Source organism: Catharus ustulatus, chromosome 9, assembly GCF_009819885.2.
Source record: "Catharus ustulatus isolate bCatUst1 chromosome 9, bCatUst1.pri.v2, whole genome shotgun sequence".
Classification (NCBI taxonomy): Eukaryota; Metazoa; Chordata; class Aves; order Passeriformes; family Turdidae; genus Catharus; species Catharus ustulatus.
In genome coordinates, this window is record NC_046229.1 from 9848955 (window position 1) to 10134247 (window position 285293).

Below are 285293 nucleotides of genomic sequence, written 5' to 3' on the forward strand. Positions count from 1 at the left end.
AGGGCACAGCTCTGTGTCCCTCAGCGGGGTGGCACAGCTGGGTGACCCTGTCTGAGTCACTCTGGGGGCCCTTCACCTTCAAACATTACATGCCAGGTTTCACTGTTTCTTTTGGTTCATTTGACTGCAGTCCATTTGGCTCCAGCGGTGCCTAATCCTTATTACTGTTAGAAGGGGAAAAAATCTTTGCTAATAAGAAAGAAAAAAAGGAAAGAAATGAAGGAAGGAAGGATTCTGTTTCCTTAAAGCAGCAAAGGCAAAAGAGCTCTGAGCCCCAGAAATGCTGCAAGCTCACTTTCTTCCTCGTGGGTTTGCTGCATCCCTCTCCAAATAACTCCTTGTCCCTCTGCTGTAAATCGAGGACAGAGACCTGCACACCATGCTGAGCCACAAGGCATGGCTTGAGAGTCCTGAGATGGAGAAGGGACCAGTGGCACAGAAACAGGGGAGAGTGTGGGATCAGTGGGATGGCAGGAAGAGGGATGGCCGCCAGGTAATGCAACAACTGCCTCCAGAGGCAAAGCCCTGCGCTTTCTCCTTCTACATTATTCTTGCATACACCATTAATCACAGTCTCTGGCACTAATTTCACATTAATCAGCTGATTCCTCTTCAGGCTCGTGGCACTGGCTGAAAAGTACCCGTAAACAGAGGCTCACCCACCAAGTGATGTCCCCCCCACTCTGAGAAAAGCATCAGCAGCTTGACTGCTTCAGGCATTTTCTCACTAGTTGGGACTGCTTTCGGGAGCCAGCCCTTTCAGGAGGAAGGCAGTCCCCACAGGGTATTTTCCCCTGCACCACCTTTGTGTCTATTTTTTTTTTTTTTGCCAGAATGTTTTTAAACATGCGTAAGTCTGACTCAGCAACCCAAAATATTTCATTTGATGCAAAGCAAAATGTCCTGTTTTGTTTACAAGCTAATTAGCCAGTCTTATCTCGCTCACCTTTATAAGCACATGCAAGCCAACAACACAGCCTGTGAATATGAAAAATCCTGGATTTAGGAAACATCCGAGTCAAGCTATGCTGGCACTTCTAAAAGCACATCCCTCATTTCATATGGGGAGGATGGGAGGCTGAAATTACTTCCCAAATTCAGCTTGATTTTGCAAATTGGTACAGCCCTGCTGAAGGTCCATTTTTGCAAGAAATTTACAATCAGTTACAATTTTCCTTGCCAAGCTCAGACACTTAGAGAGCACTCAGAGAGCTGCAGAGCAAATCCAAGGGCAGATCTCAGCCTTATGGACCGTGGACAGCCCCTGATCCTGCTGGGTGCTCACCAGGTAATAGGGGATGTGTCACCTCTAGCCATGTGGGACTGCTCTCCCTAACCCCTTTGTCTTTGGTTAGAGCCCTCCCTCTGGCAGGAGTTAACATATTATTCTCTCTGCCCCTGATTACATCTCAATATAAAGATAAAAAATCGCCTTCTATAAAAATCGCCCAGGACAGAGGAAACATCTTTTCACTGGGGCAATTAGAGCAGTCTAATTAAACCCAAGTCTTCTGATCAGGCTCTGCTGGTTAACTGGGTTATAGGCACTCTGGATTATATTAACAAAATGAATCAGTTAATTATATGACAATCAATAAGAAGCAAAAAGTAGGACAAGCAATTTGCCTTTAAATGACCATCTAAATTCATCAACATGATACATGTTCCTAAGTGTTAAGGGAAGGAGCAGACATGACAGATCTCTTGGGCACTATGACAATCATTTCTGATATCTGCAGTTCCTGAAAAGCAAAGAGCTGACAGCATCTCCTTGGAAAAAAAAAAAAAAAAAAGTGCTTTTTTATCATAGCTTGCAAAACAAACAGGGCACCAGTGAACAAAGCTACTGGGGGGGGTGGGGAAAACCAAAACACGTCAAACTTAGGGCTTTAATAAACGGAAAGTCTTAGGTTTAGAGTTGTGAGCTCAAATAGTCAGCACTGCTTTGAACCAGAGACATTGTGGTCTTAAATGATAATCTGACTTAGAGTTCCCATCCAAATTGAAAACCTTAGTGAAGTGGGAGCTGGAAAATGACATTGTTAAAGAGGCAATTTTTGCCCTGAAAAGCTCACAGCCTGAATGGAAAGACTTTAAAAAATACAGGGGAAGAACTATTTCATGAAAAATACAGAACTATCTGTTGTTCTCATTTTGCTGGGTTCAAAACAGGCAGACTGTGAGGAGTTTTTCAGCATTTGTAATGAGGGCTTTTAATCATTTGGAATTTTTAAAAAACAACAGAAAGCGTTATCAAGATGGCTATTGAGAAGTTCTCTCTGAAAGCAGGGTTTTCAGTCAAGCTAAAAAGCAATAACATTTTCAGGAAAAAAAAAAAATCAGTGAAAGTGTCATAAAAAATGAAATGTCTGACAAGCACAACAATCTTTCCAGCCTTGAAAAAAGGGATTGGGTATTTTATTTTTGACTTTCTGCTTTATGATTTCAGCTGGATGGGTAATGCAGAATCAGGAAGGTGACTTTCCCTCTGCTGGAGATGGAGACCTCAGGACCAGAAGGATGAGTTTTACCCCAAACCTGGCTGCAATCACAGACTCATTCAGGTAAGGAGGGACCTCTGGCAGTCTCTGGCCCAACTTCATATTCCAGCTTCCAAGGACCAGCTTCAAAGATTAAATCAGTTTGCTCTGGGCATTTTCTGGTTGAGCTTTGAAGGCCTCTGAGGATGGGCACCCCAACCCCTTGTCCCACTCACACTAACTCGAGTTTTCAGCCTTCCGGTTCAGTGCCCCAATGAGGAATGTCCTAATGCCTCTCAGTGCCCTGAGATTGTCATGGAAGGAGATCTGAGGTGGGCAGTGGCATCTACAGTCACGGGGCAAGTAGACTCTGAAAGGAAGAGATGTGGGCCAGAACTTTTTGAAACCTTCAGGCTCTGTCCACAGCAGGGACATGAATAACTGAATGTGGGTGCCTCATCCAGCCATGCTGGACACTGAGCCTCACCACAACACAGACTTCAAGATGTGCTCCAAAGCTCTGACACCTTGTTTGTCATCCTTGTTTTCTCCTCCTGTATGAGAATATTTATGAGTCTCTGCAGAAAACAAAAAACAAAAAACCAAAAAAAAAAAAACTAAAAAGGAAGAACCTGTACTGCTAGGCAAGGAATTGACTTGCCAATTTTGAGTAATCACTTGCCATCTTGCACAGGAAGTAGATCAAGCTACTGGGGACTTTCAGCTCAAAGAAAACACTATAAAAGAGCTGAAACTGCCAGGAAGCAGAGGAAAGCGGATTGCAGTGAGATGGCTCCGCTGTCCCAGTGGCAGGTTTTACTGACAGTAAGAGCTCCAGGCTCCTGGAATTGCTTTCCCAAATTCTCTCCAGCTGGCTTCTGAGTTAGAGCCTACAGAAAGTGAAGGCAAATACCTTTCATCTTTTTTAAGCTTTACTTTTGAAGGAAGCAGAATTATTCTGCTGTTCTCTTTTTTTTTTCCCCCTCTTTTTTCCTAATAACTTTTAAATCCTTTGGCTGCTTGCACCAAATTTTTCACAGGGGAGGCAGACATGCCATTCTGACAGGTCTGGAGTAAACAGGCAGCTAGGGAGAGGAGAGGAGAGAGAAACTCTGCTAGTGCAAAATGCCTCTTGACAGCCACACCGGAGCATGAAACATCTCATTTACAGGACACCATGGACCCCAAGCAGAACTCAGGAATAACTCCATGGAAAATGGACTGTGCTCAGATCAGCCCACGTCTCCCAAGTAGCTTGTCCTGCTTTACAGCAGGGTTTTGCAGTTTGCTCTGAGCAATGCCTGTGTGCAAGCAGCAATAGTTCCTAGCACGGATGGAGGTTGTGCTCAGGGCTCATTTAGTCCTCAGCTGCTGGAGCCACCACATGTGCAGCTGTTAAAGAGCTCTGCTGCACCCTGGACTGTATCATGAGACATTAACCATCAGCTGCCACACAGCATCCTTTCCCTCAACACTGCGATTCCATGTCCAGTGTTGGGTACCCAGTCTCAGTGTGTTAGGAAGTAAGAAGTGACCAACATTATCAAAGCCCTTGAAAACAGGAAGTGCAGAGGGAAACTGAAAAGAATATGGTTGGTTTAATCTCAGGAAAGGGGAATAGGAGATCAATCTGCAAATTTATAAGAAGTTCTTGCAAAGTAGGGCATCTTCTCTGTGATGAGAAGTAAGAAAGGAAAGTGGTAAGCTAAGCTCCAGTTGCAGCTCAAGAGGATATGTATGGGTCAGAAATTAGAGAAAATCTTGTCTGGACAGGGATGGCCTTCCACCACTGCAGTTTTTAAGAGCAGGCAGTACACCCTTCAGCTGGGTTTATGCTCTGGATGAAAGCGACCCCTAGACCTCCCTCTTGACTTAATTTCTAGTTTTCCTTAGGAAACCACCATCTCTGAGGAGACCACCAGCACCTTAATGCTCTGCTTGAAATAGATGGGCAGGGCAGGACACAAATCTTAGAAGAGTGGATGGTGTTTTTTCAGCTTGCCTGGCGTGCTCAGTACTGCACAAAGCTAAAGAACAACTCCTGCCCCATTGCTTCAGACAATAAGGATGCTGCAAATGCAAGATTATCATTCTTGCCTAAATGTCTTGTGTGTAGTCAGGAAAACCTTAGGACTTTCATCCATTGAACAGCTAAACTAGAGAGAATTGGCATTTTAAAAGCTCCACTGAATCCATATTTGATAAGAACAATGTGATTGTTGCCAATATAAACTCAGTCAAAACACTATCCCACCATATAGTAATCTGGATCTGGACATTGGCATTTCTATCCAGGACATCAACTGTGCAGTAAATCAGCCCTTGCAGCTTGAATTGGAAAACATCACTCACATAGGAGGCACCTATCACACAGCCCCCAAATCTCTCTGCTTGCAGAGCAAAGAAGCCACTGCACACATCCAGGATCTATGTGCAGTGCATATGGATGCTGGACACTGCTGATGCCCCTCTGAAGATTAGGAAGAAGGCTTTTCCCCTTCAAAGGCCACTTACTAACTTGTTCTTCTTGGAGGGTCTCTTTGAAGGCACAAGGGCTCTGATTGTGCCACACACAGTCTAATCAGCAAACCTGGCACGTCTCTGTGCAGGAAAGGAAATAAAAACCACCTTGATCACTACTTGCCTTTTACCTTAACCAAGCCTGCCTTGATCTCACAAAACCCAGGGTGCTTGGACTACAGAGGCACAAGTTCAAAGAGACAGCAAGAAGTTAATCTGAAAGCAAAAGGTGCTCTTCAGGCAGGTGGGAAGAAGTAATTAGAAAGCACAGCTATTCCAAAGCTTCAATAAATGACATCAAGGCAGCCATTATACACTCACTAAAGCACAAGGGTCCTTCACTCTTGTCAATCAAGGGAAAAAAAATGCTCAAGACTGTAGGCATATGGGCCAGACTGCAAAGGCAGGAGCTCTAGGGCTCCTCATCACCCTGCTCTGCTCCAGGCAGAGACTCTGCAGGAAACAAGCAGTGTCAGGAGGCCCACACCTGTCAAGACTTTTCTTTGGTTTAGTTGTGCTTCTCCTCTCCCCTCCACTCTCAATATTTACTCTGCGCCATGAGTTCTGTGGTGCTCCATGAGGTTCAGCTTTCCAGGGGCAATGTACTATTTGGTATTACCCATCAAGATGTTTTATTTTCTTCAGCATTTTAGTTATTATTTCATTCACCTTCAGAAACTGTAGCATGTCCCACTCGGAAGCCTGGTGGCAAATCAAAGGACACTTATACTACTGAGACTCCCAGCCCCAGGCAAATGTAGCCTTGTATTCAGGATCCTGTTGCTTCAAAACTGCAGTTGCAGAGGGAGGTTCTTTCCTTCATAATCCTTCCATCTCTAGCTCCTTGTCTATAAAACACAGCTGATCACTGCCCAGCTTTTGTCTGTGCAGGCTGTGAGCTCTTGGGGGCTGTCCAAGGACACCACAGGCGAGCAGCCCCTCTGTCAGGCAAGAGGATGACCTGCACGAGCTGAACACAGGCAGGTTGGCAGAGAGAGATTGCATCTTTTATCAGAAAAATTGATTCACAAAAGCCAAGAGGAGCAGTTTTCTCTCTGTGAGCAACATCAATACACACATATGGATCCACAGCTAGTGTTTTTCCAAAGGATTTCACCACCCCGTTCCAACATCCCTTTCTATCCCTGACATTTAGACAACTGCTTCCCAGCTCACGCTTTTCACACCCCACAGCTAGGCCTGAATCCCACATGGCAGTGATGCAGACCCAAACCCTCTGTTCTGCACCAGATGTGTGCCAGCTGCAGCAGAGCAGAACGAGCTGTGACCCTCTGCTCAGCTGCCTCTGGCTGGAGGAACACACAGAGGCTGTGGTACCCGGCTGCTCACAAAGGGAAGCAGAGCCACTGGGCAGCACAGCACAGCACAGCACACATCCCTTCTGCAGGGAGCCACTGGGCAGCACAGCACACATCCCTTCTGCAGGCCAGCAGCTCCTCCCTGCTGCTCCCCCAAGCCCCAAGGAGGCACCAGCTATATTATATAGCATGATGCTGTTTCTGGTCCTTGAGGACTCAGGGAATGGCCTGGACACTGAGTCCTCCTGGACTTGGGAAGGTGCCCGTGTGAGTCTGTGATTCCACCCTCTGCTGTCAGCTCTGCCCATGGGCAGACCCCTCTCAGCCTCCTGAGCCACTGTGGAGCTGGGACTGCCAGCAGCACTAAGAGCCCTTTCCTGTGCTGTAAGCACTGATCCCTCCTAAAACCTGAAGCGATCATATTAATCAGTTTGCTTCGAAGTAGGCCATGTGAAATGTGTTTGAGCCTGGCTGATAAAATGGGGAGAGGAAGAAGTGCAAGGAGATTAGAAAGGAATCATGCTTAATTTGGGAACATCTCTGAAGATTTATTCCAAGGCATGAAAGCCATAGAGAATGCTCCCGCCCAGAGATTAAAGATGCTGTGACTCACATCTCTGAGGCCTGACAATAGCTTATTCAGGAGAGTTGCCTGTAGCCACGAGACAGAGGATACAGTTTTCCCAAGGCATTTCAATTTTCAAGAGGAAAAAAAGATTAGACTTCATTAATTTCACCAAATAATATGAGACACCATTGGCCCCATCTCACCTAAATGGGCTGTAGACCTCCAAGCTTTTGTCAGCATGAGAAAAACCAGAGCCACCAGTTGGAGACAACTTCCACCTTGTGGTATTTCCTATTGCATTTGGCCTCCAACAAAAGCAGAGAGAAGAAGCCAGTGCAAGGCCCTTGCTGCTCATGGGGGAAATGCAGCAGCCATTGCTTGCTTATGTCTCCTTCTTCCACAGTAATTAAATCCAGGGGCCAAAGGAGTTCATGTTCATGTTTTATCATGTTCTGTCTGCTGCTGTGAGGATCACACAAATTGTGAGCAGGTGTCCCCATTCTGTGGGGTGGCCCACTAAACACTGGCTGAGTGGATGGTGCCAGGACCTCAGCATCTCTTTCCCCACAAGCTCATGATGGTCCCACTGTCCATACCAACTCCAGGTGAGCCTCCAAAGGAAAGAAGGTGGCACCTGCAAGAGGTTGTGTGTAGGAATTAGTGTTGTAGCTTCTGCTTGGTTTCTCTCATTGGGTGCAGAAGGGAAGGGGATGGTGCGTTTGGGAGATGGCAAGAATAGGGAAGAGTGGCAGAGCAACCATGGTACTGCATTGCTGGTGCCCAAGAGGTTCCCCTGCACCACGGTGCAGCAGATCATCTTTGGTACAGCATTACAGATGGTCCTTGCTGAGTAGCTGACACTGCTGCTCCTTGTTCTGTTCTCCAAGACAGAAGCAGAGACAAGCCCAGCCCCATAAGAGGCTTTGCAGACTTTGTGTTGATCTTCCTGCTGATGGGAAAGGACAGCCAGAGTCTGCTGCTAAAAGGCTGTGTACCAGCTTTAGGCATGCAGGTAATTGTACTCATCTCCCATACATCATCTGGGAGCAGCAGCCTCTCTTGCCAGATCTAATGCTCTTTATGCCATTTCTTTTGTGGTACCAGCTTGAAATTGATTTTGAAACAGAAGCAAGAGGCTGTATCAGTTTTCCCCTTGGAGGTGTGAGAGCCCGCCTGCGTTCTGCCAGGTTAGGTTATTCCTGTTCTCTGCTGTATATGTGTGTGTTCCCCTGGCTCTGTTCTCTGAGACAGGTAGAAAGGATCCCATCTTCCCCAAGCCAGGCTGGGGGAAGAGGACATGACTGATGACATGATGTAGCAGAATGACAACCACCCCCATACTTCACACTGGGTCCATCTCCTGCATTTTGTTTGACAGGAGAAGGGTTCAAGGCAGAGATGTGAGGGACATCCATTCTCAACAGCTTATTCAGACCTTTCCAAATCATGAAATCCATCTGCCAAGCTGTGGAAGAATACTGAGCTTAAGGGCTAATGCACAAGGTTGCCTGACCTGTGGCAAGAGGATGCCATCAAAAGGCATCCCCAGATTTCTAAGCAGTGCAAGGTCATAGGATTGCTTTTTTATGTCTTTTTTTTTAGATTCCTGCTTGAGAATTTGTCTCTCTGACTCAAACCTCTAGCACCAAGAACATGCAAAGAGGGGACAGCCATGCCTTCAGGTGTCCCTCTTCTTCTGTAGCTGTGCAGAAACATTATGATCTTCTGATTGGAGATGGAGTTGCAGAAGAAAATCCAAATCCAGAAAGAGTGTGGAATGGCTTTTTTTTTTCCACACAGCTTTCAGTTTAAATATTAACAAAGCAGTCAAGATTTCCCCCATTCTTAAGTAAAAATCTTCTAGCACCATCTGTTCTTGAAGATTCCTATTAACAGCACAGTGTCACTGAGCAAACGCAGCTGCTAGATCTGCTCCGGTGGCAGTCGGGACACTGCCAGCTGGTGTAGACCTGGTGTGAAGATCCTCCCAGCCCCAGCCAGAGCCAGGCAGGACTGGGGGAGCCTTCAGAAGGTTAGTCCATGCTCCTAAAAGAGTCTGAACATATATTTGTTCAACCTCCCCTTTGTAACCTCCTCAGAATGACAGAGTAAGATGTTGGATGGTTGAGGCTGACAGGGACTGAAGGTCAGCTGGTCTGCATGGCTCAGGCAGGGCCACCTGGAGCTGTTTGCCCAGGACCATGTCCAGTCAACTTTTGAATATCTCCAAGGATGGAGACTCTACTCTGGGCAACCTGTACCAGTGCTGAACCACCAGAGTGTGAGGCCTGGGGCAGTCCCTCAGGTGCAGCACTTTTCACTTGCTGAACTTGATGAGGTTTCTGTCAGCCCATTTCTCCAGCATGTCAAGGTCCCTCTGGACGGCAGCACAACCCTCAGGTGTATCCACTCCTCCTGGTCTTGTATGATCAGCAAACTTGCTGGGGATACACTCTTACCCCATCATCCACACCATTAATAAAGATGTTGAACAGGACAGGGTCCAGTACTGACCCCTGTGACCTGCTGGATTCCAACTAGACCTTGTGCTGATGATGACCACCCCCTGGAATGGCCCTTCAGACAGTTTTCCATGCATTTCTCTCTCTGTTCAACACAGAGGTCTTGCTTTTGTCTGCAGATCTCTTGTTATGCTTCACTATCCTCCCTCCTGAGACTTTTTTTTCTTTCCTCAATGCCTTCTGAAGCTGATTTTCAAACAGTGCCTCCTTGGACCTGGCTACGCCTTGGTGCCACATGCAGGGGCAGGTGGGAGAGATGCTGCTCTTCACAATGTGCTCTGCCACTGGAGTGGCCCTGGTTTGTAGCACAGGCTCATCCAGCAACGTTTCATGTCTGTGCATCTGAGCCTCTTGTTTTCAGATTACTCCAGGGCTGGTTTTATTAGTGGTTGATTGAGTGGTCTCAGCATGGTTCTTGTGGAATACCCACATTTTCCGCTCACCATGGAGCAGATGGAAATGTTCTCTGTGAGACACTCATGCATGTGCATTATCTACAGAGGAAATATCCACATCTCAGGTCTTATTGCTGCTGCCAACAATGCCCCCTGTCAGCTTCTGGGGAAATTTGACTGATATTTATTTGGGCACTATCAGAAGGAGCACTGGCAGAAAATTCCCCAAGTCATGTAAAAATGTCATTGATTCTCCTGGTAGAAAATCTTCAAATGCTGTAAATACCTTATTGAAATTGCTTTTTTTTTTTTTTTTTTTTTTGGTCACTGTGTGTTGCAATCTTGACAAAAAGCCTGGGAAAAATTATTCCTTATGAATGTTTTGACCACCATTTCAAAAAGAGTGTAATTAACAAACACAATGAGCACCTTTTTTCCCACTTGAGCAGTTTTTTGTATCTGCTGGAGTCTTCTGGGTGAACAAGATTAAGGTATGAAAGACTTCAGGAAGCAAAACCACCAACAGATCTGGAAAAGATAAGAGCATTATAAGGAGCAACAAACACCCTGATTTAGGGGTATTCTGGAACTGACATCAGGCCATTTTTGTGCTGCCCAGGGGTTACATGGCTAAAAAAGGACATACAAAGCAGTCCCATGATTGAAGTTGTAATTTTGGCACCCTCATGTTAGGAGGAACAAGGGAGCAAGGAAACGAGTGGAACTGTGCTCTCAGCAGCTGGAAATGGATGCTGTGGTTGATGCACCTGCACAGTACAAGCACATTCAGATTTATGTGTATGGCTGAGTGAATGATGGCCCTGCATATTCCTGCTTGTATGCAGTACAAGTGACCATCTTTCCTCTCCCACCTACCATTCTTAATTATTGTAAGTTTGGGATTTTTAATGTTAAAAAGAGTCATGTTTTCCATCAGTCATGTCTATTCTCTAACCATCGTCCCGGATCCAGACTGCTCCTCCACTGACCACAATTATCTTACAGTCAAAACTCCAATGTTCTCAACAAAACACAAAAGGTATAAATGTTTCATATTAGTAGAAACTGAGTTTTTCTTGACCTCTCACATCTAGACATCAGTTTCTGTAAATTTTATTCTGAATCTTTTGAAATGCTGAGTGGCAGAAACAGTGAGGCACCAGGCTCAGGCCGTGCTTTCATCGATTAGCTGAGCCCCAACTGATGTGTGGATGTTTTATGCTTTGTTCACTAATGTACCTTCAGCAGCACTAATAAAATTTCCTTTGAACAAGTAGGAACAGGTGATCACACAGTTATGTGTGTCTTGTCTGTCTGGATGATTCAGCCTCATGTTGTTGTCATAGCAGCATGTCCTCATCGTGGGCTCACACATCAAGGTAGGTCTGGTTTGCAATTTCCAAATAATAAACAAAGCCTGGTGCCCCAATTTGATAGAAGAGAATTTGTTGGGAAGGAAAAGTGGAGCTGATTTCAACACCCTTAGGACACCCCTGTAAGGAGCTCCAAGGATCCAAACTCAGCCCCAGTTGGGACACAACACCAGGCTGTGACAGTGCATGGGAAGGACTTAAATGAGTGTCACACACGTGTCCTGAGAGCCAGCAGATCCTTGGGGTCACAGAGAGAGCCCCTGTGCTAGGCAAGTCTCTTGGTACTGCTTTTGAAGGAGCAGCTCTCCTTGCAGCTGATCCCTGCAAGTTCAAAGTGACAAACACGGAGGCAGATTCTCAGTCAGGGTGGATCACCCTCCGAATAATTCAACTTGTTTCATACACAGGGGGCCTGAGTGACTGCAAGTCCATTTGAGGTTGACTTTAACCAGTTGTGTTTTGAGGCATATGTTCAAACAACACAAAAAGCCAACACACTTGCACACAGATGGGTAAGGAAGAGGAGAGTGGAGATCCTCAAAGAACCCTGCCTAGGACCAGTCTGAGCACCACTAATTTTCCTTCTTTTTTTTTTTTCTCTGGCAGACAGAGCACAACATGATTCAAGTGCCTAAGGAAATTTTCAATCATACTGAGAGAGAGAGAGAGGAAACTACAAAATGGGATGGGATTGCTCTGCCATGCTGTGACCCGTGTGCACCCAGAGCTCTGCCTCAAATTGGAAGAAAAGTGCCAATTAATCTGACACTAAGGAAGGCATAGGCAACAAAACCATTTCATGTCTGCTCATTTCCCCCCATGACATGTAGTCCTCTCCACCTTGCTAATTGGAGAAAGCTTGCTAACAGAAATCTGATGTGGGCTTAATTAAATATCTTTTGAATGCCTCTGAGCAGTGGGGAAAGCTGGTGGAGTCATTCCAAGTCTGACACACTTTAGGATGGGCTTCAAATCTGGAACTCGTTGCTTCATCGATGAAAAAATGAGTAGGCTGTGGGAGCACTGGAGGATCTCTAATAAAAACATCGCTAGAAACTAAAGGCTGACAACATCTGGCTGCAAAAAGCAGGATCTTCCACATCCTGCAGTTCTTACAATACTGCAGAGAAGATGCTTGGTCATCCTGCGGCAAAGGAAGGGCACTGAGGGAGGGAGACACCTCTGCAAGGGACATGTGCAGGGTGAGGATGCTGCTCCTGTGTCCTGAGGAGAAGGGCTGCAGGCCCACAGAGGGGCTGAGGCAGGGAAGGGGGCAGGAGAAGAGAGGAAGATGTGCTCTGGGAAGGGGAGAGCTGCAGAGAGGAGCAGCAAGCACCAGACGCGTTGGGGCACAGCTCTGTCCCAAGTCCACGAGAAACACTTTGGCAGGTCTGTCCAGTGGGTGTTGAGTGCTCCAGGTGAAGAGAAGGATTCCTGCCTGGAATTTGGGGCTGACATGTGATGAGACCATTTGTACCTAAATAGGAGAAGTCATTTTAAGAAGGAAGAATTTGGGCGTGTGTGGATAAAGGAGGAGCATGCCATGGGTATCAGGTAGGCTGTGGACAGGCAGATGCCCTTGAAGAAAAGTCAGACCATAAGCCAAAGCCTCAGCTATGCCACAACTTTTCCCATTTCTTTAAAAAAATATATATTCCACCTCCCCATCCTAGGAGGAGGCCGGGAATGCTGCATACAGGCTGAGTGCTGCAGAAGAGAGCTTGCAAATAATCTGAGAGCAACAGAAAAAATTTCAACAAGACCTTGAAAGAGTCTATTTAGCTTATCAGAAAGGAGGTCAAGGGGTGATTTGATTACAGTGCCTAAGTGCCGTCAGCAGAAGAAAACACCAGTTTCTAAAGAGCTTTTTAATCTATCAGAGAAACCCGGAACAAGAGCCAGCGGCTGAGGGACGAAGGCAGACAAATGCAAATAAGACATGGGGAGTATATCTTTAGCAGAGGGGAGATAAATGGGAAGAGCAAACTCAAGGAGAATGGCCTCAGCATCTCTGGGTGCCTTCAATGGGAGCTGTAGGACATGCTCAAGCCAGAGAGGAGCCAGGTTGGTTCCAAGGTGGCATTTAGAAGCCTGTGGTACATGGGCACCTGAACAAACTGCTCTGGCACTTCTTTGTCTCCTAATTGCAAGAAAATCCAAGTTCCATGGTCTTGTCAGGATGGAAAAATGTTTGAGCACAGGCTTTGGGCAAAACCTGGTTTGGACATCAGGAAGAACTTAGCTGTTCATGGTTTCTAAGTCAAAACTGAATCTGGGGGCTTGGGGTCCCAAAGGCTCAACGGGCTGAGCCTGCTCCTCCTGGCATTGCTGGTGAGAAATTCCAGTCAAGTGGAAGGAAAAGCTGTCATGGGTAGGAATTAAGGCATTGCCAATGAAAAGCATAAACCAAAAAAGATTACCAGAAGTCCATATAATACTGCACCTGTATCTGGCACTGGTACAGAATTCTAGCAGGGGCTGTTTAAAATAAAAACCCCTCAAGTTTGGAGTGATTTTTCCTTGGAATTTCTTCCTTCTTTCAAGAAGTTTATGACTGATGGACTCCTGAAGTGGACATTGACACACAGCTATTAACAGGCCCTGGTGCTTCTCCCATGAAAACTCCAGGCAGTTTTTGGATCTATTACATTTTTGCCTGAAGCAACAACATTCATCACTAAATAACTCAATGTGGGGAAAAGCATATTTTTTTTTGCTGGTCTCAAATCCTCTGATTCTCACTGGTACCCTCTATTTTTTGATGTGAGGAGCATGATGTATTTACTTATTGCCATTTTTTTGGTGCTATTCAAGATTGTTGAGGCCTCTCTCTCACCATTTTATATACACAAATACTGTGTGAGAAAATGCTATTATTTGGGATTTGCCTTATCTTGGATTGGCCAGGAAAATTCCTATTTTTTCATTTTAATTTGACCTATTTCTAACTCAAACATCTTTGTGCATCTCTGGAGAACAGACACTAAGCTCAAGCAAAAGAACTTCTAAGCACTAATTTCTGTGTTTCTCATCTGAATCCCTCCTGTTTGGTGATAAGAGAAGGTTTCTAAGTCTGGATTCTCTTGGGATGTCTGGGCAGCTCCCTCTTTAATATTGCTGTGTTTTCTCCTTTTTTTTTTCTCTGAACAGCTGTGTTCAATAAAAGAAAACTACTAACAAATAAATAAACCAAGCAAGTCTTTTCTGGCCCAGAGGCTGTTTGCTGGTGAAACCAGTATTTAAATATTTGCCATTTGAATGTGAGGGAAATTCCTGGGTTGTGCTGTCTGGTAAATAAGGCAGATTATTCGACATACAGTTAAAGTTCTGGTGAAATGTAGGAAATAATTTCCTGTCAGTAATGGGTGTTTACCTGCAAGTGAATCCTGCTGGGATTGAACCCATCTTCTCTCTCCTTAAGTCCATGAGTTGTAGTGAGGGTCCAGCTACAGGTGGGAAAAATGGGCCAAAGATGGGTCACCCTGCCAAATGTTTGCCAAACCCTGCTGAAGGCAGCTATTTTGTCTGAAACAAGCAAAAAAAAAAAAAAACAAACAAAACCACAAGCAATCAACCAGAAACAAACAAACAAAAAACCAAAACCAAACAAAAAAAACCACTCTGATTCATTCCACATTCTTTCTATAGAAATTTTTAAAATCCAGTTTCAGACATCAGCTTTTAAAAAAATTATTCATCTTTTCAACTTAATGAATTTAGAAAATGAAAGTTCAAATAAAGTTTAATTATCAATAAAATAAAATAAAATATATCAGAGTATCTAAAAGAAATATATTATTTGACTCATGCTGAGGGTGAAGTAGTTTGGTAGTGTAACAAAAGTCAATGTTCAGCTTTCCAATCCAGCCCATGCTTGGAAAGTTTTTTGCAGCTCTTGAAAGGTATTTTAGTTGTGACAGCTGTTTCCTCCGTTTGTTTGGGTGGGAAACCTGAGTGAATAATCCTGCCTATTCGAGTCATTAGGGACATATGGGAATTCTCTTCACTGTTTGCTACAAAACAGCATGTGCCCAGTTTCCATCTGAAAATCAGACCAACAATTCCCAGCTGGACAAGCTAGGAGGTAATCTTGATGTGGAAGTGTTTGCAGTGTAAATACACAGACCACAGATTGTTAGCCCTGCTTTACCAAGTCCATAATAAAAGCCAGAGCCTTAAAATCTGGAATTTGATAATTCCAGTAAGGGATAGAGAGTCTGCACAGAACTTTACTTTGATTTTCCGAGTCTGTTCCTTGTTTTGAGTTGATCACCCTTTCTGCACAAAGGAAAAATCTTGCCCAAAGCATATCTTAACAGCATGAACTTTTTTTCTCAAATACCTACTTAGAGATGAGGGAAAGATGCTGTTAAATGCAGCTTTTTTTTTTCCAGTTGTGATTAATCACTCTTATTGCTTGGAAGCCATGTGAGGATATAAACATGTGACAGCAGCCATCTGGAGACGATTCTGGTCCAGCCAGACTGGCCCAGTTGTCACTCACAGCTGTGCCACCCTTCCCCAGAGTGTGGCAGGGATGGGGTGAGGTCCTGGGCACATGCTGGAGTCATTCCTGGTGGGATGCACACGGGGCTGTTTGCTCAGCACCATCAGCACTGCTTTTCCAGAAAGCAGGAGTGACAAATCCTGCACCATACACATTCACAGCATCTCCTGACATGGAGACCATCCCCGTGGGCAGTGGCAGGATAATTAAATTAACAATACTTTGTATTAAAGTCCCCAAGGTACAGGCTTGTCCTCCTCTAAGTAAAGGAATGACCAGTCTTGAGTTCACCCCCTTTCCTCACCCCAGGCAGTGAATTTCAAAGGTTCAAAAAGCACATGCATGGCTTCAAAACATAATAATACAATTTTTTTTCCTCTGAGCCTTTTCAGGCCATCTGACCACCTTTCTCAATTTGGGATTTCAGCTCATCTCTGTGAAACTCTAAAATCCCAAGCATAAAGGCAAGGTGGGATCCTCAGCTCACCCTGTGGCTTCTCAAGGTTCACCCCAAGCACTGGTTTTTCAGAAGGCTCTTGCTGCAGCTCTCAAGGAAGACAGTGCCAGCAGCCACAACATGACAGCATCCAAATGCCATTCATCAAGCCAGCATGGTTTGCTTTCAGATGCTTTTAATCTTTCCCAGGCTCTCTGAGGGAACAGCTTGGATCCTCCAGTGAATTGGAGAGTTCAGTCTCCCTCAGCACACCCCAGACATGGGCAGTTAACAGCGACAGGCTTTTCAGCAGCCACGAAATAAAGGGCTGGGTTTTTAGTTTTTAATGGATGCTATTAGTGTTCTGGGAAGAGCCTGGATTCGTGCTCATCAAGTCAGCAGTTTCCAAAGTATTTCTAGAGAGGAAAAGAGCACAACTGGTTGAAATTCTTATTGTTGTAACAAATGATCAATGCACTTACTCACAGGGCCTCAGTGACTGTGATTAATTCATAGCCAGAAATAATAGTGGAGGACCTGCTGTGATGCCATTACCTTATCTCTGCCTCACTGGTTGATTCTCAGGTACAACTGAAAACAACCCTTAATTACTTGGTTAAAAACCCATCAGCCGCTGGAGAATAAATGAACTGATACAGCCCCCTCTGCCACCACCCTTCAGAGCTCCCAGAGATAATTGAATGGAAAGAAATGCACTTCAAAGTCCTCCAAGAGCCAGCACTGAGAGGAAACACCTGGGTGTGCCCAGTGGAACAGGCAGTGACCAGGGAATGGCCAGCTGCAGGGATGACCAGCCTGGGAGCACACTTCCCACTGCTGGAGGGCTGGATTATTCCTGTGGTGCTTTCAGGAGCACCTTCACCATCCCATTCAGGGGCCTCTCACCAGTTTTGCAGTCATCACTGCTGTTCCCTTTTTTTAGAGAGAAATTGATGCCTTCAGACCTATAACCCAGACAGCACAGCTCAAAGGTGGCCAGCCAGCACCCCTCTGGTACTGGTTAGGGACAGCTTTGTCCAGTCAAGGCTTGAATATTGCTAAGGACCAAGACTCACCACCTTCCTGGACCCCTGTCCCAAGTGTCTGACCATCCCGAGGGTGCATTTCCCTCCTAATGTCTAATGGGAATTTTACTGGCCACAAATTGCATCCATTGCTCTCTTCCTTTCACTTGGGATCTCCAAGAACAATCTTGCTCCACTTCTCACCCCAATCAGTGGCCCTGTTCTCAGAATTAATTTTCATCCTCTTTCCCTTGCTGCCTTGCTAGTTATGCCAGCAGCAGAAGAGCCATCCCATACGGAGATGTGTCTGCACTGTGGTTCTTCAGGTGGATTAGGGCATCCTTTTAGAGTCCTGGCTTCCAGGGCTGTGTAAATACAGAGCAGACATTCAGATGTCCTTCAGATGTCAGACGAGCTTGTTCCTGCTGCAGAAGGATGGATGTCATTGCTTCTGAGCCACTCTCTTTAAGGACACAGGCAAATAAAAATGCAGGAGAAAATCCGCCTCTTTACATGGTGATGCTTTTAATTGCCTTGGCTAAATGGGAAATTAAATGCTGGAAACTTCAAGTCCTGTTTGATGTTTAGCATCCCTGCTCTGAGAGCACGGGCTCTCCGGGCACAGCTTTGGTACGCCCAGGGAGCGTGAAATCACTCCCAAATTGCTCCACGTGAAAGGTAATCGGCTCTGTTGCCTGAAACGTTCCTGCTGCAGGCTCGGGGAGCAGGCACCACCTCCCAGGTGGAACAAACTCAGAGATCCCTCCCAGGCTGTGTACGTGGCATCAAGAGCTCCTTGTCCCGCTGCTGCAGGGAGCATCTCCTGCCTCTCTGGAGGAGCTCGGTGCATGGCAAGGTTGGGAAAATCAGTCCCCAGAGACAGAGCAAGAGAGACATGTCCTATTGTCAGCCCTGTGTTTGCATTTTCCACTTTCTCCTTGTTTTGCTCAGTCAAGGCCCACTTGCTTTTATATTAGGAGCATCAGGAAAGAGAAAAGATCACAGGTTAAAGAGGTTTCTCCTCCAAGACTGAGCAGTCCTGCCCGTTTGTCCTGTGCACAGACACACACACTCTGGGGCCATCCTTGCTGCCTCCCCAGTCCTGCCATGCCTTTGGAGTTGAGGAATTTGGGTGTGAGGAGGAAACCAAATCTTCAAGATTCTCGTTCATGGATTTGTACAGTGGCTCAGAGACATTCCCTGCTCTCATTTGTCCTTTCCCAATAACTCCCTACAGCAACAGGAGAGGTCACAAGAGTGCTTTGGAAACCTGCTGAACTCTCCAGGATCATGGAGCAAGGCTGAGATCCAGTTCCAAGCTCATGACCAAACTTTAGAAGAAATTCCACCTTTTTAGGACCTTCTCCCCACAGTTTCTGTAATCTCCAGAAGCCCAGACACCCACACAAGGAATGCAGAGCAACTCCCAACTTTCTACACTTCTGAAAGCTGTTTCATGAGCAATATTCCTGGGCATGATCTGCTGCCACACTGCAGGAAATCTTGGCATTCTCATGGGATGTCAGGGCTTGGGAACCAGCACAACAGTTCCTTCCCATACACATCATCCCTATGGCCTGATGCTGCTGTGCTCTCCTGTTCACTGTCCGTATATTTACTTAAAAGTTAGGACCAGAGGATCAGAAAACAACCTGCAAGATTCTTGTACAGCTGTGAGTCTTTTGGCAGAGAACGGGGCCATAGCCTTGAGAGGAGTTACTGTCCTCCAGCTGAAGGAAAGAGAAAAGGTGGTATTTGCAATCTTGGTTCCTTTTTTGTTTGGTTGGTTTTGGGTTTTTTGTTTGTTTGGGGTTTTTTTGTTTTTGTTTTTTTGGTGTGTGTTTGTTTCTTTGTTTATTTGTTGTTGTTCTTTTCTTAATCTTTTTTTTTCCCCACTCCAGACACAAAAGGCCAGACCAGTGTAAATAGTTGAAGCTGTTAAAACCTATTTATAGCTGCTGAAAAATTTCATGTCTTCAGATTATTGCTTTCAATGGTTGGATTATTGGCCATTTGGGGAACAGGGGAAGGATCTTTTTATCAGAACACTGAAGAAAGTAAGAGAGGAAAACATCCTGAGAGATCACCTGACCGAAACCAAGTTCCAAAACTTTTAGAGAAGGCATTTCCACCTCTTCCCCAGGAGATAAAAGCCATCGGTATCACAATGCTGATGAGAAAATACAGGTTAAAAGGAAAATACTGCTGCCAAGGGAGGGGAACAGCCATTGGCAGCTCGAGGGAGGTGCCAGGAGCAGGAGATGCCTCTCCGGACACCACGCACTCAATGTGTAAACTGCTTTTACTGGCCCGCAGGAGAGACAGGAGGGTTTGCCCAGTTTTTCTCCTCCACGAGGGACAGACCCAGCTGATTTCAGCACTGATAAAGATCACCTCATTATCTCCAGCGAAAACCACACAATTGCAGAGTGTCTCTGATGGGAGCAATGATAAACACCAGCATGAGCTCACCTCCTCCATTCACTCACTCGTTTGTTTGGGAGGTTTCTTAATATGCCAAGAGGCAGTGAAACCACTGCTAATTCACGCCCCAGAAGGATCTTAGCCAGGAGCTGTCATCACCACCACATCCTTTCAGCCGGACACTAGAGATCACAGCCGTGATATTCCACGGGAACTCCCAACAGCAGCTCCTGGCAGCAGTGTCTCCTCGCTGCGATCCTGGTCCTTGCCTGACCCCAGTAACCAAACCCTCTCAGTCCCTTCCTGTCAGCCCAGTGCCACGAGCAGCCTCAAGGACTGGCAGGTCCTGGAAGGGCTCTAGTGACACCGGTACTTGGTGCTGTCCTCTCCACCCACTCTGCTCTCTCTTCCCAACCTGAATCCTTTCAAGAACAGGTGGGTGGATCTTCTCAAAGCCCCCAGGATTTGCACAGCTGATCCAGCACACAGCTGGCAGGGGGCACATCCATCACACATTTCCAAAAGCCCACAGAGCTTTTCTTCTCCCTGCTTTCTTCCTCCTCTTCCTTTTATTTTTTATATTCTCAGGTGAACACAATATTTCAAAGAGATCTCTGCCAGCATTGAAGCTTTGAAGCCAGCTGGTGGAGCAACCTCAGGTGACATGGAGCAGGAGCAGGGCCCAGCTGGGTGTCTTCCCAGGAGAACTGAATCAAAGCCAGAAGAAATGACAGCACAAGCTGATCCAACTCAGTCTGGCTGGGCTCTTTTCCTCCTTCCATTACTGAGCCCAGCCCAATAGTCCTTCCAGGTTTAAAATTAGCAAAACCTTTGCTAAGCTTCAGATTAAATTCCTGGGTCACCAGCAGAGATAGCCTGTAGCAAAGCCCTGGATTTTATCTTTAATTATCAGCAGGAATATTATACTCTTGCAGAAACTGAGCTGAGAAGAAGCCAGCATCTGTGATCCCTGCTGCAGAGCTGAGCATCTGCTCGAGGGAAGGCTGGTAATCAGGAGGAGAGGGTCAACAGAAGATGATCTTCTAAGTCTTCCTCTATAGACTGAATCTTTAATATGTTTACTTAGCCAGATGCAAATCCTTTTGCAAACTCATGGCACTGCTGAGTACAAGCATGCACAGAAAATTAACAAAGCTGGAGCATCAATTCCTCATCTATCGGCAGTATCGGACTCCTGGTGACTGCGTGGGAGGAAGGAAAATGTGCTCTTTCCAGTCTCTGGGGAAACAGCTGAGTTTCCAACAGTCCAGCACCTCATGGCTTCCCTCTCTCTCCTGCTGCTCTCCCTCTCTGATCTGCTCCTGGGCTGCTCCTTCTCTGGGTCCCCAAGGCTTGAGTCTTGCCCTTGTCCACACCCAGAGCAGAGTTTGCCCATGGCCAGTGAACCAAGGCAGGAGAGCCTCAAAACACAGGAATGGCATGAAGTGCAAAACTGTTGCAGGGCCTGCAGCTGGACTTCAGTGATCCTTGTGGGTCCCTTTCAACTCAGGACATTCTATGGTTATATTGGGTCTCCAAGTGTCCTCAGAAGCAGATGGAAGAGTACTATAGCAGCCTGCAATATAGACCCCTCACCTGAGCATCCTGTGCCTGCTGGAGACAAACCTGCTTCCTCCTGCCTGCTGGCTGGAGATTATTTTCCTTGGTGGGAACTAGAGAAGCATCCTAGTGACACTGCTGGATTAGAATCGTCTCATAGCCACCATATTTCTTGCTGGGGCAGGGACAAAGTGTCACTTGGAAAGTGGGGACACTGCATTTGTCTGTTCACATGTGTCTGATCTATGCTGGAGGAGCAGGAGGAACTGGAGGCCAAGGTATGAATTATTACATGGTTGTGGAGCCACCAGAAATTCCCTGTAGAGCATCCTGGACCGGACCAGAAAGGGTGTGCTGGCTGGAGAGGAGGCATGGGCAGGAAGGGCCAGGAAGGCAGCACAGCATGGGCTGAGCTACTCACAGCATGGATGGCCCTGGCTTGGGACAGGTCAGTGTATCTGCAGCTCATCTTTTCACAATTCCTTCTTCTCTCTACTCTTAACAAAACATGCTCAGGTGTATGTGTGGTATGCCTAAGGTTCAAGGTCACCTTGTATTCAGCCCAGCACAATGAAATCTTAAAGGAACAGGATATAACAAAAGAGCTGGATGACTTTGAGCCTCTCAAGGAGTGAAGGGACTTGAAATAGATCACAGCTACCTGGAGCTTAGAAAGCCCTCTGTCCACTGCCTTCACTGGCTGCTTGGTGAGACATCCTGCTCCTGTAGTGCAGAGGTCTGGGGATCCCCTCTGAGAGCTGATGGTGACAGCTGAGGAGGAATGAGGCTGGCTGAAGCAGAGCCTGTGTGATGCCATTCCAACCCAGCCAGCCAGGTCAATTAAAAAATAAAGACAAAGGCTCTTGGTGCAGGTCTGCCATCTCTATCAAATTCATTATCTCCCCCACCAACAGAAAGAGGGCAACTGTTCACGTAAGGCACAGCTAATAATATCTGAGTACAGGACATTGCTGCTAAATTATAGGGAGGGCTTGGGAAGGGAAATTAGTGTCATTTGCAAGCCCAATAATAGGGGCTGTGCAGCATGAATGCCGATGCGGGAGCGGGCTGGAGGACAGAGAGTGGCTTATGCAACTGTCCCTGTGCTCCTGTGGTGGCACAGCCAGGCTGGCAGCAGGCACAGGGTGGGGCTCTGGAGCAGGAGAGCGCAGCAGAAGTGGGCTTGAAAGCCAAAGGCAGGTTAAAACAGAGGGAAAAGCAGATGCCTGTGTGTGAGGGTGAAGGCATGAGAAGCTTCCCTTCCAGCTGACACAAAGGACTCAGAACAGAGCTTAGGGGTCTCCCAGTTTAGGGTTCCCTCTCCAGGTCACCAACTACAAGGTGGTCTGGTGGTCTACAAGAAGGTCTAGTGGTTTCAGCTTAAGGGGCACTTTCTGTGCAACATCTAGGAGCAATCAAATCCAGTGAGGAAACTGAGGCACAGAGAGACTGCACAGTCTGTGCTGTGGCTTGAAGCCTAAGGCAATTCTCGAGCACTTCTCAGTGATGTGAAATGTGGTGCTGCTCCCTGGGACAGCAGCTGCATCCCTGTAGCAAGCAAAGCATTTCCCATTTCTGACTACAGACATGTCTTAAGCAAAATCATAGAATCATTGAATTATCCCATCCTTCAGGTGTGTCACCCACACCACTCAGCTTGGTGTCACCTGCAACCTTGCAGGGTGCACCCAATCCCTTAATCTGTGTCATTAATGAAGATATTAAATAACACCAACCCCTGAGGGACACCACCACTTATCACTGATGTACACCATGACTCTAAGCCATTGACCAACACCCTCTGGATGTGACCTCCAACCAATGTTACAAAGCAGAATTGCTCTCTGACCATGTGATCTCAGGCTGCTACCAAACCTAAAGGGTACCTAATGTAAAAAAAAAAAAAAAAAAAAAATTAAAAAAAAAACCACAAAAAACTAGGAGCTGTGTCCAACTCCTGCAGAGACCAGTGTCCCCTTTCTGCCTACTGAGTTAATTTTCAAATTCCTTGACCTTGGACCCCTCTCAGTGCCCCTCCTGTAGCTGATTAGGAAATGCTCTATTCCTGATGAACAGGTGAAGCTGTGATTATATTAATCAGCTGCTCATTAGGGTTGCTTGGCTTCAGCTGATAAAACACCAGTCCCATGGTGTATGGCCAACTCTGTCATCCGGGGATGTCAAAGATCCTCAGCTTTGTTGTTGTCCCCACTTGGTTTTGCTCACAGATGGGAAAGAGCTCTCCAGGACACAGCTGGGATCTGGCAAGCAAATCTCATCCCAGCAGGTGTGAGCCTCTTTCAGGCTGTGAATTGATCACCACTGAGCTGTGCCTCTGATTCTCACACAGGGAATTTTGGACACTGAGAGACCTGACCCATCAGATGGAGGTAGCAGGGACCCTCAGTGCTGGAGCCAGCAGAGGCTGGTTCAAACTCCTTTCCATGTTCCTATGGATGGGGCAGCTCCAAGAGTCAGCCCCTGACTGGGGAGGCAGAAGAGTCACTACTGATCTCATTCTGCCTCCTTCACAACTGTGACACGGGAAAGAAATCCCCCTGGGCTACCTGCAGTCTCCAGAGACTTCCTGAAGAAGCCACTGCTCTTCTTTTTGGGTCTGTCATTCTGACAGCTGTCCCCAAGGAGATCTCAAAACCAAGACCCCAGTGTGCCAGAGAAACACACATCACTGTGCTCTGGCAAATCTCAGCCTCCTCCAGCCCTCCTCACCAAATGCTGGGGACACAGCCATGCTCTTCCATTCTCTTTATTCCTTTGTTCCATCCTCTCAATCAGGCTCTGGCTCAGAAAGGTTTCATTGCACAACAGCTACACTGGCTTTAGAAAGATGCAATTAAGATGAAACCCACTTATTTAAAGCAGATCCTCTCCCAGCACTGCTCTAATGTCACCTTTGATCACTGAAACCAGCCCAGCTCACAGACTGCCAGGGACATGTCCTTTCATTTCTCCCTTTCCTCCTCACTCCATTCAGACAAAACTGGTTTCTTTCTTCCTGCTGGTACTCCGAGCATTTTGCAGAGCAAAGGATGGCAATTTTTGCATTGGCCAGCAGGAAAAAAAAGAGTGAAATGCCCTGGCTGTGGGCCGTGAAGATTGGAAAGGTCACATAGATTGTGCTGTATTTTGGGCTCAGACAGCTTGGCCCAGGCACAGTGCTGCCCTGGGGCTGTGCTGCAGATAAGGATGGGCTTGGGATGGGCAGGGACCCCTCTAGTAATGAATCTGAAAGGAAGTATCCTGAATTTATTGGGGAAGGCTGGACATTTCCCCCATTTATAACAGTTCAGCTCAAACCATCACTTAGACAGGGCTTAGCTTTAAACTCCCTGGCAGATCCTGCTTTTGCCTGCACTCAGGAGCTGCTGGATCAGGATTCTGCTCAGCAGCCTCCATCCATGCATTCTCACACATTTGATTGTCAGGCATTGAAACCCCAGATTTCCTTGTCATTAATGCATCCATCAGGTAGCATTTTCTATTAGACTGGAGGTTTCCTGGTTGTCAGTGCTTCCACCCACACAGGCAGGTCTCTTCTGAACTCCATCTCTGCCTCCAAACCTCTCTGCATCATATTTTCTTTGGAAATGGAGAGCAGATACATGTGTATCCCTCTGTTCTCTCAGGGAGATGGCAGAGCAATTTGCAGGGTTCCCTGGGTGGACAGGTTCCTTTATCTGAACTGTTACTTCAAACTATTTTGTTTTGATCTGCGGGAGAGAAATCTCTTCCTGAGAGAAGAGCAAGAAGATGCCCTGTTACAAAACACCAGTGATTAGCAATTCATCACCAGCCCAGGGCCAGGTGCCCTCCCCACTGCCATCTCAGGGGGGACATTTTTTTTCTAATTCTTAGAAGTGGACATTGGCATGCCAAAAGTCTCAGCACTGGCATTACAGATTCCTTCTGATGTCTCCAAGCATCCCTGATTTAGCAGCTTCTGAGGATTTCTGAGCACAAAGCAGATTTCCACCCTACCAAGGTGACAGCCCATGGGCCACATTCTGTGTATCAGTGAATGTTGAAGTGACACCACAGTGAAGTACTCCTGTCCCTGGCTCAGCTAAATCATTTGGTCACCCCAGACAGGGGGAAATTTGTCAACTCTCAGCAAAAGCTACAGCTTTAGAGGCATCCCATTCCATCAGACTGCTGGGGGGCTGCATGCTCCATTGCTGCTTTGATCAGGAGCAGGGGGCAGCAGGGGCTGGGTGCACCCTCTTTCCCTCATGATCTACAATGCCAGCTGAGCTGAAGCTGGCTCCCAGGATCTTGGTGCTTCAAAAGAGAGATGTCACTGATGGCTCTGGGGAGGACAGCAAAGAAACCAGCCCAGGTGCTCCTTCAGCCTGTGAATCAGTCCAGCTGGGCCATCACTGACCTGCTGAGTGCTCTTCCAGGCAGCTTGGACACAGATGGGGTATCGAGCATGGCAGGGCTCCCACAGCACACCCTGCTCAGAGCAGCCAGGGAGGGTGAAGCACAAAGCAAAGTGTTTTCTTGGGATCACTGAGATCTCCACAGCACATCCTGCTCTGCCCAGTCAGCCACTGCCTGAGAGGCTGTGCCTGCCTCCTCCAGGCCTCTCCTCCTGCCTTCCCCCTCCGTGGAGACTGGCTCTTGGCACTCAAAGTTGTGATCAGGAAATGGAGGGCTTTTAAAAACATTGCTATTAAGAGCAATAAAAATAATAGAGCAGGAACATATGTCTCTCCACAGGGCCATCACCTTCTGCTCACTTGGATTGAAGTGTTTTACCATCAGAGCATGACAGCATGCTGATACCTCACCAGAGCAACAAAGCTGAAGGCTTTATTACTGTTATTAACCTGGTTTTCTGAAGAAAGGCAACAGAACACCACGTGTACCCACCAGTGTGTCAGCCCACCCTCATAACTCCTTAACTGGTCAGCTAATTCAGACCCACAGGGCTGGAAAGGTGGAGGGTGCAGAGGGTGCCAGAAGCCTCAGTCTGTGCACATGCCACTGGGACAGGCAGAGGGACAGCAGAGGGACAGTGAACACCCAGCAGGGCAGATCAGCCCCTTGCCAGATACCAGAGAGCACCCTGAGAAAGCATGCAATCCCCACTTCATACCTTTTAAACCCCAGAGAAACACGGAAAGACAGGGTATGGGCTTTTCTAAGCCCTTGTTGGCGCCCTGGTCCAGGATGGAGCCAGCACCAAGGTACAGGACCCAGGGGAGGCTGGGCCTGAGCTCTTGGTCCCCGTTTGTCCTGTCACAGCATTGCCAGCAGGCAGTTCCCAAAGCCTTGGTTTGATACAAGCAGTGACACATCCCATGTCCCAGAGAGGTTCCAAGGGGTTTTCAGGCCCTCCAGGCTGGCTGAACAGGGAGAACTGGACACCCCAACCCAAGCTCAGCACTGCACAGGGCTCCTTTTGAGGGACCCAGATCAGGTTTGAGCAATCAACCATCCCTCTTGATGGTCATTCCTGCAGCACACACCACAGCCCCACTGCTAACACCACACTTCCAGTCACCTGTTTGGGCACTGGCTCTCAAAGACTCCATTTCACCCCTCCATGCTCCTGCAGAGAGGTCAGAGCTGCCCATGTCCTTCAAGAGCCGTGGGGAAAAGCAGGGAATTTGTCTCCACACACAACCACAGGCAATGCCACATGTCCAGGAGCACAACACCAAGTTTTATTGCCTGGGTGACATCCAAGGCACCATCCATCACCCAGGCACAGACCCAGGCAAGCAGCCAGACTGGCAAGGACAGGGAGGGTTTCCCATGGAAAGCTGAAGTCAGTCCAAGCCACGGGCACAATTCAGCCAAGAGTCCTCACTCCTCACACTCCCTGAGGAGCAGGGAGAGCTCTCCATCCATTTCCTGGAGCTCACGTGTTTTGGTCTGTCACTTGAGCCCACTCCCACACAGCTGTGACCAGGCTGCTTGCTCTGTTTAGCAGTACATGTACACAGGCTGAACAGCAGGTCTGGAGCAGTGTGGTTTTGCTCGTATTTTCTTCCTTCATTACTGAGGTAAATAATCTGTTTTAGTAAGCAGAGGGGCATTGCTCTTGCTACTTTACATGCTGTTCATTGAAAGCAAGGTTTTCCTGATGTCAGTCTGTGTGAGGCAGATTAAGGTAACTCCATAACTGCCCTTTTTCTAGTAAAATCTCAGTTGTTGAAGTTCTCTTGTCCCCTTAATGGTGGCAGGAAGGAACAATTTCCCCCTGCCCAGCAGTTTAATCCCTGACCCACACCAAATTGCTGAGTGTTGTGCACGAACAACACTGTTCAAGGGGTGACCAACTTCCTTATAGTGAGAAACCCCAAGGGCCTAAATCACCTCTGGGGTGAAGCAGGTCTCAGCACCAGGCTGTTTGGATTGCCAATAAGCAGCTACAAAGGAGTGGGAACTAAAGATCAATCTACACCAAGGGCTTAAAACTGAGCTCAGCTGGCCAGGGTTTAAACTGCACAGCAGCACACCCTTGGAGTAAAGCAGCAAAATAAATGAAGTCACTGAAACAATCACACTCCCTGCATCTTTAAGGTCAGGATTTTCACACCACCCTCTCTCCTGTGTTTTGGCTTTCAGAGTCTGTTTTTCACAGGTACAGCGAGTCGCAAGTCTGTGAGGGGGGAAAAAAAATCACAACAAAACAAACAAACCAGAGAAGTGACTTTTGCCGCTGTCATTTTCCCTGTCTCCCAGCAACAACCGTGTCTTCTCCACCTTGCACCCCTTCCAGCACCTCACAGCTGGCAGAGATCTTAGGAACAAACAAGGCTCCCTGCAGCGAGGGCTGCCTGGCAAGGGCTGATGCTTCAGTCTAGCATGAGGACGATCTTTTCACCTGCAGAGGTGACAGCTCTTGGTTTATGTCTAACCATCAGCTCTCATCCTCCATCTGCGAAGATTCCCAACCCCATTCCAGGGCTGAACAGATGGTGACAGTGTCTGGGCTAATGCCCAAGTGTCAACAAGACAGTTTCTTGTTTCCACACAGACTTATCCCTGGGAAGGGAAGTGGAAAAAGGCATGTGATAAGACACTGCCACCTCACCCTATCTAAACAGTCACACTAACCCCAGGACAAGTTCTCTGGGTGTGTATTATTAATGTTCCTCCTTTTAGGCTGAGGGAGGGCTTCCCAATGGGTAGATTTTGCTCCAAGAGACCTTTCTGTGCCTGTCTCAGGAGGGGAATTAGCAATCAGAGCCTCCTCCAGAGCTTGTCTTTTTTCCAATTTATACATGAATAATCAGCATAATTTCATGCCAATTGTTTTGCGTTCTGACACCACAGATATTCTGTGCTACTCAGCTACCCAACTCCTCTGCTCCTTTTAATGGAACTGATTAAGTGCTAAACCATGACTTCCACATCCTCAGAATCATTCATACAATTGGTGTTGTGACAGAGTTGGGCACAGGCAGAAGCACATCCTCAGAAGGGTGTATCATTGGCACATAAAAGTCAAGCACAGTCAGTGTTTGAGGACTTGGAGGGCAAAGTTGTTAAGAAGAAGTTGTGGCTGAGTTGGCTCTGAAAGGATCCCATCAGCTTACCCACATATGCCTGGGGACAGGAGAATTTTCAACTCTATAGATGTGTTTTCCTGATATTTTCATCATCAAACACTGATTTCAACTTCCAGATGGCCTGGAATGCCTGCATGTTGGGGAAAATCCATTGCTCTGTACTGCTCCATGAAACCCATTCTGGAAACACATTGTGGGTGTCCATCTGCTGCTTACTGGTCTCAGTGGTGATGGGAGACCAGAAAACTTGCTTTCAGAGCACTCATGAAGAATTTATGCCACCCCTTTTATCTGTCCCAGGCAGGAGATAGGAAAATGTGCTCTCCATGCCATAAGATTTCCCCTAGAAAATTTCAGGACAAAAATTCACAGGTAAGGGTAGAAAAATGTCCCTGAGTAGTTTAAGTCCATAGGGGCATTTAAGAACCCAAGGATCCCACTATGGCCAAAGGCAAGATGAAGCTCCATATCCCTGAGGGCAGACCTGTCTGATCTGCTGTTTGCACTGCCACCAACCTTGGTGCCTTTGTGTGCCATCACAAATTTTAAAAAGTTACTGTGAGTGTGCTCAGCACACACTGGTCAGGCAGTGCCTCAGCCAGATTCAAAATCACTGGAGAGCTTGGGAGCACCAGCAAAGTTGTATTCAAAGGAATTGTGATCCATGCTGGATTTATCCAGGGGAGCAACAAAGATTTATGGACTGTCACAAATACAGGACCGTATTTGAGTTTGCTAACTCTGTTTCCATTCCAATTGTGCTTGGATTCACAATCTCTCAGACAAAGCAGGCTGGGCCCTGCTCTTATCACATATGGGCTATCCCTACTAAATCCAAGGGAATCTCTTCTTTGCTGTCCAGGGATGCTGGATCAATCCTTACATGCAGGGCTGCCAGGAGGAGACCAAGGGCTGTGAGCCATGAAGGTCTTCTGGTAGCCCAGAGCCACAGCCACTTACAGGCACCACAGGCCTCCTCCTGACCCTTTTCCTCTGAGTGCAGAACAGCAGCAAAGTTATTAAAGCACCAGCTGGGCTGGCAAAAAGAAATCTTTCCAATCTGCATGCAAGACCAGAGTGGCACAAGATGACTCTTGACTTCCTCTTGGGTGCCCCTCTGGGCTCGGGGACACCTGCCATGCTCCCTCCTGCAGGTTTGTGGGCTTATCCTCAAGCTGTGTGTACAGAGGGATTCCAGGCTCCTTTAGGATAAAACGTTGCTATAGAAACAGCAGAAAGGAGACCGAGCTCACTGGGGGAAGGCCTGGGCTCTATTGGCTTAAACAACAGGAAAGCCCATGAGGGGAATGCAATTGTCTGGAGATTGAGCAGGGAGCACAGTCTGTTTTAATGAACACATCCTCTTCTGGGAAAAGTAGGAAACTCAGGTTCCACAGCCCTCTACAAGACCAAAAAGTTTCCAGAGCAAGAAGAATGTGCCCCATACAGGGAATACTAAGAACTATTTTCCAGCCTTGAGGTGGGATCTGGAGCTCAACCACCCTGCCAGAAAACTTCTACCCAGCTGGAGCTTGAGCTCATACCTCAGCACTGCTGTCATCACTGCGTGGTCTCTGTGTGGCAGATGGGAGTATGACTGGTACAGGAAATGCAGAGGGCCAGAGACAAGATGCAGATGGATAATTGGAAACCTCTTAAAACAGACAAGCTCTGAATAAACCTGCAACAGAATCATTGTAAAGGTAACCATATCTGATCCAGGTGAGAGCCATTTCAAAATGCAAGGTACAAACTAAGAAAACAGTGAGTTAACTCCAGGGTCACATATTCCAAAAGGAAGAATCTGACCATGAAAGTCAAGCTAAGATATTTGGCTGCAGGTCGGTGCTTGCCCCTTTTCTTGTTTCCTCCTGCAGCCTCAGAGGGAATAGAAAAATACATACTGCATATATACACCAAAAAAAACCCCCAAAAAACTCAAAGAACACCCACCACCTGGAATAAAAACCTTCCAAAGAAAAACCTCTGTGCAAAGCTCAGCCAAGGCTCATCAGCAAAGGGCCATCATTAACTGCTGAAGTAGCAGGGCGTTTCCTTTTCCAAAGGCAGAGCTACCACAGCCGTGAGAACACCTCTTCACAATCAGCCTGTGTTGAAACAAACCCAATCAGTGAGACACTGAGAATGACTGTCCCTCCATGGATCCCTGCGGGGAGCTGATCTGATTACAGAGTGAGCTGGGGAGGGACCAGAAAGCACCCAGTGGGGGGTTGTAGGGAGGAAAATCAGAGCAAAATCTCAGAGCTGAGAGCCTGTGAACAATAAACTCCACTGGGTGCAAATCAGAGACACTAAGGAAGAGTCTGCCTTGGAAAAGCTGCAGCTCCACAGCTGCACCAGCCTCTAGTGAAGTGGTCAGATGGGAGCAGGAGAGCACAGATTGTGATTTCTACACTGCCCTGAGTGGCCTGAACAGCTGAGAGCTCAAGGGAGGAAAGCTCCAGCCCTGTTAAAGCCTGGTAACCAGGAAGAGAATCTTTCTGCACCTACAAGCCACACCATAAAGGGTGCAGAGCCAAGAAGCACAGGATGGATGGATGGATGGATGGATGGATGGATGGATGGATGGATGGATGGATGGATGGATGGATGGATGGATGGATAAATGGATGGATGGATGGATGGATGGATGGATGGATGGATGGATGGATGGATGGATAAATGGATGGAACCTCGGCATGGGCACAGGGTGGAGGTGACATTTCCTCAGCCTCATGAGTAGGCAGGGCAGGGCTAGCAGCTGCTCCCTGGGGGCTGTCCCCAGTCAGGCTGGTGGTGTCAGGGCTCAGATGTAGTGTCAGCAGTCCCTGCCTCACGAGCATCTCTGGTGTCAGCTCCAAGGAGATGCTTTTAGAATGAATTTGACCCCACGATGCCCAGAAACCAGCATGCCACCAGCTGCCCCTGGCACTTCTTGTATGTTTTCATTTGTCATTTGCCTCTCCCCAGGACTGTTTCCCAGAATTTGCCTTCCCCAACAGCTGGGTCACCTAAACCCTGCCAAAAGTCCTATTTCCACCTCCCCCAAATCAAAAACCTGCTGGCAGTGGGGTCTGAACTCAAACACAACTCCTAGGAGATGCCTAGGTCTCCTCAAAGCTTTTGGACCCACTGCCTAGAGCTAAGCTCCTGCATGGGACGGGTGCTTAGGATGAAACCCTCTCTCCCCATGTCAGACACCCCAAACAGCAGAAAGGGCCCAGAGCTGGTGACCCTGAACCCCCTGGCTGTTGAGTGGCACCCCACAGTGCATAGTCCCTCCTGTCACACTGCAAGCTGGGGGCTATGAAGAACTTTGAGACAGGCACCAGAGGGAAGATGTGCAAATTCATCTGCAAACCAGATGCAAATCTAATAATATTTCCAACTCCCCAAAGGGAATGAGGAAGTGAAGCAACCTGGAACAACTGTCAAAATAATACACTCCCCAGTGTGGATAGGAATGGGTTTCTCACTAGGTGCCAGAGTCACTGGTTTAACCTTTCTGCTCACCCCTGTCTTCTCACTTTAAAGTAAAATGCTTATTTAACACCAAGAAAAAAAAATTTAAGAAAAGAAGAGCAGAAAACAGAGTCAGAGCATGCCCTGGAAGTGGGGATGAAAGGACACTGGAGGACAGAAATAGACCTGAGAGAAAAGCAGGTGCTTTGGGGAGGAATGTGTGCTCTGCTCGGGGTCAGAACACCCTCCCCTTGGCCAGATCCTGTTACAGGCTGCAGGATCTGGATATACACAGAGAAATACAGACTTACAGTGATGGTAACTGAACAAATCCTTTTCCTCCTGTTACTTCTGGAGTCTCAGACAAGGTCCCAGCCAGCTGATCCTTAAGTGGAGCAAGAGACCCTGTAACACACTGAAAGGCTTTGGTGTGTCTACACCACACTCATCTTTCTACTGATGCATCCACCCCTCCATTCATCTTTCAACTCCTTTATTCCTGCCCACATCTCTCTGATTTACACACCATGCATTCAAAGCAGCACTGGAGCTGCCTGGCACAGTAACATCAAAACTCAGGAAAAATTCCTTTCTGAGCCAGGAGGACACATCCAGCTCCCAAACATTCAGGGAACAAGGCATTCCAATTTCCCAAGTCCTACATTTGGGAAAAACAACTTTCCCAAAGGAGAAAATGAGGTGTCTGTGGCCTTCCCTAGGATCATCCATTTGCAGGCCATGGGAGCACAATCCTGTTGTAATTAAAAATATTCTTCCATGCTAGTGGCACCAACAGGACACAAATGGAAGAAGCTCTGTTATACTGACACCAGCCCACCAGGAGAAACTTTTTGCTTTTCACACAGGGGGCAGTTTGGGAAGTTTTATTTGAGGAGAAAGACAGTTCAGGTTTGTATCAGGAGGAAGATAAAAACCACATTTGTTCTTTCAGCTCCCAAGGAAGGTCAAGGTCCAGGTCCTGCTCTCAGGTGAGGGGCAGGACAGCACCCATTTAACTGGTGAGAGGGGCTTAACTGGAGCTATATCAGGTAATGGGATAGAAGCAACCAAAAAAAGAGGAGGTGGAAGGACACTTAATCCCTTCAGTAAATAGTCACGCTAACATCTATATTTGTGTATTTGCTGATCAATTCAGCTGGAAACAAAAGCAGACAGGGTGGCAGACAGCACCAAGAGCTCGGATGCTCCTGAGGGAAGGTGAGTTGGGAGCAGAGGTGGAGGGAGCTCCAGCACCTGAACAGGAGGAGCAGAGCATGTGCTGGTGTCAGATCCATTGACAACCCAGTTAAGGCAAAGTGATAACTCAGGCCCAGAGAGACAAGTAGAAATAAATCTAAAGTAGCAAGGGGTGTTTCCAGATTTTTTTTTCATATCTTATTGCCTGCCAGGAATAAGAGCAAAGAAAAAATTCACTTCTTATCATACCTTCTCAGAGGTGCTGAGTAGGGTAATGAAATAGAAAATCTGTTTCCAAGGTACATTCAGCCCTGAAATGTGAACATATTTCCCTGGATGATTGGAAAGGGAAAAAGATATAAATTATAACTCCCGAAGTCATGGCAAAAATTGAGGTGTTCACTTAAAAAAAAAAAAAAAAAAAAAAAAAAAAAAAAAGAGGAGATATGTTTCTGGAAGAATATCTCAATAGAACTGGTCATTCTGATATTTGCCAGGCAAATTCAGCACAGGGCATGCCATGGCAATGAATAACTAGAGATTCAGTGTGGCTTAGCCATTGTTTGAAACAGAACACTGGATTTGGGGATTCAGGGCAGCACTTTCTCTCAGCTGCATTAAAAGCCAATGTTCAGATGCTCCCAGTGTGCCCCATCTTGGGCAGCCTGTACAGACAAAACACCCTGCTTGCTTGTCTGCTGAGCATGGTACAAGCAGCAAACACAGCATCTGACTGGGAGTATCCAGGGAACTTTGCCTTCACAGTCCTCTTGCCTTACACCCCACAGCTGAAGTTATGGATTAGGGAAGGAGGAGCAGACCTGGGAACAGCACCTTGCACTGCACTGCAAGGACAGCTCAGAACTGGAGCTTGGGGTGCAAGATCCTCAAAGCCACCCAGAGCTGCAGACTGAAACAAAGCTCCCAAACAAGCACCTGAAGACAAGGAAGGCATTACTGAGCCACCATGGGAGTGAGTTAATCCCAGTCCTTTTGCTGTCTATGTAAAAATGGTCCCAGTAGCAAGAAACCAAGGTATTCATGAGCAGATCTTTACACTCTGAAAATCCCTTCCTGCTACCCCTGTCCCCAAAGAGGGCAGGGAGGCTCTGTAGCCCAGCCCAGAAGCATTGCCCAAACATCCTCACCCTCCTTACACAAACCTAGATAAAATTTATCAGTATTTGGGCCCCATCCAGCCCAATTCCTGCCAATCTCTTCATAAGAAGAGATCAAACAGCCTCTTTGAGCCCCCACTGACTGCAGGGGCACTGTGGTGCCCTGTCCCCCTTGGACAGGTCTTTACCCTTTGGTGCTTCTCTCCCCTTTCATGCCATATTGCAGGTTACTCTCCTGATGAAACGTGCTGCAAAGCCCATCTGTCTGCCTGCAGGACAGGCAGCTCCTGACAGATGTGTTGCCAGTGTCCACACTTTTCCATCACTTTTCTGTCTGCCACTGCCTCTTGGAAATTAAAAATCACCTGAAGCGATGATTCCTCCCTGCTCTGTGCTCCCTCCTCCAGTCTGTCACCATGTAAGCCACTTGACAGGTGATTATTCGGTCACTGAAGCCAGGGAAGCCGGGCTGAAGGAAATTAGTGTCTCCTTAAATAAACACGATTTGGAGAGGGTTTCTCACTGGACAAGCAGGCTATTTTGGGATCACACCACTAAGCTGCATTATGGCTTTGTGGACAGACTGGCTCAGAGCAGCTGCCCTGCTGGCCTTTTGCACCCCTTCTTCCTCCCCTGAGGCACTGCTTAGCCTGAGCCATGGCCCATGGCCACGGTTTTTCTGTGCCTCTTGGTCAGACTGGGCTCTGCTCCCTGCACAGTCACTGACTTGGTGTCTCTCTTCCAGGAAACACCACTGTCCCCCTCTGTTATATAAGATGAATAATAAGCAGCTTAATTTCCTTGGACATGCACTGTGTTGTTCTGATTAAGGCAATGCACTCTTTGGCTTTAGGAACTGATTTGTGCAGCGTTAGTCTCTGGTGGTCTGCCATCCCAGCTGGAGACATCTCTGCTCCCTGGCTTAGGCTGAGTTTACACCTGAGCTGAAGATCCCTAGATCAAAAGCAATGTGGAGCCATCCCTTTGTCTGGTGAGTGCATCATCATCTTCAAAACAGCCATGAGGAGCCATGCAAAGTCATGTCTCCCTCCAGTTCTTTGCTTAGTGACCCCTCCAAACAAGGTTTCAGTGGGAGACAAATACTGATTATGCTTCATACAAGCCCCTTTACGTTCCTGGCTGTCCTTGCTTTGGGGTAGGGCTCCATCTTCATCACCATCCCTCAGAAAACCAGTGGGATTAAACTGAAAAGATTCCTCATAACACTGTCCACAGGCTGATTGGATTCGTATTATCATCCCCTTTTGCATTCATTTTCCATTTATACTTTTGTTTGGTTGGTTATTGGAGAGCCAGCCTATACTTTTCACTAGCTGAACCTCCCACTTCCTTGGGCTCCCATTTGCTGGGAGTACCTGGCACAACTTGAGGCATTTCCTCTCATTCTATCACTTACTGCTTGGAAAGAGAGATCAACCCCCACCTCACCCTCTTTCAGGAAAGAAATGAGGATATTTTGCTTGGTGTGAATGTTACAGCTAGGGGTTGATTTTTTTGCTTACCAACACCAGCTCATTAGTTTTCCTGAGACCAAACCTTCCAGGAACTGCTGGGGGAGAACCTCTGTCCTTCAGCATGAGCATAAAGCAAAGCTTGGGCATGGTCAGAGCCCTGCAAGCTCCCTTTGAGCACTGTTGACTGTTTAATCCCTGTCCTCCTCTGCCAAGTGAGCACCCTCCACATCTTCGTGGCCCAGCTCCTGGGATCACTCATGTGTCAGCTTTCCTACTAAACACGTACAGAACACCTTCATCTCTGAGTAATTTTGTAATTTCCCTCATATCTGCATCTGGAGTATTTGTTCTCCTTGCAGATAGTCTTGTGAGCAGTTCAAAGGGAATTTGCTCTGGCTACAGGAGCTGCTCTGTGGATGGAGTCAGGATGGATTTCTGCTTCGCCCAGAGCTGCCATTTCTGCAAAAATATATTAAAAATTACATGAAAGTGAGCTCCTGAATTGAAAACTCTTTCCATGGAGACACTGCGGTGTGCCACCATAGTCCAGAACAAATGTGATGTATTTTCAAGTAGAAAAGATGTCTATTTTGCTCATATTGCTGATCACACTGGGCCCCTCTTGGGTCGGCTGTCACTGAATTCTGCTCATTCCCATGACCCACATGGCTGCAGAAGTTTGCATTGTTTGTAAATGAAGAGAGACATTGGCACTGCAGTGGAAGCTTCTTGAACAACTGAGCTGAGCATTTCCACAGCAGTCACAGTCAACAACCAGTTGCTTTTCACTCACCATCTGCCTGCTGTCAACCAAGGCAAAATGGAAACAATCCCACCCCCATTCATCACCTTAATAAAACCATCACTTAACATCATCCCTGACACAGGGATCTCTTCATCCCCAGAGCTGATGCACTGGTCTCCATACAAGCTGCAGAAGCAATGCTGTCAGTAGCAGCAGTGGGAGGTTTTGAAGCTGGGTGTGACCTGGACATCCAGGCATGAAACACCCCAGCAAGTCCCCTGAACTCACTCTGTGTTAGATCACTCCCCAACACTCTCAACTTCCTTGAACCTGACAAATTGGTTCCGCTGTTTTCTCTGCTGTTGGTTGTTTACTCATCTCATGAGCATTTTCCTGTTTGATGAAAATCTTTTGCTCCTTTCCAAATGACTGGAGTTTCTGGAAATAATCACCTGTGCCCCAGACAGAAGAGCTAATAGTCAGGATTAAGGACAGGGAAGGGAATTAAAAAACAAGGTCATTCACAGTTTGATACTCCAGCCTGCTTCTCCTCAGCTGTTTGGCTGCCATCCTCCTCCTGGCCTCCTGAGTTAGATAAACTTTGCCCTGCTGCTGCTATGCAGTAAAAAAAAGTCTTTATTTCCTCTCTCAAATTTGCCTTCTCAAAAACTGGTAGAAATCAGTCAGGAAATCAGAGGGAAGGAGAATAATCAGCACTGTTTTTCACGCTGGGGAAATCAAGGCTCAGAAAATGGAAAGTGAATTTCCAGAGGTCACGGGGACTGTCCGTGGCAGAGAGGAAAGGGACCATGGGACTGTGTCCTTTGAACACCTTGGCTGTATCTCACAGCCTCTAGAGACAGACTTAGAGCATAGCTTGTTTCTCTGGCCCTCTTACAAAGCATTTGCCTGCCAGCAGCTCCCTTCTCAGGGAGGGAGTCCCAGAGGTAGAGACTCACAGCAGCACTGGGAAGCTGTGTGACAGCAGGACTGATGGGTGTAGTCATTCCCTGGGGACAGGTTCCCTTCAGACAGCTCACAGCACTCCCTTTCCCCCTTCATTCCTGCTCTGATCTTCCCATTCATCTTCCCTCTCCCTCTTCATCCCCAGATAATCCCATTACTTAAGCTGATGTCAAGCTGCTGCTAAGCACTGTCACCCCTGCCCTTGGCTGGGCTACAAAGCTGCCCCAAGCATGGGACACTCAAGAGGATGCTCATACTGGCATGGGCATTGCTGGAATCAGTCATTTGGCTTGGAGGCTTCCCTCTGGGGCCATGAGGGTTTGAAAACATGACCTTGAGGTATCACCTCATGGAGAGATCCCAGAAATTCGGAAGAAAATGTTTGAAAACAACCGATGAAATACAAAGCTCTGCTTCAAGAAGAAAGCCCTCTTTGGTCAGGGCAGTTTGGTCTCAGGTGAGGAGCAGATTCATGAGGACCCCTAGTTTTTATTGGGACAGGGGTTCTGTGCCAGGTCTGTGACTGTGGGCTCCTGGCCCACAAGCTGCAAGCTGACCTGCTGCCCACAGCCCCTCCCCAGCCAGCTGCACATCCCCAGGCCAGTGCCAGTTCCCTGAGCGGAGCTGGAAGAGAAGAGGCACTACATAAAAGGCAAAAAGGGCTACAGGGGAGAACATTAAAATGAAACATTTAGAGCTGCCTCTCTGTTGTGTCTTCCCCCACACTGTCAGCCTGGCCTTTCCTTGCTCAGCACTGTGGGGGTGACTGGCTCTGATCAATTGCCCTTTATTTCCACATTAAGTGAAGCAGATGTGGGATGAATATCTCCCTCTGCCATGCAGCCCCGTGCATAATTTTTGTTAAAAGGTTGTTAACTTGTCCTTTTTATTATTATTATTATTATTTCCTCCTTCCAAAGTCTTTGTTTCTACATGCCATTTAGAGAACCATAGGAAAGAATTTTAACAATTATGAAATGCCAAATTATGCTAAATAGATTCTGGATGACCTTAGCAGAAAGCTGGCACATTGACAGACCTGCTATACCACCCATTGTGTCCAATATCAAGTCAAAGTCCTATCTGAATCTCCTCCAGGAGTGCCACATGGAATCCCACCAGGTCAAGGAATGGTCCCACCTGATATTCCCCAATGAATATCCCAGTGCACTGCCAAGATCAGGTGCTCAAAGAGCCAGAAACCTCCTGGGTGCAGGACACTCCAGCAAAGGATACCTGCACCAAACGCTGTTCTACAGACCTGAGTTTCATCAGTCAGGTGTCTGACCACATGCTGGGGCTGGTGGGCTTTCCCTCCAGAGTATTAGGCAGCTTCCCTCCCTGGAAAGAGCTGCATCTTTTACTTCCCCATGGCAGAGGAGTGCAGGACAGCACAGAGCTCATGTGACTGCTTCTAGGGAAGATCCCTTCACCCTGGCTAGCTATTCGTCTCCCTGGCTAGTTAGAAAGCTCAGGGTGGGTTGTAGAAAACAAATATCTACCCCTTAGCATGCCTGAGTGCTCTCCCTCATCAAGGAAGGCTCAGCATTCAGATGAGCTGCATGTTTACATCTGCCACGCTCGCCCCTGGAGCTGCACTGCACACACTTGGATGGGTACGACAAAAGGTCATCTGGTTCCTCTGCACTCCCTCATGCATGAGCCTGGCAGAGAGCTGGACAGGGGGAAGGGCAAGACAAGCTTTTATCTCTCCTTCCCACAGAGGAAACAGCAGCAGCAACCTTAGAAATCCAGGTTAGGAACCTTTCAGGGGATAACACAGTTTCTTCCACGTACCTGCTACACCGAGAGGTTTCACCTGCCAGCAGAGTGGCTGAAAGAGGTGTGTGCACTGGCTTCATTCAGGTCACCTCTGAGTGTCTTTGCTTGCAAGAGAGCAGCCAGCTGAGAGCTGGTGCTCTTAGCTGGAAGAGGGGAAGCTTTACTGAGCCCAGCAACAGGCAAAGATGCAAAGACACGAGGCTTTCTTCCATGTACTAGTGCTAAGAGCCGGCTGTGAAAAGGGTTTACTGCACAAAGCTCCTGGAGATTTCTTTTTTCCTCTCCTGTTCCAGCTGAAGATCAAAATCCCAAGCTCCTGTGAAACTAAACAGAAATAAAGCCACCTGGTTTGAGTCAATTAAAATGTTTTGTTTCAGTAGCTTCTGAACATGCTGTTAATAATCAGCTTAAATTGCAGAACAAGGGTGTTTCAAATTAGAAAACTAAAAATCTTGGTTGTCAAAGGGAGACTTTTCAAGAATTCGAGGGCTCTTTTTTAAACCAAGGCATTTGTCAAAACTGCTCTTTTTTTCACAAAAAAAAAAAAATCCCACTTCAATAGATCTGCTACCTTTTAGCCACAAACAGAGACAAGGAGAAAGGTAAGGCCCAAAGCTGGTTGGAAACCAAGGTCATAACCAAGGTAAATCAATAAATCATCATCACATCAAAGGTTTGAAACTATGGGATGAGTTCTGTATTCCTCACTGGCATCTGCTATTGCCTTTTATAACACCAGGATTTCACTAATGACTTAAAATCTCCAGCTCATCTTTCATCTTCAGGCATTACATGGAAGCTACATTACCTCCTTAGGAGATTAATGGGACCCTATTGCACAGGAACTGGTGGTTCCCTCATCATCCACACTGCTGATCCAGCATGTTTTGTGACCTGGGCAGCTTGGACATGGCTGAAGTGATAAATAACCACCTCTGCTTGGGTGCAAGAAGAGAAATCCCCTCAGCACTGGCTCAATTGCTAAGCAGAGCAGAAGATGATGTTGCTCTTCACAGGATGGGCTTGGATTCCCAAGAACTATGTTTACAAATGATGCTTTGTCAGCTGAGTTATTACCAGTGGCTTCAGGCATTGTCAGGTTCCTGAGCAAGCAGCAGATCTGTGTTCACTAAAGAACAGGAGAGAGGCTCAAAGGCAGCAGTGGCAGACAGAAATGTGCATCTCTGAGGGCTCCACAAAGGCAGTGATGACAAGAACACAGCCAAGAAATAGTTCCCAGTGTGTTGTACACAAGTACACTTCCACACAAGAGTTAGCAGAGGTGGGGAAAAAGCAAAGTTGGCTCTGTGGAGCCACTTCCCCATGGTAGTTTTGGGAAAAGAGCCTCAAAAAGACGTGTGAAGGAGGCAGCAATCTACTAAACAAAAAGGGATTTTTAGAATTCCCAGAATGCATACAGGCAAAATCCTATGAAGTGACAACATTCCTAGAAAGAAAAGAATTTCCTAGTAAACAGATTTTTTTTCCTATAAAGAATCCTGGAAGAAACTGGGAAAGTATTTGCAAAGTTCCTGATAAGCATTCTAGGACATTTCTAGAAAGCAAAACAAGAAATGGCTTGAAAGCAACACTGACATGGAAAAACAAAGGGGAGATTTCTAGCCAGCAATGTGGAAATTTCTGGGAAGAAATGTAAAAAATCCTGGAAAGTAATATGAGAATTTCCAGAAATTATATGGAGATATTCCTTAGAAGGAACAAAAAAACATTCGATGGAAGCATCCTGATAAAATTCAAAAGAAATCAAAGGAGGAATTTCAGGAAAAGGAAAATTATTGGAAAATATCTTGGGACATTTCTAGGAAACTGAGAAGAAGTTGCTGGAAAGTAACTCCTGTGATAAAATGTCTAGAGAACATCAGGGAAGTTTCTAAAGTCAAATATGAAATTCCTGGAAAGCAGGTGGGGACAATCCTGGAAGACCAGGAGAAAATTCCTGGAAAAAAACCTGAGAACTTTCCAGAAAGCAACATGGAGCTTCCGAGAAAGAAAATTTGGAGAAAACTTATGGAAACTCTGGAAAATTCAGAGAAAACTTGCAGAACATTCAGGAAAAAAACAAAAACAAGAACAAAAACAAACACCACCACCCCACCCCCCCAAAAAAAAAAAAAACCAAAGCAGAAATTCCTAGAAAGAAAGAAAAAAAAATTGTTTCTGAAATTGCTTCAAAATTGCTAGAAATCAATGGGACATTTCTGGAAAATGTGCTGGGACACCCCTAGAAAGCAACTCAGAAACTCCTGAGAAGAAATGAGGAAAATTCCTGGAAAGAACCCAGGATAATGTCAAGAAAGGAAATGGAGATTCCTACAAAGTACTGGGAATGCTGAAAGCACAGACAATGCTGATTTTGAAGGGGAAGAACAGATGAGGGTGGCAGCAGACCTGGAGAGAGGGTCAGGGAAGTTTGGGAAAGGTGTGATATTCCCAAGATCCCAAGAGTGCTGAAGGTGAAAGGCAGGGGAGCAGCACTCAGCCTCAGGAAGGTCCAGCTCAGTGATGGGATGGCAGGAGACCAGGAATGTCACCTCAGAGACCAAGGCTCACACATGAAGGCATACAAAGGCACAATTAGTCTGCCCACATGGCCTGATCCACATTCACATTAATCTAGTCTGTTCCTAGAAATCTCCAGTGATGAATAAACCCCTTTCTCATGTCAAGGCATCTCTGTATTTACCTTCCCATATTTCTGGAAGGGCTTTCTTTGGTGTACAGCCTCAATCTCTGAGTCTCCTCTTTCCCTGTCCCCTCAGGCAAGGAGGAGGATGTGTTCCTAAGGCCATAGGATAATTTGAGTGGAAAGGGAGCTTAGGAGGTCTTTAGGTTCAACTTCCTGCGTGAGGCAAGGTCAGCTCTGAGGTGTGACCAGGTTGTTCAGGGCTTTGTCTGCTCAGGGCTTAACATCCTCCAAAGGCTGAGACTGCGCAGCCTTTCTGGGCACGTGTCCCACTGCTTGGCTGCCCTCACACAAAAAGTTCGTGTTGCAGAGAGAGGATGTATGTATGACCTAAGGATGTATACATAACCAGCCTGGACCTCTCTTGTTCCACAGGTTGTCCATTGCTGCTCATTCTCCTGCTATGTTCCACTGCAAAGAGCCCAAATTTGACTTCTGACTTCATTTCAGAAGCCTCCTGAGCACATCCATGGCTGCCCACACTGCCGACAGCCCTCCCTTCCTCTCTGGCAGGTGATGGGCCCATCTGCCCAACTCCCTTAAGACCAACTTTGGTTTTTTCCCCATGGCTTCTTCAGAAGCTGTTTTTCAGACCATTTCTGCTCAGGATGAAGAAGAGATCACAGAGGAGTTGGTGACATCACTTCTATGATGTTCCTCTCCTCAGCTGACTCAGCTGTCTGGGAGAGAGCCTGGCAATTATCTCCAGTAGGCCTCTGCTCATCTGATTGACTTGCCTTTGCTTTCATGCCTGGCACTTCAAACATCGGGGACAGCAAGGCAGGGGGAAAATTTTCCTAATGGAACGAAACAAGGGCTCCAAAAATTACAGCTGCCTCATCTGGAAAGCAGAGCATGTCTCAGCCTCCCCACTGCGCTCAGCCTCCAGGTTATCACCCACACGCCCAGGCTCAACAGCACTGACAGCAATCATCTGTAAACAATTAATTGTGGAAGAGATAGCACCCACATCACTTGCTGAAATGCAGCATGGAATATGAGCTCAGAAGGTGAAATCCACTCTTGGAGGTTCCTGTTAGGTGTGGAGAGGGATGTGACACATCCTCAAAAGCCTGAACTCCTACATCTGCCACAGACTCCAGGCAAGTCCTTTGGTTTGTGCCTCAGTTTCTCCACTGTTTCATCTGGGAATGGCTCCCACTCTGCAGGAGGAGAGCATCCAGCACAACAGCCCCTTGATCTGTAGCTACCCGAGTAAAACAGGCCAGGTTCTGTCACTGGCCAGTGGCCATGGTGCGGCCCACACCCGAGGGTCACACCAAAAGCTCTCCTCAGAGCCAGGTGACTTCATCCATATTGTCACATGGAATGGGTCCTGGCCTGCCTGTCCCCGTAGCTGGGCCCAGTCACTGCCAGAGGATGTTAACTGGGAGCTTGCTAATGATGGAAGAGGGCAGACCACTGTGGGCAGTGCCCTGGCTCTCCCAGGCCTAGTGCAGGTATGGCCACCATGGCCCCTCTGGGGCAATCTCTACACCCTGGGGGTAAAAGGAGATTCCTTTCTGTTCAGCTGCAGCTCTGCTTGCAGGTGTCCAGCCTGGGCTGAGTTGAAAGCAGCTCAGAGGGAAATGGTTTCAGCATTGCTGTGTTCAGCCTCTCCCACACCACCTGGGCATCTCTGTGGGGTGGTGGCTGCTCTCCAAGGGAATTCCTGCTCTAGCAGAGTGTGGGTACTGCCTATGAGATGACAGCTGCTGCTGGGGCAGAGCCACACACCCACATGCTGTCTGAATAATGAAAACAAAAATGCCTCGCTCCCACTGGATGCTGTTTTATTGCCTGACTGGTGGTTGCTGCCATGTGAGTCACTTCCAGGGGAGGCCACAAGGCATTTCTGTTGCAAAAAGAAGAAATGATGCAGAGCCTGAGCTGCTGTGCACTTGGGAAAGCAGATCAATACATGATCAGCAGATCAATCACTGTCTTGAGCAAGGGAATTCTAGCTGGAAAGGCTCTCCTGCTTTTTCTGGGTCATTAGTAGAGCCCCCTATTCTAAAGCAGGGCCTCCATCTAACAACAGCAGTATACTTGATTAATGCTGATTAGCCCTGCTTTGCTTGGTACGTTGATTAAAAAGCAAGGTTCATTTCCCAGGTTTCCTTCCCAATCACATTCCCTAATTTCTTTTGGCACTGCCACAACCTCTTAATTCTTCAGTCCTTCAAGAAGCTCATCAGACAAGGACAGTGCTGAGGCAGTGGCAGACAAAGGTCAGATGTGGGTTATATCCAAAGGGAAGCTCTCTCCTAGGCTGTGTTACTCTATGTAGTGGGCTGGCTAGTGGCATTGTCACCTTAAAATGTTGCTCATGACAACTGAAAAGGCAGATAAAAACCTATCACTACTTAGGATGTTCCTACATACTGTTCTCCTCAGACACATCTGCTTGATTCCCAGAAACTGTAGAAGCAAAGGGCCCCATATTGCCTTTTCTTCAAATTATCAGCTACATTGCTGTAGAAATGGCTTTATGGCTTAGCGTGATGGCTCACCCAGCTTGTTCCGTGGCTGGAGCAGATGCCAAGAAATCCAGGGAAACAGGGCACATATGAAGTGGTCTTGCCCCACTCTTCCCATCTTTGGTGGTCTGTGGTTAAGGGTCTTCATCAGTTCAAAGCCAGACTCAGCTTATGGGGTTTAACATCCACCAATGTGTTGTCAGTCGCACTCCATGGAAATGCAAAAAGAACTTGCTTCAGTCTGTATCAAATCTACTGCTTGCCTGCTTTCAGAAACACCCAGTTATGAGGAAAGAGCAGCAATCCTTCCCTCAGAGCTCCCTACTACCCATGATATGAGAGGTCTCTGTCATTGTCCCTTTAGGCATCTCCTGTTCTAGCCAGGGGGTCCTCCCTTCACACAGAACCAATTTTGCAGCTTATTGGAAGTTGTTTCAATAAAACAACCGAGGCTCAAGAAAACAAACATCCCATTACTGCCTCTGTCACAATAAGAAAGTGGAAATCCAGAGTATATTTAAAACACAACCAAATAAATAGCAATTTGAAGCAGAGAGCAACGAGTTAATCTGACATCTGAATATTCACTGCTATTAAGATGAAGACTTGCCTCCTTCAGCTCTTATGTAAATAGAACTCATCTGCGATGCAGATTTTATTAATTAACTGGCAAATCGAGAAAACCCCAATAGGCTGTAATTGAACTTCATGTTGATGATAGATGAGGAGACACTTACAGGCCATCCGCTGTGTCTGCACAGTCACTCCTGGATCTGCTGCCATCCCTACCCATCCTCACAGCAGAGGGGCTGCCCCATCCTGAGCAAAATCAAGAATATCTGAGGGCCAAATGCCTGGAGCTGATGAGATACCTGGCACATATTCTTCCTGAAGCATCTTCTGGCTCATCACATTGCTTTTGTTCATGTTTTCTGCAGCTCCCAGATGCTCTCAGGAGCCAGACACTAGCTGCTGAAGCTCCAACAGGAGTGAGGATGCTCATTGCTTTGAGGGGACATAATCACCTCTAACATGAAGACGGGACACTTGTTAAAGCTGTGGAGAGCTGGGCTGTTCAGATGTCCCCAAGGGTCCTGGGTAAGCTGGGAAATGTAAAATTCCCCTATACATGGGAATGGTATACCCCACTGATGACGTGCCCTACAGAAACACACCCCAAACCAAGCCTTCAGGTGAAGCACAGACCAGTCAGATTTCTGTGTGTCCCAGTGGTGACTCCCTACTGGGTAACATGGATAGTGGCAGAGCAGGCTGTGTGTGGAAAAGGCAGCCCCAGAGCCCTGCAGGAGCACCATGCTGCCCTTCTCCATCGAGGCAGCACACGACAGACCTCAGCGGGAAGGAGATTAAGGCATTATTGATGTAGGAGGAGAAGGGATGAATGAAACAACCCCCTGCATGGGTGCTTTGCAGTTCTTGGAGGGGAACTAATTTTGCTTTTATTTTGCTAGAGGAACAGCGAGGCAGCAACAAGGAGCCCACCCTTGGAGCTGCTGAAGTCTGGGTTCTTCTCAGCGCGGGAAGAGGAAGTGGCATTTGAAGCACTGAGATGTGAGAAGAGTTTCATTATTGCTCTGGATGGCCCCTTCATTAGAGGAAAACACAGTATTTAATGAAGGGGAAAGAAAACTGGAGCTCCCTGCTGCGTCCAGAAATCTGTCTCTTTTCAGCTTTGCTTCTTTCCCTTTATTTACGGGAATGAGAGACCCTGGACCTATCCATCCCCGTTGCAGCCCATCCCTGGGTCTCATGAGGGATGCTCCAAGGTCACCCCAAGCAAAGATGTCCCTGCAAACAGGGACCCAAATGCACAGTTCCCACCGGACTTCCCAGCTTTGGGATAACTCCCCATGCCCACACTCCGGCGGGCTGAGGCTGCTGGTCATGGCTGCAGATATGGGATACCAAAATCTACCCCCCTGCAGCCCCACACCCTCCAGGAGCTCTACACCAGAAATTTAGGGCCATTAAGGAGAAACTGAGGCATAGGGGATGTGTTACACACATCTATGATGACCATGCTTAATTTAAAAGCACAGGGAATGCTTTCCCCATGGCTTCGTTGCAAAATGCATTCAGATTACCAGGGAAGGACTTGGTTTCTCATGACTGGCTTAACAAACCCATGGAATTTACACGTCAAGCTAATTCTTCCCAGCTTGCACCAATTATTTGCCAAGGTAGTTTTGATCTCTCAATTACACCCCATGAAGTTTTCAGCATGGAAAAGCAGAATATCTTTTCTTTCTCTTTCTTCTCTCCTAATAATTGGGGTTTTTTATAGCAACATGTCAACAGACATCAGGAGTAGAACCGGCTCACATTCCCTTTGCTGGGACAACTCTAGCTCTGCTAGGAATTGAGATAAAAGGAAGCTTGCTTTCATCCCAGCATAAGCAGGCAAGAAGTGGAGCATGAACAGAGAGAAGACAAGCAGAGAAGCGAGCACTGTGATTTTATTCTGAGTCTCTGCACCTAAAGCTGTCCTTAATCACCACTCATGACTCATAGCCATTTCTTTCACTGGGAGCTCCAGACAGGGTAATTTGGTTTCAGAGGCTCAGAGGTACATTGGCTGCAAGGGACCTCTGGATGTCTCCCATTCAACCACTTCCTAATTTGCTCTCGGAATTTTCTTGGGTTCCCTCATGACCTGCCCTGTTCCCAAAGTGATGAGCTTTGAATGTGTCCTGAGGTGAGAAGGCTTCCTGCAGCAGAGAACATGTTGGAGGAAGAAGAGTAGTTTCAACAGTTGCCTTCTCTCTTGGCTGCTCTGGAAAATTTCCCAGTCCCCTTCACCAAGTCAGCTGTGCCAGGAGATGGACTCTGGGACATGTGTGGGTCAGGATTCTTGGAATACAGCAGGAGAAGGAGATCCACAGGATCTCAGGACACTGAGAAAAACAAAAGGACAGGGGTCACAGCTTGCAGGAAGCAGTGAGGTTCAGGATAAGGTCAGGAGCTAGAGAGGAGCTGTGTGCATGAAGGTTGGATAACCACAGACTCGGACCATCAAACCTAGCCATCATCTGACACTAATTGTTTTTTCCTGCTTGATTCTCAGTTGCAACTGGAAGCTGGACTAAGGTTTGACTGGAGCCAGGATCAGAATCTGCCTGCTCTGCCTGCTTTAGAGACAAACTCCTTCATCCTGGGCCTTCCTGCATTATTTACAGATACCACAGCCCCTTTTCAGTACCATCACCAGGATATTCCAGTGATTTCCAAGGAAAAGAACAAGTTTCCTGTAAATTGCATTTCCGGCAAGCATCTCGGCTAATTAAAGACTATGAAATGAATTTACCACTGCGTCAATTAAAATCCATTCACAGCTAATACTTTCCTCTTTTTCAACGTCATTTATTTATTGAGGGTGGGGAAGGAAGGAACCGCGCTCGGAGTCTCCAGAAGTTCTCTGGATTTGGAACAGACTTGGCTCTGCCTCGTTACATGGAATAGGTCCCTGGAGAATGCAGACTGATTGCAATCTAATTTATGGCATTCATCAACATATGAATTAATGCTGGGGTCTCAGATATGAGATCTCTCTATTTGCCTCTCCCTCCTCGCACAGGCTCAGCAGCTCAGTTCCACTGCCATGCTTCCTTCCCTCCCAGTACTGCTACTTTCCTTCGTTAAAGAAACAGCCTTGGTTTTGGTTAGGAAAGCTTGTTTATCATGAACAAACTGGGCATCTCACCTAAATTTCTGGGAACTGAAGTCAACTGAAACCAAAGAGAATTTAATCCCTGTTTTGAATGAGTTTGGGCTCTGGTGCTCAGCTGCCATGCACCTCAGCTTCCCCATCTGTGACACAGGGATGCTGTTCCCAGCCTCCCTCTGAAAGCCACAGGGAGAATAAAAATACACTTGTGCTTTGGAGCCCCACAGAGAAGTTTGCAGAGGGCTTTTGTGTGTTTTACTATTGCTTCTCTGTATTGTTATGGGCTTTGACCTTGGACTGAGCTGAACTAAAGAATAATCAAAGCACTTATATTTCAGGTGCATGTTGGACACTTGTAAAAGAAAGCCTAAAACTGCAAAGTCTTCTGGTAGCAGCCATTAACCCATGTGGTGACTGGAAGCCCTGGAGGTGCTGGCAGGGTTATAAATCATGCAAGTGGTGGATGAAGGGCCGCTTGTCTGCTCTCTGCTGAGAAGCTGGCACAGACAAAACATGACAGCAAAACAAATCTGGGGACAGAAACTCGGTGTGCAGGATGCCTCAGGGCAGGGAAGGCAGGTCGGGAATAGGAGATGTGCAGAGGAGCAGAGAGCGTTCAGACATTGAAAGGGGAGGCTTCTGCTTCATTGGCATGAGCAAGCAGTAGTTGCACAGGGCAACAGAAAGCAAGCATAGCTTAGGATGGGAACTACAGGATGTCTGTCTGCTGGGGTCAGGCTTCCTTTCCTTGGGGCAAAACTCTACAGACAGAACTGTCTCAAAACAGAAACCTCATCATTTGGGTTCTCTCACTGCTCAGATCCCAAGGTCACCTTCAGCAGAGTTCAGTTCTGGAGAAAAGGTCTGGTGCAATGTCATTGAAGCTCAGCATCACCATGAACAGCTGTTCCATCACTCACCTGCTCTTCCTGAATTGTCTGAATGTGCATGGACTTAGTGGATGTGGCTTGGTTTTTTTGCTCTTCTCTCTGATGAAAGAAATAAAGCATGTAAAGTAATTTTTAGACTTATCTGTAGATTTCTCTGTCCTTCTAAAGTATCAGAGTGCTCCAGAGAAGAAGGAAATATGAAGTTTCTTGTGCTTGATGGGACAGAGAAGATGTGGATTCCCATTGCAGTGGAGAAGACTCAAGCTGGATTCACCAGGAAAAGCCATAACTCAACACTAAAGGACAGGAACCAACTGCAGAGCTCCTCACTGATGGGAGACCTCCTTCATCTGGGGAACAGCAGGTTCAGCCAGAAGAACGCACCATGCAACCAACATTTTAAAGAACTGTGGACAATTTGATGTAGCATTAGTATATATGTAATGCCTTCATAGCAATAAAGTGCAGGAGTCAAAGGATTCTGTCTCCATGTGGTTGACAGCCTATGCCAAAAACATCCTGCCCTGCTCATTAGGAATGTCACCTTCGCTCTTAATTTCAGACTTTTCCTGGGGACTCAACTCAAACTTCAAGTGAATATTTCCCTGGCTAAATTACTCTTTGGTAGCAGTGGGCAGGCAGATTGGTAAAAAAAAAAAAAAAAAACACAAAAACATGCAGCATTTCCATCACAAAACAAAAAGATGGAGGGGATGCAGTCCCATCTCTGGTTGCACATGGGTTAAAAGTGGTTTCCATACTTGTTGAAAACATTTTTTTCCTTTTCTTGGTTCTGCTCCTGAGTTTATCCTATCCCAAAGTAATCAAGCGTTTTGCTGCCACTGCCAATCACAGCTGCCTGCTGCTGACAAGAGAAGCTTGCTGCTAGAGCTGGAGCACCACGGGATGCTCGAGGCAATGCCCCTGCTGGGATGCAGCAGAGCTCAGTCCAGACTGGAGCTGTTTCATGCTCCTGTCACTCAGTCCAGGGCTCCTACAGTTCACCAGGAGTTGGCTGACCTTGCCAGACCTGAACAGGGAAAAAGGATGCTCTCACCCAATGTCAGCCTTCCATCCAGGAGGGCTGTGCCCACTTCTTTCCTCTGTTCCAGCACCCACAGTAGCTGGATGTTCCCATCCAGGATCCACCATCTGCACACATTGCTTTGGAGCCAGGAAAAGGAGTATTATCCACTCCCATTCAGGACACAGGCAATGTTCCAGTACCCCTCTGCCATCAGTTCTTTTAATGTGAGTCTGCTTGTTATGGCAGGGATGGCCAGGACGTGGCCTCAAGGGTTGTTTTCCTACCTGTGAGGTTGGGATCAGCCTGCAGACACAGTTACAACCTGGGCAGGCAGCAACACGCGGCTCAGGCATGCAATGAATGCACTGTGAGACACTGAATGAGTGCCTGGGAAATAGCAGGTGAGGGTTCTGAAAGGTGCTGGGGAAAGGGCACGGCAGGAGCACAATCTGCAATGCAGAAGAGAGCACTGCATCACCTCTCATGTGAGGTGGCAGATTAATCAGGAGTCACAGAGTGCATTTGTAACCTGCCTGGCAACCCAGCAGCGCTTCTCAACCTTACCCAGCTCTCTCTGCACACCTGAAAAACCAGCATAACTTTCTGTTAGAAATGTGTCCTGCTCTGGGAGGAGAAAATACTGGAGCAAGGACTTGGTGAGGGACAGGCAGCAGAGCCCCTCATGGGAGTGTCTGTAGGGAGTGAGGACTGGCATCTGGGAGGTCTCTGCTCCTGTACCTCTGCCTGCAATGAGGGGGATATTTTAGGTAAGGAGGTAAGTTTCCTGTTTGCCTTGCTCAATTGCTTCGTTTCTTTCTTTCCTCTACCATTGTTGACACTTAAAGTTTCCTCCTGAAACCCAGATATCCGCAGGCAGACAGGCTCCTCAGTCCTGCCCTTTCAAGCTCTCTGAAAAATCCAACAGGTTCGTGTCCATACAGTTTTTTCTCCACTTTGCTTGAAAGAAACAGCAGGTGAGGGGGTTTTTTGGTTTTTTCTTTTTGATCTACACATCCAGCTTAGATGGCAGGGAAGAGAGGAAATTTAGAGACTGCCAGCTTCTCCCTCCAGCTCCCTTTGAGAGGCTTTGGGAGGTGTTGGATGCACACAGCCTGGCTCACCTTCTCACTGGATTTCAGGATAGCAAAGCTATGAATGGAAAGAGACGTGGAAAAACAGTACTTTCCCATCTGTTGGGATGAGGCCTTCCTGTTCTGCTTTGTGTCAGACCTAGCCACAGATAACCCCTACAAAATGCTTTTCAGCTATTTTTACCTATTATCTGCCCAAGCAGCACTTTCCAGGGATGCAAACAAAACATGTAATTCATTCTTCCTACCTCATCTTCACTGCAACTACTCCTGCTGCCCTGTGTTTGTTTATTTGGGAAATGTTCCCCTTTCTTTCATGAAGCAAGTTTTTCATGCTGGATAATTCTGTGCTTGCCTTCAGCCTCTCAAGTCCTTTGAATAAGCCAAGCTGTCCATGAGATGGTGCCACACGCAGAGCTAAAACCCTATTTTGCTTACCAGAGACAGCAGATAGGGAACAGTCTTCCTAGGCACTGCATTTAATACGGCATATTTATTATGTCTATTATTATTATAATCTGGACTTCTTCAGCTTTAGGTACATGAATAATACAGGATGAAAAAATGTTTTTAAAAAGGTGTTTTTATATATAGATAGATAAAGATAGCTCACTCTGATTCATCTGCTAAAAATTGCTGCTGTTCCTTGTTTGTTTGTTTTGTTCAAGCAGAAATTGCTGGGCAAGATGAATGCCACGAACGGGAATACAGGATAAGCCTGAATTTCACAACTTCTTGTCATGCTGGAAGGTTGCTGTCAAAACTTTGGTACAGGTCTGGAATTTGCTTAGAAATGAAGTCTCTGCTCCGGGGTGTGGTGCAGCAGCCAAGCACAGCCAGGCAGGGAGGCAGGGAAGAGCATGTGGCCCATCCAGGGATGAATGAAGGTCAGCAGGCTCGTCCAGGGGAAGCTGCAGAGACTGAAACAGGAGCTGTGCAGCCCCCACCAGCCAGCATCTGGATAGGAATGTCACCCTGAATAGCTAAAATGTGAATGGTTTGAAGAACTCAAGTGATGACTGCTTTGCCTTGTGCCATATGAGGGTGTAAATTGTTGTGTCTGTTCTTCTGACCAGGTGCAGTGGTTTCTCTGGCGGGGATCAAGTTTGGAATCAGCAGACAGTGCAGAAAAGAGACACAATAAAACTCCTTCAGGCTGTAAAAATGAGCCTTGGGCAGAGAAATGTCTCACTCAAAAGTACAGATGGAGGTATTGCTGCTGGAGCTGCACCTCCTGACTATATTTTTGGCCAATTTCTGCATAGTTCTGAGCCAGGGAGAGACACAAAGCCTTCCCAAGGCATGGCACAGTGCACAGCAATAAACTCCAGCTCTGCTCTCCACCTCTCTGTTTGCACCTGACAGGTGCTGCCACATCCACAGCCTGTGGCCTCCTTGTCCCTCACATGTCACAGCTGAGGAAATACAGCCAGCAGGGGAGCTGGGAGCAGCATCAGATCTCCAGATCTGGTGTAGAACCTGGGCTTCACCTTCTGTGGGGATCCTGGGATCTGGTCCCAGTCACAGACAGGAATCCAGACTGTCTGCTCTGGGCACTGCTGGTGATGTGTCAAAGTGGTTTTTCAGTTCTGCATGGACACAATTATTAAAGTCATGTCCCAGTAGTCAGTTGGGTCCTGCCTTGGTGGAAATAAAACACCAGTGCTTTGACTGTAGCTTCACAGACAGTAAGCCATAAAATAAAAATACTAAGGAAATAGATGTAACAAACACTTGACATCCATCATGAGGGACAAGATCTGTCTTGACCCACTAAAACATTATTTGTTCTTTTTCCCAGGGGCCAAAACACCGCTCTTCTGCATGAGATATATGTCATTGGATATGTGTGTATCCCTAAATTTAATTTGTCCAATTGCATTAGGACAAGCAGCTAATTCCGAAATTCATTTTGTTCCCATAATCAACCCCTCTGCCAAATGGCATTTGGGTGGAATTGTGGAGATTGTGATTTTTATTTAAAGTGATTTATTGAAATCATTAGCAATGTTCCCTAAGTGGAATCCATGGCAATTCTTTTAATCTTCCCCCCATCACAGTAAATGCAAACTTTTTTTTAATAACAGAGAGATTGAAAAATAAGGTTATTAAAATCCACACTTGTATATTTCTCCATGCTCTCTCCCTCTGAAATGGGTTGGAAACCATAATTGTGGAAATAAAGGCTCCCTTTCAGACCGGAGATGCAGAGAGTGTATAATGAACAGTTAAGCATCTATTTAGTCACTTTGAATTGATAAGGGTGTTAATGAAAATGAAAGGAGCCAACTTGATTTCCGTTGCAGTGAAATACAAATGGTGGGGGAGTATTTTTTTGGTGTTGCCCTTAGACCCTTTAATGGAGTCCGTGTCTGCAGCAGAACTCAGAGCTTCCCCAAGTGCTTTTCCAGCCTCTTCCCACAAGCACTCAATGGAGGTCTGGGAAACAGAGGGGGTTTGCACTGTGTCTCACTGGAGCAGGGTCTGGGCTGCTGTCACCAGCTGTCCCCAGGCACACAGAGAGCTGCCCCTGTTGCCCTCACTCTGATTAATCTCCCAGGTACACACACCTTTGCAAACACTTTGCCTCAAATCACTCAGCTCCGTCACCTCCTGGGAATAAAGGGGCACAACACAGTGGGAACATGCCTGGGACAGTTGCAGCCAAAGCCAGGCACAGGGATGGGTCAGCCTGCACCAGATGCTCTCCTGTTCCCTCTGGTTGATGCACTGGTGCCATGGCAACTGCTAAAACCAAACAGCTGTGGTGAAAGTACAGCTTCAGAGCAGCTTCAGTCCCCAGCGACCGTGGCCATGTCCTGGGGGTTGTTCTTTCCTCCTAAGAACCCCAGGCAAAGGATGTGCATCTGAGCAGAGCAAAGCCAGACTGCACTGTGCCACCCCTGCACAGAGCCCAAAACTCATTTCACATTGAAAAGTTCTTATAAAAAAATAACCTTGCCATAATTTCCATCTTGGAAGGATAAAATCTGGTGTGGGAGGACTGAGAATCTGAGAGAGGAGCCATTTGCCCTTAGCTCCTGACTCCTACCCTGGCCCTCAAAGGATCTCTGCAGCTTCATGCTCTGCAGGCAGGGTAGCAGCTCCAACTCTGGATATTAAGATGCTGGAGCAGGGGGACATCAGGAACTATCCCACTGCAGGATATCCTGCAGATATCCTTCTGGAACCAGTCACAGCTGTGTCACTTGTGAGAAGAAATTTTAGGATGCTTTTCAATGGTCCTGGGAAACAGTGACTGTGACATGGTCCATGCACATTCCAGGGAGGGCAGAAAAGCTTTTTCCTCCACATTTTCTTTGCTCCTGGTCTGGTACAATCTGTTCATCACTAACCTAAACCCTGGTGATATTATTGTACAGAAGATGTTGCCATTTTATTCTATACTCTTCCAACCCCCAGGCAGCTGGCAGGATTGCTGCTGGCTGGCAACACACACACACACACACACACACACACACACACACAGGCACAAGCAAAGTTAATCTTTTGCTATTATTTCTCAGAAGCTCCATTTGGCTGCTTTGAGGCCTAACGTGGTGATTTCCTTGCCCCTGTGACAGCAGTTTCTTACATGGGGAAGCAGCACCAAAAAAAAACCAGAAAGAAAAAAAGTGAAAAATGGAGCTGTGATTTATTTTCACCTCCAAATATAGAAAGACAATTTCCCCCTCTCTAAGATTTCCTCTTCCTCCTCTTTAAAGATGTCCCACTACCTTCTTCAAACCAAGCCAGCAACTCAGTGATCCCACCACCAAGGCAGATGAGATGTACTTGTAGGAAACATGAACCAGTTTAAGACCATTATCAAGGTGACCAAGGACAGGCTGGCTCTTACCAGTTGGCACCGACAGCTTAGCAGGGAGGGGAGATGGTGAGGGAGCTCAGCCTCAAACCCTCCGCGCTTTCTGCACGCCAGTCATCCCTCCAATGCCCAAAGTTTGCGGGCGGAGGCTGGCGGGGAGGGAGCGGGGCCGTGGGGAGCGTGGCTCCTGCGGGATGCTGGCGGTGGGATCGATGATGTCCTCCCCGCTCCCGGCAGCGCCCGCGATGTGATTCCTCCCCGCCGGCGGCACCGCTCCCAGACAAAGGCTGAGCTCAGCGCCCGCCTAAGGCTGGACCTGGGGTACCCACGCGAGCTCTCCGGCTGCTCCCCACCTTCCCCTGCGCCTCGGCGGAAACATCCAGCAGACGGATCAAAGCTCGTCTTTTGTCATCGAAAGGATTAACTCCCCGGGGAGCAGCGGCGGAGGCTGAGCCGGCTCTCCCGCCACGCATCGCCTGCTTCGCAGCACGCTCAGGAGTTTTGGAGCCAACCTCCCGGCTGCTAATCCCCTCGCTGCTGGAGCCGGGGAGGCTGGGAAGAGCCGGCAGGGCGGCGGGGAGAAGGGACAGGAGGGAAGGGACGGGGAGGAGTGTCCGCACACACACGCACACCAGCACCAGCACCCCGCACACGGCTCCGGGCACGGCAGCGCATCGGCGGCTGCGGCCGGGGAGCTCCGCAGGAGCTGAATAAAACAAGCTGGAGCAGCAGGCGACGGGATCTGTTCGCTTGGAAAAGTCTTTCAGGTAAAACCCGAGACCGGCCGCTTCTGGGCTGCGTTAGGCACCGGGTGCTGGGCTCTTCTGCCGGCCGGCTCGTTGTGTCTGACTTGGTTCTGTTTTTAAAGGAATCGATCGGGAGATGCCGGCAAAAGAAGTTGCTGAAAGCCAAGGTGGAATGGCCAGGAGCTGCGCGCCGTCGGCCCCGTCACACAGCGGAGCAGCTGAACTTTGTGGGGTCTGAACATTTTTCTCCTGTGCGAACGCTCTGGGCAGCGCTGACGGGAGAGCCAGGACGGCTCCGCACACCTTGCGCCTGACAGAGCTTGGGGCACAGCCAAGGGGGCATTTCTGTCTCTCCAGGAACCATCGCCTCTGAGAGAAAAAAAAAAAGAAGAAGCTGGAGAAGGGCAATTTATCTTTCTTTTCCAGATGACTGAAAATATCTACAGGATCCTGTCTCTCCGGTTGTCATCTGTGAGTAGCATAAGGGAGAGGCGGCTGAGGAACAAAAATGATATCAGCCAAAATCACTCCAGCACCTACTTTTTCCTAAGGAACTTCATGCCTATAGGGGTTTTCTGCGGGCATTTGCAGGAGTGAGACCCAGGTACCACAGATGCATCCCTATCGGATCATGTAAGAATTTGCAAATGAGAAACATACCCCATCCAGACCTTCTCTGCCCGCTTTGCAGTACATGGTTTGGTGTAAGCACAGCAATTCTCACCTCTTTCTCTCCCTTTTAAGTCTTTTGAGCTTGGAGACCTCTTTCCTCATTGCAATTATGATTATTTGCAACATCAGTGCCATCAAAGATTGGAGCACTTTCCTTTCCCAAATCCTCCCCAGCGTTAACAAGACTCTGAACTTGGTACAGCAAGTGGAAGCCACCACCAGCTCGGTGGTAAGTGTCCTCCAGGACCCTGAACAGGACAACTACCTGTCCAATAGCCAGTCCATGAACTCCAGCAACTTCACAGCTGGCCTGGACCACTTGTTCCAGTACTCATACTCGGACAATGACCAGCTCTACAAGGAGTACAAACCCCCTCCTCGAGATGCCATTCCTCTGCCCAAGGCTGTCCTCTACCTCCTCATGGCAGCCCTGGTGGTGGTGGCAGTGGCGTACGCCATCGTCGGGCATCTCATCAAGGACCTCATTTACGACTTTGTAGGTGAGTGTGGGCTTCACACTTGTGTGCTTGTGCCCAAAAAGAGCCTGGTGCCAGCCTGGACGAGCTGCCTTGCATCTCTCCTTTGATTTGGGTGGGGTTTAGGCCAAACCTTGACCCTTCCACATTTGTAAGAGTGTTAGTTTATTTAATAAGCTGGGTTCTCCAAATTGACCATCTAACTAGAAAAAATCCTTGGGTTTAGCCCCCTTCCTAAAGGAGCAGATCATGTGCCTGTGTGCGTGTGTATAAATGTGTGCGCCTGAGCCTGTGTTGCCAAATGACTGTAAAATCCCTTGGCCAGTTTCAACTGAGCTTGGATTAGAGCTCAACATTAAAAGTTTCATGGCAACAGATACCTGAGCACAGGATAACAACCCACCAGTGCATACTGAAAGGAAATCTGCCATATGAGCTTAACCCCTTATTAGACACCAGAGAGCACACAAACTCCTAGGAAACACAGCTCAGCAGTCTGGTTCCCTTGTTGCCTTAGAACAGCCATCAGAGCCCCTGCAACAAATCCACGCAATGACAGCCCAAAGAGATTTGTCTTCCTCCTCTTTGGTTTCATCCTGTTGCTGATGAATGCTGTCCCATCAGGGCCAAGAGCACAAGAGCACTGCTGGCTGCTGTGGTCAGGCAGAGTGCAGGCAGAGGTGCTTGGCTGCTTATGACAAGCCCTCAGTGATACTCTTGCTCCTTGCCCCATAATTTGTAAGGCTGATCATGCTGGGGAGTGCAAATGTGCCCAATTCCCATCTGAATCTCTGCTACTTTTGGCCCCTACACCCTGACAGCCATCAGGTCCTTTTGGGGTCAGGGCCTTGCTACAGTATGCTGGTGACAGTTTTCCAGCTTGGATAGGGAGCCAGAAGGGATCCCCAGTGGGCTTTCAGCTCCTGGCTCCTGCAGATATGCACACCTCCAAAAAGCTCTGGGAACAATGCCCTGCACAGGGAAGTGAGGCTGAAATCCCTCTGCACAACCTTGCTCTGAGCCTGACCCCCAGTCAGGGTTGAAGCTCTGCAGGCTCCATCTCTGCAGGGGGAGGGAGATCACACTCATCTAGAGCAAAATCCACGTGTTCATTCATGATTCTGCTTTATCTCCCTGCTCCTGGGACACAGGAGACACACACCGGCCAAAACTCCATCCAGTGCCTGTGGGTGGGCAGCACCCCTGCCTTGCTGAGGGGAGGGCAAGCCAAGTCCTTTGGGTAGAGGGTCATGACCGGGCAAGGGCCAGCAGATCCAGGACACAGGGATTTAGAGAGGAGTTATTTGGTACAAGAAAGGTCAAACCTCCTGGCAGGGAGCAGTACTTGGGGTCATGAGGCTGAGTCTGGAAAACAGCAGGGAGCTGCTGCTGAGGAGTTTTTCTTCACTCCAGATGGAAGGGAATGGATATATTGTCTTAAAGTGTTAAATTTAACCCTTAATCAGCAGCTTGCTGGGGCTGTAACATCACCTGGTCTGATTTAGTGCTGCCTTCCCACAAAGGTAGGCAGTAGGGACAGCAGCTAAAAATACACCCCCAGATGCTCAAAGGACCAGGTCAGGCCAGGTTAGAAACTCCCCTGAGGCAGGGGCCAGTCCACTCCCAGTGTCCCTGCAGAGCAGACACCCCTGCTCCCATTGCTGCAGTCCCTGATGCAGGAGAGCACAGATGGGGGTGCTCAAAACCCCTCCTTGGGTGGGTACTGCAAAGCAGGACAAAATCCACAGAAATGCCATGGCCCTCCAGGCATGGAGGGGGCTGCAGCTGCAGTCGAGGGGCACCTGGGCCCCCATGTGCTGCTTCCAACTCAGCACCCATGTTCCCTGGTGACTTTTATCCTCTGAGTGGGACGAGGTCAGCAGGGTGCCCCTTCTCTTGCAAAGCCCTTTGCAAAGGGACTTCCACAGCACCACGGCCATCCCAGGGGCTGGACAAGCACAGGGACAGCACTGGGGTCTGCCTGCTTCCTGCCACTTTGGAAAAAGCATTTTCCTAGTTTAGCACCCCTTGCTGAGGGTAAAGCATCCTCCCTGCCCTGGGTGAAGGTAATATCTCTCCATGTTAGGATCAGAAATCCAGATGTGAGCTTCTTCCCCCTCTAGGCAGAGAGGAGAAGGCATTTCCCAAACTCCAGCAGCACACCTCAGTGCCAAAGCTGCCTCCAGCTCATCCTAGTTAGCACTCCAGGCCCATCTTCCCACATTTTATACCTTTATAGTGAGCCAGTCCTCGGAGGAGAGTGGACAAGACCGTGTTTGTTAACACTGCCAAGGAATAGCCTTAAAGGGAAGGTTTCATTTGAATGAGTTTGCATAAAATTACTTTAGGGACAGGACAGAGAGACCAAGGGATAGTAAATAAGAAGCTGCTCTATTAGCTGCTTTAACACAATGCCTGGATTTATATACTCGGCAGCAGCTCCAGCCTCTGCTATCAGCGTTTCTGCACTAATCATGTTCAGAAATACACAGGGAGAGATGGAAATAAGATGCCAAAGGGCTGGAGCCTGTTTCAGGGAGATTAAAGTGGGAATAGTTAATCGCTGCTTTAAACAGTCACTCGGAGGCATCAGGGATGATTATGACTCCTCAATAACAGCTTGTCGGACACGGCCTGGGGAGCCAAAGCATCACCCAGCCCCTGCACCCACAGCAACAATGAAAGCAGGTGCTGGGCTCAGTTTCGGATGGTGAAGGGATTCTCGGGATGCTGCCAAGGTTTTTTCCCTGAGAAATATAAACGGGTATTTGAGACACCAACACCTCTCTTGCTTCTTAAAAAATCAAATAGAAATTGCCTAGGCATCCCTAGAGGGACATGAACACTGCTGTGATGCCCAGCAGGCTGGGGAGGAGTGGAAAATGGGAGAAGGAGGAAAGATGCATTGCTGGAGAGTAAGAAGGCAGAGCGCCTGGATATGGATGAGAGGGCTCTGAAAGAGCCCCTCTTCAGCTTTTTCTGGAGACACCAGGCCCCCTTAATTTCTCTCCAGTCCCTCCTGCTTGCTCCAAGCTCACCAAGTCTCACATTTGGCTTTCCCAAAACTCATCAGATGTCTCTGCTTGGGTTTGGATGCGAGCCCCCCGAGGAGGGTGGGAGGGAAGCTCTTGCGTGAGCGCAGCTCAGACCCCACCACCAGTTAAGGCAAATTGGGTCGAAGCATTTGGAAAGCTGCTTAACTCGGAAGCGCTGGAGAGCTGCCAGAGCCGGCGCTGCAGCGAGGAGCTGGCTTGGCAAATGACAAGCCTGTCACCAATGTACGAGGCGCCTAATTACTGCAATCCTTGGGAATCAGCCCGCCCTCCCTCCTCCGTGCCCGGCAGCTCGCTGAATATCGCTCTTACTTAAACATCTAAAAAAAAAAAAAAATGGAGGAAAAGGGGGAAAAAATAAAAAGTTTGACTGGAAACAAAGCTGTTGCCATGGAGACTGCACGCGTGTGGTCACCGGGAAAGGGGAAAGCATCTCGCTCCGGCACGGGAAGCGCGCGGGAAGGGTCGGATGGTCTGCGTGGGAGCAGTGCCTGGCAGGGAGACCTTGGCTGCTGTCACCCGCTTCAGCCAAGCTCTCCTCTGGGCTGCTGATCTCCAGAGGACACCTTGGAGGGAACTTTTCCCTTGGGAACGCGCCCAAGGCAGATGCCCAGCTGGGGCACGGCAGGGCAGGTTCACTGACACGGGCAGGGCTGTGCTGGTTGATGGCTTTGGCACTGCTCAAAGCTCTGCGCCATCCTTGGAGCAGGGTCTTTCTTCTCTTTGCCCTTTTGACCCACCAGCCATATTTTTATTTTTCAGCCTTATCTCCAACAGCCACATTTCAGGCTTCTTTAGGAAATGGTCTCCTTGAACAAAGAAACTGTGCCTGAATGTAGCATTGCTGAAAATAGCTGCTGGGTGATCCTGCAGGGACACGGGATCCACTTCTAATTGCTCCACACAGAACCACAGGGCTCTGAGGATAATTCAGCCCACGGCAGGGATTGCAGACAGTCTTAGGCCCATCAGAGAGGACTTATATATCTTCTTTTCAAGTTCTGTTTTGAGGATAACTCCTTCGCCTCCCAAAGTTGTGGGAAGAAACCACGTCAGGTTCCCTTCTGTTTCCCATCTCGGTGCTAACCCACTCTGACTATGATCTCCTTCCTGTTTCCCTTCTGGTGCATGAGGGTGCACCAGGAGTTCCTTAGATGTTGTTTAGGGAAGCAGTAGGATAATTCACCACTCCCAGCCTGGGGCTGTTGACCAGACAATGAGCCACAGTGGTCTGGCCCTGCAGAAAGGGCTCACTCCAGGACAGCTGCATTTGCAGCCAAACCTTTGGAGCTCAGAGCTGGAGGAGAGGGGCAGCTTCCAGCACACACTGCTGAGCATCGACCAAGGCCTCAGGGATGCAGGGATGCATCCCACAGCAACCTTCCCATTCCTGTCCTGTGGTCCAGGGATGAGTGGTGTCAGGTCTTTGGGGTGAGGGCTGTGTTTGTCTACTGCCCTGCTCTGGTCTTCTTTGAGCTGAGACCAAGCAGGGCTCCTCATTCTCTGGTCACCTTCATTCTGCCTCTGGAAGATATGGATAGCAAATATCCACCCCCAGGAGCGTGCCTGCCTCCCACCTAGCACACCTGAGTCACCACCTCTCAGAGTCTTTTCTGGAGCAGCAATGCTGCCTGATGGATGAGACTGGGATCAAATGTAGGCTTGGGTCTAGGGTTTCTCTGGTGCAGAGAAGCTGTTTTTAAGAGAATATCGTAATTAATTGAACACCTTTTCCATGTCACCCCTTTTCCCACCAGATGCTTCATGCTGGTGACAGCTCTGCAGAGGAACAGTGTCCTTACCTGTCCATCAGCAAAGCAGAGTGCTCATGCTGTTTGGGGTGCACAACAATTTTGTCTCAGCCAGCACAGCAAAGCTGAGAAATTGCTGCAAAACAGGGAAGGAAGAACAAACCCCAACATCAAATTCATTTAGAAATAAGTGAATCTGAGGGGGAAAGGAGGGTTTCTAACAAATTACTGTTGCCAGGGGCAGACATAGATTTTCCATCAAAACAAACCTGGGAGTTATCTGTTGATTTTGCTAATCAAGAGTCTGTCCTGCAGATGAGAGAGACACGACGTCCAGCTGTGACTGCTGCATCGTGTCAGACATGAGGAATACCCTTGAACTCGTGTCCATCGGGAATGCTCCTGCCAGAGCTGGCCCTGCCTTGCTGCAGAGCACAATGTGATTGCTGGGTCAAAGTTTTCTTTCAAAGAAAGAGGTGGTTCTGCTCCTGCTGATGGGAAAAGAGCTTTTTTAGCATCTGCTTTCACACTCAGCTCCATTTAAAGCAAAACTAGAGCACGAGTTTGATTGTTCATCAAACATGTTGCCCCTTCCTTTCCTGTTTCCATCTCTACAGGGACTGTGAATGTCTCACTCACCAGGCTGCATTTAAATTTCAGCCCTTTCTCCCACCCCCTTCTGCTCTTCTGCTTGGGATGTCTCTTTTTCAGCAGCTGAAGTGCCTCATAGACATCCCACCCTGCCACCAATGAATGCAGGGAACCAGGCCACCCTCTCGGGGTGACACTGGGCACAGGGCAACCCTGTGCACCCAGACAACTGGAGGCTGCTCCTGCTGTCTGCACTGTCAGGGGTTTCTGAGCAAGGACCAGCTCTCATGCTGGTACAGGAAGGGCATGCTGTGACATCTGGGCAACCCCAGTGTTTTTCTGTCCCCAAAAATAGAGCATATCCCAGGGGTCCCGCTTCCAGGGGTGCTGTCAAAGACTTGGACGGAGCCAGGGAGGTGCAGGGGCATTTTGTGCCACATCACTCTGCTGCTTGGGGATAATAATGAGAGTTGCTATTCCCTGGCTCTTGATTTGCCCTGTCTGCTCCATGTCCTCTCTCCAGCTGCTTCGGATCAATCACTCCATATCAATCTCAGCCCACCTCAGCACTTCCCACCTCCCCATTGGCCCTGCAGACCCCAGCAGGCACCCTGAGCCTCAGCAGCACCTGACCAGCAGGAAGAGGTGTCTCTGGGTTAGTTAGGTGCTGCTCCCCAGCCTGGCTGAGAAAGTCACTTTGTCTCTCTCTTTTATCCAAGACATTCCCTACACACCCGTGTGCGTGCCCTGGATTTTGCAGCATGTGTTACAAGCTCCTTCCAGTGGCTGGGTAGGGGCAGGCAATGCTTTTTCTTATCTCCAAAGTGTGACTGCCCTGGGTGTGGACGGGCACACTGCGTGATCCCTGCTCGCCCCAGCTCTGCCCTCATCTGTCCCAGGGCCATTAGGTGCCATTAGGTTCAGCCTAACTTTGCTCACCTTCTGGCTGGAGATTGTGTGAATCCATATGTGGGCTTAGATCCAAAAGAGGATTTTGTTTTCCTCAGTGTGTCTATTTTTCGCGGCTCATTCATCCCCCCTGCCAGCTGTAAGAGACAGGGAGAGAAATACCTGACATGTACTGAGGGCTGCAGCTCCCTTTGGCCAGTGACCACCACCCCTTGGCTCCCAGTCCCTGGCCACCCCACCACCTGATTATACCCCCTGCAGGGTTCATCATCCAAGATTTCCAGCCTGTGCTTGTGCGTGACGTGAGGTTGTGCCTCCCATCCCCTGCAAAGTTCCTTCCGCATCAGAGCGAGGTTTAATCCCATTGACGCCAAAGATGTGCAGCTTTCCTCTCTCTTCTCCTTCATCCCTCCCCAGACACACCATGGGTGCCCCCAGGAGACCTTGGTTTCTCATCCACAAACTGAGAGGAGCCAGAGGGAGAAACTGGGGAGGATCGAGGGTGGCTGGGACGGAGCTGGGGGTGGCTGGCAGGGGACATGAGGGTGCTGACAGTTTCATGGTTGTTTCTCCAGGGCCCTGCTGGCAGGAGATTCTCTGCCAGCTCACGGGACCTCGCTCCCCTCTTCCACACATGGCAACACGCTGAAGTTACAGGCCATAAATGGCCACAAATAACATGTAATTGTGTAATTACTTCACTCCTTACTTACACAGTCAAATCATAAAGGCATCGCAGTAAATACCCTCTAATGACAGCCTAATTACATCTTCCTGCAGATTACTGGGTAATTAGATCCAGCAGGCTCCAGAAATAATTCCCAGGGAAGCAGTGGTTGGGATTAGCGTGTACAATCCAGCCTGCTCTTACCAGGAGTTACTGTGGCAGCCTCACACCAGCCACCTTCCCCAGCACCCTGGCCAGCCACATCCCCTTTGGTGACAATGCACCGTGACACTTTTCCCATGCAAATGGCTTTTGCTCTCCCAAAACACCCATCCCCTGCATTTCTGCCTTTACCACAGTGCCTCATCCAGCTCTTGCTCCTTCTTCTCCTGCCCACAAATGTCACCAGGAGTTGGTTGGTTCATCATCTGGCCACCAAATGCCACTTACCCCTCCTCACAGGCATGCAACGCTCTCTGCTTCCTGTTGCACACAGCAATCCTTATCCTGTGGCTCCCGGGATATCTGAGGACCCATCACTCCTTTTTCTACACGTTATTCCCCTTCTTCCCTGCTGCTCCCACTGGAGTTTTATGGCTGACGTCAAGGAAAGCAAGCTGAGAACTTTAATAGTATTTGTAGGAGGCAATCTTGTTACTGCCTTCGGATTCTCCTCAGGGCAAGCAGATGTGTGGGGGCTGGAGGAGCCTGCAAGGTCCTGGGATGGGCCAGACAGAGCCAGACTGGGAAGAAGGTGGTGGAGTGTTTGGCCTTTAGTCTAAAACCAGTAAAGCCAAGCCAAATCAAAGCTGTAAAGGAAATAATCCCTAAATGAGCCTTCTGGGCTTGGCTGGTTTTCCTTGGGGAAGGGGTGTGATGGGGAGCCCAGGCTCTGGTGGGGGCTGTGGGTTATGCCAGTGAAAGCCAAATGTCCTGGTTGGGACTCAGGGCAAACACAAGGTTCCCCAAAAACCTTTGGACCAATTCTTTGCTGAGTTTCCCAATCACTCTTGCCAGCAGTGCGGTGGCTGAGGGAACTGTGGTGGTTCTTCTCCTGCCTTTCCTGCTGGACAAGCAGCAAACCCTGCTGGTGCAGTGATGAAGGTGAAGAAAATAGGAAAACCAAGGAAAAACAGTCACTCTCTGGACATGTTGCCTGTGCCCAGTGTGATGGGAGCTCTCCCCTCCTTGGAGACAGCCCCCTCCTCCAGCCAGCCCAAGCTGGCAGTGGGGCACAACTCCTTCCACTCCCTGTCCCCTGGCAGGGTGGTCACCTACCCTGGCTCCAGAGCATGAGCATCATCCTGAAAGTCATGTTCTGCTGTCTTGGGGATGGTGTGGCCAAATGGCTTCAGACTGGGGAAAAAAATGCAAATATTGCATTGCAAAAACAATAGAACTTATGGCTTTTCTTAAAAGAAAAAGAAAGGGAAAAAAAAAAAAAAAAGAAGGGGAAAAAAAACCAAGAAAAAAAAACAAGTGACGTTTTGGGGCTCTTAAAAAACCCCGAAATTTGACCTACAGTGCACACACTGAGAACAGGGAGGCCCACAGGCCATTCCTGTGTCTCTGCTCACACCTGAAGAAATGTCTAGACACCACTGGTGAGCTGAGAAATTAGATCTTCCATTCACTTCACACCTGGCATCCCACTCTGGCATTTGCCATCATTCAGTCCCAGTTTTGCTGCAAAACTTTTTTCCACAACCCACGAGAAAGACATCATCTCACTGGGATGGAATTTCTGTGTCCCTGCTCCATCAGGAAGCCTGTGTCCTCTACTGAAGAGCCATAACTGGATTGTCCTGTGGACAGAAAATACCCCAGGCCACAAAGGAGAGAAATTGTATTCTCTGAGATCCAGCTGTTGTTCCTCAGGAACAACAAAACCAGGCTGGTCCTTTTGTTTGCCTCCTGAGAAGCACCTCTGCTTAATTTTGGTAGCTTTCAGACAGCTGCAGCCCCTTGTGCTGCAGGGGATGTTTCAGCCACGCTGTCATCCAGCAGTGACACTATTTTGGAGGGGGATCAGTCACCCCCAGGGTTGTGGCAGTGGCTGGATCAGCTCAGAGCCAAGTTCTGGTGCTCTGGTGACCAGCAAGAAGCACAGCCCCAAAGCTGCCATGGACGGTTTGAGGCCCTGGCATGGCTGTAATATTCTCTCAAGGCAGAAAATGCCATGTCCTAGCCATGTCTCCAGCCCCATTTGGATGTCACATGGTTATTTAATCCCTTACTTTGTCTGACAGCAAAAACCCACTTTAGGAAATACATTGCTCGAGACCCCAGATGCACACTTCACTTTGGAGGCACTTCACTCTCATTTTTGGGATTAACAGGGTGATTTCATCTGCCTAAGCCGGGAGGAAACCAGCAGCCTGAAAACCAGCCCAGAGCTGGGAAGAGCAAAGATCCAGCACCAGGGGAGTGGATGGAGCTGAAGGGGAAGGGGTGGGCCAGGGACACTCCTGGATGTGCAACCTCCCAGAGCTAGAGGTTGGGTGCAGCAGGAGGCAGCAATTTTTCAACCACCTTGAATTCTGGGAACAGCCAGAGCTAACCAGGGGCTTGTTTTGTGCTTTTCCCTCTTCCAGACTGGATCTTTGGCCCCAGCCCAGATGACAACAGCAACAAGAGCGACATCAACTGCATCAGCAACAGCGTCAACGAGATGAGCGAGATGCCCGAGGCGCCGCGGCACCGGGAGCGCCAGTCCCAGGACGTGGTCATTGCCATCAGCGAGACTTGCCACTTGCCACAGCAGACGTGACCCGTGCCACGTCTGGGCCAGGAGGGATGGAGCAGCAGGATGGAGAGGAGGGATGGAGCAGTGGAACAGTGCAGCAGTCCTTGCAGGACCGGGCAGGGAGAGGAAGGGATGGGCAGAGCCGGCACCGTGGAGCAAAGCCCTTCTCCCCCTGGTTTTACCAGCTTCTAAGGACCTTGCCAGGGTGGGTGGCATCCCCCCTGCTCCCAGGCTTGTCAGCCCTGTCCTGACATCTGCCCTTGGGTTTGTGAGCCCCTCTTTGTTCCCTGTGAATAGCAAAAAAGAAAAAGCAAATGCAAAATACACCCACCAAACAAAGCTTGCAAGAGAAATGAGCTGGAGAGAGGCCGGGAGCTCCTTTGGCATGCGGCTGTCCAGTGGCGTGGGAATGGGGTGGGGAAGAGGGCAAAGGAGACAAGGAGGCTGCAGAGAAATGTGGGTGTCTGCATTTCTGGGGACAGGCCCAGGACACAGCAGGGAGCTGGGAGCTGCAGAAAGGCACAGAAAGGTCGGAAGTGGCCACATCCCCCTGCACAGCGGTGATCTGCCTGGGCCATCACCCCTGCCTTTAGTTTCGCAGCTCCAGCTCACAGCCCTTTTCACAGGTGTGTCCTGTGGCCCTGGGACAGCAGGGGGACAGTCCAAACTTCCCAGGGACATTATTCCCCTATGCCTGGGGCCAAGCCAGGGCCATCACATTCCCTCCACCACATCTCTGCTTGAGCCCAGCACCCCCTGACAGGGAGCAGCCTTGTTGGAACCGGGTACAACCCCTTTTTCTGAGGAATGTTGCTGGACAGGAGGACAGGGACCCATCTGCATGAAATCCAAACTCTTCATGGGGGAAAACAGCCCTTGAATGTCTGCATCCTTGAGACTCATCACAGCGTGACCCCCTCCTACATCACCCCCAAACTTCCTGCCACCCCAAGGGTGCTGGCTCTGTACTGGGGTTGGTCCCATGTACATTGATGGAGCAGGGAGACCTCCCTCTTCTCCCTGGATGCCTTCCTCTTCCCAGCCAGAGCACCACCAACCAAAACTGCCCTTCTCTCTGCCCAAAGACATTCTTTTCCATTTGTAACTCCAGGTACCTCCCTGCTCCTTGCTGTTTAGGGGGCTCAGGAGAAGCCAGCAACAGCAAATGTGTGGGGCAAGCTCCCAAACCACGTGGGGAAAGGAGCATTCTGATGGTTTCATTGCTATTTTAAGATCAGCTCTTACCCCACTAAGGGTTTTAAACCAGAAACCATAATTTCTCTGTATGGCAGAGTGGAGGCACTGGGACCCAGCTCATTCCTTGTGCCTCTCCTTTCTGAAGATCCTTTACTCTCTACATCTTCCCTGAACTTTAAAAAAAAAGGTTATACTGATGTGCCACAGAGCCAGTCCGAAGAAAAGGCCACGGTCCAGGCTTCTACCTCTGCATTCAGGGACACAAGTCCTGACTTTTCCCAGCCTGCAGTACTCAGAACACCACAAATAGCAGGGGCCAGAATAGCATTTTCCCCTTCTGAAAGTGGTTAAGGAAAATGGATGTGGTTTCAAACTCCTGTTCCAACAGCTTTAAATGATAGCCATTACCAGCAGTCCCACGCTGGGGCTTTGTTGGCTTTTCAGCAAGCCAAGGTGGAGGACAGTAGCTCAGACCTCCCCCCATAATTAACCATTTCCGATCAGACAGGGTTCTGCCACTGTCATTTTCCCCCGTTTTTTTCAGTCCTGGGTTTGTAGCGTGGCTGCTCTGGCACCTGCCAGGCTTTCCCTGTGCTGCTGGGGCTGTGGAGGGGAGCTGGACACCAATGCCCTGGCAGCACAAGGGGGATGCTGAGGCATGATCCCAGCAGAAACTGGCACCCCCTGGGAATAAGGGAATAAGGTTGCAGCACCAGAACTGGCTGTGGGCTGGGGAAACTGGGAAGGTACAGATTCCTGGGGGACAGGAGGTTGTACAGGGATGCCTGGTTTGCTTGCTCCCCTGCTTTTTCAACATCAGCAGGCTGCACATCAGTGTCACCCAGGTGCCTTTGGCCACCGCTCAGGACAGCGAGACACGGTGTCTCACACTGGCACTGCTCACAGACGGGGACATGACACTCACTGGGCACCCCCAGTCCCCCCCAGCTGCAGCCCAGTGTCTCATCTGCACTGCAGCCTCATCACCCATCAGCTGCTGGAAATAAGGTGGAGGCTTCCCTGAGCATGGAGGCGGCCACCCGCACTCCAGCCGGGCTGCTGCTCCCTTCCTGACACATCTGGGGTCCCGCATGATGTGGTTTGACCCCAGGAGACGCTCCCGCACCAAGCAGCATCTGGCTGGCGTGGCTGTCACCCACCCGAGGCCACTGTCCTCTGAGCAGGAGCAGAAGGAAGGAGCCCAGCTCCCTCCTGTGGCCACCGGGGTCCGCCAGGCTGAGCCGTTCTGGGAAGGGGCTGGCGAGGAAGTGCCCTCAGCCTCCTTGAAGCCCCTCATTTGCAGGGGTGCCAGGAGGGACCCTGGTGCTGTGTCCATCTCCAGGACTGACCAAGCACTGGGTGATGTTAGGGCAGTGCTCAAACACCAACCTCACCCAGCACCTCCCTGAGCTGTGGGGTCACACCCGGTCAGTGCCAGGAACCAGGGCTGGCACCAGGGCTGGCACCAGGGCTCTGCAAGACCCCGTGGCTGCTTTTGGAGCCGACCCCACTGGGACCTGCCCGAACGGGGGAATACCACAGAGGACAGTTTCTCACACCACCTTCCTTCACATCCCCGATCCCTGCATCATTGCCATCATCTGGCACCTGCCTTCCCCCTACTTTGTCCCCAAACATGACCCCACACGACTGCTGAGCTCTGAGGTTGATTGTGAGTCTGTCAGAGAGCCCCAAGATCAATGAGCCATTTTGCCTCCAGACACTGGACATCCCTGTCCCTCCAAGAATTCAGTGTTCTTCTGTCCAGCCAGGCACTCATGCAGCTGACTGCATTTTGGAGACATCTCCAGTACCCTCAGAAGACCTTTGGAGCAGGGTGGTAGGACAGGACCAGGCAGATGGGTGAGGCCGTGAGCATGGGGAAGTGCTTCACGTTTTTGTTTGGGGTGTGCAAATGGTGCAGCATCCTCGTGTGCTCTTCTCACCCACCAGGACCCCTCTCCAGGCTCAGCTGTGCCCCTCAGCCCTCTCCTTGCCACCCACAACCTCTGAGCAGGGGACAAGTTTCTGGTGATCCAACAGCAGCGACCCAAGAAGAGCGTGGTGGGGGGGGCTTCTTTGCCCAAGGGAGGATTTTGGGGATGCTGAGGAGGAAGGGGTCCCATGAGCGTGCTTGGCTATTCTGACTGCTCCCATCCCTGCACCTCTTCCGTGCAGGAGGCTGCTCTTTAATTCCCTCCTTCCTCCCCTAAGCGCCTTAGGAGCAGAGACGAGAGATGCTGGTGCTTTTTATAGCAGCCATAATCCCTGCTGCTCACACTGCCTGCACCTCTGCCCCGAGACACACGGCTGAGCCTCCAAAGTGGGGGCTGCTGCCCAAAAACTGCCTCAAAACCCTTTGGCTCCCAGCATTGCCTCTCTCCAAGTGCACAGACCCCAGCTGGGGGTGGTTCTGGACTCAAGACCCCTTTGCAGAGGGTGTGGGACAGCCACAGGTGACACTCTGACAAGGAGGGCAAGGCAGACATACAGAGACACACAGATGAGCACTAGAACAAGTGCCTGACCTCCCTGCTCTCCTCCAAGACTGGTGGAACAGGAACCAACCCCACAGCACAGCCACAAGTCCTGAGGCACAAGAGAAGACGGGGTTTCTTTCTACCTTCCCCAGCTTTACAAACGGGAAGCTGAGGCAGGGAGGAGCAGGGAAGGGGCTCCTGGTCCTTCAGCCCAGGAGCAGAGTCCTTCACAGGGCAGCTGACGGGCTTTAAAGGCTGAGGAAGTCTTTCTCTGGATGTAACCCCCCAGACATGAGCTTCAGCATTTTGTCAGGATCTTTTTGGTGCTGGGGTTCCTGGTTTCCCTCACCCAGCCTGCACCTGCGAAGCCACAGGTGGCATTTGAGCCATCCAGGATTCATCCCTGGGCAAGCAGGGGACTGAGGAAAAGGGATGGGAAGTGGGGCAGTGGAAGGTTTGCTGTGAGGCAGGAGCAGGTTCTGGGAGAGGTGCATTTCACCTCCTGTCCCTGTCCCGGTGGTCAGTGCTGTCCTTCCACCCAGCCCCTGTCACCACCCCAGGATCTCAGCCACCAGGGAAGGGCACAAGCACTGCAGCTGCTTTGTTCCCGTTGCTGTTTCTCTCTCCAGCAGCTCCACTTCTCTCCAGCCAAAAGTCCCCCTGACTTTGCACCCTGCCAGGAGAAACCAAACACAGTTCTTGACCTTTTACTATTTGTGCTTTATTGTCCATGGTAGGGCAGATTAAATTTTCCCTGCCCACCCACCCCAGATCAGAGGGTCTCACAGGAGAGGGCAGCCTGGCAAATCCTGCCTAAAACCATTCCAGCCCTGCCTGCCTACTTTGCCCTGCTGGAGGTTTGGCCCCTGTCTTCTTTGCAATACATTTGCTGTAATTTTCCTTTTAAACACCCCACAGGGAAAAACAAAACAAACCGGGGGGGTGGTTCTTCTAGGTCAGACTGAGCTAAGGCAGGGAAAGAAGATTAATTTCTGAGCAGAGCAATTCAGATTTTTCTGCTGCTCCCTGCTGGGGACCGAGGCAGAGCTGGTGGCAGGAGCACAAATCTCCTGGGCACACATGGGTTTTGTTTGTCTCCCCTGGGGTGGCACTGAGCAGGATGTCCCCAGATCCAAGTCCTGTGTGGGAGGTGTAGGGGGATCCTTGCCCAGTGATGGGTGATTGAAGTGGGAAGGTGGCATTTCAGGGATGCTGACAGCCCAGCCCAACCCAGGGAGGAGGAAGGGGAGAACAGGCTGGCTGGGCTGGAACAGGGAATGGAGCCCTGAGCCTGTCCTTGTCACCCTCCCATGTCCACACACCCACACCAGGCCCTGAGCAGTCACACTTGTTTTTCACTGCCAAGGAGTGCTGGGGAGCTCTAAAGCCAGCGGATTATTCTCCACAGCAAAGGCCTGGCCTGCTGCCAGCCCCTGGCAGCGAGCAAACAGCCTGGGGAGGCATTTCCCAAAGGCTCAGCCTGTTCCTGGTTCACCCTCTCTGTACCCCTGCTCAGCAGCCTCACAATCACTCAGCTGCAGACACCAAGGATCTCAGGAGGGGTTCCCAAAAGTGGAGAGGAGGCAGGAGGTTACCAGGAAACCCCACTTGGAGCTCCCTTGGCAGAGCATCCCTTGTCCAGTGTGGTTTCTCCAGGGTGTAGTAGAGGTTCAGCAGAAGACAGGCACAGGGAGGGGGATGTCTCTTGTCTCTCTTTGGAGACCTGTGAACCTGGGGCAGTGGGAAGGGAAAGCTGGAGGCGATCTGGAAACTCAGCACACAAGAATCCTAGACTGGGCTGATTTAACCCAGTGCTGGGGGTTCCTGTGCACTGTGGGGAGCAGGCTGGGTGAGGGCTGCGGGCTGGAGGAGAGCTGGGAGATGGACCCAGCCTGGTACCACGCCCCAAAGGAGCGGACTGAATTCCTCTGTCCTAAACTGGTCACAGCTTTGGCATCATCGAGCTCTTTCTGGGGATCACCACTTACCTGCAACCAGCACCAGCACTTCAGCCTTGCCCAGGAGACCATCAGAACATCCCCAGTGTCAAAACAGGGCAGGCTGAGAGCAGGGGTGGGGGGCTACATTAACCTTTCCTGTCCCATTTGTTGGCTTCTCCTGCCCCACACTGCCTGCAATGGGTCAGGCAGCACAAAACCAGAGCTCTGCTCCCCAGAAAGGGTTACAGAGAACCAGGGTGTGTGGGAACTGCACAGGGAACAGTACAAGGGTCAACAGGGAGCATCAGTCTCCTGATAAGAGGAGGGTGGAGGCGCTGTGATCCAGCCCCACAGGCTGAACCCCTGAACCCCTCCCCAGGGTCACCCCACAGCGATGCTGCCCATGCCAGAGAGCCATGGGGTGGTGTGGGGCCACAGGGCTGCCAGACAAAAGACCAGAGTTTGGCCACCTCCCTTCTGATTGTGGGGACCATGCACTTTTTCCCCTGAGAAAAGGAGATTTTCATGCTTCCTCCCCACAGGAACTAACAGAAATCACTTAAATGGCTGCATTGCTCTGGGGACAGGCCCTTTCAGAGCTGAGCTGCACGCTGAAAAGGGAAAGCCCAGGGGACATTTTAATAACAAGCAAGGAGAGCTATTGAAGTGTTTTACTGCCTCGTTAAGGCAGTCTAATCTCTGTGTATATCTGGAAAAAAAAATTGGCTTGCTGGTGTTTTTATTGTAACAGAGGTGGGTGTTTTCTGGCATGGCTGGGATCCCGCCTGCTTTATCTGCTTGTTTTCTTACCTGATACCAGCACTGAACAGCCCAAGAGCAGCTCAAGGGCAGCAGCAGGCAGGGTCAGGGCCAGGCAGACCAGGAGGGAGTTTGTGGATCCATGCTGTGGGCTGTTTCCCAGCCACAGGTACTCAGCACCCACCTTTCAGCCAGACACAGGTTCCCAGGGTGTTTTCCCAGGGCAAGTTTGGGAGGTTGGCTCTGCATGTGCCTGGGCAAAGCCCAAAGGTGGGTGATCCCTCATCCAGGCAGCCCAGAGACAGAGCAGGGAGACAACCACAAACTCCCACCCACCCCTCCAGCTCCAAGGGCTGGGATTTGGGGGATACACAGATTTTGGAACTATGGGCACCTTGGGCTGATGTAAACCAGGCTGAAGAGTCCCTGCCCAGGGCAGTCCCAACAAAAGTTCTTCTACAGGGTTACCCAACACTGCTGAGGTCTAGATTTGTAAGAGAAATAGGCCAGGCATTTTATTTCTAAGGTTTTCTTCATTATTCTGTTTTTTACCTCAGCCCAGCAGAAACTGGGGAAATCCTGCTGAGTCCTGCTGGCTCCAGCATCCAATTGCCCATTTTCAACAGCTCTGGTGACAAAGCTGTGAGCGGAAGGGATGCTGGGGCTGGGATGGCAGGGCTGGATAAACTGATTGCATTTGCTTTGGAAAAGCTCATGTTTGCATGAGCACCAGCTCTAGTAGTTTTAAAGGGATCCACCCAGGATCAAATCCCAACAGCCTGATATCAGAGCTGTGCTGCTCCCACCCCAGCTGGGCTGGAGAAGTCTCTGCTCTACACCCAGATCCACTCTGCACTTCCTGGGTTGAGGAAACCACAGGAGCCAAAGCTACCACTGCAGAGCACAGGAAGCAAAGACTCCAGCACAGCTAACAGGGCTGGCAAACAGCTAAAATAATCTTTCTTGGAATTATGGGGCAGGAATGGTGAAGGTGCTGTTTGACACAAAGTCCAACCGAGATCAATACAGTCACACTGGCTCCCAGCAGATGTGCCCTGGTATCCAGCTGCTTCAGGAAAAGTGAGTTTTATCACTGATGTGAGAAGGGACAGATGCCCAGACATTTGGACTGTGCCTGTTTCAGGAGTGGGGCTCAACCTGCCCTTCTGCAGGGCTGCCAGAGGCTCCAGGGTAATCCATCCCAGAGCCTCTCCCCTTTCCCGAGAAACACCGGTGAGCTCAGCAAAGCACCGACAGCGTGGCCTGGGAGAAACACAAACATTTATTAAGCCAGCTATTTTTTGTTGAGAATGATTTTAATAGTGCCAAAGGACTTACCCTGTCTCCCCCAGGGACCCTCAGCTGATTCATTGCATGCAGGGTTAGCAGGAAAGCAGGGGACAGCCAGCCTTGGGGACATGGTCGCTCAGCAGCACAGTACACAGGAAGCCACAAGCTACTCGCAGGCAATGGCAAGCCAAGCACAGCTGCTCCAGGGCAGGCAGATGGATGCTTGTTGAATAGGGCTACCCACTCTCAGTTTGCTGGGATTCACCCAAGTCCTCAGCAGGTACCATCTCTGAGAATTCTGGGTATTGTCCTGCTCTCCACATCCCACATCCATCCAGGGAAGTTCTGAGGATCTGCAGGGGAAGGGAAGGTGCTTGGGGCTCTCAGAACAGAGGGTAATTTCCACTGAAGGTTCTGCTTCACAGACACCAAGCTGAACCTGGTGTGCACACCACCACCCTCCTAACCACAGCCAGCTCACATCTGACATCTGGAAAGTCATGGCCAGTCACCTCCCTCTCTCTTAGCTTCCCACTGACATCACGAGACAATGTCCTCACTCATACCATGCCAGCACAGACAGATCCAAGCTGTGACCCACGCAGGCAAGGGAACAACAGCACAAAGGTCAGAGCAAAGCCGTCACAGCACTCGGCTGGGGACAGATGTACCCATGGGTTCTGAAGTCAGGACACTTCAGGCTTATCCATAAATGTGGAAGACCTTGTCTCCTTAAATCAGGATGCTCAGGTCCTTTCCTGCATCATCTGGTGAAGGCAGAAGGTCCTGTCCAAGCTCTCACACAGCTCCAGCTGCAAGCCATGCCCTACAAGCCAGCAAGGGGTTGTGCTGGAAGCTGTGGTGGGGACAGCAAAAGGCACAGGCAGAAGCCAAGGCTAAAAGACAGAGATGTCTCCAGGGCAGGGTCACTGCAAATCCACCCTGATGGAGCAGCCTCACGTTTCTGGTTGCTGGTAGGAGGCACAGACCTGGCACCACTCATCACACAGCCAGAGAAACCCAGCCTTCACCACCGTCACACTGGGTCAGGGGAGAGCAGGAGCCTCTGAGTCTGAGCCCTGCAGGCTCTGCCAGGCTGCCCTGTGCTGCTACATCCCAGGGATTCTGCAGGACTGCTCCAAGGTGGAAGACAGTCCAGGAACAAACTGGGAGAACTGGATTTCCATTTCTCACCCAGTGCTTTGTCGTTCTCATGTCATCACATCGGGAAGTCTGCATCACCATCCTTACTCCACAGGGCACAGACAGAGGCTCCCCAGCCCCACCTCTGAGTGGCTTCACCATGGCATCTAAACCAGGCAGGGCTTCACTCACAGGGGTTTTTTAGCATCCACCATGTGCTAGGACCAAACCCCAGATCTATTCTGCCCCGGATGGACACTGGCCTTGAAGACAATGATAGAAATTAGCAGATCCAACAGGGATGCCCTGCTGACAGTCCTGCCCCACTCTGAGCATGCTGGTGCCACCAAGCTGTGGATGCATGGCAGTGTCTCCTGTCCTCTCAGGTAGTTATTCTGGGGGAAGAGTCCCCAGTTTCTGCACACAGGAAGCTGAGGATTAGAGGGAGAGATCCCAGGAACACCAGTGTCCCGGGTTTCCCCACCACCAAGGACAAGAGAGGGGCATCCACCCACCTACAAGCAACACCCTAGAGCAAAGAATTAAATCTACCAGGACCCAGCTCACCCCTCCTCTCCCAAAAATGTGCTGCAGGGCAGGCACCCAGTCCCTTATGGCTCCATCACCAAATGCTGTTTGGGGCATCAGAGAAACAGTGCAACACCACCAAGCCAGCCTGGCCCTCCTCTCCAGCCACATCAACTCTCCCAAGCACAGACAAGAGAAGCAGACTGGGCAGCTGGGAGAGCTGGACTGGGAAGGTGAAGCCATGGGCTATAAGAATGTCACATCATCCTGTGACTGGAGCCAGCGCCAGTGGGCATCGTACTCCAGGTGCAGTTTGCTGTTGAGTTTGCAGTTCTCAAGGTCAGCCTCAGCTTTCCAAGCCTTCCCATCTGGATTTCCCTTCTCCAGCCTCTCCCTGGCCCCTGGTGGTGATCTGGTGTCCCTGTCTGATTCCAGAGAGGGGGACTTCTGGCCCAAATACCCATTGGCCACCTGGGGCTCCTTAGCAAACCGGTGATCCTGGGGCAACCCAGGTGGGGAGAGGTCCACGTGGGGCCACTCGTGCTCCTCTTTGTCCTTCTCTTGCTTTGCAAGCCCCCTCTCGGGGTCGATCCTGACCCAATCCTGCTCTGCCCTGGCCAGGGCTCTGCCCGATGTGGATGCAGCGGCAGTTTCAGCAGCGTTGTGGGAGTACTCATCCATGTCATCAGCCAAGGTGTCCAGGTAGCTGCCAACGGAGATGCTGTCCAGCCTGTCGTTGGGGTCCTGCAGGCTGTCCCAGCTGCCCCGCCGTGACGCCTCCTGGCTCTCCACCAGGCTGTACTGGCTGCTGGCCAGGCTGCTGCAGCGGCTGGTCAGGGTGCTCCGCTCCTCCAGCAGCCACTTGACCGCCTCAATGCCCTCGTTCACCACCACCAGCTGCTGCAGGATCTTCACGTCCACCGCTCGCAGGTAAGCCTGGGGGGAGAGAGAGCACAGGGGGTTCAGGTGACCCAGGGGCTCCATGTCCCTGCCCAGCCCCGCAAAGGTGTCACTGTGGTGGCCACAGGTCTCCTAAGCTGCTTGATGAAGAGCATCAAGCATCTGAGCCTAGAGCGTCCTCCAAGACCTGGGAGGCTGCTGGCAGGGCAAGAGGATCAGGCATTGCTCAGTGTTAGTGTCTGGCTGGACCACCAGCACTCCCCAGGCTGGTCCCTTCATGCCTTCTCACCTTCCAGGGTACAAACCAAGCCTGGTGACAATGTCACGTGGCAGAATTTGGAGACCCAAATCACTCCCACAATAGGAGGACAAGGAGGACAGGCATTGCTGATCACACCACTCGCCTCACTGACTCCTGCCCCTCTGAGCCTGGGGAAGCTCTTTGCAAACCTCAGTTGCTGCAGAAACATCTGTTTTCCTAATGGAAAGCCCCGTGTGCCAAGACATTCCTGTCTGTATGATACTGACCGCCAAAAGCCACTGGATTTCCCCTACACAGGATGCAAATATTTTGCCAGGAAAGGAAATAAGGCCACGATGGGGAGAAAGGGAAAAAACCCACTGCAGGGCACATACAGGCAGCCTGAGGGCTGCAGATGCCCATGGACTCCTTCACACACACATCCTGTGCCCAGCATCAGCAAGCTGTGAGAGCAATCCATGCACTCCCCAGGGATCATCTTTAAGCACAGCACCCGATCCTCAGCATCCGGTACCCTGGGAATCACTTGTCCACCCACGGTGACCCCACAGCCTCCTGAGACCCCTGTCTCCGGTCCCACAGCCAGCACAGCCACAGAAGCATCTGAGCAAGGAGCCTGGGAAAACTCCAGCCAGGATTTCAGCACATGACACCTCTCACTCCAGACAACAGAAAAAAAAAGGGTCAAAGATTTATAAAGACCCAACACCAGCCCTCCGACCCCCTCCTCATGCTCTTCACACTGGATTTAAACAAAAAATAGCAGGGATGTGCCCAGATTGGAGCAGGAGCCAGCTTCCAAGTACAGAAATTTCCTTTCTAGGCAAGTTATTTAAAAAACTGCCTACAATGGACTTTTCTGCACGCACTGCTAAAGCATCTGGCCTTGGCAGGGAGACGACGGAGGAGGAGGAGGGCTGGAAACCCTTGGTGGGGGTTCCCCATTTTTCTCTGCCTCGTGCAGAGCTGCAGCCGTCAGAGATGCCAGGGGAGCCAACCCAAAAGCAGAGGGTGGGATAACACTCCCCACTTTCCATACTGCTTGCTGGAAGGAGTTAGCTATCAATTTGCTGCAAGTTCACGCCAGCCTGACCTCCCCACTGCACTCCAAGAAACCCCTCTCCAGCAAGTCGAGGTTATTGTGGGAGGAGACCCAGCACAGACTGCTCTCTGTACTCCCCCAGATGCACTGAAGTTCACTGCACGACCTCGCACCAAGGACAGCTGTACAGGGGACTGCCACACTCCTCCTCATGCTCTCCACGGGCAGATACAGCCCTGCTCCCCTCCCCAGCATGCAAGAAACCTCAGGCGCCTTCTCCTTTCAAGATATCTAGCTCTAGGGATAAATCTTCCTCCGCAGATCAGGAGGCGAGAGTGGGAATTTGCTAAATTCTCCTCCCACCGCCCACTCCCAGGCCAGCTTATCCTCTGAGCATTGGGTTTGCTGGTTTCCTGCTGCTCGGGGCGGGGGGGTGGAATTCTGGTCCCTGTTCATAGGGACGGGGAGACGAGGGGAGCCCTGTGCTGGGTTTTGGCACCTGGGTTCCAATCCCAAGCTGCTGATCTGGGTGTGAGGTGTCCTCACTTCCTCACTGGCCAGCCAGAAGAGCCAGGGCAGGACAAGGAAATGCCTTTCTGAGCCAAGATGAATAAAGCCCGGCCCAAGCCAGGCCTTGCTGGCCATAGGCTGAGGCTGCTTGCACCTGGGCAGGGCAAACACCGCACTGCCCCAGAGACCTTTCTCCTCCGGTCAGGGTGCAGCCTGCAAGCCGGTGCGGAGGGAGGATGAAAGCAGAGGGAGGATGAAAGCCCTCGCACCGGTGGGAATATTGAATCAGCCAAAGTGGAGGGATCGGGCTGGGTGGTGCTCCAGCCCCCCGAGGGCACGCGGGGATGCGGGCGCATTTAGCCCGTTTCCCTATGGAAACAATGCTCATTCCCACCCACTCGGCATGTTCATGTGTGGGAGAGTCCCTTCCCCCAGCTGCACTTGAACCCATTGCCCAACCTCGCCACGTTTCCCGGAGGCGCAGGCTTCGCCGATATTTGCTCCCTCCACGAAAGAGGGAGCCAAGGAAGCTGCTCCGGGAAAGGCTGCCACCGCAGCACGACCCTGTACGAGCCACCCGAGGAGTCCTCGCAGGAACCGAACCCCGGGAAAGCTCCCAGCGATGCCTGTGCCTCGTCACCCCGGGGGTCACACCCGGGAGAGGCAAGATCCACCACCATGCCCTTGGCGAAGGTCCCTGCCCCAAATTCTGATTCCGGACACCGCGATCCCCGACGGCGTCTGGGGGAGCGAGGGGGCAGGACGGAGGTGGCCGAGGGGGTAGATGCTGCTTGTGCCGGGGGCAGAGAGCAGCCGGGGAAGGGCTGGGAGCTGGGGCTGTTAACCCGCACACGGAGGAGCAAGGAGGGGTCTCCAAAATGCAGGCAGAGCGCGGGCACTATCCGGGACTGTCACCGGGGGTGGCGAGGCGGCTGCGGGGACCGCGGGGTGGGACGGTCAGTTACCGGCACCGCGGCACTCACCAGCTCGAGGCGGAGCGTCCGGAGGCGTTCGGCGAGCGGCGGGTGGGCACCGCGGGCCGGTGCGGGTGTCGCGGGCGGCGCGGGCGGCGCTGGCAGCGCGGGAGCGGTGTCGGCCCGCAGCCCCCGCAGCAGCACGGCGGGCGGGCGCCGTCCCACCTTGCCCGCCAGGTCCCGCAGGTCCGCGGGCAGCGCCTCCCCGCCGCCCTCCATGCGGGTGGGGCAGCGGCGGCCGCGCTGTCACCGCGGCCCGCGCTCGGCCCCGCCCCCGCCGCGGCCCCGCCCCCGGCCCCGCCCCCGCCGCCACCTGCCCGCGCACCAGCGAGGTCCGCCGGGGCGCGCGGAGCGGGGCGGGGCCGGGGGCGGGGCCGGCGCTGGTCACGCCCCCGCGGTGTCGCTGCGGCGCCGGAAGCGGCGCGGAGGGTGCTCGGGGCGGCGGCGGCACCGCCGAGCCGGGACCGGCCCTGGCCCTGGCCGGCCCAGCCCAGCCCAGCCCAGCCCAGCCCAGCCCAGCCCAGTCCCGCCTCAGCGTCCCCGTGAGTAGCGCGGCCCGCACACGCCTTCCGGCCCTCCCCGGACTCCCCAAGCGCCTGGGTCCCCCTCTCCCCGCCGCCGCTCATTGCCGCCCTCACACACCCGGCTCTCCCGCCCCGCTCGGAGCGGCTGGGTGCCCTTCGCCACCTCCGCCCCCCGAGTGCCTCCGGGCCCCTCAGCGCTCCTGTCCCGGCCCTGCCTGGCCTTGCTGGGGCACGCTGTGCTCCAGACAGGTCCCTGGCTCTGCCGGGGCTCCACATCCCGCCCAGGCCCAGCGGTTTGCTCTCCGCAGGCGCCGGGCCTCCCGCTGGCCGGGCTCTTCTGCCCCGGCATGCTGGGAGCTCCTGTGGGACCTGACCCGGTGCTGCTCCCCGTGTCCGGGCTGGCTGCACCCCGAAAGCGGGGATGGAGCTGTTAGTGGGGAGGGTGTCTCTCCACCAGGGACCTCATGGCCAATGATGGCCTATTCCACAGCAACTGATGGTCCAGGATCTCTTGTCTGCTTGTGACTTTGGGCTGCTTCTCTTTCCCAGAGCGTGGGCCCATGGCACTGCAGCGGCCTTGCTGAGGGGTTGGCCTGGAGCAGAGGCCCTCAGTGCCCACGAGTTCAGGGCCTTCCCTCACCCTGCAGCAAAGCCTGGCCTCCCGCATTGCTCCCATCCCCGGAGTTCTGGCAGGCAGGGAGGCTCCAAAGCGCTTTTGCTCATGGCACGTCAGTCCAGTCCATGGCCACTGCTTGTGCCAGGCTCTGTCTGTACTGGGGAGAGCGTTTGAAGGCACCTCCATCACCCTGACCCCTCCTGGCAGGGAGCCCCGATGGACATGAGAGGAGAGCAGCACACATCCTGACCCCTGCCCCACACGGCTGCCCCCGTGCCAGCCCCCGGGACTATGGACGAGTGGAAGCCCAACCCCGCTGTGAAGCCCCACAAGAAGCGGAGCTGGTACCTTGCCTGGAAGTACAAGCTGATGAACCAGCGCGCGCTGCGGAAGCTGTGTCAGGTGAGCCACCCACAGCCCTGCAGTAGATTAGGAGGGATAATCTACTGGATTTACAAGTTTGTGGAGCAGCTGCATGGCTGGAAGTGCGTCTGCTGGCAGTCTGGGTGAGCTGACACACTGAGGAAGCATAACTTGTTCCTGAAGAAGCTGCCTCCAAGTGCCTGTATGTGGAAGGGCCTGCCATGTGCAGCAACTGCTCTCAACTGCCAGCAGACCTGTTGAGTGGCTATGGGAGGAGATACAGTTATCCAGGTGGCTTTGGGAAGTTTTCAGTTAGAACCCAACTGATTGCTCCCATCCTGGCTCTAGACCCATACTGAGTGCTGCAGGGTTCAGCCTTTAGCTGTTTGATTTGCAAACTAAGCCTGGTATAAGGCACAACAGGTGGATAGAGAAAATAGGGCTTGGTAACAGGATCTCATGCCCCAGAGGCAGCTGGTGTCTGGAAAGCCTCAGGCTTGTTTGCTTGTGCTGTAAAACAGCTAATCCTTGGTGGAGACGGTGTCCTGGAGGGTGTCTGAGCCTGTAAGGACAGGAAGGTTTGGCCCCATGGCAGCAAAACACAGAAAAGGGGCCTTTCCTGAGAGGAGCTCATGAGATCTGGCCATTGGTTGCTGTGGAAGGGAGCAGGGGAGGTTTTGCTTGTGCCTGGGAGGACAAAAGCTTGTGCGGGTTCCCTGAGCAAGAGGGCTACTCAGTTCTGTGTCTGATAGGGTGTTCAAGGCTTGGGAATGGGTCTGGTCATTCAGGCAGGCATTGCTCACCATGCTGGGGCAATGGGCTAGAGCCTGCACACGTCTGTACTTTGTGGCCCTGCTTAAAGCACAGATGAAAATTTGGCTTCAGACTAGACCAGAGCTGCAGGTATGGAATAGCCAGGTCTACAGCAGCCAAGCATTCATCACTTAGCTGTGACTAAGCCAGCTGTGCTAGACCTGGCTGCTGGTCTTGCTTAATTCTTATTCCTTATTGCCTTATTCACTCTGGTCACCAGGGCTGTTCCCTCATGTCCCCAGTGCTAATCAGGGCAGAAGGTCTGGGCAGGTTGGTGAGGTGGCCTTGCTGACTCTCCGTGAGCCCACGGCTCTGTTCGTGCTTAATTAAAATCTTTCTGTGCACAGATCCCAAAAGGTGCTCATAGTCCTGAGTCAACAGCAAATTAGCAAGCCAAAATGCCATAGTGACATTTATACCATTGTGTTGTCTTATTGCTGGTTTTCCATTTTCCTCAGTTACTCCTTGAACCTGCTTGGCAGAGAAAGCAGCAACACGGCGCTTTGAGGCAGTAGCTGGACAGGCAGGGCAGGAATCCTTTTAGTGCCTCTCACCGAGGGAGGCCAGTGTGTCATCCCAGCCCCATTAATGACCTCAGAGAATCAAGGGTCTGTTCCACAGCCCCTGGACCTTCCCAAGCCCTCTGTGTCAGCATCCTCAAGGGTTGCAATTGAAGTTTGCTGCAGACAGTAAGGCTGCAGACTAGTCTCTGCAGCCTGTGGTACAGTGCAGTTTCCTGAAATCAGAGCTCAGCTTCTTCCCTTTGTTTGATTCAGCTGCACCACATCTCCTCTCCTCTGAATACCCTGAGTGCATCCTCTGGTTCCAGAGGGACGGATGAGAGTAGTGATGCTGCAGCAGAGGCAGAAGTTAAGGTTACCCTGGGAGCTGTAACTCTGAATTACCAAACTCTTTGCCTCAGGGACCCTCAACCTTGATGCAATAATTTAGCAGGAGTCTGCTCCCAGTTCTGGAAGCAGGGATACATTGGATGTGGGTTAATTCTCACATATCAAGGAGTCAGTGCTCTCCAGCTGAGGAATGCATTTCGTCATGAAGCTCGGTCACCTGCATTTCTTTCTCTTTGCTTTCCTCAGAAAAAATCAGGGGAAATGTCAGATGTTTGTGATCCCATGCAGGATCTCCTTGGGGTGCCCTGCAGCCCGTGCCAAGGCAGGCTGGTTTTGAGGTTGTTACTTACAAATTTCTAACACAAAACATCCTGCATTGCAGACAGGTGCTGTCCTCTTCCTGCTTGTGACTGTAATTGTGAACATCAAGCTGATCTTGGACACCAGGAGAGCTGCTTATGAGGAGGAAGAGGAATCTGCACAGGACTATGGTGAGGGGCAGCATCCTGTTGTGCTTTGAAAGCAAGGAAAGTGGAAGGTTTCTTTAAGTCAGGGCTAACTTGTGACCAGATACATCACGAAAAACAGGTCTGTGCATGTGGGTTTAACAAAAATTAATAGAAAATGCTGCTCCCTTCCTCATCTGTCTGCTGAAGGCTTTAGCACATTTGGCTGCAGAGATCTCTGTGGGGTCAGCCAAGGCCAGAGCTGTTGTCATTTGATATTTCCTTTTACCTGCCATCCCTGTAAATTCCAGCCCATGACTCCTTGGGCCGGGGTGCCTGCTGGGCATGCCCTTCTGGAGGTTTGGCTGGGCTAGCGCAGAGCAGGGACAAGCTAGAGATGCCTTGACTGGTTGAAACTGGGAATTTCTCTGCTATAGATGATGAGATGCTGAATGTGGAGGTCCCCAGGCACCCTGTCAACAACAAGAAGGTCCTGGATGTTGAGGTGTACTCCAGCCGGTCAAAGGTCTATGTGGCCGTGGATGGGACAACGGTGAGTGGCAGGTGCTGGCTGTCCTGTGAGAAGAGGGTGGACAGAGATGAATGGGTGAAGCCACAAACAGCAGTGGTGAGAGAACTTCAGTGGCTGGCAAGAAGTTCTGCTTCCAGGACTTCTAGTCTGGCACCCATCACTGCCGTGAGCAAAGAGATTTACCTCTTGTTTGGGGGCTCTGCAGAATGGGCAGGGAATAAGAAGAGATCTTGTCATACAATTCTCATCATGTATCCATTTTCAGGTCCTGGAAGATGAGGCTCGGGAGCAGGGAAGAGGGATCCATGTCATAGTCTTAAACCAGGCCACGGTAAAACATCCCTGTGTCTTTCTTACTGGGCAGTTTGTCCTTGCTCCTGAAGTGTTGGGTGCCTGAGGTCAGGGGCAGCCAGGAGTGTGCAGTTTGCAGAGCATGGCATGGTCACCCAGAGACTCCCTGCAGGGTTTCCTTGTGCTGCCTGCTGTCCTTGGGGAGCGGGCAGGGGAGGAGCTGTGTGGTTGGGTGATGCTTCCCATGGACCTCTGTGCAGGAAGGCCTGAGGGCTGAGCTTGCCTGGGGACTAACTCTGGGGATTAACTCCCTGGCATACCGGAAAAGCCACTCCCTGTGTTGCTCAGGGAATGAGGCTTCCAGGGCAGATTTCCATAATTCTGTGTGTCCATACCATGTAGTATTTAAGATCCATCTGACATATGAATACCAACAGGGTCATGTGATGGCCAAGAGGGTCTTTGACACCTATTCCCCCCATGAAGATGAAGCCATGGTACTTTTCCTCAACATGGTTGCCCGGGGCCGGATCCTGATCTTCACCATTAAGGTATGTGACCCTAATATAAAAAAAAAAAGTCATCTTGAGTCGGGATGTTCTGAAGCTCATCTGGGCAGTAGCTTACTGAATGTCATCAGGCATTCCCAGGACTAAATGTCACATCCCCATGGGGCTGTGACTCCCTGTTTGGATCACCTCCCTTGTCTTCTTGCTCTCCCTTCTTGCTGCAGGTACTGCTGTGCCCAGCAAAGCAGGACAGCAATAATCACAGAATCACAGCAATAGACAAGTGGTTAGGTGGAGAATGGACATAAGGAAATAAAAGGATGTGGTGGGACCCTTCTGGTTCTCAGTTCCAGGCTTTACAGGGGCCCTGTGGACTGTGCTAGGTCTGGGCTGCTGTGCAAGCAGCATCGTCCTGCTTCAAGGTTTCATGTTTAGCTGTGTGAAGTGTTGTTTAACACATGACCCGGCTTGAAAACAATTTGGTCTCAAGGAAACAGGAATTCCTCACTCCTCTGACCTCCCTGTGGGTCATCATGAAGCCACTGACAGCTTTAGTGGCACAGAGACCCTGAAGGTTTCTGGCTTAACTGTTTCAAGGGTAGGAGTGGGCTCTGTACCCCTTTGGTATTGATGGGAGACTTTTCTCTGTCAGGAGTCAGACTTCAGCTGCAGGGTTGTGTTTTTTTTCCAGGACGAAGGCTCCTTTCACCTCAAGGAGACAGCCAAGAATGTCCTGAAAAGCCTGGGGAGCCAAGTTGCACCATTCCTGAGCTGGAGAGACATGTGGACATTTGTGGGGAAGAAAGGGGGTGAGTCTTGCGCAGGCTGGGAGAGGGTTTGTGGCTCCTTTCTTTGGGAGAAACCAGGTAAGGACAAACCCAGCCCATCCCTAACAAGGCTCTATGAGCAGGGAACTCCCAGAAAGTGGCAGCTCCATTCCTGGTGGTGAGGGAGGGTGTAGAGACAGAGCATATTCCTTCAGCACTTTGCCAGAGGCCAATGGGAAAAGGTGCCATGCTGTCCCCCAGGCTGACAAAATGGGGCTGGGCCTTTCAAGGCAGTCCTGACCCTCTGTTCCTGCATTCCTGCTCCAGGAGAAGTGTATGGGGAGAAGCACGCCAAGTCACCTGCCCTCTCAACGTGGGGTGACCCTGTTCTGCTGAAGACAGAAGTTCACTTGACATCTGTGGAAGGTAGGAAGTTCAGTCTGGTCTGTAGTATCTCTTGGAGATGTTTTCCTGCTGCCTGGGTTTAAGTCAAAGCCATGGATCTGGATTTAAAGCTTTTTGGGATGATGATGGTAACTTTTAAAATGGACTTACCTCCCTTTCTTCCTGCTTCCTTGGCAATTTCAGGCATGGTTGTTGAGAAAGGTGAGGATGGAGAAGAGGAAACATGGCCAATTGTCACCTCTCCAAACCAGACCTGGTCTGGCCTGTTTTCTGGCTGTGTTGGCCTTGAACAACCTGCTGCTGCTCAGAGAGGCCAGAGATGGGGTTGAGCTCTGAATGGCTCCTGGGGTTATATCTGGTATCCAAAGTGTTGCTTGTTCACTGCCAGGGACTGGCTTGCTGGCTGAGCCCAGGGAGAGCCGTGTGTGTGGTATCCCAGCCTGGAGCACCCAAGGTGAGTGTGTGGGGGTGACAGGTCTGATTTTCCTCCTTGGTGCCTCCAGATGCTGAGTGCCATTGGCCTGACACGGAGCTGAACCGGCGCCGCAAGAGGTTCTGCAGCAAAGTGGAAGGTTACGGCAGCGTCTGCAGCTGCAAAGATCCCACACCCATCGAGTTCAACCCTGATCCCGTGAGTGCAGGGGCAGTGTGCAAGGAAGGCTCCAAGAGGGAGGGCTGGGCTGGACCAGGTGTGTTGTGCAGCTGATGCAGAGCACTGTCCTTAAGCACCACCTGAGTGATGCAAACTGCCCCTGGGTAAGCCCTTAGCCCCAGCAAAGGTGAGGAGAATACCTGTGGGCAGGTCATGGTGGGGCAGGCAATTCCTTTGCTCTGAGTTGCCTGGAATAGTGACCTCATTCTAGGGATATCACTGTAAGGAGCAGAGCCTGAACATCTAGAGACAGAGCAGAGTGGCTTTTGGGCTGTCCTTGGTACAGTACTGGAGGGTTCAGACACAGGTCTCTGAGTAGATGCAAACTAGGATTTTGAAGCTGGGTCAGAGGTGAGGTGAAAAAGGGAAGCTGGCAGGGTCTCCAGTAGTGCTGCAGGCATCCTGGTTGGTTGGTGTGGCCCTGGGCCAAGAGGTAGGACTGCAACTTTGCTATCTTAACAGTGGGTCCCTACCCCTTGGATCCCGCTCTTGGTGGCATAGAATCATTTTGGTTTGCACGGCCTCTCCCACTCCCACTCACACACCTTGTTCTCTTTCAGCTCAAAGACAATAAAGTCTTTGACGTGCCAGTAGCTGTCATTGCAGGGAACCGCCCCAACTACCTGTACAGGTAAGCACTCCCAGAGGGCACGGCTCCTCTGCCCCATGCCACAAGACTGGGCATGGCCAGGCCCTTCCCTTTCTCCAGCTGGCAGGATCCAGCCTCCTCCTGGGATTGCATGAGCACCAAGGGCAGGCCTTGGGGGAGGGGAAGGGAAGGCATAGGTAGGTCCTGTTCCCTAACCATGCACACTTTCCCCATCCCAAGGGATCCATCCCCCTGTGCTGAAGGGCCTGTGCTCACTGGGGCTGTGCTGCACTCAGGCCCCTCCGTCTCTCCTCAGGATGCTGCGTTCCTTGCTGTCGGCTCAGGGTGTCAACCCACAGATGATCACAGTCTTCATTGATGGGTACTACGAGGTGAGAGCATTGCCAGAGATCCCTGTGGCCAGCTCTGTGCTCCCCCAGCCCAGTCCTGGCCCAGTCCCTGAAGGGTGACAAGTTGAGAGACTCGTCACCTTCCTCCTGCTGTGTGTCATGCTGTTTCTCACCTGCTCCTGTACAAAGTCAGCCAAAGTTAGCCAAGCCATGGGTGTGGATAAAACTGCCTGGCCTTTCCCAAGGCCTTCCCCATGTCAGGAGGGATTGGTATGTAGGAATGTCACATGGTGGTCATGCTGGACTCTCCTTGTCCCCTTTTCTCACTTGATGAGCATTGTCAGCCCCTTGAGCAGGCTCTGGGTGTAACACCACCTGTCCATCTGCTTCACATGAAGAGGAACAAACCAGTCCACCCATGCTTGTCCAGCTCCATTCTCAGTAAGAGGCAAAGAGACACAAAACTGTGTGTTTTCCCAAGGCTGAAAGCTTGGGGCTCATGAAAGCTGGGGCCAGGTGGAGGACAACTGGCCCTTTAGAGGCCAAAACCTTCCTCTCTCTCAAGCCTGTATAGCCCTGGAGTGTCCCACTGGAAGCCCTGTCTCTCTGGCAGTGGAATGTACTCTGAGACAGGCATGTGGGATCTTAGTAAATCTTAGGAGCTTGCTAGGCCTCATCTCTGCAGCATCCAGTGAGTTACTGCCTGCTTGCCCTGGGATGGAGACAGTTGCTCCTTTGCAGGTCTCTCCCACCACTGCCACATTGTGGGGCTGGGGGAGCTGGCTTGTTTATGCAGGCTCTTGCTGCACCACATCAGAGCAGTTAAAGATAGCAGCATCCATTGCCATGGCAACTGGAGCAGCATCCCTTAGCTACGAGGGGCAGCCTGGATGCTCGAGCTGCCATGGTGGATACCAGGGTAAGGGGGAAGGGTTGGTACAATGGGAGCTCCTTCTCTCTTTTGTGGCTAGGAGGTGGGATGCATAGTGAGGGGATGGAGAAGGCTTTGGTGGCTCCTTCTTGGGGCAGAGATATGGCAGCCCAAATTTGGATTACTTTGCACCCCTGTGCTTGGTCAGAAAGGTCTTTTTCTTTTCAACTGTGAGAGAAAATTGAGTTGATTGTGGTCTTGCCATTAAGCAGCTACTGGGTGGTCCTGGCTATACTTGTTTTCTTTCTCCACTGTCTGTGGGGCACTGGGAATCTGGGACTTCTCACATATTCTTGGATACAACTCTGGGTCTGCAAAAAGGGGCTAACAAAGTCATGGTGATACTGAAGGGCTGAAGGGCCACAAGGGTTCGGCAAGTTCTGTGCTGCAGTGTCTATATTGAGCCTCACTTGTCTCCAAGAAGACAGCCACTATAGGGGATGTTCCTGTTGTCCTGGGGAGCTGACCCTGGCAGGGGAGGGGAGAATGGCCCACACATTTGATGAGCTTTGTACTTTTCCATTGCAGGAGCCAATGGATGTCGTGGAGCTGTTTGGCCTCTCAGGAATACAGCACACTCCCATCAGCATTAAAAATGCCAGAGTTTCCCAGGTGAGAGAGCTTTCCACATCCTGGAACAGTTATTTCCAGGAAGCTGGGATAGCATTTGAGGGAGGCAGGCTTAGCCCCAGATCTGTGCCAGGTTGATGCTAATACAGGCAATTATTGTCTTTTCTTGTAGCACTACAAAGCCAGTCTGACTGCAACCTTCAACCTGTTCCCGGTGAGTGAGACTGCGACAGCACAGCCTTCCCCTGGCATTTGTGATCCCTGTCCCACAGGAGCTGGGATCAGTCCTCCAGGGCAAGGAACTGCACAGACACAGCACACTGCTTGTGTCTGCTCTGTCCTCTTCATCCTTCTGATGTTCTCCTTGCCCTACAGGATGCTAAATTTGCTGTGGTTCTGGAGGAAGATCTTGACATTTCCGTTGACTTCTTCAGGTAAATTGGGGCTTCCTGTGTGGGATCATTTCCAGGAAGCTCTCTAGATGCTCAGGAGAGGCCAGATCCCTGCCAGCTGTAGCTCACTTATCTGAGGCTGAGCAGACTTCAGGCAAAAGCCGTAACTGAGCTCTGCCTTCAGAGTCTGAGGCCGCTCTCCTGGTAATCAGTGCAGGGTGACTTCAGGGTTGGGGATCTCTTCCTGGTTGGCTTTTTGGAGACACTGATCCATTCACATGGTTGGAACTGCCTCATAGCCAGAGGACAGGGGCAGTGTCTAATAAGGCTCCTGTTTCTTTCTAAGGAGAAAAGACTGATGGGCTGGAGACAATGCTGTCCTTTCCCCGTGGTGAGACAGATGCAGCTTAGCTTGTTTGGGTGCTCCTCCCCTGGTCTCCCACCAACATCAGCTATTCCAGGCCAAAACTTTGGATAAGTGGTTTCAGCAGTTGAGGCTTATCTCCTGGTGGAGGGTTTGCCTAGGTTTGCATGGTAGAAGGGTGTTTGAATAGGGTCAACTCTCTCCTCAGCTTTCTGAGCCAGTCAATACACCTTCTGGAGGAGGATGAAAGCCTGTACTGCATCTCTGCTTGGAATGACCAGGTGAGTCAGGGAAGGATGATGGAGCAGGGCCACCTCTGCTCTGTGTTGTTTCCATGTCAGACTAGGGTCCAGATTCCATCTTTAAAGCAGGGTGTGTGTCCCCACTGTCTCCCTAAGTGGGTCTGTCTCCCCAGCCCTGGACTCTTCAGAAGTGCCCCTGCCAATCACCTTCCTGTCCCTGCCATGTGCTCCCAGTGGCTGTTCCCTTCTTCCCATGATGAGAAACTCAATGGAGCATGATGCCTCCCTTTTTTTGGTGGGGGACAGTGCATTCAGGGTGCTGAGCACTGCCCATAACGTTGCAGGGCTATGAGCACACAGCTGAGGACCCCTCACTCTTGTACCGTGTGGAAACCATGCCAGGCCTGGGATGGGTGCTCCGGAAGAGCCTGTACAAAGATGAGCTGGAGCCAAAGTGGCCAACCCCTGAGAAGGTGAGTACCTTAGAAGGACCCTTTCTTCTATACCTGCATCTCTGTCCATCAGCAGTCCCTGATCTTCACCCAGTCCCTGGGTGTGCAGTTCCTGGAGGGGCTATCCCTGCGCTTATACTGGGAAGGATACCCCAGCAGGGTACAGGGACAGGCAGTGATTTGAGGAGGCACAAACCATCCACAGAACTGGGGCCAAAGGGGCTGGACCTAGAAAGGTCCAGAAAGGTCCCTGGGTGGCCACACTACCACAGCCTGTCCCCAGAGCTGAGTGTGAGTAGCAGTTTCCCCTCCCCAGCTCTGGGACTGGGACATGTGGATGCGGATGCCTGAGCAGCGGAAGGGCCGGGAGTGCATCATCCCCGACATCTCGCGCTCCTACCACTTCGGCATCGTGGGGCTCAACATGAACGGCTACTTCCACGTGAGTGACATCCCCAGGACCTGTCCTGGTGCTGGCCTCCTACTCAGACACCTCCCCAAGTAGCAGGGGTGCTGGAGGTCATCTCCAGGTATTGCTGACCCATGATCAAACCTGGTTTTCCTTCCCTGCCCTCTCTCTTTCTCCCAGGAAGCCTATTTCAAGAAGCACAAGTTCAACACAGTTCCAAATGTCCAGCTTAAAAATGTGGAGAGGTGAGTGCTGGTCACAATGAGACCTTGATGTGAAACAGTTGCTTGTTCTGACTCTTGTCTCCTTGTGCTGGAGTCATCTCCCATCTGGATTTGCCATAACTTCCTGCATCAGCACACTGGCCTCTACTGGGGAGTCCTGGCACTGGTTTTTGCAAGGTTGGGTTTGGCTACCCCGTGCTCCAGGTGGATATGTTGAAGGGTTGTGGTTTTACTGCCACATCTCAAGAATATGTGGCAGTCCCTGCTCTCCATTTATTGGTTCCAGCTGTCTTTAGGGTTATACTGGGCAGTCTTACATTTGGATCAAACTATCTGATTCTGCCCTGATCTCTGTGTTCTCCTCCAACAGCTTGAGGAAGGATAACTATGAGACTGAAATTCATCGGCTCCTGGGGTGAGTGGCTGCTGCAATGTGGGGAGACCACAGGATGCACTGGGTGAACCAACCAGAACAAAAGGAAGGGTGGAGGTGGCCCTGGTTGCCCCAGCCGTATCTTGCATGTCTAAAGTACTCTGCAGTGGGAATAAGGAGAAGGTGGGGTCCCCTCTCACTCCTTGTTCCATTTCCACAGTGAGGCTGAGGTCTTGGACCACAGCAAGAACCCCTGTGAGGACTCCTTCGTGCCCGACACTGAGGGCAAGGTCTATGTCATGTTCATCAGGATGGAGCAGGAAGCGGATTTCACCACCTGGACTCAACTTGCCAAGGTGAGGGCCCTGACATGGCCTGACCTCAGCCCTTCACTGGTCTCTGCGTCACTGAGAAACACCTGACTGCTGTTCTTGGGTTTTCCTATGGCATTGACACAACCCACCAAATGGGTTCTTGCTGTCCCTGGGTGATGTTGAAGCTCTTGGTGTGGCTGGAGGGATGCAGCCCTGTACTATCCCAGGCTTGGGGTGCAGCCCTCTCTGCTGTGTCTCAATGAGGTCAGGGGTTGTGGTTCTTCCCATGCCAGGAGACACCTGGCCCTGGTGTCCCCAGACTCTGATGCATTTTCCTCCCTCCTCATCATCCTAGTGCCTCCACATCTGGGACCTGGACGTCCGCGGGAACCACAAGGGGCTGTGGCGACTCTTCCGCAAGAAAAACCACTTCCTTGTGGTGGGGGTCCCTGCCTCCCCCTACTCGTGAGTATTGGGGACAGGGAGGGCTGAGTAATGCCCCATCCTTATGGCACTGTCCCCTGCCTGGCACACACCATCACCCACTTCTGTCCCAGCCCAATCCTCTGGGGACAGCACCTTCACTCCTTAATCACTGTGGTGGAAGGAGGGGGGCGGGATACATTCCCAGGGCTGGAGGATGTCCCAGTGGGAAGGAGATCATACCAGGCAGTGCTGCTGGAAATTGGGCCCCTGAGGGGAACCATCAGCTATGCCTGCTCCCATCCAGCCCCCTCACCTGCAGGTCCAAGAAGCCCTCGTCGGTGACACCAATCTTCATGGAGCCCCCTGCCAAGGAGGAGGGGGCAGTGGCAGTGCCAGCGGTCGCAGCAGCAGAGCAGACGTGAGGCTGGCAGCTGGAAGCAAAGGGGACCAGGGGAGCACAGAGATTCCCACGGTGCAGAGACACAGTTGGCAGCAGCTCTCAGAGGCTGGTGACTGAATACAGACTGCTGTTTTGGGCTGCAAAAGCAGATGCTGGGCTCCCTCCAGCCCCCTGTTGTGGTCTCCCTTTCCCTTGCACAGCACAGGGTCCTTCCCTGTAGATATGCCACCCCCATCCCAGGAACTTGGTTTTTTTAACACAGACACTCTACTAACGCTGCTCCTTTTGCCCCCTGGCTGGGCAAGGCTGGAGGAAGGAGATGCTCAACTGGGGCCTAGAGGGTTCTTCAAAGAACACCTCTGCTCTCCTTTTGGCCCTGAAGTCCTGAAAAGGCAGCACGGTGTGAGTGCTGCAGCCTGCCAGCTCAGTGTTATTTATTAACTCTTGCCTGCTGGCTTTGTGCCCCATGGTGAACACAGTGCTGAAGAGGGGATATTCCAGCATCTCTCATTACCTGCACGATGGATGCACCTTGAAGACTGTGTGCTGGGTTGGACATCTTCCTGCACACTGGCTTTGCTCCGTGGGCTGCAGGTACTGGTGCAGCCCAGCTCACAAAAAAGGGAATGCTGGAGAGGAGCTGACTTGCTGCAGACACGGAGGGGACACCCCACACCCAACACGAGGACAGTCAGGTCTGGGAGCTGGAGGTGATTGTAGGTGGAAGTGGACCAGGCTGTGTGCTCTGGCTCAGACTGTCCTCACCCACCTTCTCTGTGGGGAGCAGCCCTGCCCCTGGGTCATGGGAGAGGGGGTGAAAGTGCCTTGCAGAGCAAGATGGGAGCAGCCAGCAGGCATCATCCCCTGGCTGCAGGGGCAGGGTGGGCCAGGGTCATCTGGAGCAAGAGATGCTGCACTGTGGTCCTTGCCTGTGGTACTGTACCCTGTCTCTCCATCTTCCCTGCCCTGGTATCCCTTGCTTTTGCTGAAGGTGGAGGGAATTTCTTCTCTGAATCCCCACCCTTACTGTGGTAAGTTGCTGGCAGGGACACTATGAGCTGGTCTGGGATGGGCAGCCTGGCCCTCCTACTGTGGTACACCCTCTGTGCAGAGGGAGAGGGAGGGAGTTCCGTGCCTTAGGAAGGATCCCAGGGCCCCCTCCCATCCCCAGCCATTTGGTACTAATGTCCCTGAACCACAGTCCTTGCTCAGTACAGCACCTCCTCTCATCCGTGCAGCAAGAGATCCATTCTCTGCCCATCCCCTGGCCTCGGGCAGGGATGCAGTGCTCTGGTTTGTGTTTGGGAGAAGGAGTTGCTGCTTAGCCCTTTCACTGAGGTAGCAGAGGCTCTTCCCCTTCATTTTCTCACTGTGAACTGAGCATCGAGGTCTACACTACACTAACTTATTTATTTATTGCTCCTGGGATGGGGCAGATAGCAGGAAGCAGCATGGAGAGCTGGCAGCCCCCAGCCTGCACAGGGGCAGTTATGGGTGGTTTTGTCTTGTCCCCCTGGCTCCTCCCTCTGTTCCCTGCTTTCCTCCCTTGTCCAGAATAGGAATGAAAACTTGTGAGCCAGGAAACTCCTCTTGGCCCAGATGATCCCAGTGTGGATGCAGCACAGCTCTAGCATGACTGCAGGGACTCTGACCCTCAGAGTTCCTTGCATACCTGCCCCAGCAGCAGGGATGGGATGGATGCAGAAGGGAAACAAGAGCATGCAGAGTGCCACCCTTGAGGCTGCAGTACCAGTTTGGGGCTCAGCCCTGCCCTCCCCAGCCAGCACAGTGCTGCCCTTCTGTGGGACTCTGGCAGCCAGTGGGCACTGGTGCCTGTGCTGGCCCTCAGGGTAAGGCAGGTCTTTTACAAGGATGGAAAAGGGACTTGGCTTCTTTCTGAGAAAAAGTAGCTCACTCCCCGTGCCCTGCTTTGGAAGAACTTCCAAATGGCTCTCCATGGCCCTTCCTTGGCACCTCTGTTCCCAAGGCTCAGTTTCTCTTCCCCTTGAAACTAAATGCATCCTCTTTCCCTTCTCGGGTAGGGCTCAGGCTTGGCTTCTTCTCAGCTCCTCTTGGGGCTGGGCATGGTGGTCCTAGGGATAGGGGATGGCTAAACATGAGTTTCCCTCTCCTGCCCTGCCAGCCAGGGCTCTGTGGCTCCCTGCTCTCAGTGACAGCAGGACTCAACTGGTGGGCTTTAGGCTCCCCCTTCTCCGCACACAATGCCAGGCTCACAGGGTGCTGTTCTCCATCCCTCCTTGTCTCCCCAGCAAGGCTCTGGACTGGCAGCTGTGGGAGGGCTGGGTGTGTGGCATCACCAGGGTTTGATGCTTTCTGAATTGAATTATTTTTTCAAGAGTAAACATTGCAAAGCTGTTGAGCCTTGTGTGTTTCATAGCTGGCCCTGTGCAGGGTACAGGGCCAGGGTCCCTGGCTCTGGGGTCCTGCCTGGAAAGGACAGCCCCCTGTCCTCTGGTGTCTTGCTCTGCCCAGGGCTGCACAGGCCTGGCTGTGGCCTGTGCCAGCAGAGGTCCTCTGTGTGGTGCCATGCAGTGCCAGCAAGGCTGGCACAGGTTTGCAAGTTGTTTCCTCCTCAACGTTTATCACTTTTATCTTCAGCAACTGATGGAAACTGTGACGAGCTGCCTGGTGACTTGCTCCCGTTTTCCTCCTGGCACCGCCAGTTGCTGTGTCCTGAGAACTGCAGCCTTGTCACCCTTCTGACCATTCCCAATTTCTGCCCCTATGGGACAGGGAGCCCTGGGATGGCTGGGGATGCACCCAAGCACAAGTCTGAAATAAAGTGGTACTGGGAGTGTCAGCCACCAGCATGGACCAGCTGCAACCCACACCCCCAACCTGCTGCCTCCTGCTCCCCTGCCTGACCCCTGTAGCCAGGCTGGGCTGGCAGCCCCTTCCCGAGACCAAGCACAGCCTTCTGGCAGGGTAACCCCTTAGCAGAAGCTTTTACATAGTCCCAGGGGCTTGGTGAAGGGCTCTCACCTCCTGGCAGGCTCCACCTCTGCCTCCTGCCAAGCCAAACCGTGCGGCACCAAGCCTGTGCCAGGGCACTGTGGGCAAGAGGGGGATCCACCTGCAGAGTACTGAGGGCTCAGGTCTGACACCCTCCATGTGCTGGTCACCTCAGGGAGCCAGTGTGTGCAAACTGCTGCGTTTATAGGAGCCTCCCCTCTTGAGACACAGGGATGACAGTAGAAGCAGATTAACCCCTTGAAGGGGAGAACCTGTGCCAGGCTGATGGAAAGCCTGCTGCTCGCTCATCATCCTGCCCTTTTTGGGGGGATCTCACTCCCTGCTGCATCCTGCAGGTGCTGGAGCACTCCTGGCTGTCCCAGGAGTGTCCCCTGGCCTGCCCACCCTGGAAGTCCCATCCAGTGGCTCCCACAGCTCAGCCCCATGTGGCAGCAGCCGTAGCACGTGCTGCCCAAGCTGCAGTTCTCACCCAGCCCGTGCAGCCCCCCCAGCCCGGCCTCCCTGGCTTTGTGCAGCCCTACAAAGGGGAACCTGTCCGTGCTGCTCCACCTCCCAGGATCTAGCTGATAATTAAACAAAAGCAAAATAGCGTTGGCATGAAACTTGACCTTTCCAGAGCTTGTAGGGGGTGGGGAATTTTGCATAATTTCCATCGTGCTTATTTTTATGCATTATAGTTTTTTGCAGGAGAGCTCTCTTCTGGGGAAGCAGGAAGTTCCCTGTGCTCTGATGACAGGCTGGTATGTGGGAGACAAGGTCCAGATTGACCCTTTCCCATGGCACATGGGTTCCTTTGTGCCCCATAGATGGAGGGAAGTGCCTTCCAGCCAGAGTCCTCTGGGATAACACACCCAGTCCTCTTGAATGGAGACCTCAGCACTGGAAGGATGCTCTTTGTGCTGGCCCCATCTCCTTCCCTCCGTGGGAGGGAGTCAGTGGTGCAGTGTCCAGCCACTTGCATCCCAGCCCAGGGAACTGATCCTAAATTTTCAGCACCCTCTGCTTCATAAAAAGTCCTAAATGCCAGAAGTATTTATGAATAAAAAGTCATAAATGCCAAGGTGCTCCCAGGAAGGCGCTCTGCTTGGCTTCTCCCCTTATTCCCAGCTGTGAGGGGGGTCCTTTCCCTGCACCCAGCTCATTCCTGTCCCTGTTTCCTGCTGTGCCTGCAGACACAGGGCTGCCACCTCCTGTGCCCACATTTCAGGTAGGTGGCAAATTAATCTTCAACTGATTGTCCAGGATTGCTATGACGGTTATTGTGCCATTCCTGCCCCGTGCAGCATTAATGATTAACATGCCAGGTTCAATGTCAGCTCCTGCCTGCTGCAGGAGGAATAACCCTTTTGAATAGCTCTTGCATCGCCTCCTTGGATATCCCAATAAAATAATTAGGGCAGGGAGCTGCTTAGAAAGCACTTTTGGGGTAGCCTGGCACTCAGGATGGTTTATCTCTGAGGAAGAGGAGAATGGGAGTCAAGCAGGTAGTCTATGCCAGGGAAAGTGTGCATTGCTTCACTTCTTCTCCTGCACCCTTCAAGGATATCCTGCCCAGTCTGGGACATCCTGGCCCAACTCTTACAGCAGGCAGTGGAAATTCCCCTCAGCAGGCGCTCCTTGGGCAGCTCATGATGGATGTTTGCTTTTGGCTCTCATTTACCCTCTTTATCAGCACAAACCCAAAGCGGTGCAGTTCTTCCTTCTCTTCATGTACCTGTTCCTATCAATGTTCATTCCCAGGAAGGAGGGGGCGGCTCCTTTCCTAAACTGCCGATCCCTGCCCACTCCCTGCCAGCACAGACGCCTGCACCACACAGGGTTTCGCCTCCTGTGCCCCGGGGCAAGTGATGCCGGTGGAGAGCGCACCCTACCAATCTCCAGGAATTTTGGTCTGTGTGCGGCTCCCATCATGGCACTGGCTGCTCGCCCAACGTCCCTGCAGGGAGACTTTGCCCTCCTGCCTTCCCCCACCCTGTATCCCCGGTGGAAAAGAAGAACCCTCACTATGGCACACACCCAGATATCCAGGTGCCCGAGGCATCTCCTGCCACCTTCCCGGAGGTAATAAGGAAGTTTCTGTTTGCCACCACAAGCCTTCAGGGACCTTTCTGCCTTATGCTGCCAGTTTCTGATTGCCCCAGAGTGCCAGTCTACGAGAACTGGGCAAGTCTAAGGGATATAAGGTGCAGAGGTGCCTGGTGGCACCCACATGAGCTGGTGGGGATGGGTGGTGGGCTGGGATGTGCCACGGGGCTTGTGGGGAAGCAGCTGGAATCTCCTTAGAGAGCCCAAAGGCTGTGGCAGTACTTTGGGCAGTGGAAGTGGAGGGCAGGGGCACAGTGGAGCACAGAGAGGCTGTACCAGTCCCCTTTACCCCCCACTGCTCTGATTTTGGCTGCCAGGGCAGCCAAGAGCCACAGAGGACAATTGGGAGGAATCACATCCGTGAGGAGAAACTGGTCCTTCAAGTTTTCCCAGCAGGTGGAGGGGAGGAACCAAACCAGTGATTGCAGGGTTATTTACAAAACTCAGTGCCACAGAAACAGCCTGTTCTGCCCCACGGAACCCCATGGTGGAGGAGTTACAAAGGTAGAAGCCAGCAGCTGGCCGGGCATTGCCCCTGAGCCTGCTCCACCCCACAAGGGTGATGGTGAGAGGGTGTGTGTGCCAGGAGCCAGCTCTGCAAGGCATCCCAAAAATAGGGGGAAGAAGAGGCCATGGCCAGGTGTGCCCAGCTCTGTGCCAAGTGGGCCCTGGGCACTGTAACACCTCCAGGAAGGACTTTCTGGTAGCTCCCGCATCCTTGGAGAAGGAAAAGAGGCATAAAAGCCTTGATGTCACCCATGAGGTGACCCCTAGTCACCTGTCCAGGAAAGACAAGGCTGTTTTCTGGCAGCTTCTGTCCACACCTTGCCATGGGGCAGGGCCAAATGCCATGTCCCCAGGGCTGAGTAAGCCAGTGTGGGAAGGGGTGCCTATGCCTGTCTCACTGGTCCCTGCCTGCTCCTGCCAGGGTGACAGGTACTGGATGGCACCAGGGAGATGCCAGACCACGGCCAGGCCTCGGTGCAGCCTCGTACCCAGGCAGGAGCTGATAAGGGGGTACCACAGCAGGCACAGAGCAAGGTAGCACCTGGGGAGGCTGTGTGCACACTGGCCTCCTGCCACCCACCCTGTCCCTCACCACCCCTGCCCCACATCCAGGAAGCCTCATGGCGAAAACAGGGTGAAGGAGCCCTTGGGAGCACCCATCCAGCACCTGTGCTTTTGAAATGGAGAAACAGAGGCAGAGCAAGTGGATCCTCAAGAGCAGAGAGGGAGTAGCAGGGGGGAAAGAAGGTGTCTAGAAACCCCCCAAGCCCACCCCTATTTCCCACATCCCCACACACGGAGGGAGTGCAGGTGCATCACACACAAGGCACTGTGGGACAGTGCTGGGGTGGAGATGTTCAGAGGTGGGGGCTCCATTCTGGGTTCCTGCAGCTGATGGGGACACAGGAACCGCCCCCACCCAGCCCTGCCTTTCAAGCCAAGCTGTTGCTCAGTCCCTGGCTGGGTGTTGCGAGGAAGCAGTGGCTGTTGCAGAGGGCGGGGGGTGTCAGGGTGGTACCTCCCCACCTATTGTGCAAACACAGGGCTGCTCTGTTTCCAAGCACCTGAACAGGTGAGGAGCCACAGGCAAGGACAGCAGGGAGGCTGTGGGCAGGGCTGTGCTGCCTGCAAGGACGTGGAAGGGAAGCAAGGCAGCCCCCACCCCTGCACCCAGCAGAGGGTATTTATTAAAGGCAACACAAAGATCAACTCCAGAAAATAACTTATATCCAATATGAAAAATTTATTTTCATTTCTTTACAGCATAGAGAGGGGCTCAGGCACAAAATGACAGGGGGTATGGGGCAGCCTCAGCCCCTGCAGAGTCAGGGACCACCAGGGCTGTCCTCATGCCAGGGAAGGGACAGAGACCAGCCAGCACCCAGCCAGCCCCTCTTTCAGGGCTCTCTCATGTTCCCACATGGCAACAAGGCCAGGGCTGGCAGAAAATGGGTACAGGAGTAGATCTATCCCCAGTGAGGGTGTAGTTACCACCTCAAACTGGTGCCCCCAAACGATGGGGACAGTGTGAGAGCAGTACAGCACCCACCTGCAGGAGTTTACCAAGACATCACTGTGCCCTTGCCAGATCAGCAGTCCTGAACAGCCCCTGTGCTGCATTAGCTCCTGCTGGCATCAACCAAACAGACCAAGCAGCTTCTCTATCAACACCCCCCCTCCCCAATCAAAAAACACCCCAAATCTCTATGTACAGGCTCCATACAGCATATCAGTACAAAAATATACACAAACTCTACAGATCCCAGCTCAGTAGATCAAAATATAGCTACAAATCACAGTGCACAGGAGAGTATCAGACCCAGGGAGGGATGGGGTCCCCCTGAGAGCATGGCATGCCATGGGTCCACCCCAGCATGGGAGGGTGGCAGGTCATCCTCCTGCCTCAGGAGGGGTCACTTCTCATCCAGCCGACAGTACAGGTACATGGAAACTGCCATGGCCGCAATCTGGGGGTGGCAAGGTGCAAATCAGCCCCGTTAGATGTGCACCCTCCCTCCCCTTCCCCACATGGGGTTGGGTCACAGCCCACCAGCCCCAGTGCACCGGGGGAAAGGGCTGGATGTGCTCAGGGAAGAAGGCTCAGTAGCCTGGAGCTGCAGGTGGTCCTGGAGCTGCAGCAGCCCCCTGGGCCCCCCAGGCTGGTCCCAGCCCCACCTCCAGGCACAGGGAGGAGGCAGCACTGCAGTGCTCAGGCACTCACCTCCAAGGCAGCAATGCCAGCTGCCACACCACCCGCCACTCCTGCGTTGGTCCTGATTTCTTGCAGGATCTGTGGGAAACAGCCCTGCAGGAGGCAACCACATGGGTGAGGATGGGCAAGAAATGGTGATACCCCAACTGCCAGGGCACAGCATCCCCCAGAAAGGGATGTACTGCTTCTCCAACCCAGAGCACACAGCCGTGGAGAAGGTCTGAGGCCTCAGGGCAACTCAGTCTAAGAACAAGTTGGGAAACTAGCCCAGCTTCTCAAACTAAGTATTGAGTGGGGAACAAGGAAAGGAAGGAACAGGGAAATTGCCCAAAAAGGCAGAGTGGTGCCTGGGTTCATGACCAGCATCAGGCATGCCACTCTATTCCCTTTAGGACCAGAGCAAAATTTACTTGTTTCTACCAGGGACAAGCTGAGGCCACCACAGCATCCCCCCAGAACTTAAAGCCTGTGGGACCACCATGTGCAGAGCTGGGCTGTCCCTCCCCTTGCCCAGGCACACCCCAAGTCAGGCTCTGCCAGCAAGAGCCACCAGCACATCCTTACAGTGACAGCCATTTCTGCAGCCTGCGTCCTGTTGCAGATGTCCACCTTGTCACCACAGCACTGCCTGGGGTAGCTGTTGTGTGTCTTGTAAAAGTAGGAGTCATCAAAGTCTGTGTAGTTGTTCAAGCCACAGCAGTGAACCTAAGAGAGAAGGGCATCCTTCAGGTCTCCCTCCAGGCTCCAACACAGTCAGGACCCCACTGGCTCACAGTGTCACCCAGCTCAACCCTGCTTCAGTGGGCTGCTCAGTAGTCACCTTGGGACCAGGAGTTTGCCCCACACATTATCACATACAGCTCTCACCCCAGTAGGTCCCAAGTGGGTAGTTCCCAGGAACCTGGGACATTGAGGCGGTGGTGGCAGGTCAGCACATCTAGCATTGTGATGTGTCCCCACCTCCATCTCACTGTCCCACCCAGATGTGCATCACCTAGCCCATGTTGGGAGGATCCCAACCCACAAGTGAGGCCACAGGGCTCAGCACACCTCTGACATGGTGAGATTCCAGATCTCAGTAAATGCTGGATCCTCTCCGTATTTATTCTTCAGGAGTGGGGTCACCAGACCTGTCAGCAATGTCTCTGCCTGCAAGAAAGGGCAGAAAAACACCATCAAAGAAGGTCCTGGGGAACACCACAGAGCTGAGCATGCCCATATTGGTCTCATCCTAGGAAGAGGAGGCCAAAAAGACCCAGCACAGCCACCCCATTTGTTTGGCCCATAGAGAGCTTTTCCCTTCCCCACTAACCAGTGCTTTATGGCACCAAGGTCACTTATTTCCAGTGAGTCATCTGATAAGCAGCGTTAAGGGAAGGAGCCAGGAATGACGTTTGCCCTGTGGTTGACTTCTCCAGTGCCTAATGAGGCAGTCACCTTTCTCCCTAGGTGGTTTCTCAGGTGCCTAATACAGGGGTGAGTTTGCTCAGCATGAGGCAATAGGGACTTCCTCCTCCAGTGGCTCCTACCCTCAGAGGTGAGAAGGTGTCAATCCTAAACTGGTTAGGGAGCAAGGGGCTTGACAAAAAGAAGTGGGCAAAACTTGTCCTAAATATGAGGGTTATATCATAATAGGAACCCTCGTTCCCACCACCCTCAGGCTACTCCAGCCTGCCCACATAGCTGGTGCCAGCAGTGACCAACATCCTCTCCTCCTGCAGCACTGACCACTACACAGCTTACACAGCATGGGCAGTGCTGCCAGCCCATGTCTCCTGTTTTCCCAAGGGGTAGGACAGGTCCCAGATCAGCCCAACCCAAGGCTCAGATATTGCACTTACAAGACCTGTGAAGACCAGAGCCACCACGGCAGCAGCAACTTCAACAATGAAGATGATCAGCACCACTGAGAAGAACTAGGACATAGCAAGGGGAGGGAGGTCAGACAGACAGCCAGAATCCTCAGGGGCCCCTGGAACTCATCTGCTTGCCCAGGATTCCAGCCCTCCTGCCTCATTGCCTTCTGCTCTGCTCCTGGGCAAGAGCAGCACAGCCCTGAGATCCTCCAGCCCCCCTGCATGGGGCTGAGCTTCTCTGGACACACTCCAGAGTGTCAGTAGAGAGAGACCTCTACTCAGCACCCCCTCCCACCCTTTCCTGGGACAGTCTTTGAGTCCAGCACTTCCTTCCCAAGGGCTACCCAGACTGCCACCACACGGAAACAGCCCCAGACATCATCTCCATAGAAAAATCCACCCATCAGGTCTCCCCCACCACACACCCAGCTCAAACAAGGCTTGATAAGGAGCTCAGTCAGGTCCATACCATTATCAGGAGACATTTGCTCTCCTTCTGGGCACCGTAGCACCCGAGGAAGCCGATCACCAGCAGGATGGCACCAATGACGATGAGGAGATAGGCCACATTCACAACCTGCAGGATGCTAGTGGAAAGCGTCCCAAATATATTCAGGAATGACTGTCCATCCACTTTGACCCAGATGCCAACTCCCAGGAGGGCCCCACCACCGAGCTGGGAGGAAAAAGGCAATGTCAGCTTCCAGATAGGCACTAGATTTGATATTTGGGTAAGACCCTGGCACAGGTGTTTCTCATCATACCGAGCAAGACTTTGTGGCACTGCGGACAGCTCAGGGCATTGCCAGATGGGTCAGTACCCTGAAACCCACCCTACCACCAGCACATCCCCTGGGCTGTGTCACAGATGTCCTCCTCCCCAGCCCAACAGGTTTCAGTGCCAGCAGTGCACAGCCAAGCCTACAGTGCCACCAGTCTCCCCATGACCTCACAGGGCCAGTTCAGACACTGGCCACCACCAGGCTGCCACAAGTTCTTCCATACAGACAAGGTTAACTCTGGGCTGCCTGCAGTTCGTGCCAGCCCTTCCCTCTGCCAGCTCGACCTTCCCCACCACACTCAAATCCATGCAGGAGCTTTACAGAGGGAGTGTTTCAGCAGAGCGAGCCGGAGGCTCTGCACCCCGTCCTTCCCAAAGCCGGATCCTACCACACCCCCTTCCAGGTAGCTCCTGCAGAGCTCTTGGAGCTCCACTACCCTTTGCCCTGGGTGGGAGTAGAGCCCGCATGTGCTCGGAATTCCCGACATCCAGGAATCCCAAAGCCACATCACAGATGGGGTCTGCTCCTGTACAGAGGCAGAAGCCCCAGGCAGGGACGCAGCAAAGCCCCTGTTCTGGGGCACGCAGCACCTTCCCAAGCTTCAGCACAGCGAGGGACGGGGCAGCTGATGCAACAGCCACTGTCCCCAGAGAACGGCACAGCCCTCCGGGCTCTGCAGGTCCCACCTACACCCACCTGCCCGCACAGGAGGGAGCCCGGAGGGGCAGGAGAGCCCGGCCAGACCGACCCCACACCCGGCTCCGGAGGCTCCCTGGGACCCCCTCCCGCAGACCCCAGCCCTCGGGGCGCACTTACGAAGATGGCCAGGTTGAAGAGGATCATCATGACCTTGATAAAGGTGAAGCACCCCATCTTTGCACCTGGGGAGAGTAGAGAGGTTACCGGGGGAGCCCCCACCCAGCACAGCTGCTGCTGTCCCGAGAGCCCCGCACCCCTCCAGGGCAGACCAGGGGGTCCCCACGGGCGGGGAGGGACGGAGCCCAACTTACCTGGAGGGAGAGCAGATCTCAACACCCGGTCCCGTCCTGCCCCAGCCCGCTCTGCCTCCGCCGCCCCGCCGGTGCCGCCTTTTAACGGGGCGCGGCTCGGGGCCGCCCCCGCCGCCGGAGCCCCCCGCCCCGTCCGGCCCGCCGGGGCCACCCCTCGGGGCGGCGGCGAGCTCGGAGCCCTGCTGCCCTCTGCTGCTGGCAGCGCTCCCGGCTCTGTGTCCCCGCGGGGTCCCTGCTGCCCTGGGGACATTGGGGGGCAGCGGGATCAGCCCCGGGGGTGTTTCAGCTGTGGGTACCACCCCGCCGCCCTCCTCCGCATGCCGGGCGCTCTGCCTGGGGTTTTCCAGCTGTGGGTACCCCAGCACTCACTAAAACCCCCCGGGTCACAGCCAAGGCTGAGGCACCCATCTGTGCAGGCTGACTCTGTGGGTGACCGGCTGGTCCCCCTTCTCGGCACCGCTCAGGCAGGGATCCCTCCAAAACCCAAATTTCCAATATCCTGGGCCAGAAGGGAAGCGGGCAAAGGAGGGCGCCGGGGATCGGCCGCACGGGCCGGTTTGCAGAGGAGAAGCCGAAGCTGCACGGGCGGTGGCCCGCTGCTGCACAGGGAGGAGGATCCTTGCTGGCGGGGACACAACAGGGAGAGGACAGTGACAGCCATGGCAGATGCCAGCAGTGGAGCAGTCAGCGGACACCTGCCGTCGCCTAAGGGCTGCCAAAAGTGATTTTCTTTGGAAAGACGCTTCGAAGCAGGGCTGATTTCCCACAGAGGAGGACTGCAAGAGCCACACCGCACAGGAGGGGGATGTTTCCTCCCCAGGCCTTGCCCTGGCAGTGGTCCTTGTCCTTCCAGTGCATCTTTGGGGCAGGAGCTTGTGCTGGTCCCCTCACCAGTACCCGCAGTGTATCCTTGCGACTTGCCATCAAACCACAGGGCGATGCAGGAGGCAGGGGAGACCTCATCCTGCAGGAAACCAGGCTCTGTGTGTCCAGCACACTCCACCCCACACCAGCTCCCCCAAAACCCCACAGCACATTCCGTGCCTGGCTGTAATGATACGTTTCAGCAGGGTGAAGTCAGCCCCATTGGGCTCCAGCCAAATCGCACTGGTATTTGGGGGAAGCCTCTAACCCTTCCAGGCACCCTGGGTATGAACACAGCCCGTGCTGCAGCTGGGGGCTGTAGCCCCCTCACTGCCTGTACCCTCAGCCCTTTTCTGCAGCAGCTGCCAGGAAGCTGCTCAGAGTCGGGGCCAAGCCTTCATTCCTCTCCCAAAGAGGGACAGCTGCTCCAAAACCTCTCTCATATTGCCCCCTCCTAAAAGTTGCCCCAAACCAGCCTGACCCTGTTTGCTGCACACATATCCCCACCCCAAAAATAATTTTTGGCCAATATGTGAATACTCACTCTATTTCCCAGTAATTGCCAGCCACAGGGAAAAATGAGGACAAGCTATGGACCCTCACCTCCTCCAGCGCCTGGTGCCGCAGCCTGGGGTTCAACTGCTCCCCAGCATCACCCACCTGAGCCCCATTCGGGAGCCAGGGCTGGATTTTCTGGTTCTCTGGGAAGGCCTGACCTGACCACAGAAGGACGAGTCCAGTGACATTCCCATGTCCCTCCTGCCCAGCAAGGCCATGCCATCTCCCCATTGTCCCCGTCCTCTCCCACAGGCCAGCTGGATCCTGAGCATCCCCTTCCCTGGAGCATGGGGTTGCCTCTCACCAGGGCATGGGCACCAAAGCTCCTCCAAGCAGCCTGGCCCTGGGGGACTGAGAGCAGGGAAGTGGCCTCAGTTTCCCTCCTGGTAAAGCACTGGGTAAGAAGCCCCAGGCATCACCAGCCATAGATACCAGCCAAGTCTGTGACTGACAGGATTTTGGGATATCCCCAGGCAGGTGAGTCCTTTGCAAAGGGTTTTCATGTCTGTTTTGGGCTGGCAGCATCGACCCATCTGTCCAGCATCCAGACACCTGGGCAGTCAGGATGGATGGACACACTGCAGTGTGCCAGCTATGAACCTGACTTTGGATTTGCAGATGGAAGTTACTGAATGTTGCAAATTTGTGCTGAATTCATCACTTCCCACCTCCTGATGTGGAGAAATAAATATCTGCATCAGCCAAAAGTTTTTGATGCCTTGAAATATTTCCGTTCTCAACTTCGAAAGGACTCAAGGCATTTTGTCTGGAGAACTGGGGAAATCCCAATTCCCCCACCTTGGGAGGGACCAGGCAGTGGGACCACACTGATTTCCCTGTGGCTGCAGCTCCTGCTCCCGGGGGAATCCTCCCCATTCCTGTGGCCATGTGCAAAACCCCGACTTGAGTCCCCAAAGCAGGAGCGGTGATAAGGGGGCTGCCAGCGTGTCCCAGCAGTGTGTGCCCGGTGTGTGTCCCTCGGGGGAGGACCTGTCCCTGTGCCTCACGCAGCCGATGCCGATCACGGAGCTGTCCCAGCTGTGTGCTAATAACGCCACCAGCGAGGGGCTCGATGGCAGCGTCCCTCCTTTGTGCCGGGCTGAGCTTCCTCCCGCGCATGTCCCCCCACAGCCAGCCCCGAGCCTGCCCACCCCCCCAGATCACTTCACTTTGTTCCTCAAGCGTGTCCAGGCTGGCAAATCCCTCTTGCATTAATTACCAAGGGCCACGCCGAGCGGCAGCTGCCCTAATCCGAGCCGAGCGGGTTCGGGGGTGCGAAGGGCTGTGCTCGGGGTCACCCGGGACAGCTCCATGCCCGAGCGCTGCATTCCAGGGCTGTGCAGGCTCTGTGCTGGCTCCAGCCAGGATGGCCAGGGCTGGCTGGGTGCCAGAGCTTCCTCCCCAGGTCGGGGTGTGCGACCTGGCCCGGCTCTGCTCCTGGGGTGTGCTGTGCCACTGAGGCATTGAGGGGTGCTGGGTCCCCAGTGCCACACTGGGGTGCCCTGCCAGAACCCCCTCCAGCAGCTCCTGGCAGCTGCTGTGCTGTGAAGGTTCAGCCCTGCCCAGCAAAGAGCCCCAACAGCACCTCTGGTCCTTCCTTATGTTCCCCAGGTTTTCTCCAGCCTCTCTCGGGGCAGCCTCAGCCCAGCAGGCAGTTTGGTGGTGCTGGCAGAGCCCGGATGTGGGAGCAAGTGGCCAGAGGTTATCCATGGATACCACACTGGAACATCGTTTGTAGAGGCACTTGGCTCTCCCTAAACCAAAATCCACAGAAGCCAGAATTCAATCCTGGGCACTCTGGAAGAAAACCAAGAAACTGGTGATACCAAAAAAGCCCACTCTAAAATGTCAAAGGAAATAAAAAACCTTTTCTCTACATTTTTTCTGGCTGGGAAAGGCTCAGCCCAGTTCTGCAGCCTCACTTTCTCCAGCCGGGCATGTTAACAGCTCTATTTATGCTCTATTTATTCACAGCCATGTGGCCAATTTCCCTGGACACGAGTGTGGCAGCCCCCAAAAGCAAAGAGGGGAGCAGTGAGACCACTTGTCACTTCGGAAAGGCCAGAACAGGCAGCCAAGGTGGATGCTGAGCACTTCCTGGAAATGCTCCCACCAAGGGTTATCCCTCCAGCCAGGGAAGAGGGAAGCTGCAGAAGGGCATGGGGACCTCAGTGAGGAAACATCACTCTCATCCCCACAGAGCCATCCTGGACTGCCCAGACAGGGAGCAAAGGGCAGCCTGAAGGGAGCTGTGGGGTACAGTGAGCAAGGAAAGCTCCTCCTGCTCTCTCCACAGAGCAGTCAAGGCAGGCAAGCCAAGGCAAAGCTCCCATTGCCATGAGTGCTGCTCATTAATCCAGCGAGGATGGATTAATCAGGGCCTGACAAGCAGCTCCTCTGGCTCAATCGATAGCAGTAAAGGCCTGAAGCACCTCTTGCAGCTTCACAGAGTGTCCTCTGAGGGCCTTCTGCCCACCTTGGGGGATGTGCCAAACTCTGGGCTGGAGTAGTGGGGTTAAATTAACCAGGTAGGGGTGACACAGGGTGAGGGTCAGACCAGGGTGCTGAGTTTTGGGAATGATCCTGGTGCAGTGCAGATGTAGCGGGGTGTAAGGAATGCTCTGGGCTTTCTGGAGCCAGCCAGTGAGAGCTGGGATGATGCTCAGTCCCATTGCAGGGTTTGAGGGCAGTGGAACTTGTCTCCAGCAGGAAATGGTGGCTTTGTGTTTGGGGACCTTGAGGGAAAGATATCTGTGCTGGGAAGGAGGGACCCCACTCAGCATCCTGGGAAGGGGAGATGATGGCTGTCATCACAGGTTGTTCCCTTGCTCCTGAGCCACAGGGCTATGTTAATTCCTGGCCTGTACTGGATTGATCCTAGGGTAGAAGGGTGGTAGCACTGGATGGTGATGTACCCACCACCCTCCCCAGCTCTGATCCTGTCCCAGGAGGGAAACACCTCCTTGCCTTTCCCCAGGCAGCCCCCAGAGCTGTGCTCAGCCTGGCTGACTTCACAGCCCTGTGGGTCACACTGGGGAGACCAGGCAGGGCTCTAGACACTCAGCAAAACCTCTTCACCCCTGCTGGGGCACAGGGAACACGACTGGGGAAGATGACTGTGGGGAGGGCAGCATCTGGCTGCTCACACACCACTCTGACTCTGTCCCACCAGCAGCAACAGCAGCATGGTGCCAGCAGAAATGGGGCGAGGGAGAGAAAAAATCCCTTTTAATCCCCAAGGACCACCAGCTGGGCTGGATCCTGATGGGGAGTGGGGCAATGGGGGCTGTGTGCTGCTGCCCTGCACCATCAGGCCATGCACTACAGGGAAAGGAGGGGGGGGTTTGCTGAAATTATGGATGAGAAGGGTCATACATCTCCTGCATGGCTCTGCTGGCCTCTGTGTCTGCTTCCTCAGTTTTCCCAGAACTTGGGATTCCTCCTTGGACTTCATGCCACCCCTGCACTGCTGCCTGCAGTGGCTTGGATTCAGCCAGCATTTCCCAGAGCCTGTGTTTTAGGTACCATCTATTTTTAGGATGTCCAACCTGCAGCAAAGACAAGGACCCACAACCATTTCAGAGAAGTCAGCATGAGAAGCAAAGATTTACGAAAAAAACAAAACCAAACAAAACCCGACAACCAAAGCAAGCCTTTGAGCCTTTGGGAGCATCACATCCACCTCTCTGTGCCTCACAGACAGACAAACACTGGGATAGCTTGTCCAAGCTCAGGAGGAGAGCGAGGAACCAGAGCATCCCTGAGCTGGGATTCTCCATGACGTCTCCTGCCTGTCCTGTGCGTGTTTTTTAGCCTGGTTAAGGGATGGGATTCTGTGTGCGTGCACAGGGAGAGCTGGTTGGAATAAGAGGGGTGTCCATGGGGTGCTGGTCCTTTCCTGTCCTTTAGCACCCCTAAGGATGGATGGAGACCCGCAGATGGGAGATCTCCATCCTACAGAGGATGCAATTTGGGAGCAGAGATGCTGCATCTGGGAATGAAGTCATCCACCTACTCCTACAATTCTCCCTCCTCCCGCTCGGTAGCCGGGTGCCCCCCGCCCCCCGACGCGCTGCGGCGGGGGGGCCGCCCGGCTACCGAGCAGGAGGAGGAGGAGGAGGAGGAGGAGGGACGCTGACATCACCGCCGGAGCGCGGCTCGGCGGGGCCGGGAGCCGGCTCCGCTCCGCTCCCGCTCTCCGCTCCCGCCGGCGGAGCCACCGCGCCCGGTAAGGCTGGAGGGGCGGCGGGAGGGCTCTGGGGGGCGGGTGGATGGATGGACAGACAGACGGCTGCTGCTCATCATCCCTCCATCCCTCTTCCACGGGGTCCTGCTGGAAGCTGGGGGACAGTGGGTCGGCAGCAGCACAGTCTTTCCCCCTAGGGATGATGTCACTCTTGGAGGAATACATAAAAATGCACCAAAAAAAATTTAAAAAAAAAAAAAGAAAAAAAAAGAAAAAGAAAAAAAACAATCCCACATGAAAAACCTACATCTTCATTTGCCAGCTCCGTGCAGCAATGCCAGGCTGGAGCTGCCGGAGGGGAGCTGCGTGCGGCAGGAGGTTTCTCAGCACATATGTCTATTTTAAAAACCCGTGGCGTGATCTCTTGCCCTACTTTCCAGACTCTTGCCGGTACTTTCCTTGCGTGCAGTGGCCGAGCCCTGCTGCCGGGGGCTCCCTGGGAAGCAGGAGCCGAGCTGGGCTCTCCCCGGTGCCGGGAGCCTGGGATGGGGGACGGGCACGACGGCGAGGTCAAGGCAGAGGTTTGGTCACTAACGCGCTGCCTTTCTCTCCGGCAGAGCAGGGATGTCCCCAGCACGGTGCGGATGAGGCCAGGCTAACGAGGAGCCACGGTTGTCCCTGTACCCCCATTAGCCTCGCTCGCTGCCCTCCGTTTGCCCCGGTGAAGAAACAGCTCCTCACCCACACCCGAGCCAACGAGTCCCAGGCGCTGGTGTGGCTCCACAGCAATTTTGGGGTTGGAGGGTCAGGAGCCGCTCTCCATCTCGCAGATTTTCCAACACTGAGGTTTTCATCGCGTGCTCCCAAGCCCTCGGTGCCCAAGCCCAGGCAGAGCTGGGCCCGCAGTGCCGGGCTGGCCGGGCCGCTGTGACCCTCGCCAGCCACGCCATGGCCTCCTCGGACGGGCTGCAGTACCGGGCTCTCTACGAGTACCAGAAGGACCGGGAGGAGGACCTGGCGCTGTGCCCCGGGGATGTGCTGACGGTCAGCAGGGCCGGGCTGCTCAGCAGCCCCAACTACAAGGACGGGGACGAGCGCAACCCCCAGGGCTGGCTGCACGGCGTCAACGAGCGCACCAAGGAGCGCGGAGACTTCCCCGGCACCTACGTGGAGTACCTGGGTCCCACCCGCATCGCCGGCACCGCCAGCAAGGCCAGGCCGCGGCCCCTGCCCCTGCCGCCCGCCGGGACCCCCACGGCCTGGGGTGAGTGCGAGGGGAGCAGGCAGGCGGGAGCCCACGGGCGGGTGGTGTGGATGCTTGCAGTGAGGTGGCTTGGTGGGAAACCACGATCGGGATGGGGATCCAGCCCCAGAAAAAGAAGTTGTCCTGGGAGTTATCTGCCCTGGTGTATGGAGGCAGCCTCAGGAGAGGCAGGGGATGCCCCCAGGCAAACATGCTGCAGGGATTGCTCCTCACCAGCATCCCAGGCTGGCTGCTGTGCTGGCATGGGTGTCCAGGGGGATCAACATCCATGAGAGCACAGGAGAAGATGCAAGGCCCATTTGGGCCCTCAGAGAGGAGCAGAAAGCCCCACAGTGGTCCCCGGGGACCTTTTTTCCAAGTGCTCCTCTCCCCATCACTGCGGCACCTGATTCAGGCTGCTCTCAGTGCCCGGGCAAGTGCTGGCCCTCGGCCAGCTCCCAGCCTCACTGTCACTTTGTGCAAGCTGGGACAGGGGACAGGCTTGGCAAGCGGTGTGGTCAGTCCTTGGGGGGGCTCCTGTGTCCCTGAGGACTGCAGCAGAGCCCTGGGGGGGACATTTGGCAGGACCCCTCCTGGCACAGGGGCCTCCAGCCATTTCTCTGCCTGGATCTGCCAAGCTTGTGCAGCCAGCTCTGCCCTCACCACTCACCTGGCCAAGTACATTGGGGCTGGGAGGGATTTCACAGCAGTAGCACAATGTACACAAGCTAAAAAAAAATAAAACCGAAGAAAGAATGCCCCCCTTCCAGCCAGACACATCCCAGTGACCCCAGTCAAAGCCATGGTGCTCTCCTGCCCTGGGATGTATGGAGCAGAAATGGCTGTCCGTGCTGGCCTGGGCTGGGAGAACGGCATCGCCTTCAGCCGTGGCAGAAACACCTGCCCAGCTGCTGGTCTGGCACCTCAGACACCCTCCTCACCCAGTCTGGGACCAGTGGTAACCAAAGGAGCAGCCCCTGTGCTGGCTGGGCATTGGATGTGCCTCGGTCTGGGTTTAGAGAGCACTCACTGATGAGGAGCCTGTCTCCCTTCAGGATAGAGTTCAGGACTCCCTCGTCACCGAGATTTGAGGTGGGACCACCTGGCTCCTGGGCTGAGCACGGCACATGTCCACATGTCCACATGCAGCTCCTGATGTGCAGCCCCACAACCACATGGGAAGGATACGGGGCCCCCCCACACCTCCCCTCCCCAAAATGCAGGTGCTCCTCCCCAACCAGTGCGCCAAGGCAGCCGCAGTCCCAGCAGCACTGGTGAGGCTCTGCGAGCAGCTACGTGCTGGATTTGCAGGAGGGTGGAGGCCACTTTTTTGGGGGTGTTTATCCTGCCAGATGAGGGGTTTGAGCTCCCTGCCCAGCCTAGCTCAGTGGTGAGCCCTCTGACAGTTCAGCAGTTCAAAACTCAGTGCTGTGTGGAGATTTGGGGTCAGACAGGAGCAGAACCCAGGGCTCCCCAGTCCTGCTCACCAGGGAAGGTGAAGCCACCTCCTTGTTTCTGCCTGTGCTGCCCCTCACACAGGGGGTGCCACGGGCTCCTCTCCGAGGAAGGTGTGCCCAGGGACCCCTGCCCACAGGTGCTGGGGATGTGGAGATTCCCTATAGAACAGGGAATGTCCTCAGCAGGAAGCACATCCTGGCCGGAGAGCCTGGCCCACCTGGAAGGTCTCAGTGTAGGCATCCCAGCCCTGCATGCACTCAGGTGAAAGGATAACAACATCTTAAAAAATTTAGAATCCACAGTTTTTAGTAGGGTTTTGGGGTAGGCTGGGGAGGGCACTGCCGTCTGCAGGACATGCTCTGGCCATGGGCAGGTGTCCAGCCCTGTTGTCCAGGGGGCACTGGGTGCTGTGCCATGGGGTGCCCCTCTGTGGGGTGCCTTTCCTGGGGCAATGCCAGGGTGTGCAGGCACCTCAGCAGGGGACGTTCTGTCCCACAGCCACATCTTCTGCAGCACGGGAGCAGTGTGTGCCATTTTGTGCCAGTTTAAACCCAAACCTCCCAGCTCACAGGGTTCCCTTTGGAGTGAAAATCTCCAACATCCTCTTGGAAGGGAAGGTACTTTTGTTTAGGTTTTTTAGTTTGTATTTTTTTGTTTGTTTGGTTGGTTTGTTGTTTGGTTTTTTTTTTTTTATTCTTCCCATACTGATTCCACTTCCAGATGGAGATTTGAGGGATGTTTTTTTCTGTCACAAAAAGCTCTAATTTATATTTCTGTGACAGCAGCGTACATCCCCCACCCCCCTCAAGTGCCCTCAGTTCCCACCGAGCCCTGGTGCCACACAGGGACCCTGAACTGGCTCAGACCATGGAGGAAGCCCTGAATGACAGACACTGCATGTCCCAGCCATACCTTCGAGCCAGGGCTGGCTCTGCAGGGAGGAATGGTCCTTTTTTTAATTAAATAACATCCTGAAAATGGCTCTGCAGCAGATCTGAGTCCCAGGGGACTTCCAAGACCTTGCTGGCTGTTTTGCCCCTGATCTGGTATCCTGGGCAGCACCACTGCAACGAGGCATCGCCTCCACTTCCCCTGGGGCTGGAGTTGAGTGGGGCGTCAGGATGCTGGGGTCCAGCCTGCCACAGCTTAGGGCCATTCCTGCCATTCCCAGCAAGGAGAAAGTTATTTTTTTACAGTCACCACCTTTCCCCAAGTCATTGATTTAGAGGAAAAGCCCAGCTTCCCTAATTACAAAACCACTCATGCAGTGGGGACATTTTTGCATGAGCTTCCAATGATGTGCTCTGCTTTTAACCCTGAAATCTTCCCTGCTCCCACCCAAGGCACCAACAAATCCTCACTGGGTGGCAGAGGGAACCCCCTTGCTGGCCTTGGTGGTTGTGGCCGTGCCTGGGAACTGGACCAGCCACCCACGAGTGGCAGGTTTGCATCCTTATCTGTTCTCCAGATACACCAGGGCATCACCACGGTGAGGATCAGAGCCTGGATGTACCTGTTGCAGCCAGGTCGTGCTTTTTGCAAAAGATTGAAGGCAGCATGGCCTTGCCCAAAGTCCCTCTTAATATTTTTTTTTAGCCTGTCCATGTGCTGTCCATGCTGCAGCAGTCACACACAGCCCTGGTGTGCTGCAGCCAGTGGCAGCCCCTGCCAGCTCCCTGCTGCTGCCTTTCTGGGGATCTCAAGGCCACCAAAGGGTCCCCAGCTCCTGCCTCGTGTCACTATGGGCTGTGGGTGATGAGAGGAGCAGTCTCAGTGCCATGGGAAGAGAGGTGGGGAAGGGGTTTTGGCTTGGAGGATCTCCATGCCCAGGATGGGATGCTCCCCACGGGCAGGGCACATGCCTGAGCAGGTCTCTGCATCTCGGCAAGCAGCTGAGCCCCTTATTGCAAAAAGAGGATAAAATAAAGGGAGAAGTGCTCCAAAGCATGAGCCAAAGTGTTGGTTGTGGCTGGGCCAAAGCAGCAGCTTGATTCTGTCCTGGGGCAACTGAGGAAAGTGGAATTCCTGCAGGCACGAATTTCCAAACCCCTTCTCCCCTTCTTTTCACCGCAGGACTCCCCGGGCAGGCTGAGCTCACCGAGCACCCTGCCCTCCCCGAGCAGGCGCTGCCGACCGTGGCCAGGCTCATCGAGGCGCTGGAAAAACAAGGTACGGAGACCCGGGGCCCCACCGCAGGCACAGCCGGGTGCACACACAGCACACACAGCACACACAGCGCACACAGCCACACAGCACACACAGCCACACACAGCACACACAGCACACACAGCACACACAGCACACACAGCCACACACAGCACACACAGCACACACAGCACACACAGCCACACACAGCACACACAGCACACACAGCCACACACAGCCACACACAGCACACACAGCACACACAGCCACACACAGCCACAAACAGCCACACACAGCACACACAGCACACACAGCCACACACAGCACACACAGCACACACAGCACACACAGCACACACAGCCACACACAGCACACACAGCCACACACAGCCACCGGCTCTGCCCAGCTCAGAGCACCCCAAGAGCATTGCTAGAGCCAAACCCCCCCTGCTCCCCAGTCCCCGTGGGTGTTCTCATCCCTGCTGCTTCCCCAGGTCGGGAAGGAGCAGGCGGGCTCAGCACTAACCCCTCTCTCCCGTCTGTGCCCAGGGCTCGACAGCGAGGTGCTCTACAGGTCCGGCCCCGGCGTGCTGGGGGATGCTGAGCTGAAACAGGCCCTCCTGGCTGGTGAGTCCCAGCGCCGCACCCTCCCCGTGCTCCCAGCAGGAATGGGGGCTGTGCCGGTGATGCTGCCCTGGCAGGGAGGGGTTAGGGCACCAGCATCATCACAGCCCAAATCCCAGCTCGGTGAGGCCCTGCCTGCATGCGGAGCCCCCTCTGCTCCCCGTGTGATGCAGCTAAAAGTGATGCAGGTGCAGGGCAGGGGCGCTTCGGTAGAATCTTTTTTTGGTGGGGGGGGGGTGCAGGAGAAAAATTCGTGGGTTTTTAAGTCTCTAGGGTTTGTATCTGAGAAGCAGGGCAAGAAGAAAGCCTCTTGCGGATAGGGGAAAAGAAAGAGGAAAGGAAAAGCTAAGCTTATTATTTACAATAATGGGAAGCTATTTGCAGGACTTAGGGGCATGAGCAGGGTGGGGGGAAAGGGGGAAAACCATCTCCCATACCTGCTTCTAAATCCACGGCTGGGATAGGATGGCACACGGCGGGGGGCGGGGGGTGCGCGAAGGATGCAGCGTGCCGCTCAAATGTGGGTTTTTTAGGGGTGGGGGGTGCATGGAGCATCCCCATCCTGCGGCCGCGGTGCCCAGAGGGCGGCACTGTGACACCAGGCACGGGCGGCCCCACACAGCCCCGGGCTGGCCCCGCATCCCACCGCATCCCGGGCGCTGCCGGCCGGGGGGCGGCGGGAGCCGGGCGGTGTTGCTGGGGAGAAGGGCTGTGATGAAATCGCTATATTAAGCACCATGACCTCATCGCTTCCCGCGCACCGGGAGCCGAGTCCCGCCGGGCGGGGAAGGAGGGATGCAGGCGAGGAGAGCTCGAGCTCGCAGGGATGCTCCTTCCCCACTGCCCGAGGAGGGCTGTGCTCCCCGCGGAGGTGACGGGGGCTGGGGGCACCCCGCCACCCCACTCTTCTCCCCCAGCTGTGGGCTGAGGAAGCCCGGAGCAGTGGGTGCTCTTCTTCACAGCCTTGTACCCCAGGGCAGATTTACGGGCTGAGCTCTGGAGGAGGTGAAGGCACCCGAGAGCAATCCCCGGGCACTGGTGTCTGGGCTGGGCACGGGCAGCAATACCAGCATGAGAAAGATGGGGTGTTTTTTCCAAGCAGGCAGGAGTTATGGGTCCTCCATTCTTCCCATGCAGCTGGTGCAGCATCCCAGGCAGGGCCAGGGCTCCCCACAGAGCAGCACCACAGCAGTTACTGCCAAAATGCTGCCCAGCCTTAGGAGACTCTCCCAGCTCAGGGGCAAACCCACTGGCCTGGGCAGAGCTTTGGGCACTTGGTGGGTCTGTCCAGGTCTGTCCATCTCCCACAGCAGGGCCCAGCACCGGTCAGGGAAATGCCATTGTGGTTTTCAAAACATTTGAAAGCCCTTAAAAATCACCAGCAGCCCTGGGAGACTTGATACTCCCAAGCCCACATCTCCTCTGGGACTGAAATCTTTAATTGGGCAGCTCAGGGGCTGCCCCAGGTGCTCAGCAGCACTGAGCTGGGCAAAACCAGAGCTCCCCAGAGCTGGAGGGGATAGGACAAGTCTCACACTTCTTACCTCTCACCTGAGGGGGCTGATGCTCAGCCGTGCCAGAGGGATGCTCTGCAACAGGATGACATTCCTGTTGGAGCCAAGCATCCCAGCAGAGGCCAAGCTTGGCAGCCTGCTCCTACTGCAGAGCACAGACCCAGTGGTGCTTCCCCAGGACCCTGCTGGAGCCCATATTAGGCTGGGGAGGGCAGAGAGCGTCTCTGCTTTGTTTCCCACACAAGCCCTCCCATAGAATTTGGTAGAATAAAACAGCCCTACTGAAATATTGGAGTTTGCTCGTCCCATGTGTGAGAAGACAGAGGCGAGAATCACATTTTCCTTCCCCCCATGCTCCTGGTGGTTTGCCCCTCCAGCGTCCCATCCCTGCCAGAGCCTGCCTGCAAAAGTCAACCTTCGTCTGGGGGAATGGGGAGAAATTGGAGCCAGGGTTGGTGGCCGCTGGAACCAAACCACGTCTCAGCTGGGGACAAAACCGGGTTCCCACAGGGGGTTTCAGCTTCCCTGTGAATACCCAAATTGCACTGGTGTTTGGCAGTGGTGGCAGGAGAACTGCTCGAGAGTGCAAGGAAAAGGGAGCAAGGGCTGGAAAAGTTCAGATGTTGGTTTTCTAACCCCATCGGAGAACTCAGAATGTTTTCTGCACTGAAAGAGCATCTGAACTTCCAGTGGGAAGAAAGAGGAGGACCTTGGGAAACAAGGCAAGTCAGAGCAGCCCTGGCTGTCCCTAGGAGCCCAAGGGCACTGTGTTCCCAGGGCTGGCAGTGCAGGAACTGTCTGAGCTGTGCTGATTGAACCCCTTCCCTGGCCCTTTTAGAGCCTTTACCATAGGGAATCTCCCCTGTGGGCAGTCCCTGAGCCAAACATCAGCCAGGTTTGGGATGAGGGTTTCCCATCCTCATGGCAGCATTGGACAGAGTGGCTCCACATGGCTCTACAGTCTGAGCTGAGTCTGTCCCCATCCTGGCACAGGTGACATTCTGCAGGTCGGTGCATCTGACTGCTGTCTAAAGCCTGTGCATAAAAATTGGTATTTCCATGATGGATGGAGCAAGAACAATTAAGAGAGGCGAGGGGGGCATGCAGCATCTCTGAACATGAGAATCAGAGTCCCATGTTGGCACTAAAAGGGACTTAAAGAAAAGCTGCAGCTTCACAGGGGCTGGGGGAGGTGATCAGCCAGCTGGGAGCCCTGCTGCAGTGTCAGGGAAAGAGTATGGGCTGAAAAAGGGGAATAAAGCACCCCAACACTCCTTGCAGTGCCTGGATGGGGACTGCTTCATGCCCTGGGGTATTCCTGACCCCAAGAGTTCCCAGCACTCCTGCTGTCCCTGTGTGCAGCCCAGGGGCTGTTTGGAGCACAAGGGATGGGGCAAATCACCCACTAAGTCCACAGTGCCTGGGGACATGAGGTGAATGAGCCCCTTCAGTGCCCGGACCTGATGTCTTCTCCCCGCTAAGCTCGCTCGGGGTTCTGTCCACACTCCTGTCTGTCTGGGACATGGCAGGCAGCTGGAAACTTGGGGCATTCTCTGGGTGATAGCAGCAGAGCTGCAGGCTGGTGTGTGCTGGACCCCTTCAGAGCTGAGGGACCCGGGCTGGGGAAGGTTTGGCTTGGGAATGGCTACAAAGTTCCGTGTGTATTGTCCGGGCAGTGCTTCGCCACCGCTGAGCAGGGAAGGTCTGCATCCTTATCCCTCCTCCCTGGTGGGGGACAGTGCACGGGAATCTTGCAGAGTCCTCACCCCAGAGGTCCGTGGGTGCTCCCTATGGCTCAGGTGGAACTGAACCCTCCCGGGATGGCAGCGAAGCACTGAAACCTCCCCCGCACTTTGGATAACCCTGCTCCGATCGCGGCTCTGGAGTCCAGCTGCAGACGTAAACACTGCGACCCTTCCCCAGATACAAGCGCAGCAATGGGAAGCGGCTCCGCTGTTGTCAGGGCCGGGCAGCAGCCGGCAGCGCTCGGGTGCCAGGGAGCAGAGCAGGCGGATTGGAGCCGGTGTCTCCGGGCGTGCCGGGCTGCGCTGCCATCCCTGGCTGCGCGCTTTGATCCCGGCGCGGAGCAGTCTGCCTGGAGACTGCTCACGTGCCCGGGAATTAGGTCAGGTCTCGGTGGGGATTAGCGAGCGATGGTGGGTCCCGGGGCTTCACTGGGGCTGCCAGGAGCTGCTGCTAGGCAGAAAGGGTCGGGGAAGTGAGGAGCGGCTTGGGGGGCCTCACACCGCTCCCCCCATCGCCACGGTGTGGATGCTCAGGGAGGGAGCGCATCCCCATCCTCATCTCTGGGATGCCACAGGGGATCGGAGGCCCCCCAAGGGCTCTGGTTTCCCCCGGCCAAGCTCATTCCACCAGGATGACTTTCCTCCCGAGCGTGAGGCGCCCCGGTGCCTGCGGCACTGCTTTTTATTTATACCTGCAGTGGAAATAAACCCCGTGTCGTCAGAGCCTGGCGAGAGGCATGAGCTCATCTCTTATATTTGGTGGTGATGAAAGAAGGGTAAATAAACGGCAGCAGCAGAGACATCCCTGCCAGACCCATCAGGCAGAACTGGGGGTGAGTTTTTGCCCCATCCCCTCCCATAGCTGCTGGGAAAACTGAGGAGGGGTACTGCCTTAGGGAAGGTGAGGTGGGGGAAGGCAGTCTCAGTGGACACCCTCAAAGGGGATCCCAGCAGCCCTACCCTGGCTGAGTGCAAGCCCAGGGTACAGTGGGGTGAAACCCAGCTGGGAGAGTGTTTGGGGCTGGCAGGAGCTCCTGTGCATGGGCAGGGGGTGTCCTGGCAGCTGCCAAGTGCCCAGCACAAGGTACCAGTAGGCTGGCTGGGAGATGTTGCAGTGATGCTGAGTCAAAGCTGTGAAATATTCCCCGGTTTGGTGCTCAGTTTCCCAACAAACCCTCCCTGTGAGATGCCCAGGAGTTTGAGTGCCTGGTCAGCATACGTGTGGATGGGAACACACAGCCCCCACAACAGGACAGCAATCTCTCTAGCACCCACTGACAACTAAAACTAAAAGGTCTAGAAGGGCTAGGGAAATTCCCAAGTCGGTATTTCAGCCAGCCCCAGGGTGATTTGGGTGTCCCTCTGTCACAGAGACCACACATCTGAGAGCATCTCACTGCAGCAGCGCTCAGTCCAGCTTAGACCCAGCTTAGGCTGCTGGACTGTGCTGAGAGCGGCCCTGGGGGCTGGGCAGGGTCTGCACCCCGTCACCCACGGCTGCTCAGGGTGTGGGAGCAGCCGTCACCTGTGGCCACATGCAGGGGACAGCTGGTTACCAGGAGCCGCTCAAGCCTCTCCTTCAAAACAACCCCCACCTCCCCCGCAGCCCCTCCTGGCTAAACATCCTCTCGTTTACCGAAACTCGGGGCTTACTCACGCCTCCCCGGCTGGCTGCAGCTGCCGGAGACGTCCTGGAGTTTCCTGCCCAGCCTGACTCAGCCCAAAGCTCCAGCACCTTTCTGCCTCCGAAATCCCAGTGAGAGGAGGCTGGGAGTCTTTCCCTCTGGGCCAGTGGTCATCCCACACATCCTCTCCCCAGTCCCAAATTGATTCCTGCTTTTCACCCCTCCATGGGCAAAGCATGGTCACTGCTGGTCCCCACATGTTTGCTCTGCCAGCAGGTCAGCACGCAGGTTGTGTGTTGGAGGGGGTTGGTATGGGGTCGAGGTTGGGGTTTTGGGGTGTTTTCCTTCTATTTATGGCAGGCAGATGGAATCCCTCCGTCATTCCTCCATCACTCCCCGGGGGAAAGGATGGGAACATCTGGAGAGCAGCAGGAGAGCATTGACTCATCCTGCAGCTTCATTAACTTCTTATAGCTGGTTATCATCTCCCTCAGATAAGAAGAGAGCAGCATCCGTGGGGTCAGGCCGGTGGTAATTGTCTGGGAAGGCTCCGGGGTTAACCCTTCCCCCGCTGCCGGCTGAGCCTCCCCGAGCTGCCGGGGCACAGCCGGTGCTGGGAACAGCTCGGAGCATCCCCCGGTTTGCTGTCAGCCCGATGGGGAGCCCAGCTCACCAGGGCAGCTCCTGGGGCAGGAGGATGCCGCTGCATTTCCAGGAGGATGGGGACAACAGGCTAATGGCTATTTCTGGTCGTCGTGCCGACAGCAATCAGTCTCCGCCAGCGCGGTGTGAATCCCCCTGGTCCCCCCATCACGCCTCTCTCTGGGTGTAAAGATGTTTTTGAATCTCGCTTTGAAACCGGCTGAGCCTTCCCTTTGAACACCCCCCAGGTTCATGCCTAACGAGGCAAACAAGTTAATTAGGCCACGGTGGAGCCCGGGGCTGATCGCCTGGGGCCAGCGCCCGGCAGCGGCCCCTTCCCTGCGCAGGAACAGCTTGTGGCTGTTCTCCTCAATCCGTGCCAGCATCCTTAAGGCGAGTGGCAGGTCTCTGCAGAAACCCTCGTGGCTTTGGGGTTTGCTTGGTGCATTCCACTGATGGGAAAAGCTCTCTGCAATGCAATGAGACCCTGGGACGCCCCAGCAGCATCCCTGGGGTTTAGTCATGCACTGTGAGCATTCAGCCAAAAACAGGTGTTATGGGATCCTCCTGTGGGATGATCAAAAGCATCTTGTGGGATATCTGACCCGACTCTCCTCCATCTGCCCAGCTCAAGACAACCTGCCAGCTCACATCTCCATGGTCAGTGCTAGCAAAAATGGCGAACTGACTGCCATGCCCCCAGAAAGTCTGGCAGAAATAACCCTTCTGACCAGCCAGGAAGGTCCAGAAGTGTGGCTGGGAATTGGGTGCATGAACAGGGACCAGAATGGGGCCAGGGTGCAGCTGGCACAGCCCTGCTCATCTTGAGGATGCCAAGGGCAGAGTGGTCCATGGGACAAGGCGTGACTTTGTGGGATGCTGGAAAGGCAGCACCCCGTTTGCCCTGGGTCATGTTTGGCCATGCTGGGTGGCTGCCTACCCCAGCGTGGTGGCATCTGTCCCAGCTGTCCCCATGCTGCCCCAGGACACAGTTCCCAGCCGGCCGGGTGCTTGCTCCTGACAATGAGGTAGCGTCTCCAATGGCTGGGTTAAAGGCTTTGCTTCAGGCATTGGCCAATCTGTTTTCTCTCCGTCTGGGAGCCAAATGGAAGGCACTGGCCATAAGGGACCCACTGCAGCTTGGTGTTCCCACGCAGGCAGGCAGGCTCTCAGTCTGCCTGGTCCAGAGCAGGGACACTCCAGCGAGAGGAGATCAAGGTCAAGGTGCTCAGAAACAGCTTTTCGCAGCTGTTCCCCATCCCAGCCCTGCTGAATGTGTGCTGCTAAAGCCTTGTCCTAGGAAAGAGCATTTCTCCCCTCTTTTGGATTTATTGCCCCAGAAGGAAGCACAGCTGGAGAGTTGGAGACTCACAACATTTTCTGCTGGAAAATACTGGGCTGGGAGATGGAGCATCTCCCAAAATGGCCCCAGTTTCAGTGAAGCTGCATCAGGGGGCAAAAATGCAGAGAGGGCAGTGGAAGGGGGCTCAGAGCAGGGCAAGCCCACAGTCTTCCCTTTCATTCCAGGCCATTTAGGGCCTGACACAGCATCTTTAAGAAAATAACAAATTTTATTTTCTTTTTTTTTTTTCAAATTAACCATTTCAAACCATCTTTTATTATTTCCAACCTCCTGTACCCCTCAGCCTCCAAATTCTCCAACAAGGAGAATTTCAAAACATTGCATTTGGGTCCAGTTTGAATCAAAGCCAGATTTTGAAACCTTCAGATCTTTGCAAAAGGCACCATCACCCTCCAGACAGCCACCACCCAGCCCAGCCAGGATGGGAGACCTCCAAGACAAACACATGAGGCAATACCAAAGGATGCTGAAAGGCTTCTTCCCCCTGGACCATGGTGAAGCAATGCCCCTGTGCTGCCCTGGCCATGGGGCTCAGTCACATCCCACCCCTGACAGACCATGGGACATTTTCTGCTCCTAGCACTGCCTCTGTCCTGAGCCCAGGACCCCTGAGCCCCTGAACCCAGGCTGTGTGGCCTCAGACCCCCTGTGTGCTTTCCCCCACTCCTGGAGCATCCTTTACCACCTCCCCAGGGCAGCCACCTTTCAGGGCCGGGAGAAGTGGTGCCAATTGGGGCACATTCACAGCATTTCGGGATCACTGGGAGTCACATGGGCCTTTAGCAACTTGAATTGCCTGGGAACCATAACCCCATTCCATGGATGCATTTTCCAAGCAGCTCCTGCTGGGCTGGGGTTGGCACATGGAGCCTGACCCTGAAAACTGGAAGGTTCCTGGGGCAGTTGCTCAGTTCTTCCCATGGGTCCTATCCTGCAGTGGGACCCCAGTGGAATGGTGAGATTCTCTGTCCCATGCACTGGATATACACTTTACCCAAAGCAGGGATGCTGCCTCGTGCTCTCCTTGGGCACGTGGAAAGCAGGGTCAGTGGAAATTGGGACAGGAATATTTGCTGGGGGAGTGGTGGCAGTGAAATCATGCACTGCCCCACTGGGGAGATGGGGGCATGGGCAAAGAAATTAGCCCCCATGTCTGGAGGAAGGCCCACAGGGATGGAACAGCTCCCAGCTCTGTGTCAGAGGGGAAGAATCACAGGCTCAGGGTTCCCTCTGTCTGTCCCCCTGCAGACCCCTCAGCTGTGGACATGGACCTGTACGAGGCCCAGACACTGGCGGATGCCCTGAAGTGGTACCTGCAGGAGCTCCCCACACCCCTCATCCCTCCAGCTCTCTACACTGACTTGGTCCACATGGCTCAAGGTAAGCACACGTGGGCTCCCCCCACACCTGGGACCTCTGTGGGGCTGGTGAAACTTCGGGAAGCGCCTGGAAAGGCTTCCCAGCATCTCCAGGGTGGCTCTAACCCCATCCCCTGCCCAATACTGCACTAAGGCAGATTCTGAGAAGGGACATTGGGAGCATCACCTGGGCCAGAGCAGCACGGCAGCATTTGGGAGATGCTCTGGGAAAGAAGGGAGATCCAAGGGACTGCTTCTCCCCTACCACAACGTGGTCTTCTCCCTCTGCAGGGCCCAGAGGAGGAGGTGCTGCCTGCCAGGACAGGCAGCTGCCAAGGCTGGGTGATGCTGGCCCCAGAAGAAAGCGTTATTATAATATTTTGGCTCTGCTGCCTGGGAATTTTTTCCTGTAATCTCATTAACTCCTGGCTTTATATGGGCACAAAAAAATTCTCAGCTTTTTCAGCTTAGTGCCATTAGGAAGTGCCTTTAGATCCCTGCAAGCTTCTGAGGCTCCGTGCAAATGTATGAGACCATCAAGGTTTTGGTTTTATTTGATTTCTTTTCAAATAAACAGAGCAGGGCCCATCTCAAGGTCAGCAGGGGCCACGGTCCATCCCAACAGTGAGCCTGACCAAAACTCATTTCAAGTGAGTCCTCACAGAGCCACTCAACCCCTCTCAGCCTGAGGGCCTATGGGCATCACCAGGCACACAGGAAATCCTTGCCCACTGTGTTTGACAGGACCTGAACCTCCTGCTGCTTACAAAACCAGTATTTCTTCCCCTTCCACAGCAGCTCTCATCTTGCTGCCGGTTACTGCAGTACCCTCCATCCCTGAGTATCACCTCCTAAGCCAGATTAGTGCTTGGGCAGATCATATTCTTGGCTGCCTTAAGAGGCACTACAAGATCACCCATGGCCAGACCAGGTTGGCCTTTTCCTACCATGTCCTGATGGGAAAAGGCCACGGGCTCTTTGTGGCTTCCAGTGAGGCAGAAGGGATGCAAGGAGAAGGTGAGGGATAACTCACACCCCATCCTCCCTGCCCTGCCATGAGACATAGAGCCAGAAGAAATACCCCTGGGGCTGGTGGCACAGAGAAGCTGCCTTCCCCTCACCCGTCAGAGGAGAAATCAAAGGCTGCCTCCCTTCCAAGGATAAAAACGCAATTAGGAAGCAATTAGCTGGGTTGCCTCGTTAAGCAACTTCAAAGGGAAGTGCCTTTCCCTGAAGCCTGTGCTGCAGTGGGCTCTGCTCCTGGCACAACAGGGGCAGGAGGAGGAGGGGGCAGAATGGTGGAGAAACCAATGGGAAGAGGATTTCTCTGGGGCTTAAAAGAAAAAATTAAAATATAAGTCTTTGAGGAGATGGTGCTGGGTTTTGGCAGCCTGCCCTGCAAGGCTCCTCTGCCCTGCTTGAGGCTGAGAGCTGGGAAAGCAGCAAGATGATCACCTTCCAAAGGAAGGGGAAAACATCCCCAAATTCCCTCTTTGGCTGTGAGCCTTCTGCTGCAGGATCCTCTAAGTGCACAAAGGTGCAAAAAAACCAGGAATTGCAGAAGGGGAGGCCTGGAGGAAAGCTAAACATCCCTCAGGAGCAGTTTGTTGGATACAAGGGCTCACCAATTCCCCACGGCCAACGTGGCCGAGTTGCAGGCCTGCTCTAGAGGGGATCCCAGACCCCTGCCCCTCCAGCTCCAAGGATGGATGTCAGGAGCTGGCTGAGCATTGGCCAAGCCTCAGTCCTGGCGCAAAGAGCCGTGGGGAGCTGAGTCAGCCCCTGGCCAAGCTGGGCTTTGAAGCCAGCTGAGAACAGCCCAGCCCTGGGGATTTCCCTGTCCCCAGCAGATAAAAGGACTGGGACTAGGCAGGAATGGAGGATGGCTGGAGAGTGGCTGTTTCCTGTGCCTGGGGCAGCATCACAGTCCCAGGGCGCTGAGCTCACCACTCACAAGACCAGGGAGCCCTGGCCAAAGCTGCCAGAGGGCACTGGGGACATGGTGGGAATTCGTGGGCTGTGGGCTGCTCAGGGCACCCGTGACAGTGGTTTTGGCAGCACCTCTGTGATATACAATGCCATTAAGTGCCTGGTTTTATTCGTATGGGCAATTCGAGTATCACTGGAAGCAGCTGCACCCCAGTCAGCCCTCCATGTGCTGCGTTTCACGGGGTGCAGGAACCTCACTGCAGCCCCACCTGCAGCCCAAGTGCACATTATTTTTTCTTCCTAAAAACCCTTTTCCCTCCCAGCTCGCTGTTTTCTGCAGGGCTGAGCCTTTAAATACAGCAGATCTTCAAGCTGCTGCCCATTTTCCCACTTCTGCTTTGTTCTGCCTTTACTATGCACCAGGGCATAGTGGCTTTGCTGTGCACCAGGGCAGGGCTCTCATTGTTCTCCATTTGAAGGAATTTGAGGTGCAGCCCCTACAAACTCAGCCCTCTGAGCTCCTTCCCTGGATGTGCTGACAGGGGGGATGTGCTAAATGCACCTGACAACCTGATCTGGGTTGGTGTGAGTGGGTAAATGGGGCAGGCAAACCCCAGGAAAAAGTGGCCAAGACCCTGAAGAAATCATCTCTGCAGACCCTGGGATATCCTCAGTCCCATGGCCTGTCTGGGAAGGGATAGGCTGCAAAAAAATAGTGGTGGGAGAGGTTGAGGTCAGGTTTTTTGGGGATCTAGGGGGAGTAGAGAACTGCCACAGCTCACGCCTTGTGCTGGTAGGTGCTGGGCTGCTCCCATGAGAGGCATGGGGATGTCCCTGACCTCCCAAACCTCCCTGACCATTTTTTTTCCTGTGTTCCCTCTGCTACAGAGACCCCAGTACTGGAGGAGTGTGGCCAGCGAGCCAGAGCCCTGCTGGCCCCCCCAGCCCTGCCACAGCCACAGGCACTGCTCCTGCGCCAGCTCGCCCGCCACTTCTGTCACCTGTGCCAGGGCAGCCACCGCAGCCGCCTCTCGCCCCGGCTCCTCGGGGAGCTCTTCGGGGAGCTGCTTCTGCGCCCTGCAGCAGCCAGGTGAGCTCCCCTGCCGTGCACGGGACAGAACAGGGCAGAGGAGAGTGCCCAGGCTGACCCAACCAAGCTGGGTATGCTGTATGACAGCCCAGCAGTGCCCCAGGCACAGGGTTTTCCAAAGGGGGAGGCCAGATGTGGAAGATGCCATTCCAGCTGTGATGCTCAGACATGACACCGGTTCCCAAAGTGACCAGGCATGATGCACACGTGGGACTGGGGTTCACAGCATTGCCTCAGCCCCACAGCAGATCCATTGGGGTAGCTGGCTGCTGTTCCAGCGAGTTGGGGGTCTCCAGGGAGGTGGAACTGCTGGTGTCCTCACACGCCTCTCCTCTTCTTCTCAGCACTGAGGGAGGCCCTGAGCTCCGTGCAAGGATCCTCGAGTCCTTCATCATGGCCAGTGAGGTGGCAGAGCTGCCGACAGCTCCTGGTAAGAGATGTCTGGCTGGTGGCGGAGGGGGGACAGCGGGTGTGACATTCAGAGCAGTGAAAGCAGCAAGTCATGGGGCAGTTTCAGTGGCTGGTGCAGTGATGAGAAGGTGCTTATGTCCCTGTGGCAGTGCCCAGGCTGTGCTGGCTTCCTGTCCCATTTCCCCCTCTCCTTTCTCAGTGACACTGATTTGGGAGCATTTCTTTGCAGTCTCTCTGAAGGTTTGCAGCTGTTTTCTGGCTTCATGTCTCTCATTTCTCTCTGGTCCCTGGGTTTGTGATGCAAACAGGTTCTGCTCCCCTGTTTGGGGCGCTTGGTATGAGCTGGGGGCTCTTGGTGCAGGGCTCGTGCACAGCTTGTTTTGGAGAGCAGGGATCTGAATATAATCTGGGAGGAAAAAAATAGCAGCATGACCATAAAATGGCAGGATGGTACTTGCTACAGGATCCTATCAGGGTTTATGATTTTTGCCTTGCATTTAGTCCCCCTGTGTGCAGAATCACACTGCATCCACTGCTGCTTCCCCTACAGGACAGCCCCAGGGTGGGGATGAGGAGAGGCTCTTGCCCCCCACCTCTCCATGCATGGACAGCAACCAGGAGAGTGGCTTTTTCTGCAGATGTTAATGAGCCTCACCCCCAGGGCTGCAGTCCTGCCGCTTTCATTGCCAACACCAGTGTTTGTCTCCAGCACCTTCTCTCTCTTTTGCTCTGCTAGCCATCTATTCTTGCCATGTCCCTCTTGCTGGGTAGCAGCTTGTGATCCCATCAGTGTCTAAAACTGAAACACATGTTCCCTGTGCCCTCTGCAGCACTCCACGGATGTGGAGCAAGCAAGCTGGTCCATGCAAGCAGGGATGTACATGGGAGAGAGAGAGGGTGCTCAGGGGAGCACAAACCTCAGGCCTTGAGGACCACAGAGACACATCCTTGTGGGATCCCATCTCCAGGCTGTCACTGAGACCCGCCTGTTCCCCTACCCTGAGCTGCCCAGATGCCTGAGGCACAATTGCTTCCAGCCCTCCTGCTTGGAGATATGTTGGTGCTGGCCCCAGTGAATCCTGTTGGTTTGTGATGTTTCTGGGTCCTTGTCACCACCCTGCCTCCCTGGGGGATGGCCAGGCCAGGCAGGATTACGACTCTTAATATTCCTCATAAATCAGCCCTTTCAGACCTGTCATCTCATTTATTGCTCTCCCCCAAGCTCTCACCCATGAGTTTGTCAGGATGCATCTGTCTCTTCCACCTGCTGATCCAGCTGATGGGCAGCTGCAGCACAGCAGTCCCTGGGGTCACTGCTGCCGTCCCCAGACTTTGCAGGCTTTGTCAGTTGTCACCACCCCAAACTGAGGAGAGGGGTTGTGCAGGATCCTGAGGTCCTCATCCCCTTTCTGAATCAAAACCTCCCCTGTGGTCATCCCGCAAGTGTGGGGCAGGACACAGGACACCTGGACTCGCTGTGGGACTTCAGGCAAGTCCTGCCACCTCCCCTCTCTTTGTACCTAAAAGCGAGGATATTATTACTTGGTTGTCATCACATTAGGATGTTGGGAAGCTTAATTAAATGCCTGCAAAGCGATTTTGAGAGCTGCAGATGAAAGGGGCTATATATAAAGTGCAAAGAATTATTATTAGCGGTGCAGTCCATGCCCTGGTCCTGCTCCCATCACCCCGGCCCCACTCCCCTGCATCCCGGCACCGGGATTATTTTTGTGCGTGTGTGGAGTTGTGGTTTTATAATTATACATATAAAATAGCTATAAATACCCTGCAATAACACGGCGGGTGTGTGTGCATAGCACAGGAATAGGAGTCGGTAGCTGACATAAGGAAACCGTGGTGTGACCTCATTCTGACTCAGATGTAAATATACCTCATGTGAGGGGGCAGCTGGGGGGCTTGGGGCTGCTTGGGGCTGCAGGGACAGTGGGCTCCTCAGCAGGGAGAGGTTTGGGGAGAGGTCTGAAGCAGGGACAGTGGGCTCCTCAGCAGGGACAGGTTTGGGGAGAGATCTGAAGCAGGGACAGTGGGCTCCTCAGCAGGGAGAGGTTTGGGGAGAGATCTGAAGCAGGGACAGTGGGCTCCTCAGCAGGGAGAGGTTTGGGGAGAGATCTGAAACTGTTTGCTAGTTCCAGGGAGGCTCCTGCAAGGCCAGGATCCTTCCTCTCCCATGTGTCCTGGGACTGCTGGGGGAGTTTTTGAGTCTTGGATGTTAAAATCTTAGAGAATAAAAAATGTAAATTATGGAATTTGATTCCTGGAAGGGCTTCTCTGGGTGAACTTGCTGTTGTTGGGTTTGCAGTGTCCCTTCCTCCAGGCACTGCTCCTGAAGGGTCTCTTCAGCTGCCTTTTTTATGAGCTGCAAAGGAGAAAATGGGTTTGTGGTGGCTCATGAAAGCTATTCCTAGGATGCAGCGCTGGGGTCATGCTGGAGGCACTGGTTTGCATAGGGCCATGCTCTGGCTAGCACAGGGCAATGCCACAGATCCGTGGGGAAGCTGCAGTGGAGCCTGGGGCTGTGACTGCATTCAGGCCACCTCGCTGTGCTCTCCAGCAAGTCCCCAGCACTGGGCAGACACCTCAGGAGGACATTTCTCAGCCCCATGGGGGCCCAGGGAGGCATAGAGAGCTCACAGCAGGATCCCAGTGTCTGGGAATGACTGTTTCCCGAGCAGGGTGAGGGGGCAGGGGAAGGCAAGGGGAAGGAGTGATGCAAATACCAGCTCAGCTGAAGGAAGATGACTTCATCTCCTTTTCCTCTCCTGGTGCTATTTATAGTCACTTTAATTTACTCCCCTTTGCTTTATTATCTCTCCAACAAGCCGTTAGCCCTCAGACAGCAGGATGCCTTTACTCACCATGCAGCCAAAAGTTTGGGAAAAAACCTCTCAACCCACCACCAAAAAAACCCAAAAGCGGGGGCAGGAGGCAGAATAAGGCGACAGAGTGCTTGGATGGGAGCATCACTACCCTGTGATGTAGCTCTCTGGAAAAAAACAGGATTTTTGGCTCCTTTTGGAGAAAGGAGTGAGAGCTGGGCAAGGAAGGTGTTCCCTTCCTCCTTCAGAGCAGTGGCTGGAGAGGTCAGGACTGGTGGTGCCAGGGTCCTTCCTCACCCTAGGACAAGGGCTGCTGAGGCAGACACCCCCTGCTCCCCCCCAGGAGCCCCAGCCCTGCCCTGCTTCATGTGGGGCAGTGGTGTCATGCAGTGGGATCAGCACCACCCCATGTGCCTTGAAAACATCTTCCCAACAAGCAGGTTTGACAGCCCTGGGCCATAGGGAAACTGAGGCACAGCCCTTCCATGGAATCACCCTTCCAATGGTTTCAAAGTCCAGTCCCTGGGAAGGCTGGTGCCCAGATGCCCAGCCCTGAGCTCAGCACCCCATCCCCAATGCCCAGCAGGGCTGCAGTGGTGGCAGTGGTGGGTGACAATCTCACGAACATCCTGTGATGTGACACTCTGGGCACTTCCCAGCCCAAGCCCCATGCAGACACCTCTGGGACAGCATCGACGCTGAGCAGGACTGCCATGTGTGAAACCAGATTAGAGGGATCTGGCTTTGAAGTTTTTAATTAACTTTTCCCCTGTTTGCTTTCTTCTGGACCCGAGGGAAAAGCCCAGCCTCCTGCTCTCCCCAGCTTATGTGGCATGGGGGGGTTGCAGACTCGGATGTGCAGGGGGTCAGAAGGGAGCAGGGGGCATTGTGTGTAATCCAGCACTGAAGGTGCAGCTGGGCCCTGTGTCCAGGTGCTGCCCTGCCTCCACGGGAGCATCCCTGCACAACCACGAGCATCTTCCCACCTGGCCTGGCACATGGGCCACAGGGAACCTCAAATTTGCATTACCCCTTGGTGTTTCATCCCCTCAGAGCTGCTGGTGTGTGTTAAAAATAGCTGTGAGAAAACCCAACCAAAACCCTGGGTGAAGAGCAGCATGAAGAAGCCATGGCTGAGTGGTCCCCTGTGCCAAAACATCTCATTCTGCCTCCCCAAATCTGCAAATAATACAGAGAAAACAAATTAACGCTGGGGAAGGGGAGGGGTAAGAGCCAGAGCCCAGCTAGCAACATGAGGTAGGGAGAGTGGCTAAAAATAACAGATCCCTGAAGGCATGGGGAGGAACATGCCGGGGATCCACACTCCCGCCATCCCAAAAGGCAGCGAGTGCCTTCCCAGCTGCTCCTCATAACGAGCCCTGCCCCGAGAGGGAAAAGCCCCCGAGAAGGGTGGCAGCAGGGAGGTGAGAGGTGCAGAGCTGTGCCATGGAGCCAGGAGCGATGCTCCCACCTTCAGCAGAGCACGGGGGTCCCCCAAGACCCAGGGTGCCCAGCTGGGAGGGAGCTGCTGCCTGACCCACTTGCAGGCAGTGGGATGCTGCTGGGAGACCCCAGGGGTGCTGCCTCCACAGCTAATTTTAGCCTGTGTTCAATTAATCATGGAACAGGAGGGGATCACAGCCAGCCCAGCCTTTGCCAGTGTCTCCACCAGCTCCCCTTTCCACCCCAGGTGCTGCTGCAGGGTTTGGAGGAGCAGGGACCAGGCATTCCCTGATCCTGTGGGTTTGGAGAAACTAGGAGAGATCCTGTGCCACAATCCTCTTCCTCCAGGCAGCTTTAAGAGGCTGGAACAGCCCTGGAAAGGATGTTATCTCCTCATGCCTCAGTTTCCCCCCTATGGCTGGCACTGATGACCTTTGCTGGGGAATTTTTCAGGTTGCCTGTACAGCTCTGTGCAGGCATTTCCTGGCATGCCAGAGCTCTAGAATGCCTCCCTGGGATGGGGAGCAGTGACCCCCAACAAAGGATGTCTCAGCCAGCCCAGACCTCTGCTACATGCCCTAATGGCAGCTCTTTCCTGGGACTCACCAGCTCTGCTGTGTAAAGCTGGGGCAGGAACAGCTGCATTGCTTGGAGACAGGCAGCTTTCCCAACACAGAGAGCCTGGCAATGTTTTTGGGGTACAGCATGAAAGCCTTGTGGTCCTGCTCTCCCCACAGCCCAGCTCCACTGGTCCCCGTGTCAAAAGCACAGCATGGTCCAGCCCTCTCCCACAACAGAGGGAAGAGCTCCTGACGGAAACAGGGCTCGGCTGGGATTGAAACCCTTTTCCTGCCTCCGCTGCGTGGCCAGAGCTGATAAGGCCTGGATAACCCCAAGCATTGTGTGTTCCTCCAGCCCATGACCCGCCAGCATGAGAGGAAATGCTGCTGCTCGGCCAGCCAGGATGCAGGGGGAGACTGTGTGCCGGTGGTGAGGTGCTCGAGTGCCCTGCTGTCTGGCCAGCCTGCTTTCCCTTTGGCCAGCATAAGAAGTTTTGGGATGGCTCTGTCAGATCATCACTGGTGCCAGCCCAGGTTGCTGTGTCAGCACATGCCAGCTCTTGCCTGTGTGGTCATGAAAAAAGCTGCCAGCGTGAAAAACCTGGGGGTTCAGGGTGGTTGTCTGGCACATGCAGGGTTTGGCCCTCGGGATTTGCATTTCATCCTCTTGGGATGGAGCTTTGAACCTGGGACACCTCTGGCTGTTCAGGAGGCCAAGACCGGCTGAGCAAAATCTCACCAACCCAGAGGGAGCCACCAGCTTTGCTGTCCCACAGTGGTCAGGGCTGGCTTGCTCACTGTGCCGGCTGCTGGCCAAGCCAGACTGCAGGAATGTGTGTGCCAGTGCATGTGTCCTCCTGGCTCCTGCCCTCAGACGCTGTCTGGGCTGGCGTCACCCTTTCTGCTGCAGTGGCTCTGGCTAAACACCATGGGCAGCTTCACAAAAGATGATGAGGAGGGTGACAAAGCACTGGCCACACTGCCAGCCACAGCCAATTGTCCAGCTTGGCACCAAAGCCAGGAGCATCCTCTACTGTGCAGTGGCATTTCCATCCCCTGCCTCCTGCCTGGCAGCAGGTGGGCAGCAGCATATCCCCCTGCTGCCCTTTCGGCCAGGAGATGCCAGAAAAGGGCAGTGCTTCCCAGGGGGAATCTCATGCTGGAGCAGGGAAACTGATCCCACCATGATCCCACCAGCACCCCTGGACCCTCCCTCCCTCAAGAGCACACCGGCTCTGCTCCAAAGGGGTGGGAGGAGGCAGGCTACCCAACACGGACACACGAGCAGCTCTGGGGAAAGGCAGGATTTGTGCTTCCAGGAGGGAAAATGAGTCACAGGGGGATGACAAGGCTGTGCCAGCAGCGGAGCGCGGGACTGGGGTAAGCGGTGGCTGTCGGCTGCTATCCAGGAGGTCAGGCAGAAATGCTCTTACAGGCCTTGCCTGGCTTTAAAATCTATTAACGTAATTTTGCTGTTCAAGCCGAGAGCCACATAGGCAGCAGAAACATTCGGGCATGGCTCAGATCAGAGCAGGATTTCAATTACAGTAATCAAAGGTGACACAGATAAGAAACCCCTGGTCTATGGAGCCACGACAGCTGTCCTCTGGCTCCAACCGGCACCCATCCAGAGCAGCTCCATCAAAATCACTGAAGTGGTACTAGGGTAAAATTGGATTGGAATCCATTTTCATCTGCTGTGGTAGAAAATGCTTTCCCTGCACTCCTTGGGGAGAAAAACCACCTTCTCAGGGACAGCAAGGGAGGAAGGTGCCAGGCATGGAGGAGGGGACAATGTGCCCAGCAACAGCACTGATGGCTGCTTTTGGATGATGGGGGCAGCAGAAGGAACAGCTGGGATGTTGGAGCATCAAGGCTTTGCCTCCTGCTTTCCTCTCCATTTCAGCTGGGCTCCACAGTGACTGTCATGGGTGAGACAGGGATGTGCTCAGCTTGGTGTCAGGCTCCCTGGAGGGACTGCCATCCCTCTGAGCCCTGTCCATGGCCAGAGCATCCCAGGATGTGCTGCAGATGGACCCCTAGCCAAGGAAAACCTGAGGAGAGGGTTGGGAGGTTGGAGGAGAAAAGCCCAAGGGGCAGGAGCTGGCACTCTTCTCTCATCCTTGTAAATGGCAAGGTGATGCACAGGGAAAGCTGCCTCTGTCCTGCCTCTGCCACCATGTGCATGCATCCCTGATCAATCGTCCCCACTGCTTTTGTGACTTTGTGCAAATCTTTTGGATGGCAGCAGGGCATCCCTACCTCTGACTCCCTCGCCCCTTTGGGCTCGCACTCCAAGGAGCCGCTGGTGCCCACTGCCACAGCCTAGTGGGACCCTGTTTGCAGCCAAGCCATGGGGGCATCCCTGAGTCCCATGCACACAAGGGATCCTTTCTGCCCCTGCCCCAGCACGGCAGGATCTGGCCAAAACACAGCGTCTCTTTCTGTGCCCACTGGCCCCGCTCCAGCCTGGCCAGGTGTCAAGTGCCCGGCCGCAGCGTGTCCCCCCCGGTGCTCCGCCGGGAGCAGGAGCCCTCTCCCAAACACTGGAGGTTTGTGCGGGGCAGCGGGGCTGAATGGTGGGTCTGTGCAGCCGGGAATGCCGCCGGGGGGGAGGGAATTTGAGCCGCTTGTTTCATCTGTTTACCTGGAAGTGGGGATCATGGCCAGGTCCAGCTGCCGCAGTGGCGGCACTTTCATGCCAGCGCTAACGGGATGGGGAGTGCCATGCTGCACCCGACCTCGCTCAGCCTGCAGCATGACAACAGTGGGGACACAGCAGGGACTTGGCAGGGCTTCCCTCCCTCTATGTGCCTGCACAGTGCTGAACCCTCCAGCTTGTGGCAGCTGGAGAGTTGGAGCCTGGGGAGGGATGTGGGTATGACCCTAAGCCATCACAGGGGTGGGTGATACTGCAGGTCATCCTTTGTCCTGCGGCATCACTATGTCCCAGGGCTCTACAGAGTCCCCCTGCATGTGTCCCCATTCCAGCTGGGTCTCCATCCTGGCTGTGTTTCTCATATTGTTGGCAGTCTCCGTCCTGGCTGCACATCCCTGCCCCATCCATAGGTCTCTGTACCAGCTGTGGTGTCCCATGCTGACTGTACCAGCCCTATCCCTGTGTGGGCTGTGATGCCTACACCAGCTGTCCCCCTGTACCAGCAGTGACCCATGGGAGCAATTTAGCAGCTCTGGGAGAGAGGGGCCACCCATGTGAGCACTGGTTTTGTCCTTGTGTGAGGCAGGACTGACAGCCACACATAAGCTGCTGGGGAGGGAAAGGGGATGATAGCATCTTTGTCAGCGCTTGGATGTACGGGGATTAATGAAGCTGGCTCGCCTTCCCCAGGATTCAGGTTGCCTTATCTGTGTCTATCTGTTCTTACCCAGGCACAGCTAGAGCTGCTCTCGATGTGCACAACTAATCCCAGAGGCTGGCAGATAGGGCAGGGACCGCTGCCTCCACCCACACCCTGCCCACGCCCGCAGGGCCAGGAGCACCCAGCTGGGACATGACCTGTCCTGCCCCAAGCCAGCTGATGCTGGAGATAACCAGAGGCACAGGACAGAGGTGCAAGGAGTTTGGTGGTCTCAGTCTGGCAGTAGTATGAGCAGGGTTGTGAGGCAGGCACTGCATTGCCTCTGATCCTGATTTTGAGGCTGCATCACCTTCCAGCTGTCCCAGCAAAGCTGTGTCTGCCCAGTTCATCTCTACTCATCTTCCAACTCAAAAAAGTTACTGCCCCATGGGACTGTCTCTGGGAACCTGAGGCTGTTCTTTGGTTAAGTAGATTTGTCCATCTTTTGGATGCTTCTGGAATTTGGGGAGGGCTGCAGGTGGTGAAGGGGCTGGGATACCCACATAGGCTGGCACCTCACTGAGCAGCCTGGCACCATGTCCTGCTCAGGAGACAGGGAGTGAGGGCTAAATCATTTCACCTCACGCCACACAGATGTGGCTGCAGCAACCCTGGCTCTTCCCAAGGAGGACCCACAAGCCCTGTCTGCCCATCCCTGGTGCCATCTGGAGGGTGTCTTCCCTCTGGCTTCTGGCACTTCTTTCTCCCTTCTGTGTTGGCTCTTCATACCTTGGGGCAGGAGGAGCATCCGAGGCTGTGCTTCGGCACCATCCCAAGTTTCCGACCTGGCGTGCACAGTGCCATGGCAACACTTTATTTTTTCAGTTGCTTCCCTGTTTTCTTTGCAATTGGGCTCTCTCACTGGGTGATGGTGATCACAGGGGCTATTTGGGCAGGGTTCAGCATGCTGCTGAGCAAGCAGCTCATAGTGTGGTGCCTCGTGGTGGCCTGCCTTGCCATGTGCCCCACACCTCACATGGCTCTGACCCTCCCTGGCCACAGCATAGAGGGAAAAACATCACCTGGGCTTGGAAATGACTGCTTGGCTCTGCACATCCCAAAGTTTCCCTGAGACCTCAAAGCTACTCATTTCCCGCAGCTCCATGTACCATAGACATGGCCTCTGCACACTGGTGTCCCCAAGGTCTGCCACCAGAACTCTGTGTCTGTGGCAAAATGATGCTGAGCATGGTGAAGTGGGTGCCCAGCATGGCTGGCACTGCTCTTGTTTTTGTGACAGTCCTTCTGTGTTCCCAGCCTGTGGCTCCTCCAGAGCATCTTTCCTGTTATCTCCTGATCCTGCTACAATGAGGTTTAAAGCTATAAGAATGGTGGCCTGGAGAGGGCTTCATAAAATGCCAGTGGGGAACTATGGCACAGAAAACCATGTCAGGGGGAAGAATGGGGTCAGGAGAGCACAAGATCCCAGGACCCCTGTGTGAACAGGGACTGGAGGACAGTGACAGGAGTTTGGTAATGCAAAAAGCACAAGCAAGGGCTGCCCCTGACCAAACAGCCTCCCTGGGCAGTTTCAGGAACAGTCACAACCACTGAGTGGCTGCACATGTCTGAAGAAAGCTCTGCTCTGCAGCTTCTGACAGCTGCTTCTGCAAGAGCCTTAAATTGGACATTGGGAGTGTTTCAGAAAAAGAAACCTGAATGTTTTGGAGACCAGAACAATTCAAAAGATGCTAGACAAATTCACAAGCCATTAGTCTTGATGGGAATCTGGTCTTTTCAGCAAGAAAGACAAAAGCCTTTGTCCAAGTCGTTTCCACCTAGCTTTTAGTGGGATTAGAACTGCAGTGTCCTATGCTGGCAGGCATCCCCCGGGCCAAGCACAGCCAGCCCCTGAAATCACTTTGTGCGGGCCCCAGAGTCCATCTCGGCATCCTGGCGCTTGCTGCTGCCATCACTTCCAATTTAGACCTGCTCATGGCAGAGACCAATATAGAAGCACTTTGCAGGATGGCACTTTCCCTCCCCAGGGAGCCAATGCTGGCACTTTGCTCTTGCTGCTCACCAGCTCCAAGGAAGACTGAGGAGCTTGAATTACTTTATTCCAAGAAAGGTGGATTTGGTTTGCAGAAAGATAAGGACTGTGGAACAGTTGTTCTGCTCTGTTGAGTCTTTTTGCCATCTGGAACAGCTTTTGGTTTCCTTCTGGATACCTCTTCCATGAGATGGTAGGATAGGCAGAGGGGCAAGGGCATCACTAGGACCCTCCAAGGAGAGGAAGTATGAGGAGATGGAATCAGGGGACACATGGTCTATCCCTATGTGCTCTCTTCACAGGGGTGGGTTAAAGCCAGCTCAGTGGAGAGCTGGTTTAGGGAAAGGCTTGGAACAAACATTGCTGTGGAAAGTTGTGGAAAGATCCTCAGTAAAGCCATAAAAAATGTATCCCATTCCTCCAATTGCCTGTTCCTACAGAAATTCTTGGGCATGGTCCTCCTCACACTTGGAAAACAGCCCACCAAGCTCTTCCAGGGGCTGGACACCAGCTCCCCTCGGCCGTGCATGGCTCCAAGCCACTCATGTCCATGTCACATATTGGTGTCCCCTGGTCCCTCCCAACTGCTCTTCACCAAACACTTCCTGTGTGGTGGATTTGATTTGGTGTCTCTGAGGCTGACACTCAGCTCAGGACCACGCTGCCACTGCCCAGGCAGCCTGTGCTGTCCTCAGCATCCAGTGCTCAAAACCACAACCTCATGGTGAGCATCCTCCCTGGAGAGGCTGCTCTCTGCAATTAATCCGGGCATGGTTTATGCTAACGACTCTCCCCACTTTAAATTATAAATGGCCCTTGGCATGTGTGCACACAAACACACGTGTGTGTGCAGAGATCCTTTAAGGCCATCATTAGCTGTAATTAGCAGGATCTGTCACTCATCTTTGGCAGTTAACGATGAGCCCTGAGTCAGAGGAATCCAGCAGCAGATAAAATAAACACGATTTCAAACAGTTTGGAAATAACAAGCCCTCGTTAATCAGACAAGCCCCAAAGGGAAGCACTTGGAAAAGTGGCAGCTTCTTTGCTGTTGCTGAGAATGGGGCTGGGTGGGCTCCAGGACAGCCCCTGTGCTCCCCAAACCCCCACTCCAGTGGGAATGGGAGGCAGGATATTCTCTTTTGGCTGACTTCACAGCAGGACTGAGGTGTCAGAGCCAGTCAGCTCAAGCAAAAACATGAAAACTGGCAAAACTCACCCAAAGGGTTCCTGCATGGCCCCTCTCTGGGTGAAAGCAGCTGAGGCACAACCTGGCCCTGAGGTGCAGGTGGGGGTGATCCTGGTGCAGGGCTCAGCTCTGGGTAGAGATGAAGCAGCTCTGGGGCTCTGGGGCAGCACATCCCACAGCCATCACTCACCCCAAGAGCTTAAAGGCTGTGTGGAGGGGAGCATCTGCAGGATCCAGCAGCACAGGGGAGAGAGGATTTGGGGAAGGGGCTGGTACAAGGGATGTTTCCTAGGGAGCAAGGGGAGCTGGGGAGACTTCTAGCTGTCACAGCTGCAGCTAAATTACAGCAAATAGGAGGGGAATGGGACACATGAGGCTGGTTTATATTACAAAGGAGCAGTCCATCATGGGGTATTTAAAATAATCCGCTTAGATGCACAGTAGCAGATTTGGAGTGCTAAGGGAATTGAAGGCGCTGTGGCTTTGCAAGACTGGATCAGATCTAGTTAAGATGCCACTTAGAACAGCACATCCCATCCTACCTCACTGCCCCAGGGGACAAGCACACCACCTGCAGCCCCTGCAAGGCCACTCCCATCCCACCAGGGAGGCACCCAAGGTGACATTGGCCACACCAAGATGGGTGACAATGTCCTGTGGCAGCTCCCTGGGACTGGCAGCAGGTTGGGACAGCATGGAGCCATGGTCTGGATTAGGCACAGGAGAGGGGATTCCCATGAGGCACCAAGCCTTTGGAATGGTGCAGGAGGTGCAAATGGTGCTTGGGGTCCAGGGGCACCTTCATGCTGAGCCAGGTGTCCAGTAAAGAGCTGGGACCAGGAGAAGCTCAGGAGAGAGCTGTACCCACACTGCTGGGAGTGGGAACCTCCTCTAAGGGTATCCATATGGCATTTCCTGCTCAGCTGGGGCTGGGGACAGGGATCTGCTGTGGGGTCCTGGTAGGCTGGGACAAGGTGCTTCAGGGGAGGATCTGGGGCTGGGGCTGCTCTGCCTCTGCATGGCCTTGCAAGCCCCCAGCACAGCCAGTAGCTACAGAGGAGGGTGGCTCCTAATGCCACAAGCTAGGGGGTCCTCTGCTCTGGTCTGGGCTCAGTCTGGGGTCTGTGTGGGTACGAACACGAGCTGTCTGAGCATCCCTGAGCACTGCTCCTCTGTGCCAGGCTGAAAGCTGGGAAGCCAGTTTATCCTGAGAGAGGGATTTCATCCCAGAGACTTCATTACAGGCAGATATTCCCCCAGAAGAGTGTCCTTCCAAGAGCAGATGGTTTCCACCTTGGGCAGGCTCAAGGGGTTCAGCCTGCAGTGGGCCTGTGGAGCCAAGGCAGCAGCAGCTCCTTGGAGCCAGGCAGCTCCAGAAGTGACCAGAAGTGACCCTGCCACAGAGCTGATCCTCACACTGCCCATCCCTTTGCTGTCAGGGAGGGCAGGGCCCAGGAACATGCCCACAAAATCTGAGGATGCATGTCAGACTAGGCCATAGGAGTGCCTGCACCTCTTCCTGTCCTCAACCTGTGCCCTCTGTCCCCCTCTGACCCCACTACAGGGCTGTGCTCAACACGAGGGCTCACTCTGGCAGGTTTAAACACTGTCCCCAGCTCCCCTAAGCATTAATCCAAGGGAGGATTAAGGTTACCAAGCTCCTGGAGCCACCCAGCTCTCACGTCTCCCACGATGGACCCCTCTGTCCTGGTCCCAGAGAGGGCACAGGGCTCTCCTGTCTCCCTGGGACTTGCTGCTGTCCCCCTCAAACTCCCCAGCTCTCCTCCATCAGCAGCCACCTCACTGGGGTTGTGCAGTACCTATTCACCTCTGCAAACTGGGGACCAGAGATCATCTCTGGGGCTTTGGGGAATTCCAAGCTTCTGTGACCAACTTCTCCCAGCTCTCTGCAAGCCCTGGGGTGGATTGTGGGGTGGCCATGAGCTTCTCCCCCCTCTTCTCCCCTGTCCTCCAGGTGCTGTGCTCTGGGTCACCTCTGGGTTCGTGACAACTAGTTTAAATGCATGGAAAATACCTTAATCCTGGTAAGACCCTGATCCCTGCCTGCTCATACTTCTCATGAAAGCCCCCCACTTCAGCCATAATCCCCTGGAAGAGGTCATCTGTGCACCCTCCATTTGTGGGAGCAAGGGACATTTCTCCAGGGCACCCACAAACCCCTGGGATTGGCACGCAGGGTCCTGGCTAGTACCGCCCAGGAAGTCCTGTCACCTGCAGGGGACAGTAGGGATACAGATGCTCCCATCACATGGCCAGGGGCTCCTGCCACAGTCCTGTGCCCCCTTAGGGCCACCAGCTCCAGAAGTTTTCAGAGAGAAACAAGTAACTGTAAACTATTTTCACATAGTTATGATAATTTTTCATTTCTGTTTTGTGTTGCTATATACTCCACAGTATAGAACTCCTAGACTCCACTTGCAACTCCTGTTCCATCCCATCCAGGGAGCTCCCCAGGGCATGGGATTGGAGGAACCCCTGGCCTGTGGGGAGAAAGAGGGCTCTGGATCTGCCCCCAGTCCCATTTCTCCAACGTCAGGAGCTTCTGCTGCCTTTACCTGCCCTGACCTGTGGCCCCATGAGCTGTAATCCCTCTCCTGCTGCACCTGCAGGGTCAGAGGCTGCCAGTGTCCAACCCATCCCAGAGAAAGGAGGGCAGTGGGGGTTGGTAATAAATCCTAATGATATCCTAGGGAGAGGGGTAGAACAACAGGTTCTCACCACCCCCTTGCGTGGCAATAGGAAAAGTCTGTGTTTGCAGAATTGTCTCTTGTATTTATAAGAAGCAAGGACAATGCTGGGATAGAGGCTGAGCTGAGCTTTTAACCAGTCAGATTACACTTAGCAGGAGCATTTACCTCTGCCTCTAATCCTCCTGCCACAAAGACTGGCTAACTCCTTCCTGGATTTAACTGGAAGGCTTCAAATCTTCCTGCACAGGAAAGAGTTAAGCCCAAGCTGGTGCTGGAGGGCTGTGGAGGTCAGGGTCAGTGCTCCTCCTTCTCAGGCACATCAGGTTTAGGCCGGACATTGAGGTCCCAGGCTCAGTTTTTTTTCTGGCAACAGGCCCTGCAGTCAGCACAGGCAGGGATGGGAAGGTGCCAGGAGCCTGAGCCCTTCAGTCTTTGGGAGCTCAAAATCAGAGCCTATGCAGAGCAAAGATTTGGACATTCTTAAGCAAAGATCACTGCTGCTTGAACACAGAGCAGAGGCAAAAGCTCTGGAGGAGTCACCTGGTTGGAACAGTCCCTTCTTTTTAGCTGGATTTCTTGAAAGAACAGAAAACATCCATAGCCAGTGCTGGGTGGCTTGGGAAGGTTGGGATGGCTGCTGTAGGATATGGTCATGCTCCCAATACCCCAACACATGGCTGGTGTCCCCTGACTCCCACATCCCACCCTGGAGCAGCCACATTCTCCACTGCCTGCGCAGGGCCCATTGATCCTCAGAGCCCAGGACACCTATGCCCACTGGTGGGCACCAGCCCTGTGGCTTTTGCCAGCAGAATTCCTCCCCTTATAGGCACTCCCTCACAGGATGCTTTGCATCCATGCCAGGAAGGGGAGAGACAAAACTGCTGGCCCTTGGCCCTGCAGCACAGCCCTACGGCACCCCCAGCACAGTGACCCCAACACTGCTGGGGGCCGCAGTGCCTTAATGGGGGATTTCGGTGTGAGGCTTTGGGGCAAGGGGACAGGGACATGGCATGTGCTGTGTCACTGAGCTGGCTGGCATTGGGCAGCACGTGGTGAGACCCACCAGCAAAGATGGTGTGACTGGCAGAGTGGCTGGAGCTCTGTGGCTGGCTCCACACAGCCTGGCCCCATGGGCTGCACACCCTCGGTCTCGCTCCACACCGCTGGCACCAAGCCCCGCACGCCAGGGTCACAGGCTGAGCTGGGAAAAGTCATGAGCTGAGACAGCAGAGCCAGGGATGAAACCTCCCCTGACTTCTGGGAAGCCGGCAGTATCGGAAATTTCCCTCCCAGCACAGCTGCGTGGGAGGGGACGGCGAGTCCCCTCAGCCCGACCTTGCATGGTGTCCCGCCATCCGGCAGCACCTCTCGGGCTGCAGGGAACGAGGGCCTGCACGGCAGCACGGGCCGGGATGACACGATGGCAGCCGTCCCACCGCCACCGCCCCGCCACCAGCTCCCTCACAAAGGCCGGAAGCTGCCGGGCGCAGCCGTGGGGTTTCCCGGCTCAGCCTGGCCCCAAGTGCCCCAGGGATGAGCTGGCTGCCAGCCAGCAGCACCCAGCCTGGCCTCTGAGTCCCTCTGCGGTGCCGCTCACAGGGGCACAGCCAGGAATCCCCTGACTCTCCTCCAGCTGCCCTGGTGCCGCGGCAGTGGAATCGTATGGGGGGCTCTGTCCACAGCATCGCCCCCTCCTTACACTGGCAAGTGAAAATGCACCTGGTGCTCCCGAGCGAGGCTCTGGGCCTGCAGCAGGCAGAGGGTGCAGGGCTGAGGGTGCTGTGCCGGGGCAGGGCTGCAGAGCCCCCCCGCTCCCTCCTCCAGCCTGCTGGGCAAGGGGCCAGCTTGGCTTCCGCAGCCCTTTCTGCAGGCAGGGCTGGTATGTTCCCCACAAGCTATGGACGGCCTGGCTGCCCTTACAGTAAATCTGAGCGAGCTGTTTTGGGCAGCATTGGCAGTCCCACAGGCAGCAAACCGGCCGTGTCCCACTGGCACCGTCGTCTGCCGCAGGCGTCTCCTGTTTCCAGTGCACCCCTTGGCTTTCCCAGCACTGACCCGCCGTGTCACACCCTGCTGTCCCAGGCATCCCCACCTTCCTGGTAACAGGCAGTGTCTGGGGGAGAAGATCTGCCATCACCCCCTGCTTTGACTCCAGGTGCACAGGAAGGATTCTGGGGCACACAGTGCTGCCAGCACAGTCCCACAAACTGCTGCCCAACCACCTCCTTGCTCCTGCTTTCTCCCATCACTGCCCTCTGGCCATCTGTTCCAATCTCCAGTAGGCAGACTGGGGGATTTTTTCTGCTTGCTTGGGACAGTGTGAAGCCTCTGTCCCTGTGGTGGCCAGCAGATGAACCTGAAGCACCAGTGAAGCATTTTCTTTAGGGCTTAAGTGGGATTTATGGGGTGAAGATGTCTGCTCCAGCCCTCGTCATGGATGGGTAACTTCAAGCATTGGGAAAAGGCAAGATTTGGCTTAACCAACAGAGTTTCCCTGAGCCCTCAGGATCATATGTTGTATTTCTTTATCCACAAGTATTTTCTCCCTACCCACATTTTAAGTGAAAATCACTGAGGGGTCCATGTCACCCGAGGCTGTGAGGCTTGGGGCTGCAAGGACTATGCCACACTTTGCTTCACATCTGTACCCCAAGTCCAGAGGAAAGTTAGGTACACACTAGCAAAACTGAACGACCAAGAAGCAGAAAACAAGCAAGGCACTAAGTCACCCAAGGACAGACCACCTCCCAGCCCTGCCACCCCTGACCCACCAGCCTGGGGACATTGCCCCAGCGCAGCTTTGCCAGCTCCCTGGCCACTTCTGTATTTGTCCCAACCTTTCCCAGCATGGGAAAAGGATGCACTGCAGACACAGGCAAGGGATTTTTCCAGGGTGGAAGCTTGCTCCTGGTCTGGTTTTTCAGAAGCAGACTGCAAGCTTGTGAATCGGAGGTATTTGTCAAGTTGGTTCCTGCAGTGGAAATGATCAAATAATTGTTCATACACCCGTCTGGCCCAATGGCTCATGCTCACAGAGCAGAAACTGGCTGTCAGGCTGCAGGACTGTGGTTCCCCCGTGATGCTGTGGCATGTTTGTAAGAGGAAGATGCTGAGGCTGCAGGTGCCTTTCCAAGGCAGAGCTGTGCCACGCTCCAGGCACGCTGCCAGCCGTCGCTTGGCCGGATTTGTGCCGCCCTTCTCTGGGAAGAGTCTCAGGGAGGGCTGTACTTCACAGCGGGCTTTTCCTGTTCCACTTGCCCAACAGAGTGCTTCCAGCATCTTCTCTACCCCCTGTCCTCTCCTTCCTCTTCTCACCAGTTTGCAGTTCTGACAGCCTGTCCTTGGCTCTCCCCGCTTCCCTGTGCATCCAGAACAAGCCTGCTGCTCTGAGTGAGGATGGAGGACATGCATTCCTGTGGAAAGTCAGGCTCTCCCAGCAGCAGCCTCTTCCAGCCCCTAAAATGACAGTGACCCGAACATTTCTATTCACACCAACTATTTTTTCAGGCATTTTTAACCTTCTCTTATGTATTTTTCTTTTTCCTTTGGGGTTGAAATTATTCTGGCTTTGTGCAAAAACCAACTCTGAAGTGCTTGGGGAGTGGAAACCTCCCATTATACTTTCGAAAAATAATATTAATCTTCCCTCTCCTTTTATGAAGAGTTCTCTCCCCAATGGCTCAGGACTGGAGGTAGGCATTTGATGTGGAAATAGCCCTTGCTGGAAGAGCCCTTTGATGTTTGATTTTCACACAGCCAACTCCTAACCAACCATGGGGGGCACAGGGTGCTGGCAGGGTTGGGCTCCAAAGGGTGCCCGGGAAGGACACAGAACAAAGGGGAGGTGCTGCCAGACCCTTATCCTGCCTGACTTGTTTCCCTGAGCAACAGGCAGGTGTTCCTAGGCTTCAAAGACAATAAAACCAGGGGGATTTCCATTCGTGAAAACTGCCATTGGCCTGATTCAGCTCCAGGACCTAAGTCCAGCCTGCACTGAGCCAGAGAGATCCTTTGCTCAGGGCAAGAAAGACCTGGCATCTCCCATCAACCAAAGAGGCCGGAGGGGATTGCAAGAAGCAGGATTTGGCCTCAGCTGCAGAAAGGCAATGGCAAAGGGAAGGAGGGGACACACTGTCTGATACAATCACCGGCTGGGCTCCCCAAAATGCCTGTCCTGAAACACACCCACTGCAGAGAGGTGGGGTCAGGAGGCCATACCATAAGGATGAGGTTCACCTGAGCTCGGTGTGTGGGGACCTGGGGGCTGGAGCACTACAGGCCTGGGCAGCATCTGCAGGCAACAGCATCCCCACCCTTGCTGCAGGGACACAGGGGGCGGTGAAGTGGATTCCCACTTTAGCACTGAGACATTGTCATGAGGTGCCTCTGCTGGCAGGGAGATAGGTCATACATTTACTTTTTTCAGTCTGACATAGATCCCAGCTCCTTATTTAGTGGGTTTAGTATTCACTGATTTCTCCTCCTGTAGTGCAGCAGCAAGTTTTTCTCCCCTTCCCCTCCCTCTCCCCTCTGCTACTGTTTTCACTCATTTAATTCCTCAAAGCTCTTCTAACAGGCCGTTCATCTGGGAGGTATCGCCCAAAACAAAGCTCTATTGTGTACACTTGGTCAAAGCAAGATAAGAGCTTCCCCGCGACAGGGGAGTAAAGGTGTTTCCTCAGGTGCTGGCAGCTCTCACAGAGCGCAGTGTTTGGGATGTGTCAACCCACCGGCCAGGATTTGCATAGGAACAAAATCCCTCTTCACTTTCTGTCACCCTGGGAACTGTTGTATTAAACCTTAGTTCAGTGTTTTGGCCTGGTAATCAGCATCACATGATTTACTTTGTTTCTCCCCTTTTTCTGTTGGAGACAATATGCATTTTATGCTTTGTCAGCAGAAGGCAGGACAGAGCTCACCCTTCAGAGCGTCCCACTCTGGGAGCTCCGGCAGCTGACGGCTGTGTCTGCTCTCCACAAAGAGCTCCTGTCCAGCACATTCATGGCACCAGGAAACAAAAGGTTTTCCACTGAGTTCTCTACTAACCTATGTGCTGTGAGAGAGACTTGGCTGCCTTTTTACCCGAAAGCTTTGTCCTTAGTAAAATCTGAAGATGTTGCAAGTTTTGTCTGATCCTTGAGGAGCAGATGAACTGCTGGACATCTGGAAATCCTGGACACAAGCACCATGCCGGCACAGCTCAGCCCTAAGGCTGAGCAAGACCAGTGATCCCAGGACACAGCTGAACATGTGCTGCACAATCCCTCTGTGCATGGGCTGTAAAGCTTCTGCTTTCCAAAACCTCTGGATTTGTTGCATGTTTTGAGGACATCTGTGTAGCATAGGCACTGGTGGGCTCAGGATTCCAGCAAATGGCCCAAAGATTTGCCTGGTGTGCTGGGATGCTGAACTTCATGCTGCAGTGGCAGATCTACCATGCACAACGACAGTGTGGTCAGGACTTAGTGAACGTGAGAAATGGTGAGGTTTGATGGATAAAGTCTTGTCTAGTGGCACAAAGTAGTGTGCTGGCTTGCAGGTATGAAGGAGGTGTTTCCCTGCATGTTTACAGAGTATACCTAGGATTCCACAAGACAGGCATGGCAGCAGAGACACAGAGTGAGCCCTCGGTGCTCCTAAGTCCCACCTGTCCTCCAGGGAAATAATGCTCTTCTCTTGGGAACACAGAATTATTCAACCAAATTGTTTGGAAATCCTCAGCAGGGAAAGAACCTTTATGAAAAGGACAGACAAAAAAGGTCTTAATGAACCTGACCTCAAACCCTCCCTGCCCATCACCTTGACTGGACAAGGAAGGCATCGCATCCACTGGATTTCAAATGCTCACCCTACACTGCGCTGTTTGTTTTATTTCTCTACTCAGCATTCAGAGGCTCTTCTTCTTATGCTTATTTACTGTAAAGCAGAGAAAGCCAGGGAAAATGATCTTCAAAGCAAATAGAGCCATGTTTCCATTTGGGAAAACTTAGCGGGAAAGTGCATGTAGCTAAGCAACAATGCATGATGGTAAATGGGTCATTTTCCAAGGCATGAATTGCATGTGGATAACTGCAAGGAAAACAACCCTGGCCAACAGACTGCCTACACTTGAGTTCTTGGCCTAAGTGATTAATAAGAAATGAGAGGACTTTTCAATACCCCCGAGAGCTCCCTGGGTTGTTATGCGGGTTTTTCCCCTGCTTCTGATCTCCACCCAAAATCTGCGGTGGGAAGTCTCCATTCCTGCAGCTGGGCAGAGCTCCAAGTATGGATGTACTGCAGTGAGGTTCCCTGGACACAGAGAAATTGATTGATCAGTTCCATCAAATCCCAGGGAAACGGATGGGGGCAAAGAAGTTGCATGGCAGAACTGAGGACTCAGCCATAAGAAACTTCCTTCTGTTTTGGGCCAGAGGGAAGTCAGCATTCCCTGGTGCATTAAGATTGAAGTTTGATCTCAGCCTCCTCCAGCATTGCCCAGAGGTGACTTTGCTCACTTTCCCTCCCTGTGAAACCAGATGATCCCCAGGAAAGGGGGCAGGTTCTTACATATTGAGGAATTATGAGGGTACTGCTATCAGGATAATACTGGCAGAGGGATGGTAAAATTGTTTGGGAAGCCAGGAATGGGAGAGCTGGAAGAAAAATAGGTGATGCCACACTGGGTTGGGACATAATGTCCATGTCATGTAGCTGCTGCATCATGGGGGACCATGCTTCACTTAGCCAAAGGTGAAGGGTGAGGAAACCCTTCAGCTTTGCATCCTAGGGTAGGGAAACGATTGTGCTGAGGGTTTTTTTCATAATAATAACAAATCTACAGAGTTCAAGTTTTGCTTTTGCGGAAGTGAAAAGTCCTCTGGGCTTTCCAGAATTCCTTTTACCGGGAATGGTGCCACCTTCAAACCCTGAAGGTCACTGAGTGGGATGTCAGCAGAGCAGTGCTGAGACCTTGCTTTTCCTAGAGGTGCTATTGACTTCCTCTTCCTGCTGCTTGCATCACTGGCTGGGATCAAAATATATACTGCCATGTTTATTAAAAAGAGTTGCTGCAGGAAGGTATTGGGATTATTTCTTTCCTCCGTGAATAAAGTTCTACAGTACCTCTTAAAATCAGACCTGAGGAATTTACAGAGTGGTTATTGTACATTCCTTGGGAAGGGGGTGGGAGGTGAATCCAAGCAAGTGGTTCCAGTGCATTAAAGCAATGAATAGAGGAAGTGAAAAATATTTTAAATTCCTATACAGTGTTACATTTTAAAAGTGTTCTGGTTTAGGACATTAGAATCAGGGAAGGAGCTTGTCTCTTTCTCTCTCTCTTTCTCTTTTCTCCCCCTCTAATTTCTCTGAATTTGTTACAAGTCTCCCATTTTGCTCACCATTTCCAAGCAACTAAATAGAGAGAGGCCTGGAACGATGACAGAGATGCGAAGTGCACAAAGGGACCAGAGTGTGGTCCGATAATTCTGTAATTGGAGCTGCTCGAGGCAAAATTTTTTTCAAGCCAGTGTAAATGGGGATCGCTGAAACCCTTAACAATCGGTCTGTCAGGCTGCTTCTTTAATGGATTGCTCTGTTTAACTCTCTCTGTTTGTCACTGGCAAGATGACAAGAGAAATTAGTGTACTGGAAAATATAAGGTAACTGGCAGTTCCCCAGCCCGGTTCCACAGCCCCGCAGACCCCGGGGTGCTGCAGCGCTGGAGCCCGGCTCACCGGCTGCTCTCCTCCCTCTGGAGGAGGAGGAGGGGAGCTCAAACCTCCTGCCCTTCCTGGGGGTAGGAAGACCTGCAAAAACACCCCGTGGCTCCGGGACTGACCTAGTGAAGAGCATGTGGAGAGAAGCAGTGCCCCTATGGCTGGCTGCACGCCAGGGCTGGGGTGGGGACAGCACCCGTGTCCCTCCCAAGTCGCAAACCTTTCATCAGCTGCTCTGTCGCCTACCTTTACACCCCGCATACTCTTTTTGAAAGCGCTGCGGGTTACTGCCAGTTTTCTGGGAGCAGTAACCATTAGAGAAGATGCTTCCAGCGTGTGTTTGAGTGTGCGTGAGCACATGTGAGTGCGTGCAAGGGTGCATCGCTTTGGAGATGCTCCGACACCTCCATTGTTTGCAGCCAGACCCTGAAACTTGGCAGCAACGATGCCCCGAGGCTAGAGATGTACCTTTCACTTTTCCCATGAAATTCCATTCTGGTTTGGCTGAGTTATAAAAAAAAAAGTTTGAAAATCACCATTTCCCTTCTGCTGCCTGCATTCCTCAGGAAAACTTTGGCAGCCTGTCAAAACAATAACTGAACGTGAACTTTCTAAAGAGCTGGCCCGGTGCTGTCTGCCAAAGCAGCAATTCAGCACAGCTCAGTGCAGCGTGTCCTTTCCCTCACCCCCCCGCGCCCACCCCCTCGTCCAGCCCTGAGCACCCTCCAGGTGCAGATGTGTCCACCCCAGACACCCGTGTGCAGAGCATGGGGCTGGCATCCCCTGTCCAGCTGCAAAAGCCACACACCTCCCCTCCCCTTGCAGGAGAGCAGCTTTCTGCTTCCATTCCGGACCGTTACTCCTGCAATTTTTTGGGCAGAAGCCTCTGGAGCAGTGAGGAAAGGCCAGTCCAAGCCTTGCTGAGGAATACCTTAGGTCCAGCTGCAAAAACCTACATTATAGACATTTATTTAAAGGAACTTTTTCTTTATTTTTTTTTTAAATGTTATTTCCTATGTTAAAAGAATGTTGTTTACAATGCAAAGCCAAGTGCTTTTAAGTTAGGAAATGCCTAATGTATGATTCCTCGCAAGCTGAGCTCTGTGTGCATGCCTTGTGTTCCAACCTTCATGGACATGAGCCCCTATTTCAATCTCTCTCCTTACCCAGTGGACAGGGGAGGGAAAAGGGCACAAGCTGCTCTCTCTGCTGTAAATAAGACACTTCCTAACACTGAAGTGTTTCATTTGAATGTTTTTTGCAGACCACATATTATTCTTTAATACAGGTTTTTAATGCAATGTATAATTTTCAAACCAAAGCACCCGACTTCGGCACACTTGCCAGAGTTTTTCCTCACCACAGAAATGTGGCCGCATCTGGGGTGGAGTGAGGCAACTGTTTTGCAGCCTGTTAGGACACAAAATGACTATAAAGCAGAGAGAGGAAGCACAGTCCTTGTTAAAAACGCTCATTACATTTCACATGAAGTTTCAGGAGGATGCAGGGAAGCAAACTGCTGCTGCTTCACCCCTGCAGGGATTAGTACTCTTAGTCTTGTGGCAAATGCTTTGTGGTCTCTGTGGTACTTTTGGGGCTCAGACTGTACAACTGGAAGGGAAGGTGCTGCTGGCATTGTCCCCGTGGTTCAGGAAGGCAGGATAAATCCCTGCCATTCCCAATGCCTCTCCTGCCAGCAAGCCCCAGGGTTGGTTTGGGGTGTACTGAGCCACACTGAGACCCCAGCAGCAGCATCTAAGCCAAAGCAGAGAAACCCTCCCATCTTCCCTCATCATCAGGAGCTGAGAAACAGGCAGGAAGAATCCGTTAACCAAACCAAACTGCCGTAACTGGTTGTTCTTGTGCTGTTCCTTGCAAGGTGTGGCTGCCCCTGTGGGAAGCTGGCCACCAATCACAGCACATTCTCCAAAAATCCCAGTGTCTGTGCAGCAAAAGGCCAGTAATTTCATGTAGCATCTACTGATGGCCAGGGAGTTATCCCTGCTGATGTGAATGCAGTTCTACCTTCTCCAAGCTCCCCTCCAGCAGGCCCTGAGCTTGTGCTAACAGTGCAGTTAATATCTGGATCTCAGGAGTGACCAGGAGTCTCCAGCCTGCCCCAAAAGTCTCATAATTTTCGTGCATTTGGCTGGTAGCACTGTGGATTCAGCCCCCCTCCCTCTTCCAGCCCTCCAACTATAAAAGCCTGTTGTGGCCTACATTCAGCTGTCGGATATCACATTATCATGGCTCGGCAAAGAGGAAACCAAGCAGTTTGGCACAAATGGCTTTTCTGTGTTCAGTCTGTTCCAGTGCAGGTCTGTTCAGCTCCTCCTGAAGCACATGGAAGCGCTCAAAACTTCAATATTTAATCTTGCCTTGAAATGCAAATTGTCAGATCCAGGGAAAGGAAAGTGAGCAAACGCACAGCCGTCGATGCAGGATGTCAGGGAGGCAGAAGGCATTAGGCTCACTTCTTGTCTTTCAGCCATAGCATGGGGCACCAAGTCCCCTCCTCCAGCACTCTGACCCCTGCTCAGGCACTGCCAAATCACCATTATTTTGTTGCAGTGTTTGAATGTAGTTTTTCCTGTCTTGGGATGATGTATTGGGTTTGCATGGCCAGGTTTTGGCAGTGAGAACTCTCCCAGACCTTGAGCATCCCCGAGCCCTCAGCGTGCTCCCGGCTTTGTCTCTGCTCTCTGATGCTCAGACTTTGTGCCTGTGGAAGAGAGGCACAGGCAGAGGGGGTTTAGCAGTGTCTAAGGCAGCACAAGTGCCTCCCTCTCCCCCCTGGGCACACACATGCACACCATGCTCATCCCTGGTGCAAGGCAGGCAGTGTGGTAGGAAAGGGAGCACCCCATACGTGTGTTTTGGGAGCCAAGCAATCTTGGGTAAATTATAAGCACAGTTTTGAGAAATAAAAACACATTAATATTCTGTTCTCTCAAGGCATTATCCTACTGTTTACCATTACACACAATCCTCTGCCTTAAATTGCATCTTTGATTAAAGCAGCAATGAGAGAAACCAGTGCTAATAACAAAATGTATTCTGCTTTAAATCACTAAAGTGAAAACATCAATAAGCTGTAACCATCAGTGCCGCCATGAAAATGAAGGCAACCACCATGGGAACCAGCAAGGATGAAATCCACTTTGCCAGCATAAAAGCCAAGTAATTAGGTCTTATGTGGGTGGAACTTATAATGAGGTGCAGGAAGGGGGAAAATGAATTTCAACCTGAGTCTGCCTCCTCCCCCCTCTCTGCCAGAGCTGCTAATCTAAGTTTGGGGGCTGCCACAGGGACCACAGCCCCAGTTTTTAGCTCTGCAGGACCTACAAAGCAGCGTCCACTTCTGCATTTACACCCATTCCCGACCCTTGTGGGATGCCCCACACCCTGCCAGTGGGCAGCCGATTGCTTGGGCTCACAGCACCAAGTTAAATTTCACTGGGGGAGCCAGCTGTGCTTCCAAGGAGGCCATTTCCCTTTGAAGAAGCTGGAGCTGGTACATGGTATCAGCTCAATAATTTAATTTAAAAGTTAGAAAAAGGAATCGTATCTGGTTATCGTGGATTAATCAGAGTTTGCGGATGGGTTTATAAAATTAATTTATACACAGTGAGTGACTTGAATCAAAGCCCTGTGCTCTTCTGCAGCTGTCCATCCCTCAAGGAGCTCTGTTCCTGGAGCAGGCTGCTCTAAATTGCTTGCTGTGGAAGTTGTGATACATCAGCAAACTTCAGATCTCCCCTCATACTCTTCTATTGGGTAGAGCCTTTCAGTTATTCAATGTCACAGTCACCCTAAGGTTCAGCCAAGCCAGGAGGGTGTTTTCAGGAGCTGCTACCGAGTGCCAGAGCAGGAGAAATTATTTGTCACTTGCTGTTCTACGCTTTGAAGTACAAATAAAGCAGACAACTTCAGTGCTGGGTTTTACAACATTCCCTGACATTTCCACAGCAGATCAAGGTGTTGTCCATCCTTGAGCCTCTGACACTGGTTGGGAGTCTCAGGAAAGGACGTTTCTTTAATTTCCCAGCAGCAGCCTTTCTCTGAGGACGCTTCGCCGCGCCAAAACGGAGGCTGAGTGCTGAGCTGGCTACACTTCTGCCTCCCGCCGGTGCCTGTGGGCTGCGGGCTGTGGCTGCCCATCGGGATGTGGCTGAGGCTCCTTTTCGGGTGTGTTCGCAGCTCAGACTTACCCAAACCTGGTGAGAGACAGACATCCAGTTTGGTGCCTTTTCCTGTGGTTTGGGATTTTTTTTCCCCCCTCCCCCCGCTGGTTATGTCACAAGAAAACGCGTCGGGTTTTTCTCCAGGGTCACACTCGTTAGTGCCCTCTGAGATAGGCAGGTTATTACGTGGATTACGTGGCTCACACAGCAGGCAGCTGCCAGGGCCCTGCAGGGAGGGAGGAGAGCCGCCCGTTTGTAGCCAGTGCAGCGGCTGAGGGGTCAGCCAGGACAGGCTCCCGCTGGGGATGTGTCCAGCGGCTCTCCCTGCACAGGGTCCCCTGTGCCCGGCTCTCCCGCAGGCCCCATCCCCGCACGGCAGCCGGCCCGGGCTGGAGGGCGGCAGGTAGCCCCGGCGCTGTGGCGCACCGGCTCGGGGCGGGGGCAGCCCCACCGGCGGTGCGGGCAGGAGGCGTCTCCCCAGGGGCAGCGCTGGGGCCGGCGGTGTCGGGGAGCGGGGAGCTGGGAGCTGCCGGGCCGGGAAGCGGGGCCGGGATGCGAGGCAGAGTCACCCCGCGCCCCCCGAGCCCCGCTCTCGCCTCAGCGCTCGCCTTCCTTTGTCCCGCTTAGTAACCGGCGCTCGCGGCCAATCGCCATCGAGCCGGCCGGGCCCGCCGCGCGCTGATTGGCTGGGCCGCCCGCAGCCCTCTGCCAATCCCGGCGCTCGCTGCTCCCTCAGACAAAGGCAGCAGCTCTGGCAACTGCGCTCCGCTCCCCCCGCCCCCCGCGCGTGCTCCGCGGCAGCGGCCCCTTGGCGGCCGGCCAGCCGGGGGACCTACCACCTCCACTGCGCGCCTCAGCACGGGGGGGACACTGCGAATAAGCGTCAAGAAAAGTGGCGAAAGCGAGCCGGATAAAAGTTAGAAAACAGGGAAAGCAGACTTTTATTCTCTACTAAGCTTTCTGTGTGGGTCTGCCTCACCGGCGTGAAGAGGGACGTTTCCCCTTTATGTCTTGGTTTTTTTTGCCCACCCCTCTCTCCACCTCGTGGAAGCACTCGCTCACACACACCCCCGTTCACCTCCAAGGGGTTAAAAAGCCGGCGCGAAGCCCCGCCCCCTGGCGCCGGGGGGGCGTGGCCCGGTCCCCGGCAAGAGGCGGGTGGCGGCGGCCGGGCCCCTCAGAGCCGCTTAAAATGTCACCGAGCGCGGCAGCCCCGAGCCCGGCCCCGCCGCCCGCCGCCGCCCGCCGCCCCGCGCCGCCAGCAGGGCACGGCGGGCCCCGCCGCGGGCCGCCCGCCCGCCGCTGAGCCCCGCGCAGCCAGCCCCGCCGGCGCGCAGCGCACCGCGGACACAGCGCCGCCCGCCCCGCTCGGGCTCCGCGCCCGCCCGTATTGTTGCCCGCCGCCGCTGCCTCCTTTCTCGTCCTCTGCCGGCGAAAAGAATTCATCCAGAGACTGAAATCGCCCCTTTTTATCCGCTGCTTCCCACCATCCCCCGGCTTTCCTGTGGGGGGCTTGTTTGGCTTGTGTTTTAAAAATACCCCGAAAACGGCGATTTCTAGAGAGAATTAAGGAAAGTGGCTTTTCTGTGGAAAGGTGTCTTTTTAAACAGAAAGAAGCACTCTCTCTCTATACATTATATATATATAACTACCTATCTTTAGTTCCTGCAGGGCAGCTGCTGAGGTGACTTGCGTGGAGGCTTTTTTTTTTAATAAGTTTAATTTTGCGATTTAAATTTTTTCCCCCTTTTTGCTAAAAAGTGTTATTTTAGAGCGAGGTGAATTCTTCTCGGCTTTGTTTTCTTTTTTTTCTTTTTTCCCTTTTTCAAAAATTTTTTTCACCTCTCGATTAAAAGCCGAGCTATCCAACCTCTTATTTCTGACCGTGCCGGGACTTGGCTGTCGCGATGTACAACACGGTGTGGGATATGGACCGCGATGACACGGACTGGAGGGAAGTGATGATGCCCTATTCCACTGAGCTGATATTTTACATTGAAATGGACCCTCCAGGTAGGGAGCTGAAGCCTGCGAGCTGCCCCCGCACCGCTGGCAGCGGGGGCTGCCGTCCATCCCTGCCCTCCCTCCTCCTGCAGACTTTTCCCTTTTAAAATAAAAGGAGAGGGGGAGGGGGGGCTGTAAAAATTAATATCTGTAGTTAAACTTTGTGTAAACTTCCCAGGGACTTGAGCTCGCTGTCTCCTGGGCAAAAGTATTTTGATACTAGGGTTTTTTTGGGGGGAGGTGGGAGGATAAGAGCAATTTATGGTGCCTTTTGGGAGATGGAAGGAGGCAGGAGGAGGAGAGCTGCTCGACAGCCCCTCTCCCGTGTCTCCTTTTTTGAATGCCTTTATTGAAAGGCGTATATTTCGGCTGTATTCGCTCCTAGAGGAGCGCTTTTATTATCCTCTTCACCTGTGTGCCTTTATGTGCCTGTAACACTTTGATGGTGGTGATTTACCCACCTCCATTCAGTTCCAGTTTAATCGCTTTTACAGTCTCCAAGACTCTCGTCTCCCCAGCTCTCTTCCAGCAGTGACAGATGAGGTGTGCGTTGTCGCTGGGTTTTGGTGATGGGGGCATAATACTTGGGAACAGGCTGGAATCCATCCCTGGAGGCACAGTTAATAACCTGGTTCAAAAGGATTTGATGCACTTTTTCTTCCCTCCCCCCACTTCATGGATTGCTAGTGCTGAAAATGGGGAAATGTATTATCCCTTGCTTGCCTGAAGTTTTTAGATGGGCAGAAAGTTTCTTTTGTGTCTAAAGAGGGAGGGAAGGCTTGTGAGGAGGAGAGGTTGAGCTTTCCTTTGGTAAATGAATTAAAGTAAGCATAAATGGGTACTGGTGAAACTATACCTGTAAGAGTCAAACAGGCTGAAGCAGTAAGGTAATTGAAGGGCCTTTCTCTTCTCAGGTCTCTGATCCGTATAGACAGAGGGTACAGTAAAATATGCACCAAAAGTCTTAGCCTGCAGAGAAATTGATAGGAAATAAGTACTTCTAAGTGCTGTCTTTTATGAGGCGCGTACTTTCAGAATGTGCTTTTCAACCTGTGCCTGAATCGTGGCATGTATCTGCAAGTGTGGTTTATTCTCTTTGTTTCAGCACACTGAGCTGTATTTTTCTCTCTGGAGGTATGTGGTACTTTAATTAAAACAGGAGGAGGTGATCATCCTGAGATTTTTGGATATCAAGGACCTGTACTTGCTTCTTTTGGTAATTGTGACACTTTAAAAAATGGACAGATCTCTGAGACACAGTGCTGGCCACTACTCGTTAAATTCTTGCATAGCTGATACTACCTATTTTTAGATGTTACTCCTGAAAGCCTGAAGTTCAGTCAAATCACTTTGCTTCTGTGAACTTTAAAGGACATCATACTTGTAAATGCTTTTGATTTTTAACTGTTCACGAGGTAAGTATTCATGTGTGCTTGTATCAAATGAACAAAAACCTAAGTCCCATTGTCAGTGACTTAAAGCAATTAGTGTGGGGCTTTTATTAAAAAAAAAAAAAAAAAAAAGCCCCTTGAATGGCTTAGTACAAGGAGGCTACTAAAAGGGGCTGGACAAACGGAACTGGTCAGAAAACAACTTTCCAGTGTTTCTGCAGGGATTTGGCCGTGCGAAATTCTTAGGAAGCCTTTCAAAGTTTACATTAAGAAGCAGCTCTTCTATCATTAATAATGCCAATGCTTCCATCACTGGAGCCCTCTTGTCAGGGATCAAGGATCTGCACAGTCCAAACACCAGTTAGCAAAAGGACTTCGTGTTACAGGCTGATCCCTAAAGTGTTCAGTAACTTTATCTTTCATATTTTGAAACTAGATGAGCCAGAGCTGGAAATGATGCATGGGATAATCCCCATGTGTATGTCCTGATTTCGTGGAACTGCAACTTTTAAATTGCAGGGGGAGGGAGGGAGAGTGTGCAGAGGGGGTCTGCCTTCTCCCTGTCCAGAGGCAGGGTAGGAAAGCATTTTCTGGCCTGGGATGATAGGTCATCCCTAAGGGCAGTGTGGAAAAATTTATTTGGGAGGCTTAAACACTCAGCATGCCTTGGGATAAAGTCACTGTGTTTGCACCCGGTAACAACCGCAGCCCCATTTGGCCCATTCCCAACGAAAATTGGTGAAGGCTTTCGGCGCAGCGTTCCCGGCGCGGTGGCCGGAGCTCCTGGGAGGCTCCTGGAAGCGGTGGCAGTGTTCCCTCGGCAGCAGCCAGGACAGCGATGTGCAGCCCCCGGAGCGCTCTTTTGTTCCCACAACTCGAGCCCGGAGATCCCCGGTTGGGTTTTGTGCCGCAGCACCGGGCACTGGCGGATCCCGGGAGCCAAGAGTCTGGGATCACGCATGACTGCCCCTGATTACATTTTACTGCATCTAAACTTGAGGCAGAAGACAAAAGCAAGGTGAACATAATGTGCAGTGTCACCCGTAACCTACGAGCCCAGGGTGGGGATACTGTTTCTCGTTAAGGGCCAGTAGACCTTTAATTTATCTTGGCAGGCCGTCTTAATACCCACCTTAGCCTTGCCCAATAATAATGCAGAAATAAAATCTGGTGATGGCAGGCAGCCTGCAGCGCAGCCAGAGCTTCTGTCAGGCCTCAGTGCACCTGCACCAGCTTATCAGCGTGCCTGTGTTTGCTGTTCGGGGCTGTAGGTGTAAATGGATGTTCAAAGCAGGTCCTGGAGCCCCTCTCCTACAGACTTTGCTCTAAAGTTCAGAAATAAAAGTAGTAATGCCTCTCTCTCACTTGAGCTTTTCTCAACTCAAGCAGAGGCAGTCAGACAACAAGGAACTGCCAGCTCTCTGCTAGGTTTTAATCCATCCTGCCCATAGGAGTGGGACAGTTTTCTGAAACAGAGTGATGGAACTAGGGATGTAGCTCTGCTAGACTCACAGAGCATAATTCAGAATAGTACAGCTTACATAGGAGCCACAGTGGTGACAGTCAAAAGGATGACTCCTGTTACCTCATGCTTTTTCATTTTATTTCATTTTATTTTGCATTTATACATGCATCACTGGCATAAGGGAAGATCTCTTTATGGCAACATGCAACCAGTAACTTTCAGTATCTGAAGACCCAACGTGATTATAGCTAACATAGCAGCTTCTCAACTTTCTAATGATGGATTAAGTTAGAGTGTTGTGGCTGTAGCAGCATCATGTGCTGCCTCTGGCATTAGGAAACTGTCAGGGGTTCACTCATATGTTTGTTGTTGCTGTGGGTCTTGCTATGTGAGAAGACAAGAAAGTAGGTTCTGGGTTGAATTTAGTTTATTTGACATCACCAGTTCAGGTCTGCAAAAAGTCCTTACTGCCAGAAGTTTTTGAACAGAGGATTTCAAATTGACTGCAAAAGTTACCAGAGTATCTAAAGCACCACTACCTATGTATTGCCTCACTTCTACTTAGAAAGGCTAAGTAATGTCTTTCCCTCTGTAGATCTGGGATACATTATCAGTTGTGTTGGTGATAAAATGTGTAATCACTGAATACATTTTGTCACAGTTGGATGAAAATCAGTAAGAGTGTTCCACTGGGGTTTCTGATACAGATGTCAGCAAAGATATTTGGCTCAACTACAAATTAGAGGTTAGTTTCCTTTGTGTGGGTTATGAAGAAAACCACAAGTTTAAGGTAGGCTTCCTAATGCACAGTGGGCTCTATCTATGAACAGATAGTACAATAACTCTTTGACCTAAAGCTATGTGGAAGCTACCTGCTTGAACCCTGAAATATGACCAACTACACTTACAGCTTGATCCAGCTGTCTTTTTCAAGAGCAGTACTTTGCCTTGCCTCATACACTGTAACCATGCTGTTGCTACAAAATCTTTTAATAATTAAGTGGGGGGAGCAATAATCTGAGAGCTACTTAGTTTTGGTTTGCTTTGTAGAAGCAGCACTGCCAGTGTATGAGTAAGACAAATATTCCAAGTATTCGAGGGAAAGATGTATTTATTCATTATAGTTTCTATTTTCTTCTCATATATAATTTGACAACCCTTATTTTAGGGGGGTGATACTGTAATTGTAATTTGGAAAACACAGGGTTCTGAGCTCAAGGGCAGTGTTTACTGGGATACCCAGCATGCTGTATCATTAACAGTGTTATAGTGGAAACTGAATGTGGCTTCTCAAATTGGGTTTGTGGTACACATAGCCAGATGTAGGTGAACACTGCCTGTCTATGCCTGACTAGTTTTCCAGTGGGAGAACAGATGCAAATTTGAATAGCATTGTCAGTGTTGTCCTTCAGCTTATCTGACTCCAGAAGCTTATCAAAGAATAGTTCTGTTCTTGTACATCTTAAAAAAAAAAGAGTGATTCTACTAGTGTATGTATTCAAAACAACAGCACTGTAGCTTCCACTGTCTTTTTTTGCAAATTTAAGTCTTGCATATTTCAGAAAGTAGATGTTTGAGATTGAAAGTTTCCCTGTTACAGAAGGGAAGTTTGTGCAGGCTGATTTGAGGTAGAGCAGGGAGTAAATAAGGCTCAGTCACTGTGTTGTGCATATCTGGGAAAATTGTTTGGATTGGAGTCTCAGCTTCTATGAGGACAGTGATGTGAAATGCTTATATTCTGTTCATGTTTCACCTAGAGTTCTCTACTGGCCTTTTTATTTATTGACTTCTGTAACCGTTCTTTTATTTCTGATTGCATTTTTAGGCTTGCTTTTGCATTCTTTGCATTTCATTTTCATTTTGATGGCTCTGTTAACGAAATCACTCATCAGCTCTCAATTAAATACATGACCACAAAAAATAGCATCATTAATAGAAAGTGAAGTGCTGCTTTGCTTGAGATGAGAGAGCCTGCCTTAAAAGGCTACATTTGTGTTTATCACTAGGTTTCAAATGATGTAGAAATAGTTGGGGAAGCAAAACTTGCTAAAGGGAGTTTTTCAACTCTGTGTTATTAAAGCTATAGGCCTGTGCACACTAAAACACGAGGGGACATTCTGAGAAGAAACTAAGTTCTTCAGCAAGTGCTTTTGCAGAAAATGTTATTTTTGCAGTTGTTCCAAACAGTTTTGCTTTGCATGATTCCTGTACCTGACAGGAGTTAATCATGGTATTCTTTCTGTCTCAGTGTTTAAAAGGAGAAAACTCTTCCTGAAGTGTTCTGTGGGGGTTATTGCTTTCCCAAGCAGCTGAGTTGTCTTCTGTCTTTGCCATTGCCTGCATGATTATCTTATTCCAGACTGAAGCTATTTGTGCTTATCTTTGCTCTACAGCTTGGGAAAACAGAGGCATAGCTGGTCATACACATCTACACTCAGGACTGAATGCAGTTGGGTGCCTTACATCACCTCATGTTGGTTGTTTAGTGAGTCACTTTTTGGGCAGAGAGCTAGAGAAGAATAAAGAATACTTTTATCAGCATGCCCTGTGTGTTTTAAAGCTTAGGCTTTATTATTGTCAGAAAGACTGTTAACTGTTGAAACAGGTTGCTGTAGAACTTCAGTCCCATTAAAGCAATAGGTGTGTTCTAGCTGGATTTTTTGGAAAACTCATTTTTGTAAAGTAGGTTGCTGAGTAATGCTTAAGGAACAATCTCTGCTCATGTACTAAGTGCCCCTATGGAAATGAGTCAGATTGTCTTTTTTTCTTCTGCTTTTTATCTCATTTCTTCTGACAGGTTAAAGTCTGCACAATAGCTAAGTAAGCAAGAATTTGCTTCTCCACATAATATGAACTACAGGAATGAGCTGATGCTGGGTCCCCAAACAGTATGAGTGGATGTAACTTCTTTAGAAGATATTTTCATTGTCCTTTATGTTTGCTGTGTCCTCCACTCAATAGACAAAGACTCTGCAATGTTCCAGTGAATATATTCCAGTATATTAAGTTTTCCTAGTTCTGAGGAAAAGTGTCTATATACAGGGACCTTTACAAGGATCCATACAATACACAAAAAAGGCAAAGTGCAGGTGGTGCCTCTTGTAGCCCTTTCCAAAAAGGACTCCAGCTGCCCTGCTGAACACCAACCAGCTGCCTGGTGAATCCTCATGCCGAAGCACAATGAGCTCTGAAGCTTTCCTCTGGCTGAACAGGATCCAGGATCTTCGCTGGCTTTGAGTGCAGCAGCACACTCAAGATGGATGCTTTCCATCCAGAGCACTTTGAAAGAGGAGATGAAATGCTTCAGCTGCTTCAGCCTGTGACTGCTTCCAGCATTCACCCAAAGTCTATCAGTTTTTATGGTTTTAGTGGTAGTTCATAGGGATGTTACTTCTAAAAGCAGATATCCCTGAAGATGACACATAGTTACCTAGATATGGCTTCAAAAACATCACATTTCTCTGCACAAAAATTGGTGGGTTTGAAAGAATTATAGAAACACCAATCTACTCCTTAATATTGTTTGTTCATTTGCTACAGAATAACTTCAGTGTCACTTTGTGGCTCTTGTACTTCAGGTCCATTTTTCCCTTCCAAACATAATCCTTTCCCTTTATTAACTGTGGCTTGCTCTCTGGTAGTTTTTTTCCTCTAACCCTTGAAAGAAGAATACTGGAGCCATTTTTTTAGGTTTTTACCTTCCATAGCCTCATCCTTACTTTGTCTCTGGAGTCCCTAAAATCTGATGCTGCACACAGTCATATTTTCTTTTGGAGGAATTCCTTCCTTCCTTGCATACCTCCCCTTAAAAAACACAAACCAAACTCCTGAAGGTACAGCTGCTGCAATGGAGTTCAAGAGAATTTGCTGTAATGGGGGGAACTTGGCTCACTGTTGTTGTGTGGGGCTTTCTGAGTGTGGGCAGTAGGGCTTGTACTCAACACCTGTCCCAGGAAAATGTCTTAGAGGTAAAATGGATGGGAAGTTCATTGACAATCACGATGCCTGTAAGTTCTGTTGTCTGTTACAGCCTGAATTTGTACAATGCAATTGAATTTCCCAGGCTGTCAGTACTCCTACTGCTCTGCCCTGTGTAGTTTTCCTGGGGACATTGTCAAAATCTACATTGTTGGCCCTCAAGGAACTGCTCCCAAGTGGCAAATTAGAAGTCTTTGGCAGTTTTGGCTTCGTTACCCTGATTGGTCTCCAGTCTCTAAGAGTGCCTCTTGAAGGATACAAGGCAGCTTGAATCAATGAGATGAGTGTTAAAGATTCTTTCAGCTTTGAAGGGTACAATGCAGTCTCACTGATAAGTTTTGGGGCAGTGAGAGAAGTCAAGCTGCTGCTCTGAAATGGATTTCATTAAAATATTTTGAAGATCACCATGTACTGAGTGAGGAGATTGAATCTGAGCATGAGCAATGGCCAGGCTTGACTCTTCCATGTCTGCTCTGAACTCCCCTTCTGCAGGCACTGCATGGGATCCCATGGGTTGGGATCAAGTGGAGCTTCCTTCAGGATCAAGATTCTTAAAAAAGATGATTCATGTCAAAGTGTAGAACAGATTCGCTCCAAATATTTTTTTACCTTCAAATTTCTTCTGGAGTCTTGATTTAGAAACACACTTTTTGATCTTGATGGCTCACTCTTAGCAGTTTAGGCAGTATTGCTGCCTAAATATTTATGATTTGGTAACTAGAAAATGGTTTGACATAGCACAAGGACAGGTACTGTATGAGGAGCAACTTTACATACTGCTCTGAAAGACTGGAGCTGGTGGTAAGCTGAAATAAAATGCTGTTTAGAGCAACAAGAACCATATGCATTTGCAGCTGTATTATTATTTTTAAATAGCCTCTTGTGCAGCAAACTTCTCAGTAGCACCAATTATTTCTGTGAATTGGATCCCCTGTGAGGTTTGTACTTGACATCTGGATGGATGTTTAGTCTTTGAAATACCTGGGGAAAACAGCCCTGAGCTGTTTTTATTTAAATTATTTATTATTTAAAATTAGTTATTATTTAAAAGATCTCTTTCTTTTGGCTTTGGTATGTTTTCTAGTCATAGCTGTCACTTCTATGAAGTCAGCTGGCTGGACTTCATTCCCTCTCTTTCACAATGAAAAGCCCGTACTTCAGTCACTTCAGTTCTTTGTTTATTCTGAATTTTGTGTTTTCCTTGCTCTTGTAAAAAAATCTATTCCTGCATATTGACTAAAAAGTACTTTTAGTAGTGGCTTGAAGACTGCCCGTGGAGGAGTAGAAAACATGCTGTGGTATTTCTTCTGTGAAGGCAGATGAGGAGCTGCTTAGCTAGAGAGCAAAAAGGGAAACTCCTTGCTCCTTGCACTTTACATTTACTTTTGCTGTATAGTCTTCTAGACCTGACATTTGATACTGTAAAGTACAATATTCTTGTTGAACATATGAAATTTTCATGGCAATAAAATGTCTGTCGTGGACTTTCATCCAGAGTTGGCAAAAGCCTGGGCCTGCTGTCTACATGATAAAATTATTCCTTCCTTGTGAGCCAGCCATGTGATGCTGGGTAGTGATAACCTTTGAGCAATGAAACATGGCAAGAGTTCTAAAACCTCTCCAGTTCATTAAGAGTGTGCTAATTATGCCTGGTTATACTTTTTATCCTCCTCATGTTAATTTTGGGACATCACCTCAGCCCTGTCGATCGTGGAACCTCTGACGCTGCTGTAGCTTTGCAGCAGTTACACTGGGCTCTGGGCTGGAAGGGGAACAGTTTTTCTTTGGGCAGTGAAAATAATTGGGAAGCTGAGGGTTTTTTGCCTTTGCACCCTCATGCAAAGGCTGGAATGAAGGGGAGGAGCTGTTTTGGTACACAAGTCAAAGATTCCCATGTCATTTATCTGACTGTGAACATCCTCCATTTCTTATGTCTCAGCCCATGAAGTAGTAGAGCTTGCAAAGTAGTGAGAGATGCTATTGAAATGCCCAAAGGAATGGTGAATTTGATCCAGCCTCTTCACACACTGTTGTTGTCCCCTGTTCTGCAGGTGTCCCAGAGCAGATAATATTTTAACCTGTGCAGTAGCTGCAGATGCTCATGAGGAACAGAGTGCAGCAGAAGCCTGTCAGGCTGTAGGAGGTGAAACAGTGATGGGGAGGTGTGGGAGAGGGCTGGATAGCTGGGGAGTTTTCAAACAAAACAGATCTTTATCAAAAAAGCCAATTAATAAATGCTGAAATATTTCTTAAAGTTTTTTTTTTTTTATGAAAGTTCATAGAAACACAAGCAAAGCTATAATGGGAGTGTTTTCATTGGAAGCCTGCCTGGCTTTCTGCCAACTTGTCTGCTGTTTTCTGTAATGAGATATTGAAAGACTTCAATTCTTTGAATATGTCTTACTCCTTGGCATCTTGCCTATTTTGGGGGAGGAGGGTGAAAATGTGAGCATGCCTGAGGTTCTGTGGCCAGCAATAATTCCATCAAGGAGCTTCCTTCCCCGTTCCCAGAGCTGCACATTAGCTGCCCTTTGAGGAAGGGCAGCTTCGAAGGGCATCGGTGCTCAACGCTCTGCAAAAGGGGTCTCGGCAGGACAAGTGGGATGTGGAGCTGCCAGGATCATTTACCTGCCAGCAATGGGGGATGAGCTGCTGGCATCAGGTGTGCACCACCCTCCTCTCTGTCAGCTGGAAAACCTCTGCAGAAGCCTGTGCTTTTTTCACAGATATCTTTGGGGGGTTCTCGTGCAGCAGGGATGAGTACAGGACTCCTGAGGGAGGGAAAAATTTTGAGGCTTTGCCCGAAAAGTGTTAGAGAAATTGAGAAGAGTACTTGAGAAATTGAGTAAGACGGCAGAGAGCAGTTAAAGATTGGGGGGAATTTTTCAACAAAGCTAGCCTACATTTTCATGGCAAGTCTTCATCTAGATCTCCAAAGGGAAAACCTTTCTCTCCTCAAGGACTATGTCATTAAAATGTTAGCTGGCCTAACCACAGACTACTTGCATGTTTCCATAGCAATGACACTTTGTAGAGCTTTATATTACAGTTCGCAGGGTATCTACTGTACATCAGCCTTTTTGAAGCTGAGTAACTGTCTTGGAAATCCTCTGATCTGTTTTCTGCTTGTCACAATGTGGAGAGAGAGTAGATTGAGAGCATCAGAAGGAAGGCTAGTAAACAAGCCCGTGGAAGTGCTGAGGGACTTCAAATTGATGTTATCAGAGTACTTGGTAGTTGTGATTATTTGTAACAGTAAGGTAAATTTAATATGCTGCATTTTAAACCTTCTATACTTTTAAGTATCTGGCTTGAAGCTCTTGGAAAACACTGGAAGAAATAAGTTGTGGAGCCATTCTTAGACTAAGTGGCATCTGCCTTAAAACTGAAAATGAGAGTTTAATTAACTGGCAGGTTGATTTTGTATGCAAATCGAGCAGCCAGAGAAGAAACAGCCTGCTTGACTGGATACTGCATGGGATATAGCACTTGGCTAACTGAGGTATTCTTCCTCTTTTACTCCTGAATCAGTGCCATTGAAAACCCTCACATGTAGGGCTGGGTGGCTCTTAGATCATGTAAACTTGTAAAATTTTTTGTTCAAAACCTGACTGGGGAATGTGTGTATCTCACTGTAGTCATGGCCTACTTCACTGCAGTTAAATTCAGGATTAATATAGCCCACGATTTTTTTACGAGAGACTTTAAAAGAAATACAGCGGCATTGAACTTTAGACACTTGCCAGCTTTCCTGCTTGCCTTGGTGCTGGAGCCGCTTTGAATTTCAGGGAGTTAAAGTCACGAGTCACCTTTGCAAAAAACAATTCTGCACAGCCAAGAAAGCGTCCCAAAGCTACCTTTGGCAGAGCCAGTCCATGGCTTTTCTCTCAGGCCCTGCTCAGCAGCTGTGGGAGCAGCTCGGCTGAAGGTACCTGCTGGAAATGGCACAGCAGCCTCCAGGGCCTGACGTCAGCAACATCCGATCCTGCACCCGGCACACATTGGCTGCCATCCCTCTGCTCCACCAACAGCTCCTTTTTATTTCCCCCTTCTAAGTGACACTGAGCTGGGATTGGGATTTAGCTCAAGCTAGCCTGCCTGGGAAAGCTAGAAAGAGGGAGCTAGAGTTGCTGAAGAAATTAAAACCAGATATGCCCGTGAATGCATGTGGGAGAGCCAGTCTGCTCTCATTGCCAGACGGTCACTGAGAGCTGAACCTGATCTTTGGAATGTTCTCATGTGGGAGTGAAGGGTACAACTGAGCTGTCACCTTCTGGGGTTTGGAAAGGTCTGTGCTCCAAAGCTGTCCTAGAGACATGGTAGGGTAAGGATGCTTGTGTCTCTGGTGCAAAGAGAAAGTTCTTTATTAGAACAGATAGATCTGTTGTGCTGTTAATCGCTTGTGATCAGTGTTTCTTTCCCAGGAAAAAGGAGGCAAGAAACCATCAGGATCACTCACTTTAATCAGAGCTGGTTTTGAGATAAAGTAAAATTGTGCCTGTGGCTAGATCAGAATTGGACTCAGTGACATGGAAAGAAACACGGCTGCTCTTGAAAGCATTTCTCTTGACTTCAAGCCAGTCTTATCTTACTTTAGGATTTTAGCTCTCTAATATTCAATGAGTAAGGTATATAAAACTGGATTATTTTGAATTTAAAATCAAAATCTGTGGACTCTTTGAGGCTCTATGTAGCTTCTGATAGAAACAGCACAGGATTTCTTCTAGCAGGGTTGTTAGTACCATCTAGATAATAAGCAAAAACTTCTTTAGGATGCCTCTTCTAGCAACCTATTGGTCCAGTGTTATGAGAGCAGCAGTGTGGTGGATGCTGCTCTGTTGCAGTATACCTGCCATGCTATTGCAAAATATTCCCCTTTGTCATCACAGGGGCTGGGCTGTGAGGTTTTTAAACTACCTTTGTGGCTGTTCTCCATTTAGTACAGGCTAAAGTCTGTGGGCTGAGAGGGTAGCCAAGAAATGCTGGAATGGTTGGGCATGTTGGCTGTGGGGTAAAACAAGAGCAAGGGCCTGGTTCTGTATCCAGTACAGGGGAAAATCTATTATGACTCAAAGAGCTCAAAGCATTGAAAGTAAAGAATTAGATACATGGCTCTTTGGAAACAGGATACACCCTCGCAAATAGTTTTGTATTTTTGAAATGTGCAAGCTATTAAAAAGCATTTTTCAAAAGTCTATTGTGTAAAGGACTGGCTTCCATGAGTCAGGTTTTACAGGAACTGGTCCAGGCCTTATTCTTCTCCTTGAAAGAATTTCCTTCCAGTTTTCTCATGAAGAATGAAGTTCTGTAGGCAATGTCCCGATAGTGAGAACTGATATCTGCCTTTTAAGGAAAAGGAGAAACTCCCACCTGTAACAGGGACACTTGGTGTTATGTCTAGTGCCCTGTGTCCAAACTCCCATTCCTTACCTTTCTGGTCTTTGTTAGTTTGCTTTTCTGTACCCAGTGCTTTAGAGTGAGCCCTGACAAAGCTGCCAAATAATCCCACAGTGCATAAAGGAGCAAGACTTAATCTTACAAGGAGGGCTAGAGAAGTATTCAAGTACTCTAGACAACACTTGAAAGCCCCTTCTGGAAAGCCCCTACTACCAGTGTAAAACAGGCTTTTTGCACTGTAAAATACCTTGAAGTTGTTGATATGTCCAGGCCTTAATTTGAAAGTTCCATTGAAATAATTGTAGGTGCTGGTACAGTTTTCTAAGAACTCTGTACTCTTGTGTGGTTTTTTACATAAAACTTTTTGATGACTCAGAGCCTACAAAAGATTCTGGAGTGAATGTACAATGCTGTAGCTGTCCTGTCCCAGATATGATGTTGGGAGCAGGGAGGACCTGATGACATTTTTGAATTCCAGAACTTTGAATGGGGGAGATGAACAGCACAGTGAATACAATTGATTCCACAGGCTTAGCCTGGGTGTGTGTTCCTCTGATTCTGAATGGGGCTGGGAGTTTCAAGCAAAGTAGGTTTGGAGCCATGTCTTGCTCTCAATGGTGCTTTGTGCAAATACTTGTGTGCTGCACAAACAACCGTAGTAGCTGAGCTAGGAATAACTGAAGCTTCGTAACCAGGAAGCTACTTCACTGAATCCGAAGGTTTTCACCTTCCTTTTACAACAAGACCTGTTATTGCCTCACTACATGTGTGCACACCTGAAAGTTCCCAGCTCACCCCATAAAAAGAACCTGTATGCTACGGTTTAATGCTCGGTCCCGCAGAATGAATGCTGCTATCTGAATCAGGTGTTTGGTCAGCAACCCCAGGGTGCAAACGTCTGGGTCAAGGTTCACATTTAGTTTAGATTGGCTCAATTAAAGCATCTACTGGTTTGTCAGAGAACAGTGAAGTTACTGTGTTGGATATTCAGCATGAAATGGTATTTGGAGCTGCAGTTGGAAGCCTGTTTTCTCTTCTTTAATGTGGGAGGTGTGGCTCAGAGGTGAGCAGCTGGATGGTGCCAAGTAGCACACCTCTCAGTACCAAGCCATTCGGTGCTGAAGCTGGAGATCAAAATCATCTTTCTGCTGCCTTTATTTGTGTTTCTGTGTGTACATGGGGACTGTGCATCTGAAAGATGGCTGTTGTCACTGTGTCAGGCCTGCTCGCTGGTGCTTGTGTAATCTGATGGCAAGGGCACAGGGCTGGGAGCACAGATGTTCGGGGTCTGACTTAGAAACATGCTAGCAGCAAATCAATGTGTGGATCTGCTTTCTTACTCTGAATGCAAATGTGACCTGTCCCTCTGTAAAACACTCTCATGAAATGCCAAAAAAATGCTCATTTTTGGTTGCAATGTTCTTGATGAAGCATCCAGTCTTTGCAAAACAAGGGAGAGCATTCAGGACACCTTTCCCAAAGAAAATAAGAATGAAAATGTATAATACATTTCTGCTCACAGACCAGTCTCTCCCAGTACATGAACATGGCTGTGGCTGCTGAGTTACTGATTCAGGCCTTACAGTCAGATTTATGATAAAGTTGTTTGAGCAAAAACTGGCCAAACAGAAACAGCTTTGGTGTCTTGTATGCCCTTACATTGTGTAACCTATTTTGAGAATGGAAGTAAAAGCCTGGTTGTTTTTGGGTCTTTTTGTTTGTTTGCCATGAAAGTTTGCCATGCATTCAGGATAGGGGAATTCTGGGCAGGTGTGCACCAGCCCTGCAGGTGTGCAGTTCTGTCTGTTGGGCATCTGTGGCATCCCCTTTGCTGTGGTAAACACCTCAGCTATGCAAAGCAGTGCAGGCACTCTGCAGTTATCTAACGTCCCCTGTCCCCTTCCCTTATCACTGTGTCCTGTAGTACTCAAAGAGTCACAGGCTTTGTTCCAACAGGAGCCTAAATGACAAACCCAGTGTGAAACATGAGCCTCGGGTCTGTGACAGACACAGCCCTGCCCAGCCACCACTGCTCTCTGGCAGTGTTTTTCCCTCTGAAGAGTTCACCTGTTTGCTCTTGTGGGTTGGCTTCAGGACTGCTGATGCCTGAGCAACTGGAGTTTTCCACAGTGGTGTCCAGTGCTCTCCAGGCTGTGGCTTTCAAACACAATACACCTTTGTCATTTGTTTGGAGCTTTAGGCGGCACCTGCCCTTGTAGTCGTGCCTGCGCCAGTCTTCTTTTAACAAAAACTCACATTTCCTCATACTCCTTGCTTTTCCCCTCCCTCAAGTGTTTGACACTAAAAAATCTCAGGTCATAGTGAAACAGTTGACTTCAGACTTCCTTTAAGATTACAAGCTCCTTTTGGTTTGAGAGAGCTTGAAGGCTGAGTTCAAGATGCACATTTTCTCTTGTTTTTTTACTGTCATATTTCATTAATAGTTTAGTGATTATTTTCTCCTGTTTACATTTTGTTAATCTGTTTTTAATTTCCAGCTCTTCCTCCAAAGCCCCCCAAACCAATGACTCCAGTCAATACAAATGGAATAAAGGACAATTCCAGTTTCTCTCTGCAGGAAGCAGAGTGGTACTGGGGGGACATCTCAAGGTAAGCGATATTGCTAGAATATATTAATTAAAATCTATTAATATATATTGTTAAAAGCCTGCTAAAATTCAAGACAAAAAGAACATGCCTATTTCAGGCAGCATTTTACTGGAGGGGAATGCTTTAGGACTATGCTTGGCAAAGCACCTAAGTGAAAGTATTCAGCTGGATTCAGGATATTTAAGTTGTTGCTCTTCTGGGGCAGATATTGCCAGTCTTGGTGACAGTAATTTTTGAGTTTCTAAATTTGTCCACAAATACAGTCTTTAAAAAGAAGAGAAATGCTTCTGAATCTGGTATTTAATAAAGTGTTGTAAGCATGCAATCTTGGAATGCATGCAGTTCAGCATATTTCAGTATAAAAATAGTATTTCGGGATAAAAGGAGTTGTATTCTTATTTTTGGTTTCTTTACGTTTGTTTAAAATTTCAGCTATATTAATATCTATTACATGGTGACATAAAAAAATAGCTCTTACAAATGCTCACCATCACCCACCTGTACTGAGCAGATGATAGAAACACATACCAAACAAATTAAATTTTGCCTCTTAAGAAAACCCTTTTCTATGCACTTGAGAAAATGGATGGCTTGGGTTAGGTTCAGAAAATAAAAGGCCTCTTTTTATATACTTAATTGCATAAAAGAGCTGAAATGTTCAGTCATCTCTTACCCTCTTGAGGCACTTCTGAAGGATCTAGAATTTGGAGCTGTAAGAGGACAGGCGAGCATGCTGGGAGTGTGATCAGGAATTGCTCAAACTTGTGCACATAATACTTTGAAGCACTTTGGCAGATAGAGGCATGAAGACTGTGTTTGCCACATGAGCTCACTGGCGTTCTGAGAAGGGAAATAAAGTTTCCATATCTTTATTGTACCACCCTTATCTTTTTATAAAGCAAACCCTCATAGATCTTGCTTTTGAAGGGCCTTGGCAGAGATACTTTTCTGTTAATTTTAAGCTGAAGCAGAGTGGCTCACAAAACCCACTAGGAACAGTTTGTTTAAAACTGCTCAATATTGGTATCAGTTTATTGACTGTGGATTTGTCCCCCAATCACCAGTGCACATGATGGCAGGAGCTAATGCACTGCAAATCGCATTGGAGTGGCTTTATTAGATTAAAACTTGATACAGGCTCATGTAAAGATGGAATTGTTTACGACCCTGGTTTGGCAGCCAGGTACAGCCTAGCAGGGCAGGAGCAATGTTCTTCAGTTAAGGACTTGTGCTGAAAATTCTGTCATGAGCTCCAGGGTGCAGCTTGCAGTCCCAGACTTGTAGGTTATATCTGTCCATTCAAAAAGGAGTTAACTGGGTCCAGTCTGTAAAATGGTCTGAGAATAGTAAATGAATATGAGCATGTGATACTCAGTAGGAGTCAGTTTTACTAACAGAATAGTTTTCAGGTAGCTAAATCAAAGCTAAGGCTATTCTTTTGTTATTCTTTTGAATACTTTTGTTCCTTAGTATTTGAACAAAAAAACCTGCTGTTGATTTTTCTTTGTAAGATTCAGCTAGGCTTCCTACAGCACCTAAAGAATGTTCAGGCTACCTGAGAAACTTTAGTTTCCAAATGACTGTATTAAAAAGTGCTTAGGGTTCCAAAACCTTTGAGAGAGCTGTTATAAAGTGAGATACATAAGCTGGATGAAATGCTCATAAGCAAGAGGCATATCTCTTCACCTGAAATAATTTTCTTAATGCCCACAGGTACTCGCTTTCACTAAAAGATTTCTTGGTTTACCTTAAAGCTCTGGACTGAGTATCCTTCTGCCTCAATTGTAAATAAGGAAAAGTTGCACTGAAGCTAGCAAGGTTGTAGTGGTTTAAAAGGGCTGTAAATGAGATCAGAGTTAAGCCAATAATGAGCCTCTTGAGACTAAAACTGTGCTAAACTCTAGGCACCTTTGAGCTGTGATTCTAGAGACCATGTCTTAAGAGGTCAGAACTGGCTTCTCAAAGGGCACCTGTTCCAGTGTGGACTTTAAAACCTGAGCAGATTAAAGGGAAAGGTTGTGAACTGAGTCACAGCTGCTACTGTTGTTTAAACAGAGACTCCTTCCTAAGTGGCAGTTGACTGCAGCTACTTTTCTTCAGTACAGCTGCACAAGCTGAGACTTGCTTTAGGTGGCCTAAAAAACTGGAGAGCCTGAGCGTGACAGAAGATTGAACTCTGCACACATTGGTGCTGCTGGGTCCTGTATTTTACCTGTGGCAAAGATGATCATGTCCTTAGCACTTCTAATTTTGCCTCTCTTTCCATTCTCCAGGGAAGAAGTCAATGACAAATTACGAGACATGCCAGATGGAACATTCCTGGTGCGCGACGCGTCGACCAAGATGCAGGGAGACTACACTCTGACACTGCGGTGAGCTCTGAGCACTTGTGGTCCCCTCAGCAAAACCCTGAGGAGCTGCTGCCATACCAGTGACAGCCCTGGTTGTGTAAAGCTCATGAGGCTCAAGCTGAGAGATGTTCCCAGCTCTGCACATCACAGAACAAGGAAATAAAGAGCCATGTCTGACAGTTCTGCTCTGTGCATTGAGTCCTGTCCCTCACTAAATACTACCCTGAGGATCTCTGTGTAGATGAGATGGGACTCAGGGAGGAGAGCTGCTCAGGAGAGCTTCATAGTTTCAGAACTGCTAAGGTAAAAAGTATTTGCAAACCAGGCCTTTGATTAATGGGAGAGTGTTGAATACCTCATCAGTGTGCAGCTCTGGAGAACTGAACACAGTGTCTTGGTAAAAAGTATCTTGTGCTTTCTGTTCTAAAGTTTAGGAAATATTGACTTGGAGCCATGCTCTTTTCTTCATTAAAATCGTTGGCAAGTGGCAGGTTTCCCAGAGCTGCCCCAGCCCTGTCTGCTGCAGTTAGGCAGAAACCTCATGTGACTGGCTCTGGTGCCTTGCCCAGCCTGCCCAGCCACTTGCCTCTGACAGGCTCCCAAGGCTGATTGTTAGGGACAAGCAGGTGAGGCAAAGAAGCCACAGCCTTAGTAGCACACCCTTGGGAGTTACTGTGATACAGCAGGCACTTGATGCTGCTGTGAAATTCCATTGCCTTAGTGGTAGGTTTGATCCCAAGGGTGTAGTTAAAATTCTGCTTTAACTTCTGCCTCCAAGTTCACAGCCTGTGTGCTAAGGTTTGGCATGATTTGGTTATTTTACTAAATGCAGCTGTCTTTAGGAGGCAAAATTGTAAGTGCGGGAGAAGGACAGGACGGTGTCTAAACAGTCTGTTGTTAGGGGACAAAAAGGAACAAATAAGCACTGTATTTGGGGAAGACACTATAGTGTATAAATCTGGATAACTAAATTTACAACCATTCTGTAATCCTCAAAGGATTTTGTATGTTCATGTATCCTGTATTAGCGCCCATAACTCAAAAAAATTCATTAATAATTGTATAAATCTGTAGTCATTTGTATACTATTAGTGACCCTGAATTGCAGGAAATTATGGGTTTGGGTTTTCTTATGTCTCCTTTATTGAGCTTTCAGCATCCTCCTTTTCCTTTGCAAAACTTCTGGCAAAGCTAGGATTTAAACACCGTAAGCTGGCTCCAGAATGAACACATAGGAAGAGATTTACTTTGGGCTTTGCTCCTGTTCAAATAATCTGATGATAATTCTGTGTGTATTGACTTTTAAACTACTTAATACTGCTGCTGTGTAAAGAATCACTGTGAAGGTGTGCAGTGTGGGTGCCACTTGCCCTGGAGTTTCATGGTGTCATCAGCCTTAGTGCTGATGAGGGATGGGAGGGACACAGCAAAACCTCTGAATGACTGTACTTTACAGGAAGGGTGGCAACAACAAACTGATAAAGATCTATCATCGGGATGGAAAATACGGCTTTTCTGATCCACTGACATTTAATTCCGTGGTGGAGCTCATTAACCACTACCGCAATGAGTCCCTGGCTCAGTACAACCCCAAGCTCGATGTGAAGTTGATGTATCCCGTGTCCCGGTACCAGCAGGTGAGATCTTCATCAGATCCCCATGGCTTTTAGTGCAGATAAGAAAATAATTGTAGATGTGTATAATTTTGGGGTTTCTCTATGAACAGCATGTTTTTTTGGTTTTTTTTTGGGGGGGTTTTTTTAAAGTTGAATTTTCATATTTGGCCTCACTTGTGTCTTCCAAATTGTCTAACCTTCTAAGCTGCTACATTTTGTCAGGTTTTCAGTCTCCATCTGAGCCCAACAGAGAATTGAAACCCTGACAGGCAGCAGAGTTGAACCTCTGAGAGACTTTTTAATTTCTCCTTAGACCCTAGTGAACCCACTGAGCGCTGTTCTAGCCAGTGCTACCCTTATGTGCACTCTGTGCACAACCATCTAAATTTTTCAAGAATATTTTTTAAACTTTTATTCAGTAACCCAAACCACATTTTTGCATTAAGGAAAAAGAGCTGCAGAGCTTTTTAGAAAAGAAAAAAAACCCAAAACCCTACCCACAGCTCTGATCTTTAACTGAAGATTCTAAACCATTTGCCTTCTTCTTTCTTGAACAGGGGATACCAATCCTGAAAGTTAAGTGTGGTGCGCTTTTGGAAGTTTGGTATTTTGGCACAGCTCTTGGTGTCCCATAGTTCCAGGTCCTTGTGTCTGTAAACTGTGGAATATGTTGCACAAAGGAAGGCAGATTTAGATGCAGTGCTCTATAGAAACTGGATTATAAATCATGATGCAAATATGTGTAAAATGCAAATGTGCGTAACTGGACAAATGAATACTCTTAAGGAAAAGCTGCTTTACTTGAAGACTTAATGGCTCTTTGTATGTGCAGGATCAGTTGGTGAAAGAAGATAACATAGATGCAGTAGGTAAAAAACTCCAAGAATACCATGCTCAGTATCAGGAAAAGAGCAAAGAGTATGACAAATTGTACGAAGAATATACCAGAACATCCCAGGTTGGTGCTGCTTTGATTCTTTGTAGAGTGTGTTTATTGTTGTTTAAAAAGCAAAGAAAATTATTTCAACCTAAGACTAATAAAGGCAATATAAGGAAAAATTATAATAAATTGTGGAATAGAGCAAGGAAATTTCATATTTGATGGAAACAGTGAATATTGCTTGTTGCTGATAGTCCTAGAGGTATGGTTTGGGGCAAGGGAAAAAGAGGAGCTGCACTTTTTAGTACAAGGTAAAGCTGTGGAGAAGGCCAACACTTACAAGCTTTACACTAGAGGCTTCTTTTTTGGTTGCTGAGTATTTCCAGCTGCCACATGCTGCAGTGAGAGTTGTAGAAGGGTTTGGCCAGGTTTTGTGTGAAATCGTGTGCAAGTCAGTTACCAGATATTATGCATTAAGGAAGTGTGAATGCGCTATTTGGACTGCTGCTTGTAAAATAAGATAGTTCTTATATGGGGAGGAGGTTTGCTGGCAGTCTTCCTGCAAACTAAGATGGAAAATATGACTAAAATGTTTGAGGGGTTTGCAGCCTAATAGAGAGCATCGTGTAGGGGAGGAGGGTAAACTTACAGGGAGTAAGTCTGCCCGGTTCTTTCCTGACCCTACTCAGACATTTGACTGAATTTAAAGCTGATTAATCCTATTTTAATTTAGTGGGGGGAAAAAAAGATCATCTTCTCAGTCAGTTTAGGGAACGTAATTGAGTCTTGCATTGTCATCTGGATTATGAACAAATGATGAAGAACTCTTTCCTTACGTAGGAAATTCAGATGAAGAGAACTGCAATCGAAGCATTTAATGAAACAATTAAGATATTTGAGGAACAGTGCCACTCACAAGAGCGATACAGCAAGGAATACATCGAGCGATTCCGCAGGGAGGGGAACGACAAAGAAATTGAACGGTGAGCTCGCAGGTTGTGTTGGCTTACCTGGAAAAAGTGGTGTCCACACTGACACTGCCATTACAGCATCATATAAACCACTTTGTGAGCTCAGCGTTTCCTGAGAGCTTCCCTCAAGGTATCTCAGCCTTCAGTAAAGCTCTCTTCTCTCAAGGAATTGCAGAGCTGGGAAATCTCTGGATAATCCTCTCTTAACTTCAGTAAATCAAGATACTGTGATGAAGACCAGGAAAGAACAGGAAATAATGATTTAATTTGCTTATCCCATTTCTATTTGGATTTTCTCAGATATAATTCAGAGAACTCTGTACTTGCAAACTGTGAAATGACTGTAAATGTGGTAAATCTCATTGTCCATAGTTGGTTTTAGTCACTTGCAGAGAAGATCAATGTTTCCTAGCTGTCATCTAACAAATTCAGTGAGTGTATTGTTTGAAACTGCCCTTCCAAGAGGGTATTAGCAGAAAGAGCTGGATCTGGGCCTTTGAAGAAAGGCCAGGTATAATTCCTCACTTGACACAGTGCTTTATGAACCACCTTAAGGAGGTTTTTGGACCAGAAACAGTTACGTGTAACAATCTCACTATGCACTCGGGGTGCTTCATTCTGAGTTAAGACAATTAACAAGCAAAAGATGTGATTTTCCTGACTCACACCAAACCTGCAAACTAGTCTTGAATGAAGAGACAGGCAGCATTACTACCTGGTAGATCTTGATAGTAATTGAAGTCTGCATTTGAAATCTTACTGTTGCTGATACCTGTGGTGGGTTCGCATAATTGATATAACAAAAACTGAATCTGACAGTGAAGGAGGAATCTGTTCTAGCTTACCTTCCTACAGAGAATTTCTTCCTGCATGTCTGCCAGAAGGAAATATATTAAGGTAAACTGAAGGTTGCAGGCCCTCTGGCAAGAGGTCTTTCCTGTCACTCATACAGTAATTTTCATGTAAGGATGAGGTGGTCAAGGGGAGGATTGCTGTTATGGTAGGTCTGTGATACTCTTCTGTAAGTGCTACCACTAGGTTCAGTCCTGGGCTGGTTTGACCTCTTCTCTCACACTCATTTGTAGGATAATGATGAACTATGAAAAATTAAAATCACGCCTGGGTGAGATCCATGACAGCAAAATGCGCCTGGAACAAGACTTGAAGAAACAAGCTCTGGACAACAGAGAGACTGATAAGAAAATGAACAGTATCAAGCCTGACCTAATTCAGCTCCGCAAAATCAGAGATCAGTATCTTGTGTAAGTAAGCCTGACCCATACCTCAAAATAGTGTCTCTGATGAATCTGATTAATGGCTGTTTCCATCAGGATAATGAGAGTTTAATTTTCTTTTCATAACCAAAGTTCTGTTGGTGTTAAGGTGCTACAGTCTGGCAGGGGGTGTGTGAGAGCTGGTTGACCTCTTCATGACTTCATTATTTAAAGAGCCAACCACAATTAGGTGCACATTCTGCAACTCCTGTAAATAAGGAATTAAGAGAATTTAGTTATAAAAAAAACCTGTGGTTACTAATACAACAGATGGTAGTGCTTTTTTTTTTGTTAGGTGTCTCAGATGTTGCTTATACTTGATTTCACCCCCACTGTTATCCAACTCCTAGTGTCTCTGGGCTGGACACAGACTGTTTCTCTTGTGTCTGAGTTTCAGCTTGCTCACTAAGAAAACCCATACACATGCTCTGAAGTAATGTTTTAATGTTCTCTTCTTCTGGCAGATGGCTCAATCACAAGGGGGTGAGACAGAAGCGAATAAATGACTGGCTGGGGATCAAAAATGAAAATATTGATGAGTAAGTGTCACTATACATATGATTTTATTGAGAAGTGTTCCATTAATAAGTGTTTTCTCTTGTGGGGTTGTAACAAAAACCACCAGTTTCTCAATAAAGGACTGGAGTCATGTGAAGCAGCAACTCTGCTGAAACATGTAGGATTAAAATTAAGATCTAAGTGGAAGCTTTTAATATATGTTCCTTAGGAGCCCAACCTCCCAATTTGGGCAATTCTGGTATTTCTTTGTATGATTTCAGTGAGAATAACTCTGCTTATTAACTCCTTTACTGATCACTGATTAACAAATTTATCCCCTCAGCACATACTTTGTGAATGAAGAAGATGAAAACCTGCCACATCACGATGAGAAAACTTGGTTTGTTGGGGATCTCAACCGTATCCAAGCGGAAGACTTGCTCTGTGGGAAACCTGACGGAGCATTTTTAATTCGTGAGAGTAGCAAGAAAGGATGTTATGCTTGTTCTGTGGTGTAAGTCTGTTTTCCTTTTTGTTCTAACTACTCAATTCATAAATCTCTACCAAAGCTCTTTATTTTGGAGAACAAAAGCCAGGCCTAGCTTAGGCCTACCCATTGGAATGTGTTGCATGTTTGCAGGAAGACCGGCATGGTAAAAGCTTTGTAACAAAAATGTGCTTTGAATGTGCAATAACTGTGGTCCTGCAGCCTCTGCAGTTCCCACAGTAGTTAGTACAAAATTCTGAAGTATCCCAACTTGGAGCTCTGTAGTTAGGGCCTAATTCTCCCATATTCTTCCCTGCTAAGGGGCACATGGGAAGAAATAAAGCAGGGCTGTAAAGGTGTAAAGGTTCTCATTTTCAGGCATGTCCAACTTCAGATCTTTTTCTTGTATGTGTGAGGTAATGGTGATGCTTCAGAGGATTATTTGTGAGCAGTAGTTTTGGTGACATTCATACAGCCTTGCATTGATTTCTTGTATTTCACTTCATTTTATGCTGGTGTAATGAAGGTCAGAAATACTCCAACTCCATTATCTAAAAATCCTTCAAGCTTGTCCTGGAATCCAAAATGGCTTTCACTGATTTATTTCACATGAGGTTAATTGCTTCTGAGCACAAGTCTGAGAAATGAATATATGAAGGTTTAGCACCTCAAGGTAACTGAAGACTGTGGTGTCTGCTGTGTTCAGTGTTCTGTTCATTGCAGTCACTCAAGTGTTGGGTTCATCAGATGCTTTTGTTTGGTTAGGATCATGCTACAAGCTGGACAAGGGGTGGCTCAAAGTAACCTGTTCCTACATGTGACTGGGATTGTAACAGGCTTCAGTACAGGGATTACATAATACCTGATCTTTCTGGCAGATAAGTTTTTCTAGCAGCTTTGGAATTGCTGTGCTCCAGTAACTGCTTTGCCAAGTTAGAGACTTGGTCGCTATGGCTTCAGATAATGAATCAGCTTGAACTCATCCCATGCTTAACAGTAAAAAAATGCACATGGAAGGCTAGCACTGTGTTCCATGGAAGACTTTGTAGGTCCTGATAATTTGTGGGTTTTAGTTTCTTTGCTTAGAGGAAAGGTTTCTAGGTGAGTTGAGCACCGAGTTGTTGCTGACTCCGGGTGTGGTGCTTATCTTCTCGGTTCAGCTCTTGACTTTTTTCCCAAGGACCATTTGGAGAACAATGCAGTAGGGAATTGTACTGCTGGGATGGAAGAGCCCTCTTATGTGGATTATTATGCAAGAGTGTTTAATCACATGCCCTGAAGCACTGTTTCTTCACAGACTATATTAATCTCCTCCGCTTGCATCTACTGGGTCGTCCATTATGTAATCCAGTGACTGCCGGAGTTGCTGCATTAGTTAATTGTTAATAGACTGTCACTTTGGGTTTGTCCTTTTATGTTAAACTCTCCTCTTTGCTTTCCTTGCAGAGCTGATGGAGAGGTGAAACACTGTGTGATCTACAGCACTCCAAGAGGTTATGGGTTTGCAGAACCGTACAACCTGTACAGCACACTTAAGGATTTGGTTCTTCATTACCAGCAGACATCCCTTGTCCAACACAATGATTCCCTAAATGTCAGGCTTGCCTATCCTGTCTACGCACAGATGCCCCCCTCTCTCTGCAGGTAAATTTTGGGGAGGAGGAAAGCGTTGGCTTATCTTGGATTCTTTTCTACAATTTTTATTAGAACTCGGAGGGCATTCTTTCTCCTTAGACTGCTTGTTTTGCACAAGAAGTGATTCTGTGAATGTGAATCAAAGAGGCCTAGCAGCAACAAGACGACAACTTGGGTGTAGGTGTCCTGGTGCTACCTTAAAAGCTCAGCTGTGCTTTTACACCAATACTTTCGTTTCCTTATGAGGGGAAAAAACTCAACGCAACGCATATGAAAATACTGGAAGCAGAGCATCATTTTATGGAGATGATTTTTTGCCAGGCACCTTCAGTGGAACTTCTAATTGGATTTTGTTTTCTCTTGTTCTAGTAGATACAATTTGAAGCCTCTACCTGAGGCACTGGTAATGTCTTTCAGTCTTAAACTCCCAACAAACTAGGGGGAAACTCTGCCACAGCAATTCTTCTCTGCTAATTTTAGCAGCTTCACCGCGATTCAGCCGGACTTCCAAAAGAGGGCTTGACTTGAGGTAGCATGGAATTTGGTGAGAGAAGACCAAAGGAATTATGGGAAAGCTTCAGGTTTTTATTTAAATGGAAAAATGCTTGTAAAAGGAAAGTTGCTTTATTTTTTTGCCAACAGTAACAAAGTTTTGGTTTCAATGGCACTACAGGTCTTCGCTTAAAGGAAACATAACCAAACTGAACACGCCAAAACTTTGTTCGTTGCTAGATCGAGCACTTACAGGGGAGGTTGCATTAGCATCCGCACATACTTTCTGCACCAAAACTTGAAACAAATAAAAGGAAAAACTAAACATTGTGTGGCTTCAAAACACTAGATTTGTCTGATCTGATGTAACTGCTCACTCTCCTCTTTCTCCACTCCCTCTCCCTCCTGTTCCTCAGCTTGGGATTCTGTTTTCAGAGTTTTAATGATACTGTGCTTCAGAATGTAAACCAGAATGAAGCTTGCCCTGACCTGCTGCAGGTCTCTTGCTGAACAGTGACAGACTCTTGTGACACTTGATTTTGGTACAGAAGAGGTTGGTGTAATCAAATGCTCCTGGATGGCTTATTGTACCCAGGTCTTTGGTGGGGTGTAGTTACTTCCAGTTGTAAGAAGTGAGCGTGCTAATCCTAGATCTCCTCTGATTTGTTCTTTGTGAACTGGGTTCTGAACTCTCACACCACTGCAGCCAAGCAAGATTTCACTCTGGTATAATCTAAATTCCCTTGTAGTTATTTTAGACATGATGCAGAAAACAGGAGGGGATGAGAGCCATGCTCCTCAGTTATTGGATGTCTGGTACCATCCTTTGGCAAGGGCTGCTGTCAAATACTGGAGTGGGTAGTCCTGGGCTTCATCAACTACAGCAATCATCAAATAAATCCCCTCCCTGGAAAGCATACAAAGCAGCTTATTTCCATTCCTTAAGCTTCTAAAATGAAAAAGAGCTAAGTTTGGCAAACTGAACCACTTGGCATCAAAGCACAACTGGCGAAGTAATTGTTTAGTGTGCAACCTTGAAAGTTACTTTTGTTCCCATTACTGGAAGCGTTTCCCTTGCAATGCACCCATTGTGCAGGACAGGAAGCAGACAGTCATGCAGGTCTGAGAATGCTGGAGACCCGTTTCTGACCCTGGGGCTGATTTCCTGTTCAAATGGCTTTTTTCTGTAATGCCTGGGCAGTAGTGCCAGGCTTGTTGATGTATATTGTTTACACTAGAAGTATTATTTCACTGAATGTCTTGAATTCACAAGTAGGGAAGTGACAAGGCTGGAGCACTGACAGCCATTGCAGGAAGGGTAGTCTGGTTGCCTGGCATGCCATGACATTTTTTATTTTGCACTAATGACCCTGCCGCATCCCAGACACTTCCTAATTGGCCAGAGTGCAATCTTCAGGCAGGGAATTCTGTAGATGCCACTTTTCTCATTTAAATGATACCTTACAAAGCTTAACCAAAACTCAAAACTGTGTGAGAGAAGAATAAAATTCACATAAGCTGCTATGTCAAAATGAGCCACATCTGTTTGTGTGTCCCTTCTACTTCCCCAGGAAAAAAGGAAAAATGAGACATAGCCTTTGCTGTTAGTGGAAATCTTGAATGGTTTCCTCAGTGGTCTGTGGACATGGAATTTTTTCTTGGCTAATTTGCAGTTCTAATCTGGTAGCTGTACAGCTGCCATTCTCACACCTCTCAGGCATCTGGCATTCCCTTGATGCTGGGCTGAGACCAAATGCTCAAATGAAGGAAATCAGTTCAAAGGGACGAATGATAGCCAGGTGTCTCATGCCTGTAGAAAACCCTGTGTGAGAGGAGTGTCTGATTTTCCCCTGCCCTTGTGATCTCTCTGCACTCTCTTACAGACAGTGTTAACATTTGAGGCTGATGAGGCCCATATTTCTGATCCCTGCAGGTAACCTGGCCAAAGTGTTTCACATCTGCCCCAATTTCAGGTAGGGCTCAGTTTTATTTTAAACAGGCACAGATCTACTTCCAGGCTCATAAATCCTGGCACACCCTCGCAGTCCTGACAGCAGCAGGATAGCAGAGCAGGGCTGTCTGAAGTCTCCCTGTGGTGGAATCTGATTGATCCTGTGAGGTCTTGGTCCAGGCTCCAGCCCTGGCTCTGCCAAGGTAAATACAGTGTAATTCCATTAGCATCTGTGAAGGTGGCTTGGCTTTATCGTGGTGTGAGTGAGTTGGGACTCTTGGCCCTTTGCTCCCCAAGCTCTTTTTGCTGATCACAGGTGATGTATTTGCTGTGAATGATGGACCCAGAACCAATAAGCCATCCTGAAGTGTTCTTTGAAGTTCTGTTTTGCCCAAACTTTCAGAGCAAGTCTATGGGCAGATGAAGCCTGCATTCCTTGTATTGGCTCCATTGTTCTGAGCAATCTCCTGAGGCTGTTCTGCCACTGTCTCTCTCTGTGTTTGGTTCAGGCACCTGAAGTCCCAGCTGCTGCCATGGTTCCCTGCTGACTCGCACGTGCTATTGCACAGATTCTTTTTCGAACTATTTTGCACTGACAGAGCAAATGAAAATTGGTATAAAATCGACTGACACATGTAGCTGGTGTGATCTGTGGGACAAGGGCCTCGTCCTGCACCTCTCATTGTGCTTGACCTAATCCTGTTTGCTCAGTAGCATTAGACCTGTGAGAAAACCCACAGCTTCCAGGAGCTGTTCTACACTTGCATGGCTGAGAAATCAGAAATAGGCTGTGAGGTGCAGGATTACACCCCAGGATGAAAAGCAGCTGTTAAGCCTGAAACAAATACAGGAAATGTGAACACAGGGGCAAAACAAAGAAACTCAAGTTCTTTTGAAACAGTAAAATGTGAGGAGGTTTAAATTCTAAGAGTCAGAGCATCAGGAGGAAAGGGGGAAGTAGCCTCACTGTCCAGCAGCCATGTGGTACCAGGCTGCAGTTAGAGGAGCATTGATCTCACTGACCCATATTGTATTAAATATATATGTAGAGTTAAATAAATAACTTTTGCACAGTGTTAAATGGGGGAGGGGGGGAGGGGGATGCTGAAACTCGAATATGCACAGTTTCTTCTAATCTGTTTTGAAGTATATTTGCAGGGAATTAGGGGTGATTCAGTATTTTGTATTGGTATGGATGGAAATCAGGTCTGCTTCCACAGTTGCCATTGGCCCCATTGTGTCAGCCACGAGTGCCATGTTTTTGAAGTTAGTAAGTTATAAATCTTTTCCCACTAGTTTGTTTGTTGATTACAAGTAAACTGAGCATGAGAAGAACCAATCTAGAAACAGAGGGATGTACCAGCAGATGCTTCACTAGTGTGTGAAGCAGCCACGTGCAATTGTCCACCTTCTGATACTGGACTGCTCTAGTTTTGGGGGTTGTCTTTGGATTTTTATTTCATTCTCATCAGCAGTAAAATGAGTTGCTGCTTTGCACCATTGGTAATTGCAGTCTAGAGTTATATCCAGTACAGCCCTTTGTCTTATGCCAAAAAAAATGCTCTTTCCACACTCATCTCTCTTGAGGTGGCAGATATTCAAGAAGTTTTCCATTTAATGTGATGGGCCTGATTCTTTTCTCGCTGACTCTAGTGTTAGCAAGACTTCCACAACCAAAAGCCATTCCCAAGAAAAAAACTTACATTTAATCACAGCTGAATTCCAGTCACAGCAGGGCAAAAATCAAAGTTTCTCCCTCACAAAGCCAGGCAACTGTAATGGGACTGTGGAAATGAATGTTGACACTTAGTGCTGTTTTGGGGAGAACAGGAGAAGGATGAGGGTTTTGGCTGCCCCAAATCCTGAGCTCTCTGCAGGCTTAGGTGGCACCATGTCTGTAACTGAACGCTGTGGCTGTTTGAAGCAGCAGAATTGCTATAGGAGTGTCACACTTTAAGTTTGGAAAAGCCCCTTATTTGGTACTTGAACAATCTTGCTTCTGTTTTTGAATGTCTGTTTATTTTTTATTTTTTGTTACACTAACAGGGAATAAAAATCTGAAATGTTAGTGAGTCTTGTATGCTTGCTGCATTGTGCAGACATGAAACAGGTACTGCTTGTGGATCAGGAGGGGTAAGAGACAGACAGGTTCAAAATGCAGTTTTACAAAGCACTATGATGGGTTGGGGGTTGTTTTGTTTAGACCATGTTTAAAATCAAGTTTCCTTATGTGTAGTTTCCTTATAGTTGATTTGCAACCTCTGCTTTGCGATAGCAAAATCAAAATAACATTCCCGAAGAACAAAGATGCTGTGAGGGAAGGGGGGTCAGGCTTGCTCAAATTCAGCATTCAAAGCAAATATTTTTAGTGGAGAGGAAGGATCAGCACCCTAAAGCATCCCTCTGGTTGTAGTTTGATGAAGCAGGAGACAGACCATGAAGCAGAAACCTCTGCCTGGAACCACGAAATGAGAGGAGATGCCAGAGCAGACCCTTCCCTTAGGAATAACCAGTTGTGCTCTCCTTAAATGCACATGCAGGAGAGGGTTGGGGAATTGATACAAGTCCTTGAGGAGCTGCTGCCCTTTCTGTAGGGGCAGGGAACTTGCTCTGCTGATCCCTTGTTTCCCTTGGCACACGAGCAGCCGGGAGAAGGGAAGGACCAGCCCAAAGAAGCTCTGGCCTGTTCAGGAGGCTGGGCCAGTTCAGCCCTGCGTGAGCAGCAGCTTTGGACGGGGTTACGTGAAGTTTGGCCAACATTTTTGTGAATCTTGCATTCTGTGGGCAGAAATACTTTCCACCGAATGGCAAGGGGGAAAAAAAACAAAACAAAACAAAAAAAATCTCTCTTGAAATCTTTTCAGTTCCTTCCTGTTTGTTCAAAGGGGCAGATTGGGAGCTTTAGCTTGTTAACTGTTTAGATGATGATAGTGCTTGAAGTGCTCATCTTTGGGGCTGGCTCCATACAATTAATGCAGAATTTGCATTTTTAAAATTGCTATTGGCATAGACTCAGCGTATTTTATGACTAGACTCTCCATTTGTTCTAAAGTTTGCCTTTAAAAAATGCAATATGAGCTTCAAAGGCAAGGGGAAAAAAAGTGAGAGGCCCTTTTTGATAGAAAAAAAAGCCTGCTTCGTTGATCAACCTGTATTGGAGAAAGCAGCTTTAGTTTGATGCCCCCCTCCACCACCTTCCCTTGGGATTGCTTCTGTGAGAGCGGCATTGGCAGGTGAGGGCAGGGACATTCCCCTGGATCAGCAGCGCCGTTCCCATGCACTTCCCAAGTGCTTGTAGCAAGAGGCTCGGGATCGTTTGGAGAAAGTTACTGCATCCAAAGACAAAAGAAAAGGTCTCTGAGGGTGTCACCCCCAGCAGGGGCTTGTAGGATGCTGGGGCCGGCCCCGAGCTGCCCCGGGTCTCTGCTGGCTGCAGGGGGGCTCCGTTCAGTCAGCTGGGTCGGGGTTTGGATCTGTTTTGTTTTCGTGAGTGACTTCTACATCCAGCAAAGATCTGTTTGGTGAAAACCTGTTAATTTTGTATATCTGGCTGTTTATTGCACCATGGGATTGTAATGGTCTGCATCATCCGTGTGTGTGTGCGCGTGCGTGTGTGTGTATATGTACTGTATGTATATAGATATATGTAAAATATATTCACGTACACGTTTATATGCATTAGCTGTAAGTGGCACTGCCCCTTAAAAATAAAACAAAACTCACTGTTAGCACATTCTGCCACATGTTTAGGCAGAAGTGGGTTGGTTTATTTGTCAAATGAAAAGGAGTTTATTGTGTTCATCTTGCATATGTGCTTCTGAAACGCTGAACTCTGGATTTCCTTGGGGGGGTTGCTACTATATTTGTAAACAGAGTTGATTTGGGGTGTTACTTACTCTGGGACAAAGCATTCAACCGTGTCCCAAGCAAAGGCTTAGCAAAAGAAACCCCTCTTGCTGTGCTGTGAGACGCAGTGATTGTTTGCACGTTCCAGTGGCCCCTCAGTCCCCCTGTCCAGAGCTGATGTGCAATGGGTGGTGTTGGTGCGTGTCCCTTTGTGAGTGGACTCTTTGTACAAGGTGTGGTTCAATGTAAAGCATGAGTGGGTGTTTGATCTTGTGTCGAGGGCTGAAATAACAGCACACTCCTTTGTACAACCTTTGCATCAATGTTTCTGCTTTTCTTTGACTTCTATTTTCTTTAAGGGAAACTGCATCTGTTAAGAACCTGCTTCTCCAGAAGCTATTGAATTATTTTGTTTTCCAGATGAATTCCAGCATGTAACTTTGGTACTCTTGTTTGTTATTTGTGTAAAATCTGTTCTTCTGTCGTTTATGGTGTAGTCGGGGAGGGGGGTGGGGGGAAGAAAAGAAATAAAAAAGGAATTCATGTAGTTTAACTTTTAAAGAAAAGAAACAAACTGCTTCATAAGGAAACCAAGTGTATGTTAGTGTTTTCTGACAAGTCATCCTGTAGTTTCTAGCTCAGTAATGCAACACTGTACTTGTCACCGGGTGTGTTACAATTTTGCTGTACTTTCTTTTACTAGATGGTTGGGCTTTTAAATCCCAGACACTAAGCATCCTGGGCCTACTTGCTCTAGATCAAAAAAATGCAATAAAAAAAAATTGCAATAAAGCACATTGACATGTAATGTTTTAGAAGGATGTACTGACAGCTGTTTCTAATAAATTCTGAACTGCAGCGTGGTCGGGCTGCCGTGGTGTAGCTGTGTCTGTCTCCCAGCCGAGGCCATGGGCATCATCTTTAACAGAAGCTTTTAAAAAAAAAGAATTGCAGAGGTCTGATTTCCTCTAGGCTGGAGAGAAAGCCCCTCCTGGGGCTGGGAGGAGGGAGGAATACACGTAGCACACGCGTTCCTTAATGGAGCCTTCCCTGCACTCCTTTCACAGCATCTTCCAAGGGAGCAGGAGCCATCAGCAGTGCTCTTGCATGGCTCACTGCTTCCTCTGCCAGCAGGGAAAGCCACGTTTGGTGATGCCACTGTTGGTGCTGGGGAGAGAGGAGGGGATGCACAACTTGAGCAGACTTAGCAAAGGCGTGGCGCAGCTGCATCCACTCACCTAGATTTTGCAGGAGTTTGGGAAATCACTGTTTGCTTTCCCAATTCCTTCATGAAAACCAGGCATTGGAACCACTGAAAAATCAGTAAGTTTGGGGGTGGTGTTGCTGATCCTCTTTCATCACAAACACAGGTGATGGCAGGAGGGCAAACTTGGGGGAAGTTTTGCCCCTTAAACTTGGCAGTTGGATGGGATGCCACCCTAGCATCCTCAGAAATTTAGGGGAGGGGCAGTGGCTGAGCCTGGGTGTGGCTTGGTGTTTTTACAGCCCCATGAGCTGACCTTTCAGCAGACTAACGAACAACATTTTTCCAACCTCCTGAGTCAACCATTTTTAAAAAAACTGCTGTGTCAGCATTTTTCACAGACCCGAGAAAGCCTTTTCAGCTGCTAAGTCAGCATTCCCTCCATCACCCGCACCAGGAGCCCCTCCACCAGCAGGCAGGGAGCACCCAAGTGGGCAGAGAAGTCCCTGATCATGGTGCAAGGGAGCTGGGAGCACCCAAATGGACCCTGAGGGCTCACTCTGGCATCTGTCGTGACACCCAGCAAGATCACCCTGCACTGCAGCACCTCAGGGTGCTCCTTGCTGTCCTGCCCACAGGACTGGAAGGGTGCAGCCCCTTAGAAACATCACCTGCAACAGCAGCAGCCACTTGGTACCAATGGATGAGCCATGGGCTCTGTGTTCACTGTGTTTGCACCCCCAGGCAAGAGGAGAGCAATGGGGAAACATCAGCAAGAAACCGAGAAGACTCTGCAAAGTGCTCCAGGGGCCTGGCTCTTTTTTATTATTATTTAATTTATTTCTTTTTAATAAGGGCTAATGAGGTAGAATTGCAGGAAAGATGTAAGTCACTAATTGGCAAATAGTTTTTCAGGGCTTTGCCAGACTGTTCGCTGTGTTATGAAAACATCACAGCCAGAGCCGGCGCAGGAAATTTCCAAGCGGCTGTGCTGACTGGATGGAAAGAAAAACACCTCCCAGCTCAGATGTCTTCTCAGAGAAAGGGCAGATCCCGGGGATTTTTCCATCCTCAGCAATTCCACAGAGCTTCCTGCAAGTCCCCTGGGTTCCCCCCTAACTCACAGATCCCTTCCCAGGGGCAGGCAATGGCAGGCATCCCCAGGCATGGCACCACAGGGCAGGGGTGCAGGCTGGATGGACAGAAGTCCCCAGACTGCTTTCACAGGATTTCTCGTCCCTCCCCTGTGCAGGAACCCCCTGTAGTGGGAGATTCATGCAAGGATCTTGCCCATGGGAAAAAAAAAATCTGTCAGGAAAATCCCAAGCACCTCCAAAAGCCCATCCTCCCCCGGCCAAAATGCCTTGATGTAAGGGATCAGGGTGTGGTTTGAAACCCAGGGCATGTTGCAGCAACCAAGCTGCTCCACTTTTCCTCCTTGGTTTCATCTCTCAAAACAGACTTATTTTAGTCTAATAGTTTAGTTTAATAGACACTGTTGCTGGGCAGCAGGAGCAACACAAGCACAGCCATAGCCCTGAGTACCACAGTCATAAATAAAGGGTGGGGTGGTGAGTGTGCTGCACAGCACCTTGAGCAGCCCCAAAATCCATGAGGGATGGGGTTGCTTGTCCCCTCCATCCCATTGCAACATGCTCAGCCAGAATGTGGGATCCATCAGGCATCTCTGCCATGAGTGAAACTCCTGAGCCTGGAAATGCAGTCGGGGCAGCTGCTTCTCACACCAGTCCCACTGGGTTTGGGGTTGCGGTGAATGCACAGTTCCCCAAGATAGAGCTGCCTGAATCCCCTGGGAACAGACCCCTCCCAAGGATGCACAACCTGGCTGAGCCCCTGGGAGACACGAGGATGGGGGAGTGTTCACCCTGGGCATGGGCACAATTCATCCTCAGGAGATATGAGATGCAACATTTCCCTCCTTGGAGCACCAAGTCCAAGCTTGGAGCAGCAGTCAGCAGCTTTCAAGTGAACTGGTGGATTAGGGTTGGCCAGAATCCCCATTTCATGGGAAATTTCATCTTGCTTGTCAGGCTTCATCCAAATTGGAACAAAATGGTAATGGTAAAATTTGACTCTGGAAAATACTTTCAAGCGGGGGGGAAAAACATCCCACACTGATTTCTGTTGAGCTGGCACAGTTCCACACCAGCATTAGCCTTTCTGTATCAATGTAATCCATGAGCCCAGAAGGGTTGGAAGGAAAGGGGCTTCACTCTGACCAACATAATTCACTTCCCTTTTCTCCAAATTTTCTCTTGACTGCTGTTTTCATCAAATCTGTTCCTTTTGATGGCAAGATCTAATTGACTTTGTAGAGAAGTGATGGGTAGGGGACAAAATGCCAGGGCACCCTCTGCATGTTGTCTCTGTGCTCCCTGGGCAGAAGATGTGATGGAGGAAGAAGAAAAGGCTGCCGAGCACCAGCCTGGCTTGGTGCCCATTCTCCTGACTCCAAACCAATGCTTGGTGGTGGCTCCTGGGAAATACCTTGGCCACCTCTGCCCAGTCACTGGTCAGGGCAAAACCCAGTGCAGGCTCCTCCAGCTCTCCTGTGCACAGCCCAGAGCCCTTCCCTTCCCACCAGACCCAAGCCATCTCCCCTAGACAACAGGCAAGGCCTTGACCTCTCCCTTGGAGCAGGAGGAGGCAGCTCCTCACATCCAGCTGGCTCAGCCTCCCAGCTCTGATGCAAACTAGAGCAGGGTCCCAGAAGAGGGATAAGGAGCAGGAAGAGGAATGTGAGCTGTCACAAGGCCTTGAGGGCAAGCAAAGGTATGTCCCATGGGGCAGGTTAGGAGGATGCCAGAAGGGCAGGGGCCAGATGTGCCCCTCCATCCCAAAATCCTTTCCCTGTGCTCCAGCATGGGCTTCTGGGCACGATCCTGGCTTTCCCAGCTGCTGCCACAGGTCTGTGCCCAGGAGAGGCACTCAGTCACAAGCCTGCTTCGAGCAGAACTGTGGCTGGAGCATTTCCCAAACTTTGCCTGTGCTCACACTTCCTAGGGAAGGGGCAGGATGGGTGCACTGAGAGCAGAGCCAGCCGCCCTGGGCAGGTGCTGTGCACGCTCCCGCGGCCGCTCTGCCAAAGGAAACACAAACATCCTACCCAAAGAAAGCACTTTTCATCGGCAGCACAAGTTCCCATTTTTGCACAGGGCTGGTCTGTTCCGGGCAGCTTTCCCCACCACACTGCCGGGCTCTGGCCAGAGCCGCCCTTCCTGCCCCACAGAAACCAGGCACTGCCCCCACGTCCGGCACCGCAGGGATTGAGGCTGACCTGGTGTGAGACACCTCAGAGCTAAAGGGGCTTAGTCAGCCTCAGAGTCCCTCCTGCACTTGAGATGCAGAATTTGGGGGTGTAGGACCCTGGAGATTGGAGACCTAGAGGCTGTAGGATCTCACTTCTCCTTACTTCTGGCAAGGGGAATTTAGGCCAAACCTGTCTGTCCCAGCACTGCAGACAGAGGTGGGGAGGCCACATAACCTAGAAGGAGCTGTGGAAGGGAAATTCCAGTGTCACGTAATGGTGCAGCTCAACACCAAGCCAGGATAACAAACACAGGTTATTAAAAGAAAAAGTTAATAAAAAAATTTTAAAAGGAAAAACAAAAAGGAAAAACAAAACCAAAAAACCCCCCACCCTAAAATAATAAAAGGCAAATGTTACTTTGGTCTAAAGTTTATGAAGACCTGAGGAGAACACAGTATTCAGGATGTGAACAGGGAGGAGAAGTGTAAGGGCACGAATAAATAGCTCTGGGCATTTTATACCTGCCCTCAGTATTGGGTGGGGAGAGGAGGAGCCAGGGCTCCTCATCCTGCTCCTCTGACCCCATCAAAATGCAGCAGGTCCCTGGTCCCAGCACCTGCCCCATCCTCACCTGCCCATCCTCACCTGCCCAGCAGGAGCGAAGTTCACAGCAGGAAAAGCAAGGCTGAGGCTCAAGAACAAAGCAGCCTTTCACAGCAGCAGCTTGGCCAGAGGAACCAGGGAATATTCCTGTCCAAGGGCTCCCAAACGGCTCCTAGCTTTGATCCTGGGCACAGGGCGGGTTGTTGGCGTGTTTCCTTTCCTTCTTTGTGTTGCTCTTTATTTTTTTTTTCCTTCCTACTTCATGGCGTAATTTTTGTGCGTGTCTATGATTTCTAGGAGAATTTTCTTGCCACTCTGGGAAGAGAAACCTTCTGCTGGGAGCAAGCTGCAGATGCTGCACAGCCCTTTCACCTGTCTCCTGAGGGAGAAAAATCCCTCCTCCGGGATTCGCTGGAGGCACAAGTGTTCGTCAGCATCATTTTCAGTTCAGAGGTTGTTTTCTCAACATGTCTGATAAATCCCAGCCTCACTCTGGATGGAAAACTGAACCAGCTCCACAGCTGTGTACCTTCCTCCCAAACCACATCCCTTCTAGGGAACTCTCTGGCTTGCACGCTTAGGTGGCCTTCCAGACTCCCCAGGTGATGGGGGTGAGCATTTTCCTACTGAGCAGCCCCCAAACCTTCTGGCTTCCAACCAGTTCTTCTGTCACCTGTCTAAAGGCTGCTCCCCCACCCCCAAATGCACTCACCCACCAGCTGGAGCTGTGCCCAGCCCGGGGCTGTCCCCTCCTGCAGCACAGGGAAAGGTTCCCCAGAGCCTGTTCACTCACACAGTGTGGGGCACACCTGACACCTCTGGCTGAGCAGGCCAAGCCTCCCCGGCCCACATCCCAAATATTTTTAGGCAGTTGGAAACATGCCTTTGCTGCTGCCAGCCTTCCATGCAGGGATGGGAGGAGACAGATGGGATGGAGAAATTGAGTCAGCCCTGAGAGGTCACTATGGCAGCCAAGTGCATAAAACCATCCCCCTCCTCTTCCTCCTTCTCCTCTTGTTCCTCATCCTTCTCCTCCTGGTCCCACCACCCGCCTTCTGACGGATGTTGCCTTTGGACCAGACCCTCTTGCAGCCCAGCTGCCGAAAAAACGCTGTGGTGAGCCCGTGGGCTGTCTGGAATCCATCACTGTCTGTGCACAGGGACGCCAGCCAAACCCTGCTCCTGCCTGCTGCTGGCAGCTCCTGGCTTTCCAGGGGAGCACCTGCAGGTCCCCCCACTTCCCAGCACTGGAGTTCAGCTGGAGAACCCACTGCACCACCAGCAGTGGCTGGGAAGGGGAGCAGCCACCCCACAGCCCCAGGGGAGCCCCAAACCAGCTGATGGGGGCCAGCCCCATGCTGGGGGATTGTTGCTTTTTCTGGCTCTGCCAAGGTTTGGGTTGGTATCTCCAAAGTGTGGAGGTGCCATGGAGGATGTCCTTTGGCAGCCCAATGTGCTGGGCCAGGGCTCCAGGTGCTACAGGGCATTTTCTGTCTCTCTCACTGCATTCCCACATCCTTGGGAGCATCCCTTCAGCCCTCCCCAGGAGGCTCAACACTCTTTGGGGTTCATCCTCCTCTCCCTGAGCAGCAAATGCCCCATCCTGCAAACAGACCCCAAAGGAGCAGCATCCCTCTGTTCCCAGCACCTGCCCAAAATGTTCCTGGTGTTCCTACATTGTGTTATCTGACCCATATCAGGATAAGCCACTCCTGGAGCTTCACCAACACCTGGCCACAGTGCCCTCAGAGGTCTGCAGCAGTTCTGGTGCAGCTCCAGCCTCACCTCCCTGAGAGCAGGAATTGGAGAAGGATGGAGTGGACTGCCCTGAATTTGGGATGTGCCTGCACACACACATGCATGTCCTTCCCCCACGCAGGAAGGCCCCAGCAGGCAGGAAGGAAAAGGAATTCCAGCCCAACTCCAAATGCAATCTCACACCAGCTCAAGCTGCCAAACCCCAAAGGCCCCCAAAAATTCAAATTGGGTCTCCAAATCAACTGCTCTGATTCCTGTCCTAGTGCCAGCACCGCTTGTCCAGCACAAGGACCGAGAAGCAGGGCTGGGATGTGTGTGTCCCACGAGCAGGAGGGGTTTTCCTGGGTGCTGGGTTGGGAGTTTAACATAAACCACAAGGTCTCATGGCACTGACTCCCACAGCCAGAGATTTCCTGAGGAAAATGGGGCCTTTATCCAGCTGCAGAACAGATGTGTGAGCTGCCCATGCACCATAATGCAGGCAGGGCAGGGGCTCAGCTGCTCCCCAGAACTGCTCCACCACCATTCCCTGGAATTTGGAGGCTCACATCCCCAAAGAGAGGACAGGAGCCTCAGCCCCACAGGTTTCTGCTGGAGATTGTTGCATCCAGCTGAAGGTTTGGGAAGGAGGCAAGGAGGCAAATGTTCCTCCTTGCTCAAAATCCTTCATGGCTAATGCAACCAGGAAAATAAGCGCATGGAAGTGCAAAGAATGGGGCAACAGGAAGGGGCACAAGGGGCCCTGCTTCCCTCCTCATGCTCTAAACATCCTCATTCTAACAGTGAAGGGAATGTGGGCAGTGCTGGGGAGCAGCACAGCCCCCCTGTCCCACAGGAACATCCCCACTGCTCTGGGAATGTGCACCCATGGACAAACCCAACAGCACCTGCACAATTAAGGAGCACCCTTATTAATGACAGCTCCAAAATCAACAAGCTGGCTCCACCACCCACATCAACTTCTAAAAAGTCAGGTGGGGGTGGGAGGGAGGAAACAGGAGCCAGTTACTTTTAAGATCACTGGTGAGCAATCAAGCAGTAAAGTGGCCTGGGGTATCACACCAGCGACCTGGGGTGGAAATCTTTAAAATCTCATTTTAATCTTCTCCTTTTCATCTCCAGCAAAGCAACCCTGGCTGTCAGGGGATGAGAGGATGAGCACAGGAATGATTTGCTGGGGAATGCCACCTTCTGCTGCTGGTGACCTGGGAGGGCAGCACCTTTCCCAGAGACTTCTCCTTCAGGATTAATAGGGGTGCCCAGAGCACAGAGCAGTGAGACCCCATGTCCTTGCTGCCAGCAGCAGGGATGGCTTGGTCATGCTCTGAGGGAACCCAAAGGAAAACCCCTCAGGATGCTGCCCCACTGTGCTGCCATCCAGAAGCCGGTTTTGGGGGAAATCCAGACTTTTAGGAAAGCAGAAGAGCTAACTACTGACCAGAGGAAGGTTTGCGGCCATGGGGCCCATAGGTTTATCTCATCATCCCGTGCATCCCTTCCTGATGGCATCCTGCCTTTGCAAGGGGGCAAACGAGAAAGAGTTATTTACATGTCTGTATTAGAAATAAAAGATGCTAAAGCCAGCAGCTGTGGTGCAACTCCAACGTCCAAGTCCCTGAAGGACCAGGGAGCTCAAAGAAGCTGAGATGGATTAAATAATGCCTGACCCTGTGCCTCAGGTGAGCACCAGGGAGAGTCAGGGTTGCTCCTGGCGAGATCCGGGGGAGGAGGGAACTCTGCCAGCCTGACCCCGAGTTCAGCCACAGCCCTGCACAGAGCAGCCGTGGGAGAGCATCCCAGAGCCAGCTCATGGCATCGCCACTCCTGACACACCCTGTCCCCATCTCCCCACCTCGGCAGGACGATGCCCCGCCTCACCCTGATCTCCTCGCTCTGGCTGAGCCCTGTGCTGTGTCCCTCCCCCGCGGGGCCATCCCTTCCTCCGAGGCTCAGAGGGACCGAGCCGGGCGGGGATGCTCCGTGCCCGGCTCACGGGAGCGCTCCCGGGGAGCCCCGTGACGCTCAGCGGGATTACGGCTGACAGACGGACGTGACTGCGAGGCAGTCGCCTGGTGCTAATTAAAGAAGGGATATATTTAGGCACCCGGTTATCCCCTGCGTTTCACTTATTTTTAGCTCCCGGTCTGCCAGGCTGGGCTGGCACATGGGGAAGGGCACGGACGCAAGGAGGGATGGATCCAGCCCCAGCAGCAAGGAGGTCACAGCCACAGGTCCTGGCCAGCACTGAGCCCCTGGGGGAAGAAACCTCTGTCCAAGCTGGCTGCAAAGGAAGAGAAAGCTTTCTATTTTCCTCCAGAAAGGCAGGTAGCAATAGGAGCATCCCTGCTCAGTCCTTGCCCCAGATCCATCCAGCCTTTCCCACTACCCACATCCCCATATTTAGGAGTTGAAAATGGCCCTTTTTGGAATCGCCCAGCAAAAAGCACAGCAGTGCCCAGGGCAGACCCATCCCTCTGCAGTGGCACTGGCCTGGCAGCAATGCCACTGCTCCCATACCTTGTTTCTTTCCAGCACTGCCCCTCAGCACGAGTGTGTCCTTGGCACATGGATGAGCACCCCATCCACGTGGTGTGGAGCTGCCTTGGGTCTTAAGTACCCTGAAAAGAGTGGAGAAACAGCAGGAAGGACAGTGCCTGACATCCCTGCATCCCTTCCCTCTTTGCTTCATTCTCAGAAACGCTCTGGGGTTTTATATTTGGGGGTTTGGGGTTTTTTCCCATTTCCAGTGTAAAATATTGATCAAGTCTCTGCTACCCTCCCATCCCCCCACCCCACCACACCTCCTGGCTGCCCTGCTTCCCTTATGGGGTGTGGGAGAAAATCAAAATAATGGGATAATTAATAACCCAGGGAGTTGAAACCCAGACGAAAGCCAGGCTGCTCTGGCTGGCCTGGGAGGAAGCTTTGGTTTGAGGGTATTTTTGGAGCTGAACAGCATCCAGGAGTGGCCAAATTTCTTCTTAGGTGGCCCATCAGGTAAAGCCTCTCCCAAAACAGTGAGGTTGGGAAGTTTGGGCTGTAACAATAAATCTGAGATGGAAAAAGCCCCCCATCCCAAATTTTTTACTTATTTAAACCCTTTGACTCCAGGAGCAGGTGTCCTGCACCCTCCAGTCTGTGGAGAGAGGCCAGGGCTGTGTGGGCTCCCAGCACCTGGGCTGCAGCTCGCCCTGGTTCCCTGCTGCCCATCAGAATTAGGCAGCCCGTTTGAGCAGGTTTACGATAATCATCAAATAACTCGTTCATTGACAGCATGTCAGGCTGAGAAGACTGACTGAGCCCTCGTTTGCTGATTGCTAATTAGCTTAACATTCCTAATCCCTCATTAGTGACTATGAAGTAAGCTCTGAAATATGAGGTCAGCCCTAATCAGCGTTTAAAATATAAAGCCCACTGGCACATGATGGAGGCTGGAGAGGGGGTGGCTGCAGGCCAGCCCTGGGTGCTTCCATGGTCACAGGGAGCGAGGCTGCACTGAGAGGAAGAGTTAAACCCCGTGGAGCCTCGGACATCTGCACATCCCCCAGAGCTGAGCCCTGCACTCAGTGCCCAGCTGCACCCGCAGCAGGAACAGGCAGCAATGTACAGCACACGAGCAAGCCCAGGTTCCTCTCAAGTCCCCAGTGCATCCAACAGCAATTCCAGCTGTGGCTTCCATTCTGAGCAGACTCTACAGAATCACAGAATGTTCTGAGCCGGAAGGGAGCCACAAGGATCACGAGTGCAGCTGTTAATGAATGGCCCATACAGGGATCAAACCATCAGCACCAGGCTCTGACCAAGAGTGGGGGGCCAAGCACCCGTGCAGGATGCTCTGGCTTTCCCCTCAGCTCCCATCTTCAGGATTCCAGGTTAACTGCACACAGCCAGGCTGTGGCAGTGGGACTTTTCCCAGAGACTCACCCACACCCTCTGATCCTGGGGGAAGGAGTCAAATCTTGGCACTGAAGTATGCTGGGCTTCCACTTCCATGTCAGCATTTGAGAGTTAAAAATGGCCCTTAGTTGTTGTGGCTTAATTCTCTGCAAGAATAAACTGTTGTGGACTGAGTGTTACTTATTCCTGGCTGGGAAAACTTCTACAGGAGGGCTGCTGACATTAAAATAACCCTAATTAAACTCCAGCTAGTGAGCCTTTAAAAAGGAGACCAATATCTCTGTTTCCATGAAAATGTAATTTGAAAAGCCCTTGCACCACAACTCTGCTCATCCAGGGCAATGCTCCCACCTCAGGCTGTGTGTTGCTGCAGACGATGCTGTGGGTTTGGGCCGGGGCAGGTCCCTGCAGGGAGCCAGGAGCCTTTGCCATGAGCCAGGAGGTTATTCCAGCTGCGGGAGAGGCACCGCTGTCCCCTCGCTGCGCTCCCGTCCCCCGGGCCCTGCGGTCCCGCTCGGCGTGGGCAGAACATCTCCAATATTTTATGAGCCCACGTCAGCGATGACGCCCAGCACACGGCGAGCGAGGAGCTGCAAATCTCCTGCGGACCCAGCCCAGCCTCGCCCCCATCCCCGCTCCTCCGGAGCACGGAGACACGGGATATTTTCAGCATCCTTGGCAGCAGCGAATGAGGATTAGTCCAATCCCCCCAGACATGAACGTCTCCCCAGCTATATTTCCAAGGACAGGAATAGCCTTTGAAGGCTTTTCCACGTGGAGGGCACACACCTGCAAATGTTAAAAGCAAAGATCTGTTTCTGGATAGGTTTTGGGTGGTGCAGCATCAAGGCTGCCTAAATAAGTGAGAGGAAAAGGGGCTATGTAGCACCTGCTGGCTAATCCAAGCCCCTGCCCTTTGGATTTCATTGTGCATCCAACTCCTGAACCCATCAGACACAGTGTGCAGGTGTTGTCAGTCACATCCTCATCTTGCTCAGCCAAGTTTCATGTCTGACAGGTTTTCACCCCTTTTACCCCTGACATGTTTCTACCATCAGGACCCTGCATTAATTAGCAGGGGAGTACATAACACTATAAACTTACAGATTTGGTGGAGGATGGTAAATTCTGGGCTTGACTTTCAGAGTGGAAAGCTTTGGCTTAGCCACACACCTGGCCTGTGGAGCAGAAAATCCCAAAGAACCTGGCAGAGTTACTCCTACAGACACTCACAGGCCATTTTCTGCCCCATCAAGCAGCTGTTGAGCAGGTGGGTTGGGAGCACAGCCACCCCCAGAGCTGTGGGAAACTGAGGGGAGACCAACCAAGAGACAAACACGGATTTGGATTTATGTAAAAAAAAAAAAATTATTTATTTTGGAGGAGGATTTGAACATCGACATGCAGGTACAACATGAATAAAAATTATTGCACCGCTATTATGTGGCAATTGTTCAAGTTTCTAAAAACACAGAAATTCCACACTTTCTCTTATCTAGCTAAGTGCTGAGTGACACGGCTTGGCAGAGCCCAGCGCAGGAGGTGCTCTCACAGCCACCTGGATATGGTAATCGAACACAACGTAAACACACACTTCTGTCAAATCTTCTACTAGAAGTACAGAATTATCCTTCACATCCAGTAAGAGAAAACCAGAGAAAGACTTTATCCTCCCCTCTTCGGAAGAAAAAAAAAAAAAATTAATAAAAAAACCAAACCTCCAAATCACACCTTAATGCAAGTGTGGCAAACAAACCCACAGGTCACTCCTACCCCTTCCCCCACAAGCGCTCTTTAGTACAGCAGCAGCCAAAGGCCTCCAACATTCGGACCTGGGAGTGGCCAGTACAACGCTAACGTCTAATATTTACAATAAATATCATCCATTTCTCTTAGTTTGCAACAGTAAGAGACAAAGGGGAAAATAACACTGAGGCATGGGGCAGGGATGTGCCAGCTGGATGCAGGAGCAGAGAGGAGCTGCGGAGGCTGAACCAGCTCAAGACGCTGCCATCCCAACACGGATGAGGAGCAGGAGACACACCCAAGCTGACAGAAGGGAAGAGGGAAACAAAGCAGGAAAGCAGCATTTTTGGATGGTGACATGCACAGCTCATTCACCAAACACACACCTCACACTCCTGACTTCCACCTTGTGCCTGCCTGACTCGGGATTACCCACGGAGACCAAGGGCTCCCCCTGGGCACTGCAGGTCTGAGCCAGCACTGGGAACGTGCTCATGCCCCTCAGACACAGCTTTTCCAACAACCTGTTCCTTCCCAACACATTTTGCAAGCTTTTATTTGAGAAGGTATTTAAGGAATTTGTAGCAGAGCAAGGAATAAGTCTTGGTGTATCTACCTGGCTTATTGTCAAGATTTAATGGAAAAAGTCTTTTTGCCCCAACTCTTTGCTAAAGTGCGCCATGTAAATTTGACAGCAGGAAGAACAGGGACAATGGGGCACCTGGCACACTGAGGGAAACTGCAGGACTGACCAAGAGCAGGGGATACAGGGCTTCACTAAAATGCTTTCCTGGCAATGCTGTTTGGCTTTGGCTTCCAAAAAACCAGGGATTTTTAATTGCACTGACCACTCTGTACCGTAGCTACAAAAGAGGCAACAAAACACATACCTCAACTTTTCTTTGGCCAACACAGGCAAAAGCAGCAAAAGCTGTGACACAGAAAGGGGTTTCACTCCTCCTTTTATGCCTAGGAAAGGATAATTCTGCAATTCAGCATAGGAAGCACCGGCTGCAAAGGCAGGGAGTCAGCAGCTCACAGCTGGTACCATGACAGGGTCCCACCCCTGCCAGTGGGGCATGAACCAGGTTACCCAGCCTGGCTCACACCCTGTGCTCACCTCCTAGGAGCAGCGGTCGGTTTTCTCTTCAGGTGCTTTAAACACAGAAGGAAAAGGGGGACCTGCCACCCAGGGAACAGCCAGGTTGGACCACGTCCTCACACAACTCCATAATTTACACAGACACTTCCATCTCGCCAAGGTCAGGTGCTCTCAGGAGATCAGCTTGTCAAGGAGGCTTGTCTTTGTAATTACCACAGACTCAGGATGCCAAATCCACTTTTCACTATTCCTGTCTGTGCCATAATATCCTGCGCTGTTTCTCAACAAGTTTTTAGTAGATCAACTCCTCAGGGAGAAAACCAGCCAGATAAGTACCAGATCCTGCCAAGTCTGTTCCTTACTTGCTATTGCTCTAAATCAGCACTGAATGACACTCACCACCAAGAGCACTTGGAGAGGCTGGAGACACCCAGGACCCTGACAAGGCAGTGGAAATGCTGTGGTTTGTAATTGCAAACCAAGTGTAAACGAGCAGCCTACGAATTCCAGGAAAAAGAGCAGAGAGACAGCACAGCAGGCTCTGCTCTCAGTACCACCACAGCTAGGTTTATTAGGGTGTTACCTGGGAGTGCTGAGGCTTTGGTTAGTATAGTAGCAACACCATACATGTTCACACTGACACACGGAGTAAACACTCATTTAAACATGTTAAAAAAAAAAAAGCTCAAACCAAACCAAAACTTGGTCCAGAAATGAAATCCAAGCAGCCAAAATCAAGTATATAATGGGGGAGAGCAACTGCTACACAGAAAGAAACAGGGTGAGATTCCAGAGAATTTTTGACTTGTAGGTTGTACTGAAATCAGGTTGAAAGAGATGGAGAAGATATATTCCTATATAATAAACACATTTGCATTTAGGGGAAGCGAATCAAAACTTCAAGTTCAGAGAAAGCCAAGACAGTGAAGGAAGCAGCAGTGTAATGAAATCAGACCAACAGAGATGGGGTTTAGCCTGGAATACTGTTGCACAGTCATTCTGCTTCTAACAGAGCAAGCCAATGAGCAGGGCACTGTCTCTCACGGGTGAACCGCAGGGAGATCCACTCAGACAAGACTAGGATACAAGCTGAGCACAATCTGGGACAAATGATGGGAGTGTTCATTGAGAGGAACCTTTAACTGGATGAAGAAATGGCTTACAGTGCTACAGGTATCACCACTCAACACATTTATTGGTGCATTATTATTGGTCTAATCCTCAGCAGGGAGCACTGTCACCCAGAGTCGGTCACACTTAAAGCAAAGCAATGTCTAAACCTAGGAGCAAAGAGTAAGTTTTTAATGCAAAGTGACCTCAGCAGTGGAAATTATCTAGCTATCAAAGCTGAAATCTGAAAATATCACATGTTTTGAAGTCTGCTTGCAGCTTGACCACAGAACTCGAGGAGTCTGAACTCTTCATAGATTTGTTTTTACAATGGGCAGATTCAGAAAACTCAGCAAGTTTCCCAAGCCCCAGTTCAGAAATGTTAAGGGACACCTTAAAATCCCTACCTATTTAGACTCACCAAGAGAAGGAAAAGTCTCCAAAGGTCGTTTTTCATTGAGATAACTTTGCCAGACACACTGGAGAATACGCAACTACAAATTTTTCTACTTTAAAACCAACCTACAGACACCCCTTTCCTGGGGTCACTTATTCAGAGGCAGGGCAAGTTTTGAATTGAAGCCAGGGAAAGGAAGATAAAACATCACTAAAATTTTAAAAACAGAGGGAAATGTTGCCATGTGTCCCATACAGATAAGTAAAAACAATCCCCAAAAAAGCCTGTTTATGGATTGGAGATTTCTCTTTCTGGTAATTCCATTGAAAAATATTCCTACTTGTTTCAAAGAGAAGACAGGGATCTCTCTCTGTCCAGTCTCTCCAGCCACGTCCTTTGTCTCCACATCCTCTAAGGACACAGGACTGTGAAGACCCATGGTGACAAAGAGGTTTTATTTGCACCAAAGAGGGTCTGTAGTTTCAGAATAATGTGCAGACAAAAGGGTAGGTTCTTATTCTTGTCAAGGGACATCAGGTTGTAAAACTGGAGCAAAAACGTGACATGTGAATTTCAATGGAATTTCAAAGAGAATGCTGAAAAGCAGAAATTGAAAAACAAGCTGCCTTTTTTGCACACAGAATTTTTGGGATCTCAGATAAATGCAGAATTAGAGGGAAGAGCACATCAGGCCCTAAACTCAGGCAAAATAAAAGGTGTGAAAGGGAAAAAAAATAAAACCAAAGTGTTTCTTAAGCCCTGCTTTAAAGATACCCTGTTCTAAAGAGACCTCAAACAGCAAGCACTACTGTGTACAAAAATAGAATAGCAAGGATGAAAAAACACAAAAAACAGTATGAAAAAAACCCTCCCAAAAATAGATGTACACAAGTTCTATTTTATATTAGTGTATATTACAAAATTCAAACATGCAGTCTCTATTTTGAATGTAGAACGCTCCAGTCCATGAGTACCAGCGATGCTGCTATGTTTTCTTTACAGCATCATCATGTGACAGGGGAAAGTCTTGTATTTTTAACTGATTTCCAACCTCTTTGCTTTTTGCCTGTGCCAGAGTCCCTTCTTTACAGGGCCTCGTGCTGCCATCTGGCAGAGGAGAGGCTCTCAGAGCTGCTTGTCCAAGAGCATGAGACAGCTCTTTCGACTGAGTGATTTTGCAGCTACCTGCCAATGCCTCAGATGCTTTAGCACTGCAAAAAGGTGCCTCCTTTTTGACCACCACAGGACATGCTGCCTCCTTTTTGGCCCCCACAGGAGCCCCTGCCTCCCAGGGCTTTGCTGGGTGTAAGGACTCTGCACAGGACCCGCTCCTCGTGGTCAGACCATCCGTGCTAGAGGGTTTGGCTTTCTCTTGACATTCTCCTGCTTGGGAAATTTCCTGCCTTTTTTGTTGCAAATCTCTCTCCTCTTTACAGGAGGCACCCAAATCCTTTCTCTTTTCCACCTCTGCAGACCCAGACACGCTGAGCTTCACAGGGCCCAGCACGCTCTGGGCCAGGGGCTCTAACGGGGACACGGAGAGCACGTGCTCGATGGCACCGGGGACGAGCAGCGGGGGGGACACGGGGCCTGCCGGGCTCCTTGTGCTGGAAGTTAAAGCACCCTCTGCCTGGGATGAGCTGGGCTGCTGCTCCTCAGGGCTAGCACTTCTTTGGGACGTTTCAGTGGCGCTCGCAGGAGACAGGAATGAGGAGCTGTGCTGTTCCACAGGCGCAGGCGTCTCCCTGGGACCCCTCTCACCGCGCTCTGCGGGGCTCGCCGCCACAGGAGTGCTCGTGTTTGCCGTGCACCGCGAGGAAAGTGCCAGCAGAGGTTTGGAATCCTGGCTTTTCTGACTGCTTTCTGTTAGCACAGGCTCTTTCAAGTCAAGTTTACCACAGGAGGCCCCAGAAGAATCACCTTCTTCAAGTTCCAGGAGTTTGATTGACGGGCACTGCACATGTTCTGTGCGATCCGCTGGTTTTTGAGTGCCTGGAGCTCTCCCGAGATCTTTGATTGCTTCAGAAGACCTGTCTTTTGGACCAGAACACTCCAAAGTTTTGTTTTCTGGCAATTTATGCTCCTTTGAAGTTGTTTCTGTTTTTAAGAATGGCTTTTCTGAATTAGCTAGCTTTTCTGGAGAAGTTCTTGAGGGGAGCTCTGGTGGGGAGGGGTGAACACTGATTTGCAGTGGCTCTGAAACAGGCTTTGCTTGTTGAGTATTTCCTTTCTGCAAATCTTCTGTACCTTTTGGATCTTCAGGTAGAAAGGCATCATCTTCGATACTATCCTTGCTTTCCAATTTAGATGAGAACTTATTATCCTCATTAAAAGAATCTGAGCCTTGGTCTCCACTGCCACGGGGCTTGTCCAGCCTTCTCCCATCCTGACTATCTTCTGAACCATCATCTGTTTCATCTTCAGAAGAATCTACTTCCCTGATGGCCTCCTGCTTTTGCAGAGACTCCCTCCTCTCCACCCTGTCCTGCCGAATGGCACCGAGCTTCCGCGAGCCCGGCTTCTGCAGCATCCCTTTTTCTGCCAGCACGAGTTTCCCACCTGTTGTTTCATTGGCAGATTCCTGTAAGCTCTGGAGGCTGGGATCCCGCTGTAACATCTCCTTCTTGAACTCAGAGTGAGAGATATCCAAGCTGTGCTTCCGTGAGGAGCCCAGCTTCTTCTCAGAGGAGGACAGAGAGGCAGCCAGCTTCTCGGCCGACTGCACTCTCTTCAGCAAAGGAGACCGAGGGGGCTCGGCACTTTTGGGGCGAGAAATTTGTCTCACCAGTGGTGGAGAGGAGTGTAGCTTTACTGGGAAAGACTGGATAATACTGGAGCTGCCAACTGAGTGTCCTGGCAGAGGAGATGGGGAGCGTTGCGGCGACGTGGACTGGGGGGTTGGTGATGGAGTGTGAGCCAGGGGGGACAGAGGGATGTTTCCTGCAGATTTGCGCCTTGGAGACCTGTACTGCCTCTGGAGCTTTGGTGCTAGGCCATGCAGAGAGCTGGGTCGGATGTGCCCAGAGCTGGCTGGAGAGTTGGGAACGCTGGAACTGGGAGAGCTGCTCTGGGAAGAATTGCCGCCAACTTGAAAGGGAGGAAAAAAAAACCAAAGAAAAGAACACCAAGAAGATTAATACATATTTGGCCATTAAAAAAAGTTATTGAAAATAAGTAGACACAATGCCATGTTACTCCAAAGCACAGCAGTAATATTGAAGGCAACATTGCCAGGCTTCTGATGGAAATTCACATCATTAGCACCCAACACCAGAGCACAGTAAGAAACACTCAGCTATGAGAACACTTTTCTGGAAAAAATCCCCTTTGATCACACAAACCACGTGTTTCATTGCTATTCTCTGGATGCAAATCTCTTTATTCCAGCAGATGATTCAATTTTCAAATATGACTTTGCCACACTGTTTTGATTTCTTTTCTCTGAACACAGAAAATGTGTCAAACTGCTATGAAGAGATTGCAACTTACAGCACACATTTTCATCAAAGTGGAAGGATGCTCTAGTACAGCAAGTGCATCCTTAAAAGAATGTATGGATTTTCATTTTTAAATGAATCAATGAACAAGAACACATCCATCCTTAAGGTAATCAACATCACTGCCATCATCTGCTTCACAAAGACCTACTACCTGCTGCTGTGTATTTTATTTCCAAAATTAATCAATCAGCAAAGGTTTCCTCCAGTATTTTCTTCTCCTGTTTGACTGCATTTTTTTGGCTTAGTTTTATTTTGTTTCATGTCTCTTTTTTTTACCTGAGTGTACGGACTCTGGAGTGGATCTGTAGCTCTGGGTTGGTGAGCGAGGAGACAGGTTGTGAGTCGGAGAGCCAGGCACACTTTCTCCAGATGACAGAGACCGGTTCAGGGACGATAAACTCCGGCTGGTGTGCAGCAGCGATGCTTGTTTAGTGATCTTCCTCAACAGAGAACTCTTCTTCTTACTGGGGAAGAACATTCAAAAGGTGTTCACTAGCCCATATGACTTAATTACCTTTGCTAGCATATTTCAGTCAATTTTGTGCCACAATAAAAGAGATCAAAAAAAAAAGAACTAGAGGACATACCTGCTGATATACATTATCTGCAAATGGATTTGACAAGATCTCTCTAAAGATCTCTTATATTTTCTTGGTTATCCTTTAATTTTAACAGAGAAACATCAAAACAAACCTTTCCTGACCATCCTTTGTTTTGCTCTTCTTGTTCCTACGAGCCATCTTGGATTTGTAGCTGGCTTTTCGAGCTGGACCAACTTTGATGGACGTGTTCTCAAATGGTGTGGTGGAGATGGACACTTTATTTCCACTCTGTCAGACACAAGACAAAGAAACATTGCTTGAAACATGGTTATTTGAAGCATATCTGCAGGCAAAGCATGTAGGCTGCTAGTGTATTGCTGTCTGCCATTTTGTAATCCTTTGTCAAACTCCATTTTTCCCCCTCAGCATTTTCACCTATCATTTATTAAGGAATTGCCGAGAGAGAGCCCTCGTTAGTCAGGCTTTCACAAATGATTAGCTCAGACCCCAGCTGGTAGGTAAAGCTTCCCAGAGCAGGCAGAACACAACAGCATCTGACCTCTCCCATTGAGATCCCAAATGACTCAATTTAATACTTGTAATACTTGGAAACTTGAACAAAGTGATATTCTGTCACCAATCCTATTCCCAGTGCTCTGACTGATGGCAGATGTGAGCATATCAGGCATCTATCATGATGAATCTGCAACACAGAGCATGGCTTGTCTCACTCATGTTAAAAAAATAATAATCCTGACTGCTCCTCTAGTGGCAACCCTAGACTTCTGTCTCTTGGAACAGTCCAGAACTCTGGGGTGTTTTTTCTGTAAGTGGATTCTGCTCAGAGAGGTATCAAACACAAGTCATTTAACTGGATAATTTCAACACCAACCATACAAAGCTGCTCTTAAATACCACCAGGTGCTGTGTATTTCAGACAATGCCAACTACATACATTTTAAACAAGCTGTTCATGTATTCCAAAACCTTACAGCACTGAGCCCCTACCTTCAGAATCAGCTCCACCACTTCAGTGTGCACCAGCCCGTGGACAGGCTCCCCGTTGACGTGGGTGATCAGATCCCCTTCCCGCAGACCTGCTTCGTTCGCCGGACCCCCTTCCTCCACGTGCTGCCAACAGCAAGGGGGGCTGGTTTGAGAAGGGGAATGTGCAAGACCACTAGCCCAGATGGGACTCAAAGCCCATCCGTGTCACTTCCTGCCACAGCCAGCCTCAGCTTCTTCAGAGAAAGGTGAAAGAAATCACCCCTGGCACAGCTTCCACTCCTCCCCAGTATCCCACCAGCCTAATCCCAATCCACCAGTCTGATCCCCATCCAAGGCAGCCAGGATGGTTAAACTGATCGAGAGACCAGCTCTTCCCAAAGCAAAAGGCTTAACACACTTAAAAAAAATTCACAGTACTCAGGAATGTTACCCAGATGCTCTTGATTTCCAGACAAGCATTCAGTCTTTTTCAATTTCTTTGCCATCCCAAATCCAGCATCTTTCCATGTACATGCTGGAACCCAAGGTGGCCAACAGACTTTTAAAGAAGACTCTGCCATGTGTTTAAATTGCATCTCATCCCAAACAGTTTCTTTTTCCACTTTCCATCCCTTATTAACATATCCAGCACCAGACTTTTCCCCTGTGCACACACTGCCTTTCCCCTGTCCCTGGTCAGGAATGTAAGCCTCCTTCAGCATGTGCAGGGCAAGGCACATCACTCCCACTAGCCTGGAAAGATTCCAAATGAGTATCTTGGTAAACTCAGCATTGTTCAAGAAAAGCAAGAGAGGGGCAAGGCAAAAATTCAGTTTCAGATTATTTCTGTCAGAATGAGTATTAAATAAGGACCAAAGTGTGTGAAGTCCATATTATCTAATTAACACAGAAGTGCAGGGAAATGAATCACCTTTATCCTGACTGCATTCTCCCTATCTACACAATCCTAACAACACTGCTTCAGGGAATGGATCATTCCTAGAAGTCATCTAACTCACACAAAAGGAACACAGAGATCAAGTACCAGCAGTAGTGGGAAGGAAGCGATACAGACATGGAAACCAGACCTTTTAGCACAGCTCACAACTAAGCCAAGAGCTAAATCCTGTGGCAATCAGCATAGCAGCAGTGATGCTTTAAGGCTTGTAATCAATTCCAAGCGACTGCATGGAAAACCCCAGCAGACTGAACTGATCAGAAGCAGGTTATAATCACTAACACAAGTCTGAATAAATTAGCTGTAATAGGCCCTCATGCAACAACCCCAATAAAGAGAGAGAGGGTATGTACACAGAAACATGCTTTAAAGGATGTGCTGCAGGTGAAAGAAGGTGAATTCATGTAACCAGGGGGAAAAAAGAAGGAAAGAAAAGTTGCTGTGGTTCTGTGATGGCCTTAAAAACTACCAGAAAACCCAAAGTGCTGTTACTTATTTGTTTGTTTATAAAGGGTCCCCCCCACCCAAAAAAGAAAACTTTGGGTGTGATTAAGGAGAGAGAAAACAAGGTGGCAAAACACAATTTCTCAAGCTAAACCCCACACCCCTGGCTAGACGCATCTGTGGCCCCCAGGGTTCTCTTTCAGAGCAGCAGAGACCTACCCAGACCATGTGATGCACAGTGTAGATATCACTGTCACCCATATAGACGCGAATGGCGCGCAGAGTGAAACCGTATTTCTTTCCAGCCCGATGGATGATGATTGGTGGTTTCAGGTTTGCAATAGCAGGAGAAAAGTCGCGGCTGGGTGAGGAGTCCCTCGAAGATGGGTTGGAGGAGAGAGAATGAGGTGACATTGGACTGGCCAATGGAGAACACGTGTGGTGATCTACAGTGATGACACAAAGGTGGGAAAAAATTAGGAAAACAGGCCTCCAAAAGAGAGAAAATTCTTGTTAGAGAACAGCTACGAAACTGTATCTTCCAATGGTCTTAAAGCTGGTGGCCTTCACCAGACCTAGGTCTGTCTGCAGCTTCAACTAATTTTTTGTAATAAAAATAGCAGTGTTTCCAAAAAGGCACATTTGGAGCTGTACATTTAGTGCACTGCTCATACAGAATTATGGTTGGGTCACAGTGTTTTCTACTTCTCTTCCCAGGATTTACAACCCATCATGAGCATTTGCTCTAGGCACAATCCTGCAACACCCCATTTCCAGGTTATCATGTATCATCCTCCTCCAAAAGATCAGATGTCTTTAGATCTTGGTGCAAGTTACACACTGGTGCTGAGATTAATCCAAATTAGTTAGTGTTAACACAAAAGGAGAAGTAGGTGATCAGACAACTACGTCTAGGCAGTTTTGGTAGTGTTTGAAATTCACAGGGGCAAAAATATTTAACCCTAAAATAATGGTTACTGCACGGTTTTTGCTACTGAAAACTAACGTCACAAGTGTACTTTTGAGTGAGTTTCCCAAATGAACAGCTATGGGCTGGGTTGTCAGATAAACTACCTGACTCTGCTTGCTGGTGGAACAACATCCACTTTTTAAAGTACAAAGCAAATAAAGAACTCTCATATTATAGTGAAGCTGGTCAACATCAGTAAAATAAACCCAAAGAGCAGGAATACTAAATGCAGCTGTAGAAGGTAATCTCTAATCCATTAAGAAACACCTGCTGAATCGCCCAGCACATATTTACCTGGCAGATGAGAGCAGCTCTGAAGAAACCTTTGCTGGGTGACTAACTACACATTTTTGAGGTTTTCATGAGGGAGTTCGTAGTTCAGAAAGCAACTCATGCCCAAAGCACAGGAAATGTGCATCACCACAAGGCTGCCAAGAGCAGGTGCAGTCCTGCCTCCAGCTCACTGCTGGGAGGAACAGGTGGGCATTGCTTATGGCCCAGCTGCATTCCCTGCTCCCATCTAGGCAGGACCAGGCACAGCCCTGGAAATACAGCATGGTCTTATCCTCTGGAAAGGGACAAAATCCCTGTGGGAAGAAACTCCTTCTGCCAAACCAGTCTGTCACAGCTCAGTATGACTGAGCTGCTCTCTAGGATCACCAGGCATCAGGAATTGTAAAGGCCTGGTTTTGTATGTAGACAGAGCTGGGCCAACAAGGTGAGCAGTTCTGTGTTGACTTAGTGAGTTACTTACACTGTTCAGTTCTTGAGCACTCAATCTCAACCAAGTTACCTGGAGTTTCTGCAACTTCCCAGTGCATAAATGCACCAGACACATTTCATTCCCAAACAGCATTGTAGTTAGCCTGTGACCCCATAAAACAGCACCTTGAGGGTTAAAATCATTCTGTGTCTCTGTACCTCCTTGCTGCACCATTGTCTAGAGACCAGCTAGGAGTCAATTTAAACAAAACCAGGGGAAGAGCAGGGCCCAGCTGCCATTGGCAGAAGCTGCAGTCAGACCACACACACAACCCTCCTGTCTGTGGCACAGCAGTGCTCATCAACCTGAGCAGGAAATATTAAACCGATTGTAAAAGTTAGCTCTCTCCTCTCCTGCCAGCCAAGGCATTATTCCAGGAGAGCGAAGGGGGAGGATCTGTCTGCAGACCTTTTGTTTAGTGCTTGCAGATTCTGACAATGCCTCACTCAAGGCATTTCTTACCTGAGGGAATCAGGAGAGACAAGGCAGTAGCAGATGCTGATTTAATCACTTTATTGACAGGTCTCGAGGTACGTTTCTCCCCTGATTCCCCAGAGAGCAACCTGTGCCGTGCCCGCCGCACTGCCAAATCGCTGATGGCTTTTGGAGTGGTAAAGTCTGGGCCTTCATTGCTATTACTGCGAGCTCGTGGATCAGAGAAATCTGCAGTGCTCCCAGCTACAGTTTAAATTAAAACAGATTAGAACCACAGGGAATTCCTAACAGTCTATTCCCCTACAGGCAAAATACATTAAATCAAAGTCATGTTTACATGAAGTCCAAGAGTAAATTTTCCTAAGAAGAAACCCCAGGGCTTGAATTTTTATTTACAGAAATGGTGTTATTCTGAACACAGAAAATTAGCAGCTTCTATTCTGTGGAAAAGCTCACTAATGAAACACACTGCTCAGTGGCAGTTCCATGAATTCTAAAGCCATGGTGCACTTCTACATGCCATTTCAATGGGATCGTTCACAGATGAAAACAGGTTTATAGAAAGTGCTGCATTTTTACAACCAGCAAGAACTGTCAATCTTTAAGTTAAAACTACCTGTAATAGAAGAGCCAGGTTCTTCTGGAGTTGCACATAAAAAATCCGCTTTAAGAGAATACTAAGGTACTCAAGCCAGGGAAAGTAAAAATGTGGATTGCAAAGACAACCTTAATTTGCCCCCTTTTGTGCACCATTGCAATTTAGTCTTCAATGACTTAACCTGCTATAATTATATATAAAATGCAAAGTAATCTTGAAGATCAGACCAGGCAAGTAACAACAGCAGATGTTGGGGGTTGGGGGTCCTGTACTCAAGGCCAATATCTAAGTCCCCCATGTGATACCTTAAAGGGGCACTGTGAAAATACAGTAATTAGAATTTACAAGGTGCTTAGAAATGAAAGTGGTGAGCATCACAGCAACTCCACAAGGGAAATTAATCATTCTGTCTTCAAAAGCAAATTTTAAGCAGTATGCAATAAATAAAGCCTAAGGGCCACATTTTGAACAATGAGGACAGAACAAAACATTGATCATCGTTATTTAAGTGGGCAGCACTGCTCTGCATACTAAGTGAAACAGGAAGTATCATGAAAATAAAAATTCAAAGCACCATTCCCATAGATCTCAGGACCAGATGCTTGTTCAACACTTAAGAGCCACAGAGTTCCAGATCAGGCTCCCAGACAATGAGGAACCTGGATTCGGAGGCTGCATGGGAAAAGGTGCCATATAAATTAGAGGAGCACTCTGGGACAGTGACAGGAATTAAATTCCTTTCAAGCCTCTGACTTGGGGACACTGAAGCACTGCTATCCCTGGATTCCATGCACTAGATCAAAGACTGCTCTAATGTATTGAGCTCAGGGGAGCAGGCTGCCCAGGAGAACTTCATTTTTGCCAATCTCACATTGCAGATACTCGAATTAGCAATGGAATTGTTCTTGCCATTTTTAATAGCATGTTCTTAGCAAGAAATTGAGAACCCAAGGCTTCACTTATGGCACCTATGCCAAGCCAGTATGAGGCAGCTTCCTTCCTCCACTCTTGCATCTCTTCTTTACATGTGGCAGCACCAGGTCTCTTCAAGGAGCATGGGCAATGAAGGGGAATGGGACAATTATGAAAGAATTTCACAGACTGAATTGCAGAAGAAGAGTAAGACATGGGAATCTTTGGCTGTACACTGGAGGCAAATTTCTTCTAAGGCATTTCCACCTTCTGCTATCAGTCCCCCATCACATCTGCCCAGTGCACTCCACCTTGTCCATTCTTGCTGCTATTCTGACTACTTCCTCAGTACCCCTTTCCTTTCCATTCTCAATGCACCACAATTGCTTTGCCTGCTTGCTCCTAGTTTCTCAGTTTCTCCCAGCAACTTGTTCCTTATTTCCTTACCCAGTTACTCCTTGCTATTCAATCCTACAATCTAGTCCTTCCCCTAATTATGCCTTCTTTCTCAAATTTTCTTTTGCCAACCTTCATTTAAACTTCCCCTCTTTCTGCCATTATTCCAAACTTCCTTTTTTCCCCCTCCTTACTACTTCCCAGCAGTTCCTAGCTCTGGCCTCCTCTGTTATTAGGAACAGGCAGCTTCACCCCCTTGTCTTCCCAATACCCTGAAATGGGCAGGAGCTGGGAACACTCCAGCATCCAGAGTTGTACTCCAGCAGCTCAGGGCACCACCATAGGAAGGTTCATCTCAGCCCAGAGTTGGAGAAAAGCCCCTGGACAGTCAAAGTTGCTGAGAAATCAAACACTGACTTCTAAGAGCCACTCTACTAAATTTAGGCTGCACTTTTCTAAGACTGCAACTGGACGAATTTCATTATTTTTTGGTTGTTAAAAATAAGTAGCATATCCCTGACCCAAGCCCCGCTTCCCCAGCATATTTCAAGTCTCTACAAACTCTTGGGATGAGCAAAACCACAGGAAGCAGGAATCTGTTGGTATGGCTGACACCCACATTCTCCAGCTCCAACTCAGCAGTGATCTGTTCTGATTAATGCTTAAATTAATGCTGTCTCAGGTAGGCACCCAGTGGTTGTAAGTAGGCATAGATCATATGAATCTCAAGCATGAGAAGACCTAAATCAATTTGAAGTGACAGAACTGAAGTCTAAGATGGAATTTTGAGGAGTCGAAACCACTGGCATTATTTCAAAGGCAAGCACACCCATAAAACTCCACTAAAATATCTACTTGGCATGAGGCAGTCACACCCCCTCACACCTGAGCCAGTTTTACAGAGTTAATCTCTGCAAGGCACCACAGCCTCCTTGGGGACCAGGACACTCCCACACCAAGCACGTACCTGCCAGCGTTGAGGCGCTGCCGGTGGCCGTGGACGGGGTGGTGGCTCCAGCGTCCCCTTCCAGCGGCAGCTCGTGCTCCACAGGCTGTTCTGGAATGGGCACGGGCAGCCCCTCCCGAGCCTGCACCGTGGACAGCAGCATCCCCTCGGACTGGGGCCGCTTGAGGGCAGCCCCCTCGTCCTCAGCAGAGATGGCAAAGCGGGGCATGTCCAGGAGCCCCGAGCAGCGGCGCCGCACCGTCAGCGGCGGGCTGGAGTCGCTCTCCGTGTGCGACGACTCGGACATGGACAGGCGCTTGCGCAGGCTGGGGGCAGAACCGAGACACCAGTCAGGGCATGAATGGGCAGAATCCAATGGGATGAGGTTTAACAAGTCCAAGTGCCAAGTCCTGCATTTTGGCCACAATAACCCCCTGCAGTGTTACAGGCTGGGGACGGTGTGGCTGGGCAGTGCCCAGGCAGGAAGGGACCTGGGGGTACTGGTCGACAGCCGACTGAATATGAGCCAGCCGTGTGCCCTGGTGGCCAAGAAGGCCAATGGCCCCTGGCCTGTGTCAGGAATAGTGTGGCCAGCAGGAGAAGGGAGGTCATTCTTCCCCTGTGCTCGGCACTGGTGAGGCCACACCTTGAGTGCTGTGTCCAGTTCTGGGCCCCTCAGTTTAGGAAGGACCTTGAGACGCTTGAGCGCATCCAAAGAAGGGCAACAAGGCTGGTGAGGGGCTTGGAACACAAGGAATGGCTGAGGGAGCTGGGCTTGTTCAGCCTGGAGAAAAGGAGACTCAGAGGTGACCTTATCACTCTCTACAACTCCCTGAAAGGTGGCTGTGGTCAGATGGGGTTGGTCTCTTTCTCCAGGCAGCACTGACAGAAGGAGAGGATACAGTCTCAAACTGCCCCAGGAGATATAAGCTGGATATTAGGACAAAGTTTTTCACGGAAAGAGTGATGAAGTACTGGAATGGTCTGCCCAGGGAGGTGGTGGAGTCACCATGTTTAAGAAAAGACGATGTGGCACTTGGTGCCATGGTCTAGTGGAGATGTTAGGGCATGGGTTGGACTTGATGATCTTGAAGGTCCTTTGCAAACTCGTCATTCTGTGACTGACCCCAGGTGAGCCAGGGGATGAAAACAGGGCACAGACCCAACTCATGTGCCTGAAGCCAATTTAAGCTGAAGTTTGGTGGCCAAGCTACAACATGGGGAGTTAAAACAAAAAAGGCTTGGGGCACCACCTGAGTTTAGATTTCCAGTTGTTAAGCTTCTAGGAAAGGAAAGGATAAACCCAAAGAAAAATACAGCATCATGAACATGATATTAAATATTATTAAAAAAAAAAATCACAATTGCAGAATGCAACTCATCTTCCATGTTCCTTTTGGAATTAGATGAATTTTTCTTTCGAAGTTGCTCTAAATCAGAAGCCAGGAAGGCCTAATGCAAAATGAAGTGCACCTCAGTTATGAGGTAAAACATTTTTGAGGGAGTCATACAAACCAGGTCAGAGACACATTTTATGCTCCTTCTAATGCCAAACATTAGTGTAAAAGTTTTATAGGGGTTGCACAAAATGAGAGACACCCCTTTTATAAGGTAAGTTTTCAGTAATGCCAGAAACATGGCAGGTATCCAAATTCTGGGTACTCATATATTTTACTGACATTTTGGGACATATTCTGAACTTTTGAAACTTTGAACTTACTTAACGATTTCTCTGCTTCATAACAAAAAGTCAAAGTCTGGCAATGCCAGAATTTGCATTAATTTAAGAAAAAAACCTGATGTGGGTACATCTCTGACGTAACGTAAGAAATCTGCCCTTAAGGCTAGAATACCTTTAAATTCATTAAAAGTATTTCCTATAGATTTAGAAGATCTTAATATTTAACTGGATATATTTAAGGACCATATAGCTTCTACACATTCACTTTTAGCTATCCAATCCAGGCTTCTCCTGTGGAAATACAACATACAAAGCTCTCCTCACCTAACACTGGTCAAAGAAAGCTTTGGCTGGTCTTTCTTAGCTGCTTGGGAAACCAGAAGACTCAGTTGCACAGAACTCACATTTCAGGAGACCCAATGACCCAGCTGCGGTCCCGGCTCTTCAAGCCGCCCAGGCTGTCCAGCCGATCATCCTTCTCCTCACTCAGGCTCCGCTTGGTTGGGGGGGGAGTCTTCCTCTCCTCGTGGATGGAAAGTCGTTCCATGCTGCTGTACACCTGTGTGCAGCAAAAGATCCTTCTGTGCAGGGAAAACCAACCCACAGGGCCTTTTCTGAGTAAGGGGAAAAATCTCTTCTTGAAATTTCCCCCTGAAAGCGTGAACTTGGTCATGTTCTTTGACCAAATAATACAGCGCAGGTGTGATGTGCTCAAGGTGTGCCAGAGAGGAAAGGAAAAAGACCCAGCTTCAGAAACACTGAAATGTTTTTTACAACAGCACCCAACGCCTCTCTTTTGAAAACACAACAGAAATACTGACAAACTTTGTGAAATTACTTTGATTTTTGGTTTTAACGATTCTCAAATCTAAGAGGAGCTATTGCTAAAGACAGCTGCACAACTCTTGAGGGCTGGCATCTGGATCTTGAAATCTTACTACACAAATTCACTTCAGTGATAGGCATCATGCTCATGACCCCATTTCATTATCATCAGTCTATCAGCATTGCCCCAAGCTTATTTCAGAACAAAAAAGTCCTGCCCTCCTCAAGGAATCTACTATAATGCTGACAGCTTAATGAAAGTGCCTTTCTTGGTTTTACAGCCGTCTTTAAATAATTAAATGATTAAGCAAAAAAATCCATCCTTTTAAAACTACACTTGACTGTGGACCTAATTTACATAAGAAGAGATTAATGAAAATAATGTTATTAAAAATTCAGAGCATCAACAAGATAACTATTAATAAATCATATGGCTGAATTGTCAGACAAGAATTTCAAAATATAATGAGCCTTTTATGCCTCCCACATTACAAATGCTGTATAATTTTCCAGGTCTTAAAATAAATTCATTAAAAGTGAACTTTCTCTCTTTGTGGCAAAAACATTGAACCCTAAAGAAAAGCTTCAGTCTAACAAATGAGTAATACTCATGGTGAGAAAAGGCAGAGAAAAGAAACTCTTACGTACTCACAAGAACTTTTACAAAACACCAACTAATCCCCAGGTCCAATTTTAAACATACTTTTAGTGATGCAAATCAGGAGCAACTCCATAAAATTAAGAGTAACTGTTATTTAAACCACAGTAGCGTGGTCGAGGACAAAGAACAAACTGGTCCTTAAAAACTGACTTCAGCAGAGGAAAACTGGAGGAACTGTTGTGAAAAACCGAAATATCCTTCAGAGCTCCTAAGTAAAATTCCTACTCCCACCTCACCAGGAGGGAAATACAATTCATAAAGTGGCTGCCTAAAACCAGCATTTCTTCTCCCTTCTGCCCCTCCCAAACATACTATATTTTATCAGGAAGACCAATGTAGACCTTTCCTTCTAGTTATATATTTGAAAACACCAGAGGTTTTATGTTTCGTAGAACTCAAGTAATTCTTGCTGAATTCCTCTGGACACCCTTTTACTGGTCCATGTTCATTTTCAAGAACATTGCCCAGTACAGACCAGAATACCCCAGCAATGGCCTTCCTACTGGCATGCCCAGTATGGAAAATTATTGCTTCAATAATTTGGCACATCTAACTCATGAAGGACCATGTGCTGAGACCCTTCTCTTTGAAACTGTCACCTTGCCTTTTGCTCCTCAGGCTGTATTTGAGACAATGAGTGATGTAAACTTCACTGATGTTCTTAACCCCTTTGATTTTAGACCCTAATCCAAATGTCAGAACCTATTTTCATTCCATTCTTGTCACCTATGGAAGGTCCTTTCGGAAAGAGGCTGCTCAAAGCAAGTAAGTTTTGGATACTCCCAATGCCAGCATCCAGGTCATTGGTAAAAACATCAAACTATCAGCTGCAGAAGAGACCTACACATATATTGGTGAGACATTAAAAAATACAAAATGTCATTCTCCAGTTTTTCTGGTACTCACCTTCTAACAGGCCACAAACTACCACAGAATAAACAATGCAGTGTTTTCTTTCCTCAGTGAATACTACACAGCATGATCACACAGAGTATCCACATAATTAAAATCTGCCCCATACAAAGCAAGGAAACAGTGCTCCTCTCTAAATTGTTTTCTTTCAGCAAGTTAGCACGTCCCTACCTTGCTGAACCTGGGTGAGCAGGAGGAAAACTGCCGAATTTCCACGTGATCATCATCATTAGTGTCCTCCTCTTCTTCCGAATCCAGGTGCTGGTACCGCTCTGAACGGGCTGGGAACAAGACATGGCACTTGCATCAGTGTGGGAGTGTTGGTAACTCACACCTCAAGCATTGCTACTGGTCTGCTGAAAGAACTTTGAATGTTTATACACCATGCAGGTATTTCCCTTCATATTGAAACATACACAGCTAGTTTTTGCTCGTTCCGTGCAATTGCCAGTGAAAAAAATCTCCTTGGCACTGAATTTATCTTATCCTGTCAGCTGTATTCCATTCTGGAAGCAGCTGATACTCAAAAGGTGTCTAATCCTGCAGACCCTTCATGGTAGGGATATTTCTTCCCTACAGGAAATAATCATGTGGAAGGAAACACGGAAACAGTTCATTGTCCAACTTTCCAATAAACAGCTCTTTGATAGTAAAAAGTCTGTCCTGCATACATACATACAAGCCTACTTTAAAAAACAAAAATATTTACCCAAAAGAAAATCTCCTCTTTTCCCTCCTGCAACTAGGAAAAGGATTAGATTTTGTGAAAGAAAATGGGCAAGCAGCCAATATGCAAAGCTATTTTTAATGCAAAAACTTCTTCCAAAGAGATTTCGTGCTTTGAGATTTGCAGCACTGGATTTCTAAGCCAGCCACACTGGATTTTATGGGGTGGGCACTAATAACTTTGGCTACAGAAAGCTGATAACTACACTGAGCCAAATTTGCTGCACCACATCAGCCAGAAAGCTACTTTTATAAATTCTAACATTTTCTGCATTAGGGTTTATAACAGCAACGTCAGCTCCTATCAGTGTCTGTGTGAGATATTTCCTGACGTGAGAATTCCAGCCTTTATAAAGGACTCACATCAAGGTCACCCTGATACTGAGTGTGCCTGGGCACGTGGGGAGTTTCCCATCCTTCTGGGATCTTGACAGACCCAGTGGTTTTGCTTTTATCCACCAGGAGCTGCTTGTGGCTGCTGCACTGGGCCTCTGCCAGTCCCTGGACCAACTCAGTGACCAAAATTTCCACATCCTGTAAGTCAAGTCAGTGGTGAGGAACACCCCACCACATCAGTTTCTCCGTGTATGTTGTACCAGTACAACCTCAATATATATATAGAAAACCCCATCTCTGCCCCCTCTGCACAGTTTGACTCCAACTGCTCTCTGCAGAAACCACACAGAGATTCCTCAATCTCTCTTTCCCAATCCTACCTCTCCAAACAAGCCCCAGCCTAAAAGGCCCTTCCCCAAACTGGAAGAGCACTATCTAAAAGGAATCACACTGCTTGTGCAGTGTGAGAGCCAAGGGGAAGCTGCTCTCCCCCTCCTTTCACTTTCAGCAAAGCATAGGAACAGAGCAAAAACGTGCTTCACACAGATTCAACCAGTCCCATGGCCCCAAGATGAGAGAGATTCTATCAATGTAGAACAGAAATTTCCATATCTCAGGGAACTGAAACATCCAGTACCCCATTCTGCAGCTGGAGAGGGGGAAAGACCTCACCCCTGACCAAGCCCTTTCCACCTGCTCAGCTCCCCAAGTTAAATGAGAAAAGTTAGGGAGCAGAGGCTCTGGAAACAGAGATCTCTCCATCCCTCCTGTGATGCTCCTCCCTTCTCTCCCAAGAGCACTGACTCTGGTGCTTATCTTGAAATACCAGGAATCTTACATAGCACTGATACCATGGCAGTTCCCAGACATTTATACACATTTCATATCTCATTAGGGTTAGTAATACTAAAATAAAGTGATACACTTGCAGTGAAAATAATTCCAATTACTTAAGATCTCTTAAGAATTTTCCCCATATACTTGTCTTCAAGGTCTAGAGTTTGTTTTGGGCTTTTTTTAAAAACATTTATTGGTTGAAACCACTCACTAGGGAATGATCATATCGCTCAAAAACTCAAGGAATTTGGATTTACTAAATGCTTTGGAAGAAGTTTAATGAGCCTAGCATGACAATGGCAGCACCTCTCACTGCAGGCCATGCCTGGCAGGACCACAGGCACCAGTGAAAGGCCAACTGACTCCAGCAGCAACATTTTTTCATTTGAAATTAATTTTCCTTCAAAGAAACCTTGCTTGGCATTCAACAGAAACATTTTTAAGCAATTTCCATCAAGTATTTTATTCAATTTCTAAAATGACTTATCTCTAACAATTTCAAAAATGAAATATGCACAAGAAATATGATGTGGTTTAGGCCAAATCTTGAATCTTACTGTCAAAATAGCTTGTGTCATCCTCAGATTCCAGCTGTGGGATGAATTCAGCTTTCTGCCGGAGTAATCCATTCCAGTCCAAATCTTTAAAGAACCGATGTTGCTTCACTTCAAAGGCACTACCTGAAATAAGCACCTTTTATTGCAGAGTATTTCTTTCAGCGTTTGCATAACATAAAAAAACAAACCCTAAAAATATCAAGAGCATAAGAGAATGTACTCGAGTATTTTAAGTCACACATTTTCCAGGAATTTTGAGAGACAATTTATCCTTTTACCAAAATTGTCATGCAGGATAAAACCTGAACAAGATTTCCTCCTTCCCACCTCCTCTTCCTGTTTAGCAACAACACAGATGCTGGAAGAGAGCATCTGCTATTGCACTCCACAGCGAGCTGCAAGATTCAGAACTAACACCTTAATTTAAAATTTTCAAACTCTAAACACCATCTTGTTCATAACTGAATAAAGAGAGCAAACTCTGAGAGGCACTTAGAATGTGAGTGACAAGTCACAACTCCACTGTTGTGAATAAACTCATTCATGTGCCTAGAACAAGACAGGGCTCACCTATCTTCCTGAATTAGTATCTATTGTTATTAAGATCAGAAGCTCAGGTACCCAGAAGGAAAAAGTAAAGACTATCTGTCTACCAGTTCATGCATTTTTTTCAAATGAAATTAAAATTCATGGCAGATGCTACTGTCTTTTTAGAAAAGAAAAGAGCAGAGGAAAAGAGATAAAAGGTTTGCTGAGTGCCAGTGGCACTACGACATGCCAAGTGAAACAGCAGTCTCAGCACTACAGGTATATAAGAAATCAAAAAAAATCAGTCCATCAACTCATTCTATAAGGCTAGAAACTCTACATCTTTTCCATGACAGCAACATCTTTCAAGTACATGGATTTTAAGTAGAGAAGAACATGTGAAAACCATCTGATATCATTATTAATTCATGATCTATTTATCACCCTTGTGTGCACATGTGCTAAGTCTGCTGAATACATATGCCTTTTGGAACTGTTATATATTTATCTCTAAGCTTTTTTTTATCCTTTAAGTGTGGTTTTGAATTGAAAATCCCAAATTAAATTAAACTAATCAAATCAATGAAAGATGAGCTGTCATGTGAAGCCACAGTGTTGCACAAATTACTTTAAAACAAGAGTGTAGCTAGAGATTATTTACTATTATTTACTATGAGGAAATGAGAAATGTTGGCTGGTTAAACTTTAAATCTGACATTATAACACAGAAAGCCTGACATACATATCTGACTTTGCCAAAAAGATTATCAGACTTTGCTATATGTTTGGAGAATTCCGCACTACAGACCTCTAGGAATGGGAAAGTTTTCATTTATTTTCTTACACCCAGGAATTCACATCCATGGCAGGGATTAAGCCCCTACTCAAAGAGAACTTCAAAGAAATGTGACTATGCACTGTTCAAATGGAGTCACAACCCTCAAGCCTATAATGGAGCAGCACAAACCAGAGAAGTGATGTTGCCAAGCTGACAGTGTCCTTTCCAATTCCCCAGACAAGACAGTAATATCTGCCTGGCTCATGGACATTTGACACTAATTCCCAGAGCTCCACCACATGAATCCAGTATAAACTGCTCCCCAGCTCTAGCTGAGCATTCCTCAACACGAGTGGGTGTGCACCACTGGCAAGGCAGCTTCATCCCCTGGTTCTGGACAGTGTTATGTGCACAAGGTTCTTACCTGTTCCCATTCTTTCCAGAGGATTTTGGCGGAGAAGCTTAGAAATGAGGTCCTGGGCATCTGGTGGCAGTGCATCATCTCCTTCTGGCCAGGCAATTTCATCTGGGGACAAGAAAAGACTTGACATTTTCTACCAGCTTCCCAATGAATTTGAATAACCATTCACACTCCTATACCTCAAAGTGCAGCATTTAGAACTGCCCCAGAAGCGTAAATACCTTGAATTCAGCAGCTTAATATAATTCAAGCATTGACATTTTTCAAAATGCATAAAATTCAGCATCAGCTAAAGCTGCTGTCAATCCAAGCAGTGCTTGTGGAGACAAAAAAAAAAAGCTTTAAGGACTCTATTAATAAAGTATGAAATGGGACTTCCATGACAATCCATAAACAAAGACAGTGACAATACTGTGGCTGTATCTCCTGCCTGCACATTCCACAGTCGTTATACTTGGAACAGAGAGAACAATTCACAGGTAACAATTTCATGCATCATATTTAGTGCTTTGCTGAAATTTGCTTTTTACAAAGGACATTTGCCAAGTGTGTTAAAAATTTACTGCTTCAGAAAGCATTCCCAATAGGAAATTATTTCACTGGCATATTCACTGAGTGAACACAAAGCAATTTTCTATCCAACTCCAAGCATGAGACAGGTTTAAAAAGCCACAAGATGTGAAGGTACTAAGTACAACAACTTCAATGTATTGTGCTCAGAATTTCCTTTCATTTCACTTATACAAAATTAATAATTGACTAGCATTTGGACCTACAAAAACAATAACCAAAATTAGCCTGAATTAGACCAGTTGATGGCTACTCCTTTCATATTCTCCATCATTTAAGTTGAGACAGAACAGAAAATCCCCAAATATTTTTCCTCAATCCCACAAGGATTTATATTACTCCCACACCATGACAGAACTATTTAGGAAGATGTTAAGCAAAACAACAAGTTTCCATAGCTGAAATCAGATGAAAGCTGCTTTGACACAGAAATTTAGAAACACTAAAATTAAACCCCATTATTTTATACCTAGTCCTTTCTGACTAAACTGTGGATCCTCAATTATTTTCAAAGCACATTTTGAAACTCCTTCAGAGTCAGAGCAGAAACTTACCACTGATCACTTGTCCAAACAGCTCTTCAGGTGTGTCCCCAAAGAAAGGGACGCAGCCAACCAGGAACTCGTAGAGGATAACTCCCATGGCCCACCAATCCACAGGCTTCCCATAGCCCTGGCGCAGGATCACTTCTGGAGCAATGTACTCTGGAGTCCCACAGACCTCAAGAGAAACATGCAAGAGAGCAATACATTTACAAATTGCCAAATTCATGTCAAAGCTTATTTTGTCTTTTTTTTTTTTTTCCTTTACCCCCTCAGAGCTTTACAAGGAAGTTATTAATGTTTTGCCACTAACCACTTCATGCTGTGAACTACTTCCATGGAGCAAGAGTCTATATTTGAAGAACACATTACCTGCACAGAAATAACATCACATGAAATTAAATGTTCTTAGTGTGGACTTGCCAGCTAAGTAGTTCTTTGGTGTATGCACAGGAAAGCATATGGGAAAAATGCATATTCTGTGTGTTTAGGTCTGACAGCTTGATGGATGTCTGCTGGCACAGCTACAGCTATCAGGAACTGAGTTTTGACAAACCTCTCACATCTCTCTGCTAACAGAATTTAGTTTCACAGATGCAGAATTAGCAGCACAGCATGATTACACACTTCAGCCTTAAGCTTGGGAGGTACAGCTGGCATGGACAATGGCTAAGGAAATTACCTTGGAAGATCTAAGTTGCCTGGGGCTTAGAAACAGCAACAACAATAACAAAATAGTTGTAATAAATATAACACTGTAAAGTGCAAGAATCTGATCTAATGACCATGGGGAGTTCTGCTAGAAAAAGCATCCTTACTCAGAAGCAAAGGAAGACAACACCACAGGATAATTATGAATCAACACTTGGCACAACTAAAAATTCAGCTGAAAAATTCAGCTGCAATCCTCAGTATTATCAGAAGAGAGGAGCATTTTTTAATCCCATTATACAAGGCACTGGTGAGCCTGCATCCAGAACAGTTCCTTCAACTACGCCCAGAAAATATCAACTCAAACAGAAAGAGTTACATGGAAGAGCTATTCATTCATCAAAGGAAAATCTATCTTGTTAGCTACAAGAACTTAGCTGGTTAAGCCTAGCAAAATGAAGGCTAAGGAGAAAAATTACCCTTAGTAAATATCATGGGGATAAAAATCAATGTTTAAGCCATTAGATAAAAGTACAAGAAACATATAGAAATTTGCCATGAACTTTCTAAGCACCAGAAGGGGGAGATCGTGGAACAACCTTCCAGCAAAATCCATGTTACATCTCTAAACCAACTTCTGTGTATACCTGCACTGCTGCCTGGGCCACCCTTGCAGTATCCTAAACTAAGCTGAAGTCCATGAGTCCAAAAACAAGGAGCTGAAATAACAAACAATGTCAATTTGTGTACAAACATGAGAACAGACTTGTATTTTTTTCTCCCATTTCACAGTGCACAGCACAGCATCAAGGCAGAAAAGGAGTGCTACAAACTCTACTTCTATCCCAAGAGAGAATCCTGCATCTGATCCCAAACCAACAGACAATATTTTTCAGCTTACCTGCTTGTCCAGGAATTCCCTGGTATCCTTCTCAATGTGGCCCTCATAAAGATTAGTTGTAAGACTCATTAACCCAATTTTGGACAGTCCAAAGTCTGTTAGTTTAATATGACCCATTGAAGTTATCAGGAGACTAAATGGAAGAGAAGTAAAATAATGCAACATTAATTTAATTGTTTCCCAAAAGCAATTTAAAACAAAAAGAACACAAGATAATGCAAAGGATCTCAGTGTTATGTCCCCATTAAACATCAGGGAAAAATCTCCCATGCAGCCAAATATCACAGAGCAGACAAGGCAACTAGGAGTGAGACTACCTTCTGCCAAAACAGCACCAGTGTAGCAACAGCTTCGGGATAGCACCTGAAGCCATTCTTCCCACCCTTTCTGTGCCTATCTGCTTCTACATCAGTTGCAAGAGATTCCATAAAACCTCCTACATGTCAGATGCTGCTGAAGATCAATGCTGTCTCCAGCCCTCATGTCCTGTTGCCCACAGAGAAAGCTCCTGAAGGATGGGCTCTGTTCCCTCTGAGGGGCTAAAGACTTACTTATCAGGTTTGAGGTCACGGTGAACAATCCCATAATTGTGTAGGTACTCCAGTGCCAGAACAGTCTCAGCAAAATACATCCTTGCCATATCAACAGGTAGGGCACCAATGTTCTTGAGAAGGGTAGCACAATCACCTCCTAGAAAGAAAACATTTGCACATATGGCACGTTGAAATGGCAAATATCAGGAAGAAAGAACAGCTATGGGTATGCAGTACAAGATTAGACTGAGTTTTCTAAAGGCTGTCTCTCACAACCCTGTTAGGAGCAATTCTAAAGATCTCTCGGTACTGCCTCTTGAACTTAAAACAAATATAAAAATCCTAGGAAAATTGAGATCCATATACGTTGGGCAGGCTTGGACAGGAATTGTACAGATGCCATTTGCAAACTGAAGGAAGCCTTGAAGAGATATAATCTGTGGACTCCTGATTGAAGCTTCCTTGGGAACACTGGCCACACATTACAGTCAACCTTCATTTCTACTTGCAAAGAGGAATTAATATTAAAATTTCCTATTGTCAATAAATCTGATTTCATTCCATTAATTTATCTGAAAGAGCACTGATACAATAAGTATAATCTTATTTCTCAAACATTCAGTCAAGCAAGCCAGGCACAAGAAATTAATCCTATCCACCAGTGGATATTGCTTATAATAAGATATACTGATAAAGTAAAATCAAATTATATTTCAAAGCATAAGTAAACCAAACAATGGAAAAAACCCACACCAGCATAAAATGGCACTTTATTTTTTAAAAGGCTGCTAAAGAATAAAGACTCATGTTTCTTAACTCTTTTTCTAAGTGGAATGACAAGCAAATGTGCTATGGATCCAGCCACACCATCCCACAGGAGAGAGGGAGGGTTTCCAATAAAGATTGGCAAGTTCACACTGACTTCTGACCTCAGCAGTGAGGCTCAGCTCCCCTGCAAACATGTTGTATCAGTCACAGGGACTCACATCCATCCCAATCACAGCCCCTTTGGAGGTGTGGATAACAACCACCATACCTTCCACATACTCCATAACCATGCACAGGTGCCGCTTGGTCTCAAAGGAGCAGAACATGCTGACCACGAAGGGATTCTCGGCAAAAGTCAGGATATCTCTCTCCACAAAGGCCTGCTGGATCTGGTTCCTCAGGATCAGGTTCTGTTTGTTGATTTTCTTCATGGCAAAACGCTGGCGAGTGGTTTTGTGTCGCACCAAATACACCGCCCTGAAAAACGCCAAGAGGAACAGGTCCCTTTTCAGTTCAGACTGGTCTGTTGTGGGTTTAGGTTTGGGGTTCTTTCTGGTTTTGTTGGGGTTTTTCAAACAGTGATGTTACCGTTTTGAATGGATCCTACAGACTTATCCATGACTCCATAAAATCTCATTTCAATGGCAAGAAAAGAAGGAGCCCCATGATGCTTCCTTCCCAAAGCTACTCTGCCTTCTTCAATAAAGCAGAATTTTTGCTGATGTGACAAACAAGGAGATACCTCTAACACAAATGTCACAAATTTCCACAAGCACCATTGCAGAGTAGCACGTATTTTTCAACACTACAGTAACTACTTGGCTTAAAAAATTGTCCAAAATCTATGGAATCAGCACAAGTTCTTTCCAGGTTCCATAAAATTAATTTGACGCAGCACTGTCACCAGGGATTTCCTTCAGTAAAGTATCTCTTACCCTTCTATCATTTGCAGATCATTAGATTTCTGCACATTAATAATACAGTTTGCAAATAAAATTTTCATCCAGTCTGCCTGCCTTATTGAATCAGTACTTGTTTCCTTTTCTCTGGAGTACATTACATTTAATGTGGTATTGTGTCTCACCAGCCACTGACTGAAAAATAAACCCAGGATAAAGATATGTGACTAACAGCAAAACCACCACTTCTCTCTCCCCTTTCTACAAAGTTACATGGGGCTTGTGCAGAAATGTGACTGAAGAGGTTTAAAATCTTTTTGTCTCATAATATGACTCTTCAACAAGCTCCATTGTGTCTTCACTCACTAAAACCCATGCTTACACTTTTTCCATAATTCTTAAAAAGTGAGTTGCTGTTAACTAAGCACCCACTTCCACAAAACACTCAAGCACATGCTCAGGTTTTGTTGTTATGACCTACTGAGTACCACTGCTTTTCAGGAACAGCCTAATGACCTCACTGGTAAGGATTTATGAACTGCAAAGAGTCAGGAACTGCCTTTTAAAATTCTGGATAGGTTTGTGCATGTGGTTAAGACTAACTGGCTGAATTCATACTTGATTCTTCAATGGATAATAAAATCTAATAGCCTTTCTCATGTATTACTCCTCACAGTAGATTTACCCCAGTGTAATTCTAGCACTTCTTTCAGCATATCAAGTGCTCACAAACAGCCACATATGTTACATATAGAATCTGAATAAATGCAAGAAATGGCATCTCCCAGAAGAATGCAGAAGATACAACAACTGTGGAACCTCTCTAAGACCCAAGTGAAATTACTTCATTCTTTGGACCCAACAAAACCCAGACATTTGCCAAACCTTTCTACAGCCCTTTGCTGGGTAGGATAATAATTGCTTTTTCTTCTAATTCAAAGTCTAAAAGTCTTACCCATAAGCACCATTACTGATCAGTTTTATAGTTTCAAACTCTTCTTCAGATGGAGTTTTCTTTGACTGGACAGAGGCCCCACGGCTCTAGGGAAAGACAAGAAAATGGAAATCAGGAGCAGAAATGATTTAATTCTATATAGGGTTTTTTTGCCTTTTCTTCTTTAAGCACCCATTAACTCAAACTCAATCCATTTCTGAATTTCTGGGGGCCTCAGACTTTAGGACATTTGTCTGTATCCTTAGGGTGTTTGCAGATGCCCTCCACAAATTATTAGCACAAAAAGTCAGTGGACTGCAAGATTCAGGCCCTTCCTTAATACAACGTTTTCTGAAAAAACAATAAAATAAGGATCTTTGAAACCTAGCCAGTTACATAATTAAATTTTTCCAGTGGTTTTACTAAAGTCAACTCTTTTCAATACCCATCACATTTTACAAATGTAGATATAAAGAATTCCTCCAGATGATTTTCATTTGTAACTTCAATTTTTTTTTAAATCCACAAAACTTAGTAATAATGCCTATTTGCATCTTTTAAGCATTTTACCACCACCGTATAAAGATTTTCACATTTTTATGAGCATGTACTCCAGTTTTAATATGAGCTTTTAAATGTCATCACTTTTTTTTTTTTTAAATTACAATTACTCTGCATTATAATTAATTCTTTATTGTAGACTACTTCTTTTGAGAGAAAAAAAAGTGCTAGACAGAGTGAGTGTATTACTGCTTTACCTCGACTGAATCATCTGTCTCCGGAGTGTCTGGGCTGTCATAGCTATTCAACTGGGCCATTTCTGAAAAGAAAGAGGAAAGATTACTCCTAATGATCTCAATCAAACACCATTCTCTTTGTTTATACAAGAAAAACAGGATTTTAAGAGGTGCTTGTAGATGATGAAGGACATTTTCTCCCTCTGTAAAAAGTCACCCCAATTATACAGTGATAACCTTTAACATCTTGTACGCTGTAGGCAGTATTTTATATAAAGTTGAATATAATAAATTGTTGTAATTTCAGCCTGACTTATTCTAAATAGTTTCCATAATAAGTAAAAGCAATAAATGCATGTTTGGGGAAAGTGCTGCCTAGTTAATATTAAAACCCATTCTACACATATATGTCTGCATGTAGCCTGGTGGCACCTCTGTGCTCCAAGAAGAAAAAGCATCACATTTCAAACAGCTGCCCTCCACGTGGCATGGCTGATTCTGCAAAAAGCTGAGCAGCAGCAAACTGGAGGAAAGTCACTCAGTTTGGGCTACTCAGCTGTCACAGGAGGTGCTGTAAACTTTGCAAGCCCAAATCCTATGTTAGCTATGAGTCTCTGAACAGACACCACTGACATTTCTGGGTGCCCTCCTCACAGAAAGGAAATAAGGCACCTTGACATCTCCCCACATTTCCAAAGAAAATTTGACTTTAGTAAGGGGAATTAGCAATGGAAAGGTTCTCTCCCATGACAGGGATCAAAGGAAATTTCCCTTTAATGTCAGATTTCAACAAATGCTATTAAATTGCATTTAGCAATCTTTGGTAGAAATTTTCCCAAAGAGCTCTTCACTTGAAGTCAACCTGTCACTGTCATTCCAGTAAACACCAGAGAAGTTAAACTAGTCCTAGCCAGACTACTAATTTATGTTAAAATTATGCTCTCCTGAGATAACAAAAAGTACAGTTCAATCACTGAAATATTCTGCAGTAACCTCCAGCCTCTGTCACACTTTCTATTGTTGCTGAACAAGCTGTGCGTGCTCACAAAACTTGTCATTTCAGCCAGCAAAGTGCCAGGTAGAAATATTAACTACTAATTCTAAAGTTACAATCTTCTGGGCCAATATATGTCTATATTAAGTTTACCATATGCAATTCTGGCACCTTGCAGAAAAGCTGTTTCTGTCCTTACACTGCTCTCTTTGGTTTGGCTGCTACACAAGATGTAAAACTTCGATCTCACCTCCAGCTAAAAATTCAAACTCAGCTTGGTAATCTCATGGAAAACCACAAAATACATATTTTTCCCAGAGAGGACAATCAGGTGGGATGACAGGATACTTTCCAACCAGGCCACTAGCTGGCCAGACAGATCAGAAAAATAACAGGTGAATTTATTTTACTGTCCAACAGCACAGAGAAAACAGTTAAGTCCTAAAGCCATTTTCTAACATTATTTCAGTTATAATACAGGGAGACATTATTAACATCATAAGTAAAGAACTGTCACTATTGATGTGCCATCCTTACCCCAGCAACATTCCTTTGAGACACGGGGCTGGAAAGGACAGTCTAGAATTTGACAGCAAACAGGAAAATAAGGAAAAATGGCCTAGAAATTCAATCAATAAACTAAAAGCATCCTTCAGCTATATAGTAACCAGGAGATCTGACTATCCTTTCAACAGTTTGGAAGGTACATAACAAGAGTTCTCACCCTCCAGGGGATCCCTGGTGAGTCCCAGCTGGCTGATAATGTAACGAGGAATGTCACATTTAATTCCTTGCCCTTCCTTGGCATGGCCTTCTGCAGCTTCCAACAAATGGTAGAACTCTTCAGGATCAAACTCCTACAGCAAAGCAGTGAGAGACACAGAGAGAGGTAAATGATGCAGCTTTACAATTATGAAAGGTTTCTCCCCCATAGAGGGGAATCCTCAGAAACAGCCAGAGGTAATTCTGGGCTCAGCAGTGATGCAGAACATTTCCAGTTATAACAATCAAGGCAATGCTTCCCACTCTGCTCTGCAAAACCAACAGACAGTTACATCCCACAAGGTGTCCACAGGTTCAGATCTGCAAATCAAAACAGAACAAGGACTGTAGGGACTTTCTACAAACCAAACCCAAACTTTCAAAAGGTCTTGTTAACCTAAGTGTCAAGTGTGGACAGAACTCCCAGTTTTGCCACATTGGGATGTGCCAGGGAAAGGTCTGTGATGAGAACTGAGGCACCACCTTCTGCCACCTCCATCTGACAGGTGAGTTAACCCAAGATAAGCCTTTCCTGCTGCCAGATGTCACTTCTGACCAAGCGATACACCCACCCAATCCTGTCACTGTCCTAACCTCAGCAATTGCTAATGAAATTATTAATAAAACAGCTTTCTTTATAAGAAGTACAGCTGCTATATTTCTTGCACTCTACAGTACAGGATCACTTCAGCAACTCAGGTTTGGTGCATTTGATCTCTCAGGCCAGAAAAGGTGATAGAAGGTGTGATCTCTTGCACTGGACTAAGGGATACAGTAGGAAACAAAGGACAAGCTTTGGGCAGCAGGAGGGCTCTGCTTAGAAAAAACAAGACAACTTTAGCTCTCCCCCCTACAAACCTCATCATTCACCAGCAATGAGAAGCTTCGCCAACACTCTTCAAAAATTTTCCAGTGAAATGGGAGGATGAAAGAGGAAGAGTTTCAGCAAACAGCTGAGCATGCACAGACAACTGAGGACATCACTAAAGAACTGGTGTGTGGTCAGCAGCATAAGAGAAAAAGAGCACAGAACTGCAAACAAGAAAAGGAAATTAGAGCTTGTAATGATGTGAAGATACTTGAGCACAGAACAGATGCACTTCTCCAATGCTGCTTGGATAGATGCTGTCACCAAAGACAGAAGCAATGTGAGAAAAAAAGTTTCTTCCCAACTCCTCTGGAAAAGGATTAAACAACAGCCTCAGATGTGGCAGAGAGCAGGAGTCAGACCAGAGAGAACCACAGAGAGATGGTCACCAGAATGCAGTGAAAGGGATGGTGGAGCCAAGGAAGGGCTCCTTGAGGTACAACTGCAGATCATTTATTGGTGAGTAAAAGACAGAGGGAAAAAAACAACTTGGTGACAAAAAAACCCCAAACATACAAAACATTAAGGAGCTATATAAATTCCAGCTCTGACTTCTTTATGGTAGGTTTAATCATTTGAATACAGAAGAAGAGGAGGTAGGTGCTATGGAAAAATAAACTGAAAAAAAACAAGGTACTTTTTTCCAAAGATGATTGCAGAGATGCTCAGACCAGTTATTACTTTCTTGAAGCCCCAGAGATTGTCTGTCAATAAACATTTCATAGTCCAACAGGTAATACAAAGACAGAAGCCAAATAGCTGAACTTCAGAATACTTAAATGTGGAGATTAAATGCTTTTGACTGCATTAAAAGAATCACAACCATCACAAGCACTATGATGGATATTTACTTCATTTACAAGGAAGAAAGAAGAATAAGCTGTGTTACTAAAGTTAACCTTAATATTAAATAGTAGAAAAATGTTTTAGAAATTCACAAATAATTGAAGCCAAAGGTTGAATTACAAAAAAGCATGTTAAAAATAGAAAAGAAAATTAGTTCTCAAAAGCTATTTAAACAGTTGACTATCCATTATTATATTTCTTGTTTTATGGGACAAAAGGAATATGAGTATTTAATTCTTCATGTCACCAGATTAAAATAAATATTTCGGAAAAAACTGCTAGAAAGGCAATGCAGGTAAAAAAACCCAGGTAAGATTAACCCAAAAATCCAGATACTATTTCTATACTTTGGAATCTGGCCACTTCATTGTCAAGGTTGCCACTACATACTTTGGAATCCATTACTCAAATCTCAATGACTTTGCTGCTTCCACCTGCTCCCACTCACTTTGCAGAGCATCAGGTGGAGAAGACATAGAAGAACCTGGAGACCTCTTGATATGCAACTAAGAGCTGCCTTGAGTTTGGAACTCTTTGCAGGTACAGACATGGGCTCACAAGGCTTTCTGTACACAAGCAAAAAGGACAATGGTGAATGCAGCAAATACAAACACGGTGAGTTTAAATTTATCTCCTTTGTCCACTGTCTTCACTTCCAAAACAAATTTTGAAGAAGTGCTGGAAGATAAGTGGGAGTCACAAAAACTCATCTAAGTCACAAACATGGTTTGAAAACCAAGGAATTCCCAGTTTGAATGGAGTTGTGCCTAGGATTTTCAGTGCAGTCTGGAAGAGCTTTCTTGAACCAGTAAGTGAATAACTTCCCCACATTCTCACTAATTTTCAGCATGCTTTTGAAACACAGGCACTGAATTGAACCCTTTCAGTTGTGTATACCTCTTTGTATATATATGGAAGGTTTATACTAACCTTTTTGCTATGGCATGACACTGAGAATACAGGTTTTCAAGCTGCTTCTCCACCACACCAAGAAAATATTTTTGTAGTTGCAGAACTTCAGGAAATAATAGTGGCCTAATCAATTGGAATTGTCTAAACAATTTTCACCATTTTCTAGCACTAAATTTAAAAATTGCATTATTATTAACCAAGTTAAGTTGTTAAAAAAGGAGTGAGACTTGCTTTTCCTTGTGTTCCAATAGCACCAAATAGGATTTCAGACCCAGGCTCCTAAATCCCCTTGGATCTCACATGGGTGTATCCCACTGGATGTTCACAGATGGAAAACTTGACACCAGGTTTCACGAATTGCTGGGTCTACAGGAAGGGTTTGAATCTCAGAGCCCAAACACCATTTATTTTATGGTAGGGAACTTCTTCCTTAGTGACAGCTCTTCCTTAGCACAGCACTCTGGACACCAGGCACACCCCACACAGACATTTACAGGCTCCTTACAGTGGCTATTAACAATATGAGGAACATCCAGTGGCATCAAGTAGCATGGAATGATGTTGACAGCTACATCTGGCCCCTCAGCCATAAACTTTATACTAAAATACAATTTAGGTGCTGATGCAGCTGACAGCCCATTGGAGAACTACTTCTGTATTAACGCAGAAGCCACTTAGCACTTCTTTTTTCTTTTTTTTTTTTAATATCAACTTACTTTTCATCAATGTTTTAATGAGCATTTAAAGATTTCTTTTGAAGGCTTTGTGTCCCTTATCTCCTCAAGTGCACAGCACTCCTTAGGTGCAGGCCCACACTCACCAGGCACTCGAGCAGCCGCGCTGGCCGGGCGATGATGATCATCAGCTTCTTCACCAGCTGCGTAACGAAGGCAACCTCGGAGCTCTCGGACCGCTCGTGGGCCTGTGGACAGCACAACAGCACATCATGGCACCAGCACTGAACTCTGAATTTCTCTATGTCACATGCTGAATGCAATCACAGCTCGGTAACCCATTCAACAGCAGAAGTGTGGCTGAGCCAGGGCAGGCTGAGCTCAGCTCGCTCAGGGATGCCAGGGTATGGCTTTGCCATCACAACTGACTCCCATTATCATGCAAGACATATTTCAAAGGCTCTGTTTGCATTATATCACCTATCAATTATAATAGATGCAATGTGGGCTTAGTTTATTTTTCTAAATGAAAAGAGTAATACTGATTTTTTCAATTTTACCTTCCACACAATACTGACATCTAAGTAATAACTAACAGACACATTTCTGAGCTTTACTTTCAGCTAGAATTTGAACTAGAATTTGTCCTTATCATCAAGAAAAACTCAACCTCCATTCCTCTTTTTCCAGTTTTATCAATCCTGTTGAATAACTCCAGCATTGCATTGTATGTTATGTAGGATCAAGCAGGTAAGCAAAGAGCATATAGAAACTTAATTCAGAAAATTTAGTCCTGTTACTTTACCAAATTTCAGCAAAAATTCAAGTCTTAGTTTCAATATATATGTGTGTATTTGTGTGATGGGATGTCTTTTTACAACAGCAAACACACCAAAACAATGGTAATTTTTTTTAAAAAGAGCAACACAAAAACTCCCTCAGAAATCACCCTTCTCTTGATGAAGCACACAATGGCTACATGATGAGTTCTGGAGCAGAAATATAATAGTATTTAATTGCAGAGTGATAAAAAAATTGTTCCAATGCCTTGCAAAAACTCTCTAAGTACAGCTATTTTTCCCCAAGGTCTAAAAATTGTGCTTTAACACAGCCACAAATACAGAGTCCAGAACTTAACAAATGAGCTTTTGCTGGCAATGAGCCAGTTACTTATAAGAGTGATATTTATAACAACAGTGCAAGCAGCAAGAAACTAAAAGGTTAATTTGGTGTTGTCCATTAGAATCATCCTAGAAAAAGACACATATATATGTCTTTATATGTCTGAGAAGTCAAATCACACTGGTGACCACCTAAAAGAGCAATGCAAACACGGGGAGCAGAAATTCAGAACTAGAAATATGCAAGCAGCATTTTAGATAACATATCTCTGATCCTTTGCTGCCAAACAAAAAAATATCAAAAGGTTCATTATTTCTCATTTTGACACCAGTGAAAATAGAAATGTTGATTGTCTCCTTCTGCACTGATTAGCGTGGGCTAGAATTTTAACCTTGAAGAGAATGATGTGCCTGCTAGCTCATTATCTAAAAACAATATCAGAGGTCCTTCCGGGCTTTAGAACCTTAAAAAGATGATTATTTTGCAAATATTGAAATAAGTTGTAATTTCTTCTACTAATTAAAATATTTTTTAAGTTATAGAATAGAAAATAATTGCAATGAAAATTATAAATAATCACTTTGTGTCCTCTAATGCATTATGCAAACTTGTAAGTTACAAAACAAATTTTAGAAAGAAATTAATGCTTTCATATTTTAAAAGCCATTCCCCACCACCAGGGGTTAGCTGCACTAAAATTAATAGATAAAACATCAACAACTTTGTATTATTTTAAATTTGAGCCATGCAATTGGAAAGTCCTTTTCTCTCCCTCACATAGGTTATATTATGCAAAAAATATAATATAATAGATATCCTTCATTATTTTACATCTATTTATACTGTTAAAGAGACCTTAGTCTTTTAAATCAAGTCCTTTTGTTTTCTCCTTTTCTCATCTACGATAATTCAGGCAAAAATAATTTTAAAATGCAGCTAGTTTAATCAGGTGTCTGTTTTGAAAATGAAAAGCTAGACCATGACTGCCAAACAATACAGAAAAGCAAGAGGGAAAAGGAAAAAAACATTTACAAAAACCAAACACAACTTGTAACAGCCACTCAGCCATCATCTCTGCACAGCGCTGCTCTTCCAAGATCCTCAGTGAAACTGCCTCCTCTTCTTTGCTGCTCACACAGGACAGCCCAGACATCCCTGCAGACCTCTCCTTTCCAGAGTGTCCCACGGACAGAGCCCAGGAGCAGCAGGTTTGTCCAGCCAGGCGCTGCTGCTGCTCCCATGAGCCAGGTGCCAGCTGTGCCAGCCCAGCAGCGCGTCCCCAGGACCTCCAGGCTGCTGCTGCCATCTCAGGGTCCCCCTCCCCTGCCCTCCCCAGGAGGGCTCTGGGCAGGCTGATGCCATTCCTGCACACTCTGCTGGTGACACGTGGACAGGAGGTGGCCATGGGTAATTCACAAACCGATTCCCTCGTCTGAAAGACCCATCCGTCACTAACTGTGGCTGCTGGGGCATGAAATTAAAATCACTGCCCTCCCCTGGGGTTCAGCACGACCAATAACTGGGATATGCAAGTCACAACACTGTAATTGAGCTAATATACTGATGGAAACCAAAACAATAGACCTGCAAAGCAAGGACTGATAAATTTACACTCAGTCTCCTACTAAGAAAGCAATCCCAGTCAGAATATCCATTTGCCAATACACAGCATCAGTCACTGCTGTGGAATACTCATACCCACCCCTGCTCCTTTTGTTCCATGCACCTGTAATCCTTCACCTTCCTGCCCAACTGGCTACACCTAGGCAATAGTCATCAGACTTCTTTTGGCTGCTTCTACCTTAATTGATTCAGCCAAATAATAACTGACTATAACCTTTTGTTCCTCTGTAACCTGAGATTCTAACCCATGGTAACAGGCAAAGAACTGAATGTCACATGTTCTCTTTTATATCAGTGCTTTATCTTTTTTTTTTCTTTTTTTTTGTATTTCTACTTTGATGTGAAGTGTAGCATTCAAGTTCATGCTTTCCAAAATGAAAAAAAATCTCTTAAAATTCATTTTTATTTCATGATAATTTCAATGATGCGATAAGTTCTTCTGGCTAAAAGACAGTATTTCATGCTCCAAACAAGGGAAAAGATCTCATTTGCCATAGCTAATGAGATTTGTTGGCATGTTATTACAAAAGCCAGAAGACTAAAATCTTCCAAAAGCTTTCTGGTTTGGTGCATTTAAATAGCTCATTATTTGCATACCCAAACAGTCTCTTTTACATTTTTACTCAAACTACAGTATATTAAATCAAGTTTCCTTTTTATGGTTTGAAATGCTGGGCAAGTTTAGTTTGTTACCAGGTATCAGAATCAACACTTTAAAAAGAATTTTTAAAAGAGGGAATCCATTCTTTCACAGTAAAATTTTAAGAAAATCTGTGGATATTTCTGCCACTTTACAACTCCCAAGTCAAAGAGCTTTTTAAATTACCTCCTAATTGGCATTATTTATGTACTTACTATTTATACTTTACAATCTAAGCAAAGGTTAAGATCCTGCCATCAAATTTGGAATAGTTTAGACTTGACTTCAAAATGTCCTGTGTTTCAGGTGAGTCCTCCAAAAGAAATAGTATCACCAATTTCTACATATTTTTACTAAAATGCCCCAATTATTTCCTTACAGAATTCAGTCTGAAGGGCAAAGCACAGACTGGCAAGCAGAGGAAAACAAGTAGCTTTAAAATATTAAAATCTAAAAGATAAGCTAAGGAACAGAAAAAGCCATAGGACAGGAAAAAAACAAATGAGAAGGATGTGGAATGAAGCTTTTGGCTTTCCTCCGATGTCTTTAATGTCTTTGTTCTCTTCCTTCTCAGCCTGTTCTGCCTCCCTTGCCTCTCTAAACTTTGCTTTTAATCACCTCTAGCCCACCTTACTTCCTGGAGTAAATCAATCAAGCTCAAGAGCTGCCCTTTCTCTTGCTCCAACTCTGCAGAAGATGTTAAGGAGGAAAAGGGCAAAGAAAGCCCCAAAAGCCAATTCCTGAGCAAGCTCAGAAATGACCATTGCATGTCCTCCAATCACAATTCAATGACACCTTTCCCCGTATTTCAGAGCAGCAGGATAATGCCTATAGGATCAAGGGAGAAGGGACATTTAAGTGTATTTTGAGGATTTGTTCTGAGGGGAAGAGGAGAAGAGGAAAAAGCTGATTAATCCGACCCACACCTCCTCTGAGACCCTGATTAACCTCTTCAGGCCAGAAGTCAGGACTGAAAATGCAGACTGGAAGTGGCAAGCCCTAATTTATGGCTCTCTCAGTTCCTTATGGTGTAAGAAATCACTGTCCACACACAGAGGAGGAAAGTCAGGGAGAGGCAGAATTTCAGGCTCCAAGGATCTGCTGCCACCAGAAGCAGTAAAACACACTGTAGTCCCCCTGTGCCCCTGAAGTGTAAGGATTTTGCTGAGCATACAAAGTCACTTTTAATGAAAACTTTTCAACTTCCAAACCATCACCCAAAGAGGCCTGATGCCTTATTTCACAGTTGACATGTGCAAATACCCTGCTTCCAGATTCTGGAGATACAAGGGGGACCCACAAGTGGTTACTGATACCCTGTAGGCAGACAATCATACAGCCCCCCAAAAGATAATCCCTACCTCTCTTGGTTTGTCAAAATTATATTCCCTAAGCAGAACATCACAGATCCAAACATGACTCATTTTTCTCTCAAGCATAACAAATACCAGAAAAATTACAGCTATATTTATATAAATAGGGTAGCCAAAAAAATTAGCTGATACAAGGGAAGTTCCTGCAGCTTTCAGAAAACTTTTTAATACAACAATTGTATATTAATATAATATTTTTTCTCATCTGCCTTTTTCTAATGTCTGAAAAGAGTGGGAAAGCTACAAGCTACCTCAATTCATGCCAGTGGGTTGGCAAACTGATAAATAAAGATAAAATTAAATTAAAATCGTAACAGAAAACAGTATTTTAGATGTTCTGTTTCCAGGTGTCTCTGTGATATTTGCTATCTGATAATGCAATCTTTGCATTATCTAATGCAGTTTTTTTCAGCTTTCTGTATCATTAAAGCAGAGGATAAGATATTCCTAAACAGGGGTCTGGACCCAGCAACAGCAAATGGCACAGACCCTTCACGACAGTTATAGCATAAATTCTAAATGATGTTTTAAATTTAATATTGTTCTCATTTTAAGGAGAAAGAGCAAGTTTCAATGAGTAGCTGAAGCATACCGAGAATGCATTAATATTACGCCCCCTTGTGTATTTTCATGTGCTTTGAATGCCACAAAACACATCGAAGTACTAAAAACCCACAACTGGATTAAGTTCAGGTCAAGAAAATCTTTTGTAAAAAATTTACAGCAACTCTGTGGTTGTTGCACCAATAACTGTGGTGTTTTCGCTCCATGAAGGCACTATTGTAATTAATAAGTCACTCAGAATCCTGAAGTTCATGAGAAAAGATTTCAGTAATTTTGTTTACCTAAATAAATCCCATTTTCATAAATGGTAAAGACTGTCTTTGACTTACTCCTATTCACATTTAATTGCTGTACAAAGTTCACAGGTGAAGTGACTGACTAAAAATCCACCTACAGTAGATCAACAGGAGACTGGAACATCTCAGATCTCCCTACACCCTCCACCTGCTGCCCCTCCCCTGGAATCCACACTGTCTCTCCTAAAATCAAAGCTCTAGTTTACTGGTTAAAGTCTCAATCAAAATAATATATTCTATTTTCCAGAGGGCACTTACATCCTGGAGAAGTTTCTCTAAGTTTTCCTGCAGCTCATAAAAGTACCGAGAAGTAATAAGACCTTCACGTGATTTATCTAGGCAATCTCTGGCCAGTTCAATAACTTGATGATGAATGAAACTGAGGACCCCATCCGCTAATTGCAGCACGTTCTCTGGAGCATTCGAGGCAATAAACTCTGCCAGCCGTTCTTCCATCTGTGCCGTGGCCTAAAAGTGCAAAATAAAGAGAAATTACTCCTGAATTTTACTAACACAGACCTTAAAGCATAAACAAGTCAGGTGCTCAAGTAACATTTGCAATACCAACTGCAAATATTTCAAAATACAGCAGTGTTTTCTGAGAATAAAGATAGCACATCAGAGGCAAAAGTTATGTTCACATGAGCAAGTAACTACAATTAATCAAAACATGCTTTCTGAAAATGTAAATGACCATAAAAATATCTTGGTCCTGAGGCTCTATCCCTCCCTGGGTCTCTAAAGAAAGGATGTAAGATGTGAGGCAGTTTTCAGAACTTTTAGACAAGACTGTGGAAGCTGAAAATCATTGCCCCAAGCAATAAACACGCGGCGTTTCTATCACTATAAGCCCTGATATCCTGTCTCCAGAGAAACATCTATTTTTGTTGGTGGTGGAACAGGAAGGAATGGCCATATTGACAGCTGTGGGATACACAGTCTTCTACGCTCATTTCAATGAGATTTTAACTTTTAACTTGCTTCCACAGGTTTCAATATTCAGCTTTTGAAAAAGCCAAGAAAAGGCCCTTCTTCTCACTCTTGTGAGAATTTCTCATGCCAATACAAGCCATCAGAAATTTAGTAAATATGAAATACATACAAAAACAATTTCTGCCTTTTCCATTCTAATCTCTATGTACACTAAATCTATTTCTTCTTCTGCAGAATTAACATATGAAGATGTGGAGGCAGCTTCAAACTCTCAGCAAACTGCACTGCTTGGAAATGAGATGTAAGAGCTGGGCTCCTTCTCCAACCAGCACTACAAAATAATTCTGAGCTTGGACACAAGTTCATTGAACGCATTATTCAAAAAGTGATTCTTTACCTTTGGAAACCTTTCTTTGTACACATGATTCATCATTATTATTTCACTGTCAAAGGAAACTGGAGAGCGACCAGGGCTAGAGGAGAAAAGAAATCATGTTATCATTTACAGATATCACACCAAAACTTTTCAAACCGCTGATCATAAATGCTGCCACACTGACAGTAGCCCTTCCAAAAGTTTGAGTTCACTTCAGTAATGTGCAGATGCTGAACTTCAGAGAAGATGCTGGCAAGCACTCTGCAGTCTCCTGGAGACTGCTGACATCCCTGTGCCCACACGAGCTCTGGCAGAAACCGCCCCTATTTCATTTCCAGTGAATACAAACCCTAACACAGAAGCATGTAAAACTCCAGGGCATTTATTGCAGATACATTTGCTATTGCCCTCATTCTGTGACTGCTCTCCATGGCAGCAGGAGCAGCCTTACTCCAACAGAAATCACAGTGAGCTCTGGAGTCAGTGCCAGAAAGGAGCAGAGCAATAGGAAGTAAGGAAGTTGAGATGATTTGTTTTCCTTTGTCTGAAGGATACTGCCTGAGCACTGTTATTCAGCTAAATCTTACATATAAAATAAATACCACAGGCAACAGGGACAGAGTGTTTTTATGAACGCTGCACTCCCTTGATGCACATTACACCATGGATCCATATGCATCTATGCATAGGTTAGCAAGAAACTTTAAGGCACACCAAAAAACCAGGACACTAAACCTTGACAAGCTGCATTTCTATTACTGTTGGGGTGGTTTTTTTTAAAGAAGGGTTGCATCTCATTTCATCACATCTGATGGTATGCAGGGCTCTGACTCACTGTGCCACCGAGGACAGCAGGATGAGGTAATGCAGATAATCCCCAGCTACAGATCGCCTGCAGCAGCTCGTTTCTCCAGCCACCTTGTTTCAACGTTCAAGACAAACCAGGGCTTCAATTATTTGGCATCTTACATGACTATTGTCCTTATGATTTTAAGAGTATTAAATACTGCTAAAAATACTCCATGTCGAAAGATACAATTTTATCTTGAACGCTTTCAAACATTTCAAACTTTCTAATGAAGGATGAAATGGATCTCTCTAAATGGAATAAATGCATTTTAAACTTGGAATGCATTACAGTTACTACCTTGCTGCTAACCTACTTAGAGCAAAAACATTCTTTTGGCAACATATATTAACAATTCAAAGAAAATTTAACTCCTTGGCTCACAGACTGTAGCAGTACCAAACTATTTCATGCCTTGTACTGAAATTCCATGAATTACATCATGTCTTGTTTTTATTACTGTTTATCCCCTAGCTTGAGAAAATGCACTTCAGATTAAATCTGTCATTGAATCCTTCTGCTAAAGAAGAAGAAAATTGATTTGGATGTTATGAATAGGAAGTAAAAAGACATTTTCATCAACTTCCCTTAGCTTGGTAGATAGCTATTTTTAATCAAGGAGAATTTTCTTTAAAAAGACACATTTCTATTCATACGTAATGTATGACATAATTAAAACATACTGGTAAGAACATTGAAATTGCAGAGTTAGAAGCAAATTTCCCTGCACAAATTCCCCTTTTGCTACCCTTATCTTTTCTTTCTCTAAGACCAAAGAGCTGACACAAACACAATACTTGTTTACTGGTACTTCATATGGAGCTGAAGGACTTGATGAACACAGTTATTGAAGAATTTATTTTCCTCTGTGTTATCTAACTGAGGTATAAATTACAAGTATATATAAGCCCTTTGATACTTATACAGAAATACAACACATACTTCATTTTAACATTAAAATTTGCACATGCTTAAGTATTTGCTGTCCTAGACTACAATAAAACATGAGGGATTTTGCCTTTTGCTTTCAAGGCACTTTATTCATATGGATACAGGAAATTAAGAGCTATGCAGAAATCAGGCTACTTGAGCTGTCCTGCCAGCAGATGTAGCATTTCCTTAGGGAGAACCATGACAGGAAAATTTACTGTGTTTGCTTTTGTTTTTTATGAAACAATTTCTGTGCACACCAATTGGCAAGAAAGTGAACGTTTAAAATCCCTCAGCTTCCTTGGGCATTTGCAGTTTTGTCTTTCACCTCTGGAAGCTCATCTATGCCATTTTTTACCAACTAAAACAACAGAGTACCCAAAAGTCTCCTCGGATCGAGGGGCACACTGTCTTCCAAAATAAAATTTGCTCAATATACCAGGTGAATTTAAATGTCTAGCTGACTAGAGCAAGACTGCAACATAACATACTGCACCATAATTTCTAATGTTGATCCTCAGCTTGGGAAACTAAGGAACTAATTAGCTGGATACCTGACTAACTAACTGAAGGCTGCCTGCCAAGCACTGGTGGGGACTTTAAAGCCCTCTGGGACACAACCAGGTGAAAAAGGAACAAGGACTGGGCAGATAACTGAATGCCACCAAGGGAGAACATAAGGAAATTTTAAAAAAAAAAAGATAAAAGGAGTTCAGTACATTTTATTGGCATGATTTCTTTTCAAATGCAAAAGCTTCACACATTCATCCAGCACCAAAAATTTCACAGACAGAACTAAACCAGTCTAACATTTCAAGCCTCACAAAGGAACAGATTATTTTCTGCAAAACAGAGGACACATGCTGTGCACGTGCATAACATTTCAAGACAAAAGGCAGGCTCCTTCCCTTTTCTTGGTGCAGACAGGTAGGTCAAAGAAATTATTATTGTCAGTGAGTTTTTCATTTCAGCAGAGCAGACATTAGAAGAATAATATCTGTCCCCTTAAGCTTAACAGCAGAATGAAAAACTACTCTCTTCTTTCCCCTGCTTCACGCTCCCTCCACTTTATGAGACGATGTGGTGCTGGATTTTCAGGCATATCTATCTCCCACCAAGATTTCAGTTGCCTTCAACCTGTCAAAGCTCATGTGTCCTTATCTGATGCTTGCAAGTGAAAATAGCTTATAGACAGCTATTCTGAGGAGCATCATTTACAAAATAACTTAAATCTTACAAAATCTAGTTTAAGTGTGACTAAATGAAAGTCAGATGCTTATGAATACGTAATTTTCCCTTCCCTGTGATAGCTTTATTTATTAGGAAAAAGAAAAAAAGCTAAAAGGACTGTGCTTCCCTCTGCTTTCATCCTGTATATAAAAGTTTAATTAGGTTGTATTTACAGGACATGACCAAAGTCAGTTCTCATAGGAACTTAAAACTATAGGCTTGAATTTTCTGTCATTTCCAGACACACAAAATAAGGAATTTGAAAACTAGAGAGCTAAAGTTGGATAAAGTAGGCACTAAGATGAGCCTTCAGCTGAAGGTGAGCCTTCCTCTTCTCCAAGAAATAAATAATTAAATGTTTGAGGTAATGTAAATTACATTTATACTAGAAGTCAGAAAACACCCCAGCAGCAGGGGCTGCAACTTTTTTTTTCCAGTATTTCAGGGATTTTATGCATGCCAGCAAAGACTGAGACTGCTTTAGAATGAAAGCAGAAAGTTGGAATAATGAGCAGTGCAAAGGACAAATAAGAATACCCAGCTTTTTTCACAACAGAAAACCACAAAAATAGTGAGTGAACCCAAAAGCTAATAAATTTTAAATCAATCACTTTGAAGAACCTTTTCAAGTCAAGTTCACAGGACACAATATCTTGAGAGAGGGGAAAAAAAGAAACCAACGTTATCTGTAATGCAGTTAGAATGTGCTTTCAGAAGGAACAGATGCTTTGTGCTGTAGAATATAAAACTATTATCCTTCCCCAAATCCATGGGGGTGTGGATCCTGCTCCACAGCTCATGGTGGACGGCACTGCCTGAGAGCAGTGTGAAGGGATGAACCCACCACGATTACCCAAGTGCTTAAAGCTGCCTCTGAAGCGCACTGAGATGAGAGAGCCCCACAGCCTGCAGGATGAAAGATAAAAATGGACTATGCAGGCCACTGGTTTTCACAACACCTATTCCTTCTTGAGCATTTCATCATCAGGAATGTTTTTTGGTATTTTCCAGGAGTTTTATCTGTATATTTTTAATCGCAGGATCCAGTGTGCTAAAAGTCAGGCTGGGGGATTGCATTTTAAATGCACTACCCAGCAAAGAGATGAAGAAGGATGATCTCATCTACTTCAGCTATATAAAAATTCACTGCAACAATCTTCAGCCTTTTTTACCTAGACAACATTACCCTGAAATACAAAGAGATCAAGAAAAATGGGCAGATTGGTGGGCTGAGTGACTGCACAAAGGTAGCTCCTGAAAAAGTCATTATTAGTTAACTCTACTTTTATCTCTGACATTCTCCACACATTCCCACATGTGAACAACTGCTAAAGACGACAAGTAAAGAGAACTGGGAAAAGATGGAAGGCAGTATCTCTCTAACTTAAAAAGAGTAACTTCCACAACTTTTCATGCATTTTACTCCAGAGAGAAAAGATCTTGTTCAGGTAAAGCCCAGGACTGATCTAAACAAAACAAATGTAGCCTGGGGATCTCTCTGTTGGTCAATAACTTGAAGGATTTGAAGGTTGCATTATTTAAAATAAAAAAAAATACGGTTGAGAGATGACATTTAGGAAGTACTTCTGCAGGTAGTAAGTATTTTCTTCTACTAAAGACACACTACAAGCACCAAAACAGGTGAGTCACATGGAAATACGTTATTTGACTGAGTATTTGAATACTGGATCGTTTTGAGACAGATGAGAGAACAGACTCCTGGATTTTGCAAGCAGCTTTATAAGGATATCACACCTTTGCATTCCAGGGCTGGTCTCATGTTCTCTCCTTCCCCCTGCACAGGAAAGCAGCTGGGAAAGAACCAGTGCCATTTCTTCAGGGCAGAAATTACAGGCATTTCAAATAAGGCATGATTAAATAAAATATGAGTATCTTCAAGGCACACTGGCAGAACACCTCAAGCAAAGCAGAGGTGCTACCAACCTGCCAGTGCACCCTCCATGACTGCACACTTTGTTAGTCTTATCATCCAGTTTGATCATTAAGAGTGCTCTGTAGGAACAGAACATTTGCAGCTGGGTACAAGAAAATGGCACATTTCTAGTCAAAGAAGTAAGTATATTTTCCCAAAAGTTACATCTAGGCAATATTCCATACCTAGGAACATAAAGGATCATCTCATACTTCTAAAAAAAATCTTGGATTACAGAGACAAAAAAACAGTCCCAGCATTTGACAGCGACATCTCAAAATGCCAGTTCCTCTCTCAAAAAGAGATGTAAGGCTGCAGTCATATAGGATGGAAAAAGAATATACATTAACAATGACACCATCTTTTAAATTACAAAGCCATGGCTGCCAATTAAGGGAAATGTCTGATGCATTTTGTTCATCTGCTTTTCGTTAAAGCTCATCGTACAAGACCACTGAACGAAAAAATACATTTTTAGGAAATTATTGCTTAATTTAATTTAATGTTGAAAAACACAAGCTGTTCTCAGCTTTCATTCTTTAAGAAAGTGAAAATATCTTCTCACCAAGTGAGGTAACTCTAAAATATGGGCAAATAAATAAGCAAGCTTTGTGCAGTGAACAATGTCTGGTCTTCATGTATTTCAGTACTTGCTTGTTTACAAGCACAGGCTGCCCTCTGTCAAAGAGGGGTTTTGCTCCTGCAAACATTGCTCCAGTTGGTTGGACTGACCTATCCATTTTCCTTGGAGGTGCAAAGGCCAGCACAAATGCCTGGTAGTGGCAAGGCTGCTTTAGAGTCATGCAGCATCACAGTACTGGCAATAAGCAAAATGAAAACCAAATGAGGCACAGTGAGTTCAAAAAATTAAATTACTTCATTCTAAGCTTTGGAATACCAATAAGGCTGGACATTACCACACTAAAAACCAGTGAGAGAGCCAGAAAAGGTATTCAAGAGAGGAAGAAAATTAATCAGTTATACGACACACTGAATTAATCTCATCTCACCACAAATTATAAACATATTCCATGGTCAGTCTGCTTCAAATTGGCTCTCAGAGGGAAAATTCTCTGCAACCTGATAACCCATATTGACAAGGAAGAAAATAAAATTGGGCTCTTCCTGTGGTATATCATGAGCTCTTCATGTATTATCAGAAAAAAAAATTGGGCTCTTCATGTGTATCATTCTTGCATTAGCAAAAGTGTCTTCTACAACAGGAATACACCTGTGTTAAAGGACAATCATTACTTTAGCATGTGGTGCCTACAGGAGCTGCCTCACCTCTACAGAATTAGTAGCACTACAGCTACACTACTGAGCAGGGGTCAGAGTTAAGAGTGGCAGCATGAGGACTCAAGTAGGACTTTTGATCAAAGGGACTTAGTACAAAATTTGTAATTAGTCTTTCACTACATGGCACCGAGGAGGGCACTGGCTAAGTGTGCCACTACCCACAGTACTCACCTGCTCCTGTAGATTACTGTGTAACTACACTTAGCAGATCCATAAGCAATTACCATGCAGCCTGCACTGAAGTTCAGAACATACAAATAATTACAAATAATTGTGAAAGGTCAGCTCTGCCATGAAATTGTATTCACCATAGGTTTTGTGATTATCCTGGCCTGTCGCTTCCTTCCTTCTTTTATATTTCCACTCAAGTCTCAGGCTGGACACACTGATTCAGCAAATCCAGTTTTTGAATATTGTTCATTAACTTAAAGGTGATATCCACCTCCAATATCCTCAGATGAATGAAGACTTCAGCTCCTTCAACCCTGCTTGTAAAAACCCTTTTCTTTCACAAGGTGTGTCTAGACTTTCACCAGACTTTCATTCACCTGGTCCAGCAGTAAAGGCATAGCAAAACTTGAGGCTTTTGCCATGATACAAAATATTTGTGGATTTATTCCATATAACTGTTAGAGATCTGCAAGAAAGATTGCCCAGAGAGTTTGTGGAATCTTTGTCCTTGGAGATATTAAAAAGCCATATGGCCATGATCCTGGGCATTAAAAAAGGCATATTAAAAGGCATATGGCATGATAGGGCTTTGCACATGATGACCTCCAGAGATTCTTTCTAATCTCAGCCATTCTGTAATTCTGTGAAAGATTAAATTCTAGTTGCTTCTGGTTTTATGTATGGAAAAATAAACTACATAGGGAAATAACCCTGGATAGTTATCTTTGAACAACCAGTTCTCCGAAGCAACAGTAAAATTATTCAGCTATTAATGCAGCAGAAATTGTGCTGAGGTGCAATTGAATTTGAGGTTTTGACTTTATCTACTCTGGTTTTCATACCCCTTCAGAAACACTGACAGAAAAGTTATTAAAAGTGGTTATAACCACATCCTTGTGATATCGTAGCAAAATTCTGAGAAGAAACTTCACTAAAGCAAATCTGCATCCTATGCATTTAGTTTGAGATACTTGTGGATCATGTTTTCATAGAGTTACTGTGAAAATACAGAAGCAGAGTATACCAACCACTTTGCAATCCAAAAACTCAGTATCAAATGTGAGGAAAAAAATCCTTTGTAATCAGATGAGGTGAGCTAAATGTTGGTTGAAATAGTTTCAAAAACATTTAACAAAGCAACTACAAACGACTACTCTCTGATCTGAAAGCACGTATAGAAATGCAATAAACATGTGCAACATTTCAAAATTCAACAAGCAATCCAAGCTCACCTGAGACTGCGAGATCGAGGCCTCAAGGCTGGAGAATGGCGCCCTTCCTCATCAGTGATGCTCTCAGTACTGAAATGCTTTGTCAGGAAATGAAGTTCATCTGCCGTGGGCTGAAAGGGCAGCTGGTGCAGCTTCTCCTGAGATGAGCATGATGACTGAGTACAGAAAAAAATACAGAAAAGAAATGCACTAATCGCATGCATAGGGGTCAGCTAATGAATGGAAGAGGAACGGATTCTGCCAGACACTGCGCACTCCAGTGGAAAAGAAAGCTATTTATCAGACCAGGTGCCTCTTTTTATTGTTCTCATTAGGCTAAGCCAACCCTTGCATTCACTGACAGAGCTGGTGAGATCAGGAAAACTTTGTGAGAGGGTTAGGGAACCACTGCATCTGATTCTGGAACCAGTACACCTGATCATGCAGACAATTTGCTATCAGGAGACAGCAAGGAAGGCACGTGAGCACCAGCACTACTCAGGAAAGGAAAAGGAGGTTCCTGGAGTGGTGAGCAACTTTCTTTCCTTTTCCCTCATGTTCTCTTAGCTCAGGAGTTTTACTGGCATGCAGAATGCTATGGAGCTGTGTAGATGTAAGAGTTTGCTGGTTATTGGCTCTCACTGGAAATTGCTACTGCAAATGGTCAGGATTTTATTTCTCCTTTTCATTGCCCATCAGGCTTCTTCTCTAATCAGGGTAGCAATAATAAAGTAAAGTATCTGACTTTGTTTTAAGATTAACAAAATTTTTTGTTAGTACATTAAACATCTTGTTTTTGTAAATAAGTTGATGCATTTATATGACATGTCCTGGAATAATAATAGACATGAAACTGCTTTAATTTGTGAACATCATAAAACTTTAGATTAAAAGAAATATTTGTGGGAAATGCTAATAACATCAAAGTTGGACATTCCAGGGGAAAAAACCGAAGGTCAATTAACAAATTGATTTTTTTGGTGTGTGATTCTTCAATGCCCCTTTCCATTTCAGAGAAGAAAATAAATTACATAAGAACAAATTAAAAATTCTCTTTAAAAACAAATGGGAAAACGAAAAGAAAAAAAAAAAAGGTGCTGAATAATCAGAGTAGCACTGAACAACACCAGTGGGCCTTATTAAAAACATCACCCTGACCTAAGTTCCACAGCTTATTATCTGATGAAATTAATTATATACACTGTTCAAGCAGAAAAACTTTTCCTTTTGCTACAACAACCCTCACTTAGACTGGAAGCACCACATCCTAGTACCAGAAGTGCTGGTGGGAGGGAGTTACACATGATATAACACATATGACCAAAGTTTTAGCTCACCTAGGAAAGAAAGCACATCTGTCTCTTGCCATATTGCTAGATCATTTGGATTGACATTTTCTGAGGCAAAAAAACCCAATCAACCAACAAATCTGAGATAAACAAATCACATAGAAGGAATCTGTTCAAATGGTGTAGTTATTCCAAGTATTGTAAGCAACAGAAAATCAGGTGATACAAGAACCTATAAACCTAAAGATCCTATTTTAGATAAAAATTGATTTGGCTCCAGATCCCCTCTCACTGCACTGCACAGAGGCATTTACAGAAAAGAACCCCCTTGAAAGCTTTGGGATGTGCACAAACTTCCCAAGTGTGCCTGGAACTGGAAGTCATCGCTTCCACCGTTTTCTTTCAGGCAGGTCTATGTGGAGGGACCACGTTGGGAAGTCACTTCCAGCCCAGTGTGCACACACTGATGTTTACCCAACTGCTGTATCAGTTTACACTGCTCTGTTCCACACTGTAGCCAAGACAGAGTGTGGGTATTTGCCCCTTTGCCCACAGCTGTTCTGCTGCTCAAACTGTTCGTGCCAAATACAGTGACTATTGTCTCCCTTAAGCACAGAATTATTCCAGTCCTGTTTTGATTTTCAGAGATTTCATTGATGTCTTTGTTTATGTCTCAAACAATACAAGGAGCAGGAAGAAGAACCTGCCTATGAAAAAACCTCAGAGAAAAAGTTGGGTGGCAGCTGAAATCCCATTCATGGTGAATAACACAGATCCTGCAGTGGAGCAGGAAGTACTAAAGACACTTAAAAACCTGCACTAGCAGATACCCAAGTTCTGACATTGCAAATACATGTCTGATTCAAAACAAATTAAGGAAGGTTAGCACATAGTTACTTGAATTAGAAGAAAAAATATCAAAACTTATAATCTAAAAAAAAAAAATATTAAAAACTTTATGTTTCTCAACAGCAAAATCACTAGGGAAGCAGTGCTAGTCAACCCATGGACAGCCCAGCACAATCCTCTCTCCACTTCCCCTCCCTAAAAGCAATCAGATCACAAAGTTTAGAATTCCAGAGAATAATTAATGAAGGCCCTGAAGATAAAGACCATGGACTTTTCTCTGCCAAGGGCTTCTCTAGCAGTATTAAGGCATACAGCCTTTCAATGAAAAAGCATGAAAGCCAAGTGAAACACTTCTCAAGTATTGATTTTCAGGTAATCACATCACAGTACTCAATATTTGTAGCAGACTAATACAAATATCCCCCTGGTGTCTTAATTACAGATGCAGAATTAGCTAACTCTTCTCCAGTAAAAAAAAAAAAATCAATCTATATTAGAGTTGCTTATAAACTAACTCTGCATCTAGAAAATGAATAACATTAACTGTATAAAAATAATTATATACAGGCCCATCTAACGTTATTTTACGTTCACCTAACTTGAAAGGTCTTCTCCAGCTTTTTCAGTGTTGGTCTGATGATACACCTGGTCTTCATGATTTATACAGAAAGGGTAAATGTGGTTTGGTTTTGATTGAAGTGTCATCCCTCATTTGGAAGCAAAAAATCAAGTAGAATCTACAAGTTCTCACTGACCTTAGTCTAGGTAAATGCCTGGGACTGCTCAAGAGGTTGGTACAGCAGGAGATCTATGATCACAGAGATGAGGCTCAGCTCTTGCTCTCACACAAAAACTCAACCATCAGGACACAGAATGGACTGTGCCCTTCTTGCTATTTCATTTCCCACTGGCACATACACCAGAGCAAAGGTCTAGTGGCTTCCTTTATCTTGTTTGAGAAAGAAACAAAGTCATGAGGACTGATCATATGAAATGGAAGCCCAGACTTCTGTTAAATTTGTATCTGCAGCACTAATTCATTGTGCCCTTTTGCCAAGCCTCTTCACTCCTCTTACTTCAGATTCAAAGTCTACACAGGAATAACACTGATTATAAACTTTAGAGGTGTTATTCAGATCAATTCAAATTAATTCTAATCTGTGAAATACTGAGATAATAGGATTTGCTCAGAAATGTAATACCAGGTTTAATAGCTCCAACAATTGCATCGCTACTTACTAAACAGCCCATTTCAATGTCTTTCTACTACTGAACCAGCAAAAGGACTATAGACGAGAAATTTAGTCACTTAGGAAAAAAAAAAAAAAGTTTCAGAATTACATGTTTCAAACTATTTCCTGCATGAAGCTGAATTCAGGTCTAACTACAACCATCACTTTATGCTTCTCATTACACTTCCCTGTTACTTACACTTTGAAAAATTACCATTTGAACTTGATGCTTTCTATGTAACATGTCTATCTCAGATTTGTTGGATTGTTTGGGTTTTTTTCCATCGGAAAACATCAGTCAAAATGATTTATCTATTTCTGGGAACATGACAGGAAACAAAAATGCTTTATTTCTCATGCCAGAAAGCTGAGAACTTTCTAACAGTAGCCTTGACATTCCAATTTCAAAGCAAGAACTGATACTTCCAACAGATTTTTGGTGTTGTTATTTCTTCTTCCTCCATGGGCATCCACCTTAAGTCTAATCAAACTACAAACTCTTGAAAAACTACAGTTTAGCTCCCTAAAGTGTCATCTTCACAAGGAAGCTGGAAGCTGTCACAGTGACTACCAATGACCAAGCTATTTGGATGTCATCCATATGGAAAGTAACTGTATTTGCTCCATGCTCCCATAGCTTGCTCCCAGAAGAGGATTTAAACATGGATTATGCCCATAAAGATTTAACCTAAGTCTACAAAGGCCAAAACAGAGCCCCTTTTTATCAGCTGCTCTCAAGTGCTTGAATGTATAATAATGTGTGGCAGTGAAACCAGGGACATCTTTTTCATGTACATTTTTCTGTGCTCCTGCCCATATATCTGCATGCACATTGAAATCAAGTCACCTGCCTTCTAAGGAGACAAAAAGCACTCAACAAGAAAACTGTCTTGAAGTTCAAAATATAACAAATGGTAGAAGTTGTGTGAACTAGGGTTTGCAAGAATGTGTCTCACCAAATGAAGTTACAGAGATAAGATTAACATTGCAGAATCAAATTTTAATCATATCGATTTATACTAAAAGGGAACTTTTGACCCCAATTTCTTCTTTTTCCCTGTAGACTGAATTTAACATTCACCTCCAAAAAAACTCAGAAATTTGTGTTTTGAGAGGCACAAGGAAGTTTATGGATGAACTTAGAACAGTTCACAAGGAAAACAATGATACAGTGTAAGGTTTGCACAACATGTAGTACTGAGTCCTAATTAATGAAGGTGTTACAATTATTGGGAATGTACTCTAAGTAATTAATACAAAACCAAATGATCAGTATTATGGAAAGAGGCAGTGATTTGTTACCACACACCTGAAGACACCATAAGGCACATACAAAAGCATGTTACACTAATTCTGTACTTCATAGCTCCAATGTTTCTATGTTTGTCTTTGCAAGGTTCTCATGTGAGTAAGCACAATGCCTAGCTGATTTAAACTAAAGAGTAAGGTTCATTTTAGGAAGCATGTCAGAGCTACAAGGGTTAACATGGTGCTGCCAGCTTAGTGGTATTGCTGACAGAACTCGAGCAAACTGCAGCCAGCCTTTCTAATGATGGGTGTAAGAACTGAAAAGCTTCATTAGGAAGTTCAAATTATTGGAATTGAATAACAGATGTGGCTTATCAGTTTTTCTTTCTGCTAGCCTGGTAGCAGAGGTTTTCAGACTAAGTACTTGAAAGCAGACAAGAATTTCATTTCCCAGTTACAAAAGGCTGATGGCTGGAAGGTATTTGTGCACTATCTCTGAGTCCTGCCACTTTGGAGACTTCGTGCCTCTCAAATGATCACTTGAGCCAAGTGCTGCACTGGGATTTCACCAATGCTGAAGGCAAAGTGCAAGATGATAGGAGCTGGGAAATGGAGGAAAAAAGCAGCAGAACCAATAATTAAAATAATTTTTAAAATAATTAGTATATTAAATAATGTTAGCAAAACAATGACGAAAGATCCAGTATTTTAGTAGAGATTCAAAAGCTGATTTGTTAGGGTGTATTTGTGCAAACTGAATTGCTTGGAAAAGTCTGTGTCACTTACTGAAACTGTTGAACTGGGAGTGTTTGTTCCATATCCAGATGAGGGAAGGGAGGCCAAGGACCAGCGGCGTCCATCAGTTCTGGGGAAAAGATGTGAAGGAAAGCACACTCAGGAACATAGCATGGCTAATTCTTGAGAGAAATAAGCAATTTTCTCCTCTGTATCTCCTAACCTCACGCTTTTATTAATCTCTTGAGTTATTCAGATAAATCAGGTATCCTATTTAGAATCACACTTGTGGAAAAGCAATTAGAGTAAGTTTTAAAAACAAACCTAGGTGGCCTCGGAAAAGCTAAAACAAAGGGGCTCCAGAATTCTGCATTAAGTAGGTGCTTTGTACTTGTACAAAATTGGAGCTCCTAAAACAGACACATAAAAACAGCTCCTTGCAAACCTCCTTGAAAAAGACACTCGTGCTTAACTTATGCAGCTCATTGTCTGCCAAATGAAGATTCAGACTGAGGAAAGAAAAAAATCACATTAGATCAAGAATCAACTGAGAGCAGATTAATCTGTTTACCTACTCAGAGGGCATTCTGCCCAGCATATTGTCTGGCACGGCTGGAAAATTAAACCCACAACAGCAGATAGGAACAGAGCCAAGGGGACCACCCCAAACACATACATAAATAACAGAAATCTCACCTAGGGTCCTTTCTCCTTCAGTCAATATAACATTAGTATTTATTTCTCTATTATAATAAATAAACATGTCCCTCAGGGAAAACATCCAAAACATTGTGGAGATACTGCAGAAAGGTCTTGTTTTGCCAGTGTCAAAACTGGGGAATTGAGGAACTACACAAAAGCTTTGAGAAGAATCAGTGCTGCCCTCCCTGAAACCCTCTTCTTCCCCTAAACTCAGCCTCTGAGGATGGAAACTGAACTACATTCAGCTCTGCCTCACAGCACCTTTTCTGTTTCTGATCTATTTTCCCATATTTTGGGTACTTAAAATGGTCAACCATGTCAAAAATCTCTTCCTCACATCAGCTTCCCTTTGTTTGGTTTTTTTCTTGCAGCAGATTATCAGTGACTGGTCATAACATGAAGCTGAATTAGAACAACTCTAACTCCCTTTGGAGAGATATGGGGGTTTTGGTACACACAGATACAGTGCATTTATGCAAGTGCTTTATAAAATAGGATATTTGGTACAGGTCTGAACTAGTGATTATAAAAACTCGACCGTTATCTTCACAGTAATATTTCTCATCCCATTATCCATACCCATGAAGCCTCATCTCCAGAAAAAGGTTCAGTGACCACCAAGATAAAAACTTCTGTTTAGGGTTTTTCCAGCTCTATTTCCTTTTATTTTCAGGCACTGATACACACCACTCTGCCATCTATCTTAGAATGACAGGGAAATAAACTCACTGTTCCACATCACTGAAAGAATATTATGTCAACAGAGTTTTAAAAAGACTCATGCTTCATGCATTAAAAAAAATAATAAGTCTGTAATGCAGATTTTTATTGCATGCCTATGTTACAGCTAAACCCCATTTAGCCACAGGTGATGTTTTCTCTGGCAAGACAATTAAATGTAAAAGAACAATCTCAAAATAATTGCAAGTGAAATGGAATTCCTTTCTTAAGCCTGAAAAACAACAACTATCCTCATTACAAAGTTGTTGCATGCTGTGGTAAGGGATTGAACACCAAGCTTCAACAATCTTCATTGAGTTTCTTGTAACATACAGGGGCACTGGGGAAATATTTAGGTCAATGATTCAACTTCACTTTGGATCCTCAGTCCTAGAGCAAAACACTCTGTTGCTTGCTGCACAAGTTACTCATTTCTTGCAAAAGAAAAGCTTGGGATTTGTTTGCTTGTTTCTTTAACTGAATCACCAAAATGGTGTATTGAAATAATTTCAGTATTTTCATTTTGAAATTTTTGTTTTTCTTTTAAGTTAAATTAGAAAATTCCAGCACACCCCTTCATGCTTAGGCTGTTTACTGCTGATGCAATCCAGGCAAGCAATGTGCTAAGGAGTCAGGACAAATATATCAGCTCTACTCTAGCAGAAAGAAGTGGGACAGGAGTGAAAATCTTCCAAATCAAGGAAGGGGAAAATACTCCTAAAGTAAATTCCTCCTGCATTTATGCAAAGCATTTCAAAATGCTTCAGTGCTTTATTAATACACATATTTTTTGAGAGACAACATGCAATATTACTTCAGGATAAGACACCTGGAATGAAATCTTCAGGTTTTTTGTTTATTATATATGCTTTGTTAGCCCAACAAAGACATGCAAAAAAATTTTGCCTCTAAAAAGACATTTTAATTAGTTAATTGTGGAGGTGTTTTTATGGCAGCTAAATGCCATTTCATGAATAAGCAGATCAGTTTCAAACAAGGAGTTAGAAAAACAACACATCTTCTCCAGAGCTCTACCTGTTTATCATTTTAAGCCCAAATGTAAAGATTTTCTGTTCCTATTACAAAAACTAGAAGCTGAATGCCTAAATGGGGTTGTTACAGCATGAACTTGTTAGGGACAGTGCTCAGCTGCACAGAAGCACAGTTCACACACACACACACACACAAACAGCAGCAATGGGATACACATTACCTGTCTGCTCTGTGTCCATGGCTGTGTGGAAAAAATTGTACAATAATTATGAGAGAGGAAAAAGTAAATAATGCATATGATTTCTGGAAAAAAAACCCTTCATCTTCTGTTACTGGTATTCCTCCAGGATCACTTTTAGTGAGTATGAGCAGAATAAACCATACATTTCCTTATTCCAACAGGAGGATTCCTGCCCATGTTGTGGCTATGACACAATTATTGAAAGGGTATCTAACAAGGGATTTATGGTTCATCACAAGTCAGACTAAGGACAGTCTTGCAGTAAATTGTAGTGATTTTTCAATAACACAAGCTTTCCAAACAAGTTTCCTCTTCCATCTCAAGAAAGAACTCATCAAAGGACTATAATGAAAGAATGGAAATCACAAATTATGTCCAAACTGGATAATAAATGAAGAAATTACACTATTAATAAAAGGCAGAAAATCAGCAACAAGTAATTCCTGTGATGGAAATGGCAGGAAATCAGTCCAGGGCCATCTCTTAAGCCCCACACAATGTCAATGGAAAGGGTACTGTGAAATATCCGTTCTTCTGGCACCACACTTATAATTCCCTAATTCCATCATATAGAAGTTATTCTGATACCAGTATGGGGTAATTTAGTATCTATCTGTTATTACTGCTGGCATAGCTATTCAGGCTGTAATGCAAGCAGAAAATAGAAACAGGTTTCTAAAACAAGCAGTGCTTAAGTGTTCTTTTCCCTGGCAGAAAAAGTATGGATACTATAAAATGAACCACTGTACTCAATAGCATAGGCTTAACCTTTATTCACCTATTTCTTTAAAAATCAGATTTCAAAAGTAGAAAAGTATGAAAGGGCACTCTTCAGAGTTTTATTATTAAAAATTTATTTGCTGTCTGAACTTTTAGAAAGCCATATTGAAGGATCGAGTTGAAACATGATGTTGAAAAATTACTTTAAGCTTTGACAATAACTTCTATTTCTGCTGCAATTTTCTACTGCAACTTTTCTACTGTTTTCCAGGATCCAGAACTCCTGTGAGATACTTCAGATACTGTGAAAACTTGTAAAAGTTCAGTTGATTTCAACAGAGCTTATTGAATACACCCAGATCAGGCTTAAAAAACAAATGGGGATGAGTCCATTTGAATTGTTTAACAGCAGGTGAAGCACTGATTTTCCCTCTGAGGCAACAGAAAAATACATATCCAGTCTCTCACATTTCATGTGCTATTAAAAAGTATTTTCTTACATAAGACCAAAAAAGCAAAGTCTGCTTCAAACAGAATTCAAGGACACCACATCTTCTAGAAAATCACCTCAATGGAGAAATGCTCCAGGATTTTCCTGCCATTCAGATAAAGAGTGTACCTTATTCCATCAAATCCTAGCTCTTTATTCTTCTTTGAAGTTTTGAGACTTAGCATTTTTTCTAACTAGTCCTCAAGCTAAATCTGTCTTTCTCAGAAAACTTACTTCCTCTCAGGATGATCACACATTTCCCATTCTCAGATCATTTTAACACTGATGGGGTTTTTTTCAGCTAAGGCAGAGTTTAACAAATCCAAAACACCTTCCTCACACTTGAATCTAATAATGCACCTATGCACAAACCCTGCTTGGGAGCTCTCTAATTTCCCTGTTCCTTCTTTCTCACAAAATTTAACTTTCTGTACCATTATCCATTTCTGTCTACCTGCTGGGATTCAATATTGAAATCACCATTTTTCTGCTTTTCCCAGCTGTCTCTATTCTTTCTTTCCTGTTCCTTACACTAAATCCACCACTGTGCTATCAGATTTCTTTCCAGCAGTTTGAGACACCCCATGACCAGCACCTGTCCAGCACTTGCTGCAGGACAGATGACAGCCTGACATTCGGGTCTCTCAGTGCTGCTCCCACAGAGGTTCTTGTAGATTCTTGCACTTTCAATTATCAGCTATTTTCCTCATTGAGCAGTAATGTTCTCTTGACACCAGTGCCCAAGACAGCAGAGAAAACTCAGGAGTCACTCCAGTGAGAAGGCAGGGAATGAAGACAGAGTTGTGCACACCTAATTTAAGGTATGTTTATATCTTTGTGCAGACATAGCAAAGATCAGTGCATTTTCAATACACCTCAGTGAGAGCAACATCTAGGACTACTAAGTTACAATTACCCTAACCATGACTGGCTTTAATGTCACTTTGACTAAATTATGTGTCATATCACATACCCTACATGTCATTCTTCTGGAAGAACATTACCTCTTCCCTAGGTAGCATTAACTGCTTAATATACTTTCTCTTTTTCTAGGTCTGAAAAGCACCTAATACATTCTGATGCTGCCAAGATGTAATCCATAAGGAATAAAATAAAATTAAATTGGAGACATCATAGAAAGTAAAGCACAATCAAAAAATATTCTAACCCATAGGCCATTTGTAAATAAAGTGTATAGAGTATTTGCTTGCCAAAGAGAATAGATCTTGCCTTACCTTCGGGCAGGAACAAAGGAAAAATGAGCAGGTGCATTTGGAGAGAAGTTCCTGGGACTGTCCAAGGGGCTGCTACCTGTTAAAGAAAGCAAAAATTAACAGTTCAAAACCATTTTGTTCACACTTGCAACAAATGGAGTAAGTTTTCAGTGTTCTGACACATTTTGAACTGCACGCTGCAGTCACAAATAACTGGAAATATGGAGCTTTTGAGTCTTTGAGTTTTGAGCATTAGTTTGCTAAAGAGGTGTTCTGACACAGGTGTACCAGTATTTATACTCCTTTTAAAATATTTCAAAGGGTATGTTTAATTTCCCACCTTCAGGTAAGTAATGTACCACCCATAGATAATAGAAGTCTTTCAATATTTTGCAGTAATTTCTATCTACAAGCTTTTCCTAACACTTGTCAATGAAAAACCTGAGCTAGAAGTGACGCTGATGGTAGTTTCAGGAATAATAAAGAGTAAGGAAACATTTCTTCCCAATGTATGTGAAGGTTGAATGTAAAATTCACTGAGAAAAAACAAAGGATATACCATGAAAACTGCACATGATAATAAATGGACTATGTATATGAAAGATGATTGGGCTAAAATCTATAAGCAGTCACACTAACTACCACTTTCCTGAAATAGTACTTTACCATGAAAATGAAAGTACCAGCAAAACTATACAGAAAAGAAATAAAAACACTTAAATTTTGGCACAAGTGGTTTTTTCCTCTGGGTTTTGTAATATGGTGTGTAAGCATGGTGAGTGGTTTATTGTAATGTATTTTATTTCAAAGTAAAAAGCAAGCATCACACAGAAAGCCCTTCTGAAAGCCAGGATCATTTACAAACTAGCTACAAAACTATTTGAAAGTTATGGATGAATTTAGAAGCTTTCCATCAGTGTGCTTTCTATTGGGCATGAAGTGGTTTGCTCTGTCCAATCATTAATATGGGCACAGAAGAGAAACTATCATAGTAAACGTGTGTCAGCAGCAATTTCTTTGTGCAAAGACAACAATATAGCACTAAAATAAGACCAGGAAAATGAAACAGATTCTGGAAAAGCAATACACTGCAAGGTACATCAGAAATGGTTTTAAATTTAGATCCCATATAAAATGGTTTTATTTTAAAAGCCATGTTGAAAAGTCAAGCCTCAAATATGAATCACCTGCAAAGCACTTGTCTCTGTTCCAGAAGCTCAAGTTGCCCAGCTTTGCCCTCAGGGCAGCAGTGATTTTGAGGTTACAGTCCCATCCAGCAACTACTGAAGCTTATAATTAAGTTTATAATTAAGACACATTAATTTCAGTCCAAGTTATCCACGCACCTTTGCTGTTCCACTGAGTAGGAGCAGAATATAGGCATGGTGCACAGTTAAAGGCAACATTCCCTCACACTTACAAATTCCCCAGCCTTACAAATGGGTCACAAAAGTCTGCAGCAGCATCTCTGCAGCAAGGTGTGCACACCTGGCACACGTGTCAGGGCAGGGAGGGAGGAGGAGGAGAGGGGGAACAGGCTGATCCCTCCTGGGCTGTGAGATGGCCACAGTGCTGCACAGGCCAGCAAACTCCATCTGGTCTGCAAGTCTACGAGGGAATAACAGCAGCTGGTTGAGATTAAACCAGCCCCAGGCTGATGTAACATGTGTCATGGGGTGATGAGAGAACTGGAGAGGTAAGTGAATTCCAGACCACTCCACAATCTGCTTCATCAAGAGCAAACTAAATTAAAAACAAAGAGTTTGAGCAACAGGTTTGTTTTCCTTTGCCTTGATTTTCTTTTGTATTGTTAGTAAAGACTAACAACAAGTTCACAGTTTAATACAAAACAATGCAAGTCTTCATCCAAAACTGGACACTGTTTAATCCATTCCCAGTATATCCCAAGTGCAGAGGGAAGAGAGTGATCAGGAATCTATAGTTAAATAACTTTGGTGTTTCATTCATTGAGCTTGTACTCATTTTAATTCTTACAGGCACAGTGGAAAACCAGAACCATGTTGCTACTTTTGAATCACAAGAAGGATGGAGAGGTCTGACAGTCCCAATCTAGGAGGCACTGCAAGCTTCCAAGGAGGTTGAAGAAGTCACCAAAGTGAAGAACCGAGTCCTGCATGAACACACATGTCCTGGCAGCAGCACACACCTCAGGGTGAGGGTCACCAATCACTTGCTAGCAGAAAGCTGAAGGAGCATTTTAGGATGCAGCAGGAGTGAAGCCTTTCCATGGTTATGCAGATGATCTAACAAAGCAAGGAAGGCTGCCAGCTTTGGTGGAAACCTTGGTCTTTGCCTTCTCATTTTTCAAGTTTTACTGACAATGAACACTGCTGCGTCAAGATGATAGTCTTGAACAAAAACCTCATTGCCAGATGTTGTTATAAACAAGCAGTGAACTGTCATTGCCTTTTTATATCTTCATCAATCTTTGAATTTTCTGGAGTATGCTCAAAATGGAATTTCAGAATAACTGAGCAAATTGGGTAATGACAGTTTTTAAATTTCAAAATTAAGTATGTGGGTGTTCAAACTCTTCTGAACCTGCACTTTGTGGTACAGAGATACTACTAATTTTTGAGCAACTACTTTTTCAGATGTATATGGCATATTTCCTTTCAGACACTGGAATTTTAATTAGATCCCCTGTGATTTGCTTGTAGTTTTAAAATGAAAAGCAATTAGTTTTTCTACTCAATTCAAGTGTTGGTGAAGCTTTTAAAACAACAACAGGGAGACAGGGAATTTCTGCTTTCCCTAAAATTTCCCAGCGCTGCTGCATCTGCTGTAGATGAAGGTATTTTAATAAGAGAAGCCTGAGTGCAATGGTCTCATTCACTAAGGCTGATCGAAACTCTATTTATTCTGCTGCAAAGGTAGATTCCCCTGCTGCTCCAGGGTTATAGTTGGCTACTACTGAACCTGAAATGCCTCTGTCTCCAGGGAGGCTGTTACACAGAATGATTGCCCATCATGTGAACCAACACAGCTACACCAACACAAATAATTCAGGCAGGAATCTTTACATCTTCCGGACACAGGAAGAAGGATGCAGCCAAAGCATTTGTAAATCCACTACTTTCAAAACATGAAACCAGACCTTACAGGCAGTGACAGTCTCAGCTATCCCCTACAAACATGACTGACACTCATCAGGTAGGTTATGAGTCCAAAAACTCACAACAGAACCATGCTGTAAAACCTTCTTCTGAGAGCCACAAAAATTAATAAATAAACACAAAAGGCTAAGTTTTTGTGGTCTTCTATACAGGATATTCAAATTGTTTGCTGAATATTAAAGCAACCAGCTAAAGGTCATATGCATGCTACAGAATTAGATGCCTTCCAGCACACACAAATTTCAAAATTATCACAGTATTTAAAGCACCCTGTGTACCACCAGCCTCATAAACAATGAATGCCATGGTGCTCTCACACCACCCAAGGATCACAGGCATGACGTGCTGACGAACCTCAGCTTTGATAACCAGGGCATGATCTAGGCTGGGATGTTACATACTCTGCACACTTTAAAAATAATAAATAGCCATTTTTCTGCCAGAAAGTGGAACTGAGCTTGCAGTGTAATAGTAGAATCATTTAATTCAGTAGCACAGAGCAGCTTCCTCCGTGTGCCTTTACAGATGGGAGCAGGGCAAAGGTCCCAGCAGTGACAAGTGCCTCCACTGGAAGCCAGAGAGCAACCTGGCTACCTTACAGCTGTGGAAGGTAGATTTTTAAATAGTCTGAGCTTCAGTTTTCCAGCTGTAAGTACCTATTAAATTATAATGTTACTCCTTTGATTTTAAGCTTTTTAACTTAAAATATAATCTGATGACAACTTCATTATGAACCTTATGGTATAACCTCTTTGTATTTCAGATTTTAAAAAACTGATTCAAATAAATGGGAAAAAATAAGGAATACACATATGCACCTTTTTACTTCTCCCTCTCATTTTAAAACAAAAATAATTTAGAATAAAGGCAACATTTTCAAACTTACATTCCTAAAACTGGCCACTACAAGTTTGGAAGACTAAACCAGCAGAGTGACTTCCCCACGAGCTGTAGCTCTTTATGCCAAAGTACCAGCTCATTCTGGAAAATGCTATTTCATACAGCTTAAAAACAGAACTAGCACACTCAAGTGCTCTTGATTCAGAAGTGATTTCATGGCAGGGTCCAAAGCGTTTGGATATACTTCTTTCTCAGATGTTGAGAGCTCTTTAAGTAACACTTTTCTTCTAAATTTTCTAGGATGTGAAGTTGCCTGGCATCTTGTTGGGATGCTGTTTGAGACACTAAGTCTCTCTGCCTGGATCAATGCTCATGAGGTAGGTTTGCCTGACAGAAAAACAACTGTCCTGATCTCACCCACTGATTTTTACATCACACACAGAAGAGTAACTCCTGACATTACTGCCATACACGAATTTATTTTAGTGTGGTGTCCGGAAACATTTTAGAAAGCCTCCCTGGTCTTTCTGCATGCCTGTTGTTCCTTTCATTTGTAGAAGTTCAGAATGGGCATTAAGAAGACAAGAAAAAAGTTCAAGACAAAAGAAGAACCAGCATTTCTTAGTAACTCATCACTGCATGTGCCTGAACAAACAGACTGACAGATTCTGTTCAAATACTAAACAAATATCACAGCCTGTTCTCAAATTCACTTCTCATATATGATATTTCTTAAGAAAATATTTGTGACTCTACTCTAAATTTCATCTACTTTTGTCTCTTGAATAATTTTTTTTTTTTTCCAGGGAAGACTCCTAAATATGGCACTGGTAGAGAACCCAAATTACAATTAATTTATCTTCCTGTGCACGACTGGCTATTCTTGTAAAAAGTAACAAAGGATGTCCTTTTAATTAACATTTTAAATCCCATATGCAACATTAGGGAAAAAAAAAAAGAAATATTTGAAAATTACTGCTAAAGTAAGGTGGCATACCACTGAGTAGTTACTCTTCCTTTCAGAATACACTCACATACTTCTAATAAATTAAAAGCTTGTAAAGCCTGAAATAGCATCAAAACCACCAGAAGAAACTCAATTCTTTAACTAGACAGAGGAGAAAAGCAAATCAAAGGAAAATAAAATATGCATGTTTCTATTATGAACATTTCTGCATTTGTTTTCTGATCAATTATCATGTCAATAACTTGTTGCAATCTCCCAAGCATTTCTTTTTCTCAGTTAAAGGCTTGTAAGGCTAATTTAGAATTTAGTGAAACCAACACATATATTAATTCAAAGCAAAAAGCACAGTGTAAGTAAGTGGAGAATCTCTACCAAGAAAAATGCCTTGTTTAAACTAAATTTTTCAAAATTATTGCTGCCATAACCACACGCAACAGCAACAAGGGAGTCTGAAGTGGAAGGAGATGGTCCTATACACACTTTTTGCTCTGCATTTTCTTTCAGATTCTGTAGTAGAAAATAGTTTTAATATACCACCAGTAAGATTTTGTTGACATTTTAATTTGAAAATCATAGGTGATGTTAGAATTACAATGTACTTAAAGCATCTTCCTAGCTTTCCATGATTACACTTTTTATAGCATCCCAAGAAAATGTGGCAGATTTTTATGAAAACTTAAGAGGAATGAGGCTTTTATGGGCATCCCTGAACAATAACTTTGGTCTTCTTTTTCCTTTCAACAGGCTGGATATCACCTCTTGGGATACAAAGCTCTGCAAACAGAAGCAGATGGCTCCTTCTAGCTGAGCTACTATCAGTTTGCTGTTCTTTCTCAGCATTGCCTCAGTTTCAGTCTCCAGAAAGCATTTACAGAGCATGCTGCCATGTAGGAGGAACACAGTCTGACTATAATGAAAACAACATTCCTTGTCCTCCACACAGCAGTGATGTGGATGATGTGCCACAAACATTCCAGCTGCTTCCTGCTACTGCCTGGTGCCCATCAGGGATGTACCTGCAGCCCAATCATCCTCTCTGGCATTTTCAAAACAAAGTCATCTCACATCACCTACCTCCCTCAGCAACAAAAACAAGGGGACATGCTGTTCAGGCAAGCTGTTGAATCTGCATGTGTGACCCTTTCTGAAGAATTATTCCTTCTTTTTCTGTTGGAAGAACATCTCCACATACTTCAGTTCAATGACTAACAAGCCCCTGCCAGTGTGCTCCGAAATGAGCATTTCCCAGTTGGTGCCATGGTCAAACTGGCAGCAGTGTAAAAAAGAAATACAACTCCCAAACACCTCATGTTGCAGTGAGTAGCAGACAGAGACCATAAGATGGCACACTGCACAGCTGCCAGGCTGCCAGAGGCACACGGAAACAGGCAGGATGTTCCTCCTCAGGAGAACTGCAGTTAAATCACTGCCACAAATTAACCATGCTCAGAGACTCAAAACAAGAGATTTACTTAAACGCATTTATCTAATTTTATTTGGCTTCGTTTTCCATCTCAGGCTCTTTTTCAGGATGTAAGAGGATTGAATCCCCCAGGAAGAGTGGAGGATGGATACGGAAGCAAACTAGAAAGTGCAGAACATAAAACATTTATCTTGAAACTATAAGGACCCTCTTACAAGTTTGAGAAGGTGAAAAACTACCGTCAGAGTAATTTCCAAAGGGCATCTTTTGATGCTGAGTATCAGTATGTTCAGACTCACTGCCATGGCCACTGGCACTTGTGCAGATGATTGCCCTAGGGAGTTACCTGCGTGTCCATGAAGAGGGGAATGTGGCCGTGGGAGAGTTGGAGATGTGCTGGATGTTACAATCAAACTCTTCCTGTTGCTTGTCCGACAGCTGAAAGAAAGAAAGAAAGGTAAATCATTAGGCACCATCAGATGGGACAGGTCCTGCAGGACCTCTTTGTGCTACGGAGGAATCTCTCGGTATTTAGGGTGGGATTTTTTCGCACTCTCGATCTCAGTGGTGATCCTGCAAAGAAGGAAGTGTACAGGGACAAAAGGTACTTGGTCAGCAGCAAGTGTTTCAGCACTCTGGAAGCATTTGCTGCACAGGCCACTGGAGACAGCTAGTAACTCACTCCTGATTCACAGAATATGTGCAACTCAAGCTTTACAACTCACACAAAAAATCAAAACAACAATGTAAAATACCCCAGAGTGCTTTGGATACTCTTACCAATATACAACCTAGCAAATAAATCCATTACAGTTACTGGCTTGGTTATAAGAAACCAGAGCATATTCCTTAGGGCAGAGTTAAAATTACAGAGTAAAGTGTTAGCACAACCCAGCAGATGAGTGGGATTACTAATCAAACTTGAAGCCTGAGATCCAAAAATCTTTGTGAACACATGAAGCAAAAATTATGGAAAACTCTGCAAAGCAAGTTTCAGACACACCTCCACCACATCAGCTCCACTCATTGCCATGACTTTGCTCCAGCAAGGAAAGTGACACTTCTTATGGGACAGTTCAGATTGATTTTTTCTCTGTTGGGAAAGCTGAGCCAAAAGAAGAGAAGGATGTGTTCCCCCATTTGTTTCCCAGTTTGTGACTGCTGGTAGCAAACATTTAGCTCTAAACATGAGAAAAGGAATTGCAGTGAGCAAGGGAAATATTTTTAAATCATGGGAGCTGTGAAGAAGAGCACCTAGACAGTTAAATCCCTTTGTGATTGCCGCTCCTCCTGCTGTTTAAACAGAAGAAATGAAGTTGCCAGCAAAATCTTACAAGTGACCAAGCATTACAGCTACATACATCTATTCTTTGTACCTCCAGCTTGCTTCCTTCATGGTAGAACCATTCCTGCTTACTTCAGCAGTCCCCAAAACAGGTAACTAGAATCCCGTTGGTGCTGATAGGAGTGGGAGAACAGCCAGGAGCAGGGAAAGCTGAGCAAAGGCTGAGGAAGGAGCTTGCTGGCCCCACTCCAGGGGCGCCCTGTGAAGCTCCACACTGGGGTCCCCAGGCACAGGCAAAGCCCCTTTGCTTGCAGACCCCAAATGCTGACGTCTGCCAGGTCCTTCGTGCACTGACTGATCTGCTGGAGCTGCCCAACAATAAACACACCCAGGCTGCCAAGAACTACAAATTAATGCAAAAGTATTTTGCTGCCACAGGACACAGTGCATCTGACTATTATTATTTGTGAGCTTATTTTATTGCTGTTCTATAGGAAACTAGAGAACTTGATACAGAAAAAAAAATACAACTGAACTGCCAACTATAATAAACAGTAATAAAGTTGAAGCACCATTAACTGCTATTCAGGCTCTTTAGTGTACTTAAAGCATTCCTCAAAATTATCCAACTGATTCCATACAATCTCCATTTACATTCATGTATTATTCAACAACAGTCCATCCAAAAACTGATTACCATTGTGCACATCTCACGGAAAAACTAACAGCCCAGTTTTAAGAAGCTTAAAATCCCAGTTCGTGGATATTTTAATGTGTTTTCAGTTACACTGAAAAAAACCAGAATTCTCAATTCCAACATTAATACCAGATAATCATTGTTTACATTAGCACAAAAGCTTTCTTGTAACATGAAATTCCTGAATATTGTAGTGTAATATATATTACTATGTAAGAAATTTAAAAAAAAAAAAAATCCTGGGCATTTTAGTATCAAATACAATGAAAGAATTTTAAATCTTGCTCAATAAAAACCACTAATACAATGAAAAAACAGAGCTCCATTCTCTACAGTTTTATCTCTTTGGTGAAGAGAGTTCCTAAAGCACACTTTACCACAGTAATGTCTGGAGCTGGCCATGGAAACTTGGTATATTTAAACCACAGCATAACAGTGGAAGTGAACTGTCCCAAACTCAGAGCTTTTTAACTGCTTGCCTGCATTTTCCCAACTGAACAGAGTTTTACAAACCCATTTTCTTTGCTGTCTTTGCCAAGGTAAGGAGCCAAAAGAGAAAGGGTTAAGGAGATGGAGAGCAAGCACAGCTGAGACCCCTTAAAATAGGTCAGGTTTACACAAATGTACCCAGAGGAGGGAATGGCTTGCAGTGAAAGCCTAGCCCCAAGTTGGGAATAAAACATTATTCTCTTTGCACCCTCAGCATTGGATAACTTTTAACTTTCCTGGATCTCTCATCTGCAAAACAGAAACATCACTTGGGTCTGTTTAGCCATTGCTATGACTTATGCGTGTTGGCAATAAGGCAAAGCTTAAACAGAGACTAAAAACACAACACTCAACTTCTCAAATTCATGTTCTATGTTGAGAAAAATATACAAGTGCAATCATACTCTCTACTGGCTGAAGAGAGCTCTCTGCATATAGAGAAAAAGCTTTTAACAGATGTAGGAATCCTAGAGGAAATGCAGAACAAGAGTGATGAATTTCTGGTAGTCACTAGAACAAAAAAAGGGTGAAGGAAGGAGGTAACAAGCAGACTTCAGTGGGATGACCTCTCCCCCAACAAGTCACTATGACAGCATTTGAGCACCTCCTAAAGAACAGCTAAATATGAAGGAAGCAAAGCTGGCTTTAAGCAGGGCTTAGTGCCAAAGAAATTCAAACTAGTCAATTGAAGTGTTGGCAGAAACAGTTCCACTGAAGAAAAAATTCTTTCCTGGAAGGTTCATTTTAGCCAGACAGACAGTGCTCAAAAGTGAGCTACCAGGCCAATGATAATGAGGAGATCATATTGTTAATCCTTTAAATTGCATTAATTATTATTACCGTTCATGAATTCTCAAAACAATGCTGTATGTCTTCTTGCTCAAAAATTAATTCAATCTACATAAGAAAACAGGAGTAATAGGAGAAAGTAAAAGGGGAAAAGGTTGGCTATATCTTACTTTTTAACAGGAAAAATACCAGGTTTTAACCAGTCCAGAGAGATTTTAAGCATTATTAGTTGTTTATAAGCCAAAGTTTTGCTGTTTTCATTAAACACAAGGTGAGCCCTGCCCTGAACCTCCTTTCCTCTCACAATTTGCTATGAGTCTTGCTAACCTTTTTTTTTCCTCAGCTCTCACTTCATAATTTCAGAGAGCAAATCCCCTCCAGGTCTTCCAGTTTAGGCAAAACACAATTTTAAAAGTGCAGAATTTCTGTAGGGCACAGAGCTGTAGGGTTGAGCTCCAGCCCGTGCAGAGCTCTGGAGGTGCTGCCCTCCCTACCCTGGTCAAACACCTGAGTCCTGTGTGAGAAACACAGGAGCACCTCCATTTAATCCTGAAAACACACAGTAACATGGATATCTTGCATTGAAACAGTTGAAACAATGCCTTTGCACCACTATGGAAATAGAGTTTTTACTCTGTTTCTGGAGTTACCTTCTCTGCCTGCAGTAAAAATATCCTTTGTTACGTGTACTGAAGTGTCCCCAGAGTGTTCCTGAAACCGAACACTGCAGGACATGGGGCATGGCTCTGGTAACTGGACACTGCTTCTGGACCCACTGAAATGTGTTCCTGAGCCAGCACCCTTGCCCAGAGTTATTTCTGAGCACATTTGGCGTCGTACCTGCGACCTGCAGGCAGCCCCCAGCTCTTCATCTGCAGCCCAAGCAGCCTCCTCCTCCTCACCCCCAGACAAGCCCAGGGCAAGCCTCTAAAACGAGCAGCACGAGTGCACCTTGCTTCATGTGCCTGTTCAGGCTGGAAAAGAAATCAATGACTCCGTTTCAGCATAAATCGATATTTGATTCTTTATTTTAGCAGTTTACTCAGGGGACATCTTCAGCTCACCGAGCAAAACTGATTAATGCCCATGAGGCATCCGTGTAATGAAAGCAAGGGCCACAGAAAAAAAACCAGTGTAAATATAAATAACCAACCACCACTATCAAGCAATTTCATAGTGATGCTGGTTATTATATATGAATAATGATAAGGAAGTTTCTCAAAATCTATCTGAATTTACAGGCCTTGAGTAATTTCTCATAGCTGAAGCTGCTGGAGTATGCAAGTAAACAAGATAATACTGATTGCACGAGCCTTCTCATTGACTTTGACAGAAATCAACTTGAAGAAATAAGATATATGGAAAAAGTGTAGCTTAAATCACATTTTGGTGATTATTCATGAATGCATTTTATTCATATTAGTGATCTCTCATAGAATCACTAAGATTGGAAAAGACCTACAAGATCATCAAGCCCAACCTTCGACCAAAAATCTTAATTTTAGAATTCTGTAAACTACCTCAGGTTGTCAGAGTGCCAGATTAACTCTTGCACTAACTTCTTTCAAAACAGCATTTCAGAAGCCAAACATCAGACAGGTTCCTGATTTGACACTCCATTTAGTAACCTCAAATCCCTAAGAATTGGGATCCAAAATTCAGAGCAATCAATCTACAAGTTATTTGTGGTTACATATTTTCCTAAAATGTAACATCACCTAACCAAACTTCACCAGATTCTCCTCTGATGTTACAGAAGTTTGGTTTCAGTTGATTTGCTTTACAAAGAGTTCTTTATGAGAAACAGACATTTTGGAAATGAAAATAAGTATTTAAAATTTTTATCCACAATGACAGAAAATTTACAAAATCCAAAATCTGCATGTCAATGAATGCAGCAGCTGCACAGCAATGTTAACTAGATGTGGAAGTTATCGTCTTAATTATAGTAATTCAAAGATGGAAGCAATTTTGTAAGCTTTAGCACTACCAACAACAGGGATAATTAGTTCTCTAAAATAGATAAGTAAGCATCTGGTTCAACTGATTTCTTTTTTTTCCACATTCAAGAATAGTTTAAGAGTTATTCATCCTAGAATAACTGGGGTAAAAAAAAATGTTATTATTCATGGTGTAAGTTTGGGGGGTAGCACATTCCAACAATAAACACTTCTTTTGTTGTAAAGAAATACAATTACACACACTTAGATACGAAAGATGGAAGCACGAGTCCAACAAGCAACTTCTTAAAGATTGCAGAGTCTCCATCACACCAGACACAGAGCTATCTTCTTCCCAACATCACCTAGGAAAATTCCTTTTTATTTCCTGTCTTTAAAGTCCCAGGAGCAAGGAAACATCCTGAATTTGTATTCCTTCCTGGTTATTTTGTTCAGACTGAACAACTTAGGAGTCTTTGTCCCACGTATCTCTGGCCAATCTGCACCTGCCATTCACTCCTTTATAAAACCAATCCCTAACTCCCAAGATCTTGAGACTGGATTACAGTATTCCTGCTTCCACCATCTTTCTGAAGAACTTCAAATAGGATTAAGCTTTGCAACCTAAATAAAAACAACTGTGAAAACCAACTGCCTGAGTGCAGGGTCCTCTTCCACAAAAAGTTTTCTACCATTTAATTACTACAAGATGCAAGTTGCTCAGCAAGCCAGACTCTACTCAGATTTACACTGCCCATTGTTTTGAGACAGAACAAACAGGATAAAAAGAGAAGAGCACAGAGGAAAAAGATACAGTCAACTTGTGAAGTGTGAGCTGCACTTCTGCACAGATATCCAGGGAGTGCACAGAGAACACACAAAGGACATGGTTTTCCATGCCACCACACCTTTCAGCGTGCCACAAACACATTAACCGAGGTGAACACAGAGTCAAGCGATGCAAGACTTACAAAGCAAGGCGTAAAATGGGTGCAGATGGTTCTTTTGTTTTAAGGAAAATTAACATCTTTGTACTTAGGAATTAACTTACTGCATGAAAGACCATTTTCCTTTCATCTAAACCAAGTTATATGTTAGACAAGCCCTCCTCCTTCATTTAGAGCTCAAACTGAAGCAGTAGCATCACCACAAGCTAAGAAATTACAAAAGAAAAGGCTGAAATTGCCAGTGAACACCAAATTTATGTCTAATTTGCCTAATGCTTGAGGCTGGTGCACACCTGCTTACACCACGCTGTATGGTCCAGACCTTTTGCATTATTAACAACACAGGAACAACTCTGCAAAGCCAAACAAAATGAGATGTCACAACAAATTACCATGACTGTTACAGCCATTCTCAACTACACAAATCCACTTTATTCTCAACACACTCTAAGCCTATTTTTGTTTTAGTGTAAAAGAACAAAAGTAAGAAAAAATCTCTGATTATGGAAGAGAGACCTCAGAATAAATATAGACTTTATTTAATGGGCAAAAAACATAAACCTCCTCAAGCATTCCTATCTCCTGCTTCAGTTGTGTTAGGCATTATATTGCCATGAAGTTACATCACAAAGTGTAAAAGGCTGATTGAATGAAAGCTAAGCATAACTGCATACTTTCATTTCCCATTTCCTCCAAATCCATTATGGAATGCTTCACGTAGCATAGCTGCTTTTTAAATAAGTCTCTACTTGGCAATTCTCACGGAAGATAGTTTATCACATTTCTTCTCTTCCAAAAAATCCAAGCAAACAAATTCCAGAATGAAATGACAAAGTGATTTTATATTGTTTCAAATTCTCTAACTGTGGAGCGTACAATTACATACAGGTGTGCAACATAACAAACCCACTCTAGACACTCTCCCCCAAAGATGCATCCACAAAACAAAGCAAATGAGTTGAAAATGGAAATAAAGTTTTCCAGGTTTAATGTAAATGTTGCATAAAATAATATCAAAACTTATTTGGTTGCTTTGTAGCACACAACACGAACAGATCTCTTGATTTTGTTTCAGAGTATTTTTTTAGTTTAAGATTCAAAAAATGTTACAAATTAGCTCATTATCAGCTACCTGCAGTTCCAAACCTCAGCATGAGGATTAATTACTGATCTAATTTTAAATCTATTTTAACAATACACTATTCTAGAATTAATCTCAAGACTGTCCAGGGAGTTGCCTCAACTGCACAGAACACAGATTTTCACATGGCTGAAGAGTAGAGCAGTAACCAGGGTGGGAACATTCTGAACAAGACTGGGATGTTTGCAATAAAATTATTTGCACATTTTTAAAAATGCACATTTTTAAGGTGCTCTCCTGAGCTCCACTGGAAAGGTTTTGCTCTGTTGGTAAGACTCATCTTTCCAGCTATGGAGACCAACAATAACAACCCCACTGAAGTGTCAGGGCTTGTGCTTGCTTGGCAGAATGTTACACTTAGGATGTGCTTTCCTACCAGCTGGAACTACATCTCTGATGAGGTTTTTAGCAAGTGCTGGCCCATGCTTCCACCCCTGGTGCCTCTGCTATTTTGCACATGATCCTCAACTTACTGCCATCCTCAGCTCTGCAACATCAACCTTCTAAAGCATCACCCAGCATATTTACATTGCAAGTAGCCTCCAGCATATTAGAGCACAGAAAATCCTGAACAGAACATGGCACTGCATGGCACAAACGTGCCAGAAGAGCAGACAACAATGAGAGCACACTGTTAGACAATAAATCCACTCCCTGGACCTCGCCTGCAACCAAATCCACACCATTTTAGGTAGTTTTTTGTAAAATCACCATCCCTCAATTTTTCAGTTCTACATACCTTTTGACAGAAAGGCTTTGTAGATATTTTGGATTTAATTCAGAAACTAGAGGGACCAAAATATCTGACCTTTTAAAAAATACCCAAAAAACCAAGGAAAGCTGTAACCTATACATTATCATGCTTTGCACCACTGATACCTCAACACTCTCATCCCTCCTACCCTGCTGACCCAGGCACTGCCTGCCCTAACCGTTGCCTGCTATGAGAATTGTGCTCTTTTGTCTTATTTGGATTCTATTTTGCCTTTCTTAATTTTGTAGAATTTGAATATATAAAAAAATATTCATTTAATAGGTAAACAATACTCAAATTTATCCCTAGTTGCAAAGTATAGTAGATAATGACATAGATCCAGAAAATCAAAGTCTCAAGCTGCCTACCTTATAATGCCTATTCAAATTTATACTTTTGCTTCTAAACTTAGAAGACATCACCAAGACTCTCCTTCCTAAAGCAATAATGTTTCCCAAATCTTAGCAGCTTCTTACAAAATAAAACCAAAAGAAAAATATCAGAATCAACATAATAAAATTTGAAAAAAAAAACAAAAACCAGGATACTTCTAAAGACAGTCCAATGAAGAAAGGTTCTTTTCCTCAAGGGGGGAAAACCACTTCTCTGTGAAAGTATTAAAGTACATATGTACATGTACACACAAACATTCAGCCTCTAAAGGCCTTCAAACAGAAGCATTGAAAACAGTTTGTTGCTCATGTTTGCACACACACAAAGATGGGAGAAAAATAGTCAAAAACATCTCTAAAAAATAACAGCAAAGCATGAGTGTACTAAGATAGACTGATAATAGCCTTGTGGAGATATTAGGAGAATATCCAGGCTTAACAAACTTGTAATCTCTGTAGGCAGGCTACAAAACTTAAGGACTAAGCTTAGACAGGAAAATGCCATGCCCTGCCAGTCTGGACTCAACCAGGGCTGAGCAGAGCAGTTCCCTACCAGAGCAAGACAAAGGTGAGATGTGTTTGCCAAGGTGGTGCTTTAATTCAAAACAGATACAGAGAGAGAATACAGATTGCTCAGGTTGTTCCCTTCAGCTTTGGAAGAAGAAATGGTGCTTGGGACCTTTCTAATCAATGCACTCACTGAATGGCAGGGAGGGAAAAGAGGCTGTTGAGATAAGAGCTGGCTCTACACATCAAAGAAGGGGGCAGACAGGAGCTGAAGTTCTGTGGAACTAAAACGGGTGTAAATTCATGTAGAAAGATACACTGCAGAGTTGAAATAAAGCATTCAGTTTATGTGGTCCTTACTCATTTACAGAGACAGGTCTGTCGATAAACCACCGTCCTGGATAAAAACAACACACTTAAAAAGACATGAAAAAATTATTTACAAAAACACATTAGATAGCTATACTGCAGCATGTATCAGATCAAATAAGCTGACTACCAAAATAATAAGAAAATACACCTGTAGAAGGCATTTCACATTAATGGAGGAACCAAACCACAAAGGACAGGAGAAGAGGGGGAGGCCCTGGGTGCAGATCCTGCCCTGGCACACAGAGCAGTCCTCAGATCTGCAGCAAAGGGAAGTTTCTGGAACAATCAAGCCTGATTACATGGTAAACCTCATTCTTTTGTGTAATGCCTACTTGCTGAGCCAAATGTTCATTATCCAAAAGCCATCAATTTTTTATACAAGGATGCCTGTTCCCATTTAATAACTATACAAATGTGTACTACAAATAGATACACACACACACAGGGTTTTGAAATTCTAGTGGACTGAAGCTGGAACAACCATTCACAAAATTGAGCAGAAGAAAAACACAAACACTAGAAGTCACAAGCTGACAGCTAAAGCTTGTACCAGCAGTACGTCCAAAGGGTGAAGCAGGTCACCACAGTCAAGAAAGGGTACTTGTTTTAAGAGCTATTCTACTTAAGAAGGTTGAAAAGTAAAATCAAAATCAATTCCAGTTACAGTAAGATGGTAGAGAGCAGTACATACAAATATATGAATGGATCAAAAATAAATGGATGGTTGCAGTGCTAACTAAAAAAATACCATTAGAGAAAGTAAGAAAAAACTAAAACCTAGTAAAATCAGAGCCATAATTTACACAGCGTTTAAAAAGCAAGTATTTAATAAATGTACCTCATCTAAAATTGGATCAGAATGCAAGTGAAAAAGTGCTAAAAGCTTTTTTGAATGTTTTATGTACTTATTCATAACCAAAGAAACTAAGAACCTGTGAGCAGTATTTTTACAAATGGTTTCTAACAAACTTTAGCAGAAACTCACAAGCACAGGAAAACACAGCCCAAATTTTCTTTGAGACAAAATGGGGAAAAATAGGGCTGTTAAATAACATTAGCCTATTTCTGTATAAGTAAAAGATTATTGTAAAATTCATTTCTGGGAGCCATGTATTGTGAAATCCCAGCATTCTGGCTGCCCCAGTTCTGTTCTGCACATAGCCTGAAACCAGCATGGTCATCAGGAAAACAAATGAGACCCATGAAAATTACAGAATGTACACAAATGAAGACACAGAGGAAGACAAATGCAAACACTTACAGAAAGTCAGGTATTCAAATTCCATAGCAATCATGCTTAATTTAAATTAGGTCTGCTAATTGTAACATCCTAATTTACCATGCAATCAAGACTGGAAAAAAATTACAGGACAGGAAAACACACAATATACTGGAAATAAGTAATTTCAAATGCCACTGCAGGATTCAAGCTCGCTTCCTCAGAGAACAAAGATTCAGGGAAAGACAGTTCTCATGTGTGCCTGCAGAAGATTTTTCACCTCACATCACTGTGAGTCTCTCCTCTGGCACATGCTCACTGCCAGTGTCGCATGATACCAGAAGTAACTCCTTCAACATCAAGCAGAACACGTCAAGTGACGTTCACATCTTCCATTAATTCTGAAGGAGTTTAAATTATGTGCTTAGTGCTACGTAAACACAGCAGGCAGTCATGAATATGGGGAGACATCATACTGATAGATACACACAACATTTGCTTAGATTTTCAGTACATGACTAAGCTTTGTCCTCATAGAAAACATGACAGTCGAGGCATTTTTGTGGAAAGACAGTGATTGATTAAGCTAACAATCTCTAAACATGTCCGACTTCCTGCATAACGTTGCCTAAAATGATAGACAAAAGAGACTGGTATCAGGTGGCTTGGATTTCATATCTGGCACAAGGACTCCCCTGCACAGGACTTGTAAGCATCCTTCTCCTGAATCCCAGTTCTCTGAACCCTTCTACCTTCAGCTGACATAGAACCAAAAATAATGCACCAGAACAGTCTTTAAAACTAAATTTTTAAGAGGTCTGGAATAACCTATGATATTTCACTACAGAAGTATGTTTCAGTTTATCAGAAAATTTACTCTAAAGAACAGTTGAGTATTAATCTGTAGTCCTCAAAATAACAGAAAAAAAACCAAGATAATTGGGCTGTGAGTAGAGAAAAACTATTCAGGGATTATCTGATCATTAGCTACAAATGTAGAATGGAATCACTCCAAAGGTACTTTCCTTAATGGTTTGAAAAGATGTTTACTTACTGAATATAGTAACCAAAATGGTGGCCAACACCAAGTGTTGAGTACCCAAATGAAAACAGAGTCATTTCTCCCCAGGTAGGTGTCTGGTGACAGAAGATGGCATACAATGTATCTCTCAGTTCCTTAAGTAAGGTCTTCTTTTTATAAAAAGCATTTTGCTCTAAGGTGTACAGTTCCTTGAAACCTCAACATTCAGCTGCCAGTAAAATAACAGGAATCCCAAGTGCACCAGAGAATGTCTCTTAGTTTGCTCCTGATCACAACTTCACAGCTCTCCAAAGAAAAGGGTCCTGCAAAGGGTGACACCATGGCCTGGGCAGAGCTTCCTCAGATCCAGACACATCTCCAAGGCCATCCCAGAGCTTTAGGCTGGTGAGCACTTGCATTTAGAATGCGTTTGTCAGAGACAAAACACAGTCAAAATAAGCAGATGCACAGGCTCTGTAAGGATTCCAACACCCAAATGTGTCGACTTCAATTAAACACAAGAACTGCACATTTCCAGGCCAATCACGTGCCCGTATGTACTCTCTGTCTTACTTTCACAGTAGAACTGACCTGATCTGAGCATCCTCTGGGAAGTTCAGGATCTCCCTTTTCCTCACATCTCTCCTCAACCCCAGTCTCTTACCCCAGCATTTAATTTAAATCACTTAAAACACCAGTGCAAAATTATTTTATACTCAGTAGTGTTGTTCATGTGAAGGATCCAAATAATTAATGAAATTGTCTGTAGCTTGTGTGTCGCTTCATTTCCTCTCCACAAAGGTTTTGACTTGAAAAACTGGTTTGTCCTGGGCAATAGCCAAATGTTCATACAAGAGAGTTTCAATCTGAACAAAAAGCTTTCAAGGCTCAAAACTTCAGTGTTAACCCTCTAAGACCCTTTCCCTGGATTTAATCAAGAGGGAAACTGCCAACAGTATTTAAAAATTAACATAAAATATGATTTACACAGAATCCTACAAAACTAGAAATTATAAATGGTCCAGGTGGATTGCCTGAATCATTACAAATGTTGGGGGGTTTTAGGAGGACCTTCCCCCCATTCATTGGATCAGCCTCTTTCATTGTATTTAAGCAGTGCAAATATCCTGTAATGGAGAGTGTACTGAAAGCTCCCCAAAACTCATCCATTAGTGAGCAAAATATCCATTACATTTCCATGCAATCCAACAGACAATTGTCATAAAGAGATTTTCAGAAGATAAGGTGGAAATTTTTTCTCCCCCAAGCAGCACTTTTGTCCTAAGGCCATATTGAAATACCAAGCAGAAGTAATTTGAAAGAAATTTCCTCTTCAATTATGAGTGTCAGGAGGTCATTTAATATGCTAAGTTAGGTAAAAAAAAAAAATTAAGTATTACCAAAAGCATCAGATTTCCAGGCCTTTCCCATCCTTCCCAACATAAGGGAAACATTTCTTATGTTATTCATTTAAGAAAGGAAATGTGTGGCATGACAGCTGTCACTTTCAAGTTAATTATAGTATAGACTCACATTTTTAATGCTTTTTGTTGCCACAAAAATGTAAGTATTCTGCTAGCGTCAATCTAATTGTTTTTCTTCTGAGTGACAATGTATATATGGAGGAGGTGGCATCCTTCTGACACACACAGCTTTTAACGTCAATTCAGCTGAATCAGCATATAAAAGACATTAAACACATTTAGGGGGATATGTATGGACTCACTGCCTGATGTGATCCTGTTATGGTAGCTGAAAAGTTAGCAGAAAAACACCAGTGCATCAGGAAGTACCATTTATGTGTTCTTGGCCACCTGATTATTTCCATTCACTCATTTACATCCCAGTGAAAGGTGGCTTCTCTTACTGTTTGTGACTATTTCAATAATGAATAGCATTTTTCTTAGTTACCAAGGAACTGTTTGTAATGAAATACAATTATTTCCATAGAATCGCTGATCTTAGAGGTGTTTTGCTACTCAAAGATTGCTTTACGATTTATAAGCAGTTAAATCTTGTGATTTTAACAAATTGTTGTATCACTAAAGTTCTTTCATTGAAAGGAGAAGAGGAAAGAGAATTAAAGCATCAATGGCAATTGTGGATACAAATCCAGGATGTCCTCTCTCACAGAAATCCCCATTTTTCATCCTCCAAAATTATCTTTCAAGTCGTTTCAACACACAAATCTCCCATCTTAACTTGGCAAAGAGAAAGTCACTAAACCAAAGTGAAAACATTAAAACCCACAGTCACAGCCTGTTCCACCCAGAGAGGATTAAAATGAAAAAATGAGGAAACATTAGAAATCAGTATTCTAAGTCAGTTTTACAAGACCAACAAATATTTACTTGCACAATTCTACAGTGCTGTTAATATCAAATCACAAGAATATATTCATGATATGCCCAAAGCGTAAAGAAACAAAAGGACTTAAATCCAGAGACATTTAATTTAAATACGTCAGAATTATGGTTTATCTTTCCATAATCCAATTTCAATAGGCTCAGTAGAGCCGATATCAGAATACCAGCCCCATATGCCCTTTGAACCAAGGAGTTCTCATATTTCTCCTATAGTTTAAACTCATAAATATTTATACAGAACCAGTTTGACAGGTAAATGTGATTTATGTTTATGTCACTCCTCCCATGAGAAACTTATGTATTTACAGTTTGCTCTTGACTTTCTCTATCCTTCCGGGAATAGGCTGGAGAAGAACCAATGCAGCCACTTTGACCGGAGCAGCAGATGGTTCACTTTTGCAGAGCCATTAGCTGCGGCGAGAATCCCACCAGCTGCACGAGAGAGCTCATTTCCACAAAATGCACCGAGGAGAAAGAGGAGTCCTTCCCGTTTGCCTCCTAATGTAGGAGAAGCCATATGGGAGTCAAGCCCTCTAGGATTTTTAGTACATATCAGAAGCCATTATAGAGAAATGTGCCATGACTCAGTAGTCAGAATACCACAAGTAACCCTTTCTTGCAATGTGAAACCAAATCAAAACAGAGAAATCCAAGGAAGAGAAGCCCTGAATTAAGAGCCCACAAGCTATCACTAATGCAACAGGACTGTTCAGAAGTTTTACAAACAGAGCAGAGGAACACTGTATCAAATATTTGTCACAGTAAAAAATTATCTACTGCTAAACATGACCAAGATGGCAAAGCCACGGGAGAAATTTAAATTGAAATCATAATTTTTAAAGGAAATTCCCTAAGAAGTGAACATTATGCTTTGAAAAGGGGCCAATTTAAACTGGGAAATAATTATTTATTTATTTAGTGGTGAAGTACTCCATTCCTAGTGCCCAGATGCCACAATCCTGAGAACATCAGCACACACAAACACCCAGGTCATGGCACTGCAATGCACTCCATGGGCAGTGACTGCTCTCAGGAGCAGTCATTGCATACATGGACAAGGGATTTCAGGACAGATAGCCTGGCAAGAATCACATTATTGCAGTGATTTATCACAATACTCCTCAGACCAGCCCAACCTGCCCACCCATCTCCCCCAAGACAGCAGGCAAAGAGCTGGCAGGCTGCCAGCCCGGCTCGGCAGAAGGTGATATTCCCAGCAAACTGTCACACATGCTCAAATATTTCATTTCTGAGGCTGGCTGAAGGCTGTGGTTTCCATCCTGTGCAAAATAGGATTTCCACCACATGACTTCATGCAGCAGCTCTCTGTTCTGAATACTCATAGTGCTGTTTGACCATTTTGAAATACCTAATACTCGTTTATGTGATTAAATCAATAAAAAGTCATCTCTTTTCCATTAAGATGCTCAGCGGATTTACAGATCAATTTCTTTCTTTTTGTACTTCGACTACTAACAAATAAATGGAATTGTAAATTTTGTGTAGGAGTTTTCTGACAAAATATCACACCTGAAACCTTGTTAGCATCACTCAAATTGCTTCTGACCTTGATGCGTAATTTTAAATTCAAAATGGCACACTAACAAGATATTGAAAAACAAGGATGGTTTATTTTTGTTATGAAAGACACTGTGGGTGTCCACTCTGTTTGGAAGATTATTATTGCTGAATTTTCATAAAATACTACCTGTAGGCACACTGGACACAGTCTGGAATGGAGGAGCTTTAGGAAACCAAAGCTGTGCAGGCAGCAACAGTAAAAGGATCCAGAATCTGCAGGTTTACCACAGGTTATTTTCTTATGCAAAGGTGTCCTCCCTCCTGCCCTAGAGCAGCTCCTTTGCTGCTGGCCCTGCCCAGCTCCCCTGGCTCCCACAGCCAGCCAGGGCTCATTACACCAGGCTGCTCCCATGCTCACACGTTGGTGGCCAAGAGCACCTGAAAGCCAAGTCCAACCTACCTTAGCCTTTGGAAATGGAGGCACAGGACAATAATTGGCCTCCCTTTCCCCTCCCCAGCCAAATTCAAGAAATCTGTATCAAAATACAAAGCTTTATTTTCATCATTTCTGTCGCCCTATCCAACCACTGCTACAACTGCTCAATGGGTGTGAAAGTTACTGCTTGGAGCAGAGACATCAACATACAATCTGAATCTCAAGGAGCTCTTTTACTTAAAAAAACAGGCTAAAGACAACAATTTTGAAAAGAACAACTTTGCTAATGCAATTCCTGGCAACTAAGATCCCTATTTATTTACAAAATCCTTTTTCATTGCCACTAAGCTTTCTAAAAGTCACTGGTAGCACAGAACACAACTTTGATGAAATTTCAATCACAAATGTGGAATAATAACAAAAAAATAAAGAGTCCCCTGAAATATTGGTTGGTAGAAGCTACAATCCTCTAGAAAACATGAATATAATTTCTGATACCTGATGAAAAAAATTCACCCTAAATCTAAGCCAAAGCTTATATTCTGAGTCTTACATAGATTATTAACTGTATCAACAAACCAGCTGCTGAGATAGTCTGGTAACAGCTGCAACTGTTTACTCATAAATCTGAATATACTGCTTTAGTCAGGATTAGCTACCTACCAGTCTTACCAGTAAGTTTTCAGGCTACAAATGTTAAGCTCCACAGAGCACCTGATGAACGATAATTATGTTGATATTTCCCAGTCTTGAAGGGACACCCCTCTACTGCATCAGATCTGATACCATTCATTAGTTCACACACTTCAATGGGATTTTATCAAAATCCAAACAGCAGGGTAAATACAAACACTCATCCTATTAACTGCCACATTAACATTTTCACATCTCTAATAAAAAAAATGCTAAATGTATTAAGCATTATTTAAAATTTAAGGTTATGCATATCTCTGTGAAGACTGTAAGTGCTGTAAGTCAAAATATTTGCAAGTCTTTCATGCTGCTGCCTATTTCAACACAATACTGTTTTGCTACTTCAAATAATAAAGCAGCTTCCTCCCAGTAAGCATCTATCCATCATTTTGTAGAAACAAACCCCTTATCACATTCACATAGTATGAGAAGGAACAATGCCTTTAAATAAAAATCTTTAAAAAGAACGAACCGTGGATCTGCACAGTATGATTTTTACAATGAATACAATTACAAATCATTCAGAAATTAAGAAATCATATCTAACGTACTAGGAATATTATTCAATCTCTTAAAACAGGGAAAAAAAAGCAAGACTAAACAGTATTAAAACAAGTAGCTTAGAAAAACATCGTAAGAATTACTCGCAAAATCCTTAGATTACCTTTTGGATCGTCTCAACATGCTGGTAGCAGGCAGAGAGAAATTGGACAGCACTGTCCAAAAGGAGTCAGACATGATCTTTAAAAGCTTTCATTGCTGGGAAAATACAGCACAATCAAGCCACTAGCAATAAATAAGGAACTAAATAATACCAGTGACAGAGCCAATGCAAATTCCCTGTAGACCTTGCAAGCTGTTCCATTAATGTGAGACAGGCAGGCAAGCGTACATATTGCTGCTGTTTCCACTGCCTCTGTTTTCTCCCTGCTCCATCCCTGCCTCCCTCCCTCCACCTTGGGAGGCAGTGCAAAATGAGATATTTATTCTCTTCTTGATATATGCACTTTAAACCTGGAGTTGGCTGAATTCTCAGCATACATGCTTTCTATACATCTCTCTGTGTTCATCTAATTACAAACAAAATATTTTCAGTATTTTCAAAACCATAACTGGGCATTGTTTTTAATCCTGAATAACACAGGGGGGGTTAAGCTGTGTCTGCACAGAAAGCACACTGACTGTCTAGTTTGTGTTTTTATTCTGACATGGTGGCTCTTCCTAACTACATGAGGCACATCAGGGGCATTTTGCTTATGTTTCTTAATTAATCTCCCACCTTTAAACAAATCCATCTTTCATCTTTAATAACCCAAGTGGATTTTTAATTAAAAAAAAAAAAGCTTCCAATCCATCCTAAGATCAGTTTAAAACCAGAAATTCATTTTTTCCCTGAAGTCAATCACACCAGATCCACGTCAGTCACAGTAAACACAAACTCCTACATAGCATCTAGTGCCCAAAAACAACTCAACCAGCTGAATTTTGACAACAAAACACAAGTAGAACTTGTGTGATGCACATCAGAGGTTTCCCACATGCCCCTTTTGCACATCAGCCACAAGTTCAGTATTACTCTTTGTGCCTATAGCACCCTCTTGCCATGTTTTTGCTTTTACTGAGGTCTAAACAAAACCTTGCTGGAGCTGCCGCCTTTTTTTTTTTTTTTTTTTTTTTTTTAATTTCAGTGTGCCATCTATTTTCTTTCTGTTGCGGCTTCTTTAAGCACTTCTGCCAGTAGGAAAGCTAATGACATTCTCATATTTCAGCTTTCTTGAGTAGCTTTTTATCACAGACATGAGAAAGATGACAATCAACAGCTGGCACAGCCTTCCAAGCACAATATAGCCCAAAAAAAAAAAAAAATACACAAAAATGTCTTGGAGAAAGAAATCCCACTAGACTCACTTTAGCTGTCCACAGAATGTCATGGAAAAATTAGATGGTCTTCATAATTTTCCATTAAATAATTACATCTTTTTTAATACATACATTTATCAAGAATTGCAGTATCTGATTGACCAAAGTATTCCCTTCCATCTGAAATTCAAAACAGGCAAATGGGATTTTTAGACTCCCTGCAAAACACAACCATCTTTTCTACTGCTTTTAAACATTTTTACAAAGTTAATTTACCTCACATAGTGATTTGATTTCACAAAGTTAATTTAGAGCACAACTGAACCAAACTCTGTCACTGTCTACTATTGATGAGAAAGAATAAACACATTAGCTTTTGTGTCCACATAATATCACATACCAATCAAGTGGAAACTGAACACTAGCCTTATAGAATTATATTCAGGATATTATGGGAGCTTCCAATTCCAATTTGAAAAGGTATGAAAATTTTACTCTGTCAGCTAAAACATGACTTGAAATTCATGAGCAATAATGGTAGAAAAAAAGCATTCAGTTAACTAACTAAATAAACCTATCACAGTAGAAATAAATTCCTGACTGCTTATAGTCAGCAAATAAGATCACAATCAGCTAACACTCCTAAATGTGTATTAGTCACGCTTTTTACAAAAATGATTGAAAACTCAGTAGTTGAAGACATATCACTCATTATCACTGTACTCAGCAGCAGCACTTTCACATCTCTTGCAGGAAGGACACAAAAAGGAGAAGCCATTTTAGGAGAACATTTCTCCATGGGCATTAGTGACTGACAGCCCTACAGCAATATTAATCCAGCTAAACCCTGTCCATCCTCTGCTCCTCTTGGGGAATGCAGGGCACCCCAAGCAGGGAAGGGGATGGGGTGTTTGCTACCATCAGAAACCCATCCTTCACCCACATTGCCATTTAACACAATTCTGCAGAGTTTTTACCCAAGAACTGCAAAAAGCACTTTGAGAATTACGTAACACCAGTTCAAAACCAGCAGAAATTTTTTTTAACTCTTTATGTTCCTGCTTTTCAAAATGCCCGTTCCACATGGAAGTAACAGACTCTAATCCAGCAAATCAGTGCCTGCAAAGTGTTCATTTTGGGACCCAGAGACGCCTGAGAAGTTCAGAGTACCCAAAAAACCCATGAAGACACCACACTTGGAGATGCAGTGTTTTTGCTAGAAAAGCAGAAGAACACAAAAAGCTTCTAAAATAAGTCATGCTTTAAAATATAACAGTGCCAATATTTGCAGAATTGTCTTTAGTAGCAACAAATACAGGAAGCATAAAGATTTTCTCACATCTACAATGACAAATGAAATCCTTCTAAGGAACTGCCTTACTGTCTCTGCAAAATCAGCAAAATATTTTGGAAAATTTGGACCAGAAACTTCTCACAAATTCAAAAACATACCATATCTGTATATGAGAGAACATGTCAACAGCACACTTACACAAATAGGTTACGAGTTTTCTTTTTTATTTAATTCATAATAACATGAACATCTCTTTGTGAATCCCAGACCCTGAGTTATTACAAGCCTAAAGAAACCTCTCCTTTTGTAAAATTCTCCCACTCGCCTTTCAGGATATTCAGTGTCCATCAATCTTCCTAATGCACCTTCCCTTTTTTATGCCCAACTTGTCCTCTGAAAAGACCACCTGCAGAACATTTCAGCAGCTCCTGTGATGATGGAGTATTTCCCTGTCAACCAAATGTACAGTTTCCAGAGCCCTCCTAATGACACTGCATCCACTGGACAGTTATAAATAGTCAGTGTCAACGACTTTCCCTATTTCTCATCTTTACCATTACCAAAGTAGGACATTAATTAAGCCTGACATTAAATGAGAATGCAATTAGGCAAACAGTCCACATGAAACCCATTGCTTTCTGGACTTTTTTTATAGCAGCTACATTTATCATTAAATAAATTTCCTTGGTGTAAGATCATCTTCTTTAAAATAAAATCTGTCATTTTAGAAGTAAGCCAAATTCCCTGAAAAGTTTGAAGCAATACCAAGCAGACCAGTGAGGTAATTTTGAAAAAGAATATTCCAAAGATCAAAACTTCTGTGACTGACTACATTCTAAGTTGACTATGTAACAAGAAAATTTTCCACAAAGTATTGACTATATTTTTAAACGCTTCAATCAGGGTAAACCATGTAATAGTGCAGTAGTTTTCAAATGAAGATGAATTTCACGAATTACACCATGGTAAGGAAAAGGTAAAGGAAAACTCACAATGGAAACCAGTTGAAATACCATTGGGAAAAACCTACTTTTTGCTAATTATGCCATCACTTGCATGCTTACATTGCATTAAGCTTCACATAGAAACATGACACTTGGAGACATAACTTTTTTAATAGTCATTCACTAGGAATACCCTGAAATTAAAACCATTTTGCTAGGAAAGCCAAATTCGTTGGAGAAGTCACGACATAAGTACGTACATTCTATTTCTATAAAGAGCATATTGACTTATTTTAAAGTTTATGCCCAAGAAACACATAAAATCATTCCACTATAAGTAAACATAAGTTAACCCAGGTGAAGATACCTGCTCTGTATCACCATACAGAGCAAAGCGTGTAAGGTGTAAAAACCCCAGCAGAAAACTTTGATCTTGCAATAGAAAGAAAGGAGAAAGTTCTTCTTTAATGCTTTAAAAAACAAAAAGGAAGGTTCCTTTAAAAAAAAATGCATGGGAGATGTGTGTTGAGCTATTTGGGGCATCATTATTATTTGAACAGTGACCTAAGCAAGCGAAGAACAGACTGTCTTTGAGCCGCCTGCAATCGCCAGACTCCTAAGCAACAGTCTGACAGAAAACATGAGGTTGAATGTATCTTCAAGGTTCACTTTTCTATCATTTGCTAAGTTATAAAACCATAGATGTCTTCCTTTTGGGGCAGGAATCACCAAGGCACCACCCCAGATCTAAAGAGCCATAATCTTTCACTACACTGGTTCCCATGGATTTCAATTGCTACCTCTGTATAAAAGGGCTCCCAAAAACATCTCTGTATGAGATTAAACAAACAGCTGATGGCCAAGGCTTTTAGGAGTGAAGAACAACTAAACTTTCCTCTAGTGTGCATTCCCTATGCAGGGAACATCCTGGTGACTGCACTAGTTAATGATTCAAAGGATCAGCAACATTTACTGAAGCAGCTATCAGGCACTGCACCTGCATGGCAGCTGCCAACTCCTCATGTAACTTTAATTGGGCACAGTTACTGAACTAACAGGGGTTGCCATCCTAGAGGACAGCCTGAAATGCTATCTAATGTACTACAATATCACTGCACAGTTAAGCACAAGCAACTGCTCTGATTTCAGTCTAAAACAACTCTCACAAAACTGTACTCACTCAGATATAGAGGACACCAACTACAGCTCCATCATCACAATCTTTCAAGTGAAGACACTAATAAACAAGTGGTAATTGAGCAGCTAAAAAAACAAGTTAATTGTGCCCCAAACCCTACAAAT

General features: G+C 47.6%; 6 protein-coding genes across 12 annotated transcripts in view; 3 read left to right on the forward strand and 3 right to left on the reverse strand.

The window, feature by feature from the left end:
• Positions 1–55176: 55176 nt before the first annotated feature.
• Positions 55177–67088, forward strand: LOC117000434. The gene is made up of 3 exons (XM_033068051.2): positions 55177–55888; positions 55990–57039; positions 66581–67088. Exons 2-3 carry the CDS (start codon positions 56562–56564, stop codon positions 66754–66756), a joined length of 654 nt encoding a protein of 217 aa, XP_032923942.1. The 5' UTR covers positions 55177–55888; positions 55990–56561; the 3' UTR covers positions 66757–67088.
• A 7284-nt stretch (positions 67089–74372) lies between these two features.
• On the reverse strand, positions 74373–79996 carry LURAP1 (leucine rich adaptor protein 1). The gene is made up of 2 exons (XM_033067968.2): positions 79767–79996; positions 74373–77005 (listed from the first exon to the last, which is right to left on the reverse strand). Exons 1-2 carry the CDS (start codon positions 79974–79976, stop codon positions 76316–76318), a joined length of 900 nt encoding a protein of 299 aa, XP_032923859.1. The 5' UTR covers positions 79977–79996; the 3' UTR covers positions 74373–76315.
• A 264-nt stretch (positions 79997–80260) lies between these two features.
• On the forward strand, positions 80261–94942 carry POMGNT1 (protein O-linked mannose N-acetylglucosaminyltransferase 1 (beta 1,2-)). The gene is made up of 22 exons (XM_033067848.1): positions 80261–80299; positions 81105–81299; positions 83307–83415; positions 83808–83923; positions 84168–84233; positions 84631–84744; positions 85394–85511; positions 85797–85895; positions 86378–86505; positions 87087–87157; positions 87432–87507; positions 88925–89008; positions 89139–89180; positions 89342–89400; positions 89931–90003; positions 90309–90437; positions 90733–90858; positions 91006–91070; positions 91420–91464; positions 91643–91778; positions 92092–92201; positions 92482–94942. The coding sequence occupies exons 2-22, from the start codon at positions 81189–81191 to the stop codon at positions 92582–92584; spliced, it is 1980 nt and encodes a 659-aa protein (XP_032923739.1). The 5' UTR covers positions 80261–80299; positions 81105–81188; the 3' UTR covers positions 92585–94942.
• Positions 94943–99429: 4487 nt separating this feature from the next.
• TSPAN1 (tetraspanin 1) lies at positions 99430–104080 on the reverse strand. The gene is made up of 8 exons (XM_033067831.1): positions 104009–104080; positions 103815–103879; positions 102686–102892; positions 102202–102276; positions 101411–101509; positions 100925–101065; positions 100370–100453; positions 99430–100115 (listed from the first exon to the last, which is right to left on the reverse strand). The coding sequence occupies exons 2-8, from the start codon at positions 103869–103871 to the stop codon at positions 100062–100064; spliced, it is 717 nt and encodes a 238-aa protein (XP_032923722.1). The 5' UTR covers positions 103872–103879; positions 104009–104080; the 3' UTR covers positions 99430–100061.
• A 5490-nt stretch (positions 104081–109570) lies between these two features.
• On the forward strand, positions 109571–186447 carry LOC116999888 (phosphatidylinositol 3-kinase regulatory subunit gamma). Of its 2 annotated transcripts, XM_033066949.1 has the most exons (16): positions 109571–109658; positions 110234–110880; positions 114391–114486; positions 115011–115088; positions 123223–123354; positions 126150–126351; positions 126696–126781; positions 169472–169583; positions 171857–171955; positions 173391–173571; positions 174383–174508; positions 175271–175413; positions 176487–176663; positions 177140–177214; positions 177517–177687; positions 179107–186447. In XM_033066949.1, exons 2-16 carry the CDS (start codon positions 110565–110567, stop codon positions 179306–179308), a joined length of 2196 nt encoding a protein of 731 aa, XP_032922840.1. In that variant the 5' UTR covers positions 109571–109658; positions 110234–110564; the 3' UTR covers positions 179309–186447. The 2 variants fall into 2 exon arrangements, with proteins under 2 accessions (XP_032922840.1, XP_032922843.1); XM_033066952.2 differs by lacking the exons at positions 109571–109658; positions 110234–110880; positions 114391–114486; ... (2 more) ...; positions 126150–126351; positions 126696–126781 and adding an exon at positions 154429–154751.
• An 11218-nt stretch (positions 186448–197665) lies between these two features.
• The window catches only part of MAST2 (microtubule associated serine/threonine kinase 2), a 228416-nt gene continuing 140788 nt past the window's right edge, over positions 197666–285293 (reverse strand). For 4 of the 6 annotated variants that reach the window (XM_033067135.1, XM_042779559.1, XM_033067140.1 and 1 more), the window contains 26 exons: positions 263671–263762; positions 256979–257054; positions 254513–254533; positions 251929–252007; positions 246546–246700; positions 238925–239000; positions 237853–238062; positions 232123–232224; positions 228639–228771; positions 226942–227003; positions 226205–226290; positions 224619–224827; positions 223601–223739; positions 223050–223182; positions 221510–221675; positions 220389–220490; positions 218659–218781; positions 216374–216483; positions 214209–214363; positions 212145–212449; positions 209299–209514; positions 207323–207549; positions 205723–205845; positions 204866–205002; positions 204449–204636; positions 197666–203759 (listed from right to left, as the gene is read on the reverse strand). In XM_033067135.1, coding sequence (XP_032923026.1) covers positions 201658–203759; positions 204449–204636; positions 204866–205002; positions 205723–205845; positions 207323–207549; positions 209299–209514; positions 212145–212449; positions 214209–214363; positions 216374–216483; positions 218659–218781; positions 220389–220490; positions 221510–221675; positions 223050–223182; positions 223601–223739; positions 224619–224827; positions 226205–226290; positions 226942–227003; positions 228639–228771; positions 232123–232224; positions 237853–238062; positions 238925–239000; positions 246546–246700; positions 251929–252007; positions 254513–254533; positions 256979–257054; positions 263671–263762 — 5527 coding nt within the window. In that variant the 3' untranslated portion in view covers positions 197666–201657. Of the gene's footprint in view, positions 203760–204448; positions 204637–204865; positions 205003–205722; positions 205846–207322; positions 207550–209298; positions 209515–212144; positions 212450–214208; positions 214364–216373; positions 216484–218658; positions 218782–220388; positions 220491–221509; positions 221676–223049; positions 223183–223600; positions 223740–224618; positions 224828–226204; positions 226291–226941; positions 227004–228638; positions 228772–232122; positions 232225–237852; positions 238063–238924; positions 239001–246545; positions 246701–251928; positions 252008–254512; positions 254534–256978; positions 257055–263670; positions 263763–280557; positions 280790–285293 lie in introns of those variants that run through there. The other 2 variants (XM_033067138.1, XM_033067136.2) reach the window with 2 other exon arrangements.

Bases quoted from the DNA above. Each gene is read 5' to 3' on its own strand.
- TSPAN1 (XM_033067831.1), bottom strand. From the start codon at position 103,871: ATGGGGTGCTTCACCTTTATCAAGGTCATGATGATCCTCTTCAACCTG. The intron at 102,893-103,814 runs GTAAGTGCGCCC...TTTTCCTCCCAG, and splicing joins TCTTCAACCTGGCCATCTTC to CTCGGTGGTGGGGCCCTCCT. The intron at 101,510-102,201 runs GTAAGTGCAATA...CCTTTCTTGCAG, and splicing joins CTCTGGTCTTCACAGGTCTT to GCAGAGACATTGCTGACAGG.
- LURAP1 (XM_033067968.2), bottom strand. From the start codon at position 79,976: ATGGAGGGCGGCGGGGAGGCGCTGCCCGCGGACCTGCGGGACCTGGCG. The intron at 77,006-79,766 runs GTGAGTGCCGCG...CTCTCCCCCCAG, and splicing joins GGACGCTCCGCCTCGAGCTG to GCTTACCTGCGAGCGGTGGA.
- LOC116999888 (XM_033066949.1), top strand. From the start codon at position 110,565: ATGGCCTCCTCGGACGGGCTGCAGTACCGGGCTCTCTACGAGTACCAG. The intron at 115,089-123,222 runs GTGAGTCCCAGC...GTCCCCCTGCAG, and splicing joins GAAACAGGCCCTCCTGGCTG to ACCCCTCAGCTGTGGACATG. The intron at 177,215-177,516 runs GTAAGTGTCACT...TTATCCCCTCAG, and splicing joins AAAAATGAAAATATTGATGA to CACATACTTTGTGAATGAAG.
- LOC117000434 (XM_033068051.2), top strand. From the start codon at position 56,562: ATGGTTTGGTGTAAGCACAGCAATTCTCACCTCTTTCTCTCCCTTTTA. The intron at 57,040-66,580 runs GTGAGTGTGGGC...TCCCTCTTCCAG, and splicing joins CCTCATTTACGACTTTGTAG to ACTGGATCTTTGGCCCCAGC.
- POMGNT1 (XM_033067848.1), top strand. From the start codon at position 81,189: ATGGACGAGTGGAAGCCCAACCCCGCTGTGAAGCCCCACAAGAAGCGG. The intron at 90,004-90,308 runs GTGAGTCAGGGA...ATAACGTTGCAG, and splicing joins TCTCTGCTTGGAATGACCAG to GGCTATGAGCACACAGCTGA. The intron at 90,438-90,732 runs GTGAGTACCTTA...TCCCCTCCCCAG, and splicing joins AGTGGCCAACCCCTGAGAAG to CTCTGGGACTGGGACATGTG.